The sequence below is a fragment of the Tursiops truncatus genome, chromosome 8 (assembly GCF_011762595.2).
Source record: "Tursiops truncatus isolate mTurTru1 chromosome 8, mTurTru1.mat.Y, whole genome shotgun sequence".
In the NCBI taxonomy this organism is placed as follows: domain Eukaryota; kingdom Metazoa; phylum Chordata; class Mammalia; order Artiodactyla; family Delphinidae; genus Tursiops; species Tursiops truncatus.
In genome coordinates, this window is record NC_047041.1 from 94560289 (window position 1) to 94801035 (window position 240747).

Below are 240747 nucleotides of genomic sequence, written 5' to 3' on the forward strand. Positions count from 1 at the left end.
GGTGGACCACCCCAGAAGCCATCTGGCCAAATGGGGCACCTATTTGATGTGGGTAACAGGTGCCCCTTGGGGCATTGGGATGGAGGAGACAGGCTGGGAATTCACCTCCAAAGGAGCCCGAGTCTCTCTGTCATCAGAGTGACAGTTAAGAGCATGGGTCTGACGTCCATTTTGTATGCGACCTTGGAAAATTACCGGACCTCTCGAAGCCTCAGCATCCTCAACTGAAGAATAGTACCCACCCTCCTAAAGCTGCTGTGAGGGGTAAATGAAAGCTTGTACATGAAGGCCTTAGCACAAGTTATGCAGTAAACACTCAAAAGGCATTAGCTATTGTTTTCTGAGCGCAGAGACGATGGCTGCAGTGGTTCCATGAAGAGAGTTGCAGCTGGGAGAGGCTGCAGAAGGTGGTCAAGCGGGTCGGGGTGGGAGCGAGGGGGGCTTTCATTTTTCCCTTGGATTCTTGGGAAGAGGGCAGAGCCACAGCTAAAAAATAATGCAGTCAGCAACTGGTCCTAAGTGGGGAAGGTGTGAGGACAGAGTGGAGAAGCTTCACTTTAAAAAGGACTGAGCGGGGAGAGCTTCGAAGGAAAGAGCTGAACAAGAAACCAACCGGCAACCCAGCAGCTAAGCAGCTGTGAGGGAATGTCAAATCCAGCTAGAACTACCATAATTCTTGTTATAGGAGGCCTGGGTGTTTGGAAAATTAGCAATCCTAAAGGCAATCTCAGGGGCGAAGATGTGGGGAAGGAGGAACTCCCAAGTGCCCCAGCCCACCCTCTTCAGCAACAGGGCTTCTTTAGAACTTGGCTTTAGGGAGGAAGCTCCCCTGTGGCCAAGCTGTTTAATGCAATTCCATTTATACCATTCATCCAAGATGGGATTGCTGGACCAGGAGAGAGGGGGGAGGCAGAGCTGGGGCATCTGCCTTTTGGGAGTTTACAGATGAGGGAAACGGGCAAATGTGAGGCTGCTACTGTGTGGCAGGCAGCACGAGGGAGTGGAAAAGGGCATGAGTTCTGGGGCCAAAAGACCTAGATTTAAATCCTGGCTCACCACTCACTCACCTCACCTGAGCTATCTTGAGCAAATAAAGCACTTGAATGACATCTCAGGGTCCTCATCTGTAACATGGAGGAAGTGATAATACCCACCACCCAGGCTTGTGGTAAGAATCAAATGAGATGTTAATTATTGTTAGAGGGTGAAGGGGAATGCCCAGAGAGGGGCCCAGGAAATAGTTATGGGGCTGAAGGAGGGAGACAGCATCTGTAGTGGAGTGCCAGGAAGGGTTCATGGGAGATGTGGCACCTGAGAATGGCCTTGATGGATAGACAGGATTTCAGAGAAGGGGACATATTCCAGGCAATGGGAACAACGTGAGCAAAAGCACAGAGCAGGACAGCCACTGTAGGGCTGGCGAGGGTTGGAGGAGCCTTGAGCAGTACAGCTCTCCCCGCTCTGTAATCCATTCTCTACCTCTGAGAATCTGGTCCTTCCCACCTTCCTGGGCTCACAGTCAGTGGGAAAAGATAAGACAGACTAGACTAGACACTGGGTGCAGAGGGCAATGGGATCTGGGAGGAAGAAGAGTGCCTTTCAGCTGGAGCCATCCAGGGAGACTTCCTGGAAGAGGAGGCATTTTAGTGGATCCTCAGAATTTGAAGTACAGCAACAGAAGGAGATTTCAGATGAACAGTGCTGTACAGCCCTGATGCCAATTCCCAGAATAAGGAACACAGATGAGTGGAAGGAAATGGGTGGAATTGGAGGCTAGGATGTGGGAAGGTCAAGGCAGGCCTCGAATGCCAGGCTGAAGTATAGGCAAGGGGGAACCACTAAATACTACAGAGGGAGAGTAAATGCTGCGGTCAAAGGTTGACTTCAGAAAGATGAGTCTGGGGTAGTAGATAGGAGGCATTAGACCTGAGAAGCTAACCAGGGTCCCACCATCATCCAGATGTAAGGCTCAGGTGAAGAACACCCCAATGACAAGAGGAGATGATGCAAGGAGGAACCATGGGATTTCCAGGGGGAAGAAGACCCCAAGGAGACCTCTAGTCTTTCCTTCCGGAGTTGGGTCCCCCCCTCTCCCGACCCAGGAGGCTGATTCAAACTTCTGGGAGACTCTGGCCCAGGAGCCTCAGGGGGGCAGGTCACAAGAGGCAGCTGGGCCTTGAGGAGGCTGCCAGGCTCCAGGGTCCGGAAGCTCTCCATCCCACACCCACCCCGAGCTGGGTCCCTTTCCCGGATGGGTTGAGAAGAGCTCTAGGCCTAGAGGCAGTGTTACCGGCAATCGGGTCCATCCCCACATTCCAGGCGTCCGAGAGTATGTTCTCCTTCCTGTGCCCCTTCCCCAAATCGAATTGGGTCTGTAAAGTCCCGTGGCGCCGACGGGGTTAAAGCCAGCTCGTGTCACCGCCCCCGCCACCCCACCTGCCCGCCGCAGCGGCGAATGCCGAAGCCGGAAAGCGCGGGACAAGGTGGGTATATCACAGCCGCTGAGTGACGGGCGGGGCGGTGATTGGCCGCTGCCAAGCTGCAGGGTACAGGGGAGGGGGCGCAGGGGTGGGCTTTGGCGGGCGCCCAGGGCTGGGTTCGTGCCCGCCGCCGGCTGGGCCGGGCTCGCTCCTCCAGTGCCCGAGCCGGGCTGGCTGGGCCGGGCGGCGCCCTCCGCACCGGACCCCGCGGGCTGGCGGGTGTCTCTAAGGTGACACTCCGGTGCGCGTCAGCGGCGGTGGCTGCAGGCGCGCGCTCATCGCCCGGGCTCTGGCTCCGCTCAGGCTCCGGCTCCAGCCGTCCGGGGGCCGCCCCAGCGCTCACCACGCAGCACCCCGACACCCACCAAGACCCCCTCCCGAGGGGCCCGGGAAGATCCCCGCCGGCCTTTCCGAGGCGCAGCGTCCAGCAGCTGCCGCTCCCGTCGTCTGAGCCCCGGCGTCGGGAGGGGCGTGCGGGACCCGGCGCTTCCCTCCCTCTCCGCCTCGCGTTCCCGGGCCCAGGAGGAAAGGAGACTGAACTTGAGCAGGGAACCCCGAAAGGCCGCAGGAGCCGCGGGAAGAGGGCGGCCTGAGGATGGCCGAGGGGCCGGGCGGCGGAGGGCCCCGCGGGGACGGGGCTGGCGGAGGCTGCCGCGCAGCCGAGGAGGAGGTGGTGCGGCGACGCTGCCGGCGGGGGGCGGAGGCCGAGGTCTCGCAGCAGCAGTGGCTCGAGGCGCCCCGGGGCATGGCCGCTGGACCCCCGGTGGAGGAGCGGTTCCGCCAGATGCACCTACGAAAGCAGGTGTCTTACAGGTAAGAATGCGGGCAGAGGGGAGCCCAGCGCTTGGGACCACTCCCCTTTTCAGTCAGCAGTCATTGAGCGCCTGCGGCTTGCCTGACACTGCTCTAGGCCCTGGGGATTCAGAAATGACTACCAAGGGGTCTCTGCCTTCTGTGTCCAAGGGGGAGCTTCTGGGACCCTTTCTCTAATGAACAGTGAAAGCCCTGTTCATTCAACGTGAAATTACTGATGCCCGCTGTGTGCCAGGTACGGTACTGGGCGCTGAGGGGAAAAATAACCAAGACATGATCCTACGAACCTCTATCTGCTGGGGAGAGCCAGGAGATGCTCCTGGCTCTTCTTCTAGGGGAAAGAGGGACCCCCTACTCATTCAATAGGCCTTACTTGAGCTTTCCTGTAGGCTGACCCTGTGCTAGGCACTGGCCTGTGGAAGTGACCGAAATGATGCTTGCTGCCACCATGGCTGAGACCCTGCTGCCTAGAGAAGGGGAAGGAATCCCCTCCTGGACCCCTCTGCCCAAGCAGACCTTCACCGGCATCCCAGTGGCAGACTGAAACTTGCACTCCCACCCGAATCTTCTTAAACGTCTTCTGCCTGTGAAAGATTCCCAGCCTCCCAGGTCCCACCACCTATGCCCAGAGGAATCAGCTGGAGCGGGCCCCAGAGACCACTTTTATGATTTGGGATGGGGTGGGGGAGGACTGCCCCTCAGTAAGGGTGCCTACATTACACAGAGGAGGGATCTGAGGAGGGCGGTGGAGGCAGGACAGGGGCGGCCCTCGCCATCCTCTTCCTCTCCCAGACCACAGCCTCAACCAGGACTTGCTGCCCCTCTAAAGCCCCTGGCCCAGAGGGACCTTTGAAGGGTCCAGCAGGGACAACGAGGTGTCTGCAGTCCTTGAAACCATCGGCCTGTTTAGAGAGGACAAATTTCCTGTTTACAACCCGAGGACTTGGGATGTGTCTGAGGCTGCCTTGCTACGTGGGGCTTCTGGGAGGGTGTTTCGTAAAACTGACCCAGTCCTGGGAGCTTGAAGGACCCCACTATTTTTAATGGCTATGAGACCATCGGGCCTCCATCACTTGGGGGAAGATGAGAGAGAACAGGAGGGGACTTTTCCACCATCATGAAGTGAGATGCTCAGAATAAACGGGCAGGAAGTTACGTCCCCATGGGCCCTACCTTCACTGTCTGGGGCCTATTAGGAATTGGGAGTACACTGAGCTATGTTACTGAGTTCTTCTAGAACACCGTGCTGAGAGAAGAGCATCGTCCGTCCCCTAGCTGCAGAGGGAAGGGCCCCTGAAAGTCCCCTGGGGGAGGAGAGAGTACAAAGAGACTGATGGGTGATGGGGCATAGAATAAAAGAAATATTAGTCTGGGAGTCGGGAGGCCTGGCTTGTATTCTCACTCTGCCAGTGACTTGTGTGTCCTTGAGCTAGACAATCTCTCTTTCTCTCTGGGCCTCAGGTCTTCACCTATGACATAAGAGTGGGACCCAAGGTCAGGAACAAAGAGCATCTGGAGCTGAAAAGGAAGCCAGAGTGCCAGAGTGGGGTAGAGGCTTAGAGGGATGGGGGCAGAGAATAATCAAAAGGCTGCGATAGAAGATGCTGTGTGCGCACACTCACACGCACGCACACTCAGAGATAGCCACAAGGGCTGGGGTTCCCCCAGGGTGGTTCCTGAATGGAGGCCCCTCCACAGCCCAGACTTGAGGCCTCTAGTCACTAAGGATGCAGGGTCACCAAGCTGTGGCTCCTCTCTGACTGTGAAAAGATCAGGAGGCCTCCGGGTCACCTGTGTGAGGGCTGCAGAAGAAGCACCAGGGCAGGTGCCAGCTGTCACCCCTGGACAGATCAAGTGAGGCACCTCCTCATACCTTGCGGTTAGGCCAGAAGCTCCATCTTAGGACCAGCGCAGGACAGAGCGTCAGGTCAAGAAGAGCACCCTGTGTAGAGGGGAGAGGAAGCCTGGGAAAGAGACAGAGCCCTGGGCTGCCCAGGGGACCCCAGTGGAATGACTCAGCCCTCCCCTGTGGCTGCCATCCTAAACAGCCTTGTGACCAATGCTGTTCTTCCTCATACAGGCCGCTGGGGGCTGGCAAGAGCCAGGCCCACCGTGGCCCTTCCCACATCCTCTGCCTGCCACAGTTCCACGCAGCTCTGGCTTGCAACTAGACCTCCCACCCCGCTGTGAGGAGTTGCTAAGAAAAGCAGTTGAAAGCCATTCACAGACAGAAAAGGCTTTTAGACAGAAATGCGGGGGCAAAAAAATCCGAGGGCGAGGGGTGGCAGCAGAAGCAGGATTGAGGCCTGGCTGCCTCTGACATAAGTGAGGATGGGGATTTTCAGCAGCACAGTAGGAGCTTTTAGGGACGTGGAGGTTTCTGGGAAATAGGTTCCCTTTACCCCACAGCTCTGGTGTGGGCTGGAAGCAGCCCTGGCAGCTGTTTTAGGGGGATGGAGAGATGGCAGTTCTCTGCCAGTGGAAACTCTCGGGGAGAGGGAAGTGGGAGGACATCTTGTGTCTGCATCTGGGCCTGAGGAAAACTCCCAGACACTCAAGGAAGTCCTAAATGCTCAGGGTTGGGCTCAAGGGACCATTGGAGGGTGGCCTCCAGCCTGGGAGAAGCCAGGGGTACAAGGGACACTGGATTTGGTCTGAAAGGAGCAGTCAGAAGATGCAGAACTTGAACCTCTGGAGATAAGCCCAGTGGTTCCCAAATCAGATCAGCTGAGCATCTCTTTTAAAATCATTTCTAAAGCCCTTCCTGGAGATCCTGTTACAGAGAGTCTGGGATTGGGCCTGGGCATGCCAACTTTTAAAAACCTCCCCAGGTAATTTTGACAGTCAAGTAGGTTCAGAAACCACTGACTTCACCTGCGGAGAAGCTGGAGGAGAGAGAGCAAGGGTAAAGTGTGAGCTGGATCACTGGGGTGTGGCTGGTAGGGGGCTTCCCAGTCCTGGGTGCTTTTGTGGCCCTAGAAAGACCTTGAAGGAGGGTCAGCACCTCTGTCTGCAGCTCTGACCCTGGGCCAGACACTGTATGAGATGGAAGCATGAGATAACATTCTTCTCTCAAAAAAAGTATGATTCCATCCAGGGCCAGACAGTAAATATTTCCAGCTTCGCAGGTCACATGGTCTCTGTCACTTTGCTCTGCCGTCACAGTGTGCAAAAGACTCCACAGACAATACGGAAACCAGTGAGCGTGACTGGACTCCAGTAAAACTTTATTTATAGACACTGAACTTTAAACTTCATATCATTTCTACTGTCACAAATATTCTTTTGCTCTTTTCCAACCATTTAAAATTGTAAAGACCATTCTTAGCTCACAGCCATACAAAATCAGGCAGCAGACCAGATGTAGCCCTTGGCCATAGTTTGCCAACCCCCGATCCAGCAGATGGGATGGGACAAACACATGGGAAAGACAGCTGATGGTGGGCATTAGGAATTAACACGGGCATTGGGCAAAGTGGCACATGCATTGCACTGAGAGAGGCAGTGCAATGCACATGCATGCAGTCTTCAGGGTCAGAGAAACCTGGGTTCGAATTCCAGCTCTGCCCCTTGCTAGCTGGGTAAATCACTTTCACCTCCGACCCCATTTCCTCTATGGAAAATGGGAACAATAATACCTGTACAAGAGGGTGGCTGGCAAGATGAAAGAAGATAAGAGATGTAAAGTTCCTGACTTGTAGCGTGGGTGAGACACAAGTTAGATCTTCTGCCCTCTATAGCTGGACCTTCTTGTGGGTTGGGGCCGGGGAGAGGTTCAGGAAGGCCCCTGAACGAGGTTCACCCTGAGTGATGGATGGCTGATGAGACCTGGGAGTGGCAGAGTTTAACAAAGGGTAAGAGCAAGGGCTGAGCCTCTGTGCACGTCCCAGGCTGCAATCCTCCCCCTGCCCCCTCCACCCCCACGGAGGGGCTGGGGGGAAGCGACTGGGGGTGCCAGCTGGCAGGGGAGGGTGCCCCCTGCTGTGGGCATGGGACTGTGGGTACCAAGCTCCTCGAGGGAGGGGCACCTGATCCAACTCTCCCTGCTGCTATTTACCAGAAGCTAAAAATAACCAAAGAGTGACAGGGAGATGGGGCCGATTTGTAATTTAAATAGCAACGGGATAAAGCAAAGAGCTGCAAGAGATCACATTCTGTCCTGAATTTAAAATGCAAAAACCGGGGGCAGAGAGAGGAGCTGGAGCTGGAGGAGGGGGCCCGCTGCCAGAGGAAGCAGGAAGCTGGGGGTCTATCGTTCTCCTTCCTTTGGGAAGGGCGCGGGCCCAGGCCCGGCCCGGAACTCCTTCCTCCCCTCAGGGACCCAAGATTCTTGCTGACTCGTGAGTCAAAGGCCAGGAAGGCTGTGCCTAGAGGTGGGGCCAGGCTTATGTGAAGGCGGGCGTTGTAGGGTTGGGATTCCAGAAGGAGGGTCTTATCTGAGCCTATTTTAGCCCAGGATGCTTGAGACAGGCCCCCTCAGCATCTCATGCCCCGCACCTCCCGCACCAGGGGACATAAGTCCCTTGGGCCTTTTGGAGGGGAGCTGGGAGGACCAGTTCCAGCAGAGGCACTTGAACAGGTTCTTCTCTGCTGTGCTGCTAAAAAGACATCAGGAAGCCTGGGTTAGAGTCTCATCTTTGCTTCAGTTGGTGCCATTTCAGAGCAGGGCATACCGAGAAGCCCCCAAGGATCCAGGTCCCAAGGACAAGGGTTAGCACAGGCTAAGGAAGACCTGTCTTTTTTTTTTTTTGCGGTACACGGGCCTCTCACTGTCGTGGCCTCTCCCATCGCGGAGCACAGGCTCCGGACGCGCAGGCTCAGCGGCCACGGCTCACGGGCCCAGCCGCTCCGCGGCACATGGGATCCTCCCGGACCAGGGCACGAACCCGCGCCCCCCGCACCGGCAGGCGGACTCTCAACCACTGCGCCACCAGGGAAGCCCAAGACCTGTCTTTAAGGATGCACAAAGTGGGTAGGGAAGGCACCGGGAACACATCTGGTTTCTGCTGGGCCCCACTGTGCTTAACCAGTGTTCTTGGCCTACAGGTGTTTGGGGAAGGAAGACTCATCTGGACTCACAGAATAGGGGGGGATTTGAGGATCACTCGGCAGCATCTTACAGTTGAGGAACTGAGCCTCAGAGAAGTTAAGCAATTTGCTAAGACCGCAGTCAGTAACTGGTAGAGCCAGGATCCAGACTCAGTTCAGCTTCACTCCAAACCCGTTGTCAGGCTTTCAAGGGCCTGGACGTTCATCCTTAAGGCTCTCTTCTTTTGGCTCTGTACTAAGTGCACATATCCCTGGGAGGGGTAATAGCAAAGGGGTGTGAGGGCTGGAAGGTGGTTCTGCAATCAGGGCTTGTGATCCAACAGATGGGGACGGGAGGCTTGAAGGACAGGAGACCTGCGGATCTTGCCCTGGGAGCTTGGTGCTGCAGTCCAGGCCCGAAGCAGCAGGAAGCTCCTCAGGGCAGATCTAGCTGACCCCGAGCAAGGGGACAGACACCCAAGCTCCTCTGCCCTCCAGCCTGGGGACCTGGAAGGTGCCAAAGGCAGTTTCCAAGAGCGATCATGGTTTGAGGGACCACACTTCACTGCAGAGCTGCCTGTGCTCTACCCACAGCTCTCTTGCCCCAGTGGGAAAGGGTCCCCAGCCCCTCCTCCAGATTTCATCCCACACGTGACTTTAATGAGGCTACCCAGAAGGAGCCTAATCAAATTTCCATCTGTCACTAGCCAGCAGCACCTGCAACCCAGCTCAGGTACATCTGTCTCCTCTGTGGGGGTAGAGGCCCAGAACCTGGGCAGGGGCCAAGGTCAGCAGGTGCTTTTCGGCTCTAGGTTGCTCCCAAGGGCCCCCAGCAGGTACCTGGATCACAGGCTTAGTTGCTGGGAAGGGACATGGGCTCCCAAAGTCCCTCATGTCTCACCACAGCCACTCATGCGAACGGGAAGCCAGCCCCCCTCCCTCTGCTCTGCTTGCTGGACAGCTATATTCAGCTCATTCCGACTTTCATACGAAGTTACTAAGCACGTACTGTGCACCCCGCACAGAGCTAGGAGCTACACTGGGTTCAAGACTCTTGTAAGGAGACAAGACTCATATGCACAAAAGGTCACATAATAGAGGAATATTTGGGGGGAACAAAGGGGAGTGTCAGAGACACATCAGTGGGATGGGAGTGCTGGCTCTGGAGCAGCATTCGACACTTAGTAGGTATTGATATTTATAAAATGTTTGTCATATGAATGAATGAGTGAGTGAAAACCTGGAGATCAGGGAAGGAGATTCAAATGAAACTGTCAGAGCTAGACAAGATCTTAGAAATCATCTGATCCAACCCAGAGATGTTAAGTGATTTGCCCAGCATCACACAGCAAGGGCTGGGGTTTGAACCAACTCTTTCCACCTTCTCACTTTTGCTCTTTGGGCTGGGGTTTTGAAAGATGGAGATTTTGATTGGCCAAGATTTATGGGCAGACAGGGCAAGGAGAGCAGCATAAGCAGAATGAAATGGCAGGGGTGAGGGCAGCATGTTAAAAGAAGTGTGAAGAAAGAGGGAAGAAATGTTTATTGAGTACTTACCGTGAGGCAGGCACCAGCATGGTGTGAGCTGAGAGAAAATCTCTGCAGGGAAAGCTTGGACGAAGAGGCAAAAAAGAAAGGAACCAGAACACGAGGAGTCTTGAAGGTCAGGCCAAGGAGGTTGGCTTGGCTGGCTGTGAGAGCAGTGGCTGTCCAGATCGTGGGTTAAGTGTTTGGTGCCCTGGTACATTTCTTTTCCCCAGCTCCCACTTGCTCATCCAGGCCACAGAAAGTAGAACACCTCACCCTCTGGGGCCTCAAAAAAGCCCAGAATAATTTTCTTACCCAGATTCCTCTTCCTGTGTGTATCTGGGTGGATTCTGAGGGGTCCCCAGCTCCCCAGTGCTGGCACACGTTGTCCTAGGAACTGCCAAGGGCATCCTCCCCAGCCCTGTGCACCTGTCCCTTCCAGCCTTGTCCTCCCCACCCCACCTGCAAAGTACTGACAGCTTCAGTGAGTACAAGCCCAGGGGGACTGTGGTCCCACAGCTAGGACTGCTCTGCCTCTCAGAGCCTCCAGCCTGCCCAGCTTCCCCTCCAGGCGTCACATTTCCTGCTCCCTGCTACTCCAGGGCTGCCAGAAGCCTCAGACTGAAAACAAGCCCAGCCCCATTTCCTCTGTTTAACTGTTCAAGCTACTTGCAAAATCCCTAGGAGAGGAGGACAGGGCCCTGCAACAGCCTCCTTCTAGAATAGACCTTGGCCTGGCTGGCAGAGTCTCTGCTGGGCCACAGCACACAGGACCTGCCTTGAGGCAGGGTGATGGGCTGGAGGGAGAGCCACTGGGAAAGGGGCTGCCAAGCTTCAGTGGCATCACCTGGCTATGTCCCCAATCCTAGAGGGGCAATAGGATATCTCGTTTTCGGGCACAGACTCTGGGGTGAAATTCTTATTTCTACCATTTACAGGCTGGGTAACCTTGGACAAATGAGCTTAGCCGCTCTGTGCCTCAGTTTCTCCATCTGTAAAAGGAGGAAAATAACAAGATCTATGTCATAGGATTGTCACAAGAATTCAAAGATTTCTGGCACAGAAATGTCCAAGAAATATTAGCTATTTTTTATTATTACCAAGTATTAATTAGTCATGACATAGCATGATTTATTAAGCAAATAGTTATTGAGAAATATTATGTTCCAGTCATGAGGGACACAAAGGTGATTACAGCACCAGATGGAGGTTTCTAAGGGCTGGGATGGCATCGTGTACATTCCTGTGTCTGCAGGTTCTGTAGCGTAAACGTTTATTGAACTGAACTGAATTGAACTGACACCCTTTCTGTCCTCGAGAAATTTACAATCTTTCTGGGGTAACAAACACATACAGAACTCAAGAACTAATTATAGAGCAGCATGACTAAAGAGTGCTTAAGGAAGGTATGATTTCCATCCCAGAACCAACCCTGATAATAAAGAGCGAGCGTACGCCTTACTATTTATTTACCAAATCCTCACGATGGCCTCAAAGTCCACCCAGTGTGGCCTTTTTGCTATTCTTTAGACACATCAAGTACATTCCTACTCAAAGGGCCTTTGCTCTTACTGTTTCTTCCACCTGGACTGCTGTTCTCCCAGACTGTCACATAATTTGCTCTCTCAATTCATTCGGGTCTGTTGTCACATGTCACCTCAGGAGGCCTTCCCCAGTCCCCCTAACCTAAGTAACATCGCCGTCATCATCCTCCTCCCCCTTCGCCTTGGCTTTATTTTTCTCTATAGCTCATCTCATCTCATTACCGGACATTATTTCATATATTATTTGTTTAGAATAGAATCTAAGCAACATAATGTTAGAGCGCTGGTTCCTTGCACACTGCTATCTAGTCTGATACAGTGCCTGATGCACAGATAGAAGGCACTCAATAAATATTTATTGAATGAATTCATTTGTAAACCCTTTCGCCTCTCATTTAATCCTCCTAAAACTCCACAAGCTCAGTTATTACTGTTGCCCCCTTCCATGTTACAGATGAGAAAACTGAGGCTCAGAAAGGCTCCCTGACACGCATATTCACCGGTTTATCTGTTTGTAGCCTACCTTACTCCAAAAAGGATTTCAGGTGACCTGGAGAGGTAAACCTCTCTGACCTGATCCAGGGTGCACAGCTGGTAAGTGGCAGAAACAGGACGTGCGCCCACATCTTCTAGCTCCATTCTGGTTACTCTCTCCACTCCGCCACTGTCCGTGTATTAGACGATGTGGTGCTCACAGAGCTGAGAGGAGAGAGAGCTGTGTGTGGGCTGGGCACGGTCCCAGTGCACCCAGAGGTTGTGAGGGAGCAGGAGACCTCAGCAGGACCAAGAGGTGAAGATCGGAGCAGTTAGGTGGAGAGGAAGGTCAGACTGGGGCCCAGGTTCAGATTCCAGCCTGGGCAGGCCTGCTGGCTGCCTGACAGCCTCTGACTTGGTGCTGTCTCCTGGCTGCTGGGCTGGGCTTGTCCTCACCTGCCTCTTGCCCTCCGGGGCAGCTCCTCTTCCCAGCCAGCCTCCTACCCTGGCCAGCGGAAGGCGCCTACGAGGCCTATGGTCCTCGACGGGGCAGCCGGCCGGCCTCTCGCAGGGCCCCCTGGTCAGGAAGTGCCGAAAGAGGAAGAGAGTCGCCGGGCAGGATGAGCACACTGGGGGCCGGCCACAGTACCGGGGGAGGCTGCGATGAGGCTGCGGCTCTGGGCCCCGCGGAGGCTCTGGAGACAGAAGGAGGAGAGCGGCCCGGCGCACTGAGGCAGATGTGGCGCTACCGCTCCTGGGACGTGCCACAGATCCCAGCTGAGGCCCCCCAGTCACAGTAGGTACTTGGGTGGCCGGAGAATGAGCACAGGGACCTCTGGCCCTCAGTCCCTCCATGAGTCTGGGGTTGGGGGAGTGACAGAAGTGGGGTTACGCCCCTCCCTGTGTCCAGTGGCTCTGCAGAGGCACAGAAAAGGGCAAAGGGGTTCTTGGCAGGGTGAGAAGGGCTCTGTTGTTTGAATTGCTGGGGTGGTGTGGTGGGGCCTGAGCTTGCAGAAGGCTAGGAGTCGAGGGAGCTAACCGCGGGGGGGTCTGGGCAGAGAAGTCCCCACAGGAGTGTGGCATTGGGTGCCTTGTGCAGACTCAGTGGGGTCTTCAGTAGCCTCTGGTCTCCTCCCTCAGAGCTTGGTGTCAGAAGCATTGGGAAACTTTCCCAAAGGGACCCACGCACCCCGGGAGGACCGTGTCCGGCCCACTTGCAGATTTCACTACCACCCTGGCACCTGCAGCTGCTGGGAGGGCTGGTGCCCCCTTCCCCTGGTCTCCAGGCCTAGAGGAAACTTGAAGGAAGCTGGGAGAAGGTTCTGAGCTTCTAGATGCTGGCTATTTTTTAAAACGGCAGGCTTGCCCACATGTCACAGCTCCCAGCACTGGCTATGTGTGGCAGGCTGAGGCTGGAAAAGGGGCTGCCAGAACCCCAGAGAGGGTGAAAGTGAAGTGACACAGGATGTGGCTTTGCAGAGAGGAGTGCTAACAGAAACAGCAGGCAGCCGATATGGGCATCAGGGTGGCAGGGTTTGGAGGGAGCAGACCCATACTCTCTAACTTCCTGGGCTCCTTTTGTCAGCCCTGCAGGGGCTATCAGAGGCTGCCCCCAAGCTGCTGATTCTCAAGCACGTGTACTGGCTGTGCCGCCACAGGCGACTGCTCTGGTTCCACTTGCCGTCCTCATCTCTTGAGGGGGACAACCTTTGCTGCCCATAGGGGTGTGTTTGTGTGTGGCTGCGAGGTATATTTCTGGGTGGGTGAGGTATATGTAAGAAGGATGTGGCAACATGTAACCGCTGTCCTGGGTTATATTTGGGTATAGGAGAAAGACGTATATGTTCACTGAGGGCATGGATGTTGGGGAATGAGAGTGTGGTCCTTGCTTTTGTGTATGTATTTATGAGTATGTAAGAGGTGTGCAGGTGATTCCTGTAGTGTAAGAGATTTACAGGTTCCGTTGGATATTGTGTTGGGAAAGTGCTACGTGTTAGGAGTGTGAAAGGATTAGAAACAGCTTTGGATTTAGAAAGATGAATTTGAATGAGAAACGTGTTGTTAGTGTGTGTGAGGGTCACTAAGTGACTTTGGTCCTGGTATACATTTCTGAGTGTGAGAGGCTGGTGTGGGAAGTGTTAGTTTGTGTAATGAGTGAGCATAATTGTGTGAGAAGCGTGTCTGTTCTGTGCGTATGGGGAGCACTGTGTGACTTTTGTTCCCGAGGGCGTGATTTGGGAGAGCAAAGAGGGTAGGAGTGGAGATTGTATGAGTGGCTGTGACGGGCACAGGGTGTGCGAGAGAGGTGTCTATTCCTTGTAGATGTGGGAGGGGAGGTGGTGATAGCCACCCTCGCGAGTGTTCACTTGTGAGTATGTAGGTTGTTTGGTGCGGGGAGACGGGGCTAAGAGGGAGAAAAAAAGGTTGCGTGTGCCTGGGTGCGCGCGGGGCGGCTGTGTCGGGCTGGAGATCCTATTCTGATCCCGGAGGCGGACCAGCTGGGGTTGTGGGCGGGGCTCGGTTGCCCCGCCCCCTCTCGACCCCCCGCCCCCTCTGGCGGCCCAGGCGGGTTGCAGCTCGGTCGGCGGCCGGCAGAGGGCGCGGCGGGCCGGTGCCACCGCGTAGCCGAGGGGGCGTGCTCGGCGGCGGGCAGGCAGCGGCCCGGCCAGCTATGCGGGGTCCTGCGGCCGCAGCTGGCGGCATTTCCTGGAGCGGCGACTGCGGCTGCTTCCCCAGCACCTGGGCGTGGAGCGCGGGGGCGCGCGGCGCGGGCCGGGCGGAGCGAGCGCGCGCCGTGGCCGCGGCGGGCGGCGAGGAGCCGGCTTGCTGAGCCCCGGCCGCCGGCCCGGCATGGGCGTCTTCCGCGGGCCCGCCGCCGGCCGGGGCTAGGGCCGGATGGAGCCGCGGGACGGCAGCCCCGAGGCCCGGAGCAGCGACTCCGAGTCGGCCTCCGCCTCGTCCAGCGGCTGCGAGCGCGACGCCGGTCCCGAACCGGACAAGGCGCCCCGGCGTCTCAGCAAGCGGCGTTTCCCAGGACTGCGTCTCTTCGGGCACAGGTGAGCGCGGCGGCGGCGGCGGGAGGCATCCCTCGGCCACCTGGTACTGACACCGAGCGGGGTGTTCCCGGGCACCGGCGATCCGGGTTGTCTTGGCGTTGGCTCTGCGTGGGGGTCATCCCCCAGCATCCGGGCACTGGCACCGAGTGGGGGTCATTCCCTGGCACCGGCAGCTTAGCGCGCCTTCTCTGTGGTACCGAGGCAGGGGCGGCTTCCAACTCTCCAGCAGGGAGACAGAATTACCTAAACCCCTGGCACCAGCAGGTAGGTCCCCCATGACTGGTCACGATCCCCTTCTTGGCACTGATGGAACAGGGCCCCCTCTGAGCCTCCTGGCCCCAGGGAGGTGGGCGGTCACGTCGCCACTCTGGTCTTCGGTGTGGCCGGGTTGCCTACCACCACTGCGTGACATCCGCAGAACATGGCCTCGTTGATACTACTGTTAACGACCCATGCCTGTCCCGGAGCACTGGTCACAGACCTAATCGCTCAGCATTTTCAGCTTCTCCTTGGAGTTGGGGGTTCCCGGCCACCTGTTTTACAATGCTCTTAATTAGCAGGGAGACCTCAACCTCTGCTCTGCTAGGCAGCAGGCATATCTCCCCCTACCCGCGTCTAGCCCTGCTGGGAAAGGGATCGGGTGCTGACTCTTCAAGCTCTATCTTGGCCTCTCCCCCAGCACGCCAAATGTCACCATATTGTGCCTCTGACGGGGCTTTGACCAGGACTCTGGTGAGGAACTGTGGGGAGGGTGTGGAAAGATTGAGTGCAGGCAACCCGTGGCATGTGTGCTGGTGTTGGCTGGGAGCCGCTTCCTGCCAGTGCAGCTCTGGTGGAAGGTGAGGGGAGATGGAGCCCCATGAGGACTCCACCTGGCTCCCTGGACTTCTCCCTGGCTTACCCTGTCCTTCTACAGTGGCCACGGAGCTTGCAGCCTGTCAGCTCAGGACCCCAGAGCCAACTCAGACTGGACTCTGACCGCTTGGAGTCTGCCCAGGGCCTCCCTCTCACTTTTCTTCAGTTGTTCAGGCTTCATGGCAATTGGCCCCCCGAGCTTTGCCCTGTCCCTTCCCAGGGTTGACCTCACCCACCAATAACAGGGGTCGTTTTTTTCTGTACAAGTTGGCATTCCTGTAATGCTGACCTGTGCCCCCTGCCTGCCCTACCCTAAGCAGGGCCCTGCTCTTTGTGCCTGCACTGTGTTGCCACGCACAAAGATCTGGATCCTCACACTGGCAGATGGAGCTCTGTAGGCCCTTGTGAAACCAGGCAGGCTTCAATGCCACATAAAACGGGGCAGGGAACAAAGCTTCTCGTACCTCTGTTTTGTCACCCACAGCCCTGCCTGCCGGAGCAGTTTACACCCAGCTCTGCAGGATGTAGCCTCCAGTGTTCACAGGCTTGTGAGGGGGAGGGAGGGGCTCCGCCAGAGGCTTCCTGTCCCTGCCCACAGGGTACCAAGTGTCGGGCTCTTCTGACCTCTGGCTGTTGCCCCTTGTGAAGGGCACAGGTTTGTGCGTGTAGCAGTGAACCTCAGACACATTCAGGAGGAAGGATAAGAAGTAAGAGAACAGCAAGTACCTTTACATAATTCTCTAAAATAATCAGGACAGATGTTATTTCTCCATTTTTATAGATGAGAAGAACACAGGCTCAAAGAGATGAGTAGTTTGCCCAGAGTCACGTAGCAGGTAAGAGGCAGAGATAGAGTTTGAACTCTAGTCTGATTCCAAAACCCACATCCTTTTCTCTATACCAGGTTCCCAAACAGAACATCACAGTGACCTCGGGTGCTTTAGGAACTACAGATTCCTAGATCTTACCCTTGGCATGTCTGACTCATCAGGTCTGGAGATGGGGCTGGGCTTTTTTTTTTTTTAATTTATTTTTGGCTGCGTTGGGTCTTCGTTGCTGCACACAGGCTTTCTCTAGTTGCAGCGAGCCAGAGCTGCTCTTCTTTGCAGTGCGCGGGCTTCTCATTGCGGTGGCTTCTCTTGTTGAGCACGGTCTCTAGGCACGCGGGCTTCAGTAGTTGTGGCTCGCGGGCTCTAGAGCTCAGGCTCAGTAGTTGTGGCGCACGGGCTTAGTTGCTCCACAGCATGTGGGATCTTCCCTGACCAGGGCTCCAACCCATGTCCCCTGCATTGGCAGGCAGATTCTTAACCGCTGCGCCACCTGGGAAGCCCCTTTTATTTTTTTAAATTATTTTGTTTATTTTATTTTTGGCTGCGTTGGGTCTTCGTTGCTGTGCATGGGCTTTCTCTAGTTACGCCGAGCGGGGGCTACTCTTCGTTGCAGTGCACAGGCTTCTCATTGCGGTGGCTTTTCTTGTGGCAGAGCATAGGCTCTAGGTGCGCAGGCCTCAGTAGCTTTGGCTCTCAGGCTCAGTAGTTGTGGCCCGCGGGCTCTAGAGCACAGGCTCAGTAGTTGTGGCTCACGGGCTTAGTTGCTCCGCGGCATGTGGGATCTTCCCGGACCAGGGCTCGAACCCATGTTCCCTGCACTGGCAGGCAGATTCTTAACCACTACGCCACCAGGGAAGTCCCGGGGCTGGGCATTTTATAAAGCTTCCCAAGTGTTTCTAAGGTGCTACCAAGTTTGAGAACCACAGTATTACATTCACTCTGGGGATGGTAAGTGATCTGACAGGATGCCTTAATGAGAATAAAATCAAACAGCATCTTCGGGAGTGTGTAAGGAGTCTCCCCTGCATAGTTGCATTGTGCTGGGGCATTGGGGCACACAGAAATGAATGTATTTGGAAAACCCAGTAGAGTCAGGGAGAGGGCAGCGGACTAAAGACTTCCCCCTGACAAGCCTGGGCGTTTGGAGAATCAGATGTCCACGGGGCTGATCTGCCTCCCCTTGCTTTGACTGGAGGCTGGGGGGACAGATATTTGGAATAGTGCACCGCCTTGGCACCGTCCCTTTAATGCTGTTTACTTGGTCCTGCCATCTTTGCGAGTTGCCAGTCTCAAAACTCCCCAGTGCCCCAGCTGAACCTAGCCCTCCGTCTTTCCCCAGGCTCCAAGCTCATTCTCAGTCCGGCTCTTGCTGCTCACTGGGCATCCACCCTCTGAATTTACCCCTTCCTGCTCCCCTCCCCCACCCAGCCATACACACTTCAGGCCTTGGGGCTGAGGGACCTGCAAGGCAAACAGACAGTGGCTGGAAGGGAGGATAACAAATAGATTGGTCATGGCTGCGGAAGCTGTATTGAGACTTCTGCATTCGGATCTTGGCTCAGTGGTAGAGTTCTAGAATCGTCTAGCACTCTCTGCTGTGGGCTTGGGAGGTGTAGTGATGGTACATGGGCCGCATGTTTGCCATTCCTGGTCTGGTCTGGTAGAACGGTCTGTGAATGGCAGCCTCTTTGGCATCTTCCTTAAAGAGGCTTTTTCTTAAAGCCCACTGCAGCCTCCCACATCTGGTTCACCCTCTGGACTCTGGGGAGCAGTTTGCCGTCTCCCCTTTTTTATTTAGCCCAGTAAGGCACATGGCTGAGCCATGCTCCTCCCCAGCTCCATTCCACCTCGCCTGTCCTTGCCGGGAAACGTCAGCCACTGCCACATGAGGAGGTGTAGTTTCTGCCCTCCCCAGGGCATCTGGGTTTCCTCTGTCCTTACCGTTCAGATTCTATTGGCCTTGAGGGGTGGTCAGTCAGAAGTGGGAGGGAAGTTGACTCTGCCTCCTCCTGCTCTTCCAGGGCCCACCTGGAGAGGACCCCCTCACCCTCTGGCCCTGTCCATCACGCAGCTTGTGGATTAACTGGTTTTGCACCTCAGCGGCATCAGAAATTACCAGCACTTCACACATCTAGACGGAAGGCACCTCAGCCTGCAGAGCCCCTGGGAGCCTAAGCGTTGGCTCTGCCACCCCTGCCCTTCATTAGTGCTTAAAGTCATTCATTCCTAGAGGGCAGAAAACGCACCTGTGGGACAAGTTTGAGGCAGTAGGTCCCATTTAGAGGTGATGCCACGCGGGGCCAGGTGTCCTGAAGTCCAGGGTGGCAGAGCGTCCCCGCCGGGCAGCCTGAGCAGAAGCAGTGCCGGTTTGGGTTGATTTTGCAATGATCCGGAAGGGACGTGTTGAGGGATGCCCCACGTTCGGAGGCAAGAATCTGGGCTGTGGTGCCGGGATGTCTGGGAGCAAAAGGTGCCTCTTTGAGTGGTTTGTCTTGCTCAGGCTAATTCTGGGAGCTGCCCAGGTGGCCAAGGGAGGCAGGTGTAAGCCAGAATCCCTGGGTTCCCGCAGGTTTGGGAAGAAAAGGGGGCCTCGGTGACTGAGCCGTGCATCGGCTCGCCTCGCTATGCCTGTTCCCCACGCGACATGACGTGCCAGCGTGGAGCCGGCCAGGCCGGGACCTGGGTTGGGAGCCCGCGGTCTTCCCTCTGCTGCCACACACCCGCCAGCGGCTCTGGCTTACAGGCCAGGGGAGGGGGCGGGCAGCTCGTCATTTTTTCTCCGTGCTGTCCTCCGAAAAGGTCAAGTCTCAGGATGTGGAGCCGCCTGGGACTCTCACTTGGCAAAAGAGAGCACGAGAGTGGGTGTCCTCCCAGGCAAGGACGGAGGAAGGACTGAGTGACCCTGGGAGAGGGAGAAACAGGCCTGCCTCTGCCGCTTCCTAGAGCCCTCTCCAGAATTCACCAGTCGCCCCCCGAGCAGAGGGGGAGCCGAGTGGGCATGCTGGCCCCGAGGCTTGGCCTGTGCTGGTCCCTAGGAGAAGCAGAGGTTGGATCCCTGTCCCCCGACAAAGGCGAGAGAGTTTCCAGGTCCAGGAGCTGACTGGAAACTTGACCTGCAGTGTCGCTAGAGCGACACAAGGGGGCGACAGCTGCCACGGTGGGGCCGTGAGAGGGGAGAGTCCCTTTGCTGCCGTCCGTCCACTTGTACCACAGGCCTGCTGTGAGTGGACCCACACAGACCCCCGCTGCTGAGCTACCTGATACTCTGGGTGCGGCAGAAGGCAGGCTGGGCGTGAGCTTCCACATCACCTGGCCCTCCCCCTCCCCCTCTCTGAAGATTGAGGTCCAGTGCATTGACCTGGACTGGGCTGAGGTCTCACAGCTAACTAGGGGTTATCTGGGACTTCAGTGCCAGTCCCCTAACTCCAGCAGCATGTCAGTTTGTACCACATCACAGGATCCCAAAGGCTTCCCTGCTTTTGGAGAAATCCTCATCCGGCACCTTCCGACCTGCCCTCCGCCTCCCCTCCCCGCTGCCGCCACCTGAGTAATTCTCTAGGTCGGCATGGGGGGCGGGACAGCGTGGGCGGGAGGGGGCAAGCCCTGCACCTGCATCCAGGCTCACCGTCTCCCCTCACTCCTGGGCGAGATTAGCAGGGTGCACCTCTGGGTGATGCTAGGCACTCATTTCTTGCCCCCCTGAACTGCTTCCCCTGTGCTTCATGTGTGGGAGCCCCTGATGCCCTTAGGATATCATCCTCACCTAGGGCTGCCGTGTGGCTTCTCAGCACGGGCCTGCCGGGCACTCCAGTCACAGGTGGGAATCTTGGAAGGCAGTTTCAGGTGGAAGAGGGCAGGCCAGAGCAGTGACCAGGTGCCCTTGAGGAGCTATCATTCTGCCGTCTCTCCTCGTCTGCCCCCTTCCTCAGCTGAGACGCCAGAGGCATGGTTAGGTGGTGCAGAGCAGGTTTGATGAGACCGAGGGCTCTGTGGCCCAGGTGGAGGAGGGAGAGGCCGAGGAGATGAGCACTCCCACCTGCCGCCCCTCTTACACTCACCTGGATGCAGGGGATGTGCCGGCTCATCTTTCTCTGGCCATTAACGGTGGCCAGAAGCTTGTAAATCCATCAATTTCATGTAATCCTCTGAACAATCTTGTAGTTGATTTTATTCCCATTTTACAGATGAGACACCAAGGCTCAGCGAGGTCAGGGGCCTGGCCCAGGATCATGCAGCTTACGCTGGAGCCCAAACCCAAGTATCTTTTCATAACATCAGGCTGCCCTACTTACTAGCACTCCTTTCTTCTATTCTTTTATTTTCCCATCACCAAACTGGTAGAGCCTAAGAAGGGGTTTAAGTGCTTGAACCCCTTGAAATTGAGAGATCTTTATCTTGTGTGGGAGTAGAGTGAGGCCCTTGAAATGATCTGTGCCCCAACCCCAAGGGAGAACTGCCACCAGGATCCTAGCCCCAGGGGGAGCAAGGCTGAGCGGGGTGGGGTGGGGAGACCCTTGGGTAGGGAGACTCGGGTTGTAAGGAGGATGTCATGTGGCTCCCTGGCTGGATCTGGAGTGGAGGAGCAAGTCTGGGACCTTTCATCTTGCTTGCAAAGTGCAGGGAGCAGACGACTCAAGGGACGTGTTCACAGGAGCTCCAGATATCACCCTGGAGTCAGTGGGGGGCCTGTGGCCTGGGAGGAGGTGTTAAGGAGGAGCACACAGCGCACGGGGCCTCACGGTGAGAGGTCTGAAGAGAGAGGGAGGGCCCCCGAGCTCTCTCCCTCCACTGTAGAGACCTCCCCGCTGCTTGCACCTGGCCTAGCGCCAGTTCAGAGCTCCCACATAGAGGCCTCTCCCCTGCCAGGGCTGAACCAAAATAGCTGTCTAGGAGCCTGGGCCGCGCCGCCCACGCCGCAGCATCTCGCGGGTTAACAGCTTGCCTGTCTCTCCGCCCCCCTTCCCCAGCTAGCTGACATTTTACTGGGGTGGGGGTGGTTGTGAAAGGGGGCCCCAGCCCACGCAGACACCCCACTGACGCAACCTGTCAGCCACTCGCCCTCCTCTGAAAGGCATCCTTTCGGGTGAGACCTTCCTTCCGGCTCCACAGATATGGGGTTCCTACCAGGAGACAGTGTAAGGAATACTTGGGGCTCCAAGGGGTAAGGGGGAGTGCTGCTCCTGGCAGATGCCACTGCTGAAATCCACCCATGGAAGACCCAGGGCCACCCCCCGGAAGCTGTTCTCCCTCTGGGGGCCTTTTTTTTTTTTAATACTTTAAAATCTTTTGAAAAGCATTAAGTATTTGCCCTGAGGAAAGTATACAGAATAACGTTAACACCTACCACTTAGCTTGGTCAAATCTTACCATTATGCCATATTTGCCTTAGACAGAGATGGAGGCCTCCTTGTCTCCCTCCCCAGGAGAAACGACAGTCCTGATTTGGGTGTTTACATTCTCGTGCCTGTTTTAAGATTTTTTTTTCCTGTGTATGTATGCATCCACAGTAACACATAGTACTGTTTTGTATGGCTTTGCCCTTGAGTTAAATGGTGTATTGTACGTATTCTAAATTTAGGTTTTTCCCTCCATGTTGTTTCAGAGATTTAACTGTCTTGAAACACGAGCAGTAGTGTGAAGCCATTTTAACTGCCATACACCATTCCTTTTTGTAACTGTTGACGGACATTTAGGTTGTTGGTAGTTTTCTTGCCATTGCAAGTAATCCTTCAGAGACTGTGCTGGGACACGGCTCCTCGTGTGTTCTGTCCACCAGTGCTTGGTTACAGAGCAGTGTATCTTCAGCTTAGACAGTTGTAGCCAAGTTGTGCACTAAAGTGGTTGTCCTAATTTTTAGGCCTCTGGAGTTATTTTTCTGTCTTTAAAGTTTTGGTAAACTGAGGAATGGGTTACCATGAACACTTTCTCTTTCAAGCCCGCAATATCCCATGAGGAAGACAAGGTGGTATTATCCCCATTAATCCGATGAGGAAATTGAGGCCCAGCCAGGGTAAGAGACTCAGCTTGAGGTTGCGTAGCCGGTCAGAGGCAGGACACCTCTGGACCTTTGAGTCCAAATCCTCGGAAAGCACCTTTGACCCCTGTGACCTCTCAGGAAGATTGGAGGCACATTTTCTGTCTTCGAGGCAGGAAAAAGAAAAACAAAAAAACCCTGTGTGGAGTGCATGAAGCCTGGGAGGCCGAGTGGGGCCCTGGGGGCTGACAGCTGATTCTAAGAAGATCTTCTAGTAGATGGAGGAGGGAGCAACTTGGTCAGAAGAGTCAGAGGGGGAGTTAAATTTTGAATGAGGGATAAGGGGGAATGCTGCTCCTGGCAGATGGGGAATGGGAGCCTGCTGCAGACACAGGAGAAGGCAGCAAGAGGGACCAGTCACAAGAGAAGAGGGACGTGGGGGCCAGCAGGGGCTTCGTAACGCTCCCAGCAAGGTGTTGCGAGACTCAGAGGGAGACATATCGGCATTCCCATCAGGGATCGATTTCACTATGTGCCTCTGAGACACAGGAGCTCAGCCCACACCAGCAACTTGTCCACCCAAGGCTGGCAGGAAGGCCTCCAGAACTGGCCAGCCACTGGGTCACTGCGCTGGCCCACAGCCCTTTGCTCTCAGCGTGATCCTCGAGGCTGAGCCTGGACCATTCACCTTTCCCTCCATTCACTCTTCAAACCACATCCAGCACTTCTAGACCCTGGGGATGCAATTATGAGTAACACATGGTCCCAGGGGCGCACGGTCTGGTGGGGGATACCAAGCTGCAAACCAGCGCTGATGGCCCAGAACAACCAAGAGAGGGCCTGAGCGTGGGAGCAGCTAGCGCCCGGGAGAGGAGGCTGGGGAGAACTTTCCGGCAGAGCCGATATCTGAGCCAGCTCCGAAAATATGAGAGGAAAAAGATGAAGGAGCAGAAGAAGAGAATGGTGTTCCAGGCAGAGAGACTGTCAGGTGCCACACACACAGGCAGGAAGAGACCCCTGTGCGTTGCTTGACAGACGCATCTAGAGGTAGAGTGAGGGATTGAGAGCACAGACCCGGAGCAGACTCCTAGGTTGGAATCCCAGCTCTGCCACTTACTAGCTGCGTGATCACAGGCAAGTTGTTTAATCTCTTTGTGCCTCGGTTTTCTGATGTATGAACTGGGGATAATACTACTATTACATTTTATGAATAAAAAAAGTTAGTATTTGTAAAACACTTAGGACGGTGTCTGGCACAGAGTGAGTTATGTATTTGTCAAGTAAAATGTAAAAAGTATGAAAGCGAGATGGGAGAGGAGGCCGAGAAGCCTGTTGACTGCCAGGCCCAGGCCTTTGCATTCTGTTCCCTGACAGTAGAGAGCCATTGAAGGATACGTGGACACTTTAGGATGAATTCTGGTGGCAGTAGGAGCATGGTTTAGAGGGGAGGCTCTAAAGGCATGAGCCGGTCATTAATTCCACAGACATTTCTCCAAGGCCTACCAGGAGCCAGACCCTGAGACAGGGACTCAGGATACAAGGAGAGAGAGACTGGGGATGTTTCAGCAAGGAGCTCAGAGCTGGGGTCCTGGCCTGCCCCCCACCCCACGGCATCTGAGGCAACCGCTCCTCTCCCCTCCTTGCCCACATCTTCACCTGTGACTTCATGTCACCAAACCCTGTTGCCGGGTTTCATAAGGAAAGCCTTGGAGAACGTGGAGTGGGCAGTGGCACCCAGCCCGGAAAGGAGCCTCAGCTGTCACTCTCTGGGTCCTCTGGAGAGGAGGCTGCTGCCATCCCCCTGTGCCCAGCAAAGAGAAGTAGCCTGGGCCTTGTGGTCAGCCCTTGGGTGGGGTACCCGAGGTGGAGGAAGCCCTTCTCCTCCCCTTACGGCTCTGGTCCCTCCCCGACGGAATTCCCTGTTCCTTCCTCCTCAGCCCATCAGCAGTAAACACTGGACTCACTGCCAGACAACGTGCTGAGCTGCCCAGATGCACTAGATCTGGCCCCTGGCCCCCCAGGAGCTTGTCTGGTGGGTGGGAGGAACGAGGCATATGGATTGGAGAGAATCAGGACTTCCAGGGGTCCCATGGCAGAGGAGCCAGATGGGTGGTGTGGAGTCATCAGTGGGAGTGAGGTACTCTTGGCTGGGGCAGCTGTGAGCAGGTGGGATTTTGATACGAGGTGGGGAAGGAGGCCGGTATTCCAGGCAGAAGGTATGCCATGTGCAAGGACACAGCAGTGAGCTTGGGCTCAGCCAGATTAGGGGGCAGAGAATAAGTTGCCTTGGTTAGCACCAAGGGTTGTATCAAGGCATAGGAAGTTGAGTTAGTGCCACATTGCAGAAGCCACGTTTGCTAGGCTAGAGGATTTAGAATTTATTCTGAATCAGTGGTTCCCAAAGTATGGTCCTGGGGTTGCCCTTGACCCTTTCAGGGGATGGTTGAGGTCAAAACTGTTTTCATAATAATACTTTCAGAGCTGCCCTAGTTTGTGTCCTTCTCACTGTGTCGATATTTGTACTCATTGTATAAAAGCAACTGTGGGTAAAACTACTGGAGCCTCGGCACCGACAAAGGCAGTGGCCCCAACATAGACTTGTAGCCATTGTATTCTTCACACTCACAACAAGAAAAATGCAGTAAATATATTAATCTTCTAAAGCCTAAATCCTTGAGTACACTTTTTTAAAAGTTCTGTGTGAAGAAATGTGAAACATACATACAGTACTTTTGCTGCAAACCGAACCATGACGGCTGTCTTGAAAAAGCACTTTTGTGACTGAGTTGCGAGCCCTACTCGTCACTTTTTTCTTTTTTTTAAGGAACACCATTTAAACTTGAAAGAACACCTGACGACAGACAGAACTCTTCAGATTTGGATATTTAGCAGACGTTTTCTCAAAAATGAATGAAGTGAGCTTGTCGCTTCAAAAACAGTATCAGTATTTGTTGCTATTGATAAAATGTGTTGCTATTGATAAAATTTGAGTGAAAATTACAATTTTGGAAACTTTGTTCCAGTGTGTGGAGATCTGCCTAACTCAGTAAACCAGTATTTTCCAATGACCTATGCTTGATGTTTCAAAATTCAGAATGCAAGACAGACCAGTGAAAAGTTCAGATTCCACGTGGCCACTAACCTTTAAGAAAATACCACTTGTCATATTTGGGTGTAGTAGCAGAGAAGAACATCCAGAATTGCGTGAAAAGGCTATTAAAATGCTCCTTCCTTCTCTAACTGCCAGTGGGACGCAGAATTTTCTTCATGTACTTCAACCGAAACAACATATCACAACAGATTGACTGCAGAGGCAGATGTTAAAATCTAGCTGTCTTCTATTAAGCGAGACATGAGAAATTTGCAAAAATTAAAACATGCCACCCTTCTCACTACTTTTCTGTTTTAGAAGATACAGTTTATTTTTCATAAAAGTATGTTATTTATATTAACAGTTACTGGGTTTATTGTTTTTCAACAAATGAATGAATAGTATTTTAAATATTTCTCAGCTTTAGTTTCTAATATGATCAGTGTTAATAGCTATAACCCCCATAAACAAAACCGTTTGGGGAGCTTCAATAATTTTTAAGAGTGTAAGGGGGTCCTGGGACCAGGATGTTTGAGAGCTGCCACTCTAGATCCTAGGGGCTAGGAGTGTTAACGGAGGGGTGGCGTTCTAGGCAGGATGGGTGTGACATGGGCTGGCTGGCTTCTGGATCTGACAGGCCCCCTTGGCAGGGCTGGGAAACCCAGGATCAGGAGGCTCCGCTCAGCCACTTGTGAGCTGTGGGCAGTCACGGGCCTCCGTGAGCCTCAGCTGCCCTGGGGGTTCAGCTGGGAGCAAAATGTCCCTTGCACAGGGGAGTTACAAGCCTCCTGTCCTGCAGTGCTTGTGGAAAAGTGCTCAGTAAGTCGTGAAACACGCCACAGATGCTTATTTTTGCGGTTATTTTGTCTGAAGCCGGTGCTTAGCTGTCTCAGCTGCTTTCCTCAGATCCTGGAATACCTGTCCAGTGGGTGCGAGAGGGTGTAGGGTGACCTGCCTCTTCTCCCCCCAACCCTCCCGGAGCTGAGGCAGGGGCTGAGCTGTACGGGGGGCCGCGTGGAGGGGAGGCTACTGAGCTGTTGCTCAGCCGGCCTCTGGGGACTTTGGGAAGAGAAGCCAGGAGGCGAGGCTCGTGCGAGAGTGTGTGCCCGCCCACTGCCTCCTGCTTGCACTGCTGGGAGAGGAAGTGCAGTCACTTACCGATCGGGTTATTTTCATAACGGCCGTCTCAGGCGTGGGGGAGGAGGGTGGCGAGGGGGAGGGGCAGGGGAGCAGCCACAGCAGCTCACTCCCCAAACTAGGACTTGCTCAGCCGGAGGCCGGCCTGGAGCTGGTGCGGAGCCGGGGCTCGCCTGCCCCCCCCCCCCCAGGACCCCAGCCCGCTGGCCCACCTCCTGCCTGCCGCCCTGCCTTCCAGATCAGGTCAAAGGGGCTTGCCTCAACCCTTCCTTGCCTTCTGCTTCCTCCCTCCTGGATCTGTCTGGGTGGGCCTGGGGAGGGGTGGATCAGGGCGGGCCCGGGCACCACCATCCCCAGTCGAGGCTCCTGAAGCTGATGGAAAGGGACCGGCAAAGCGTAGGCCAACCGAGCTCCTGTCTGAGCTCCTGTCCCCGAGCCAGGGCAGGACCTGTTGAGGTAAACATGACTGGCCTGGTCGCCTCCTTTGCCATGCAGCCCTGGCCCACCTCTCCCCGCCGTGCATTCTGGTTTGGTTTGGTTTGGTTTGGGCAGGATCCTTTTAGTGAACAGAGACCTAGGAACCCTGCCTCACCAGCCCCAGGCAGGCCCCCTTTCCAGCTGTCCCCGTCTCCTCCCCTCCGACCTCAGCCTCAGGGCCGTGGGAGCAAAGCAGCCAGAGGTGGCTTCTGAGCAGCAAGACCCTGGGGAAGCAGCTCCAGGCCCCGACGCTGGGGCTGCTGGAAATGGGGCCACACGGCACCCTTCCCAGCCTGCACCGGGAAGAGGGGCGTGAGGGGCCCGTCCGCAGCGTGGAACGGGCACTCTGACTGAATCCCACAGGGCGGCCTGTGTGAGCACCTCTGGAAGCAGAGGGGTCCCCGGGGGCCAGGCCTGGTGCCAGGGGCAGAGGGCGTTCATCACAGCAGGAGCAGACACCCAGGCGGCTCTGGCTGCCAGGCTTTGTTCCTCAGGGGGTGGGGGTGGCCATCCTGGGAGCTCCAGCTTCCCCTTCCGGGTTCCCACCCCCACCGTGGGCAGAGACAGACCCCAGGAGGTGACACTATCCACACGCCCTGGTGTCTGCTATAGGCGTAGGCCCTGCCCTGCCCCTCCTCTCTGCCAGCCGCAGTCAGGTACTTTCTACTGTTATCTCATCCGAACCTCCCTTATGTCAAACCTCCTAAACTAGGTCGTTTCATCCCCATTTTTCAGATAAGAAAATTGAGACTCAGAAAGGTTAGTTGGTCAGCCCAGGAAAGCAATGGCAGATATAGGATGCCAAGGCTCATGGGCTTTTCCACTTGAAGCTAACATAGAGTGTGGGACAGTCTGGCTGGGAGGCCAAGAGTCCTGTGCTTCCTAGCCAGTCGCCGATGAAGCTGAGGCACTCGTGTCCGCTCACCCCCGGCAGCTGCCTTAGCTTGGCCACCTGCAGCCCCACTCGGTGCTGTTCACCGGGGTGCATGGCCAGCCACCACTGTGCGTGTCTCCCTGTAGCATCCTTTGTCCTCCCCAGGCTCCCAGCAGCCAGTTGACGGGGCCCGTGAGTCCTTTCCCACTCTGTTCCCTTCGGGTGTGACAGGATTACCCCAGGTCCCCCACTGGGAGGCTGAGGGGCAGCCATTCGTGCTCTGCTGTTGGTGTTAGAGCCCTGTGGGGCGTCCTCCGGTGACCTTTACACGTACCATGTGGTATGTGGAAGGTGACAGAGCGTGAGGTGACAAGAAGCTGCCACTCGGAGCTGTGCTGTGGGGAGAAGCTCCACGCCCAAGCAGGGGAAAGGCTGGGACAGGCCTGAGACCAGGCTGGGCTTCTGAGCAGACCCAGGAAAAGCCTCAGCAGAGATAGGAAGTCAGGAGTCAGGCCACTGCTGACCAGAGGACAGAGGTTTCTATGGAGACGGGAGGAAGAGGAAGCATGGGGCCTGGGGGGAGCGTAGAGGAGTGGGTGCCTTAGAGGAGAGCTTGTCATAAGGCGTCAGGTCAGCCAGCTGACTGCCTCCTTGGACCAACAAGGAGACTGAGGCCCGTGAGGGAGGGGCTTTGCACGTGGCCACACAAGGCCAGGCTGGCCTAGCCTGCCCCGCCCCGCTCGCAGTGACTGCACCGTCAGGCCCCTGAGGAGACCCCGGGGCAGTGTGTGGGCTCGAACGCGGTAGGGGAGCACCTGTAAGTCGCCCCCGTGTCATGAGGTGGATGTGCGGGCAACCTCGTCCTGCCGGCGCCTCTTGTCGTGGGTCTGGGGCAGTAGGCAGGGTCCAGCCCTCACTGCCACCCAGAGAGCAGCTGCCGCACCCCACCCCACCCCCAGTGACTGTGGCCTTTTGTTTTCTGGGTGACACTCGCATCAGGCGGTGTGTTCGGCTGACTAATCTCCTCCGGGCTGGGCAGCTGTCACAGGGCGGCCTGACCAGGCGGGCAGGGAAAGCTGATACCCTGGGGCAGTGCTGGCAAGCCAGTGCCCTGGGGCAGTGGGCAGCTGGGCCTTTAGGCTCCTCTTCCTGGGTGCAGAGCAGACCCTGCGTCAGGCAGCCCTGGGTTCAGGTCCCAGTCCTGCCGCTGACCAGCCGAGGGATCTTGGAGCACGTTACTGCACCCCTTCAAGCCTGTTTCCTCATCTCTGTAATGGAGCCATCGATCCTGCCTCAGGAGGTGGTGGTAGTGAGGACCAAACGAGGTGATAAACGAACGCACTTCGCCCAGAGCCCGTCGCATAGTAGGTGATGGGTAAATGGGACCGCTACTGTCCTTGTTATGGCTCCCTTCCCTCCCCCGCATCCCACCTTAGTCCCAGCTCGTGGCCCAGCAGGGAAGTCCCTGCTCTCTGCCACGTCTCTGGGGCGCAGGCTTTGGGGTTCAGGTAGAGGCAGGTTCCAGCAGCGGCTCCACACAGACTAGTTGTGCACTTTGGGCAAGTTACCTCCGCAGTCTCCCATGAGGAACGGGGCATGATACAGTATCTATTCTTTAGGGTGATGTGTTTGTTTATTTAAATTTTATTTATTTATTTATTTTTGGCTGCGTCGGGTCTTCGTTGCCCGGCTTTCTCTAGTTGCAGCGAGCAGGGGCTGCTCTTCACTGCGGTGCGCGGGCTTCTCATTGCGGTGGCTTCTCTTGTTGCGGAGCACGGGCTCTAGGCGCGCAGGTTCCAGTAGTTGTGGCTTGCGGGCTACAGAGCTCAGGCTCAGTAGCTGTGGCGCATGGGCTTAGTTGCTCCGTGGCATGTGGGATCTTCCCGGACCAGGGCTCAAACCCGTGTCCCCTGCATAGGCAGGTGGATTCTTAACCACTACGCCACCAGGGAAGTCCCTAGGGTGCTGTGGTTTATAAAATGGTACACATGTTTGCAGAGGGCTTAGAACCGTGCCTGTTACAGGTGGGTGCTCAGTAAACGTAAGCCATGATGGCATTGACTTTAGGAGGAAGCCAAGAGCTCTCCTGCCTTTCTCCCTGTCACCTGCAGAGGCTGGCAGACTGTAAGAGGCAGAGACCCGGAGCTGGGCAGACCCGAGCACTGCTTCCCCAGGCATGGGTGCCTCCGTGTCAGTACCTCCACAGCCATCCAGGGCCCTGCCTGACACTGCCTGCCCGGGCCCACAGGGCAGTAGCAAATCAAGGGTGGGGGTGTTGGATGGGAGGAGTAGGCGCTGGACATGCAGCCCAGCCCCGATTCCTCAGACGCATCATCTTCCACCTTTTGTCCAGGGCTCCCACTCTCTCTCAGAGGCCCTCAGCTAGCAGAAGTATCTCTCCTGTCAGCCCCAGGCAGGTGTCCCATGGCCGTGACTCAGACCTCCCTGTGGCTGCCAGGGCCCAGGAGAGTACTTGATGGCAGGACACAGGTGTCCCTGGGAATTCTGGAGGCGTTGCCCCCCTGAAGCATACCAGGCTTCCTGTCCCTCCCGCACTGTTAGGGGGAGGTGAGGGCGCAGGTCCTCCCAGCCGCCTGTGAGGAAGGGGCGGCAGGGGGTAGGTGAGCTGGCAGAGGAAGCGGAGCCTGTGTTCAGACCAGGTCAAGGGAGGATGGGTGAGCAAGGGTGGTCGCCAAGGCTCCTGCAGGAGGAGCTCTGGGTAGCTTAGTGTCTGGAATTCTCAGCATTTGGGCTTCGAGCATTGGCCCCCAGGTCAAGGTGCAGTTCATGGGCTTCCTCAGCAGCAGAGCTGGAAGGGTTTTCTGACATCATCCAGCATTTTCACACATGGAATGTCCTTACTGTGCCTCTTCAGAAAGGTAAGACCAGAAAAGTTCTTACTGTCGGCCCCTCAGAGCAAGAGCACACACACACCCAGAGGCAGAGGCACTGTCTCGGCTCTCGTGGCTTCCCACACAAAGTCCCCCTGGTGGCTTCTCTCCCTGTGCAGCTGCCTCTCCAGTTTTCGGGGGGCCTTCAATCCCCAAGGCAGACGTCAGATCCTCTCCATTTCTAGTGCCACTGTCAGCCTGACTGCAAGTCAGGGGGTCGTATCAGGACTGAATTTCTCTTCAGGGAGCCTCGTTTTCTTACCATGGCTTGGTTGGTGCCATGTTCCAGGAGGGGACACCTAAGCCTAACGTGCCCTGTGTTGGTGGCAGAACAAAGGCCTAAGGAGAGGAAAAGCCTTGCCCTCAGCCCCTCAGCCTGTCTAGGTCAGCTCCAGGCTTCCACCTTCCTTTTTCTTTTCTTTTCCATCAGCTTCAGGCAAGGGACTTGAAGCCCTTTGGGCTAGAGCTTGGTGGATCATGGTGCCTGGACAGGGGATCCCAGATGGGGAGCTGGCAGCCCCTCCTACCCAGCACTCCTGGGGCCGCACAGGGAACAGTGATGAGTGCAGGCTCCCTGCTGGATCCTCTGGCACCCCCAGGCACCCCGTTTATGGAGCTCAGAGGCCACAGACGCCCCCCCAATGCCTCCCAAGTGTCCCTTCTCTGCTCAAAGGGCAGCGGCTGTGACGGGGCTCCCGGGCACAGGGTACGCCGTGGCCTGGCCCAGCTCCTCATGCCCCCGGTCTCCACCCGACAGCCACCCGCCTGCCCCTGCCATGGAGACCTTCTTTAGGAGACACTTCCAGCGGAAGGCGCCAGGCCCTGGAGAGGGGCAGAGGCGGCCCGGCGGCGTGGGGCTGCCCACAGGCAAGGCCCGGCGCCGCTCGCCTGCAGGGCAGGCCTCCTCCTCGCTGGTCCAGCGGCGCCGCTCCAGCGCACAGCTCCAGGGCTGCCTCCTGGGCTGTGGGGTGGGGGCCCCGCGCTCCAGCCGCCGGCGCTCCAGCACCGCGCCCCCCGCCTGCAACCCCCGCTTCACCGTGGATGAGGTGCCTGCCCTGCAGCCTGCCACTGTTGGGGCCCTGCGTCTGGGCGCACCCCTGCTCTTGGCCGGGCTCTTGGGCATGGATGAGGAGGAGGGGGTCCAGGAGGAGGATGTGACAGTTGCGTCGTTGGCGGCCACCCAGCCAGGCACCAAGAGACCGGGGCCATCCCCGCATCGGGGAGCCCTGCCCGTGCTGCCCATTCCCCGCTGGCGCCGGCGCCGGGCCTCCTCCCACCTGCTGCCCGCTGACGTGGTGAAAGACCGCGCCCTCTGGGGCCTGCACGGTTACTACCGGCCCCTCAGCCCGCAGCGGCCCTCAGGCCAGCACCTCAGCCTGGGGGGCCGAAGAGCCTCGGGCACTGCAGCTGGCCCCAGGATGCCTGCCTGCGTGCGCCCGCTGTCCCGCAGACGCCAGGTAGCCCTGCGGCGCAAGTCAGCCGGACCCCAGACCTGGAGTGCCCTGCTTGCGTAGGTATAGCTGCAGCCAGCAGGGCGAGTGGCCTCCGGGGGCTGGCTTGAGGGCCCCCGGCTCGGGAAGAGCTCTGAGCCATGCTCGGAAGCCAAGCAGGACTCTCAGGAGGGCCCAGTCTCCTCGGGGATCCTCTCAGAGTCTTGGGCTGCCTTAGGGCATCCTCTGCCCTCCCTACCGCCATCCCTGTCTTGACCCGGTGTTGAGGTCACGGTGAGGGCAGAGATCCTAGGTGAGGGGAAGGAAGCAGAGTCACCGAGTGCTCAGCTAGCCTCAGGTATCTCCTTTTCTGTAGGAAAGCCATCACCAAGTCAGGCCTCCAGCACCTGGCACCCCCTCCTCCAGCTCCCGGGGCCCCGCGCAGTGAGCCTGAGCGGCAGATCCGGAGCACTGTGGACTGGAGCGTGAGTGGCCGGGAGCTGCAAGGGGCAAATGAGGACCAGTCCCCGCCGGGCTCAGGGCCACGGAGCAGTCGGGTTGAGGGTACTGTGGGCAGCTGCGAGAAGAGCCCGTGGGCCTGTGGGGTCAGGGCAGACCTGGCATGGCCACGTTTGAGCCAAGCCTTAAAGCCAAGGGACAGTGGGGAAAACAGGATGGAGCAAAGTAGATTGTGGCAGCTGGAGCAGGTTTGTATTGGGAGAGGGAGGGTTGGTCGGGCAGGGCAGGGGTGCACTAAGCGTGCTCATCCTGTGATCTAGGAGTCAGCGACGTATGGGGAGCACATCTGGTTTGAGACCAACGTGTCCGGGGACTTCTGCTATGTTGGAGAGCAGTACTGTGTAGCCAAGATGCTGGTGAGTGAGCTCTGTGCAGCACACTGCCCCCTGGTGGTGGAGCCAGGTCTAGAAGCCTGTAGACCGATTCCTGTGGGCCTGACAGGCTGCTGCCCTTCCAGGGGAAGGCGGAAACAAGGCTCTCACCTAAGCACCCCTGCGGTGGGCTGCCCGAGGATGGTGAGAGGAATGGGGCTGTGTCCTGATGCCAGGGCTGGGGCTTCCCGGTGCACACAGTGGGCAGCTGTGCTGGGGCAGGTGCGAGGAGTTCTCTGCCTGCCCTGGGGCAGCATCCCGGGTGGAGTTACCTGGTGCCTCAGGGGCCCTCTCTTTCCTGCAGCAGAAATCAGTGTCCCGGAGGAAGTGTGCAGCGTGCAAGATTGTGGTGCACACCCCCTGCATTGAACAGCTAGAGAAGGTGAGTGTGGTTGCTCAGGCTCTCCGGCCCCTCCCCTTTGGGTGCTAAAGCCCTCCCAGTGCACACACGTGTGTATCTGTACACGCATTTTCATGTTACACAAACATCACCTGCCGGGGGTACCCCAGTGTGCGTAGTGGTGAAGAGCCAAGGACCCTGGAGCTGAGGTGCCTGCATTTGCATCCTGGCTCCTCCTCTATTTGTTACTGTGACTCCACTGCCCAGAACAAGCCTGGCACAGAGTGGGGCTTGTAGACTATTACTCAACCAGATGAAGTAATGAATGATGACCAAGACACCATTTTATCAGTTCCCAAACTAACACTTAGAAGGGGCCATGCCTTGCTGAAGCTGTGCAACTCAGCTGTGTCAGGGCCAGTCCTGTGCGGCCCTGAAGCCTGGCTCAGTCCCCTCCACGCTGCCACTGTAAAGACCTTTCCCCAAGGACCACTATCCACAGTGTGTCTGCAGCTGGGGGCACGTCTGGGCCATGTGCTTCCAGGGAGGGAGGTGGAAGGAATGCTGGGCGGGTGGGTCCAGGCAGAGGGTGGGAGGGCTGCCATGGCCCATCAGTGCTCCCCAGGCAGCAGAAACCCAGACCAGCATAAGAGAAATCCCGTAGGACTAGCAATGGCATGAACAAGGCTAACATGGACTGCTTCCCCGACCCCCCAACTCGTAGTGTGAGGTTTCCCTACAATTCTGCTAAGGCTGAAGCAGGGACAGTTAGGAGAAGAGAAACCAGTGTAGCCCCAGGCACTATAGACCCATCACACCACCCCCTAAGGTGAAAATCAAACCAGGATTTCACAAATGAGCTAACCATCTCCAGGGACCAGTCAGCAAGCGAGGACTGGGCTGCCGGCATGTGCCTGAGTCGGGAGTGCTGGAGGGTGAGGAAAGGTGGAGGAGGGGTAAGCCTTGGTGCTGTTCTAGTGGGGGAGACGGATACAGAGCTTGCTGTCTCCCGCATCCCAGAACACTGGGCAGAGGAAGGAAAGATTCCTTCTGGCTAGTGGAGAGGAACGGGGATGTAGGAGGGCTTCTGAGAAGAGGTGTCTCACGTTCTCAGGGCTCCCAGGATAATTGGGGGCTGTCCCTACCTTGCAAGGATGCCTCTGAGTGACGCCTTCCTGAAGGGGGTGGCCATATGCCTGACCCCACGAAGGGAGGTTCTGATGTTTTGGTGATCATTTCATGTTTCACAGATAAATTTCCGCTGCAAGCCATCCTTCCGTGAATCAGGCTCCAGGAACGTCCGTGAGGTAAGTGCCCAGGGTAGTTAGGGCCCCAGGTTTCCTGAGTGGACCTCTCTGCAGTGTCTTCAGAGTGTCACCAGGGGCTCAGCTCCTTCTAGGCGGCTCTGGGGCCCAGGGAGGTACAGGGCTGAGGCTCTGAGGGTCTCAAAGGGGAAGGCCCGGTTGGCCCTGCCTGCAGATGGGGTAGGGCACTGCCTACCTCTTGTGCCTCCCAGTTCTCTCTGTACTTCCTCTGAGCCCTGACCTCTGGGCCACGGGGAGAAGTCTTCAGCCCCTTCTCACACACAGGACTGCAGAGAGCGTCCTGCAGCCCCTGCCCCTCACTGTTGATATATTGAGGGGCACAGGCCACATTCAAAGCTTCCACCCCTCACTTACTCCGGTGACGCTTCTCTCCTCCGCCAGCCAACCTTTGTGCGGCACCACTGGGTACACAGGCGACGCCAGGATGGCAAGTGTCGGCACTGTGGGAAGGTGAGGCCCTGCCCAAGGAAGTTGGCCAGCCTGCTGCCCACTGGCCCCAGGCCCTACGGCCCCTGAGCCTCGTGTGGCCCGTCCATCACTGACCGTGGTCAGGGCTCACTCTCAGCCTGGCTGCAGTGCCCAGCCAGTTCCAGAGCAGCCAGGTCGCTGGGCAGAGCAGGAGGGCAGGGAGGAAAGCCTTCTAGAGCAGCATCTCTGGGCTGCTCTGAAGTCGCGAGTGAGCCCTTTGAGAAGCATATAGACTTTTTCCCTCATTAACTCAGCCGATGCATGTTTAGGGCCTGCTGGGTGGCAAGCACCGAGCTGGGTAGCGGGTCCCTGTCCTCCTAGAGGAGGATGTGGCTCCCAGACAGGCTGCAGGGGGCTTCCTGAGCACAGTCCACAGTGGTTGTGGTTTCGTTGACTTATTTATTGTCTGCTTCTTGTCTGCTCCCTCAGTAAGTTCAGGCTCTGAGAGGTCCCTCTTTCCTCCGTCCACTCAGTATCCAGCAGTGTGGGGCACACAGCAGGCCCGCGAGGAACGTGTGTGGAATGAGCAGGAATGAATGTGATCGGTACCATAAAGAACTTTCAGAGTGCACTGGCGGGCCTGGCGAGCCTGGGTCAGGAAGGAGGGATTGGAATCAGGCAGGAGTTAGCTGTGGACCCCTTTGCAGCAGATCACGCAATTAACTAAAGACAGTTGTGGGCACCTGGCTCAGCCTCCCTCCCTACCCTAGGGACTCATTTTACAGTTCTTTTATTTTTAAAAAACGTGCTCCATTGCCCTGGGTGGAGAAAGGGTGGCACCGGAAGGGGGCTGGGTCTGCTGCTCCAGGCCGGGTCCCGGCTGCCCTCATCACCCTGTGCGCCCTAGGGCTTCCAGCAGAAGTTCACCTTCCACAGCAAGGAGATCGTGGCCATCAGCTGCTCCTGGTGCAAGCAAGCCGTGAGTGCTGCTCGCCCTACCTGCGGGCTGGCCCCCGGGCTGCACTGGGTTGGGGGTCCCGGGTCTCAGCTGGGTCTGGCTCAGCCACGCCAACCAACCCCCTCTAGTACCACAGCAAGGTGTCCTGCTTCATGCTGCAGCAGATCGAGGAGCCGTGCTCCCTGGGGGTCCACGCCGCCGTGGTCATCCCACCCACCTGGATCCTCCGTGCCCGCAGGCCCCAGGTGAGTCCTGCCCGCACCCTTGACCCCCACAGACACCTAGGGTCTGCCAGCCACCTGGGCCCACCCACCTTGTCACCAACATCCTTGCTTCCCTTGCAGAATACCCTCAAGGCAAGCAAGAAGAAAAAGAGGGCATCCTTCAAGAGGAAATCTAGCAAGAAAGGGCCTGAGGTTAGACCTGGGACCAGGTGGGCAGCTGGAGGGGGGGAACAGGAGAGAGGGGCCTGTTTGGGGGGATGCTGAGCCCCCTGGGCTGATGCTGCCAGCTCGGCCACCAGTGGGTCAGTTTGGGCTCTGCGGCCCTGAGGAAGGTGAGAGGTCAGATCCGAGGTGCCTCTCTATGGCCAGGCCCACTGTGAGGTGTGACCCGGTGTGATCACAAGGGAACAGGGGCGGGGTCTGCCAAGACAGGAAAGAGCCTTATGGGCTCTCTGTGTCTCCAAGGAGGGCCGCTGGAGACCCTTCATCATCAGGCCCACCCCGTCCCCCCTCATGAAGCCCCTGCTGGTGTTCGTGAACCCCAAGAGTGGGGGCAACCAGGTACCCACAGTCTGCCCTCTCCACTGAGTGCCTTGGGGGAGGGATGGGGTCAAGCTCACGGCCCTCCCCGCAGCAGCTGTTCCCAGGTTCTGTTGCAGCTTCTGCCCCATTCCTCTTTCCCAGGGACGCTGAGAAAATCCAATTCTGTCTCCACCCTTCGCCCCTGCCTAGGCCTTGTTCCCACAGTTCCCACCCTTCTCCCCACGCATCTCCTCACCTCAGCCCGCCACCCCTGACTGCCTCCCCCCCGCCCCCCGCCGCCCCGTCCCTGTCGGCTCCTGGTCTCCCACAGGGCGCCAAGATCATCCAGTCCTTCCTCTGGTATCTCAATCCCCGGCAAGTCTTTGACCTGAGCCAGGGAGGGCCCAAGGAGGCGTAAGTACTTGCCAGGGCTCTCGTGGGGATGGTGGCAGGGGCTCGCCTGGCGCTCGGGGTACAGCACGCGGACCCTGACCCCATTCCTGTCTTCTGACCCCAGGCTGGAGATGTACCGCCGGGTGCACAACCTGCGGATCCTGGCCTGTGGGGGCGATGGCACGGTGAGCGCTCCTGCCCCTCCTGGCCCGGCCCGGCCCGGCCCTGGCCTCGCACTCTGACCTGGCCTCTCGTGCTCTGCCCGCTGCAGGTCGGCTGGATCCTCTCCACCCTGGACCAGCTGCGCTTAAAACCACCGCCACCCGTCGCCATCCTGCCCCTGGGCACCGGCAACGACTTGGCCCGCACCCTCAACTGGGGTGGGGTGAGTGCCCACAGGGCAGGGAGCTGGGGAGGGCGGGGCAGCAGGGAAGGCCCAGACCCCGGAGGGGCTCAGTTCCTGCCTCCCCCCAGGGCTACACCGATGAGCCCGTGTCCAAGATCCTCTCCCACGTAGAGGAGGGCAACGTGGTGCAGCTGGACCGCTGGGACCTCCGTGCTGAGCCCAACCCCGAGGCGGGGCCTGAGGAGCGAGATGAGGGGGCCACCGACCGGGTGGGTCGGCCGGGGCAGGGCCGGGGGTGTCTGGGATCCTGGGACCCAGGGTGACTCTTGGTGTCTCCAGACCTCGACCTCTTCACAGGAGGAGGGAGTAACGGTACTCGCCTCACGAGGTAGCTGTCACTCAGCCACTCAGCACATGTTTACTGAGAACCTGCTACTGCCGGGCACCGTCTGTTCTCAGCAGCGAGCAAAACCAAGTCCCGGCTCTCGTGGGGCTCCTGCAGAACACGGCCCGTCGGGGGGAGGGCTATGGGAAGAGAGGGCCAGCAGGGCACGGGGTGCCCTTGTGCGCGGGGCACTTAGCCCGGGAGCTCAGACGGCAGGGCCGAGGCCGGTGGGCTGGGGGCAGAGCTGTCTGGTGGACGTGACTGTGTGGGAAAGGGCTGAAAACGCGGGGGCTGAGCCGGCCAGCCCTCATGCCCGTCCCTGGCCTTTCTCCAGCTGCCGCTGGATGTCTTCAACAACTACTTCAGCCTGGGCTTTGATGCCCACGTCACCCTGGAGTTTCACGAGTCTCGAGGTTGGCAGACTTTTGCTGAGGAGGCCTGGGGAGGCTGGGGAGGGAGGGATACAGGAGGGGGTCCCCGAGAGGACCAGATCTTGCCCTTCCCAGTAAAAGGCATTCATTCTCAACCCTCCCTCTTGACCCCAGCCTGGGAAGCCCCAGCAGGCTCAGAACAACTGACTGTCCCCTATTTCTTGTCACCACCCAGAGGCCAACCCAGAGAAATTCAACAGCCGCTTTCGGAATAAGATGTTCTACGCCGGGGTGAGTCTGGGGTCTGCCAGCTATGCCCCACCATTCCCATGCCCACCTGTTCTACCGCCTGTGCCCCCTGCCCACCTGTGTCTCCCAGGCCGCAGGACCCCTGCGTGGCAGCGGTGAAGGCAATTACCTGTCACCAGATGGTGACACCCTCTGTCTCCCACAGACAGCCTTCTCCGACTTCCTGATGGGCAGCTCCAAGGACTTGGCCAAGCACATCCGCGTGGTGGTGAGTGGGCCATGCTGGCAGGCAGGGTGGGCGGGCCCAGTGGAAGGGAGACCACCTGGGTACATATACCCTCTACACCCTCCACCGTTCCCGCCTCCAGTGTGACGGGACTGACCTGACCCCCAAGATTCAGGACCTGAAACCCCAGTGCATTGTTTTCCTGAACATCCCCAGGTGAGGAGGGAAGGGCTCTGTGTGGGCCCTGCTGCCTCTGTCCTGCACGCCTGTCCTCTGAAGCCCATTGTGGTGCCCTCCCCTCCAGGTACTGTGCGGGCACCATGCCCTGGGGCCACCCTGGGGAGCACCATGACTTTGAGCCCCAGCGGCATGATGATGGCTACCTCGAGGTTATTGGCTTTACCATGACATCCCTGGTGAGTGAGCCAGCACGGAGACCATCTAGAGCCCCGGCCCTGCTTTGCCCCGGCCCTGTCCCCACAGTGCCCCGGAGCCTGGCCCCGAGATGGAAGGGGGGGGCAGTCACCAAACTTCCTTCATTGGCCAGGACAGGAGAGCTGACCCTCACCTCCTTCTCTGGCTGGGGTCTCACCCTCCGTCTGCTCTCCATGGGGCGGGGGGTCACTCTCACTTTGGCCAGAGCATCCCTGGGAAAAGCAGAGCTTGAGGTCCTGCCCCCCCCGGCCCCTGGCCTGAGCCTCTCGCGCCCACAGGCAGCACTGCAGGTGGGCGGGCACGGCGAGCGGCTGACACAGTGCCGAGAGGTGCTGCTCACCACGTCTAAGGCCATCCCAGTGCAGGTGGATGGTGAGCCCTGCAAGCTCGCAGCCTCATGCATCCGCATCTCCCTGCGCAACCAGGCCACCATGGTGCAGAAGGCCAAGCGGCGGAGCGCCGCCCCCCTGCACAGCGAGTATGCCCCTCCCCAGCCTCGGTTTTCCCATCTGGAAAGGAGGCTCACAGTCCCCCGAGGCAGCTGGGTGGGGCACGTGGCTCGGTGCCTGGCGGGGACGGGAAGCCCAGGAGAGCCCTGGCCGAGTGCTGTGTGGTCGCCCCGCCCGCAGCCAGCAGCCAGTGCCGGAGCAGCTGCGGATCCAGGTGAGCAGGGTCAGCATGCACGACTACGAGGCCTTGCACTATGACAAGGAGCAGCTCAAAGAGGCCTGTGAGTGGCGAACGGGGCTGGGGGCGCCGAGGAGCGCCGGGTCCCCTGAGGGCAGGGCGGTGGGGGGCAGCGCAGCCAGCTGCTGACAGCCGCTCTGTCCTCCAGCCGTGCCGTTGGGCACCGTGGTGGTCCCGGGAGACAGCGACCTGGAGCTGTGCCGCGCCCACATCGAGAGGCTCAGGCAGGTGAGGAGCAGGTCTGGGGCCTGCCTGGGCTGCCCCCTCCTGCCCCGGGTTCTGGTCACCCCCAGCCCCGGCCTCTGCTTCTCTCGACAGGAGCCCGAAGGTGCTGGAGCCAAGTCTCCGACGTGCCAGAAACTCTCCCCCAAGTGGTGCTTCCTGGATGGTGAGTGGCCCCGAAGGGCCAGCTCAGGGTGGTCCCGGGCCGTGTCCTGCCCCCTCCCTTGGGGGTCCTAGGTGGGGCGGCAGAAGACCTAGGCCTGGACAAGGGCCCCCTTCCTCAGCCACGTCTCTCCCCACAGCCACCACTGCTAGCCGCTTCTACAGAATCGACAGGGCGCAGGTGAGCACTCGCCGTCCTGCTCCGTCCGCCGCCGGCTCCGGGGCCCCAGTGTCCCCTGTCCTGCTAGGCCACCCTCCACAGCCGGGCACAGCCGTCCTTGCGTCCCATAGTGTCCGCGGTTGGGCCGTGCACAGGGATGGTGCTGACGGGAGAAGGGAGCCCGTGTGCCCGGACAGGGCTCGCTGGGTTGGGGTGGGGTGGGGGCGGCCCTCACGGCACAGCTGTCATCCATCCAGACACGGAAGGAAAGGCACTTCTGGCCAGAGGCCTGGTCACCTGGGTAAACGCTTAGCAGTAGAAAGGGGCTGGCCAGCTGGGGGGCCCGCTGTGTGGAGGTCAGGGTATGGGCTTGGGTGGCAGGAGAGGAGAGGAGAATGGGGGAGGGGACAGGGGACTGGCAGGGCCACTGGCCCGCCTGCCTCCTGTCAGCGTTCCTGCTCACAGCAGAGGCTTCTCCAGGTCTCCTGGCCTGGAAGCCCCTTCACCACCACCCTGGCCACCCTGCAGGGCCCTGACTCTCGGCCCTGACCTCCCCACCCGCAGGAACACCTCAACTACGTGACCGAGATCGCACAGGATGAGATTTATATCCTGGACCCTGAGCTGCTGGGGGCGTCTGCCCGACCCGACCTCCCAACCCCCTCTTCCCCTCTCCCCACCTCGCCCTGCTCACCCAGGCCCCGGTGAGTCCCAGGCCTCAGCCAGTGCCCTGGCTGTAAATCCCACCCGTAAGGCAGCGGCTCCTCAAGCCCTGTCTTCCGCCCCAGCCCTTCCCTGAGTGTCAGACGCACGTCCAGCTGCCTGCGGTCCCCACTGGCCCCTCCCCACTGACCCACAGGCAGCAAACTGAACCCAGCCTGCCAGCCCTCCACCCCACCATCCGCCCGCCGTGTCTGAGCACACCACAGAGCCCCTGGCCTCCTGCTCTCTCCCCCCAGCCTGGAACCTTCTTCCCCAGCACCCACCCTGCAGTCAATGTGCCCTCCCCCGTACCTGGTCACTTCATCCCACGCAGCCTGAGCCTGGTGGTCTCTGACCCCACCAGCGCCCTCCCTGCTCCATCACCACAGTCCAGCCGCACTCGCCTCTGGGTTCTTCAAGGCACAAGTTTGCCCACCTCTGGACTTCTCCTTGCCTCCCCGATCTTCACAGAGCTGCCCCTCCATTCATCTCTCAGCTTGGGTGTTTCCTCCTCAGGGTCTCCCAGGAGCCCCACCTGAAGTTGCTGTTCAATCACACTACCCTGTCTCCTATTCTTTGTAGCACTTCTTGCTGTTTCAAAATACCTTATTTATTTGTTTACTTGTCTCTCTGACTAGAATGTAAGCTCCCTGAGAGCAAGTTCTCCACCCGCCATGTTCACTGCTGTGTTGCCAGTGCCCAGAACATCGCTTGACACATAGGAGGCACTCAATAAACTGTTGAAAGGACAGAGGGCGCCCGGGTTGGGGCTGGGGAGGGCGACAAGCTGGGCCCGTGCTGTAGCCATGTCACCTGTAGCCCTGCCACATCTCATCCTGCTCTGTTTGCAGGTCACTGCCAGGGGATGCTGCACCCCCTACAGGTGAGGCCTCTCCCTGCAGGGCCCCTGTTTCCTCCCTGGTCCTAGGACCGAGGCTCGGTGGGGTGGTGGGGTCGGGTGGGCTGGAGCCCATACGCAGCCTCACAAGAACACAGCTACGTCACAGTCACCATGAGCCCACAGCCCTTGGCATACGTGCCCCAACAGGCCCCCTTCTCTGCACAATAGTACCTCAGACGTATGTTCACACACCGACACATGCCTAGGCGTCCAGCGCCAGAGAGTAACAGGCAGGTGTTCTGTGCAGGTGAAGAGCTGATCGAGGCTGCCAAGAGGAACGATTTCTGTAAGGTACTAGTGCCAGGCTCGGGCTTCTTCCCCTTGGCAGCCCCCTCAGGCCCTGGGGAGTGGGGCCTCTGGGCTGGGCCAAGAGCTGATCTGTTGAGGTGCGGTCATCTGTCGTCGCCTGGGCCTCTGTGGGGCCTCCGTGTGGTTGTTCCCGTCAGCCATGCCCCCCATCCCTGTCCAGCCCACAGTCGGTGTCCCTGCATAGGGGCTTCCTAGCGCATTCTGCCTGTCCCTGGTACTCAGACAGGATCGAGCCTTAGAGGAACCGCAGCCTCCAAGGCTCGGTCGTCAGTGCTCCCGGGGTGTCCAGGGGCGCCTGGGGTGAGAGAAGCCCATCGTGTCTCCCCTGCGCTCCAGAAAGACCCCCAGAGGCCCCTAGGGAGCCTGGGGCCTGTGTGAGTTGGGGGGTGTTTCTGTGGCTGGAAGCAGGGTGGCCCTGAGGAGCCCCAGCCCTGCTCTGCCTCCTGCCCCCAGCTCCAGGAGCTGCACCGAGCCGGGGGCGACCTCATGCACCGGGACGAGCGGGGCCGCACGCTCCTGCACCACGCCGTCAGCACCGGCAGCAAGGAGGTGGTCCGCTACCTGCTGGACCACGGTGAGCTGTGCCACTGGGGCCCCTGGGAGGAGGGAGAGGCTGCTAGGCCTCTCTGACTTCCCCCTCCCCCTTCTCCAGCCCCCACAGAGATCCTTGATGCTGTGGAGGAAAAGTGAGTATGCGGGCAGTGCAGGACCCCAGTTACCCTGGAAACTGTCCCGTCTTTATCGAGCCCCTCCCATTTGGTCCTGTCAGAGCCCATAAACCCTTCCTGGTCACATCTGTCATCCTCTGGGCCACCCCCCCCCCTTGCCCCAGGACCCTGAACTTCCTGCCCTTTCTAATGGCCTTTGGGAGACAGGAGGGCTCAGAGGACTGGATGGGGTCCACAGCTAGCCCCTGTTCCCCCAGCGGGGAGACCTGTCTGCACCAGGCCGCAGCCCTGGGCCAGCGTACCATCTGCCACTACATCGTGGAGGCCGGGGCCTCTCTCATGAAGACAGACCAGCAGGTGAGCAGACTAGCAGGGCAGGCAGGGGATCCACGCAAGCAAACCTCTCCCAAACTCCAGCCCGGGGAGAGGGGGGTCTGGGGGAGGGCCGCCTCCGGGGATCCAAAGCTGTCCTTCAGCCAGCACGGTCCAGACCCCGAGAACCTGAGACAGCAGGAGTTGGCTGCTCCCGAGGGAAGAGCCCCCGTCTTCTAAGCCTGCTGGGGCCGACAGGTCCCTGAGGTGATGGCAGCCCCCCCTCATCCAGGGCGACACTCCCCGGCAGCGGGCTGAGAGGGCTCAGGACACGGAACTGGCCGCGTACCTGGAGAACCGGCAGCACTACCAGATGATCCAGCGGGAGGACCAGGAGACGGCTGTGTGAGGCCGCTGCGCAGCAGGGCGACGGGCCACCAGAGGACCAGCCCCTCCTCGCCCACCTCACTGCCACATTCCAGGCGGAGGGCCACAGAGGGACCCGGGACCCAGGACCCAGGGAAGGAGCCCTGTGCTGCTCCCTGTGGAGCTGCCCAGACCTAGGGCTGGACTCTGAGGAGCTGGGGGCCAGGGGCTGGGGTGGGGTCTCACCCGGCCCCCTGAGGCCACAGCCTGACCCAGAGGCTCACAGGGGACCAGGAGACTGGACTGGGCTGGGCAGACCATTGGGGGGGCTGGGGGGGCCCTCACCTTCCCTGCAGTGGGTGCCGTGGAGTTGAGGGCCCACAGCCCGGAGGCCCTGTGAGGGAGCCCCCAGGAAGACGCTTCCTAAACCTCCGGGTCCTTGAGGACCCTCACTCTGAGGCTCCTGGGAGCTTGGGCCCCTCTCCCGCCCTGACACCCCCCCCCCACCCCCGCCCCCAGGGCTTCTTCCCGAATACACGGAGCCTGCTGCATCTGCCTGCCCGCTGCCCTGCTTAGCACCTACCCGGTGACCCTCCTCCCAAACCCAGTCATTTCACCTCCGACTGTGTGGCCTGGGGGGTGGGGGTGGGGGCTTTCACGGTGACATGTTTACAGCTGGGTGTGACTCAGTAAAGTGGATTTTTTTTCCTTTCCGCTTTTCTTTTTTTGTGGGGGAGGTCTTCCAGAAGCGGTGGAATCTGCTGGGTTATCCTCCGGGTGGGGGACTGGACGCCGTCGACCCAGAACCATACTCATTTCGAGGGATCCTGGCTCCCGTTTCGGGGTGGGGTCCGAGGGGCTGCCCAGGACCTGACCTCTGCCTGGCTGCCGCGCTGGTCGTGGCCGGGGGAGGAGCTGATTTCCTCCTGCTTCCCGCTTCCCGCGGGGAAGATAACAATGAAAGTGAAAGAGGTGGAGCGGGGGCGAGGCCTGGTTTCTTGGGCCGGGTCGCCCTGTGGCCTGGGGCAAACCCCCTCCTCCTGGCCTCAACTGCTTTCGCTGTTTAGGGTATCGGATGAGGTGATCCCCGAGCCTCCAGGCTCAGAAGGGGTGGGCGTTTGCAGCCGCTGCCGGGCCGCGTCTGGAACTTCTCAGACGGCTGCTGTCGGCTCTAAATCTTAACCAAATCCAGGCCTGCGGGCTCCTCCTTCCCCAGCTCCCCCGCCCCCCGCCAACCTGCGCGTGGAGAAAGGCGCAGTGGCCTCCGCGCCCTTCCGACCCGTGCGCTTTTCTGGGGTCCCCCGTCCGAGCCCCATCCCGACACTGAGCAGAGCATCTCACTGCAGACCTGGTGAAGCGACCCGAGGCGGGGGCTGGCGCTCCTTCCCCAGCATCTAAGGGGCGCTGAGAGTCGAGCGGGCCCTGGGAGGCGGAGCGGGGCCTCGACGGGGTTAATCACTGCACCCGGGGCTCGACGGACAGAGCCGCACACAGGCTCGAACGCGGGCCCCGCGCCGGGACCTGTGACACACCCGGGACTCCGCGCTCCCTCCTGGTCTCCACCTAAAGCTCCGTGGCCATGAAGGGAAGCTGGCGTCCAGAGGGGAAAGGGGACGGCCCCGAGGAGGGGGCAGAGGTCGGGGACGGCAAACAGGGGCCCGGGCCGAGGGAGCGCGAGACTGGGGACTGGGGACAGGGCGTGCCGGGACAGGACGGAGACCCGGGGCTGGGGCTGGGGACGCCAGGAGAGCCCGGCGTCTGAAAGCGGAGGGCACCGGCCGGGCGAGACGAGGCAAGGCGAGGGTGTGGGGCCGAGCGGCGGGAAGAGGGGGTAGAGGCGCGGGGGGCTCGGGGAGGGAGCGGAGGCGGGGACGCCGGGGTCGGGGGGCGGCGCGGGTTTGAGGGGAGGGGGCGGGGCAGGTCCTTCGTCGGTGGGGGGGAGGGGGCGGGGGCCCATGTGACCGGCTCAGACCGGTTCTGGAGACAAAAGGGGCCGCGGCGGCCGGAGCGGGACGGGCCCGGCGCGGGAGGGAGCGAAGCAGCGCGGGCAGCGAGCGAGTGAGCGTGCGGGGCCCCGGAGGGCGCGCGGCGGCTTCGGCCCCTCGGCCGCTGCCGATGTGGGGGCTGGAGGCGGGGTGGGGGTCTGAGCTGAGTCCCGGGCTCCAGGCGGCCCCTGGGGCGACTCCTCCCGCTGTGCGCCCCGGCTGGCGGGGAGGGGCCAGCCCCCCAAGTCCGCCGCCACCGCAGTAGCAGCCCGACCCTTTGGGCCTGGAAACTGGGGAAAGGGGGTGGGAGGTTCACGCCTGCGGCCCCCAGTGAGGACTCTGACCCGTGCTCTACCCCCAGGATGCAGCGCCGAGGCTTCCTCCTCCTCGCCCTCCTCGCCCTGCTGGCGCTCACCTCCGCGGTGGCCAAAAAGAAAGGTGATATGGAGGGTGGGGGGTTTAAGGAGGGCTGGAGCCGGGCAGGTGAGGCCGGCAGCCTCGGTTCCGAGGCCGGGACTCCAGGAAGGGGTCTCCGAGTGAGTCTCTCCTGGCCCGGGTCCTGAGCTCTGTTCCCCATGCGTTGTAGACAAAGTGAAGAAGGGAGGCCCGGGGAGCGAGTGCGCGGAGTGGATCTGGGGGCCCTGCACCCCCAGCAGCAAGGACTGCGGCGTGGGTTTCCGCGAGGGCACCTGCGGGGCCCAGACGCAACGCATCCGGTGCCGGGTCCCCTGTAACTGGAAGAAGGAGTTTGGAGGTGAGGTGGGGCGCAGGCGGAGGGTAGGCAGGGGGCCCAGCCTCACGGGGACCTGAGCAGACCCGTGGAGGGGGCCACAGGCCACCCAGCTCTGACCCGGGCACTCTCCCGCCAGCCGACTGCAAGTACAAGTTTGAGAGCTGGGAGGCATGTGATGGGGTCACAGGCACCAAAGCCCGCCAAGGCACCCTGAAGAAGGCGCGGTACAATGCCCAGTGCCAGGAGACCATCCGTGTGACCAAGCCCTGCACCCCCAAGACCAAAGCCAAGGCCAAAGGTTAGCAGAGGGGCCAGGGGTGGGGTCATCACAGGTGGCTGCCCCTACCTGTGAAGGGAGTGGGTAAAGCCTGAAGTTTTGGATCCCGGCCAGTGAATTTTTGACGTGTCTGTACCGGGTTTCCCTGTAGGTAGAGACACCTTAGGTGGGCGGTACTGAGGGCCCCCGCAGAGGGTGCTCGGGAGGTTGAAATCCTGGCTCAAGTAAGGACAAAGTCAGCTGTTCTGTTGGAGCCTTTGGCTTGGGATTCAGGGAAATCGTACAGGGACAGCTTGGCTTTGTCATCTCTCCAGCAGGTGGGGGCAGTTTCTATATGGGAAGGACTTCACAGTCCTTACTTCCTCTTTCCCTTAGCTTCATTCCTGACTCACAGCAGCCCTGGAGGCCAACAGGGCAGAGTGGAATCTGCCCACTTGTCAGGTGAGGGGACTGAGGCTGTTGTCCAGGGCTGCTGGGACCAGGACTGAGACCGGGAACTTGAAGGTTTTCTGATCCCCAAAGTCTAAGCTGGGGGGAGTGAGGAATGTCCAGCATCATAATGGCTGTCCTGTCCCACGGGCTTCCAGGCTAGCTGATAGAGAACCACCAGGGGGCAGAATTTTCTCTTCTCTAATGTCTGTGTTGGGGGGAAGGGGGTCTCCAGTGGGTCACCCAAACCCTGCTAATGCGGTCTTTCTTTCTTGTTTTACAGCCAAGAAAGGGAAGGGAAAGGACTAGCGGCCAGGCCTGGATGCCAAGGAGCCCCTGGCTTTACTCGGAGGCCTGGCCCACGCCCTCCCTCTCCTGGCCCAGGATATAACCCACCAGTGCCTTTTGCCTACTCATTAGCTTTATCAATCATGCCCTGCTTCTTCCCTTCCACTTGCCTACACCCACCCCAAGTGCCCAAAGTGGGGAGGGACAAGGGATTCTAGGCAGCTTGAGCCTTACCCAAAGGGATTTGATTCCCCTGTACCCACTTTTCTTCTTCCCCCAATGATGCCATTACTAAGAAAGAAATAAATGTCTTTTTTTTTTTTTCCCCAATAAAAGCTTTCTTTTAATATATAAAAGCCCCTTCCCAGGAAGTTTGCTGTGGTGATTTGTTGGAGGTGGGAGAATGGAGGAAAGAGAGGGCTGGAGGGAACGGTGGCTTTCAGGGGGTTGAAGACTTGGCGGTGAGTGCCCCCCAGAGCTCATGGAGAAAAAACGGTTATGAAAATTTCTTCCAGGGCCCCCTACTGACCCCTGGAAGGGTGCCCCCCATCAAGTCCCCTGAGCCTCTCAGTCCTGTTTCTCCAGGGGCCAGGGCTGGGGGAGGGAACCCAGGAGACTCACTAGAACGGATTCCCCCCATCTCAGTTTCCCCCAGGTAAAGGTCTTTTGGTCCAGCCCACTGCCAATCCAGAAGGTTCTATCAGTTGGGAGAGGAGAGATGGGGGTCGCTTGCCTGCCTCACCAGCCCTGCCCCAACTGTCACTGAAGCCTGTGTGTGGGTCAAGTCCACCCCCGTTTTCTCCCTGGTGACCCACCAGGGTGTCCCTCGTGCTGCAGAGGCCAGCCGTGAATACCACTCACCGCAGTCCCACCTTCACTGTGTGTGACCCGAGCCAAGCCCTCTCCTTGGGGAGGGAGGGCAACTCTTCAGAATGACAGGGGCCACTCAGCTCAGCCTGGGGAGGTAGGTGGCCAGGCCCCAGTTTCTGAGTGAACCCCTGATCTCCCTGCTAGCCCATCCTGAACGTGGCCAGGGTAGTGCCGTAGGGGGTGCTCCGAGCCCCCTCTGCCTGGCCTCCAGCCAGCTCACCCACTGACCCGCCCACCCAACCAGAGCCCTGCTGAGTAGCTGCAGCAAGGGGAGACTTCTGCCCCTGGACAGAGATATAGGAAGAGGAGGCTGAGCCTACATGCGGGGTACAGGGGGGCAGAAAGCACCGATTACAGCAGGATGGGGGACCCTTCCCTCCCTGAGCCTCCTTTCCCAAGCATTGGCCCCTTTGCTCCTCCCAGAGGGGTGCTGGGCTCTGCTCCCCTCCAGATGTCCGTTCTTTCAGCCACGCTGGCTGGTCACAGTGGGGCAGGTGCCCACATAGGCCAGTGCTCCCCAGCTCCCTGAGGCAGGACAAGAGCGATGGGTCAGACTGTCCAGTTTGGTCACTTCCTGGGGCTGGTCCTCTTCGGCCTGAGCAGAGACCTGGTCTCTGAATCCAGCCGGAGCCTCTTCCTGAGGCTCACGGGGTCTCGGGAACGTCAGTTCTCTTCGGCAAACGTGAACACTGAGAAGCGCCTCCGCATCTCTCCCTGGCAGCAGCTGACACGTGGTCCCCAGCGCACACCAGCACCTCCAGTGGCACCCCTACCTGCCTACCTGGCAGTGCCGATGTTCCGATACTGGCATAGCAGCAGGTGTCTGAAAGTCTTTTTAAAGGTGGCATTGCAGAGGGCATAGCAGGCCGGGTTGATGGTGCTGTTGACGTAGCAGAGCCAGTAGCCAATGGACCACACCGTGTCAGGGATGCAGCTCTGGCAGAAGGTGTTCACCAGGACCATGACATTGTAGGGCGTCCAGGTGAGGATGAAGGCTAGCAGAATGGCAAAGATGGTCCGAGTCACCTTGCGCTCCCGGGCTGCCATCTGCCGCTTCTTGCGCACCTGGTTGCGGGCGATGCTGGCAAACTTGCGGGCCACATTGGCCGCCGGACGCATGCCAGCCGGCGTGGCAGGCACAATCTCGATGGCTGTCACACACTCGTTGCCTGTCTGCTTCGTCACAATCTGGATCTTGGACCATTTGGAGGCCGGATTGAGGGTCCGTGGCTGCAGGGGATGTGCAGGTGTGGCGGGCGTGGTGGCCTCTGTGGTTGACAGCTCTGTGGGTGGTCGTTCCTTGGTGTTCTGGGTGGCGCTGCCCGAGCTGGACTCATTGGAGGTGTCCTTGTCAGCCACTGGGCGTGGCGGCGGGGGGAGGACCGGTGGAGGGGCCTCCTCTAGCTTCCCGTTGCGCAGCTCCCCCCGAGAAGCTTCTCCTGGGGGCGGTTTCTTGACACTCTGCTTCATCAGGGGGCTCTTGAGGAAGGCCAGGGTCTTGGCCTTCTTCTCCTTAGGGCCTTCGGGTCGGTGCTTGTGAACTCGGCTGCGACTGGCCAGGGAGATGTGGATGTAGAGCACCGTCATGATGACCACAGGCAGGTAGAAGGCAGCGATGGCCGTGCCGAAGGTCACCGCCGGGTTGGACAAAAACTGGATGAAGCACTGGTTGTCTGGCACCGTCCGCTTGCCCACCACAAACTGCCAGAACAAGATGGCAGGTGCCCAGAGCACGAAGGACAGGACCCAGGCAGCGGCGATCATGAGGCCTGCCATCTTGGTGGTTCGCCGCGCGGGGTAGGTGAGGGGCTTGGTGACGCAGAAGTACCGGTCAAAGCTGATGATGAGCAGGTTCATGACAGAGGCATTGCTCACCACATAGTCCAGGGCCAGCCACAGGTCACACACCACGGCACCCAGAGGCCAGTAGCCCTTGATGATGTACACGGTGTAGAGGTTCATGGAGAAAGCGCCTATGATGAGATCAGCACATGCCAGGCTGAAGAGGAAGTAGTTGTTGACCGTCTGCAGTTGCCTGTTGACCTTGATGGAGAGCATCACCAGGATGTTGCCCACGACAGTCACGAGGCTCAGTGAGCCTGTCACCGTGGCAATGAACACCATCTCCACTGTCTCATAGCGGTTATGGGTTGACGTGACCAGGCGCACAGACTGGTTGCCCAAGCTGCCATTGACCGGTGTGAAGTTCGCCATTTTGGTTAGCAGCAGTGGGCGGGCAGTGTCTGGAGGAGGAAGGAGAGAGGAGAGGGGTGAATGGTTGAAGTGGACTAGAGGGGTGAGGTGGGGTACACTGGAGTCAAGGCGACAGAGGAGCATCACCATCCTGCAGAACTCCATCCTTAGAGAACTCTGTCCCATCACTTCCTCCTGTATTCGGTCATTCGTCCTTTATTGAGTGCCTACTCTTGTACAAGCACTGTTGTACGCGCTGGGGTTATGCTGGGGTTACAGAGTGAAGGAGACACACGCAGGCCCCACTCTCACGGAGCTTACAACCCTAGCAGGGGAGACATACAAGCATGTGAGCCACAAAAAAGTGCTGGAAAGAAAACAAGGGCAGGTGATGGTGAGTGAGTCAGAGGGGTGACCAGCGAAGGCCTCTCCGAGGAGGTGAGCTGGATGAGGAGGAGGAGGCAGCCACAAGAAGAGCTGCAGAGAGTGGCCTAGTCAAGGGCGATGGCGAGAGCAAAGGCCCTGAGGCATGCGTGAGGCATGGACAGAAGGCCAGTGTGGGTGGAGGGGTGGGGCGAAGAGAGGTCCCAGATATCAGTATGTGGCTCTGGTCAGAGGTATTCATTCATTTACCCATTTGGTCATTTCTTAACCAAACATTCCCGGGGACCTGCCCTCCAATCCCTACAGAAGGCACTAGGGACAAAGGAAAGAATATATACTACCAGCTAACATTTATTGTCTACTCAGTGCCGGGCATTTTCTACACTTTTTATAAGTATTCATTCATTTCATCCTCATAACAAACCTATGAAGTAGATACCGTGTTTTTTTTTTTTTTTTTTTTTTGGTGGGGGGCGGGGGTGGCATGTGGCTCGGCACGCAGGATCTTACTTCCCCAACCAGGGAATGAACCCAAGCCCCCTGCAGTGGAAGCACAGAGTCTTAACCACTGGACCGCCAGGGAAGTCCCAGATACTGTTATTTTTTACTAACAGATGAGGAAAATAAGGCACGGAGATGTTAAATAAACTGCCCGAGGTTCCACAGCTCCTTGATCTCATGTTGCTGTCCCAGAGCTAAGGGTTCTGGTAGAGGGAGGCCCAAAGAGCCACAAGAGCCAGTGATCCCACCTTGGGGAAGTCTTCCCAGAGGACCAGAAGAGGTGACATGGAACTAGGAATCCAAAAAGGAGGAGGAGGAAGTGCCACTGTGGCATCCCCTCCCGGAGCCCTCCTCCGTCCCCAGGGCGTGGGGATGCAGTGCAAGGGTAGCTGGGGTCTGTCAGCAGCCAGGGGCTAAGACCTGTGAAGAATCAGAAGCCTAAAGGGCCCATCAGCTGAGGAAAGACACACACGGCTTCCCAGGGGCCAGTGCCCTCCCCAAGGCCTGACAGGGAACCCAAAGGGTGAGCGAGTGTACCAGAGGGAAGAGAGGGGCTGCAGCAGGGGAGCCTGTGGCCAGCCCCTGAGGGTACCCCTCGGCCCACCGGTACACACCACGGCGCCCCAGCTGGGGTCCTCCAAGCACGAGGCTCCTCCCCAGAGCCTCGTCACGTCTCCTCCCCCTCTTCCTCTCCCCTGCGTGTGAGGGAGGCCCACGCCCAGGGCACTGTGCCAGGGCAGCCGCTCAGCCCAGCCTCCTTCACACCCGCCAACACACGCACCATTACACACGCACACGGGCCCATCACAGCCATGCCAGCCCCACAGCTCCCTGTCGTATATGCAGTTCTGTGCGTCTGTGTGAGAGAAGCAGAGGAGAGACAGTGGGGTGTGGAGGAAGGAGCATGCGCCCCACAGCCCAGGCTCCACGGCCAGCGGGCTCTTAGCCATGTGGCCTTGCACAAGCCACCTCACCTTCCTGCTCCTCTCTTTCTCATCTGCAAAACAGAGAGGATGCCTGTCCCGGGGCGGCCTCCCTCCCCGGCAGCAGTGGGGGTCAGCAACTCAACTCCATCTCCAGCATTAACGTGCACTGGACGCTGGAGCCAGGTGCCAGGGTGACGCCCCCTCTCCAAGCCTGGCTTCAGTCCCCTTAAGTCACCATCACAGATGCAGATGCAGACCCAGCCTCCTGGCCTGGTAGTTTCAGTTCTCATGCCCAAATCCTTGGTTCACAGGAGAGGCTCACAGAGGGGTGGTACCACCCCCAAGGTCACAGAGGAATCAAGGGCAAAGACCAGATACTGCCCTCTCCTGGGGGGCGGGGGGGTCTCTGACAGCCCTTTTCAGTGCTGAGAGACTCCAGAATGGAACCTCAGGCACCACCCTCTGAGGAGGGGCGGGAGGGCAGAGGCACCCAGCGTGGAGAGGCTGTCCTTCCTAGGCACCTGCCCGTAGGCACAGGGTGGGCAGGAGTGACCTGTCAGCCAGCCCCAAGGAAACCCTCGTTCTAGCCTCCCAGGTTCAGGACACAGGCCAGTGAGATCAGAATGGGGCTCGAGGTACCAAATAGGAAAAACATAATCGCTCTTGTTTATTGAGTGTTAATTATGAGTCAGGAATCCCTCTGAGCTTTTTATACAGATTATCGGGTTTAATTCCTACAGCAGCCTGAAAAGGCAGGTGCTGTAAGTATGCTCATCTTACTGAAGTAAGTATCTTCTTACAGATGAGGATAATGTTAATTAACTTGCCTAAAGTCACCCAATGTGTAAGCAGGGGCGGGGGCAGGATTAGAACCCAGGAGCCACCTTCTTAACTGCAAGGTGCTACTGCCTCTAGAGTTGATTTCCCGCCTCTGCTCTCCCCTCCTCAAAACCACACCACTAGGGGTGGGTCAGGGGAGGCCTGGGTAGGGCCCCTTCTCATTCCCTGCCAGCTCCCACACTTAGCTTTCCCAGAAGAAAAGAGACCTCTTGTCTCCATCTGTACAGCTAGTCTCCAATCAGGTGGTCAAGGGTTTAGTCCCTCTCTGGGCCCTCTTGGGGAAGCTGCCAGCTGCAGACACGGCAAGGCACTCTCCCTGTTCCCCACCCAAACTATCTTTCTGGACCCCTGGGGGTCACCCGCAGACGTTCTGACTGCACCCTCCTCTGGAGCGTTTCTCTGGGACGCAGGCCCGCCCGAAACCTGGGGAGGCGAGCAACCGCCGCCCAGGCATGTGCGCACCGCTAGATGGCAATGTCGGTCCCTGGGTGCCAGCTCCGGACCTGGAGAGGATGGCCGCTATTCGCCACCGCCCCCAACTCCAAGGCGACTGGGAGAGCAGTGGAGGTCCCAGGCCGGGCCTCCCAGGGGAGGGACTTGGGGCCCCCTCTACAGGCCTCACCCCGTAGCTGCCTTTAGGCCTCACCCCGTAGCTGCCTTTGGCTCCGCACGGGGTTCAATGGTGGGAAAGTTAAGGGCGCCTGGTTCCACCCCTCACGCGGCGAGGAAAGTGTGGGCGGGAAGGCGACTGCGAGTTCTGTTTGTGTGTGATTACTGGGAAGCTCGAGTAGAAGCTAGTAGCTGTCTGCATGTGCTTGTGTGCGCGCGCTGGGCCACGCCTGGATACCAGTGCGCCCGTGTGCATGTGAGCATGCTCGCGCTGTGTGGACACGTGCATGTGCATGCGTGTGTGCGCCTGGAGTGCTGCGGCCTGGGGGATGCACACGGTTCGGGTGCCTGTACCTGTGAGCTTGTGTACACGAGCAAATGCAGGTCCCACAGTGGGTGACCCTCCACATTCTAAATGCCCCTGTAGGGAGGCTCAGCCCAGACTTCGGCTGTCTGAGTAGGAAGAAGGTCGGGCGAAGAACCGGTGTCTAGATGGCGCCCCGCCTGTGCATGGGGAAGAGTCGCCGGCAGGACAAGACCGGACTACAATCTGGGCTGCGACAGACCTCCTGACCTTGGGGGCGTCTTCTTAGCAGAGAGTCCTCTGGTGTCTGCGTCCCCAATGCTGCGGTGCAGAGTCCCAGGCTGGGACTGACTTCTGTCGAGGGGCTGCTGCTAGAGTCTCTCAACCGGGCTTGCGGGACGCTAGGTTCAGCTCAATGTGCCCACTGTGCAGTTATCGCCAAAGGGCGCCCAGTCTGCCTGGCAGGAGGGTGCTTGGTCGGGCCTCGTTGGGAATTATTACTGGGCCCATCTGGAGGCTCCTCCATGTCTCCGTGGTTGTCGAAGGGGACCCGGCTCTCCCGTGCCCCACCCTCCCCCAACTCCCTAGAGCGCAGTTCCTGCAGCCTCTGGGCGTGGGCACCGTGCTTTCCCGGGTCCTGGAGCCCCCCCTTCCCGGACGCGATGGGAGCGTGTTCCCTGGACGCCGGGGGTGGGGGTGGGTCCTCGATTCCTAGTCGTTCACTCTAGGGCTCCGGGAAGGCTGTGGTCTCTGGATCTGTCCCTGGGGCGGGAGAGGAGACTCAGGAGTTGCGGGGAGAGAGAAAGCGCGCAGGGGATTTGGTACCAGAGCCTGAAGCTTCCGCCCTGGGGCTCGGGCCTTGGCGCTGGACCTCCCAGTCTCTGAGCCTGGGCAAAAGAGGTGGGGAGTCTTGGAGGGGGGAGGGGCACCAGGAGAGGGCAGTGGTGTTTTCCGTCGGAGCTCAAGGTCGCTGATGGAGGACTCCACGGACTGGAGTGGGCTGGCAGCGCTGGGGGGTGGGGGCGGGGAGACGGGCGGGAAAAAGGCTCTTTGGGGCTCCAGCGCCCGGCGCCCTGCAGAGCTGCCAGAGGAGGGCAGAAGTGCGGGGTTCCGCCCCCGACGGCTGCCCCTGGCTCCTGGCGGGCTGTGGGCGGGCACACACACCACCACCACCACCCGACCCACTGAGAGTCCATTCCTTCCCAGAGGCGCACCCGGAGATGCCTCCGGGCGACTCCGGGCCTTGCTTCCAGCGGGCCCCTCGCCCCCGGGCCCTCTGGAGCTCCCAGCGCCGCGCTCGCCCCTGAAGGAGCCTGAGGCCCTGGCCCAGTCGGGCCCGCCTCGGGGCGCCTCAGAGGGTCCAGAAGCCACGCGTCCTTCTCTCCCAACCGAGTCCCCCGCCCCCGCGCTGCCGCGGAGTCACTTACCAGACACCTCCGCCCAGTTCCCCTCGCACCTGACAGACGGCTGGACGGGCAGGTGGCCCCGCGGGCCAGCGGGTGGGGCGGGCGGCCGGGCCGCGGGCCGGGGGCGGGGACGGGGTGCAGAGGGGCGGCCCCTGCTCCGCCCGCAGCTCCCAGCGCTGTGGCTCCGACTCGCGCTCACGCTCGCACTTTTCCCCGAGCCGCGTGATGTCACGGGGAAGCAGCCAATCCTGGTGGGCCCGCGCCGCCCGCCCCGGGCCGGCCACCCAACGGGGACGCGCGGGGGCCACCACCCCGGGCGTCGGGGACCCCAGCTACGCGCGCCCCTCCCTGGAGCCGGCCGGCAGCTCTCCACTCGGGCACTATGGGGGCACCGCCCACGGTCACCAGTGCTGTTTAGCGGGGGGCGCTGCCCTCCCGGGAGGCTGGGGGGTGGGGTGGGGTGTCCGCGTTGTCATGGGGACGCGGCGCCCCCTCGTGGGCTGGGAAGGGAGCTGGCAGCCCCGTCTGGCTGCGTTCCCATCTCCGCTCTGACCAAGCCCCCGGGACCGGTAGGTGGTCTCGCGCCCCGCCCGGACCTCACTCTTTATATTGCCCGGCTCGCAGCTGGACCACGGAGGCGCGAGTGTTTGACCCCAACAGGAGGTTATGGGTGGCTGGGGTAGGCTCTGCCGCCCCGGTTCCGTCGGGGCAGAGAGCCGAGGGCCGGCAGTTTCGAGCCTCGAGGCTGCGTACTAGCTACCGGGCAGCCACAGAAGAGGGGCGCCGTCGGGGCCTGGGAAGGAGCTGGAGAGAGAAGCCAGGCAACGGTCCCCAGGGAGAGAGGAGCCGGCTCATCGCACACAACCCCGCCCGCCCCCCATTCCTGCCGCCCTGTTCCCTGCTCCCGCGCTCCAACGGGGAGTGGGTGCGCACCCTTTCTCCAGCCCCGGGAAAGAACGCGCCGCTCATCCAGCCGCGGCCTGGAGGGCAGGTTCACCGATGCTTGTGCGGGAAAGCCGAGTGCCCAAGGTCACCTGGAGCGGAGCCCGGAACGAGACCCCAGAGGGCGAGCTGCTGGTCTCTTGAAGTGTCCGGGAACCACGCGGGCCGGAGCCTTGGGACTTGGGGCCTTGCCTGCACCGAGCAGGAGGGTCCGCTGGGGCGCTCGCCGGACTGAGAGCAGGGAGGCTTCAGCACCTCGGAGAGCTCCACCTCTGCCCTGACCTTGGGGGTTCTGCTCCGCCTGCCCAGGCTCCAGCGTTTCTGCCTCCCTCTGAGACGGCCCTTCCTCGGGCCGGTCAAGGTCCGACTCGCTCCCACAACGCCCGGGCCTGTCACCCCAAACTGTCTGAGTGCAAACACCCAATTAACCTTAAGACGGATGGGTTCTTCTCTTGGAAAATCAACTCAAGTCCCGCCCCTCCTCCACCCTCCCCCAAGGGTTGGGCGGGGGGCTGTGTGTGCGGGGGAGGTGGAGGCCGCACCAGTGCAGGAGGCAGCAGGAGCTGCCAGAGAAGGGGCGGGAACTCAGGCAAGAGGCAGCCCTTTGGGGCTCTTGGTGTGGAGCCTTCTGTGCTGAACAATGAGGCAGAGGTCGGGTCCTAACGCTCCCCAAGGCGACGGCTGGAGTTGGCAGTCGGCTGCAGTGAGAAGCCATGGTCCTTTACATGAACGATCTGGGCTCCCATGATTCTCATAACCAAAGGATGAAAAAGCCCTATTGTTTTTGCTCGCACTTCACAGATGAGGAAACAGGCTTGGTTGGTTCATATGACAATTAGATGACAGTCTGTACTCACTGGTTTCCCTTTTTCATATCCCTCCTAGGGTCCAGGAGAGGGGTGGTCCTCCTAGGAGGGTGAAAGTGTGTGTGCACACACGCACACAGGCTGGGAGAAGGCCAGACACTTATAACTGTAAGATGGGGAAACAAGCAAGGCCACTGGAGGCCACAGAAACTTATCACTAGAAATGTCTCCAACCACTGCCTTGAATTCTTCCAGAAGCTGTCAGGCAAACCTGCTCCAGTTTCTCCAAAATCCCTACTATGGTGTAGGGCATTTGGCCTCCCCCAATCCCAGAACGTGGAGAGCTGAGACAGGAACCAGGGGACCTGGTTTAGTCTGTACTCTCTTTGATCCAACTGGGTCCATAGACATCTTGGGTCCACAGAACTGCTCTGAACCTATTTCCTCATCTCCAAGGGGATTGCTGAGCTCTGCCCCGCTGGCCCCATAACCTCATCATGATATGCAAGGGGGCCCATGAAGGCCCTACTGGGGAGGCTCTACCCACACAGCAAGGGCTTTCTAAGGAAAGAGGTTGGTATGGGGACGGAATGTGTTGACAGGGGCCTCCAACAGGCAGGGGCTGGGTTCATCCTTGGCCAGTAAGGACAGAGGCGAGGCCAGGCAGGACTGAATTTGGGTCACTTCATCCACAAAGCCTCCTCATACCCCCTTTTTCAAAGTAACAGAATACGTCAGGGTCCCATCTGGGTTCAAACCCTGGCTCCACCATTTAGTTGTGTGATCTGGGTGTACCAGTACCCACCTCAGAGGCGTTTTGTGCTAAGGACTGAGAGATAATAAACACTGAATCCTTGGCACACGGTTTACATTCAACATAGTCCCCAATCATGGACCATGTAATTCTTCCTCCCACTGGCGGCAGTATGTGGGTGGAGGTCACGCATTGCAGTGGGCGCCCTTCTCTTTTCATCCTTTAATGCGTAGCTCAAACCTCACCTCTTCAAGGAGGCCTTGTCTTACAGAGCTGGAATTAACTTTAAGAGGTTGCAGAGTAAAAGCCCTGCCTCCTAGAGGGAGAAAATGAAGCAAGAGAAAAGGCAAGTGGCCTGCCCAAGGTCTCACAGCTGATGTGTCTTAGTCCAGAGTGTGCTGTAATATAATAGTTTTCCAAAAAATTCTAGTGTTCCTCACCATATAACTCTTAACAGTGTTTTGTATTATTTGCCTGCCCATTTATCTTTTGGTTTTGCCTCTGCTGGGGCAGAACCTATACTTCTGTATGCCCCATAGTGTCTGGGACAGAGTTGAGCACACAAAAGTTACTCAAGAAGTACTTGTTGCTGGCAAAAAGTCCTGCGGTGGCTCTGATTTCCCTGTATGCCTCTGTGAGAGCAGGGTCAAACATCCTTCTTCCGCTTTCTAACTGACTTAAAACTAAGTGTCCAAGGCCCATGACCACAGCACACCCCTCAGCGCTGTACTGACACAAAGTAAAGGGAAACCTGAGCAGCCAGCAAATGGCATCTTTGGGGGATGCCTGTAGATAAGGCCAAGCTCCCTGCTGGCTCACCCAGACACCCATTATGGGTGCTTTCCCAGGACTGCAGGGGAGCTAGCTTTCTGGCCAGTTACATCTTCACTCCAGGCCCATCATCCTGGGTAGGAAGCAATCACGACGAGCAACCTTAGATCATTCTTACCTACCCACCTGTCACTGTGAAGGTTGCTCCAGTCCTTAGCAGGCCCCTGGGAAGCAGGAGGTGAAGGCACACAGACGCAGCATGAAGCAGAGGTGGCAGCCCTTACCTGAGTGGCTTCTGCTGGGGCATCACGGGGCTCCCCACCTAGGAGGACAGCAGTACCAGAAACAGTGCCTGGGAGAACCAGGGCGGCTCAGTTCAATGTCCTCTCCCAGCCCCCCAACACTACCCCACCCCCGCAACCCCCATGGAAACAAACAGAGAGGAGACTGGTGAGGGGCATGTCATCATTTTAATGATGTAGATCTTTGGTGTTTCCCTCATTAGCAGTCAGACTATCCCCTCTCCTCCCACCACAATGTTTCTATGATGAGTTACGAACAGAAAAGAAATCACATTTTCATACTAAAAACAAAATAATCAGAGCCTCGATTTCTCCACTAGAAACTACATGTACAGTTCAAGATTCCACATGCAACACCTTAAATCACAGACCAAGACCTCACATTCTGACCTGGAGTCTCATCCCCTCCCCCAGCCTTGGGCTGGCTTTGGCCTAGGCTCAGCTAATACTGACACCCACAGGTGCTGCTCTGAGGGCCTTGGGGGGTGGTGGGGAAGGAGGAGCTTGGTGGACAAGCGCTGGGGGCTGGCCAGCCTACACCCCCCACTCCTGAGCGAGGACCTGCCCACCATCCCTTGACCCCATCCTGTCTCAGGCAAGCAGGCTGCCCCATTCACTCCATGGTTGTTCCCCAACAGTAAGTGCAGGAAGTCCCTGTCCTCAGGAATCTGGAGGCCTGGCCTGACCCCTGACTGTGGTCTCTGTGGGGTAAGATGATCAAGAGAAGCTTGAAGCTCTGGAAGGCTCAGAAATGGAGCTGATTTCTGGGAGCCAGGCCGCTCCTCCTGCACTAGGGCTCCTAGTGGCTCTGCCTGCACAACAGGTGAACAGGGAGAAGCTGGCCCACTGGCCACCGTCCAGGATGGTTTGGCCCAGATCTGGAAGACTATTCACCCTTCTGAGGGCTCTCTGCCCAGGGCTGAGTCCCTTGAGCCTTGTTTCCAGGAGAAAGGGGGGTTCATGGCAGGGATACCCATTTCCACCTCCATTCACACTGAGCGCAGCAGCCTGTGGCTCCCCTGGGCTCCAGATCCTAGAAGGTTCTAGTCCCCGGAGGCAAGCCTTGCCCCTTTGACTGCCTCACGCTGGCTGACTCGGACTCTCTCTCAACCCCCCACCCTCTTGCTCCTGTTTCCTGTTTCCGCAGCCCGCGGCTCTTCTGTGCATACAGTTCCCAGTCAGCTGTGAGGTCCGGTTTCTGCTCAGCGGTTCGAGGGGAGGCACCAGTGCACACACGTCTCTACCTGTTCCGTGGCTCCCCACTGGGGCCCGCAGCCTCCCCCAGGCTGCTGCCCCCACCATCGGGAAGGTGGTTGTTATTGGTGAGGTCGCAGTGCAGGGCTGGTCCCTCAGTGCTGGGAAGGGGGACGGGGGAGGAGGTGGGCAGGGCTGCCTGGGGTGGGTCCCGTGCAGGGGTACCAGGCCGGTCCCAGGAGGCTGTCCGGGGGCTCAGGCCTCGCTCTGCCAGCTGCCCAGCTTCTGGGAGCAGTCCCCGAGAGGTGGAGGGCTGGGGCGAGGGGGCGCGCGCGACCCCAGGCTCGGTGCCCGTCTGGGAGCTGCGGTGAATACGGTGGCTGACGATGATGTTGTTGCCAAAACCACCCATGGAGGCCATGGTGGTGCTCTGCTCCCGCTGCACCACGGCTGTCATGCCCCCTTCCGCCATCAGCCGCTGGATCCTGCTGAGAGCATCTTCCCCACTGGCACCGTACTCCGAGCCCTCACCTGCAAGGCACAAAGCAGAAGGGAGGGAATTAACTGCTGGCCTGGGCCTCTGAGTCAGGCAGGCCACCGCTAGTAGTAACTGGGGGATTCTAGCTAAAAGCAGAAACAAGAAGAGGGCCAATCCCTCACTTCAAGAATCAGTCAGGCGACAGACGAATGGATAAAGAACATGTGGCACATGTATACAATGGAATATTACTCAGCCATAAAAAGGAACGAAACTGAGTTCTTTGTAATGAGGTGGATGGACCTAGAGTATGTCATACAGAGTGAAGCCAGAAAGAGAAAAACAAATACTGTATGCTAAAGCACGTATATGGACTCTAAAAAAATGGTACTGATGAACCTAGTGGCAGGGCAGGAATAAAGATGCAGATGTAGAGACCAGACTTGAGGACATGGGCGGGGGAAGGGTAAGCTGGGACGAAGTGAGAGAGTGGCATGGACATATATACACTACCAAATGTAAAATAGCTAGTGGGAAGCTGCTACATAGCACAGGGAGATCAGCTCGATGCTTTGTGATGACCTAGAGGGGTGGGATAGGGAGGGTGGGAGGGAGGCTCAAGAGGGAGGGGATATGGGGATGTATGTATACATATAGCTGATTCACTTTGTTGAACAGCAGAAACTAACACAGCATTGTAAAGCAATTATACTGCAATAAAGATATTAAAAAAAAAAAAAAAAGAATAAGTCAGGGACTTGAAAACTAGATAAGACTCCCCAAACAATCGTAATTCGTACTTCTGTTTTACAGGTGGTGAAACTGAGGCCTAGGTGGCCGAGGCTGCTCAGCTGGTTAAGAGGCAGGGCTGGACCAGAAGCTGGGAGTCTGGTTTTAACCCTCTGGATACCACAGGCAGACCGGTCATGCAGCTAATGCAGGCAACCCAGACAGCTGGCTGTGTCTGCTCCTCCCTGTCTTGGGTAACCTGGCAGACCTGGCCCTGGAACAGGGGGCACTGCCTGGTCTTTGGAAAGCGAGGGCACTGTACGGGGTGTGGCTAGAAGGCAAATGGTCTGCTCTGCTCCGTTTCAAAGCTGTGCTCTCTCTTCATTGTTCTGTTTATGTCACTTCCTAAAAGCACACGAGGAAGACGATTTTTAACTGTTCTCTAGAAGGCATTCTGTCTTCTCCTCTTGTCCCACTTTACTCACCAACTTTCCCAAGTTATTTCCCACATACTGTTCTCCCGGGGCTGGATGCCTGATACCCTCATTTTTCGCTAGAGGCAGACAACTGGCCCAGCCTGAGGCTTCAGTCTGCACCTCTAGGGAGGAAGAGAGAAGGTTCTGCTCTTTCCCCCAAAGCCTGAGTATTCCCTTGTCTGTGAGCAGACAAGGCTTTGGCTCAGACCTTAGTTCTGCCACTCACTAGCTGTGTGACCTAGGATAAGTCCCTTGACACCCACATTCCTGTTTTCTTTTCTTTATCTTTTTTTTGGCTGCGTCAGGTCTTAGCTGAAGCACGCAGGATCTTCGTTGAGGCACGCGGGATCTTTCATTGCGGTGTGCAGGCTCCTCTAGCTGTGGTGCATGGGCTTCTCTGCAGTTGTGGCATGCGGGTTTTCTCTCTCTAGCTGTGGCGTGCAGGCTCCAGGTCATGTGGGCTCTGTAGTTGTGGCGCGCGGGCTTTCTTGTTGAGGCACGCGGGCTCTCTTGTTGAGGCACGCGAGCTCAGTAGTTGTGGCATCAGGGCTTAGTTGCCCCATGGCATGTGGGATCTCAGTTCTCCGACCAGGGATTGAACCCGTGTCTCCCTGCAATGGAAGGCGGATTCTTCACCACTGGACCACCAGGGAAGTACCCCTCAATTTTCTGACTTGCAAAAGAGGGATGAAACATCCAACCTGCAAGGTGCCGGGTAGAGGGAATGAGATAATGCCTGTTACACACCTGACACACAGCGGGTGCTCAGTCAATGGTGGCTGTTGTGAATAACCTGGACTCTGCAGGAAGAGCCCCACCCTGAGGGACCTTCCTCCAGCCTGTGTTCAGCCCCCACTGGGCAGACATGCAGTCCAAGCCTGTGGGCAACTATGATCAAGGCTCCCAGGCTGCCAGGGCTGCTCTACCAAACTATGTACGGATTTGTTTCCTTTGGCTACCTGTTGGCCACTTTGGGATTCTGCAGTCTGGGCAGCTTTGATGGTGACGTTTGAATTTTTGGGGGGGTACTTGTTGTCAACAGCTATCTTTGCAAGACTTTCTTTGCTCCCACACTGTCCAGTGCCTTCTCTCTACTCACCTTGTCAGAGCTGGATTTCCAGGCAGCCAGTTCTGCAGCTGCATCGAAGTCCCGTTAGATCTCTTCCCTCCTTGCAAGTGCTTGGCAGGTATGTGCTGGTAGTTCTTCCTCTGGGTCTCAGTGAGACAGTTCCCCCCCAGCACTGAGTAGGGACTCCGCCTGGGCTCTCACTTATGTCCAGCTTGCTTTTCTCCAGATTTTCTAGTAAATTCTACCCTCCCACCTCCAACCCCTCAAGGCAAGCTGCCCTTACGTGCTTCCCCCTCAGACAGCTCAGTGCCAACTCCCAGGGCAGAAGGAGAGAGAACCTGAAGGGCTCTCAGAGTACTTCTCTCAAGGGAAAAGCTGTTCAGCAGTGGGTAGGGGTAAGAGGAAAGGTCAATCTAGGGCTTTGGTGCCAGCACAGCTTCTACCCTGTGAGCCAAAAGGGCGACCTGGAGAGGGCCCATGGGGACCTCCCTGTGCTGCCACTGCCACAGTTCTCCAAGAACGCTATGCACTGAGGGCCTCCCCAGCCCGGCCTGGGGTATGCAGTAGGCTGGCCCACGGCCTGCTGGCATTGGAGCTCAGTGGGCTGGGCTCTGTGCCCGGTGAACTATCAGCTCTTTTCCTGTAGATCACTTTGAGGGGCGGGGCAGGTCTGCCTTGGGGCCCTAGGGGAGCTGTCACAGCTAGGCCCTGCCCTGCTGCTGGCACTCGGGTCTGGGACCTCCTGTCCTTTCTCACTGTGCCAGTGGCTCCAGGCCTGGCCACCTCTCACCGCAACTGTGGCTGTCTTTCCTAAATGGTCTTCTTGCTTCTCTCTCCCCTTTCCACCCAGCCTCCATGCTGCTGCTATTACCATTCTAATTCAGCTCTGATCCACTGAGTTCTGGTTAAGTCCATACTCGGTTCAAAACCCAGCAGCTCCAAGAGTCCTCAAGTAGTTAAGGTTCTCACCGTGACATTTAAAGGCCCTCTCTGGTCAGGTCCTAGCTGTTTCCCTGACCATCCCCCTTCCTGAACCCAGAGACTCAGCGCTGCTGTGTGCCCAGCGCCCCTGCCTGCACACACTGTGGGTGTTCTACCTGCCACGCACCTGCCCATTTCCCCACATCCGAAGTCCATTTGTTTACAAGGGCCAGCACAAGTACCACCTCCCTCACCCTGCCTTCCAAGGTCCCCACCTGGGAGTGGCTGCTCCTGCTCTGGGCCCCACAGTGACCCACACTTCTCTGCGTCAGAGTCCTCTCCCTCTGGGCTCTAAGTTCCTGATGGTCTTGGACTAAGTTTTATTCATCTTTGGGCTTGCACTTGGCATCTACCTGTCGAATGTGTGGGTGAATAAAGGGCTCCCAGGCTGCCTACAGGCGTTCCAGACTTAAGGTGGCTTCTGAAAACCGGTCACATGTTACCCTTTTGCTATGGGGACACAGTTATATGTCTGTTTCCTTTCTGGACTTATTTTTGAGGGTAGAGACATGGCTTCATCTCTGAATCAGATTCCCTTTGCAATACCTGTGGATTCATGGTGCCTAATACAATACAATACTAGACATAAAGTAAGTACTCACAAAAGATGGGATAGAAGAGTTTAAAATGTATACACAAACGATTTCCTCAGGGCTGGGTGTAGGTAGCTTCAGCCTAGAGAGCTGTGAGCTGTGCTTGTCTCTTGGGAGCTCTAAGTCAAGGCTGCGAGCCAAGGTAGGCAGCCAGCACATTCTTCAAGAGGAAAACACACTGGGGCCTGAGAGAAGTGGCAGCCATGGCTAGGGATCCAAGCTATTAGCTCCAGGAGCAGTGGCGGCCACAGGGGTTAATTCTGCTGTCTCCTTCCCTGTAGCAAAAGCATTTCTTTTTGTCTCTGAAAAATGGTAAACTGATTTAGTGTTGACATGAGATCATTTCCTTGGCAAGTTCTAAGGTACGTTCTGGATACAGAGGCCAGAATGGGATCAGTAACTTCCCATAATGCCCAGTTCTGGGGGTTTCACTGCCCAGAAGAGGGAAGCCAGATTGCATCAGAGGAGGAGCTGCCCTTCCTGACCTCAGGGGGCACCCTTTCCTTCCCTTTTCACATTTGCTCTTCCCTGGCCCAGCTGGTCTGTCATCTTCACCAGACAACAAAAAGGTCCAAGCAACCGTTCTCAGTGGTCAGAGGCAGAGCCATGGGCTCCCCAAATAGTGCAGCACAGCCAAGCTCGGAGGCAGGGCCTTGCCTCTGCTCAATTCATTCATTCCACACACTTCTTGAGCACCCACTGTGTGCCAGGCAGGCACTGTATCAGAGCTGGGAGCAAACAGTGAGCCCAGGGAATGCCTCCCCTCCCTTTCTGAGTGACAGGGTAGGGAAGCTTTAAAGCTGGACAAGTAAAAAAGCCAACACCTGCAAACTCCCCCTGTGGAGGGCTCTTCCGGGAAGTCCTAGACAGAACTGAATAGATTTTAATAAAATTCTCATAGAACATGAAAATGAGTAGCCTGGGACCCCTCAGTGCTAACCAGTGGGAAAGGGCCAGGGGAGGGGCAGGCCACAGAATGGTAAATACCACAAGTGGAGCTGGCTGGCCAGACTAATAGACTGGGCCCTGGTGTGTGGAGGGGTGCAGAGGGGGTACCCCCCAACCAGCCCCAGCCCCACCTTCTAGCTAAGCCCAGAAGAGTTAACCAACTTGATGAGCGGTTTCCTTTAGTAGTTTTGCCAACTGGGAGACAGAAGGCGGCGGGGGGGGGGGGGGGGGTGGGGGTGTGTGGGTGTGTGTGTGTGTGTGTGTGTGTGGGGGGTTGTGTGTGTGTGTGTGTGTGTGTGTGTGTGTTTTTGTGTGTGTGTGTGTGTCTGGGAGACAGAAGGCAGGGGTGTGTGTGTGTGTGTGTGTGTGTCTCTGGGAGACAGAAGGCAGGGGTGTGTGTGTGTGTGTGTGTGTGTGTGTGTGTGTGTCTCTGGGAGACAGAAGGCAGGGGTGTGTGTGTGTGTGTGTGTGTCTCTGGGAGACAGAAGGCAGGGGTGTGTGTGTGTGTGTGTGTGTCTCTGGGAGACAGAAGGCAGGGGTGTGTGTGTGTGTGTGTGTGTGTGTGTGTGTGTGTGTGTGTGTGTGTGTCTCTGGGAGACAGAAGGCAGGGGTGTGTGTGTGTGTGTGTGTGTGTGTGTGTGTGTGTGTCTCTGGGAGACAGAAGGCAGGGGTGTGTGTGTGTGTGTGTGTGTGTGTCTGTGTGTCTGTGTGTCTGTGTGTCTGTGTGCGTGTGTGTGTGTGTAGCTGCTGTGTCTGCCTGCTAGATGGGGAAAGCGGACCAGGAAGGAAGTCTGAGCCCAAGAAGACTCTTGATTCCTGGTCCCCCTACCAGAGCGGCAGTAGTGGACAGTGGTCAGTGGGGTAAGCACCTCAGAACAACGCTCCTGGCCCCAGGAGGGACAAGCCTGGCCAGTCACACCCACTGGTCAATGCCCCACACATCTTCTCCCCATACTTCTTTCTAGGTGTGGGGTTTTCTGAAAGGGACTATGATGCTGTCCCTTTCAGAGCTGGAGGTCCAGAGCTCCAGGCAAAGTTCACCAGGCCAGACAGATGCAGCGAGCCATCCTGAACCACCCTGCCCAGGCTCCCGTTCTAGAGAACAGCCTATTCAACTGCTGCCTCTGCTGAAGAGTGCCTCTGGCCTCTGAAGGGCTCACCCTCCACCACCTGTTCTACTTTGCAGGGAGAGACTGGGAGAGAATCAGGTTCTGGTCTCAAACTGGAAAACAGAACCTCCTTCCTCCTGCCAGCCCATCATCCGCATCCTGAAACAGGAAGAAAGGAACTTATAATTGACTGGAGGCCAGAAATAAGCTGATGCTAATCAAGAAATATCAGAGGCTTCTTTGGGAGGTGAAAACACCGGTGGATGCTCTTCTCCTCAAGTGGGGAGCCCCTCCTGCACTTCACTTTCAGGCTGAAGGCCTCACTTCTGACCCAGATCCCTGTAATCTGCCCTTCCTGCTCATCCAGCCTCAGTCTCAACATGCGATGACAGGCCAGGAACAAGAGCCCACTAGTGAGTGGTCCTCGGTGCAGATGGTAATGTTTTTGAACTTGGTGCCCTTGCAGCTGCTGTCCCCTCCGCCAGGAATGCCTGCCCCCTGCCCCCATCCCACTTGGCCTGACATTTTCCTACTTATCCTTGAAGACTCAGCTCAGGGTCGCCTCCTCCAGAAGCCTTCCCCGAGCCCCACAGTTGGGAGCTGGGCCCCCCTCCTCCGTGGCCCCGAGGTCCTTATCGTGTGAAGCAATTACCTGCTGGGTGCCTGCCTCCCTGTCTAGACGTCCAGTTCCTTGGGGAAGGACCAAGGCCTATCTGTCTTTGCAACCCCAGCGGCTGATGCACGGGAGACAGTCAGTAAACGGCCACGAGATCGCGGCAGGGGGGCCGCCTCAGACAAGGACTTCCGCCTGGGGTTGGCTGGAGGAGCTCCAGCTCTCTCCTCTTCAGTGAGGCTCGGAGCTGTGTTGGGCTGCTGCAGCCGCTACCTCTACACCAAGGGGTTTCCACCCAACAGATGTAGGAGGTGGCCTGGGCCACAGACCAAGAAGGGACTTAACTGTAAAAAGTGTCAGTTCATGGCAGCGACAGGGACAGTGCCCTGCTGGGGGGCTGCAGTTTGGAAAGCTGTTCCCTGGAGGTGACACAGGCAGATTAGTTACTCCTTGCCCGATGCACACCTGTCCTCTCTTCTCATGGTCTCTCTTGAGCAAATGGCTTAACACGGACCTAGGAAATGTGGGTCTGTTTGGAGGCTGCCTTGTCTGGAGCCTGGAGCAGCCAGGGGCTGGGGTAGGGGGTAAGGACAGTGACTGAGCGAGAACAGCCTATTTAACACAGCTGCCAACACACTCCAAAGGGGTTCGAGCGCTACCGCTGGGAAGTGCTAATTGGTTCTTAGCAGTGTGAGGCCAGCGCAGAGCCAGGGCGGAGCTGGCTGAGCCACACCTGCAATAGGTGAGAGGAAGGGGCTGACTGCGTGCCAGGCTGCAGTCAAAATGGCCATGAAGCACAGGTGTGTGAGGGCCTCACCTGTGGCAGTCCTGACTCCGCCAGGCTGGCAGCAGGGGGAGACAAGCTACCCTGTGGCGTGGTCCTGGAAGCCCGAGGCCTGGGGTGCATGTCTCTGGAACGAGAGCTCACAGCAGGGAGCCTTCTCTATCTAGATGACTCTCTGTGCTCTCTCTCTGGAAGAACACCCTGGGTCCTCCAAGTTTTAGAGGATAAGGAGATGAGGGTCCTTGGTGGGACTGAGCAAAGCTGTGAGAGCAGCTCGGCTTGCCGGAGCAGTGACCCAGATCAGGGGAATGACCTTCCTGCCCGAGGAGGCACCACCATGTGAGGGGCACTCACCCTGACAGCAGTGGTGCTCGCCCTGCACCAGCTGTCCGTGTGGAGGGGCCGGGAGCCTCAGGGAGGGGTGAGAATGGTCCCAGCCCCCACCCCACGCCACTCTCCCGGCCTCATTTCCCCTCTAGTGTTACATGGATCCTACCTTCACCAGGACCTGAAGCTGCTGTCCCCGGCTCCTGGATCTCCCTCTCTGTCTGTGTTTCGGCATTCTGCAGCTGAAGGGCCAGAGTCTGGGTGCCCTGAGACGTCACTGAGGTGGTGGGGTTCCGGGGCTGCAGCCCAATTGCATTCATCAGGCCCATGTCTCTGTCTGTCCTCCATGTGGCTCTGCTGGTGCTACGGAGAGAAAGGCAGAGCGGAGTCGGGCAGGGCTGGGGACAGCACACCACACACAGCTCCGCGTGCTCCATGCCAATCCCCAGGGCACAGCCTGGACCAGGGCCTGCAGGCTGAGAGGCCCGCTCCCGCGGCTGCCTCCCGATGGCGGTGAACTCGCCTGTGTCCTTTCTCCTCCAGATCAGTCCACACCCCGGGACAATGAAAGGAGGCGCAGAACCGTCCAGTTTTGCAAACCCAGCTGGTCCAGTCACTCAAACAACGAGGGCCTTTCTGGGGAGGTAGAGATGGCTGATCTTAAAAGACGCTTCCTTAGATTCGGGAAGCCACTAGCTGAGCTCCATGGGAAAAAGGGTGAGCAGCCCAAGAGGGCCCTTTCTCTCTTTAGCTTTTCCTTCCTTCTAACTATATGCTGACAAGATTCCAGTTTAAATTCTTGGAACTGCCACTGAATCTCCACTTTGGAGGAGAAGCACCAGGACTCCTGTGAGGCTGCTCTGGGATCCTCCTTCGGGGCCTTCTGAAAATAGACCCTTAAAAGCAGGGAGCGCCAGCTGCCAATGAGTAAGGCCCAGGCCCCAAGCTATACGCCCCCTTCCTTGGGCATTTCCTAGGCACTGACCCTCAGGACAGCTCAAGCCGGCAGCAGAGGGAGCCCAGGACTTTCAAGACAGTCACCAGCCACTCCTATTTGTAGCTGCTTCTGGGGATTACTCCTCCGGCTGTGCCCTGTACTCCCTCTAGGAAGCAGTGACTGCTTTGGCTTTATCATTGACCCAGGACTTTTTCTCAAAATGTTCCAGTCTTCGTTAATGAATTAAGTGATGAGAGGATCAGTACCAGGTTCCTACTCTCTCACTGGCTCCTGGGGAGGGTCTGTCCCAGGGCTGCAGCTCTGGGCAGCTTGGACCCTGAGGCCTGGGTCACGTGGGAGACTGCCCACAAGCAATTTCCTAGGGAGGGCATCCCTCTCCAGTGTCCACTCCTTTCTCCTCACCGCAGCTCGCCCAGATACCATGCCAGAATGAGAGGGCTAGACGGTGTCCTAGCCTGTCTTAAATCAAGGCTCTGAGGGCAGAGGTTCTGTTCTCTTTCTTAGCCATGAAACACTCTTCTCGAACAAAATCACATGCAAAAGCTCAACGCATGAAGCAGATCAAAGAGGAGCTGCTCTGGTTGAGGACGGGCAGCTACAGAGCCCTGGAGCACAGTCTGAGGGCACTGTTCCAGAGCCCACTGGTTGCAGAAGGGAGGGCGGGCCTCCTCTTTCACAAACTCACCCAGGCCTCTCACTGCTTCGGCTGCTGGAGTGAACAGTGAAGACAGTCTCATTCAGCTGGTCCCAGTAGTACTCAACACCAGAGTTTAAGGCCCTGAAAATCAGTTGGGAAGGAGAAAAGGTGGAAGGCATTAGATACGGAACGGTCAGAACTCCTTGCAATTCCCTCCTTCCTCTCCTGGGGCTGGGCTGAGGCCAGGACCAAAGATATTCCTGCATCAGGATGCTCAGTGTAGAGCAGACCAGACAAATCTCCAACAGCCCCAAAGCCTGGAGTGGTGGCTTTAGCCTCTTCCATCCCCCAGAGCCTAACTGGCTCCTCTTTGGGGCTAAGGAAGAGCTAAAAAATAGCCATGCCAGTCAGGCAGTGAGTTCTGCGTGTACTTCAGACATATGAGAAAGGAGCTAAGATGGCCCTGGAGATACCAGGTGCCACGGACAGCCCTGTCTAAAGGGAGTGCTTAGTGCTCAGAAACAGAGAGTGCAGGCTCTCACCATTGGGTCTTCCCTACAGCCACGGGGTCAGGAGAAAGGAAAATGAGGGCACCTTTACATTTTTACTTTGCCTGGAGCTCAGAAGTCTAAGCAGGAAAAAGCTCCTGCTGAGCCAGAGAGGCCCACATCTCTTTCTATTTTGGCCCTAGCGGCTCCTCTGCCACGTAGAGGCTGGACAAGCAACTGGGAGAGCTGAAGATGACCAGGGAGGGCTCACAAACTTCTCCTGGGGGAGGGAGGAGAAAAACTGCAGCAGCAATGGGCTGGACTGCTGACAGCAGAGAGAAGAGCTTCTAGCCATCAAGTTCTCTGGGCTGCCAACCTTCTCCTGGTTCCTTCTTTCCCTGCAATGGAGTATCAAGCAGTTTCTTCCAACCTCACGCAGGCAAAACTGCCAGAAGGGAAGCAGTGGCCTCTTATCTTTCTATACTGATGTGCCACCTCAGGCAGCAAGCCTGGCTGCCAGTGGTGGGTCCCAAAATGCAAGACAGCTACCTAGCACCAAGCACATGGTTGACGGTGGGGTGCTGCTGACGGTGGTGAAGGAAGAGGGATAAGAGTTGGGAAACAGCTGTCTTTGAGCCCTTTGATGAGAACTCCAGTGTCTATGTAGAGATTGTAGGAGATACTCAAAAAAGCTAGCTCTGCTCCTAAGAGGGACAGGGCATGCACATGTGCTTGAAGAGCTCTGCTATAGACTGAATCCCCCACAAATTCACATGTTGAAACCCTACCCCCAAAGTGACTGTATCTGGAGATAGGGTCTTTAGAAGGTAATTAAGGTTAAATGAAGTCATAAGACTGGGACCCTAACCCAAAAGGACTCTGGCCTTATAAGGAGAGAGAGAGATCTTATTCTCTTTCTCCATCATGTGAGGACACAGTGAGAAGGTGGCTGTCTGCAAGCCAGGAAAGGAGTCCTCACCAGAACTCAACCATGCCAGCACCTGATCTCAGACTTCTAGCTTCCAGATGGTAGAAAATAAATTTCTGGTGATTAAGCCACCCCGTCTTGAGCTGACTAAGAAAAGCTCCAACGGAAGCCAGCTTTTTAACCTAGAGGCTGAGGTCACCTTCCTTTAACGACAGAACTTCTTCAATAAAGAGCAAACAAATGAAAGTCAGTGGGTTGTGAGGATTAGCCAGGAAAAGATGAGTTGTGGGGGGGTGACGTAAGGTGATTCCTTCCTAAATGTGAGGATTGGATAGGGCAGGGGCCTGATGGGGCCTGCATGGTGAGCGACTGCATGTCAGGAGGCTGTGCTACCTCAGGTGAAAGGAAACGGGCCTAGGCACTGGGACCCCAAATCCATCACTAGAGGGGCACTAAGATTCTGGGGATTAGGCTTTACCTGTGGGAAAGAGCCACAGCCAAACAAAAGTACTCTTCCTCTCCCTGTTCTGGACTAAACCCCTCCCAACTCCTCTTAGAGGGCAGATTTGGTGTGATCTTCAGACGAGCCCTCTGAAAGAACATCAATAAAGAATTAAAGTTCAGGGTAACAACACCTGCGGTCAGCCCGGGGGCCAGGACTGAGGTCAGCACCCTGAGCCGGGACACCTCAACCCGAATCTCCGCCACCGCCACTCCCACAGCCACACAGGAGGTGGCGGGCCATGTTTCCTGGATCTCAGCGAGCTGCTGTTTCTCCTCGAGACCACAGGGAGCTGAGTCACCAGATACTCAGCTATTTTTGTGAGGGTTGTCTGAGAACAACAGGGCATTGGAGAGCAGAGGTGAGAGAAGACCTTACGTGAGGGAAGAGGCAAATGACCAGAAACAAAAGCAGAGGCCCCCAGAAAACAAAGCCACCACTGCAATTTTTGATGAGCAAATCTTGGCTGCATGAGGCACCACATGAAGCCAGCTGCCAGGGAGTCTCTGATTTACGAACTTGTCAAGATTTATTGACAGGTGGCAATACCACGTGGGTCCCCGCCAAATCCTTTGTCTGTAATTCCTGCTACCCAGGGCTGGTTAGTGACAACAAACTGCTCACACCAAACCTATACCAAACCATGTATTGCGTGACCAGGCACCTTCCTTCCCATCTCAGAGAAAAGGCCACCTGAAGGCACACTCTCTGAGCTGCGACTGCCAGCATGACGCTGATGGTCAAAGAGTCCCTCCAACACTTTCCATCTGGCAGCATGCGCCATCAGCTCCAGGCTATGAACTCTGGCCACTTACTGAGGATATCAACTGCCAAACAGAACAGGAGTGACGGAGGCTATCAACATCCTATTCCATTCTCCCCCCGCCCCCGACCCCAATCCTCTCTACTCCCCACCAAGAGGTCCAATTCCAGCCATGATTTGTTCTACCTTCTATGGTCAGACCAGCTTGAGTACAACAAGCTCATGGATTTGGTTGAAATTCCAGGCACTGTACCAAGGAACAGAGTTGAAGATACCCTCCTCTGGCTAATGAAACTCTAAGTGTTCAATATTCAGTGTTGCTTATTTCCATCTGTAAGCTAAAGAACAGTCCCAACCCTCTCCTTCCTCCTTGGACCTTAGGGAGGATGAATGAGTCACCACTGTTTGCTCTAGGTTCTTCCTGGAAGCTAGACAAACACACAGAGGGGTGAAGAAGAATGAGAAGGCCAGTCAGGGTCAGCCTTCCTGGCTTCCTTCAACAGCCTCTGTGAGCTGTGCTTCTGGGCTTGGTTCAGTGACTCCTCACAGCTGGGACCCTTGGGGCTCCCTGAACACAGCTAAGAGCCAGTCTGGCTTCCTCGGTGGTGAAAACGCTCTCACACAGAACTGCCCTCCTCGGCAGTGAAAGCACCGAGTCCTAACTTCTGGACCACCAGGGAATTCCCCCCAGCCTACTTTTCTTCTGACATGAGTCTCTGAATTCTGTCTTCTGAGCTGACTCTCAGAGGTCTTCCCAGCACCTCCCCACCCCGCCGTTTGTAGGGCTGATCTATGAGACGGAAGTGAGCAAGCAGCCCCTCATATCAATCTGGCACTTCATACCCACCCTGGTTACTGGTTGGGGGGCTGGCTGGGCTGGCGGACAGCCAGAGGCACAGGAGCAGCTTGGGAGGGGTGGCGGGTCAGAGAGCAGAGCAAAGGAGAAAGGAGCATCTCACTGCTGGGAGCGGGGGGGACACCAGGCTATCAGCCACTGAAATGGCTCTGTATATGGGTGGAAGGGCCAGTGGTCCATCTCCTCACCTGTCCTAAGAATTTCTGTGCCTGGAGAGATGGAGTGTTTCCTTAGGCTTTTTTCTACTGTCAAGTGGGGTTTTAATACCTTCAAGAGATGCCCAAGGAGCTTGTTACCTCTGTCTTTGTGCTTGGAGAGCGTGCCAAGGCTAAGACAATGGAGGAAAAATCAAGAACAGGATTGAAAGCACAAAATGTGGTAAAGCTGCCTGTGCCTGAGACAAAGGCAGACAACCACCTGTTTTGGAGGGAGGGCTGTAATCTTGGCCCAGCTGGCTGGCTGGCTGGCTCATGTGCCCTTGGGAATGGGTGTGCCAGGGAGCTGCATCACGCAGGGCCAGGCAGCAGGCAACAACCCTGAGCTTCTACTTCCCTATTTATTTGTTCTCCTCGTTCGAAGCCGGAGATCACTCAGAGACTGTTAAAAAAGATGTACATGTTCTCACTTATCCTCTCTCATTTCCCACTGCATCAATCACCTGACCCACTTAAATGCCTCAACATGATCTAGAGCTATATTCTTCACCTGAGGTCTTAAAAGAGTTACAAAATGGTGTGTTCTTGCGGTATATTCTTCTGTGGAAGAGAGTATGTTGCTTTCGTCGGAATTCTAAAGGGGTTTTTGATTGAAAAAACGTTAAGAATCAGCTACAGAAAAGAGCTCTGGATCGGAAAACTGGGAAGGCTCATTTTGTCACTGATCTGCTGGGAGACCTCGGGTGAGTCTAAACTTACTTACCTGAATATTTTTCATAGTATTTCCTGCCTAAAGTACAGAAATGAAGGTGACTGAGAACTGGAGAAGCTTTGGACAACTTGGGACAAAGTCATGTCCATCTTAATTTTATATGGTACCCTTAAACACTGGCCCTAAGGCATGGGGCATTTACCCACACGACCCAAGAAATCAGAAGAAACAGCAACACCAAAAAGGCAGGCTCAACTAGCTCTGAGTCCAACACAACTTGGTCTGTGATGCGGTGCTGTTCGCTGTGTCAAACATTAGTGTTATCTTTTTTCTTTTTTTTTTTGTGGTATGCGGGCCTCTCACTGTTGTGGCCTCTCTCATTGCAGAGCACAGGCTCCGGACGCGCAGGCTCAGTGGCCATGGCTCACGGGCCCAGCCGCTCCGCGGCATGTAGGATCTTCCCGGAGCGGGGCACGAACCCGTGTCCCCTGCATCGGCAGGCAGACTCTCAACCACTGCGCCACCAGGGAAGCCCATTAGTGCTATCTTGTCATGGAAGAGATTTGAGTTGCTGGTGGGTAAGAGAATTCCCCAGGCAGCTCAAGACGGCTCCAGCTTGCTGAGACGGTGGATGCTGAAGATGACATATGGGGAGAAAAGAGAGGCCAAAGCCAGCTTCATGTCTGGCTGAGATGTCTGTGACTCACACCAAGTATGTAGGCTGGGGTTGTAGACATAAAAGCCTTGTGGGGCCACGACAAATTGGGAGCAGAGACACTGCCTCTGTAAGAGCAGATCGCTTTTGCAAGAGAAGGGGCTGGGAGTCTGGTTGGGACAAAGGTTAGTAGCTGGAGCCAGGGACAAGACAACAATGCTAAGGAAGGCTGTCTTGGAGAAACAGGGGAAGAAAGGCCTGTAACTACAGTGTTGGTAAGAGTGAAATTATAATCCAGAATTCTTTTCCAGTTTTGGGAAAGATGCCTATTAGAGTCCTCTTATGAATTTCTAAGAAAAGAGGAAGAGGTAAGATAATGTGCTTTGGGGAAAAAGAAATCGTTCAGGGAAGACTGATCCTGAGACTACGGACAGGCTGCGGGGAGGGCAGAAATGGACAGATAAAGCACCTGGGTTAACAGTAGCACAGTCATGAAAGAGGCAGGCTGTGTTCTGGAGAGGCACCAGGAGCTAGTGAAAGGGGCTCTGTGGACACTGAGTCTGAAGAGAGTGTAGCTGGCAGAATCAAGCAGTCTCCCAGCTCTAAGAGCAGCTTGACTAGGTCAGGCTGAGACAGCAGCTTCTCTTTGGAAGGGGCTCCGAAAATTCTAGGTGGAATAAAAGAGCTGTCATCAGAACCAGGTTTTCTTTCTCCTGGGCCACCGACCTAGCTCAGCTGACAAGGGCTCAATCACCAGTCACCTACCAGGCCACAAGAACTGACCCAAATACACACTTTAGGAAAAATCACCAAGGGCCCTATCAAAAGGCAACATGGACACTCCCAGCAGCCAGAGACCCTACCAGACCAGCCACACTGTGCGTGTTCTGTGATCTGCAGGCTACCCTTGGAGAAGACTCTGCACCAAGTGAAGGACAACATTAGGATGGCCTGGAGGCAGAAGTGGCATTTAGTCGGCTGGAACCCCGCAGTAGCCCACGCAGCAATCAGCCTGATCTGCATTGAAGTACAGAGTTTCACTCTCCCCACCTGGCTGGGTCTGGAAATTGATGACAGACCTGGCTGATTCCCAGGGTCTTGAGTGAAAGGATGCCTGAACAGACCTCTCTCCTCCAAAAAGCCAGAGGAAGGGGAGAAGCGGGTGTCATCAGGACTTAAGACAGAGATGCTTTGGTTCCCTGTCGCCTCCTACCCCCTACTTCAATCAAGACCAGTTAATTATCATTTTTATTCTAAACTAAGCTTTTCAATCTGCCTTCACTATTATGAGCCAGAACCCCAAGCAGAAAGGAAAACAGGCAGGACACAGACAGAGCCAGGCTGTCAGAGATCCGTAGCTTGACAAATTAGGGCTTTAACAATATTCTATTTCCAATTTTGTTTCTTAAGTTAATGTCTATGGCATTTACACAAACCTGAGACCACCTGTTGAATTTTTCAAAAAGGGTTTAGAAAAGAATCTTTGATATCTATGCTTTTGCCTGCAGGGAAACTTTACTATCACTAGGAAACCAGAGAACGAGGGAAAACAAAGAAAAAAAAATACTGCCTTAGATTTAAAAACACCTAATAACTATACCAGTCTTTTGAAGATTTTTGGAATGGAGAGCTAACCTTACCATCCCCTAGGTGAAAAGGACACTTTGAGGAGTGACGCCGAGAACGAGTCAGGCTCTAGCAGAATTCGAATTTCCCATCTAGAAGACCCCACCTCAGCGGGGGTGGTGGTGGTGGTGGTGTGATGAATTGGGACATTGGGACTGACATATATACACTAATACATATAAAATGGATAACTAATAAGAACCTGCTGTATAAAAAAATAAATAAAATTCCAAAAAAAAAAAGACCCCACCTCACTGGCCAGATCCACAGGTGAATGCTGATGACTCCAGTCCTCAGCCTGGATGACCCCCTGAGTCCCCACCCCGCCAGCCCCTTGAGCCACTCACTCTGGTCGGCAGATCACCAGGTCTCCTTTGTTGGTACCATAGGCCAGGCCGAGCCCTGGCTCGGGCAGCCACCGGGCAGAATTGATGCTGACATGTCTCCGCTGGTCAGCAGGCATGGGATAAAGGACGTTGAAAACTCTCTGGGTGAGGAAAAAATAGGGAAGAAAAGAGAATGGGAGGAGAAACAGTCTGTTACCAAGAATAACAAAATCCAAGGGGAACAAAGTCCCTCCTATAGCCTAAAGCAAGTTAACCACAGGGAAGAAACGAGATGGTTGGACTGGGAATGGGATGACTCTTAACATATATCTGAGAACTTGGGGAAGCACAGGGGAGGGTGGGACCCTCTTACTTCAGGTGAGGGCTAAGGACTGTCAGGAAATACCAGGGGCATACTTGGACCCTTCTGCATGAAGCTTCACTATGCTCTCCTCACAGCCTTTAACATTTCTCACTTCATTACTTTTAAGGTAACCCCCTGGAAAGCCCCATGCAGAGCCTAGCACACCAGGAAGGACTGCCCCAAACTTTCCTCTGACCAGACCAACCAGTGAGAGCCAACCTCCACTGGTAGTCCTGTTACCATGGAAATCACAGCACTCTTCACTGCAATGGGGAACTGAAGGTGATAGGGGGGCGGGAGGGGGTGATAACATCAAAGAACATTCTTAATTCATCTAATTAAAAGCAATGTTAAAACTGCTATTGTTAAGGAAACCTAAAAGGTGCAATAAGATGTAGGAAGCAGGGCAGATGGGAATCTTGAACACACATGTATATGATTTCTTTCTAGCTTATATAAATCACCATTAAACAGATCAGTTCCATTTATCAAAGGGAGTCTCCTTTCATTAGTCTACATCTTTCCAAAGCTACTATTTTCTCAGGGGGCAGCTTAGCTTGTCTCAGGTTGGGCTGAAGGTGATATCTGGCTACTGAACTACACAATGTTCCAGAATCAACTTTAGTCAGAGACAGGGGCAGGGCAGTGGAAGAATGAAGGGCATAATTTAAGAGTTAGAAAGATCTGGGTTTGAGTCCTGGCGTCACTGCGTAACAACTTCTCTGGATCTCAGTTTAAAAAGAGACAGCACCGGGCTTCCCTGGTGGCGCAGTGGTTGGGAGTCCGCCGGCCGATGCAGGGGACATAGGTTCGTGCCCCGGTCCGGGAAGATCCCACATGCCACGGAGCAGCTGGGCCCGTGAGCCATGGCCGCTGAGCCTGCGTGTCCAGAGCCTGTGCTCCGCAGCGGGAGAGGCCACAACAGTGAGAGGCCCGCGTACCGCCAAGAAAAAAAAAAAAAAAAAAGAGACAGCACCAACACTCAAATAATAGGAGAGATTAAAAGAAATGATGTATATAAATGCCTGATGTGGTGCAAGCTCATAAATGGTAACTCTTGTTATTATTACCATGAACCTGCAAGAAAAACACGTCATCAGGCCCTATGAAAAGGACGTGAGGCTGAGAATCTATAAACTGGAGTTTTAGTCAATACAATGTTTTCTCTTTTAGCCTCTTCAGGTTTTTATAAAATAAGGATGAACTTCATCTGTCTTTACCTTTAACCCTTTACCTAAGGGTTGATGGAAGGGAAAAACATGAGAGAACAAATGAGAATGTGATTTAGAAAGTAATATTAAAAAATGAATTTAGGTCAGTATAATAATAATTATTTTTCTGATTATCCTGATGAGAGACCCTGCTCCCCCAAAAAGGTAAATACTGAGCTAAGAGTCCACGCCATCTACAGAAATCAAGTGATAAGAAGTCCTGCATTTGGGAACTTGTTCATGTGCCTTGGGTAGCTATCTGAAAGGCCTTTACCAGGACAGCCTCTGGACTAGAGAAGACAGCGGCACGTGTGCTCGATGTAATGACACACACACAGAGAATCCTGTTATAAAAATCCCCCAGCTTTGTGGTGCTGAGAAATGTGCCTGGGCAGCTTATAGCACACTGCTGGAACAGCCCTGTTATGGTCCTGAGGTCGAATGGGTCTGTTGCAAATATGGAACTGGCTCTGGTTTGAGGCATAAGACAGACTGCCCCATGGCTGCTGCTGCCTTAAGAACCTCCTACCTCCTATGTCCTCCCCATCTTACTCAACTCCAAATTTAAGAATTAACCAGGGCTCCTTAAATCTTTGGTCTGAGGAGACTACTGAAAAAGAGCCCAATGAAGTTTATGAATTTCTAAACTAGTCATCCAGAACATGCTTGCCTGACTTTTGGATAATCCCTTCCTTACACGTACATACCTGGCAGGAGCCTGGAATGAATTCATGGATACTCCTCTCCATCGGCCTCACTACTGGCTGACTGTCCACAGAGATGGCAATGCCAGTCTTTTCCCCTTTGTACCTAATCAACACTTTTCCTTCAGGTCAGGGGATGGGTGTGGGGCCTTCATCCTTTCTCACAGAGGTTTTCACTTTTCCAGAAGATAATCCATGGTTTCTGTCCAACCTATCGGCTATATGGTTAAATATGACTTGATATACAAATCAAAAGGACAAAGTGGCTGTGATCAGACAACTGTGGCTGGGATCACTTAATCTGTTAAATTTTTCTTCTCCCAAAGGTCAGATAATGTAAGTTGGGGATACACCCAGAGTTCAGAAGGGATGTGTGTTAATTTCAGTGGGTTGGATGAGGGGAGCCTGTGGCAGTTCTAATGGGATTCACAAGAGTCTCCCCTAAAATCATAATGATTCATTATTGCAGGCAATGGGCCAGGAGGGCCAGAGAAAGTGGTCTTGCAAGAAGGGAGACAATGCAGTTAGTAAATCAAATGCTTTGAGGTTGCGCTGAGTGTTTTGACCGTGGTCTCACAAGAATAAGGACTCTTTTCTAGAAATGTTCCAGACCAGGAAAGAAGCAAACAAAGCCTCTCACATGTCACAAATTTACCTTTTATAGTCTGTTGCTGCAGAGGGATTAACAAGCAAACACTATCAATTTGCTTCTAAGTACAGGAATTTGCTCTGGGGACAAAACCATCAAGAAGCCAGTATGATGGGTGACCCAGCTTAGGTGAGACAAGGTCAGAGCAACTGGAGAGAAGTAACTAAAGGCTGAGACCCCCTAGACCTTGCTGCACAGATATTCACAACCTCCATGGCTATAGGAGTCATGGGGTATCGATTTGTCCTCCGACTCTGGCAGCTCCCCACCCTGCCCAAGTCCTTAAACAGTGTTGAAAGGGCAGCTTCCAAGAGCCCATCTCCTCCAGTGTTTGGGTATTAGGCTAAATCCTGCTTTGTGGCAGGAAGCCAGAAAATGCCACGTGAAGATCAGTAGCCTCCAGAACTCCTGATAAGCACTTGCTTACTTATCACACTCTAATGTGGGGGTGAGAAGGAAGGAGATGACACAGAGGATGCAGGATGGGTAGGATCACTGATTTACAGGTTCTGAGAGGTCATCTGATCCAATGTTCCTATTTCACACATGCCTGGAATGAAAGGACCCTAGAGGAATGAGAATCTGGCCCATTTGGAAAACCACCCAGAGGTGTAGTTTCCATTCCTTTCTCTGGCCGCAGTTTAACAGCTCTGAAAGTACCTCACGGACAGGAACTACTCCTCACAATTAGCCCTAGAGACAAGACAATACTGGGCAACAAGTTCCCCAATGCTGACAGATGGCTATAGCTCTGGCTACTCCCAAACCATTTATGGTTTCAGCCATCAGTCTTTCCAACCCAGTGACTGGGTGATCTGTGAGCCTCCTCCCAGATTTCAATGGGGGCTGGCTCCATAAACCCAAAGTTCATCAGCACTGACAAGAACGAAGATCCGAGACGGTAAAGGAAGCTCTGGTCTTTATTTTAAGGCACTCCAAATATATCTCCAGTAAAACCTTCCTTAACGCTAGTCAGGTGCCCAGAAGCTCCCTGTCAGATGTTAAGGACAAAGCCGGGGACCTGCCAAAAATGCCTCCCCCTCTCTGACAAAAGTGACACCTTATGAAGCTACACCACCAAACTCCATTATACTGGAGGAGGATTATCAGGTTCTGGGGTCCCTTTGTGGGGTTGGATACAAAACCTGGCTGCTGATTCATGTTTGCAGAGGCCTGGTTTCAATCTGTCTCCAGGGCAGCTATTCCCTGGTAGATGACAAATGCTGACAGAAACCCCCCTCCCCAGGCAGGCTGCTCTCATTTCTGTCTAACATCTGTGAAGGGAATTGGGATCAATGAGCTAGAAGGAACGAATTTTTTAGAGTCAGTGCAGTCTCAGCATGTCAATAGGGAATGAGTCAGGTCACCAAGATCTTTACAGTTCTAAGGAGTGGGAGAAGGTAATTCCTCTACTTCAGGGGTCCAAGACAATCTCTTGTACCACTTGCCTCTATCCCTCAAAGTCTCTAATAGGAAGTAGGAACAAAAGAAAACAGTTCCCAGGTCAAAACTAAAAGCGTCTTGTTTCTTGTTCAAAGATAGACAGGAAAAGAACGAGAGGTAGCCAGGGGAACTCAGTGGGAAACCTTCCTCTCCATCCTTCTAAAATTTAGAGGAAAAATGTATTGCTGCCCTCAACAAGATGCTTTCTTTTCTACCACATGTTAATAAAGCTCACACCATTAGTCCAAGTAGCAAACTGCATTGCTCAGATCAGCCCAAATAAGAAGCTAAAAGAAAAAAAACTTTGCGGTTTTCTTGTTTACATTTGGGAATCTCATTATCCTTAAAAGCTGGAACCTTGCCACTGTGGCAAGAGGTCAAGTGTGGTCGGCAGATCTCCCTTGTTTTAACCAAGACAATGAAAGCTGGCTGAAGGAAGAGGACAACTGGAAACTGAGGCCAGCCAGAAGGACCATGAGAGAAGTCGCAAGCCAAACGGGCTTTGAGGAAGAAAGGACTTGTGAGGAGGAGAAATGCCTTCTGGGTCGTGATGAGAATCAAGGGAGGCTTTAAGCTTTTAGAGAGGGTTACTAGAGGAGAATTAACTCTCTGGAAAGAGGAAAAAAAATCAGTGGAAAGCAGATGCTGAGAGACAGCTGACCTTTTCATTGGAAATGGATGGCTACACTTCTTGTCACAGGCTGAGAAATGCACACATCCCAAAACAGGCAGGGGGAAGGATACTACGGTCATCCTTTTTTTCTTTTGGGTTGATTTGCTTAGATTCATCAATTACTGGAGTTTCTTCATCCCTAGGAAAATGTGATTGTTTCTCAGAACCTTTAATTTCTTTTACTGTCTCTAAGCCTTCTTTATATTCTACTTTGGAGTTTAGAACTCATAGAATGTTGATTTTAAAGTGGTTATTTAAAAACAAAAATCGGAATACCAAGTCACTTTACTTTCCAGACTCTTTGTTCAGTTGAAGCAGGAACAAATCTGCCTAGAACACTCTTGTTTAAACCAAAGCTCCCCCAGCAGAAAAGAAGCGCAAACAGCTCCTTTTCTTATCTCTTGGGAACTTGTTGCCCTCCTCTGTTCCTGATAACCTGATGCCTTGTAGTCATTTCCAGCCAATCTCCTGTGATTTGTTGAGACCTACAGACTGTGTCTTATTCACCTGTTCCCCTCAAAGAGATCCCAAGGACAGTCAGAGAACAAGAATTTTATTTTTCAATCGGCCTGATGCTTTCCAAAGTCCATCTCTGGCTATTAGGATTGAAGCACAGAGATTACTTCAGCTGAGGGATCTACTTCTGTGCTGAATCGAATACCAAGGCACTCAACGCTCCTGGAACTCCCAGAAGTTAAAATAATTGCTTCCTCCTGTGCCCACACCTCTGTGCACAGTACAAGTTCTTGAACTTCCTCAGTTTTCTAAATCTCAAAGGAAATGGCCAAATAAGTAGTTGTTCTAGATACTCAGCTCAGATAAGGGAGCCTTTCAATATATTCACACACTTTACTTGATCCATATTTTTTTGAAAGAAGAAAGCTCAGGACGGGGGTTACAATAAAATACCTTCAGCTTCTACAAATGCAGAATTTGGTTCTCCTACCAATTCTTTTTTTTTAAATAAATTTATGTATTTTATTTATTTATTTTTGGCTGTGTTGGGTCTTCGTTGCTGCGCGCGGGCTTTCTCTAGTTGCAGCGAGCGAGGGCTACTCTCCGTTGCAGTGCGCAGGCTTCTCATTGTGGAGCATGGGCTCTAGGTGCGCAGGCTTCAGTAGTTGTGGCACGTGGGCTCAGCAGTTGTGGCTCACGGGCTCTAGAGCACAGGCTCAGCAGTTGTGGCACAAGGGCTTAGTTGTTCTGCGGCATGTGGGATCTTCCCGGACCAGGGATGGAACCCGTGTCACCTGCATTGGCAGGCGGATTCTCAACCACTGCGCCACCAGGGAAGCCTCTCCCACCAATTCTTAAAAAACAAAATGTTTTGTCTTTCACTTCTGAAACAGCCACTGGGAATCTCTTCACCATTTCTCAGTGCTGTGACTGGAACCCTGAGAAACTCACTGATACTGGGCAGAACTGTGGTCATTAGCAAGACACTCTGTATTTTCATAAGAATTATATCTAATACTTATGTTTAATTACCATTTCCTGAGGCACATGCTAGGCACACTGATGGTGCTGGTGAGTAGGGGTGTGTGTTCATGTACGTGCAGGGAATACACAGCACACAAGATTTCAAAGCGACATATTCCCAGAATGAATGCTGAGCGCCTCCTGTGTGCCAAGCACAGTGAAGGCTGGGGATATAGCAGTGAAAAGACCCATTAAGAAGCCAGGTGTCCAGCACGTATGCATCAGGAGAGCAAGGTCCAGATCCATTCTGTTCATTGTATTCCCAGACCTAGCAAAGTACCTGGCCCAGGGTAGGGGTGCAATAAAATTTTGCTGAGTGAAAATAATAAAATGCAGCATAGATTGTGCTCTACTAAAAAGCCATGGAGGAAAGAAAGCATCAAAGTCAGATGAATCTGTCATGGAAAAATTCGCCTAAATTAATGGCTTTGATTGTAGCTCTAACGTTATTTTTAATTTTTTATTTTGCCCCCTCCCTTCTCTGACAAACTGCATCAGAGACACCCCTGACTTCTCTCATACCTCCTCCCCCTTTCCTACAACATGCTGAAGAAAGGAACTTTTTGAGGATAGATGCTTTGTACCACATCTCAGAACTCAACTTTAAGATAATTGCAGCGGGAGCAGCTTTTAATCAACTGACAAGCAGCTTTAAGAAAATTAATGAGGACAAAATCTTAGGAAGGAGTAAATCATTTCTGACAACAAAGCTGTCTCTCTTTTATCCCAATCTCCCCTTGAAGAAATAGTACCCTTCAAGGATACAAAAATAAAATATCTTTATTTTTGGTTTTTGCCACTCCCAAGCCCAGACAAGATTAAGAAGCAGCTCAGTTCCCTTAGATTGCTGGAGAATACTCTGGATTGAACTAGAGTTCTAGGTCACTTTTTTTTTTTTTGGGCTGCATTGGGTCTTTGTTGTTGTGCGCAGGCTTTTCTCTAGCTGCGGTGAGCAGGGGCTACTCCTCATTGCGGTGCATGGCCTTCTCATTGCGGTGGCTTTTCTTGCTGCGGAGCATGGGCTCTAGGCGCGCGGGCTTCAGTAGCTGTAGCACGCAGGCTCAGTAGTTGTGGCTCGCGGGCTCTAGAGTGCAGGCTCAGAAGTTGTAGCACGTGGGCTCAGTAGTTGTGGCTCACGGGCTCTAGAGCACAGCCTCAGTAGTTGTGGCACACGGGCTTAGCTGCTCTGCAGGATGTGGGATCTTCCCGCACCAGGGCTCGAACCCGTGTCCCCTGCATTGGCAGATGGATTCTTAACCACTGCGCCACCAGGGAAGCCCTCTAGGTCACTCTTGAAAACCAAACTTTTAGAATCTAGGAAGTACTGATGACTGGATTTGACCACAGGCTAAATTCAGGGCAAGGAGTAAGCCACAGTAAAGATTATATGTTGAAGAATGGAGATAGGACAAGCCAAAAGAGCCTATGCATGTTAGTTACATAATGCTGGTCAGTGCTGGCAGAGCTGGCTACCCATCCCGACCCAGGGTCTAAGCTACAATTTAGTTATGACTAATTTGAGTACTCTGGACACCAAGCCTTTTCTGTGGTTCATTTTAATGAACTTATAATAATAATAATCAGTCATCACTAGGCTGTTCTGTGAAGATGGCTATGAAATGGTATGAAATAAAGAAAGCCAACTAATGTTTCTTTATAACTAGGGTGACACTAAGATATCCATTAATGGGTACCACAGCGACATCTTCCATCCAAGGATAACAGTGAGTTGAATGTTGGAAAAAGGAACTCAAGAACTACACCTTCAGATGGGAAAGGTCCTGGAGAGAAAGATATTTCTTCTCACTTTTTAAGCCTAAGAATCTCTGTATTCTATAGCACGAAGGCAAACAGGAATGGGATCACGGTTAAGAGCCTCAACAAAGTCAACTGTGGGCAGGCAAGAATTTTAATTAGAATTGGGAAAAAGTCTCCACAGCATTAGTCTTTAAAGTACCATCACTAGGATGCTAGCATATCCAGAAATGCTAAGGGCAGGAGGTACTCATCAATTTCTCAACTTCCTGAAAGTATATGAAAGATCTGGTTAAAGGAGCCATAGAAATAAACCAGATGAGATTCCAGAGACAAGGTGAGAGCAAAAAAGAAAACGACAAAGCTATACTGACAGGTGAGGTCTAATTGGGATCCCCATGCAGTTGATGATTGGTTCTCAATCTTGACTCAGCATGCAGACTCAACTGGAGGGCTTGGTAAAACAAGGATGGCTGGGCCCTACCCTCAGAGCTTCTGATTCAGCAGCTCTGGGACAGGGCTGAGAAGCTGCATTTCTATTAAGTTCCCTGATGATGCTGACTTAGTCCCGGGGAATACACATTGAGAACTACTGGCCAGTTAGATATAAGTAGGTTGTAGGTCTAAAAAAAATCTGCTTCCTTTTCCAGCTGCCTAGGACCTACTGAGAATGAAGGGGATGCATATCTTTAGAGCTGGAGCTCTAGAGGGAGAAGGTATACAAGGGGACTATCCACTACTGAAGAGCAGAACTCTCAGGGTCAAGAAGGGGTTGGGGGAGGCGGGAGAGAAAAAAGGAAGAGGGGGGAGAAGAGGGGGGAGAGAGAGGGGTGGAGGGAGGGAGGGGCAGGCTTTCTTTCCAACACCCCCTCCAAACTAACAATCTGTCTGGGTAATAGTTGCTCAACCCTTGAATACAGTTTCACCGCATAGCCACAGAGAAAAAGCTTTCAATAAAATTGACCCTTAAGTATTGATGTTTGAGGCTTGGCCTTAAAGAGCACAATGCTGTCTCATGAAGAAAGGAGAGCTAAACTGCTTTCTGTCCTAGGGCTTCTTCTCCCACCCAAGTCCCTTGTCCATCACTTCTGCCCAAACTGCCCCAGCACTGCCTCCCCACCTACACCCACACCTCGACCGCTGACGTTTGCCCCCATTCCTAGGTAAAACAGCACTTATTACAAACTGGAGGCATAGTTTGCTATATGACTATTTCTGGTTTCATTAGTAATTTTATATTTATGTTATTATGCTTTCACTTGGTTACAACCAAAGTTATTACATTGTGTAAGTTACCATAATTTTAGAAAATTAATTGCAGTTTTCTGCTACAATATTGTGCCTTGTTCCAATTAGAAAATGAAAGCAGAGAGAAAACTCAGGCAGTTTAGTGTTTTGAGAATTCAGCAAAACTTCAGCTCAGCAATCTTTAAATGTCTAACTTAAAGACCAAACAGAAATTAACAAAAAGTCCTACTGGCTCAAGTGTGAGGGAGTCAGATGGCACATAAGACCCTGAGGCAGAGATAGTAGCATATTCAGCCTGGAAGAGCCTCGAATCGACAGACGGAAGGGGGAGATAAAATATGTGCCTAGTCTTATTTTTCCTGATTTGCCAATGATACTAAAATTGGGAAGACTAAGCCTAGCCTTAGTAAGCAGAGAAGGGAAATATCTGAGGACCCTAGATCCTAGAAACAAGGATAATAATTAAACTCAACGTGGGGAAGAAAATAATTCAGCACATTGAGATATTCAAGGGAGAACCCTGTAAAGCAACAACAGCTGAGAAAAATGGGAGGTGAAGCACGGACAGCCAAAAAGCTAAGAGTTTTATAGGAGATAGAACACAAACACCACTGTGCCTGCAACAAAATTAGCAAAGGATCAAAGCATCACACATAAAACCACGATAAGAAGTAAACCTGAGACTGTATCTCTGCCTCTGCTGAAGAGGCTGAGGGCAGAAACCTAAAATGAAGAAAGCAGTCATTAAGAACAGCAGTTCTCAAACTCAAGTGCGTATCAGAATCATCTGGAAAGCTTGTTGTTTTTTTTTTTTGTGGTACATGGGCCTCTCACTGTTGTGGCCTCTCCCGTTGTGGAGCACAGGCTCCGGACACGCAGGCTCACGGGCCCAGCCACTCCGCAGCATGTGGGATCTTCCCAGACTGGGGCACGAACCCGTGTCCCCTGCATCGGCAGGCAGACTCTCAACCACTGCGCCACCAGGGAAGCCCTGGAAAGCTTGTTTTACAAATACAAATACCCGGTCCCCTTCCTGCCCAATTCTTATTCTGATTTTGGTCTGAAGTGGAGTCTGTATTTTAACAAGGACCCCATGCATTCTAATGCAGGTTGTCCAAGGAGCACAGTTTGAGAAGCACTGATCCAAAGGTCTGAAGAACTGCTTAGAATAAGCATGCCAAGGCGAAGAGCAATTAGCAATTCATTTTTACAGGAGTTTTCACATGGGATTGTGTAAGAGATCATCTCTTGGGGAGAGATGGTCACTTAGTGGGAATTAAAATAAGTCGATGCTCTGGAGGATGCTCTCCTGGGAATGTCTGCTGGCCCAACAATTTCACCTCTCTGAACGTTACCACAGTGAATTCCAAGAGGTAACATCACAGAGAAGGGGGATTCTGGGTAGAAAAGCTCTAGGACAGGCCCAGTACCCACAAATTCCTTCAAGGACAGAGCTTGACATTACAGATGGAGACAGCCACCTATACTTACCTGTGCAAAGAGGGAGATGCTCTACTGTCCCATTAAACCCTCGCTCCCTGTTCTCAGACAAAAATGCACTTCTTGCCTTAAACGGTGGTACAGCACAGCTATCCAAAAAAGCTGGTGTCTTCCCTTCCACCAGTGACTGAATTCAGGGACATGTGCTGAGTGCTTTGGTGCCTTTGGACGTAAGGGGCAACCAAGACCTGGAAAACCAGAAACCTTTCTGTAGCATGGGGGTTTAAAGTCAGACTGGGTGGACACAGGGTGAGCAAAACCTTGTTGAGAAGCCCGGATCCTGCCTCTTGTGTGAGAAAAATGCTTCCCAAATGAGAGTTTTCTAGTTACTTCAGCTCCCTCTCCTAAGTGGCAGATGGGGTCTAATGAGAATCAAAAAAGCCCTGCTGGGAATGCTGAGAAGTAGCTCTTGTCCTGAGGCATGCAGCAGCTTGGCTAGGTGCCTTGAGCCCCTACACAGCAGACTTCTCCAACTGCATTCCCTGAGCTGCCGGCCCCATATGTGACAGCATCTTGGCTCCCGCCCTGGAGCTGTTTGCCTTTAGCCAGATGTTTCTGGCTACTTATAGAAAAGAGGAACCTTGCTAGGATGGAGGACTGGCAGGCTGTGCCCAAAAGTTGGGCAGGAGCCCTCGCTTCCAGAAGAGGCTGGAGATGTCCATTAGTGTTGCTGAAATCAGATCCTCTCTTAATGATTAGAAACAATTATTCCACAATTAGGTAGGAAGGGTTAGAAGAACAGCAAGGATCAAGACTCTAGGTGGTAAAAAGCAGACACCAGGTACTTTTACCATCCAAATCTGCTTAAGATAAGAATATTTAAACTAAAATTCACCTTCCATCCTCATTTATCTAGGTAAGAAAATAGGATTGATGAACTTCCCGCAAAGTCCTCTCCCAATCACTCAATGTCAAATATTTCTAGTCACATGGATTCAAGAATCAGAACTTTCCTGTCATTGTGATGTCAAGAGCAGAGAATGCCTTGTTTCTACCCTTTCAGAGGCATGGCAGGACACGATGTCACCCATCAATGGTTCTGCTAGTTACCACCTAGAAACAATAAGGATGCTTTTCTTGAGATTCTCTTTCATTTATTCAGCTTCTCCTAAATGAGAGGTTTCTTATTAGGTATTTGGAGTTCATAAAGATGAAACAGACACGATCCTACTCTCAAGGAGCTCATGGGCCAAGAGAGGAGAATGATGTGGAAATAAATAACTGCAGTTTGGTGTGATGAGTGTTAACACAGAGAGTGTGCTAGGTACAGGGGTGGCACAGGAGGGAGTGATCAATTCTGTTTAGGAAGGTTCCATAGAAGGGGAAGAGCTTGCAGGCAGTTGGGTTTCAGGGAGAAAAGGGCACTCCAGGTAAAGGTACCCTGGCAAGAGAGAGCCTTACTAATTCAGGGGGCTTGGAAAGTGGCTCAGTAGAGTTGGATAGAAGGTCCTTGTAGGAGACAGGAGGGACAAGAGGCTGGAGACACCACACCTGGCCACCCACTTTCTATTGCTTTGTATATAATGGGTCCTATCTTTAGGGTTTTTTCTTTAAAACAAATGCTTCATATTCCAGGCTGAATTCAACAAGCATCTACATGTGTGGCACTAAATGAGGGACCCCGGGGGATATGCCCGTAAGAAGCTTACACTGAACCTAATTGGGTGGATTAAACATACACACCACACTGCTAAAGAAAACACAAAACAACACATAAACAAGTACATAAAACTATAAATGGCACAGCATAAGTGCTAAGGGAATTCACAGGTTCTTAGATTGAGACCGAGCTTAAACACCATCTAATTAGACAAGTGTTCAAATGCTCAACTCCCCTTGACAAAACCCTGGCCAAATGAGCAACCATGGGATGTGGGAATAATCTCAGTCAGAAACTAGACAGGTTGAGTCCAGGAGGCCACTAACCCCAGGATGCTCAGAAGGCTTTTATGGCAATACAAGCAAGGACGGCTTCAGACAAGAAAGGGTCCTAAATAGAACATTTCTCTGCTACTGAAATGGATGGGACAGTTAAGAGCATAGCAGCTGCCCAAAGTCCTTATCCTCCATCGTGATTACAACCTCAGGAAAAGAACATTTCATAGTATACTATCTATCTCTTTTTATAGCTTGCGTCCTGAAAAATTTATTTTAAAAAGAAGCATAAATATTTCATTGGGTTCTCTGTGTATCTCCAGACTAAAGGTTTCATGTTGAGGTAAGGAAGTATTCAGTTTGGTCTTTATGCAAAGATCCTTTCAGGCCTCTGGGGACCCAGCTCATGATTTAGGGTATGAGAAAGCCCCTGCCTTTTAACAGTCCAGAGCTTCCAAAAGTGCGGCCTGCTGGTCATTACTAGGCTGGACTGGAGTCCTTCCTGCTCCTTATGGGCATGACATCTCTGGTCCTGGCTGGGAGACCACAACCTTGTCCTGCATTACCCTGCCAGCCAGGCCTAGGAGAGCCGCCATACAGTGAAGCCACGAGCAATGCACTCACCCTCATGGAGGTCTCGCCACCATGGGCCTGTTGCAGCCTGAAGACCTGGGCCACCATGTGCTCCGTGGAGGGGTGCAGCAGGATCCTTCGTGAGGCCAAGCCCACCATTACATATCGACCCATCGGGGACAGGCTCACTGAAATGGCATTGGGACCTGAGGGCCAGAAAAACAGAGAGACATCTCCCAGAGTTCTTGTTATTACAAGGGAATAATTTTCCCTCTTAGTCTTTTCTCTTTCTCTGTAATCTTCATCTTTGTTTGGTCATCCTGGGGTTAATCTCATAGGATTGTAGTGAAGAGTACAATGAGAAGGCATGTAAAGTATTGAGTACAGTGTTTGACACATAAAAAGTACTTAATAAATGCTAATCAGTATTATCATAGAATCACATTAAAAAAATTATTATACTGTAAATACTATTTTGAAATCTACTTTTTTCACTTCATCCATTGCGAACATTTTTCACCATTAAATAGTCTTCTGTAAGAGCATTTTAAAGGCCAAATGGTATTCTGCCTTATTAATGCACCATTATTTCTTTAAGCAACTCTTCACAATTTGACATTTTTCTCTATGATAAATAACACTGCTGTGAACATCCTTCTGAATAAATCTTGCATAGTTTTCTGATTATTTCCTTAGAAGTGAAATTACTGGATCAAAGAGAACATACATTTTGGGGGCTTTTAATACACAATGCCAAACGGCCTTGCAGTGTGTGTGTGCCCACTTCCCCAAGCCATGGCCAAGAACAAAGCTCTCCCTTATTCCTGCCCATAACAACAGGAGTATGCTGGTGATGCCACTGTGGTAGGGAGGACTCTTATTCTGAGATTCTTCTGCAATGCTACCAGCCAGCACAAAGCAATCTTCCTCTGACACGTGCCCCAGTGAAGCAGGGGCAGTATGTGACCATTACTCCCACCTAAGCTATACCTCACCTAGGAATGCCCAGGCCAAGGTACCAGCATCCCTTTGTCACTAGGTTGGGCTTCCTATCCCTTACCAAATCGCTTGGTGTAGAGCATTTCGCCCAGGTTATGGGGGGCCAGAGAGTACACTGCCAGGATGCCTTCATCAGGAAAGCCCCTTTGGCTGCTAGGGATGAAAGCCGCCAGAAGCTGGCCATCTGCAGAAATGTCACAGCTGGCATCATTGTAGATCTTGCAGTTCTGCACCAGCACATTCATGGAGGCTGCATCAGACAAAGAAAGAAAAGAGGGTAAGAAAGTTTGGAGTTGATGGTATAAAAAATTCTGGGTCAAGAAATCTGGGGGCCTCTCTAAGGGCCTGAACCTGAACCCTCTCTAGAAATACTAAAGGCTGCCTTATCAAACTAAAATGTCATGGAACAAGCAACACAAGACACACAAAAGATATGTCTCTTCTACCACTTTAATAGGAAACTACAGAGAGTCAACACAACCATAACCACATGCTGAGTCTTAGCTCACACTTAGGAAACATCATTTGAGAGTTGAGCTAGGGAAAAAGTTATTAAAAATTGTTCCTGGAGAGCCACTCAACAGCTGTTATTGTCCAAAACTGAGATGAATGAAAATGTAAACCCACTGATTCCAAGAAATAGGTGATCCAGGTAAAACTTCCTTGGGGGTGAGAATCCTACTCCCCAACTCTATGTGACCTTGGAGAAGGAAATCATTTCACCAGTTTTCGTCTTATTTTCTCATTTAAGAAAACTGGAGCATTTAGGGACTTCAGTCTTCTGGACGGCTCCTTGCTAATGCTAATCCCTAATTCCACAAGAGAGGATGAAGAGAAACAAAGCCTAGCCCTGGCTGGATGGCTGGAACTATTTTCATTTCTCACTACGCTCTATCCCTCACCCATACCATAAGCCAATGACCATGGGCAGCCCCAGTCTGCACATAGCAGTTACTGAGAATTAAGCACAGTCAGCCAGGCAGCAGGCACGCTCAGCACCAGCGACGGAACGGGTGGGGTTGGAGGTGGGGTGGAGGAATGCCTGTCGGTGGGGAGAATCGTGCCACATGACAGGACTAATGAGATGTTAGCTAGCTCTGGGGCTGCGCCCGCATGATTTGTTCCGGTTTTCATTTGAATCCCTCTCTGAGGCCCATTGTGCAAATCCCTGCCGGGAGGAAGTGGCCTACCCTTGATGTGAGCCTGGAATCAGATGGCCCACACCATGGGCATGAGCAGAACAGCACAACACATCCAAAGGGATCAAGCTCCTCTGGGCTCTGTCTCATTTAGATCTACTTACATGCAAAGAGACTAATTCACTTTCTCTTATTTGAAGGAGATCACTTCAGATGTCCACTGTCAGAGGCATTATGGTTAAAACAAACAAAAAGGCAAGCTCAACTGCCCTCACCAGATTCCAGGTGATCTACTCCAGGAAGTCAAATGGCCTGACCAGGAAGGTCAAGGGCAAGTTTCCCCAGGAAATTACCTTAAGGAAAACAAAACAAAGAGCTGCTTTCCAGGGGGAACTTGAGACTTATGGGATCAGGGATTCAGAGTGATTTCTAAAACTCTATATCCATCCCCCTTTCCCTGTGTGTGTTGTTAATGAAGCCATAGAGATGACAGAGGAGATCAAAAAAGACATCAGAACACATCGATTAGGCTATTGTGCCAACTCCTGGGGGCTGACACCTACAGCACCATTACACATAAAGCTGAGGAGGGACCACAAGGATGGTTCTGTTTGCTAACTAATAAGATAATGACATCCAAATACTCATTGCTATCACCATTAGGGCTCTGTACTGCTCAACTTCCAACCCACCATCTGCTCGAGCCTGTATGGCTAGATTTATCTAGTTAGCATTGAGACTGTCTGCTCCTTACTCAGGGTCCCAAGCCTGTTGCCAAAAAGATAATCTCCTCCCCCGTCCCAGGACTGACACATGATTACAGTTGGGGATACAGAACCAAAGCAACTGCGGGAGCTTCAAGAGTGAGTCCAGGGACTTCCCTAGTGGCGCAGTGGTTAAGAATCTGCCTGCCAATGCAGGGGACACGGGTTCGAGCCCTGGTCTAGGAAGATCCCACATGCCGCGGAGCAACTAAGCCCCTGCGCCACAACTACTGAGCCTGCACTCTAGAGCCCGCGAGCCATGACTACTGAGCCTGCGCGTGCCATAACTACTGAAGCCCGCGTGCCTAGAGCCCATGCTCTGCAACAAGAGAAGCTAATGCAATGAGAAGCCTGCCTACCGCAACGAAGAGTAGCCCCGGCTCGCTGCAACTAGAGAAAGCCCGCGTGCAGCAACAAAGACCCAACACAGCCAAAAATAAAATAAATTAAAAAAAAAAAAAAGTGAGTCCATCTTGGTTTTCTAACCTTTATGTTGGCACAATCCTCAGAAAGGTAAAAACAAACTGACAATTTAGACTGCAACCATCAAAGGCAGAAAGAGAAAGAAAGCAATGACAAGTATTAAGTAGGACATGAAAATAAACAGAAAAGGAAATGGGACTCTGTGGGCTTTAAGACAGCTTTGTATGGTTTCCATTTTATCTACATTTAATGTCCCAAAAATGCATGGTGAGTATTTTATGAAAGTCGGCTTTTCTATCTTGCTGTTACAGATATCTAGCTTGTATGTGTTAACCTGCAATTCAGTCAAACATATAGAAGCCTACAATGACCCTCAAAACTCACCACCAACATTAAAAAAGCACTGAACTAGATACTGCCAGATTAATTACTAAGAGGGGTCTGCGGGTGAGGGGGAAAGTACAAGTAAGGTTTTCCTTCTTTTGGGAGGCTCGGCTCTAAGCCCACGAAAAACTGGGCATATAGACAAAAAGCATTTTGTCAGCCTCAAATTCAAGCCATGGTGTTTGTGTTTGTACTGTAGTATGATGATTCCAAGTCAATGGCCATCTCCCAAATTTTGTCCCCTCCCCTCAACTCCACCCAATTTCACAACTGCTCCCAGTTCCTGCAGTGAGCTCAGAGAGAGATATGCAAATAACAAGTGAAAAGAGAATGCTAAAAATTAAAATGGAGCTTCTCCAGCAGCATGTTTCCCTTTCAGAACTTGTACAGCTAGGGATCTAGGGTTTTACTTCTACCATAATGAAGGGGATGTAGTAGGCACAGAGTGATCTGGTAGCTTCACTGAGTAGTGGGTGGTGTGTTTACAGTTTCATTAATATTTCAAAGCTCCAATTAGCAATTTACATTTATTGCTTGTTGTATATTAATTTCATGGAAATTAATATACAACAAGCAATGGAAATGGAAATGTTCAGATGGAACATGGAATGGAAATGGAAATGTTCAGTTACAGTGGTGAGTGGTCACTGCTTCAATTCGCTCATGCAGCTTCTTCTCGTAAGGCTGAAATTTTGATGAGTTAATTTACAAAGGGAGAGATTTCCTGGGTCTCTGTTACTTCTTTTCTCAGGCCATAGCAAAGTAATGCACTAATGACAAGGAGAGCTCATCCTTTTTGGACTCAATAATGATGTAAGCAAGTAGAGAAAAAGGTGAAGTTAAATACAGTTTAAGACAGTGGCAACCCACACACCACTAGAAATCTTTGTTCTGCTCCCTGCCTTGCCTTACCACAGTGGTTCTCAAGTTTCAGCATGCATCATAATCACCTGGAGGGCTTATTAAAACACAGAATGCTGGGGTGAGGCCTGAGAATTTGTATTTTTAGCAAGTTCCCAGGCGTCTGATGTTGCTGGTCTGGGACCACACTTGAAAACTGCTGTCTCACCAAACAGTCCTTGACCCCTGAGCTGGAGCTCCAGGAAACTGCCCTGCACTTAAAGGCAAAACAATTGTGGGGAATGATGATGGAGCAGTTAGCTGGGCAGCTGAGAATGGAAATAAAGTCTAGGAAAGAAAGGATTTTTCAAATCAAAACTGCTTAAGAGCTTCAGGGGGCAGCTCCAGGAGGAGCAAAAACGATGCAGAAGACAGCAGGAAGCCATGTTCCAGACTGTGCAATGTAATCTCCTCCTAATTATAAATGATTTCCAAGTTAAAATGCCCTAGCAGGGAATGGGAGGGGTAAGAAGTACTGATGCCTGGAGGAGCAGAGGGCTCTGCCTTTCTATCAGCTCCATAAATTATAAACAAACACCTTGTACAAAGATCGGTTTGTAGCCTGTTGCTGGCTGGCCAGATGAGGCCACGGGAGCGATGAGCAGTTGCAGTACTTTTGCAAATACATTAGATATGGATTTGGAAAACCCAAAGGGGTTTAAATCAGCAGGAAAATTTCCTTTTCACTATCTCTGAGCCCTCAGAGTTCAGAATAGGACCTCCTGCACAGAGCTCCAATGACACTATATAAGCATTCCCAACGGCACCAATCACTACATCCTCTCTGGATGTGTGTGTGCCCCACACACTGCTCAGCCCCTGGGTTTCTTAAGGTCCGTTCCGTCAGGGCACCCTGGTGACTAATGCTATTCTCCCATAAGAGTTCACTCTTAAAAACCACAGTGAATCTAATGAGCTGTTTTTTTTCCCATGAGAGTGGTTTCAAAATTATCTATGTTATATGAGGCCTTATTCACAAATTTCTAAACGCTTTACAGATAGTAATTCATTAATCCTGTATCTCAACTAAGAGAAACAGGTGGTAACACTCTTTAGCCTAATTCTAGAAAAGAGTTAAATTCAATTCAGATAAGTCAGATGACCTCTTAACAACACAGTGGCTGCTGAACACGTGAGTAAAACTGAGGGCCAGTGGCTCCCAGGCATGAGCTGTGCCAAAGCCAAACACTTCCCTCCTCTGGGAAGTATGCAAGGTTCAGAAACAAATCCTACAGATTCCCAACTGAACTCTGCTGACAGCTGAATCTACCAGATTCAGAACTGTAACTAGACTTTATTCAGACCAACCAGGAAAAGCAGTTAGAGTTAATTACAGGAGCCTCAGGTGAAAATGACTGTCATTCTAGAGGGTAATACCATGGCAAGGAACACTGGCCACCATCAGACATATACACCCTAAACTCCTAGAATGCCAAGTATTTCCCAAGGCCAAAACTCTGAGAAAAATAGGGCACTTTTAAAAAGCAGAATTCTAACACCGCACAGGACTTAAATGAGGAAGAAAGGTGAGCCAAACTAAATGAGTCAATCTGGTTGCACATGATGCTTTTTGATCAGCTCAGGTTTTACAACAGCCATGATCAAAGGAAGTAAGAAGGAACACAGAAGGTGAATGACAGGAAGTTGTAGTCAGAACAAGTGGAGGCTTGTACAAAGAATGTTAAGGACAACCAAAAAGACCGTCTCAGCTCTGCTAGCAGCATATCCAATGCCTGTATTCTTCTGAATATTTGGTTTTTCTATCAAAGAAAATTGTCTCCAACTGGGGAGAAACAACGTGCTTCAGAAGGATCAGAAGCCAATTACAGAAGAGGCAACAGGTTAAAAGAGAACTATCTTTTTTACATGAACATCACTTTACAGAGATGGAAAATACACCTCTCAGAGTACTGAAAACAGGGGCAGGGGTGACTTTAGAATTATAGCCATACTCTCAAAGAATCACGGTATAATTTCCAAGAAAAAGACATGATAAAAAGAGCTAACATTTACTGACCATTTACTACAGAAAGTGCCAGATGCCGTTCAGAGTGCCTGACATGTATCAATGTTAACTAATTTAATTCTCCTAACAATCCTATGAGGTTGGCACTATTATAACCCTCATTTTATAGACAAGGAAACTAAGGTGTAGAGAGATTAAGTAACCAAGGTCACACTGCTAGAAGGTGGCTGAGCAAAACTTGAACCTGGACATTGTAGCTGAAGAGTTCATTTGCTTAACCATCACAGGACAGTTCACAAAGAAAACGTTATCAAAGAACTACCTCTCCCTATGCTTGTGAAAAAAAGGGAAGAAAAAAGCATCAGGCTCAGACCTTTAAAGTATAAAAAGTACCAAGTAATTCCAATACTATTTAAGCTGTTCCAGACAAAAAGAAAAACTTTCAAATTATATTTGTAACACAAGCATAACACTGATACCAAAACTCATAGATTTTATGAAAAAGAACAGGATAGATCCATCTCACAAATTTCAAGGAAAAAACTCTTAAGTAAATTATTAGCAAGCTACATGGAAAGAATTTAATGTTAAAGCATATACCATGAACCAGGTGGGGTTTATTCAAGGGATGTAAGGTTGGGTTCAATATTACAGAATCTATCAACATAATGATTTCGGGGCTTCCCTGGTGGTGGTGGTGGTTAAGAACCCATCTGCCAAAAAAAAAAAAAAAAAAAAAAAAAGAACCCGCCTGCCAATGCAGGGGACACGGGTTTAAGCCCTGGTCTGGGAAGATCCCACAAGTCATGGAGCAACTAAGCCCATGCACTGCTACTACTGAGCCTGCGCTCTAGAGCCCGCGAGCCACAACTACTGGAGCCTGCATGCCTAGAGCCCGTGCTCCGCAACAAGAGAAGCCTCCACGATGAGAAGCCCGCGCACCACAACGAAGAGTAGACCCTGCTCATCACAACTAGAGAAAGCCCGCGCAGCAAGGAAGACCCAACGCAGCCAAAAATAGATAAATTAAAAACAATAATAATCAAGGGATGTTTATTGGTACTATTGGGATTTAAAAATTAATTTAAGGTCAATTAAGTCTCCAGATACTTGTTTAAAAAAAACCATAATGATCTCATTATTACGTCAAAGGAGAGAAAAAAACATGATCATCTTCAGAGATGCTGATAAGGTAGGACTAAATTTAACATCTATTCTTTTTTTTTGCGGGGGCGGTTGGGGGGGAGTCCTAACCACTGAACCGCCAGGGAATTCCGAGTATATTCTTGATTAAAAACTCACAATAAAATAAGAATAATGACTTCCTTAAAACAATAAACTAGTTCTGGTTCAACCCAAAAGTCAGCAATATGCTTACTGGGAAAAAGCTAGAAGTTTTTCTACTGAAATGATATGAGGATGCCTGCTATTATTTAACATTGTTCTGATGGTAGCAGCCAATGCACTTAGACAAGAGGAAGAAATCACAGGTGTACAACTTGGAACAGAGGAGGTAAAATTAATACTATTTACAGATAACATACTTAGAAAACCCATGAGATTTAACTGAATAACAACTATAATTAGTAAACAAATTCAGTAAAATAGAAATTTTTTTTAAAGCTTGTAACAATAAACTTTAAAAATGTATAAAATTACACGAAGAAAACTTTAAAACATTCCTAAGACCACAAGAGAGACCTGGAGAAACTGAAAAATCATACCATGTTCTTACATAAGAAGATACCATAACAATATTGAGTCTCCTTAAGTTACTTTATATGTTCAATACGATCGCATTAATTACACTAACAGAATTTTTTCAGGGGGGTGAAGGGAAGAAGCGAGGTAGTTTTAAAGTCCATACAGAAAACCAAAATGTTCAAGCAAGCAAGAAATTTTGGATTAAAAAAATAACAAGAGGAGACTAGTCCTACCAGATTCTAAAACAGAGCCTCAAACTTAAACCAATATGGTGCTGTTACATGAATAATCAAGACAGATCCCTGGGACAGAAGAGACAGAATAAATACATCCAAATACTCAACAGGAAATTAACAGGATGAAAGTGACATCCCAAATCAATGGGGACAAATAGATCATTTTATAAACTGGTTGCGACAAATGAGTAGCACGTGGGAGAAAAGTTGGATCATACTCTGCTTATTTAGCACTAGGTTAAACTTCTGATGAATCAAAGATTTAAAGGAAAAAACTAAAATATAAAAGTACTAACTGATCTTCTTGATGCTGCCACAAAATCTAGGAACCATAAAAGGAAAGTTGGATAATTCTGACTACTTAAAATAAGTTCTATGACAAAAATAACCTTCAGCAGAGTCAAAAGACAAATGACAACCAGGAAACTCCTATTATGAGTTAATTTTCTGATTTATAAAGAGCTCCTGTAGAACTGGTAAGGAAAAGATCAATAACACAATAAAAAAAAAATAGGTAAAGCACAGAGACAAGCCAAGAAAAGGCAACACATGTGGCTAAATGTATGCAGAGCCACACAACCTGGTTTATAATATGAGAAATACAAATTTAAAATACCTACATACTATTTTTTGGCTACACCACGCGGCTTGCAGGATCCTAGTTTCCTGACCAGGGACTGAACCCTCGCCCCCAACAGTGGAAGTGCAGAGCCCTAACCACTGGATCGCCAGGGAAGTCCCACCTACATAGTATTTTTTACCATCAGATTTATAAATACCCCAAAATATGATAGCACATTCTACAAGCAAGAGTTTAGGGACACATGCACCCTCATGAACCACAAGCGAGTGTATAAATTGGTATCATCTCTACAGAGGGTGATTTAGCAGTATCTACCGAAATCACGAATCTACATATTCTTCCTCCCTACAATTCCATTTCTAGGAATTTATCCTATGTTATACTTGCACATGTGCAAAATGACAAACTGTGGCATGGTTTGTATAGCAAAAGACTGGAAACAACTTAAAAGTTCCTCAGCAGAGGGGCTCCCCTGGTGTTCCAGGGGTCAAGACTCTACACTCCCAACGCAGGTGGCCTGGGTTCAATCCCTGGTTAGGGAACTAGATCCCGCATGCTGCAACTAAAGATTCTGCATGCCACAACTAAGACCCGGAGCAGACAAAAAAAAAAAAAAAAAAAAAATTCCTCAGCAGAACACTGGTTAAAAAATAACTGGTTAAAAAATAACTGGTTAAAAAATGGACAGTGGGGGGACTTTCTTGGTGGCAAAGTGGTTAAGAATCTGCCTGCCTGGTCCAGGAAGGTCTCACATGCCGCGGAGCAACTAAGCCCGTGTGCCACAACTACTGAGCCTCCGCTCTAGAGCCCGCGAGTTACAACTACTGAGCCTGTGTGCCACAACTACTGAAGCCCGCATGCCTAGAGCCTGTGCTCTGCAACAAGAGAAGCCACTGCAATGAGAAGCCCGCGCACCAAAACAAAGAGTAGTCCCCGCTTGCCACAACTAGAGAAAGCCCACGTGCAGCAACAAAGACCCAACACAGCCATAAATAAATAAATAAATATGTATGTGTGTGTGTGTGTGTGTGTATATATATATATATATAAAGGACAGTGGGATACTAGGCAGCCATTAAAAAAGAATTGAGTAAATGCTTTATGTACTGATACGGAAAGATCACCAAGACATAAAGTAAAGAAAGCAAGGTACAGAAAGAAAAGTATGTATAACATGCTACCATTTAGGTTAAGTAGAGGTGGAAAAACAAACATTTGCATGTACTTGTATATACATACGATATCGTTGAAGAGGTATGCAAGACACTGCTCATTGTGGTTGCCTATGGGGTGGAGTGGTGGGTAGCTGGGAGCAGGGTTGGGAAACTTTTCACTGTATATCCTTTTATATTTTAAAAATCTTTGGTAAATGTATTTCAGATTATAATAAAAGAAACGAAGCAAATAAAATAACGAAACAAAGTACCTAGGGAAAATTATGGCAAACACCTGGGCCAGAAATCTATAAACAAGCAAACAGTATTTAATAAGGGAAAAGGTAGATTGCATTTGATTTCTAGTAAACAATATATTATTGAACATGCGGCTTAAAAGCACTTAGAAAAAAATGATTGCTACTGAGGTTTCACTAAGATCAGGACATGAAAAAATTGACCTCATTTTTATGGTCTGATAAGGATACCAAGATTGGCATACTGGGAAATGCTATAGAAGGGGCTATCTTGATTACTTTAAGGTATCTGACCAACTCTTACAATACCCTATAGACAAGATAGAAAAATATGGGCTTCACATGCGAACAACCAAGCCTAGGTGCAAATTCGTGAACCAAAACTGACACAGAGCAAGCCCACAGGAACATACCACAATGCTTGGTGCAAAGTCCTGACTGATGCACTAGTTTTGCTAGCAATCCAAAGTTAAGACAGAGGGGGGACTTCCCTGGTGGCACAACTGGTTAAGAGTCTGCGCTCCCGGGACTCCCTGGTGGCGCAGTGGTTAAGAATCCACCTGCCAATGCAGGGGACATGGGTTCGAGCCCTGGTCCAGGAAGATCCCACATGCCACGGAGCAGCTAAGCCCGTGTGCCACAATTACTGAGCCTGTGCTCTAGAGCCTGCGAACCACAACTACTGAGCCTGCGCACCTAGAGCCCGTGCCTGGCAACAAGAGAAGCCACCACAATGAGAAGCCCACGCACCGCAACGAAGATTAACCCCTGTTCACCGCAACTCGAGAAAGCCCTCGCACAGCAACGAAGACCCAATGCAGCCAAAAATAAATAAATAAATGTATTTATTTTTAAAAAAAAAACAGTCTGCACTCCCAATGCAGGGGGCCTGGGTTCAATCCCTGGTCAGGGAACTAGATCCCATATGCGTGCCACAACTAAGAATTCTCATGCCTCAACTAAGGAGCCTGCCTGCCATAACTAAGACCTGGCACAACCAAGTAAGTAAATAAATAAATATTTTTTTAAAAACCAGAAAAACAAAGTAAGACAGAGGGACTTCCCTGGTGGTCCAGTGATTAAGAACCCACCTTCCAATGCAGGGGACTCAGGTTTGATCCCTGGTCGGGGAACTAAGATCTTACATGCCTCGGGGCAACTAAGCACTCCCGCCACAACAAAAGAGCCCTCATGCTGCAACTAAGACCCTATGCAGCCAAAAAAAAAAAAAAAAGAATTAAAGTACTTAGTGTTAAAAAAAAAAAAGAGAGAGAAAGTATGTTTATCAAATTAGAAGATGATGTAAGGTTGGGAAAAAAAGGGCTGAATCAAAGTTCAAAAAAATGTTGAGGCAGGAACTAAGAAGAGCAATTGACACTGTTAAGATAAAACTTAACAGAAACAAATACAAACCTTTGGTTTTTAAAACATTCGAACTGCACAAGTCGTACAGAACAGTAAAGTCTTGGTTTATTAATAGTTATCAAGTATTTTTTTAATAAATAAATACATTTATTTATTATTTATTTATGTTTGGCTTCATTGGGTCCTCTTTGCTGTGCACGGGCTTTCTCTAGTTGTGGTGAGCAGGAGCTACTTTTCATTCCGGTGAGCAGGCTTCTCATTGCGGTGGCTTCCCTTGTTGCAGCACACGGGCCCAGTAGTTGTGGCTCGCAGGCTCAAGAGTGCAGGCTCAGTAGCTGTAGCGCATGGGCTTAGTTGCTTCACGGCATGTGGGATCTTCCTGGACCAGAGATCGAACCCGTGTCTCCTGCATTGGCAGGCAGATTCTTAACCACTGTGCAACCAGGGAAGTCCCATCAAGGAATTTTAAGTAACTGCAAACTCAATAGTGGCTTCAGAAAAAGCTGTTGAAATCTTAAGCTGAACTAACACTGTCCAAACCATCATTGTACTCTGTTTTGGACAGCTCTCATCTGGAGTGTTCTACGTTGTTCTGCCACCTCAAAGCTTAAAGGGGAAATGAGCAGAACTGTCAAGGATTTGAAAAACAGATCCTAAAAGGAATCTCAGGAATTCTGGCCCAAAAAGAATGATTTAAAGGGAAATGGCAGTTTATCTTCAAATAGCTTGAGAACTGTCACTTAGAAGAGACGTCATTAAACTTACTCTATGGAGATTCAGAGGTAGAACTAGGACCAATGGGAGGAAGTGACAGCAAGGGAAATGGTGGCTGGGTATAAGAAAAAACATTTGAACAGGAATTTAGCAGTGATGGACTAGGGCCAACTCATCAGACAGTGTGACCTATCTGAAGTGTTCAAGCAGAGGCTGAATCACTACTTCCCAAGGATGTGTGAGAGTCCGTCATCAGATAGAAAGTGAAATGAGATGTCTAAAATGCTGTGATTGGGCTTCCCTGGTGGCGCAGTGGTTGAGAATCCGCCTGCTAATGCAGGGGACATGGGTTCAGGCCCTGGTCCGGGAAGATCCCACATGCCGTGGAGCAACCAAGCCCGTGCACCACAACTGCTGAGCCTGGGCTCTGGAGCACACGAGCCACAACTACTGAAGCCCGTGTGCCAAGACTGCTGAAGCCTGAGCGCCTGGAGCCTGTGCTCTGTGGCAGGGGAGGCCACCGCAGTGAGAAGCCCTCGCACTATGGCGAGGAGTGGCCCCCACTCGCTTCAACTGGAGAGGGCCCGCACACAGCAACGGAAGACCCAACACAGCCAATAAATAAATAAATTAATTAATTTTTTAAAAAATGATGTGGTTTCAATCGAACAACTGGGACATGGGATTGAGGACTCGTAGAAGCTGGGAAAATGGACTGACAGACAGACATGTTTGTAAATCACACATCAATCAGGCCACTCCCTTTGTTCTATTCAGATCTAGAGTAATAAATGAGTTTATCATCACTGTAGTCTTTCCTCAAGGGTCTGGCTCTCAGTTCCTACACTCCCTTCTCCTTCTCTTCCTCTCAGTTCCACCCAAACTTCTAGGCTTGCGACAATGAACTACTAGTCGGTAAACTCCTGGGGCAGATATCTTCATTTTGGTGTCCACCTTAGCATTGTTCTGATCACTGTACCAAAGCATTGTTCACTGCTCAGGGTGGGTGCTCAATACACGTTTGTTGAATTGCTTAACGAGAGTCAGAGAAGAACTGCAGAAATGGCACACGGCAGTCAGCTGCTCAAGGAGGCGATGAAAAATCCAGTGCTATGTGGGTTTCTGAGCTCTGGCTCACCAGTAAGAGTCAGACCTTCCACCAGTATCCCCAGTTCTACCTTGGCTTACCATTACTGATTTCTGGGAGGTCAAACTTAGTGAAGTCCCACCACTGGAGCCGGTAGGTAGTATTGGCAATGTTACTGGCCACGGCAGACTGTCCATCACCAATCACTGCCCCTGGTTGGGGAGAAGACAAAGAGAGCACATTATAGTGTTTATCTATATGTTTCCATTGCAAACATGAGACAAAACTAGGATTAGTAGAAAAGGGAGAAAAGAATCACAACTAAGGCTGAAGAAAGCTGACAAGCCCTATCTGTCAAGTCTCTATCTCAGAGAAACCAGACATGTTTCTCAAGAACAATTCTACATGTAAATATAGTATAATACAATATAGTATAGTATAGTATAGTATAGTATAGTATAGTATAGTATAGTACAGTATAATATAAATCAGCCCCCCTTCCCATTATTACATAACATTTACTGAGTGCCAACAATGTGGCACGTACTGTATATATCCTATCTGGTAGGCTCACAATCTAAAGAGACAAATGGGTGTTCATAAAAATTCTGGGAAAGACACATGAAAAATGGTAGGACACCATTAACACAGAAAAGCATTCAGTCCCTGGATGTCTTTGTGGTAAGCAGCACCCTTTGGGAGAAAGCATCTCCTTTGTATATGACCTTCCTCCTAATAAAACATCTCAAAAGGAGGCTTCCCCCAGGGAAGAGGCAGCCAGCATTCAGCTGATAGGATAGAGAGAGACAGGAAAGAACAAATGAGGTAATATTTGTTAATCTCTTCTGGACCTCTGGCATGTAACACAATAGAAATTTATGAGCCTAGCTTTTCCCCCTCAGAATATTTTTATTAAGGCAGTATTTTATAACTCCTGCCCTGCCCCACCCCAGGAGAACTTCCTTGAATCCAGATTCACTTGTAACATCTCACAGTTTAACTTTCCCTGAGACATACACTTCTGTATGACATTTTTTTCCTTGGTAACCAATTAAATAAAAAAGGGATTTTTTTAAAACAGGGTGACACTTTAATTTGCAGTTGTATTTCATTTTACTTGAACATGTCATCTCTTCCTCCTCCTCCTTCCGAGGTGCATTTCATACACACCCACCCTTCTGATCAGACAGAGCCAAACCCTCTTGGGAGAATAGAACATTCTTATGTGCTACACAACCTAAATGGTACTCTCTGCTGCAAGTCAACTCTGACTTTGAGAAACTGAACTTGTTAGAGCTGACTAACCTTGGAACAATGGACAGTTCTATACCCAGATTCTTCAGTATCACCATTTTCCTCCTCTGCATTTCACTGCAAGAGGGTCTTGTCTTTTTTTTTTTTCCCTCCTTTTAGAACGCTGCATTTATTGCTCTGCTACTCCTGGTGTTTCCCTGTTCTTTCCTCAGATGGTCAAGAGGTTGTTCAGAGAGAAAATGTCCTCCATATAAGCTATGAAATATGAGAAAAGTAGTCTTCTCACTCTTCCTCAGTTGCTTCAGGCCATTGCATGAGAAGACTCTTTTTTAACATTAGTTTACTGATAGAGTCTTTGTCCCTGTTTCAATTTGTTAAGAAAGGCACAAACAATTCATTCCCAAGATGATGATACTTCTAGATTAAAATATCGTCAACATGGGCAGGACTGCCCCCATGGGGGTGAAAACTATTCATGGTGGGGGAAAAATCTTAGAGAGTACAATCCCCAGTCCCTGCCAAAGTACTGCAGTATATGAACAGATACACAGCATTATCTGTGATATTAAAATTTCATGGGAGGGGGGTGATTAGGGAAAAAGATGTCTAAAAAGGCTCCTTAGGAAGGTAATGATAAAATAAAGGTTGAGAAATACTGTTTTAGATAAACCAATACCATCCAAACAATACATTCTTTATAATCTTGCAGGTTCAAAGACATTGTTCAAAATGGTCATGATCTCTCTGAAGGCCTAAGAAAGACAGCATTTGAGGGTTCTGTCAATGACCCACTGACCTCAAATCCCTATTGAGGGGGCTTCCCTGGTGGCGCACTCGTTAAGAATCCGCCTGCCATTGCAGGGAACACGGGTTCAAGCCCTGGCCTGGGAAGATCCCACATGTCGTGGAGCAACTAAGCCCGTGCACCACAACTGCTGAGCCTGTGCTCTAGAGCCCGTGAGCCACAACTACTGAGCCCACGTGCCACAACTACTGAAGCCCACGCACCTAGAGCCCGTGCTCCACAACAAGAGAAGCCACCACAATGACAAGCCCACACACCGCAACAAAGAGTAGCCGCCGCTTGCCGCGACTAGAGAAAACCTGTGCACAGCAACGAAGACCCAACGCAGAAAAAAAAAAAAAAAATCCCTATTGAGGGCCCTGTGGCATATCGCTTAAATGAGGTAAATATATGCCTTTGCTTAAACTTTACAGAAAATTCTGTAATAATGATATCTAACTTGGGAAATTTTGCTGAACCTCTGGGTCATGAGGAGGGTAAGCTACCTATAGGACTTTCTTTTTGTAAATAAATAAATAAATTTATTTATTTATCCATCTATCCATCTATCTATCTATTTATTGCTGTGTTGGGTCTTGGTTGCTGCGCGAGGGCTTTCTATAGTTGCAGCGAGCGGGGGCTACTCTTCGCTGCGGTGTGTGGGCTTCTCATTGTGGTGGCTTCTCTTGTTGCAGAGGATGGGCTCTAGGTGCATGGACTTCAGTAGTTGCAGCACGCGGGCTCAGCAGTTGTGGCTCGCGGGCTGAAGAGCACAGGCTCAAGCAGTTGTGGCACACAGGCTTAGTTGCTCCGCAGCATGTGGGATCTTCCTGGACCAGGGATCGAACCCATGTCCCCTGTATTGGCAAGTGGATTCTTTTTTTCTTTTCTTTTCTTTTTTTTTTTTTTTTTTTGCGGTACGCGGGCCTCTCACTGCTGTGGCCTCTCCCGTTGCGGAGCACAGGCTCCGGACACGCAGCCTCAGCGGCCATGGCTCACGGGCCCAGCCGCGGGGCATGTGGGATCTTCCCAGACCGGGGCACGAACCCATGTCTCCTGCATCGGCAGGCGGACTCTCAACCACTGCGCCACCAGGGAAGCCCGGCAAGTGGATTCTTAACCACTGCGCCACCAGGGAAGTTCCCCTATAGGGCTTCCTTAATAGGAACTTTCTTGAGTTTTCTAGGCCTCCTTGATAATGAAAATAACTTTTTAAATTCCAAGGTCCACTACTCAGGAAAGAATTATTCAGTTTTATTTGGACCCAGGCTCAATTCCATTGAGTTTATGAATTGTTCCTCTGGCTTGCTTATCTTTATCTAGATGGTTGGTATCAGCCTCTGACCACCAGTCTCTCTCAAATGATTTTAGTTCCTTATAATTTCCTCCAACTTTTAACAGAAAAGCATATAACCCAAAATGGAAGAAGGCAAGTTGATTTTCTTAGTATATGATGAAAGAAATGCTAGTTCCTAAGACAGGATACGAAAAAAATTGAAAAAACAAACCCCATATCGTAGGAGCTTAAAATCTGGGGGAGAGGACGAGAGCTACAAACAGGAAAACAGTTAAGGAAAATACCAGATGCTTTAAGAGCGCTGTGGATATATCTGCAACTGGAACAGAAATGACTGAGGCTCCAACTCACAGCTCCAGAAGCACCCTGTATATCCATGCCTCAGGAAACGTCTTCTGGAAAACAGCTGTGCAATAAAATAATCATGTATGGTTGAACTGTGTGGAAGAGACTAGGGAGGTATTCTCTGCCAGTGGTGCCAGAGTGTTAAGGAGGAATGGGGCCTGGCAGCAGGGAGAGTTGATTTTCAGCGCTGCGTAAACATAGATTAGGGAGCTAAAGATGCCAGCAACAGATTATTGTCACCAGGTTCTCTTCTGTAAGAGCTGCAGGCCAACTGAGCCTGTCTCTCAAGAAACATCAGGAAGAAAAAGTAGCTCCCTATTAAAAAAAAAGCCCAACCATTTAACAGGCCTCTGGCTACTAAGCTCAAGGTACAGGAAATGTGCCAGAATGAATTAATGGACTGACCCACAAAGTATTTACATAGGAGGCACTTAGCCTTGGAAACCAAATCCTGACAGAATGCTGAGGGATTTCTGAGGGATCAAGGTTTTCTCAGTAATAACAGAATGGAACAAGCTAGACTCAGGGTTTCTCAACCTCCACTATTGATATTTTGGGTCAGATAATTCTTTGTTTAGGGGGTAGGGTGGGTCTTGTGCACTGCAGGATGTTTAGCAGTACCCCTGGCCTCTTCCCACTAGATGCCAGTAGTCACCCAGTTGTGACCACCAAAAATGTATCCAGACATTGTCAAATGTTCCCTGGGGATCAAAATCATTCCTGGTTGGGAAACTCCAAGTTAGATAAATACAGCCTACATTTTACTCCAAGATAGGTGCTCTTAGGAAGCACTACTACTGGAATGCTTGCTGCTAAAGGCACCAAAACTGTTGGAGATACTGATTTTGGAGAGAAACCAATAAAAGGCACAGCATTATACAAATATTCCTTTAGCAAACTTCCAGTTTTCCATTTCTGCCATGGATTAGAGTTTGGCTTGAACTGGGATCTCATGTGTCTGTTTTTAACATTGTTTCTGAGAATACGGGCTTCAGAATCAGATGGACCCGATTTTGACTCTTCCTGCTAGTACCTATATTAGTATCACTTTGTGTAAATCAATCTCTCTGAACCTCAGTTTCCTTATCTGTAAAAAGATAATAAAAATCCTTTCAACTTATAGGGCTATTTGGAAAACTTACTGAAATAATAATTGTAAAGTGATGGCAAATAGTAAGTGTCTAATAAATGACCACCATTAAAATTATTTAATCATTTACTCCAATCTCTGTATGCTTCTCCTCTATAGGTATAGCTCTGGAGTCAACAGCTCATAGACAGAGGTTCTTTTGTAAGAGACTGGCCCAAATAATGTGCCAGGACCAAGGAAGAGAAGCACTTCATTTCAGAATTAAGAGCAAACGCATAGGACCCAGACTCCTTAGTAATGTTCTCCTTGAAAAAAAGCTTAGGCCAAGATAGACCACATTCTGGTCCACAAAACACACTGTAACAAATTTAAAAGAACTGAAATCATACAAAGTATGCTGTCAGAACACAAGGAAATTAAACTAGAAATCAGAAACAGAAAGATAACTTGAAAAATCTCTAAATACTTGGAGATTAAGCAACACACTTTAAGTAACACATGGCTCAAAGAAGACATTGCAAGAGAAATTTTAAAATATTTTTTTCTTTCTTTCTTTTATTTTTTTGCGGTACGCGGGCCCCTCACTGTTGTGGCCTCTCCCGTTGTGGAGCACAGGCTCCGGACGCGCAGGCTCAGCGGCCATGGCTCACGGGCCCAGCCGCTCCGCGGCATGTGGGATCCTCCCATACCAGGGCACGAACCCGTGTTCCCTGAATCAGCAGGCGGACTCCCAACAACTGCGCCACTAGGGAAGCCCTAAAATATTTTTAACTAAATGAAAATACAACTAATTAAAATTTGTGGGATGTAGTGAAAGCAGCGTTTAGAGGGAATGTTACTGCTTTGAATGCACATACTAGAAAAGAAGAAAGATCTAAAATCAATAATTTAAACTTCCACTTTAGGAAACAAAAAGAAGAGCAAATTAAATCCAAAGTAAGCAGAAGAAAAGAAATAATCAAAATTAGAGCAGAAATCAGTGAGACTGAAAACAGGAAATCAACAGAGGAAAAAAAATCAATGAAATCAAAAGCTGGTTCTTTGAAAGGACCAATAAAATCAATAAACCTTTAGCCAGGCTAACAAAGAAAAAAAGAGGGAAGATACAAATTATTAATACCAGAAATGAAAGACAAGCTATCACTACTGATCCCATGGACACTAAAAGGATAGTAAAGGACTATTATGAACAACTCAAGGCCCACAAGTTTGATAAGCTAGGTGAAATGGACCAATTCCTTGAAAGACACAGACTACCAAAATTGACACAAGAAGAAACAGATGATCTGAATAGGCCTATATCTATTACACTGAATCAATCATTAAAAACCTCTTAAGACAGAAAGTGCCAGGCCCAGGTGGGTTCATTGGTAAATTCTGCCAAACACCTAAGGAAGAAATTACACCAAATCTCCATAATCTCTTCAAGAAAACAGAAGTGGGACTGCTTCTGAGGCCAGCACTACCCTGATACCAAAACTGGACAAAAACATTGAAGAAAGGAGAACTACAGTCTAATATCTTTTATGAACACAGAAGTAAAAATGCTCAACAAAATGTTGGCAAATTGAATATAATAATGTATAAAAAAAAAAGTTACACACTATGACCAAATGGGGATTTATTCCAGTAGGCAAGGCTGGTTAAACATTTCAAAATCAGTTAATAATATGATACATCACATCAACAGGATAAAGAAGAAAACTCATATGATCATATCAACAGATACAGAAAAGGCACCTGACAAACTCTAAAACCTATTTTTGATAAAAACTATCATCAAACTGGGAAGAGTGGGGAACTTCTCAAGTTGATAAACAATGTCTACAAAAAACCCATAGCTACATTTAAAGGTGAGAAATGACAGTTGACCCTAGAAAAACATATGCGTTTGAACGATGTGGGTCCATTAACATGCAGATTTTTTCAATAAATACGTATACAGTACTACATGATCTGCAGTTGGCTGAATCCAGGGTGTGGAACAGTAGATATGGAGGGCTGACTGTAAAGTTATACATGGATTTTCAACTGTGCGGGGGTCAGAGTCCCTTTCTCCCCACATTGTTCAAGGGTTAACTGTATATGCTTTCCCCCTAAGACTGGGAACAAGCAAGGATGTCTCCTCTCACCACTCCTCTTCAACACTGTACTGGAAGCCTACTTAATGCAATAAGACAAGAAAAGTAAGAGGTATACAGATTGGAGAAGAAGAGATAAAACTTTCTTTGTTCACAGATAACATAATTGTTTATGTAGAAAATCCCAAAGAATAAAACAACAAACAAGCAAAAAACAAAACCTCCTGGAACTATTAAGTGATTATATTAAGTTGCAAGATAGAAGTCAACTGCTTTCCTATATGCCAGCAATGAATAAATGAATAAATGGAATTGGAATTTGAAGTTAAAAATACAATATCATTTATATTAGCACCCAAAAAAATGAAAACCTTAAGTATAAATCTAACAAAACATGTACAAGATCTATCTGATGAAACAAATCACACAAGATCTGAAAAAATATTGGAGAGATACTCCATGTTCATGGATAGGAATATTTAGCACTGTTAAGATGTCAATTCTTCCTAACTGGATCTATAGATTCAATGCAATCCCAGTCAAAATCCTAGAACATTACTTTGTGAATATCAAAAAAAAAAAGCTGATTCTAAAGTTTATCTGGAAAGGCAAAAGATCCAGAATAGCCAACGCAATATGCAAAGAAAGAACAAATTTGGAGGACACTATCTGACGTCAAGACTTACTATAAAGCTACAGTCATCAAGATAGTGTGGCATTGGTGAAAGAATATGTCTATTCTAGATCTATGTCTAGACCTATTCTTGATCTATGTCTAGACCAATGGAACAGAAAAAAGAGATCAGAAATAAACCCACACAAATATAGTAAACTGATCTTTGACAAAGGAGCAAAGGCAATTCAATAGAGAACTGAATCTCTTCAAAAACAGTACTGAAACAACTGGATATCCATATACAAAACTATAAAATAAACCTAGACACAAACCTTACACTTTTCAAAAAATTAACTCAAATTGGATAGACCTAGACGTAAAACACAAAACTCTAACTCCTAGGAGATAATATAAGAGATAATCTAGGTGACCTTGGGCTTGGCAAAGACTTTTAAGATACAACACCAGAAGTACAATCCATGAAAAGAAAAAATTGACAAATTTTACTTCATTAAAATTAAAAACTTTTGCTCTGTGAAAGACACTGTTAAAGAGAATGAAGAGACAACAGTCTGGCAGAAAATCTTTGCAAAACACTTAACTGATAAAGGACTGGTATCCAAAATATACAAAGAACTCTTAAAACTCAACAATAACAAAAAACCCAATTAAAAAATGGGCAAAGGATCTAAACAGACACCTCACCAAAGAAGATATACAGAAGGCACATAAGCATATGAAAAGATGCTCAACATCATTCCTCATCAGGGAACTGCAAATTAAAACAACAAAGAGAAACCACTACACGATTGTCAGAATCGCTGAAATCCAAAACACTGATAACACCAAATGCGGAACAGGATGTGAAACAACAGGAACTCCCATTCCTTGCTGGTGGGAATGCAAAATGGTACAGCCACTTTGGAAGACAGTTTGGCAGTTTCTTGCAAAACTAAACATACTCTTACCATATGATCCAGCAATCATGCTCCTTGGTATTTACACAAATGAGTTGAAAGCGTTATGTCCACACAAAACCTACACAGAGATGTTTATAGCAACTTTATTTGTAACTGCCAAACCTTAAAAGCAACCAAGATGTCCTTTAATAGGAGAATGGATAAATAAACTGTGGTACATCCATACAATGGAATATTATTCAGTTCTAAAAAGAAATGAGCTATCAAGCCATGAAAAAACATGGAAGAAATTTAAGTATATATTATTAAGTGAAAGAAGCAAAAAGCTATATATTGTATGATTCTAAACTATATGTCATTCTGGAAAAGCCAAAACTGTGGACACAGTAAAGATCAGTGGTTGCCAGGAGTTTGGGGGGGAGAGAGGAATGTACAGGTGGAGCACAAGGAGACTTTTTTTGTCACAGTGAAACTATTTTGTACGGTACTATAATGGTGGATCATGTCACCATATTTTTGGCAAAACCCACAGAATTTACAACACTAACAGTGAACCCTAATGTAAACTATGGACTTTGGGTGATAATGATGTTTCAAGGTTGGTTCATGGATTATAACAAATGTATCACTCTGGGGCAGGATGCTGATGGTGGGGGAGGAGGCTATGGGTGTGTGGGGAGGGAGGAAGGTATATGGGAGCTGTCTGTACTTTCAACTTAATTTTTCTGTAAACCTAAGACTGCTCTAAAAAAAAGTCTATTAATTTAAAAAGAGAGAGAGAGAGAGAGCCCAAGACTCTCATTCATGTTCTAGGAAACGGTGGAAAGAGCGGCTGTCCATAAGCATACTGTTAGTCATAGCAGTTCACTTTCTACCTCACAACCACAGAGCTCTTCTTCTGGAGCCTCAGAGCAAAAGAGTAAATGAAGATTATTCTGACAAAAGACAAAATGAAAGGGAAAAGAAACTTGAATCCAGTGATCCTGGCCAACCATCAGAAAACAACCATGGAGGGCTTCCCTGGTGGCACAGCAGTTAAGAATCTGCCTACCAATACAGGACACGGGTTCGAGCCCTGGGCCAGGAAGATCCCACATGCCGCAGAGCAACTAAACCCGTGCACAACTACTGAGCCTGTGTTCTAGAGCCCGCGAGCCACAACTACTGAGCGCGTGGGCCACAACTACTGAAGCCTGCGTGCCTAGAGCCCGTGCTCCGCAACAAAGAGAAGCCAGCGCGATGAGAAGCCCACGCACCACAACAAAGAGTAGCCTCCACTCATTGCAACTAGAGAAAGTCCGCGCATAGCAATGAAGACCCAATGCAGCCAAAAATAAATAAATAAATTTATATTAAAAACAAAAAACAAAAAACCTTCTCTTCTTTAAAAAAAAAAAAGAAAAGAAAACAACCATGGCAAAAACCAAACTGCTAAGTCTCATTCTCTGAGTCCTGTGTTCAACTTGCAGGCTGGAAGCGTTGGGAATATGTCTAGGGATAAAATTTTAATAGTCATGACAGTCACATGGTAGGTGAGCTCTACCAAGTCTGCATACATCTTTCTACCTCTGCTTCTCTCAGACTCTTCTCTCCTGTTCCTTGGAAAGGAGAATCAGGGACCCTTTTTTCCAGAACAGCTTTTTAGGCTCTCTCCAAGATCTGTTCTAGGAGCAGGGATATGAAGAGTATGATTCAACAGTACAGCGAAAATATGCAACAATAGGAATCATTAGCAAATCTATCAGAAAAGCTACTTCGGGAGGTTAAAGAAGGGCAAGTTACAAAGAAGGAAGCGATTAAATTATATCTCAGTCCTATAAAATTGCTGCATTTGAGGCGGCCTAATTCAGAACAGCCGTCTGACTGTGCTGCTGCTGGGAAGGCAGAATAAGAATGGGGCTGGGGGCGAAAACACGCATGAGCCGAGAAACACAGTTACTCTTCTGCTTGGTTGTGATATGAAGCCAAGAACCAGCTTGCTAATTGGTCAGCAGAACTGAAACTGGAAACCCCAGGGCAGATCCAACTGAAGAACTAAGCAACTTTTCAAAATTCTTCTTAGAGAGCCAGCCACAAAAGACCACATATTGTATGATTCCATTTACATGAAATGTCTAGAATAGGCAAAGCAACAGTCAAAAAGTAGATCAGAAATTGCCTAGGGCTGGAGTGGGCAGGGGAAGTGGAGGGGGGAGGGGGAAGTGACTGCTAATGGGCATGGGGTTTTTTACAAGGTGATAAAAATGTTCTGAAATACATAGATAGTGGCAATGATTGCACAACTCTGTGAATATACTAAACACCACTGAATTGTACACTTAAAATAGGTGAACTATACAGTATGTGAACTACATCTCAATAATGCTATTATTAAAAAACAGTATTCAATATAACTTTTGTTCAATTTATGAAGTAAAATATGGCAATTCCACTTTTGGTAGCCCTTCATACTTCTTTAATAATTTAAGAGTATTGGTGAGCATCTTTTTGTTCCATATTTGTTTACTGGCTCATTTTATTTCTTTTACTGTGCACTGCTTACCCGCACCTTTTGTGTATTTTTAAGTTTTTTTGTTTTTTTTATAGATTGTCTGAGTTCTTTGTAAATAATAAATTGGTTTCTGTCCATGAAAAATAATTCTTAGAGCAATACAACACAGGATTATTTGGACATAAAAAGCATTCTTCATAAGTATATATTGAATGGCATCCTAGGAAGAATACTTATTCCTCTTTCCAGAAAGCTTTATTTAAATGCAGTCTTTAGGAACTTCCCTGGTGGATCAGTGGTTAAGAATCTGCCTGCCAATGCAGGGGACACGGGTTTGAGCCCTGGTCCAGGAAGATCCCACATGCCGCGGAGCAACTAAGCCTGTGCACCACAACTATTGAGCCCACGCACCTAGAGCCTCTGCTCTGCAACAAGAGAAGCCACCACAATGAGAAGCCTGTGCACCGCAACGAAGAGTAGCCCCCGCTCGCCACAACCAGAGAAAGCCCACACAGCAATGAAGACCCAATGCAGCCAAAAATAAATAAATAAATATTTTTTTAAAAGAATGCAGTCTTTAAATCTGTTCCATGAAGGAGTATATAACTAAGCATGTTGTAACTCTCACTTTATCACCTTATCACCAATTTAAAAAGTCTCATCCAAGATCATAGTCAACTATTCTATAGCCTGGGGACCTGGAAAGAGTTCCTGGTGGCAAATAACAAGACTTCCTCCAAGGGTAGATGTTTCTCTTAGTTCTCATTTATGGTTTTGACATTGAGGAAAATGACCAAACTATATGTAGTTTGTTTAAAAATAACAGCTTTATTATGATATAATTCACATATCATATAATTTACCTAATTAAAGCATATAATTTAAGGGGTTTTAGTATATTTCACAATTGTGCAACCATTATCAAAATCAAATTTACAACAACCGTCACTACTACCTAATTTCAGGATATTTTCATCATTCCCTAGCTTCCAAAATACCTTACCCATTAGCAGCTACTCCCCTCCCCTCTGCCCCACTCCCTCCCTTGCCCTAAGCAAGGGAAGAGATTAGTGAATCTATTTTCTGTCTGTATAATTTTGCCTCTCTTGGACATTTCATGTGAATGGAATCATACAATAAGTGGCTGTTTGTGTCTGGCTTCTTTCATTTAGCATAATTTTTTCAAAGTTCATCCATGTTTTAGCATTTATCAGTACTTCATTCCTTTTTATGGTCGAATAATGTTCCACTGTATGTTTTTATAACTGAACCACAGGTTCACATGAGATTAAGATAATAGTTTTTATTTATAGAAAACACACTGCATGGAACCTAGCAATCATAAAAGTGTTGAGGGAAACAGATTTATGTCCTTCCAAAGGAAGGAAAAAGTAGGCTTTCAAAGATCAATTCTGGGGTCTTCCCTGGTGGCGCAGCGGTTAAGAATCCGCCAATGCAGGAGACACGGGTTTGAGCCCTGGTCCTGGAAGATTCCACATGCCGCGGAGCAACTAAGCCCGTGTGCCACAACTACTGAGCCTGTGCTCTAGAGCCCGTGAGCCACAACTACTGAGCCCACATGCCACAACTACTGAAGCCCACACGAAGCCACCGCAATGAGAAGCCTGCCCGCTGCAACAAAGAGCAGCCCCTGCTCACCGCAACTAGAAGAAAGCCCACGCGAAGCAATGAAAACTCAACGCAGCCAAAAATAAATTAAAACAAAACAAAACAAAACAATTCTGAATATATCACCTATAGCTGAAGCGAGTCTTTGCTTTTTTCTGAGGCTAAAATAAAAGATAAGAGGAGTATTAGGGGACATCATTTTCTGTAAAAACACCAAAATAAAACCCCACTACTCTGTTCTCTGTATCCACATGTTTGGTTTGGTTTGGTTTGGTTTGTTCACTTATTTTTGTTTTATTTTTTATATTCCACACATGAGACTTATATAATGTTATAAACCAATGTTACCTCAATAAAAAATAAATTAAAACAAAAAAAGACCCCCCAAAATATCATATGGGTGACTATAATTATGACATAGGAAATATTCTCAGTAAGGTATGTGGTCTATCAGACTTAGGCTGTTTAATAACTGCTCTAACTGGTCAATGAAACTGATGTTGAGATCAACCATTATATGGTAAAGATCCGAAATATATATACATATATATACACACACACACACACACATATAAAATTTTCCCCTCCCTCGGCTTCACTGTGCAGCTTGCAGGAACCTGCGCCCTCGGCAGTGAAAGTGTGGAGCCCTAACCATTGGACCACCAGAGAATTCCCAGGTCCGAAACATATTTAACATAAATTAAAGGGTAAGTATTTTGTAGATACAGATGTCATTGACTACATGTGTCCCTTTTTTGGGGGGGGGGCCGCACCCTGCAGCTTGTGGGGTTTTTAGCTCCCCAACCAGGGATCGAATCTGGGCCCTAGGCAGTGAGAGCACGGAGTCCTAACCACTGAACCGCCAGAGAATTCCCGACTATACGTGCTCTTAGCAGGAATTGGGTCCCTAAACCAACATAATTTTATTGTCCAGTAAACTCCTAAAGGCTCTAAAGCTCCTGCTCATAAAAACAAGGGTAGCATTAGTCCACATACAAATCATGAACTTTAGGAGCAGACCCAAGAAAGAATTGTTGAGGTCAAAGGCATTAGATGAGGCCAACAAAATAATAAATTATATAGCCTGTGAACTCAACAAGGATATTAGTAAGGCCTGGAATACAGATACTGTGCAAGGAAGGGGAAAGAAACAGCTATGAAAGATTTCTACGCATCACAGTGTCGTCGAAATTTTTCTCAAAACAACAATTCAAACCAGGATTATGTGGCCATAGCAGAGTAAGCTTTGTAACAGGCCAAGAGGAGGAAGAGAAATTAACCTGATGGTCATTAGGGCCAGAGCAGTGGATAGAGCCTTCCTATATGGAGTAAGTAGTACACAGAATCTGATATTAGCTTTTCTAAAAATTGTGGCAAAAAGCACATAACATAAAATTTACCATCTAAGCCATTTTTAAGTGTACAGTTAGTTACAGTTACAGTTCAGTAGTGTTAAGTATATTCACATTGTTGTGAAACAGAACTTTTTCATCTTACACTTACAAACCTGAAACTCTATACCCGTTAAACAACTTCCCTTTTCACTCTCCCCTCAGACCACAATTCTTTCTGTTTCTATCAATCTGACTACTTTAGATACCTCATGTAAGTGGAAACACGTATGTAGTATTGGCATTCGTTTTTAATGTGTCTTAAAAGAGAGAATGCACAGTGCTTCCCTGGTGGTGCAGTGGTTAAGAATCTGCCTGCCAATGCAGGGGAGATGGGTTCGAGCCCTGGTCCGGGAAGATCCCACATGCCGCAGAGCAACTAAGCTCATGTGCCACACTACTGAGCCTGAGCTCTAGAGCCTGCGTGCCACAATTACTGAAGCTCATATGCCACAACTACTGAAGCCCGTGCACCTAGAGCCCGTGCTCCGCAACGAGAAACCACCGCAATGAGAAGCCCGCGCACCGCAACGAAGAGTAGCCCCCACTCGCTGCAACTAGAGAAAGTCCGCACGCAGCAACGAAGACCCAACGCAGCCAGAAAAAAAAAAAAAAGTAAAATAAAATAAATAAATTTATATAAAAAAAAGAATGCACAACTAGATAGCGCACACATAAAGTCATTCACAGACATGGTGTGAAATCAGTCATATTCAAACCTACAGGTGGTCCTTAGGTCTGATGGGAGAATGTAACTTCTAGGCCTGGCATGGCCATTTCCCCTTAAAAAGCCATTCCAAAAAAAAAAAAAAAAAGTCATTCAAAGAGGTCAAACAGAGCACAGGGCTCATGCCAATAGTCCTAGAAAGCTCCAGAAAGTCCAAAGGTGGTGGGGCTGCCACAAGACTACTTTGCTTCCCAGTTCAGAGATCGTCAATGATTAAATCACGGTGCCTTGTTGGTACCAGTGTCAGCAGGAGTTCAGCAAAGCATCACCAGCCTAAAGCAAAGGAGTAAGCTGCTCTTCACTGGGTCCTCACTCCTTCCTCCTATCACATTAAAACCCAGGATTAATCTTGACTGTTGGCAGGGTGACTGGTACCTGCTAGCTCTCTGAAGTCAAGCTAAGATGCTCCTGCGTGGGTAGATGAAGACGTTGAGGCCTGTTTTCATCACCCATTCTGTAGACCTCCCCTTCTTCGATATGTATGTCCTAATGAAGCAATTATCTACACTTACACTAATGATGTAATTGGGAAAAGTAATTATGAAGGCAGAACATCCATTTTCAAAGAAATGAATATCATTACCTTTCTTCCACCCACAAACATTATTTAAGACAAACACAAATAAGCTCACAAGAACACATGCTACCGAAAGATATTTAGGAACAGCATTCCAAACCCCAATGTGTTCAGGAGAAACGGAGGAAAAAAAAGCCCAACAACCCCAAAACAAAAACAAAAAACCTTGCGTTGACTCCCACCAGGCAGGGATTTCCTCAAAGCCTCTACTTCTGACTGAAGACATGCAGGTGGATGAGAGTATTAAGAATTACTCTACCTCCACTTCCACATCCCCCACAACCTGGCATTTCCTATATTTAGGTCCTAGCAACCTCTGCTGCTGGAAGGACACTGGCTTAGGCAGGTCCCCGAGTGAAGCCAGGAAAGGAGTCCGGAAAGCTGTCATCATCTCACCGTTGCACAACGGGGCTGCTTACAGTGGGTGCCTGAGCAGCAGACGGATGGGCAGAGATGGGGTGGGGGGAGGCGGGGAAAAGTACTGAGGGAGATAAGAGGTGAGAGAGAAAGATAAAGAGAGCGACTGACCGACTCAAACACTGAACAGCTCTCACCAATCACCTGTCTTAGATTGCTGAGGCTCCTGCGGCTTTTATTGTTTGGTGGAAGCACAAGTGAGAAGAATTGGACCAGAGGGTCTTGGGCTTGTCAGCAGCAGGAGGGAAACGACCTTTACTGCTGCAAAGAGGATGCAAATTTCAAAAGCCTAAAATCTGCAATGAAGGGAAATGGAAATGTGCTGAACGTGGGTTTGACTGGCAGCTTTCCTCATCTGCCGATCACAGGGTAATAAACACTGGGAGATGGCAGAAATGAAGACAAATGCTTTCAGCAGCACCATTCCCCACCCGCCCCTCCTCTTACGCCCCCACTCAGCACATGACAAGAGAGTTAAAGCAAGAAAATAAATCAGCTTCTCAACCAACTCTTTTGTTAAAACTTTCCTTACAGGCCACCTACACGTGAATTATTGCTCTATGAGCCTACATTCTCATTAGGAGGCCCAGTTTGTAAAGGGTGAAAAGCTCCTGTCAAATCACACCTGTACATTTCGGGGTACGGCATTACTGGGCTGAGTCAGTTGGGGCCAGCATATAAGAAAGAGGCCACAGGCTGCTCCCAGAGGGGAAGGCACAGAGGCCCCAAGCCTCTGAGACTCTACCTCAAGCCTGGCTCACTCAGTTTAGAGGAGACTCGAGCTCCAAGGACAGCATGGTGTCACTTCACTGCAATCACTGCCACATTACTATTTACCCAGGGACAGAAAGGCTGAGTAAGCTCTGAGGGCCAACAAAGAAGCCCCTTGGGCTTGGAGGGCAAAGGTGAAGTTAGATCAAAAAGTGGATACAGAATACAATACTCAGTCTTGACTGCCAACTGCACATTCACTTTGGAGTGAAGGAAACATCTATAAGGTCGAGGATCATATGGGTTTCCTGCAAGTTAGTGCAAGGGAAATATTGCATATTTTAGGACTTGCGACACTGAGATAAAGCATCCAGCTGACTTAGTTTTTGTAAAGGGACTAGGGTTTTTTGAGTAAGGTCAAAAGGTTAGTAATTCCTAATCCATGTGGCGGCAGCTGCTTAAAGGAAGATGGTTGAGCATTTTGTAAAAACTACATCCTGATTATGCTAAAAGTGAGCCTGACAAAAATCTTAGTAACTAGATCCTTTAAGATACTCAAAAAGACATTCTGTCCTACTGGCCCAGCCTGGCTGTTTTTTTCCAGATCAGAGGTGGAAAAAAGATTCTAGACCTTTGTTCTAAAGTGCAGGCACCAACTGGTGGAAAGTCTGGAGCAAAAATAAGTGCGAGAGACCTTGGTAAATGGGCCTGTTTCAAACCACAAACTGCTCGGAAACGTGAGTAGTCCCCAGAGCCAGGCATGTGCTCTGGGATCCTGGGAGAACAACACTTGTCACATAAAGATAGCTAATTTGAAATAGTTTCTAATTAAAATCCACTGTTCAGACATTAATATCAGGCACAAAGTGGAAAAGCATTATTAACAAGCCCCATATTGAGATACTGCTTAGAAGGATGCACCTAGAAGCTAGACAACAATCTGGATAAAATCTAAATAAAATCTCACCTCCTTCTGGAAGCTTTTCAGAATTAGGGAGAAATCCCTCCCCACACAGCATTAGCCATTTTCATAACACAAAACATTTGTCATCTTGTAGGTTACCTGTATATAAAGTCTGCAATGAGTTCAAGTGTTTATATCTCTGTGTACACTTAGCCATCAATTTTCAGTTGATACTGCCTGGTCTCTTTCTTCTTTAAGATAGTGAACTCCTTGAGAGAAGGGGGTCAACTTTTCACTTAAATTTTAAATATTGTACAGTCGCAGAACTTAGAATTTTGCCATTCATACAGTTACAAAGCGTGAGGAGCACCAATGGGAGCTGCAAGGAAGGTCACTGCTAGCCTTATGAACTGTCCTTCCACAAGTGAGAAGACATGCCCTAGACAGTCCTTACTATCTATATCTATTATAGGGACAGGCTGAATTATAAAGAACCAAATCATATGTTAATTTTCAGTCCAGTATATACATCCAGGAATGGGACTAAGCAATTACAGTTTGCAAAAAGAGCATGTCTTTAATTATAAATAAACTGAAACATCCATCGAGAAAAAAACAGCTTAACAAACTATGGTCAATTATACTATGGAACACCATTCAGCCATCCAAGAGAATAAAGTAGATCTATATGTACCGACACAGAAAGATGTCCTTGATATATTGTTCTGTATGATCCCATCTCTATAAAAAAACAAAATGAAAAAAAAAATAGGTATATAAATATATATGTGTGTGATGAGGCATAGAGAAAAATTTGGAAAGATATACTCCAAAGATGGTGAACTCCTTGAGAGAAAGGGGTCAACTTTATACTTAAATTTTAAATACTGTACAGTCGCAGGACTTAGAATTCCCTTTGGGGAATGGGACTGAGGATAAGAGTGGTGAGGAGAGACTTAAGCATTTTACAGTACATATTTTGATATTAGCTGAATTACAATGGACCTGTTTGGTTTTGGGGTTTGTTTTTTTTTTGCGGTATGCGGGCCTCTCACTGTCGTGGCCTCTCCCGTCGCGGAGCACAGGCTCCGGACGCACAGGCTCAGCGGCCATGGCTCACGGGTCCAGCCGCTCCGCGGCATGTGGGATCCTCCAGGACCGGGGCATGAACCCGCGTCCCCTACATCAGCAGGCGGACTCCCAACCACTGCGCCACCAGGGAAGCCCAGTTTTGGGGTTTTTTTAAACAAGATTTAAAAGGGAAAACAGGAAGAGTGAGAAGTTACCTTTATAATGACCTATGGAAAACTTGTACGTTTTACCATTTAATATCCCCTATATTCAACATATACATTTATTTGTTCTATGAAGCTAATTGGTTGAAGGACTTGAGAAAAACTCCTTGATCCTGGGTTTGCAATAAAATTCAAAAACCTCAAGTTTTCCATTTTTACCAAGTGACAGTCAGAATGATACTCTGAGATGCCCTTCATACATCTAAGAAGAGGGTTATGTCTTTGGTAACCAATAAATCTGTGCTATTTGACTAAAAAGGAGTCAGAACAATTCCACCTCTGGGTGAATATCTTACAAAAAATGCTACAGATGTACACAAGGACATATGTCAAGGAAGTTCAAGGCATGTTGTTATAGTAAAAATCTAGAAAGTTTCATGTTCTTCAATAGGGAATAATGTATATAAATGAATACTGGGCAATAATTAAAAGGAACAAACCAAATCAATCAAACTGTGTCACTGTGGATTGATGAAAAACATAATATTGAATTATAAAAGTTGTAAAAATGATACATATGGTATGATACCATTTATAAAAATACAACTCTTAAAACACAAAGCAGGGCTTCCCTGGTGGCGCAGTAGTTAAGAATACACCTGCTAATGCAGGAGACACAGGTTCGAGCCCTGGTCCAGGAAGATCCCACATGCCGCGGAGCAACTAAGCCCGTGCGCCACAGCTACTGAGCCTGTGCTCTAGAGACCGCGAGCCACAAGTATTGCAGCCCGTGTGCCTAGAGCCCATGCTCCAAAACAAAGAGAAGTCTCCGCAATGAGAAGCCTGCACACTGCAACAAAGTGTAGCCCCTGCTCGCCGCAACTAGAGAAAGCCCGCGCCCAGCAATGAAGACCCAACGCAGCCAAAAATATAAATAAATTAAAAAAAACAAACACAAAGCAATGATATTTTACTAACATATTAAGTTATAAAAGAGGGACTGCAATTATATAAACCAAATTCATGATAGAGGCTGCCTCTAGGTAGAACGGGAAATATAATTATGGAAGTCAAAGGGAACTTCGACTTTATCTAAAAAGATTTTATTTTTAAGAATTGAGGGGGGTGCTCGCTTCGGCGGCACATATACTAAAATTGGAACAATGCAGAGAAGATTAGCATGGCCCCTGCGCAAGGATGACACGCAAATTCGTGAAGTGTTCCACATTAAAAAAAAAAAAAAAGAAGAAGAACTGAGGGGGGAAATTCCCTGGAGGCCCAGTGGTTAGGGCTCCCCGCTTGCACTGCAGGGGGCATGGGTTCGATCCCTGGTCGGGGGAACTAAGATCCTGCATGCTGCGTGGCAGCCAGAAAAAAAAAAAAAAGAATTGAGGCAAGCAGGGCAAACTGTTAACAACTATTAAATCTTGGTGTGGCGGCACAGATGCTTGTTATATATTTGTGTGCCTGTATGTATGTATTTATACTTCTTTATATTAAAAAAATTTCTCACTATTGAAGGGAGGGAGAAAGGGGATAGGAGGGAAGTAAACAAGCAAGAAGCTGGGGACACAAGGTAAAGACCTTTATTTTAAATGCTTCCCCACAATCTCAAGCCTTGTCCAACAAAGAACGGGTGAGGCAGCAATTGGCTAAAGTGAAATACTCTGGGATGTGGAGTCCCACTAAATTCCAAAGGTGGGCAGAGATGGCCATATTCCGTTTACTTGGAATTCTTGACATGAAAGATTTCTCCCACAGAAACATATCCTGTGTCTCACTGAATCAAGTTTATACCATGTAAAGCCTGAGCTACTGCACTGGTGAAACCATCCAGCAGGCAGCTATGAATGGCATATGGTCACACAAACTTTGTACCCAACAAAAGCGGAGGCTCTAAGGCCATAGGCTTCCTGGGTTCACACTAGGAACAGTCTGTCTGCACAGATGAAATGTACAAACAGATGCCCAGCCCTAAGCTTTTCTCTTAGATGCCACCTTAAAACATCTTACCAGGGCTTCCCTGGTGGCGCAGTGGTTGAGAGTCCGCCTGCCAATGCAGGGGACACGGGTTCATGCCCCGGTCCGGGAAGATCCCACATGCTGCGGAGTGGCTGGGCCCATGAGCCATGGCTGCTGAGCCTGCACGTCCAGAGCCTGTGCTCCGCAACGGGAGAGGCCACAGCAGTGAGAGGCCTGCGTACCACAAAAAAAAAAAAAAAAAATCTTACCTTGAAGAAACCTAAGATTTATTTTTAATGTCAGGTTAGATAAATTTCTGAGACAGGCCTGTGGCAAAATTCTAGTTTTTGAAAGGGATATTTCACAAGGGAAAGCAAAGGAGTTTAAGATATGTTTTAGTCTCTTCCTTTCTGCCAGAGCTGCTGAGATAAACTCCTAAGGAAACACTGGGCCTGCTATCACTCTTCAGGGATGCCTGAAAGCCAGTGAGCATGATGGTACCCTTACCTTTTAAAGACGAACTCTGTCCGTAGTCATCATAAAGAATGCATGACAACATGCAAACTTCTCTATAGGCCACTTAGGGTGTGAGTAAGTAACATCATGAAAGAATCTTGCAGTTACCACTAAGCTATGGGCCCTTGTCCTTTACAAAACCATCTATCTATCTTCCTCTCCACTCTCCTCACTCCAATCCATCTTTTTTTTTTTTTTTTTTTTTGCGGTACGCGGGACTCCACTGCTGCGGTCCCTCCCGCTGCGGAGCACAGGCTCCGGACGCGCAGGCTCAGCGGCCATGGCTCACAGGTCCAGCCGCTCCGCGGCATGTGGGATCTTCCCGGACCGGGGCACGAACCCGTGTCCCCTGCATCGGCAGGCGGACTCTCAACCACTGTGCCACCAGGGAAGCCCTAAAAGCAGAGTTTTAATTGTGTCACTCATCTGCTCAAAAATCTCTAATGGCTCCTCGTTGCCTAAACTGAGCTTGGTTCCTTGGTTTGTTATTCAAGGCCCTCAACAATCTGTCTGCCATCTACATTTCTGTGCTTATCTCTTACTGCTCATTAGTCATGTGTTTCTGGAAATATGTTTTAAATATATCTCCACTTTTATACTTTGCTTCATACTGTTCCTACTATCTAGACTCTTTCCTCTCTCTCCTAACAAATGTTTCCTAAAATTCCCCCAACCCCCGTCCCTGATCAAGGACTCTCCCAATCCCTTTTTCCAAGAAGTCTACTGATCTCATTAACCTGACATGATCCTCTCTTTGGAAGCCCCATAGCATTTTGATTCTCTCTCTTATTCTGTCATATTCCTTCTGCTCTATCTCCTACCCTCCTGTCCAGGCAGGACTCTGCCATTATTCAGTCCACTTAAGACAAGTACAAAATTCAGTCCACCAGAGGTCCAACTCAAAATCTGTAAGCCAAGTATACTTGCTCTGTTCCTGCTCAACACTTTCCCTGGACCTGAATCCCCACACTCCATTATAAATAGGTTCCCTGTTTGTTTTTTGGCCACATCATGCGGCTTGCAGGATCTTAGTTCCCTGACCAGGGGATTGAACCCGGGCCCCCAGCAGTGAAAGAGTCGAGACCTAACCACTGGACTACCAGGGAATTCCCATAAATAGGTTCTTTTGACAGGAAGACAACACATGATTTTCTCATCTTTGTATGAAATATCTTGATGCTCTGCCACAGAAGGTGTGCGATAACTCTGTATTAAGCACAGAAACAAAGGTTTCTTTGACTATGTGTAGACTCTTACTACTATATTGTTAGCGGAGTACGGACTATCTTAAATCCCTGTGAGAGACTTAAGTACCTCTCAGTCCTTGTGCCCTAAAAATAGCACTTTGCACAAACCACACAGTTGCAACTCAGTTTGTTGCCTTGGAGCCAGAGTACCTTTGGCTTTGAGAAATATCCATTCAACCAGCAGAAGGACACCTCCAGAATTCCTAAAACCACTTTTGTTTGATTTCTGAACTCTAGGAAAGTACCCAACCTCTGGAAATCTACAAAATACAGTACTCAGGGCACTAAGAAATTGATGGTTACATGCAGGAGAAACACTCTAGGAATTTACTTCCTTCTTAACTGCAGCCAAAACAAAGCAGGGGTGGCCAGGTTTTCCACTGCAAGCTGGTTTAAGGTTAAAAAGTTTCTGCCTTTGGCCTCTGGAGGATCTGAGCTGGGAGCACGGTGTCCCCTTTGTCTGCCTCTGCAAGGCTCTTGCCTTGAGGCCAACAGGATTACCACAGCCATTTCATGCTCTGAAAAGTCAGAAAAGGCGAGATGGGGAGCTTTTCACTCAAGGAAATGCCTAGTAGCCAGAGACAGTTCTGTTTCTGTTGAAAAGATAAGCGGGGATGCTGAGGTTAAAAAGCAAAATTTCCAACAATGCTTAATGAAAGGTTTGGAGACAATGTACAGAATTAGGCAATGGGATAAACTCCAAGTAGAGAGGAGCAGGTGCCAGAGCAGAAATGCAGCAAAGAATCAGCACCAGACAGTTCATGCATTCAAATTTCCATGTATTTAAAATGTCATCAGGAGGTCCTAGGAGTACAGACTTGATGTAGCAATTAGGGGATACAGGCTTATCCCTCTTGGCACAAAATACCCACAAATAAGCTCTTAGGGTAAAAGTCAAAAGAAAGTAGAAAGGAAAGCTTTACCATAAAAAATTGAGCAGCTGCTACACTCTGTTAACTACAGACCTTCTTATGAAGAGGTAGCCTAAACTCAACTACTGTATTCAAAGGCATAGAGCTCCCAGGGCCCAGACTGGGTTTTAAACACTGGGTCTACAGACAGTCTTCAGGAGCTCCAAGAAACCACTGAAATAGCAAATTAAATTTTGTGTGTGTGTGCGCGTCACTGTATTAAGTGGGTTTTGTTTTCTATATTTTATGGTGCTTTGATATCTTGGGGGCCACACAGACTGATAGACTGCCCCTCCCTGTATTAGTTAATTCCTAGAGATAGCAAACAATTGCCTACAAGCATGCAAACCAGCCAATCCAGATTCCACACCCTCAACCAATATATCCTCTGCCCTAAATCACCATCCATGTTGTTTTATAAAAACAGGCACACTGTGCCAACCAATGACAGTATCACCAGCAAAGAGATAAAACCTTGGCTTTCAACCTCACTAAGGCTGACAGAGATAGAGTTTTAGACCAAAGTACGGAGTCCTGAGACATGCCCACAATAGAGTAGTGATCTCAAACCAGAGGCTTTTTGATGGCTGAATGAGAACTGAATATTAAACATATATCTATCAAACATACATAGTGGAAGATGTACATAAAATGGTAATATGATGTCCTTCTTGCTTGGCTGAAGCCAATAATCCAGTTGGGGAGATAAGAGTTAAGTCAAAAACATTACAGGGGCTTCCCTGGTGGCGCTGTGGTTGAGAGTCTGCCTGCCGATGCAGGGGACACGGGTTCGAGCCCTGGTCTGGGAAGATCCCACACGCCGCAGAGCAACTAAGCCCGTGAGCCAAAACTACTGAGCCTGCGCGTCTGGAGCCTGTGCTCCTGCTCTGCAACAAGAGAGGCTGCAATAGTGAGAGGTCCGCGCACTGCGATGAAGAGTGGCCCCCGCTTGCCACAACTAGAGAAAGACCTCGCACAGAAACGAAGACCCAACACAGCCATAAATAAATAAATTAAAAAAAAAATAATCCATCTCAGAAATTATCTTAAAAAAAAAATTACAAACAAGAAAAGGCCACTTAAGTGTCTAATGAATGGTACAGATGACTAGAGCCACAGCTGTTTAGGAAAGGTCACTGGGCTTGGGGAGGGGAAACCAGGAAAGCTTAGGGAAGAAATAGGAGCTAGGGCTTAAAGGAAGGAGGAAAGGATTTGGAAAGGAGGAGAGGGGGAGAATGATTCAAGGAAGAAAGAGGCTACTGCTCAAGGTGAATCAGGGTTCAAGGGCTAATATCAGTTCAGTGGGAAGCAAAGGCTCATATAAAGCAGAATATAATATGAGGCTTAAAAAATGACAAGGAATTTACCATCTGTACAGCAGGAAATAGAAACTCTTTGAAATTTTTTGAGTAAGGGAATTACAAGGTGGATAGCTTTTAAATTTCAATTTTTATCAAAATACTACATACACATAATTTTAAAAGTTAAAGAGTATTACAAGGTTAATAAAGTTAAAGAGCAGCCTCCTGCTCCATCCTCTCCCTTGATTTCTGCTCTCCAGAAGCAATTACTTTCCAAATCTTTTAGCTGTTTTTCTTCTGATAATTAACTGTCATATTTCTGCTGTTACTAATTTTTCAATTTCAGCAATTATCTACTGGCTTCCTAAGATGGGAAATGATTTCTCCTGCTCTCTTTCCTCCCTCATCCTACCAAAATAGTTATACCCCATTTTTAGGTTAAATAATGTTAATTATTTACAGTATTATGACTATATAAATATTCATAGCATACAGGAATAGTATAATAAATTTATATTGCCTTTCACATACAATTTTGTTTCTTCTGGAGGAGAAATGTTGTCGTAAGTTGCTAGTCGTAACCCTTCTTTTCCCATTCTCTTTATACAATGAGCATATTTATTTATTTTTGGCTGCGTTGGGTCTTTGTTGCTGTGCGTGGGCTTTCTCTAGTTGTGGTGAGTGGAGGCAACTCTTTCGTTGCGGTGCGCAGGCTTCTCATTGCGGTGGCTTCTCTTGTTGCAGAGCACAGGCTCTGGGCGCACGGCTTTCAGTAATTGTGGCACGTGGGCTCAGTAGTTATGGTTTGCGGGCTCTAGAGTGCAGGCTCAGTAGTTGTGGCGCACGGGCTTAGTTGCTCCGTGGCATGTGGGTTCTTCCCGGACCAGGGCTCGAACCCGTGTCTCCTGCATTGACAGGTGGATTCTTAACCACTGTGCGACCAGGGAAGCCCCTGGCAAATATTTTAAAGGTGGGAAGACTAGAAACAGGGAGCCACCAGAAAGAAAACTGCAGTGGTATGACAATGGCCAGAATCAGGGTTAGAATAGTGAGAAGAGAAAGAAGAAACAATGAGACACTCCAGTAGGGATGAATCACCTATACATGGTAGGAAACGGAATATAGGTAGCTGGGGTGAAGTAATAACCCACAAAAATTTACAGGCCTAGCACCTGGGCATCAAGAAGAATGTTGGTAAAATTACTAAAAATAGGGAGTGGGAGAAAGTTTGGCTTTCAACGTATTAAACATAAGAAGGTTGTGGGCCATTCAAAGTGGAAAGAATTTAGAAAAATGTCTGAGGGGCTTCCCTGGTGGTGCAGTGGTTAAGAGTCCGCCTGCCAATGCAGGGGACATGGGTTCAAGCCCTGGTCCAGGAAGATCCCACATGCTGCGGAGCAACTAAGCCCGTGTACCACAACTACTGAGCCTGCACTCTAGAGCCCGCGAGCCACAACTACTGAGTCCACGTGCCACAACTACTGAAGCCCGTGTGCCTACAGCCCATGCTTCACAATAAGAGAAGCCACCACGATGAGAAGCCCGTACACAATGAAGAGTAGCCCCCCGCTCGCCGCAACTAGAGAAAGCCTGTGCGTGGCAATGAAGACCCAACGCAGCCAAAAATACATAAATTAATTAATTATGAAAAAAGAAAAATCTCTGAGTTATTTTCATAAAAGTGATAACTCAGAAAACTGAAGAAGACCAAAGTAAACAGGAGAGCTAGAGTAGACCTGGTACAGGAGAAAAGGGAAGCCAGGAAAGGAAAGCTTTCAAAAAGGAAAGTGATCAAAGGAAGTTATTGTTGAAGAGAGGTCAGTTTCTCAAAAAGTTAAACACAGAGTTATCATATGAAGCAGCAATTCCATTCCTAGGTATATACCAAAGATAACTGAAAACATATGTCCGCACAAAAACTTGTATATGAATGTTCATAGCAGCATTATTCAAAGAGTGGGAACGGTTCAAATGTCCATCAGCCGACAAATGGATAAATAAAATGTGGTATATCCATATACAATGGAATATTATTTGGCCACAAACAGAAGTAAAGTACTGACACATGCTATAACATGGAGTAACACTGAAAATATTACGCCAAGTGAAAGAAGCCACACACAAAAAGCCATGTATTGTATGATTCCATTTATATGAAATGTCCAGGGGAGGCAAATCCACAGAGACAGAAAGTAGTTGCCAGGGCCTGTGTGGGAAGAGAGGAATAGGAAGTGACTGCTAATGGGTATGGAGTCTCTTTTTTGGGTGATGAAAATGTTCTGGAATTACATAGTGGCAATTGTTGCACAATTCTGTGAATATGCTAAAAACCACTCAATTGTACACATTGAAAGGGTGAATTTTATATGTGAATTATATCTCAATTAATAAAGAGAGAAGTCCTGGAAAAAGTCATTAGTTTGGGGGACAAGTCACTGTGAAGGAATAAAAAAATATAAGAGATCATCCACTTTCTTATAAATGAAGTTGAGAGCAGGTCAATACAGCCAAAGAAAAGAGGATATCTAAAAAATTGCTTAAAACACTCAGCCTAAACTATATATTCTTCAACTGTCTGTCCCAAGGATTTGAATAAGCTCTAAAATCACATTAGTAAGGAATGGAGAAAAGATTTTGTCAGCTGTTAATTAATTCAATAAATATGCATTAAGTGGTAACAATGTATAAGCATAGGAACTTATCCAAAATGTAAATATTTATAATGTAAGGTGGATCAGGAAAAGAAATTTGATCCTAAACCTGGAACATTCAGTTTACTTAAAAAAACATGACTGCTGTATCCCCAGGGCATAGGATGCTGAAAGGTACACAGAAAGCCCTCAGACATTTGTTGAATGAAGCAACAATGTTGGTTGAACAATGTTGCCTTCTTAAAGTGGTTCTGTGCACTCTAAGAACAATGGGTGATAAAACTGATAGGAATGTGCAGAGACTTAAGAAAACAATAGAAAAGATAATGAAACTAAAAGCTGGTTCTTTGAAAAGATGAACGAAATTGATAAACCTTTAGCCAGACTCATCAAGAGAAAAAGGGAGAGGGTCCAAATCAATAAAATCAGAAATGAAAAAGGAGAAGTTACAACTGACACCACAGAAATATAAAGAATCATAAAAGACTACTATGAGCAACTATATGCCAATAAAATGGACAGCCTAGGAAAAAATGGACAAATTCCTAGAAAGGTAAAATCTCCCAAGACTGAAACAGGAAGAAACAGAAAATATGAACAGACCAATTACCAGTACTAAAATTGAATCAATAATTTTAAAATTCCTGACAAACAAAAGTCCAGGACCAGATGGCTTCACAGGTGAATTCTACCAAACATTTAGAGAAGAGTTAACACCTATCCTTCTGCAACTACTCCAAAAAAATGCAGAGGAAGGAACACTTCAGAACTCATTCTATGAGGCCAGTATTATTATCCTGATACCAAAACCAGACAAAGATATCACAAAAAAAGAAAATTACAGGCCAATACCACTGACCAACACAGAGGCAAAAATCCTCAACAAAATACTAGCGAACTGGCTCTCACAATATCTTAAAAGATCATACATCATGATCAAGTCAGATTTATTCCAGGGATGCAAGGATTTTTCAATATCTGCAAATTGATCAACTTGATGCACCACATTAACAAACTGAAGAATAAAAACCATATGGTCATCGCAATAGATGCAGAAAAAGCTTTTGATAAATTCAGTATCCATTTATGATAAAAACTCTTCAGAAACTGGGCATAGAGGGAACATAACTCAACATAATAAAGGTCATATATGACAAACCCACAGCTAACATCATACTCAATGGTGAAAAGCTGAAAGCATTTCCTCTAAGATCAGGAACAAGACAAGGATGTCCACTCTAGCCACTTTTATTCAACACAGTTTTAGAAGTCCTAGCCACAGCAATCAGAGAAGAAAAAGAAATACAAGGAATCCAAATTTGAAAAGAAATAAAACTGTCACTGTTTGCAGATGACATGATGCAATACATAGAAAATTCTAGAGATGCAACCAGAAAATTACTAGAGCTCATCAATGAATTCTGTAAAGTTGCTGGATACAAAATTAATAAATCTATTGCATTTCTATATACTAACAATGAAACATCAGAAAGAGAAATTAAGGAAATAATCCCATTTACCATCAAAAAGAATAGAATACCTAGGGATAAACCTACTGAAGGAGGTGACAGACCCCTGCACTCCGAAATCTGTAAGACGCTGATGAAAGAAATTGAAGATGACACAAACAGATGGAAGATGTACTGTCTTCTTGGATTGGAAGAATCAATATTGTTAAAATGACAATACTACTGAAGGCAATCTACAGATTCAATGCAACCCTATCAAATCACCAATGGCACTTTTCATAGAACTAGAACAATTTTTTTTTAATTTGTATGGAAAAAACAGAAGACCCCAAATAGCCAAAACAATCTTGAGAAAGAAGAACAGAGCTGGAGGAATCATGCTCCCTGACTTCAGACTATATTACAAAAGTACAGTAATCAAAACAGTATAGTACTGGCACAAAAACAGACATATAGATCAATGGAACAGGATAGAAAGCCCAGAAGTAAACCCACACACTTATGGTCAATTAATCTATGATAAAGGAGGCAATAATATACAATGGACAAAAGACAGTCTCTTCAATAAGTGGTATTAGGAACACTGGACAGTTACATGTAAAAGAATGAAATTAGAACACTTTCTACGCTATATACAAAAATAAACCCAAAATGGATTAAAGACCTAAATGTAAGACCAGATACTATAAAACTCCTAGAGGAAAAACATAGGAAGAACACTCTTTGACCTAAATCGCAGTAATATTTTTTTGGATCCGTCTCCTAAAGTAATGGAAATAAAAACAAAAATAAACAAATGGGACCTAATTAAACTTAAAAGCTTTTACACAGCAAAGGAAACCTTAAACAAAGTGAAAAGATAACCTATGAACTGGGAGAAAATATTTGCAAACCAGGCTACTTAGAAGGGATTAATTTCCAAAATATACAAACAGCTCATACAGCTTAATATTAAAAAAAAAAAAGTCAAAAAATGGGCAGAAGACCTAAACAGACATTTCTCTGAAGAAGACATATGGATGGCTAACAGGCACATGAGAAGATGTTCAATATCACTAATTATTAGAGAAATACAAATCATAGCTACAATGAGGTATCACCTCACACCAAGCAGAATGGCCATCATTAAAGAGTCTACAAATAATAAATGCTGGAGAGGGTGTGGAGAAAAAGGAAGCCTCTTACACTGTTGGTGGGAATGTAAATTGGTGCAGTCACTATGGAGAACAGTATGGAGGTTCCTTAAAAAACTAAAAATAGAATTACCATGTGGTCCTGCAATCACATGGGCATATATCTGGAGAAAACTCTAATCAAAAAGATACATGCACCCCAATGTTCATAGCAGCACTATTTACAACAGCCAAGACATGGAAGCAAGGTAAATGTCCATCGACAAATAAATAAAGAAGATGTGGTGTGTGTATATGTATGTATGTGTGTGTGTGTGTATACACACACACACACACACAATGGAATATTACTCAGCCATAGAAAGAATGAAATAATGCCATCTGCAGCAACATGGACTCAGAGATTGTCGTATTGAGTGAAGTAAGTCAGACAAAGACAAATATCATATATCACTTATATGTGGAATCTAAAAAAATGATAGAAATGAACTTATTTACAAAACAGAGATAGACTCACAGACACAGAGGGCAAACTTGTGGCTACCAAGGGGGACAGCGGAGGCAGGGAGGGGGAGATGGATAAATTGGGAGTTTGGGATTGGCATATGCACACTACTGTATATAAAGTGGATGGGTGGCGGGGATCTACTGTATGGCATAGGGAACTATATTCAATATCTTATAATAGTCCATAATAGAAAAGAATCTGAAGAAGAATCTATATATTTAAATTTATTTATAACTGAATCACTTTTCTGTGTAACTGAGGCTAACACAACATTGTGAATTAACTACACTTCAATGTTTTAAAATGGTAAAAAAAAAGAAAAAAAGAAAAAAAAAGTGATAAGAATGTAAGCTCTATGCGCTGATAGTTATTTAAAAAAAAAAAAAAAAAAAAAAAAGCCCAGCCATCACTCTTAAGGAAAAGGAAGATGTAATCAAATGTTAGGTTTGGTTGGTATAGGCTTTATGCTTATATATATATAGCTGTAATATATTTTAATTGAAATTGCCTCAGGTAAAATGTGTTATTGTATGTTGAACTCTCTAGCTCTTATAACCCTCCTGCCTCCAAATGAAAGTACTGTTTTGTTTTTTGTTTCTTTTGGCCGTGCTGCATGGCTTGTGGGATTTAGTTCCCTAATCTGGGATTGAACTCACGCCCTCAGCATTGAAAGCTCTGAGTCCTAACCACTGCACTGTAAGGGAATTCCCTGAAACTACTGTTTTTAAAACAGAATTTATTTTATTATACTGAATGTCTCAGGAATATAACTCTTGCATTACAGCAAAATAGGCTATAACAGAAGCACTGGGCACTAGAAATATGAAAAAAGACAAGGTTCTTGACTTGAGGGAACGAATAATTTAGTGAGAGACAGAAAATATGTATACAAATATGAGAATACAAGGATAAACACTGTAAAATTATAAATACATTAAACACCCTAGGCACAATTTGAATATGTTACCTTGAGAGTAAAATAAATCTAAGAATAAGACATAGCAGAAATATATATTTCACTTTTTTAAAGTTATAATCATCGAATATCCATATCTTGCATTCAGATGTAACTGAGCACTGTGGTTTATGTTCATTTTTCAAAAAAATGTAGAAAGATACTTCATGAACTATAATGGCTACCATTTTCTAAATATTTATCTTGTGCCAAGGGACACAATAAATTCTTGTTCAATAAATGTTCCCATTCAATCTTCACAAGTATCCTACAGGAAATCTGTTTATTCATTAGACAAATACTTAGTGAGTTCCTACTACATGCCAGACAGTGAACAAAACAGACAGAAATTCCTGCCTTCATGGGAATTACATTCTGTGGGGAGGAAGAGACATATAACAAAGACATGAGTCCACACAGCACGTTAAATTATGTTAACTGTCATGGAGAAATATAAAACAGAGAAGAGGAATGGAAAGTACAAAGGGTGAAGAGTTGGCAATTTTAAATAGCGTAGTCACTGAAAGGCTTTACAGAACCCCTCTTTACAGATGAAGAAATTGAGGCTCAGATAAGTTAAACAACTCTCCCATGGTCACCCAGTTAGTAAGAGGTGAGATGAAATTTGAATTCAGCTGTCCTTATGCGGCGGGCCGTTTCCGACCAGCAGAATAACGAGCCGCCACACGCAAGATTCTTCTCGTATCACACTTTATTGGAGCACAGCTTGGTTGAAGAAAGATGGAAGGAAGACCCCGCAATCCTATAGCAGTCTGCTTATATAGGGATTAAGAACATGTGTCGCTCTGTGATTGGCTTTCGCCGATGGTGCGATTTGTGAGCCAACATCGGATAGGTCGCTACTTTACGCAAGCGCAGTGGCCACAGGAAGGATGACTCAGCTTATTTCAGCTTCCTGCCGCGTAGCAGTTAGCTGACCGCGCCCTACATCTCCCCCTTTTTTATTTATTAGAACACCAAGCAGAACATAGCCCGTACGAGGGCAGTTTTCTGTTGGCATGTCTGAGGCACCCTCCTGCGTGCAATGCCAACAAGGGCCGCAGGGTGCAAGGGCTGCCTCAGAATAATGGCTGATTCCCTATAGAGGTGCGATGGCGACAAGGCCTCTCTGTGCAAGGGCAATCAGGACAATGGCTGACTCCCTATAGAGGTGCAATGGCAACAAGGCCTCTCTGTGCAAGGGCAATCAGGACAATGGATGACTCCCTATAGAGGTGCAATGGCGACAAGGCCTCTCTGTGCAAGGGCAATCATTTCGAATTATTCACGGCGGAGAGCCAGGCTGCGGGAGAATCTCCTTCATTAATAGCCAGAAGTGCCTGAGTGAGCAGGACCCTATCTCGATGTGCCCTGATGCGCACACGACAGACCAACCAGAGACACAGCATAATCCCAAATACACAGCAGACTCCAAAGATTCCTACCCCCACCCACTCCCCAAAGAAGGAAAAGGCAGAAGAGAGCCAAGAGGCAAAATCTCCAAAGGCAACGGGCTCCAGCCCGGCAGCACTCAGTTGCACAATCTGAATAATCCTTTGTGGAATTCCAACTAATACAAAGACTTCGATTAAGAATCATCAGGAACATCCAGCTCAGCATCTTCTCCGAAGTTTTCTTCAACAATTCTCGTCAGTCTTGATGGCACCCAGATCGGATCTTGATCCGACGGTTCACTCCGTGTGTCGAGTTCTGAATCGGTCCTCCATGCAGGGCGCGAAGTTCCCGGGTTTCGGCACCACTTGCGGCGAGCCGTTTCTGACCGGCAGAATAACGAGCCGCCACACGCAAGATTCTTCTCGTATCACACTTCATTGGAGCACAGCTTGGTTGAAGAAAGATGGAAGGAAGACCCCGCAATCCTGTAGCAGTCTGCTTATATAGGGATTAAGAACATGTGTCGCTCTGTGATTGGCTTTCGCCGATGGTGCGATTTGTGAGCCAACATCGGATAGGTCGCTACTTTACGCAAGCGCAGTGGCCACAGGAAGGATGACTCAGCTTATTTCAGCTTCCTGCCGCGTAGCAGTTAGCTGACCGCGCCCTACATCCTTAGTATTAAGCTATATGGCCTCTCCCCAAGGCAATAATAAATTCATTTACACAGGTTTGCTTTATCAGATTATTTCTTTAAGATTATGTTGGCATTTTTAACCGCCCAAAGTGGTTAAGAAATAACTTTCTACTTTCAGGATTTGATGTCTTATTTCATATCCACATAACTTTTACAAAGGAGTAGGGAATGGCCTAAGACCTTTGGTTGACATTATATTCTTGGAAAAGCTGAGAAGAGATCAAAATAATTAGTCAAGGAGAGTCAAAGGACACTTCACAAACTACATTCAGCCTATGAGAAGATTATGCACAAACCCTAGACAAGTCCTGCTTCCTGTTACTGCTGTTGTAACCACCTCTATTTAGTTCATCAAGAAGTATTTATTTTATGTCCCAAGGGTGCCTAGCACAACTCAGATGTGCTTCAGCAACTCATTTTATTAAGCTGAGGTGGATCCTTTTCAGTCTCCTAAGACTGTCTCTTAGCATCAAGGTGTTCCTGTCACCAGAACATCTAAAGTTGGCAGTCTTGGCTTGTCCCAAGTAGTTCATGTACTGCAAATAACCTGGGCGCTAAGGCAAACATCTACTTTTATTCCTTTTAACTTCAGATAATATATTTTTCAAAGAAGTTAGAGTGCTTTACCATTTTTTTCCACTTAATCTCTGGAAGGAACATGGAGGTAAGCACCACATCCTCACCTGTCAAGTGGACAAAGAGACAAAATGACTCACTCAAATTACACTGTGAATTATTGAAAGAGCCAGAATGACAAAAATCCGGCCGTCAATGTCTAGTTCAGCTTCTAACACACAAGATCAGTAGTTCTCAGTCCTTTTGTGTTCACAATGTACAATTTGGGTACTAGATTTTTTGGCAGTATTTTTGAAGGGATTAAAAGACTCAACGCAACAGTAAAGTCGACACTAATAAAAACGCCAGCACTATTTTAATAAGACAGTGTCTCACAGCCCACGTCTGATGGCCTTTGGTACTGCATCAATGAGCAGAACAGTACTCCCTGCCCTGACTGTTCGCACTCCAACCTAACTTCTCACATGCTCTAGGAAACACAAGCTCTGTCTTTGGCACCAGCATCTTACCTCTTACTCCTACCAACTTATATCCTACTCTAGAACACATGTGTGACATCCTCAGGCCCAAAGTCAACCTCACACTGAAATAATTTTATTTAGCAAAACTGCATTTCACACACCAGACAAAACTTGGTGGCATACCAGCATGCTAGGTTGTATAAGAAAAGCCAGCCTCCCTTCAGGAAAGCAAAGCTGCCTCCTTGACTAAGAGGTCAACTTGAATTTAGTGGTTAATTAATACTTTAATGAAACATCACCAGGAAATAAGCAATTGACAATCAGCGCCAAAGGCACTCATTAAAGACTATATCTTCCCGTATCACATCAGAATGACAGCGTCTCTGACAGCCAGAGAAACAATTGACCTCACCTAAGGAAGCTAAGCTGGAAAGACACTGTACCTCCCAAAAAAGCTTGTTGAAGAAAAGGCTGTTGAAGCCTGGTTTGAGTGGTAGGAACTTTAGGTGTGGTTAAGAGACACAAGGAAAACTAGAGAAGTGATAACTTGCATTTTTGTAACAATTCTCTGATAGGCTAAGTATTCTATTGATATCTTTGGGTAAAGCCTTGTTACAGATCAAAGTTAATTATTTTCCTGTTACCTGTGGGGGAAATTGTGACAGAGTGACGTAATGATCAAGAGTAAGGAAACAGATAAAACCTAGGACTTCTGGATACAGTAAGTCAAAGCACTTTTGAAAAGATATGAAAATAATAACTGAACCTGAAAGTTAACTTATTTTTTTCTGTTAAAAATTCCCAGCACTTAGTGTAGGGTCTAGCAAGTTGTAGCACTCAAGAAGTATATTCCACTCGGGACTTCCCTGGCGGTCCACTGGTTAAGTCTCCACGCTTCCACTGCAGGGCTCAAAGGTTCGATCCCTGGTGAGGGAACTAAGATCCCACATGCCATGTGGCACGGCCAAAAAAAAAAAAAAAAACCAAAAACAAGTATATTCCACTGAATTTATTACACACAAACTTAAAAACAAGACTATAAGACTATATTATCAGGACTTCTCTGGTGGCGCAGTGGTTAAGAATCCACCTGCCAATGTAGGGGACACGGGTTCGATCTGTGGTCTGGGAAGATCCCACATGCCATGGAGCAACTAAGCCCGTGTGCCACAACTACTGAGCCTGCGCTCTAGAGTCCGTGAGCTACAACTACTGAAGCCCATGCGCTCTAGGGCTTGCGTGCCGCAACTACTGAGCCCACATGCTGCAACTACTGAAGCCCGTGCGCCTAAAGCCTGAGCTCCGCAACAAGAGAAGCCACTGCAATGAGAAGCCCACGCACTGCAACGAAGAGTAGCCCCCACTCACCACAACTAGAGAAAGCCCACACGCAGCAACGAAGACCCAATGTGGCTACAAAAAAAAACCCCCAAACTATATTACCTGTCTGAAAAACAATGAGAGCAAGAGTAAAATCATTCAGTTTTGGTATTTTTCCTGGTTGATTATTTTCATAATGAAATTAATAAGTATTAGAACCACAAGGGGAAAATAGTTTCCAATGAATAAGGGAATAAATGAACAAATCATTGTTCTGAGGTATAAGATCGACATGAACAGAACAGATCCATTCACATACTTCTCAAATACAAAGAGAGACCCTAATTTCTACCCTAAATTCTACTCTTTCTAATGCAGCTATACTGTCTATTGGACAGAGGGGGGAAAAAACCTATTGGGTTGGCCAAAAGGTTCATTCGTTTTCTTCCGTAAGATGGCTCTAGTTGCACTTAGTTGCCTTTAACTTCATTCAAAACAATTTTGTTAGATTGCATGTGAGAGCTGCCATATCAGTGTGCGTTTAAAAAAAGACATCAAAATTGGTGAATTTTTGTGTAGCCATTTTAAAATCGAAGATGGAAGAAAAAAGCAACATTTTTAGCACATTATGCTTTATCATTTTAAGAAAGGTAAAAACACAACTGAAAGCAAAAAAAGATTTGTGCAGTGTATGGAGAAGGTGCTGTGACTGACTGAACGTGTCAAAAGTGATTTGCGAACTTTTGTGCTGGAGATTTCTTGTTGGACAATGCTCCACAGTCAGGTAACCAGTTGAAGTTGATAAGGATCAAATCGAGACATTAACTGAGAATAATCAATGTTATACCACGCGGGAGATAGCCGACATACTCAAAATATCCAAATCAAGTGTTGAAAATCATTTGCACCAGCTTGGTTATGTGAATCGCTTTGATGTTTGCGTTCCACATAAGTTAAGCGAAAAAACTTTCTTGACCGTATTTCCACGTGTGATCCTTTACTGAAACGTAACGAAAACGTTCCATTTTTAAAACAAATTGTGACAGGCGATGAAAAGTGGATACTGTACAATAATGTGGAACAAAGAGATCATGGGGCAAGTGAAATAAACCACCATCAACCACACCAAAGGCCAGTCAGTCTTCATCCAGAGAAGGTGATGTTGTGTATACGGCGGGATTGGAAGAGAGTCCTCTTTTATGAGCTACTTTAAACCAAATGATTAATTCCTATAAGTACTGCTCCCAAATAGACCAAGTGAAAGCAGCACTTGACAACTTGACAAAAAGGGTCCAGAATTAGTCGACAGAAAGTGCATAATCTTCCATCAGGATAACGCAAGATGGCATGTTTCTTTGATGACCAGGCACAAACTGTTACAGCTTGGCTGGGAGGTTCTGATTCATCCACCGTATTCACTAGACATTGCACCTTTGGATTTCCATTTATTTCGGTCTTTACAAAATTCTCTTAATGGAAAATGTTTCAATTCCCTGGAAGACTGGAAAAGGCACCTGGAACAGTTCTTTGCTCAAAAAGATAAAAAGTTTTGGGAAGATGGAATTATGAAGTTGCCTAAAAAAATGGCAGAAGGTAGTTGAAGAAAACAGTGAATACGTTGTTCAATGAAGTTCTTGGTGAAAATGAAAAATATATCTTTTGTTTTTTCTTAAAAACTGAAAGAACTTTTTGGCCAACCCAATACAAAGGGCTAGTACTCATTCTAGATTTTCCCCTATGCCTAGCAGATAAAAATTAGGCTCAAGGAGAGAAATACAGTACTGGTTCACCGAGGACATCTAATCCCTATCTATCTTCTTCTAAGGAGATGCTGGACTTGATCTTTAGAGCAAGAAAGGTGGGGAGAAAAAGCTGAAGTTGGACTTCCCTAGTGGTACAGTGGTTACGAATCTGCCTGCCAATGCAGGGGACACGGGTTTGAGCCCTGGTCCGGGAAGATCCCACATGCCACGGAGCAACTAAGCCCGTGTGCCACAACTATTGAAGTCCGCATGCCTAGAGCCCATGCTCCACAGTAAGAGAAGCCACCGCAGTGAGAAGCCCGGGTGCCACAACGAAGAGCAGCCCCCCGCTTGCCGCAACTAGAGAAAGCCCGTGCGCGGCAACGAAGACCCAACACAGCCAATAAATAAATTAATTAATTAATTTAAAAAAAAAGCTGAAGTCAAGAAAGTCATAAGAGAAGCAACACAGAGAAGAGCTGAGAAATGGAAATTTTAAGGCTCAGCTTAAGAAGGTCCACAGATATCTACAGAATGAAGATGACAACATTATGTTCCCACAGGATCAACCTAAGCACCTGGAGGGGAGCGGAGGAGAGGAGAAAATGAGTGAGATGGACTGAATAGATTTTTAAATGGAAAAGAAGTCTTATCAACAGCAAAAATTTAAAATAAATAAATAAATAATAAAGTATTTTAGGTCCTTCTGAAAGTGGAATAGCAAACCAACTAACTTAAAATCCTAGTCAAGTAACTGGCACGCAGCCTCCAAGGCCCAATGCTAGGTATAATCTGGAATACAAAGGATTTGTTATGATTAAAAGAAGAATTCAAACCTTTGGCTTCTCACAAGAAAGCAGTTATGGGTGTGACCCCTTGGTAGCTCCTAATGTTCAACATTTACGAACATCAAAGCCAAAGGAGAACATAAGTGAAATATTCAAGTTTAACGTCCAGGTCCTAGGTTGAAAAAGGAATGGGGAGGCATGTGTTTCTCTGGGAAGTAGACTGGGCCTTAATCTTGCCTGTATTAATCTGCAATATTGTTTGATTGAGTCTATTTATGCACACACACAAAAATCCCCTCCCATCACAGACTGCCCAATAAAGAAACAAAAAAGAAAGATATAAGAGGAGTTCTGAGGATAATTCAATTTGTCAAAATGAGGTCTAAGAACTCAAAATTCCAATATTTTCCTTTACAGACAGGGTCCTGAGGCCACTTCAAGTATGATAGTTTGTTTCAGTTATGCTCCCCACACAAAAGTTATGAGTCATGTAAAATTATAAAATGTGAAATAGTCAAATTGTAACCAACATTGCTTAGCTCTTGCTATAAGAATCCCATAATTTCTTGCCATATCCTTTTCACTCTCATTTTAAGGTCTCAGATCAGGAGAGACGTAGAAGGGGGAAGTCTAGCATACAAAATGAAGAGGGCAAAGGAAGCAGGCATCTTTATTTTTTATTGTATTGTATTGTATTGTATTGTTTGCTTGTTTATTTATTTGCCATGCCACAAGGCTTGTGGGATCCCAGTTCCCTGACCAGGGATTGAACCCGGGCCCTTGGCAGTTAAAGGGTGGAGTCCTAACCACTGAACCACCAGGGAATTCCCAGCAGGCATATTTATTTATTTATTTAAAGGGTATTTACCATGTTTTATCCAGAATTCCTTTTTTTTTTTTCAATTAATTTTTTGGGGGGGCTGCGTTGGGTCTTCATTGCTGCGCACGGGCTTTCTCTAATTGCAGCAAGCGGGGGCTACTCTTCATTGCAGTGCACGGGCTTCTCATTGCAGTGACCTCTCTTGCTGCAGAGCAAGGGCTATAGGTGAGCGGGCTTCAGTAGTTGTGGCTCTCAGGCTCAGCAGTTGTGGCTCGCGGGCTCTAGAGCGCAGGCTCAGTAGTTGTGACGCACGGGTTTAGTTGCTCTGTGGCATGTGGGATCTTCCCAGACCAGGGCTTGAACCCGTGTCCCCTGCATTGGCAGGCGGATTCTTAACGACTGTGCCACCAGGGAAGCCCCCCCCAGCAGGCATCTTTAAATAAAGGAGATCCCCAGATACCAAGACTATGATTATTTTTTTTCAAGATTTCTAAACTCTAACAATTTTTCTTCAGGTGCCAGAAAAGAACACTGTCTCTCTCTGTAGTGCATTAGCACATAGCACGTAGTGTCCCACATAGGAGAGACACTAATAACACAAAGGAAAAGGTAAGCAACTCCACTTCATGCCTGAGAACAAAGACTAACAATAAGTCCACACTAACCAAAACTAAAACACAGTGTACCTGGAAATAATGGTAGAATGGGACAAAAAGTAAACATGAAGCTGAAGGACATAAACCACCAGTCAGCCTTTCCTTCACCACTATAACCTCCAAATTCTATGTCCAATTCCTCTGGTACTTCCACCCAGTGGCAGCTCGAGAAATTCTATAAATGAGTCTTAGGGCTGGCAGTTCAATAGGTGGGGTGGGGACAGGTTAGGTCCTGAAGCTGCCAGCAGAGCAAGCTCACTGTTTTCACTTAGATGGTATTATCATTTTTTTCTTTTTTTTAATATCTTTATTGGAGTATAATTGCTTTACAATGGTGTGTTAGTTTGGTGTGTTAGTTTCTGCTGTATAACAAAAGTGAATCAGCTATACATATACATATATACCCATAACCCCTCCCTCTTACTTCTCCCTCCCACCCTCCCTATCCCACCCCTCTAGGTGGACACAAAGCACCGAGCTGATCTCCCTGTGCTATGAGGCTGCTTCCTACTAGCTATCTATTTTACATTTGGTAGTATATACATGTCCATGACACTCTCTCACTTTGTCCCAGCTTACCCTTCCCCCTCCCCGTGTCCCCATGTCCATTCTCTACATCTGCATCGTTATTCCTGTCCTGCCCCTAGTTTCTTCAGAACCTTTTTTTTTTTTAGATTCCATATATATGTGTTAGCATACGGTATTTGTTTTTCTCTTTCTGACTTACTTCACTCTGTATGACAGTCTCTAGGTCCAACCACCTCACTACAAATAACTCAATTTCGTTTCTTTTTATGGCTGAGTAATAATATTCCATTGTATATATGTGCCACATCACTTAGATGGTGTTATTTTTAAGGGTAGCTTGGGTTGCATCATGGTGCCAGAGAGGTATCTAAGAATTCCCAAGCTCACCCTTGGTGCTGGCTGCTTTTATCCCATAGGACCTTAAAATTCTTCCTTGGTAAGACAAAGATTAGAATAGCTGGAAACTTCTTTAGAGCAGGTGTTCTTAAGCTGTCCCTGTAGTCTCTCTACCTGGAACATGGCGGGTGGAGAAACTGGGCATTTGAAAAAACTTATCTCAAGCTTTGTATTGATATGTTTAGGTTTAATTAGTTTACCTAATAAGCAATATAACATTTTATCCCTTTCTCCCAGTCACCTCATTTCAGCAGAATCAATGAAAATATTCAGACCAAGAAACACTTTGTGACTTTTATAAGCTCTCAATTAGGTCTTATGTTAGCTGTATTCATTTTGCCTAAAAGAACATCGAGTTCAAATTCAATGACCCATGATAAATAAAGGTAAAGGTAGGAGGGGAAGGGGACCCAAAGAGCAAAGGCAGAGGAATGGAAGGATACCGGCTGAATCCCATCACTACACACTGTAACCTCTTATCAAGGGAATAAGAGACAATCTGTAGTTTTATTTGGGGAGAGTCTCTGCCTCTTTAAACAGTCTCTACACTTCCATTCTCAGCACTCTTCTTCCTTCCCAAGGCATACCACTGCTCCACCTCCTCTGGGGAGTGGAATCTACAGTTCCCCATGCCAGGTTAAGCTTCTCTTCACTTTCTAGTAGCAAATATGGCGACACACACACACACACACACACACACACACACACACCCACCACCACCACCACCACCACCACCACCACCACCACCACCACCACCACCACCACCACCACCACCACCACCACCACCACCAAGCTGTGGCAGCTCCCTTTATGTCTCACAGTCATTTCATGAATCTTGGCTAAGCTTTGAGACAGAGCAAAGAGATGTTCAGTAAACACACTAAACCACTGGGTGCCCTGCTGAGCTGGATGAAGTTCTTGTGAAAGCCAGCTTAAATCTCCTATAAGTATACATCTTTCTTGTACACAGGCCATCCTATTTTGAACCCAACTGCCCAGTGCAAAATTCAGAGCTCACCAACAGCAGAGCTTGCATCCCACCAATCATGGAGATGGCTCTGAACGTCAAGGATGTCCTAAAAGAATGACTAGTGGATATGAAATTTGTCTCTATATGCCCTGAGGCCCAATCCATGCATTCACATTTGGAGCCCATAAAGTTGCTCTTAACCAATCTCATCAATAAGGCCAAGCAAAAGCTAACTCCTATGCTTGAGGAGAACTGAATTCTAGCTTCTCCCAACTACTGCTATAAAAACGCATAATGTGCCACAGTGACTGGGCACACAAAGATCCCTTGCCTTAGGAACTTTTCTTCCAATTTGCTTCTGTTAAAGGAGCTGGGGATTATAAATAATGCCACGGGTACAGGTTCACTTACAGCCAATTTAGTAAGTGCTCGCACAGTTAATTCTGTCAGTCTTACTCCTACACAGAAATACATGTGGCCCCAAGGGGCCCAACCACCCACAGAGCTCTTTTGCACATCTTTTTACCCTCCAGCACACAGAAATAGAGGGCTACATCCCAGAAAACAGAGAAAGAGAAAAGGCAGTTTCTCTGAAATGCTATGTCTAGAAAACCAGGATCTAGCTTCCCATTTGGATGTAATTTCTAAATTCATGTCTCTCTGAATAAACCAAATAATGATTTAGACCAAGATGCTTCTCTGGAATTCAAAATCTGTACATCTGTATCCCTTGGTATGCTGAAACTTTCCTTTCATGTATATGTAAGGACACTTTAAAAAGCAGTTGGTTTAGAATGAGTTACCAGGTTACCTCATATCTCAAAAATCTACTTCGTTGTGGAGGAATGTTACAGTAATGGCCTTTAATGGTTTAAGCCCCCCTGTATCCACGCCCTTAAAGAGAGTACCCTCTCTGACTCTGGGCTTAACCATGTGGCTTACGTTAGCTGACAGGACAATAACAAAAGTGACAGCAGAGACTTGCAAAGTGCTTGTGTATTGGGGCCTGACAGCTCGTTTCTCTCTGTAAGCCTGAGACACTGTGTGAAGAAACTGGTGAAGAGAAAAGAGACAAGTCATCCAGCTGAGGCCAACCAGCCTGTCAACTGCCAGATATGTGTGAAGCCATCTTTATTAGTTTTCTGCGGCTATAATTATGAATTACCACAAACTTAGTGGCTTAACATAAATTTACTAGCTTTCATTCCTGCAGGTCAGAAAACCAACATGGCTCTCATGGGGCTAACATCAAGGTGGTGGCAGGACTATGTTATTTTCTGGAGGCTCGACTATGTTATTTTCTGGAGGCTCTAGGGAAGGATCCATTTCCTTGCTCATATGTTTTTGGCAGAATTCAGTTCCTTGCAGTTTCAGGACTGAGGTTCTTTTTCCCTTGCTGACTGTTAGCTGAGGGCCAAACAATTCCCATCTTCTATCACTGCATCTCTTGAACTGACCTGTCTGCCTTTCTCTTCTATTTTTAAGGGCTCATGTGATTAGACTGGGTCCACCCAGATAATTCAGTATCTTCTCCCCATCTCAAAATCTGTAACCTTAATCACATGTGCAAAGTTTCTTTTGCCAAATAAAGTAACATATTCACAGGTTCCAGCGATTAGTATGTGGAGATCTTCAGCAGTCCACTGTCCTGCTTATTACACCAACTAAGACCATCAATACCCAGCCAAGTCATCAACTGACACAGAGCAGCCAAGTTGGCTCAGACCAGATGAACTGTACACAGGAACCACGGAATTTTAAGGAACAGTAAACACTTTTTTAAAGCCAGTAAATTTAGGGGTGGTTTGTGAGGCAGCAAAAGCTAACTGATAAAACGGCCAAGGCTACACCACTTCCGAAGGGTCTGTGTAACCCTCAACCTGATAACATAGATATTTCCCCTTTCTCTTCTCCAGTTCAACAAGCATGCCTAAGAGGTCACTGGCAGTTTTCTGTCCTCTGAATCATAAAACAAAATAATTAATTAGCTTTATTTCTTCTTCCAGTCCAGATCTAGAGATTATTGCTGAAATTTAACAAAAGTTAGCCTTATAATCTCAACAGGACCAGAGAGGGGCTTTTTGATGGACAACTAGAAGCTATACACACAAAATACATATAAATATAAATACATATGTACACACACGCACACACACACACCAGAAGTTTTAGGGAAAGATTTTAAGGAAGGGCCAACTTTTGATAGAGCAAAAACTCCTGATGAGAGGGAAATTTCATTGCCACCTAACCATTTCCTCTTCATGTATAAACACCAATGAGGGCTTTGGGGCACAGCGTCTAAGCGGGGGTCTCTAACCCTTCATTAGCCAAATATATTTTCTCAAATGGTCTCTCCCTCAAATTTACCGATACTTAAAGGTCTGGAAAACTTCAGTGGAAGGAAAATGCCAACAGCAAGTTAATGTCTGTCATCTTGGCTCTTTTGGCTGACTTCCCTATGCCTAGGCCTTGCCTATTAATTGAATGCTATTTGGATTCCATCTCAAAAATAAATGTGGATAGAGACCAGAGGCCTGCCTTCCCCAGACTGATAAGAACAGCACAGTGCAATTATACCCAAACAGCTTTGTTTTGGAATGTAATCACCGACCCAGCCCTCTTCCCAATGGGATGGCAACAGTGTAATTACCTCTTCAGGAGTCATTTGTTTGGGAATGTAGTTCTTCTACAGGGCTCTTTCTAGTGGAAAGCAGCTGCAACAAGAGTATATGAGAATTTGTAGCACCCTCCCCAGTCGCAGTTTTGTAGCTGAACAAATTATTTTTGTTTTCTTAAAGTAAAGCCAGAGTTTACATTTCAGCCTCTTTTTCTACCAACATGGAATCACCCATACCCATGACGGTTCTATTTGAAAAGTCCCAATCTAAAGCTAGATTGCTTGAGTTCTGATTCCTACTCTGTCAAGCACTAGCTGTGGTCTTGGGCAAATTACTTCATCTGTTTATGCCTCAGCTTCCTCATTTATAAAAATGAGTAATAACAGGACATCACTGGAATATTATGAAGATTAAGTGAAGAAATATGTGAGAAGTGCTTAGAGCACCACTTGGCATATAGTAAGGGCTCCTGGGTCTTTGTTTTGTTTTTAGCACATTTGAAGCACTGTATTCCACCACAGTCTCCACGTTTTGCAAATGTGATCTAACATCAGCTCATGGTCAAATCTAAGCTTGAGTTACTGCATTCTTTCTGTCCACAACCCTTTTGCCAATTCAGCACAAGGGGCAGTGTTTTGGAAAATTTTAAACGCTGCTATAAAACTGTCACAGTCTCCGAGCTATTTGCCTAAGTAAACTCTCCGATAAGCAGGAGGGACTAGATATTTCCATGTCATTCTTTTCATTTGTGTTACTAGTCTAGGGATATTACAATAAAGAGCCTCTGTTGTGAAATCTTGCTGTTGGAAAAACGAGCAAATACCACCAAAAGCAGCCACTGGCAATATGGCAGATTCTGGAGAAAATTCACCTTTTTAGACAGATTTATTCATGAAAATGAATGATATATTTTCCTCACATGCCTACAGTATATCCAACCCCCCTGAAGACTCTTGTTCCCACTGGGAACTTCCACCTTTTACCTCCTGTCCAGTTTTCCCTCTGTTCCTTTGTAGCCTGGACGAAATTCTCTAAGAAGAATACTTTTTGGCTTGTGCTTCACCAGCCATGAGCCATAGAGTAAAAATCATGAGTTTGCTTGCCAAGCAGTCCCAAAGTATACAACTCCACAGCTCAAGGCAGTAGGAATGAAGCTGGGCCCCTTCTGCATGGCACACAGCTGCAGTGGGCTGGGCTTATGATAAACCCAGGGATTCATCATGGTACCCCTGTAATAGGAGAGAGTGTTTTTACAGGCTGACGTATGTAGTTACAGGATAACTTTCTGGCTCTGGGATGACACTAAACACCTGGCCAAAAGAAACACCACCACCCCCCCACAAAGAGTTTCAACACTTCAAAAGGTCCCTGGTCACCCACCTGCAGGTGCCTCTTTCCACCTCATGGCTTATATACCAAGATATCTGTGCTTACTCTTGGCTTCTAGCTGAGTGCCACAAGGACCCTGGGGAAGAGCTGGCCTTGTGGATCAGCAGGTGTTAAAGAAAAGAAATTAACACCCATGGGTTGGATCTACTTTGGCAGAGAGGGTGAGAGGTGCTGCCTGTCAGCTCCCATGGCATTTCCAGTCAGTTTGGAATAAATGAGACTGCCCAAGGACATGGTCTGAGAAAGAGGAAGAAAAGCTAATATGAGATCAGAGTTTTAAAAAAGAAGGAGGTGGGGGGCTTCCCTGGTGGCGCAGTGGTTGAGAGTCCGCCTGCCGATGCAGGGGACACGGGGTCGTGCCCTGGTCTGGAAAGATCCCACATGCCGCAGAGCGGCTAGGCCCGTGAGCCATGGATGCTGAGCCTGCGCATCCAGAGCTTGTGCTCCGCAACGGGAGAGGCCACAACAGTGAGAGGCCCGTGTACAGCAAAAAAAAAAAAAGAAAAAAAAAGAAGGAGGTGGAGGGTTAACATTCATATCAAGCACTTAGGTAAAAAATGATGGAGTAGATGGGACAGCAAAGAAGACTGTTTCAAGTCTTTCCAGAGTATGTATAAGACCTCTAATCTTCAGTAAAGTGGAGATTGGCTATTGCCTCCACTGGAAAAAATGGGCTTTGACCTATAATTTGCTCTTTCTTTCCTCACATCTCCTCTGTAGATTTCTATATTGTTGTTTTGAGGGGTTGCAAAACATGTCAAAGCACATACCAATCAGAACCTAAGAAAAGTAAAAGGGTCCTGGCATTACAGTGGGTACTTATAGCCCTAGAGGGCATCTTCAGCTGGCACCTTCAAAATGAGTAGTATTTCTAAGAAGTACACAACCCACAGGACTCAACAAACTTTGAGGTCACTCTAGGTCTAGGGAAGCCCCAGAGTACAGAGAACTTACAGTACAAGTAAACAGTGGGGTCTCAATACAGATATGTTGATGCTAACCTTTCTTTTTCAGGAGGAAGAAGGGGAAGAGATAGGAAATTGGTTAAGAAGTTACAAGAAAAGTTATAGGTCAATTTCTCCTAGGAATAAAACTCCTAGCAGAGCTGACAAGAACCTGTTGTCCCAGCATAAAAGCTTAACAGACTCATATTTTCTGCTGTAGAAATGCTGGCAGGTTCTGTGCTCTCATAGCCAGTTTTCTGTGTATACGTCTACCTTAGCATTTAGCACAATACACACTGTCCTATAGCTATTTCTGAGCACGATGGGCTTACGCAGTAGACGGTAGGCTTATGGAGAGCAGAGATCATGTCTTTTTCATCTGGGTACTATCATATACCTAACAGTGTACCATATAAACAACAAAAGCTCAATAAAAGCTTATCGACTAAAAATGGCTTATATACCAGCTGAGCACTCTGTAGGTAGTAACAAATTCATTCATTTTTTCCCCCATTACTCTTAGCTCCAGATCAAGAAGAGTTATACGCCAGGAGCTCACTAGGACCAACAAATCTTAGATTCCTGCAGGCACACTCCTTAATGTGTGGCAAGTCGTCTCTCCCCATTTCTTCCCTCTGCCTCTGTTCCTAGCTTTAATGAGTTAATCTAGAGCAGTGTTTCTCAATTTTTCAAGTGCACCAGGATCACCTAGAAGACTCTTTAAAAACAAATTCCTAGGCCCACAACCAGAATTTCTGCTTCAGTGGGTCTGAGGTAGGGATCAAGAATTTGCATTTGTAACAAGTTCCCAAATGATGCTGATGTTATTGGTCCACTCTGAGAGTCCCATGTTGCCAAGGTTACATAGGAGCAAGCACTTAGTCTGGAGAGTAGATGCTTATTTCATGAGCGCAGGTTCTGATGTGAGACAGAAAACGGTTTCTCAAATGCAAACTCTGACTCCTCTAATCTAACCCCCTTGGTTGACATGACTACAGGCAACAATGGACACATTAGCATGTCAAACTATCAACACAGGGACCTTCAGGTTACCATCTGTTGGTGCCTTAGAGCACAAGCTCCCAGTTTTTTCAACTCTCTGACCATAGCAAAGGGGAGAAAGCCCTGCTTGGTACCCAGGAAGTGCACCATTGTTGAGGAAAACAAAAGAAGAGTGAGAGATCAGCAAGGTTATAATCATTGAGGAGACTAGCACAGCTCTAACTCATGCTGGCCCCCAAGATTTACAATAAAAATCATAATGATAATAGCTAAAATCTATTGAACACTTACTTTGTGCAAAAAAAAAAATCCTATTCTAAGTGTTTCATATATATTAGCTCATTTAATCCTCAAAACAATTCTACGAGCTAAATACTATTCTTACGCCCATTTTACAGATGAAGAAACTGAGTCCCAAGAAAAGGTAAAATAAATTAACCAAGATTACACTGCTAGGAAGTAGCAGCATGAATATCTGAACTTAGATAGTCTAGCTCTGGAGCCCAAACTCTTGAACATTTTGTTCTACTGCCTCTCAAACCAACTCTACACTGCAAGTGGCAGCTGTCCTTCCCAAGCTCCACTCAGGCTCACAGACCCATGCAAAACACAAATGGGGGCACATTCAGAGTCACTTCAAACTGCACCAAAACCCATAAATTCTTGGTCCAAGCCCAGGTTTGAGTTACACACACACACACACACACACACACACACACACACACACACACATGCTAATCTATTAGGATTGGCAGTTAAAGTCTCAGGGTAATTATTAAATTTTTAGTGGCAGGGCCAAAACAAAAACAAAAAACACATAGAAACTCAGGCTACAACCTGGCTAGACAGTAAACTCCATTAAGGGCAGAACCATTAAATTCTTTTAACAGACCTAAAGAGGACTTCCCTGGTGGTGCAGCGGTTAACAATCCACCTGCCAATACAGGGGACACAGGTTTGAGCCCTGGCCTGGGAAGACCCCACATGCCACGGAGCAACTAAGCCCGTGTGCCACAACTACTGAGCCTGCTCTCTAGAGCCCGTGAGCCACAACTACTGAGCCCACGCACCACGACTACTGAAGCGCACACACCTAGAGCCCGTGCTCCGCAACAAGAGAAGCCACAGCACCACAACAAAGACCCAACACAGCCAAAAAAAATAATAAAAAAAAAGACCCAAAGAGCTCTGGAAAATGCTAAGCATTTAGAAAGTTCTATGTACATTTCAAAGTGACGGTCCAGAAAGAGCACAGGAGTTAAGCATCAGTGGGGAGAGATCAAGAGGAAATTTCCTAGGGTAGACAGAGATGGAGGCACAGAAAAACTTAGTCACACATTATAAAAGGAACAGAAAAGTTCGCTGACAAGGCCCAATATTCTCCTCTAGAAAAGCCTGAAGAAGCACAGATAATTCAGCTTAGAAACCAGGACCTAGGTTCTCGACAAGCATACTTCTCACTAGTGGAATAAGGAGATGCAGCAAAGGGCTGGGGTAGAGAGAGCATGGATGCTCCAGTGATTGGTGGAAACCAAATCAGTAAAAGGCCCTGGATGCTGTGTAAGGCATCTGTGAAAGCTGGGTTCTCTGGAAGGAGCTGCTTCCCAGGCAACCAAGCCAGCCCCTTATCGCCTTTACTTTCATCACTGGAGCAGAATGAAAGGTAATTGGGTTAATTATTAAAGAGGTCCTAGCTAGTACCACCACCACTAATTGTCCATTAATCTGGGGTTTATAAACAGCTATCTTAATTGATGTTGAGTTGGAATGTGCCACTTACTTTATTAGCCTGGCAACTGGGTACCGGAGAGGTAAAGAACATGGAGAAGGGTCCAGCCAAGGAGATAAAGGGTCCAACACCAGAATTATCATTCATTTCTGTTCATACTCATGTAAGTATACCATGATGGCCTTCAACTGTATTCACTACTTTTCATCTTTCCTAGATTTGCCAACTCAAATGAAGATCTGATATACAGTAATTAAACCATCTGTTGTATTAAACAACTATGATAGTAAATTGAGAAATTAGACTAATTCTTAAATGTCAGCAAGCCCGAGGACCCAGATGTCCACCTAGTTGGCCAAACTAGATTAGACAGGCCTCCTGAGAGTAATTCCCTAAAATACCAGAAAAGTGGGGAATATCTAAGAAAGAGGACCACTGTTTTTAAAAAAGAGGAGAGGAGCAAAAGACAACCAAAAATAAAGTTAACAAGAAAAAGAAAAGTAAATTCTTGCAAAAGGGGTAGCTCTATTTTACTCACAACAGGCAAACAGAAGGATGCCTGGGATATGAGATTACATAAAGCAATAAATTGTAACACTGTATCACTGGGTTTGTAATATATAGACATAATATACATAGCAATAATAACACAAAGAAGGGGTATGACTATGTAGCTATAATGGAACAAAGTTTCTGTATCTTACCAGAATCAAGTCTCTATAAGTCTGAAGTAGATCCTGATAAAGTACAGTTTAAAATCAAGAAAGGAATTAAAATAGCACATTAGAAGCTATCCACTTAATACAAAAGAAGTCAGTAGGGGCTTCCCTGGTGGCACAGTGGTTAAGAATCTGCCTGCCAATGCAAGGGACACAGGTTCAAGCCCTGGCCTGGGAAGATCCCACATGCCACACGAGCAACTAAGCCCGTGTGCCACAACTACTGAGCCTGTGCTCAAGAGCCCGCAAACCACAACTACTGAGCCCACGTCCCACAACTACTGAAGCCTGTGCGCCTAGAGCCCGTGCTCCTCAACAAGAGAAGCCACTGCAATGAAAAGCCCGTGCACCGCAACAAAGAGTAGCCCCCACTTGCCGCAACTAGAGAATGCTCACGCACAGCAACAAAGACCCAACACAGCCAAAAATAAAAACAAACAAATTAATTAACTTTAAAAAAAAGTTAGTAAAGGAGAAACAGTAATAAAAAAAGACATTAGAAATACAGAAAGCAAACAGCAAAATGGCAGGCAAAAATCTAACTATATTAATAACATTAAATGTGAATGGACTAAACAATCTAATCAAACAGCAGAGATTTTCAGACTAGATAAAAAACAACTATATGTTTTCTATAGGAGACACACTTTATATTCTGATATATAAAACAGGCTGAAAGTAAAAGGATGGGTAAAGATATATTACACAACCTACATCCATAAAAGAGCTGGAGTAGCTATACTGATGTAAGAAAAATTAGACTTAAAGACAATATTACTAGAGAATATAACCTTTAAAAATTGTGAATCACTATGTTGTACACCTGAAACTTATATAATATTGTACCATCATCTATACCTGAAAAAAAAAAAGACAATATTACACGAGATAGAGGAACATTTTATAACGAAAAAGTTGATTCATCAGGGAGGCAAAACAATTACAAATATATAGGTACCTAACAACAAAGTCCCAAAATATATGAGGCAAAAACTGACAAAACTGAAGGGAGAAATATACAGTTCAGGAATAATATTAGAAATTTCAATACTCCATTCTTAATAATGGGTAGAACAACCTGACAGAAAATCAGCAAGGGTATACAAAACTTGAATAACACTATCAACCAAGTAGATCTCCCTGGCATCTACAGAACCCTCCACATGGCGACAAAAGAATATACAACCTTGCCATGCACACAGGTAACATTCTCCAGAACAGACCATATGTTAAGCCATAAAGCAAGTTTCAATAAATTTACAGTAACTGAAATCATACAAAGTATGTTCTTAGACCACAGTAAAATTAAATAAGAAAGCAACAACAGAAGGAAATTTGTAAAAATTGAAAAACACACTCCTAAACTAATGGCTCAAAGAAGACATCCTAAGAGAAATTAGGATGACTGGGCACAAAGCCCATGACACTCAACCAGGCCCCAATGACCTGTAGCTAGAAGCAAAAAAATCCTGACACTTCCCATTGATTTTAATCAAAATACTAAATTAAATCCATCAGGACCACATCTGCTGGGAGCAGATGCTCATTAGGATGAAAGTCAAAAAGATTAGACAGAACAGATAACTAATACCCTACATTACCCAGGTCCCTATCCCTCAGCGTTTCTCTTCCAGTAATTACCAGGAAGACGTCAAATGCCAGGGCTTCTCATTTCACTTATATCAGGTCTCAAGCATGCAGAAAAATATTATAGGCTTAAGAACCTTTCGGCAGATACTCCCTACTTGAACTCAGGCAAAACATGGCACAGAAGGCAGAACAGAGTTATTATGAGTCAGGCAGACCTGGTTTAAAGTTCCAGGTCTGCCTCTCACTGCATTATATTGGACAAGTAATGTAACTTCTCTGAACGTCAGCTTTCTTCCCTACAGAATGGAAACACACTATCTACTTCATAGGGCGGTCATAATGTATGGGAAAGCACTTTGGACTGTACCTGGCCCATAGTAGGCAGTCATTAACTTCATTTCCTTCTCTGTTATAGACTGCTATTACTATACAGAGCTAGAGCTGTCTGCTAAAAAGTCAGCAGGGGGAGCGCCCCAGACTTTTGCGTGTTTCCCCAAAAATATACCGGTAAAGTTGCAGTAGCTTTAAATGTAGTTATACCTCTTTAAGTACAGGTTCAGAATTTGTGTTGCTGAAGAAGGGGCCTGGTGTGGGTTGATGGGTGACTGGAGGCCACCAGGAACCTACAGAATTGTGGAGAAGACAACAAGATAAGGCGGAAGAGATGAAGATTAACAGACTATCAAAACACTTCTCTGTAGCAGCTTCTGTTTTATATTACTGCTTTCAGGCTCTTGTGGGAGGAAGTGGGCAGAATGGATCTTAATTTTCTGCAAATCCATTTTTGTTGATGATTCTGAATGGCTTTGGCTAGGGTCCATTGAAAACTCATTTGCCACTGGTAATGCCTCCTAAAACTGCAGGTGTGTATATACTTTGTCCCTCCAGGTCTGCCAAATTTCCATGCTTCACCCCTACAAAAAGCCACTCACCATACAAAGGTTTCTGCCTTATATTTGGAGCTAAGAACCAAACAGCAAGACTGAGGTACAGCCAACCACCTAAACTCTGAGCTACAGAAGAGCAGGGATCTTGTCTGTCTTATTCACTCTGGTAGCCTACAACAGTGCCTGGCACACAGCTGCGGAACAAACGTCTACTGAATCTAATTGTTCTGAGACCATCACAACCTCATTCCAATCATATAAGAGAAAGTGCCTTTCCAGGAAAATTGGGAGTGCTTACTGCTAAAACACTAATTTGTCTTCACTTCAAAAGCCATTATTACAGCAGCTCTATCTATTACATGATCACAAAATAAGTTTAATAAAAAGCAAAACATCTGTGTCCAGGAGGGCATGAAGGCTCGGGGAAAGGCCTATTATATAATAAGATTTTCCTTAGCAAGCACTACTGGGTCACAAAAAGCTATGTCTAGAAACCACTTAAAATAGAGGAATTAGAACAAATAAGAAAACCCCTGAAGATCAGCCAAGTTCCCTGGGACCTCTTTCCCTTTTCTAGATTAAGGACCTAGAAGAAGAATGCTATTTTGATGCTCTGTCCTTAAAAATAGCTGTGGGGAGGCAGGCAGACTAGGAAACAGAAGTCCCACTGCCTGGTTCACTTCTGGCTCCTCTACTTCTAGCTGCATCACTCTGGGCAAGTTAGCCTTCTGGGCTTCAGTTCCCACCACTGTTAGATAATAGCACCCATCTCATAGGATTACTGTGAGAATGAAATGAAATATGACTAGGAAGAGCACTTAAAACACTCCCTAGCATACAGCCAATGCTCAATGAATGTTAAGCTTTTTTTTGTTGCTGTTATTATTATCATTGGTATTTTCTCAAGAGAAGAATAAAAGTAACACAAAACTGTCAACAGAATCTGGAGGGACATCCAAATGTCTACAAATGATGAGGGCATTTAAGGAAAGACCAGTGGGGTAGATGCAAACTATTACATACAGAATGGATAAACAACAAGGTCCTACTGTATAGCACGGGGAACTATATTCAACATCCTGGGATAAACCATAATGAAAAATAATATAAAAAAGAAAATATATATGTGTATAACTGAGTCACTTTGCTGTACAGCAGAAATTAACACAACATTGTAAAACAAGTATACTTCAATTAAAAAAAGAAGAAAAGACCAGTGGATACTCTGCAACATGCATCTTGAGAAAATGGGAGAAATGAGTTTAAATGTGAATGGAAACCATCCACTAATCTAATTCAAGAATGAGCTTCTTGAGAGCCTAGATTTCCTTCCTCTCAAGGCACTCTACATCTTTTGTTAGAGAACTTTTCTCAGTAGATTTCATGTTTGTAAACTGCCTGCTGGAACATAACCCCTATATTCAAAGGTATCCACAAGTGAAACTGGGCTATTTGGGGTCAGACCTCTGGGCATAAAGCAGGGAAGAAGAAATGGAGGTAAAGAGTTATTAGATCAAAGGAGAGAAAAACAACATACAGCTGTTCCAAAAAAACTAAATGCAAAGGAAAGAGAGACTTCCCAGCAGTAGAGGAGCAGGGAGCTGCTGTGTTGGGTGGTAGAGGCAGATGTCTGGAACAAAGAAGGGTGGAGAAGAACTCTGTAGTACTGTCTGGCAGCAAGTGATTATCTGCCAGTGAGGAGCTTCCACGTGCCATTAGCCAAGCCACACAGAAGCGCCAAGCAAGGAGAGCCATGGGGTCTGTTTACCGACTAGGGCCCTCCTCAGTCAAAGTTGTCAGGACACCATGGTGCAGTCTACTCCCCCACCAAGCCTGGGCCTATGAAGCCCTGGTGTCCAGTAGAGAGAAACCATTGAGGTTTCTGGGGTTTCTAGGCCTTGACACTGGGTCAAGGATACTGCTACTTAAAGGAAGCCAGATCCCATGGCTTACCAGCTGCCACAACAGCTTGGTCAGAAATCATATTCCCCCAGCCTGACAGTGCTACTGCCTCACACCGATCCCTCTCTACCTTTAACCATCACGTGGCCCAGATTTTCCAAAACGTAATGTCATTTGAATTTTTTAAATAAAGATGCTTATTAAAGATACACCAAGAGACTTCCCTGGTGGCACAGTGGTTAAGAATCTGCCTGCCAATGCAGGGGACACAGGATCAATCCCTGAAGATCCCACATGCTGTGGAGCAACTAAGCCCATGCGCCACAACTACTGAGCCTGCGCTCTAGAGCCCACAAGCCACAACTACTGAGCCCACGTGCCACAACTACTGAAGCCCGTGCACTGCAACGAAGAGTAACCCCTGCTCGCTGCAACTAGAGAAAGCCTGCGCACAGCAATGAAGACCCAGCGCAGCCAAAAATTTAATTTATTTTAAAAAAATACACCAAAATGTGGCTTGATTTTTACAGTTTTTAATGCCTTCACATACATAAATTTACAAGTTGGCAGTGGAGGTGGGGGGGAAGGGGGAAAAGAGAAAAACCTTTGTTAGAAAAAAAATAGATTCTGCTTTGTTTCCTTCTCTAGACTGCCCAGAAGCAGCAGCACACACTGGGTCTCAGCCCAGTCACATCACGCATATTAGCCCCAAAACGTTGGTCACTAAGTTATTCAGCCACCATAAAACTGCATCGGCTGGGTTTGTCCAGTCCATTTTCTATTCTGTGGAAATTTCTAAGCCAGCTCCATGGGTCCCTCTCCTCCTTCTTCCTCTGAAGATTATTCCACAGGGCCTGGAAACTCCATGTGCTGGCAGCAGCAATGGGTTGGAGAGGTGTGCTTTCAGTCCTAATTAAATCACAGGATCTGGCTCATGCGTACCTCAACAATAAAACATGAGCAAGGCATCTTTATCATTCAATTTAAAAAGTCTATTTGCTGGATTAAGAAACAAATGGTTTAAATAAATTTTAAAAAAGATGTCTGGGGACCTCTCTGGTGGTGAAGTAGATAAGAATCCGCCTGCCAATGCAGGGGACATGGGTTCGACCCCTGGCCCGGGAAGATCCCACATGCTGTGCAGCAACTAAGCCCGCACACCACAACTACTGAGCCCACATGCCACAACTACTGAAGCCCGCGTGCCCGGAGCCCGTGCTCCGCAACAAAAAGAAGCCACCGCAATGAGAAGCCCACACACTGCAACAAAGAGTAGCTCCCGCTCGCTGCAACGGGAGAAAAGCCCGTGTGCAGCAACGAAGACCCAACGCAGCCAAAAATAGATAAATAAATTAATTAAAAAAGAGATGTCTGAAGGAAGTGGGAATGGGCAAAAGAAGCAGCTTTCCTCAGTCTGTAGTTTCCTGCCCTGAAGTAAGGAACCAAGTACAAGACCTTAAAAAAGAGTTTTCAGCCAGATGCCAAGATGCCATCACATCAGCATAGGTAAAGGAGGGGAAAGCTTTACACGGCTCCCTCCCCCTTTAAATTTTCAAAATCCAAAGAAACAACTCCTTACCTGCCAGGACCCTGTTAACAGAAGAGTGAGTAGCCAAGCCAGGCTGTCCACGTTCATGAAAAATCCCAGCATAAGGCAAGTACTCAGGCAGCAAGAAACGCCTATAAGATGGGAAGGAAATCCAAAAAAGAGGGGATATATGTATATGCATAGCTGGTTCATTTTGCTGTACAGCAGAAACTAATACAACATTGTAAAGCAACTACACACCAATAAAAATTAATTTAAAAAAACGCCTATATGAAGGAATCACGCGTTAAAAGCCTACTACAGACTGCCTTAAAACAAAGGAGATATACTATCTACTAACCCTCAACAATCAAAGATAAGGGATCCACTAAGCCTAGGAATCCAAAGAAACCTAGAGCAGAGTACAATTCCTCTCACACGTTTGCATCTTCTTCCAATCTTTCTTCTAAAGTTTCCCGGGGCTTCTATTCTTGAACAGGATGCTCCCAATGCCATTTTTCTATGTCTTTTCATTGTGGTTAATCATTTCCTGTCAAGTCTTTAGGTGGCAGGGCTGGACTGTAGGCTCACTAGGAAATAATTCCAGATATGGACAATCCACCAGATTGTCCATATCTGGAATTATCTGTCCAGGACAAATAATTTTGTCCAAATAGGTCTGTCCAGGACAAACCTACCAGAAAGTAGGTTTAAAAATCCCAGCCTCTCATAAAGCCTCCCTCAGAAAATTCTCTCATAAAAGTTGACTATCCAGTTCTTACCTTGGGACAAAGCGTCCAAGTGAAGGTGCAGACATCCGGGCATTTCGTGGAGCTCGGTGCCTGGATCTGTCACCATTGTCCCTGGAGAAAACAAAAAGACTACACCTAAGAGAGTCACTAAAGCAGAAACAGACACCAGCCCAAAAGACAGACATCCCGCAAACTAAATTCCTACACTTAGGTGAAGGTCCCAGAGAAATTAGTCATCTGGTTGCTTACTAATTTGGGTGGCACATTAATATACTACGTTTCTGGAGTACCACAATTAAAATAATTATGAGCATATACTAACAGTTCAGTAAGAAGGAAGATTTTTCTTGAAATAATGTGGTCTCTGAACTCTGCAGCATCTGAAATTGAAGCCAAGTTTAGATCTTCTAAAGGGATTTAGAATGGATATGTATATAAACATATCTCTTTCTAGACTGAAAGACAGAAAAACTTTGGCTTCGGGGGATCTTGAAGGAAGAAGAATTCTCCCATCAAGTTCATTCAACAAATGGTTATCTTTAAATCTGTTTAGGTCCTTGGTGTGGAAAAATCATGGATATGTGAAAGAAAAACAACACAAGAAAAAGGCTAGGCAGTCCTTTCTTTTAGAGATTGAAAAATTAACAATGATGAAGATTATTAGACAATGCAATCCTAAGCTTGGTCATTTGATTAAAAAGAAAAGTCTAGTGTTTTCTTTATGGTCTGTTAAAGTAATGGTAATAAACACCATTTACGAAATATCTACTAAGTCCTAATACAAAGGTTATTAATATGTTACCCCATTTAATCTTTTGAGTTTCCCATTAAGTCTCATTAGATCTGTTTCACAGATAAGGAAACTAAGGACCAGAGAGGCAAATACCCAAGGTCACACAACTAGTAAGTGGTTGAGACAAGATTCAAGGAAGATCCATCTGACTCTGAAGCCCTTGCTCTTTCCACTACACTTCACTGCTTCCTACAAGAGAAGACAACAGAAACTTCACATGGCTTAGTTTCCAATGCATCAAAGGAACAATAAGCCAAAGGGCACTCTGGCTGGATAGAGCAGTTAATTAGCTGTTTAACCAACTCCACAAAATAAATGAACCTCTTGAGAGCTTGATTTGGGGTATGTTCTGAATTCTTCCTTTGGATTATCTTCAACTTAATGAGATAATCTTCAAACTGGCACTGTAACCAAAGTTAAGACAACACTTTGGCTTTCAAGTGTACTACTGGGACCCTTACAAACCAGAAATGAAAGCCTAGGAAGGTTTTTATATCTTGGTGGAACTGGATGCTGAGCATTTAGAGACAAATCAATATCAGGGATACTGGAAGCTGATCCATTAAAAGTCAGTACTTGGTTTTTATTTTTGCAGAAGAGAAAGCATATTACTGTTTTCTTTAACATATCATAGTCCTGTGACTTGAAACTCTACAGATGAAGGGAGAGGCAAGGAAAGAGAGATAAGACCATATGGAAAGTGAAAAGGGGATTATAAAGAACAACGAGATCAGAAGTTCCTGACCAGCAGACTGCAGCTCTGGGGAGCCCACAAATTATTATAAGGAGTAGCTGAATATCAAACAAATAAGACAGCTCCCAAATTAAGTATATTATTATTTTTCAAGTATATGTAGATTCAAGTTGTGATCAAAGTACCAACTCGGTTAAAAGTACAAGTGGGGGCTTCCCTGGTGGCGCAGTGGTTGAGAGTCCGCCCGCCAATGCAAGGGACACGGGTTCATGCCCCAGTCTGGGAAGATCCCACATGCCGCGCGGAGCGGCTGGGCCCGTGAGCCATGGCCGCTGAGCCTGCGCGTCCGGAGCCTGTGCTCCGCAACGGGAGAGGCCACAACAGTGAGAGGCCCACGTACCGCAAAAAAAAAAAAAAAAAAAAAGTACAAGTGAACTCATGACAGCTTTTCATAACAGTATATTTTACTTACAGATGGGCACTAAAAGTGCAACTAATTATCATGAGAGAAGTTAGAACACATATTAAAGTTAAGAAGGGTCCTAAGGGGGGGGGGGGAGGAAGGGTCCTAAGCCTCAAAAAGGTTGAAAATTAAGTTACAGAAAGAAGCATCATGGGACAAATCCAATTACTTTATTCTAGAGCTAAGAAAGAGCTGGCCTTCCCAGAACCATGCTGTGGAGCTGACAATTTACTTCTGAACAAGGACCAAAGAGCCCTCTCTCTCTGGACAATAAACAGTGCTCTATCTGGCATTAGCAGAGTTGAAGAGCAGGGAAGGAGAGGGATGTACAGGAGACAGTACTGATCAGCAGTTGCCAGAATCAAACATGACACAGAGCTGGGTGAAAGGACATATGAAGATAACTTAGAAAGATGGACAAATGCCAGGGCTGGGAGAAAATTTGGCTCCTATGACATATTTCACAAGCCTCTTTTAATTGTTATTAAAACCTAAAAACAATTAACTTCTTTCTGATTCAATTTCTCCTTCCGTCTTAAAAAAAAAAGGGAGGAGGAAGGGCAAAACATGGTCAGAGATAATGGCTTTATGTTATTTAGAGATTACCGGAAGAGATATATATATATGAAAATCAGCTGGCTCAGATACAAGCAGTCTCAGAATGATGGTTACATTAGGCACCGCAAAAGAGGCAATAATATTAAGTGAGTGGAGATGTATCTCTTGGTCCTCAGTTTAACGTCTTGACTAATGATGGGGAAGTAGGAGTTAAACAGCATCTCAATAAAATGTAGAGAAGACTTCAAATTGAAAGTGTTGAGCACACTAGCAAAGAAGGAGAAATGACAGAATTGTACACAGAACAATTAGTAAAATGTGAAATGTGGTGAACACGCAAATGAGATGCTATGGGAGAAAAAAACACAGGCATCTAGGAGAAAATAGCCTAGAACAGCTCAAACATTTCCTTACCAGGAAAAACTTAAAACATGAATGGGTAAGGTGGCAAAGGCCAGAATGTCCAACCACAGGACAAGTTAAGCAAGTAGAGGGCAAAAGCCCCACGTTTTAATGCTGGCACACAAAAATCCCTGACTAAAAGCATGGCCCTAAATAAATTAGAGGTGAAAAGAGCAACTAATGACTCTAGCTTCTATAGTCTAAAAAGAAGGGAAAATTCAAAATAAGGAGCTGAGATGGGGAAACAAACTTCAATGCAAAGGATATCTGCAAGGGCGGGGTCAGGGTAGAAGTGAGGGGAGAGGAAGAGTGGTTAAGAGTTTCAAAAAAACGAAAAAAAAAAAAGAGTTTCAAGAAAAGGGCAAAGAAATTAAAAGTACTTAAAATAATGTTCAATTTAGAAAACTACACAGACTCTGACACTCACTTCAGTGCTGATACAAGACCAACTTGGAGCAAGCCTCCACGAGATGAAGAAGGCAAATTTAGGCAGAGACTAAAGATTAGAAGATGTTTGCCAGATGAACAGTGGGAGAAAGGCAGACCCAGAAAGACAGTTTACCTTAGGAATAATGGAGGGTGATAAATACTGGGCCTAACATAACATAGCCCATGCCCTTTTCAAGGGTAGTACTTAAAAAAAAAAACAAAAACAAAAACAGTGAAGACCAGAGTATGCAAGCACGCTGGTACCACTCCTCTATCACTGGAGGACTCTTTCTCACCAGAATACTTTTCAGGGAAACACCAGAGAAATCCTCATCAATTTCATCAGCCAGAAGCTGCCTTTAAGCCAGCAGGATAGAAGCTGGCTGAGTTATTAATGGCCTTCCCAGTTGTTGAACTCTGTGCATCTCTGATTAACTCTCAGAAGGCTATTTGGGAAGGAAAGAGGGAAAAAAATAAGACTTTCTCATAAAAGATTTTGTAAGGAAAAATCACCCTTCAAACAAGCATCCAAGACAACTGACAAATACAAGAAAATGCATCTATGGAACAAGGGAGAAACACAGCAGCTACTCTTGCTAAATGCCTGGGATTAATTGCCTCAGAGAGAAGCTGTAACTTAAAGGAATGTAAAATACACCTACAGACTGCTGTCTGAGTCCTAACCAGAGAGTCGGGCTGCCATTACTACTCAGTGACAAATGGCTCTGACTTGGGCCTTTGTAAATAAAGCTCTGGCAGCACAAAGCTCAAAAGGCCATTATCTTCTTGACAATACACAGTTGACTGTGCTGAAAATTAGACCATTAAAAAAATACTTGTTTCCCTGTGCTCTTCAGTTTCTACTCAATCTCCAGACAGTAGAAGGCCTAGCTGGTGTTCCTGTCCTTGGATGGCACAGTGATCTTGGTCAAGTCCTTTCTTTACTCAGGTGCTATTAGTAAGGCTCTAGACTCTACTTCGAAGGACTGTGCACGCATGTCAGGGCTAGATTTCTGGGAGGAAGGCACAGGCCCAGCTGATATCATTCATAGGGGATACCTAATAGCATAGGTCTCTTGGAACTTCAGAGCCTTAATTTTTCTCCAAGGAATAGTAATATAACAGATAATTACCACTTACAAATTCCTCTCCTTTCTTTTTCTTTCCTTTTTTGTTTTTTAATTTGTTTGTTTGGCTGCATTGGGTCTTCGTTGCTGCGTACGGGCTTTCTCTAGCTGCGGCGAGCCGGGGCTACTCTTTGTTGCGGTGCGCGGGCTGCTCATTGCTGTGGCTTCTCTTGTTGTGGAGCACAGGCTCTAGGCACGCGGGTTTCCGTAGCTCTGGTACGCGGGCTCAGTAGTTGTGGCTCACAGGCTCTAGAGTGCAGGCTCAGTAGTTGTGGTGCACGGGCTTAGTTGCTCCGTGGCATGTGGGATCTTCCCGGACCAGGGCTTGAACCCATTTCCCCTGCACTGGCAGGCGGATTCTTAACCACTGCGCCACCAGGGAAGTCCTCTCCTTTCTTGTTCTACCTTTAATTTCATCTGCATGTATTATGCAAATCCATATTCCTATTGTGCATTTTATGTTAAAAAATAAATACATATCTCTAAGTGATAGCTATCCTCCTTTCCCCCTCTTCCTTCACAGCTGTTTAATTCTTTAAATCCAGATATATTCCATTTTCTTTCTCTTCTCCTAGCATTCCTCATAATAAATATTCATATGTATTTTAGTTGCCCAGAAAGAATACTAATTTTAAAGCTGCCAAGCAATATTATATATTTCTAAGCAATAGGCTCAAAACCCTCAGGAAAGAGCTGGAATTCAGGTAGGCATATATTTTATAAATCTATTGGGGCTCCACAGGTACCAGATATCCTATTCCTAATCCTCAGGAAGTCTCTCCACTTTTCTGAAACTTTTCATTATTCTACCTCTGCTGAGTACAAGGGAAATCCTTCTAAGATAGGTAGTTAGCTCCAACAAAGATCCAAGAGCTTTAGGGCTAAAATAAACTTCAGAGATTATCTAATCTAATTTTACAAGGTCAGACATTGAGGCCTAGGGTAGGAGAGGGACTTGCCAAAGATCAAATGGCATATCAGAGGCTCAGCCGAAACTGGAACGCAGGGCTATTCCCTAGACAATAGTTGTCAGGCTCTGGGGACCAGTGGGCACTAACAGGAGATCCCAGTTCCAATCACAGCTGTTCTGGGAGTCACTTGCTACTTTATAAACTTAGCTCAAAATCAGTTCCAGTAAGAGTAAAAAAGGACTCCGGCAACATTTTATTTGGAGAAGTAGGAAGTGAGGCAGCTGAGCTCTCACACAGCTCAACTCCCCAGGAACATTCACAAACAGGCCCCACTCTTATAAAACACCAAGGCCTCTTATGTCTAATACTTAACATTCAGTCCTCATATGTCCTCATATGTATTTTGCCCACTGTTTTCTAACTGGTTTTCCTGCATCCATATACTTGCCACCTGCCTAACAACCGCTGTCAGAATTCACTGCCTAAAACACATGTTGAATAATGGCTGTCCCTAGACAAAAACAAGGTCAAAATTTCTCAGCCAGGCACTCCAGGCCCTCCACAGTCCATGTCTTTCCGATCTTATCGCTCAAAGTACAAATACTCCGTTGCTCTAACCACAGATGTATGCAGGGTCTCTGAACAAACCCTGTAAATCTTCTGTGTCTGGGCTTTTGCTTAAGCTACTCCTTTGTCTAGAATCTCCTTCCCTACTTCCATCCTCCACGTCAATTCGTTGAAGTCCTATGGGGTCTTCACACCTAGCTGAACCCCATGAAGCCTTCTCACATCTCCCCAAGTACTCTCTCCCTTCATACAATGCTGTCCTGTACTTTAGGGGTACCTTATTACAGTCTATCTTATAAGATATTGTGTAAAAATCTGATGTTATTCCATAGCTTAAAACTCTTCAGTGACTCCCTCTCACCTGCAGGGTACAGTTCTCCTCCTTTGCAAGGCACACAAGACTCCCCAGGATCTGGTACCACTCTAACTCTCGGGGCTCATCTCCTGCTGTATCTTGGACTTTACAACCTGACCATACTTGTCAACAAGGGAATTCTTGACATGCTCCATGCTGTTTCATGTTTCTATGACTATGCATTTATTTGCCTTTCTTCTAAGTATATCTGGAGAAAAGTCCTATTTTAAGACTTTCTCTTTTATAAACCCACGCTGTAAAAAACAATCAACCACCACAAACATCAATTAAATGAAATTATTTAAAACTCTGGTAAAAAGGAAGTGAATGGTTTCTTATCTCATCTCACTTTAAGAACTACTTCTATACAATACCACCACTCAATAACTGTAGCTGGTTGCCTGATCCTTGACTGCTTTGGCAGGTTCCAGTCTGTAAAGAGAACAGTCACTTTACAGCGTGTTCCCTTATAGTTTCTCTTGCACTTCTAATATCAAAGAGATTATGGTCTGTAAGTCAAAGGAAGAAACAAAGGCAACCCCATTTCAGAATGAAGTACACGACTTCTTGCTCTGAAGATCTGCCCCTTCCCTTTCTCGGCTATAAGTAACATATCTGTTATTAGTAGTCACTGACTCCCATAGGAGTCCTGGAAATTTGGGGCATAGAAGAGAGAGCAGGGGCAAGCAAACACTACCAAGGACATGTGACTTCACTCTCCTGGAATTTCTAGCCATGAGAACTTGACACAAGTATATGAGTCTCACAAAGCTGTCAGGATTTCACCTATAGACAGATAAGAGTAACATCATCGGGTTTCTAACATATTTTCTTTGTGTGACTCAATTAAATTTCCGTAGTGGCAAAAGGGCAGATGAAGAATATTAAATTCTGAACTATAAAGGCGAGTAACTTCTATGCCACACCCAGTCAGATGGCAGAACGGAGTGACAGCCTTCAGAACTGTCCTCAGCTACATTATATACCAAGAAGACCTTTTAATGACTTCCTTGCTAGAAGGTGTCTAGCAAGGGGCCCATGAAAGCCTTCTGGTTGAGGCTCCTCCGCACATGTGTATGTGGTACTGCTAGAACATATCATGCCAAACTAAGGAACCAGAACCCATCTTGGGCAACCAGAAATGACTGTCATTCATTTCACAATGAAACGGTTTTGCATATTTGGTCACAATATGGATTTGTGGGTAAAAGGAACCCAAATACAACGAGATAAATTAGAAGAGTTAATAAAACAAATGTAACTGACTTCAAGACACTTCATCTGAAAGACCAGGCTGAAAGACTAGAATTCTCACTGAGACGTTTTCCCCAAGTACAGACCGGTGTCACAACTATGAATGAAGGACTTGTTCTCTCTGTGCTGGCAACAATTTTTAAGAAGTTGAGGGACTTCCTTGGTGGTCCAGTGGTTGAGAATCTGCTTTCCAATGCAGGGGACACGGGTTCGATCCCTGGTCGGGGAACTAAGATCTGCAACTAGGCCCGCACTCTCTGGAGCCCACACACCACGAGAGAGCCTGCACGCTGCAACTGCTAAGCCCACGCGCTCTAAGAGCCCACACACCACAACTAGAGAAAAGCCTGTGTGCTGCAACAAAGAGCCTGCGCACTGCAAAGAAAGATCCCGTGTGCCGCAACTAAGACCTGATGCAGCCAAATTAATAATTTAAAAAAAAAAAAAGAAGTTGAATATAATTACGCAGTGTTGGAGATATTTGTGACTGATCTAATCTGAAGCTTCTCCAGTTCTGTCATTAGCTCAGGGTATCCTTGCCTTGGAAGGCAAAGCAGGTAAAAAATGAGGCAAGAAGATGAACTGGAGATGATTCTAGGATTATAATTACATTTAGAATAACAGATAAAATGAGGAGGGGGGGTGAGGGTAGCTTGAACAACAGTCATAAAGTCACAGGTACCACCTCTTTTGCTGGCCTTAGAAACTACGGGAACACAGCACTCAACCTGGGCTTCATAAAAGCCTCCCTCCCTCTTTCCAAAGGGATGGTGAAAATAAAAATTTGAGTTTTCATTATGCTTATTTGCCGTCTACATTCTAGCAGGTGGTCTGAGCTCAGAAGGAGGCAGACAGCAGGGTCAGGGCAGCCACACCTTTACCCTGCTTGTGAACATCTTTATGCAAAGACAGATGCTGAGGGCTTCAGGACAGACCACCTGACAGCAGGTTTCTGGATGTCCTGTTTGTGCATTTTGATAAACACAGGGACCCTGAAGTCTCAATCCTTGCTGCAGACAGAGACAAATGACAGGAGAAGATGCCTGCCTGGGAAGATGGTCATTAATCCAGACCACAAAAGAATAGAAAGTTTAACCTGATGTTGACCAACCTTCAAACCTATCTTCCCTAGCGATAAATCTAGATAGTCTTGCTGCACAGCAAGCTCATGGAGCAAGGGCTCAAATATGGTTGTACATCATTTTTAAAGGTTTTTAAATCTGCAGGACACTAACGTCAGACACTAAACATGCTTGCTCCTGATCTCTAATCTTAGACATGTCTGACTTTGGTCAAGCTTCTGTATCCTTATTTTAAAAAACACAATGAAATGAACAACTATCTCACTGGGTTATTATAAGGAGTAAACAAGATTTTAAAAGACATATGTATATTAGTATATTTATATATACTACAAATGTTGTGTATGTTATAAATTAGTATACATGAAAAATGTGATAGCTGATACCTTTCATTCAATGGATGATGAAAGAGAACCAAAAAAGATGGGATCTGCGTAATGTCTCCCTTTTGTTTTCTGAGGCCACTATACACCTGGATGGGACAAGCTAGAGAATGACAAAATGATCTGTGACTTAGCAAATGGAAGGAGAGTGAAGAGGTTGGAGTGGGGTGGCAAAGGCAAGACCATGCTGTGCTGTGAAGGTGAGGAAACCCAGAAGAAGAACAGTCTCTCTTAATGGTACCCTAAGTGTTAGGATTCCAGGCCATATCTAACTTAATCTGCTTCTCTGTACTTGAAAGAACTATAAATTATGACTGTATAAGCCTGTAACTTTCTTTCTAGTTATCAAAGCTGAGGAAAAGGATTCGGGCAGAGAAATTAAAATGGGCTGGTACATTCCCTAATTTCTCACTTTCTCTCTCCTCAGAGTACCTAGAAATTAAGAGAAGAGGCACAACCACAAGCAGCCCTCGGTTTACAGTAGGGGGAGGAGGGCGGGGAAAGAGACAGAGAAAGAATGAACAGACGGTAACTCAGCATCAACCAGCCGGCAACATCCTTCACTAGAAGACCTGGACTGCTAATATTGAGGTGACTAATCCACAGTTGCTATTAAAAACAAGTTTATAGTCTGCTTCAGCCCCACAAGAAAGGCAAACACCAAGGGGAGGGACTTTCGGAGGGGCTTTAGAGAAACCAGCCCATTGTTACTAACCAGGGAGCAATACAATGGTAAGTCAGTGCATGAAAGGTGAAGAGGGTGATGTAAATTCAGGCTGCGCTGAAGCCAGGGGGAGGCAAGAGCACAGGTGGGCTGTGGGGAGCACAGGGAGGAGGCAGTCTGACACAGGAAAATCAAGGGGGAAGGAAGGGGAAAGGGAGGAGGTGGTAACAGAAGAAAGAGAAGGTAAGATGAGAACAGAACATTTTAAACTAACCCAGAACTCCACTGTGAAGGACAAGTCACGAGGCAAGATACAGCTCAAAGGCATGAGCCCCACGTTTCACCACTGCGAAGAGATAACAGCCTTCCAAACATGCGTGGAGAGAGGGCTATGCAATCTGCACTGACTCCCAGAGCTCCACGGGATTACCGAGGCTTTTCAGCAGCACTAAGTCCCAGCAGCCTTGGCACTGTGCGTTGAAACTGCTTCCCTGAATAGACCCCGGTGCTGGAAAAATAATCATTTCTACAGGGGAACATATTTCCCTACAGGTGTCTGCCTGGCTAAAGGAGTGGAGACTCTCCCTTCACTGCTGTGCCCACATCCATCTTCCCCCAGCGGGGACTTAAGGCAGAAGGACACATCTGAGAGTCACAGAGCAGCTGGGCCCTTCTCCCACCACCCCTGCTCCGTTTGCCACAGCACAGCTGTTTGAGGGCAACCTTGCATTTCTTTCACATTTACATCTTCCTCAGACGAATGAGCCTCCCACTGAGTGTTCCTTCTGCTTCCCAGTACACAACTGGCCAGTGTGTTTAAGGATTGTATCGGGAAGGTCAATTGGTACGAAGGGTATTCCCACCTTCTTGGTCCTCTCTGACAAAGATATTTCTCAAACACTTCATAAAGCTCCACTGCAAGATGGCTCCTGGGGAACTATTCATTCAGCTCACGAAAGAGGAAGGTGGAAGGGAGGCAGGAGCTCTTAAGATCCCAGACCTGACCAGGCTATGTCAAGATGAAGGGGGAAAAAAAAGGAAGATGACTGACAGGCTGTCCTATTCCAGTACTGCCAGCAAAAAAGATGGGGAAAGAAAAATGTTTAACCACCCTTCCCTCTTATTCTGCATGTTTTGAGAATATCGAAATATAGGAATCAAAGCAAGAGCCAAATGTCCAATTTGGTACAAGCCAGGAAAGCTCAGTTTCAAGATGGAAAGAAACACAATGCATGGCTAGAAAGGTCAGGAGCAGCAGGTCAGAGAATGTAAAACCCAGCAGGAAGATTGGGGAGCTTGACCTTGGAGCCTGGGGCTGACGCTGCTCCTTTAGCTCACCCCCGTACCCCAGCCGACCGCTCAAAGAGACTAGCAGAGCAAGGAATCACCTCTCAACCCCCACATTAATCTGACAGGCAACTTCCAAAGGATCCTTACTGGGGGTACAGGGAGACTGAGAACGTTTAGGGACAAGGGAGTAGGACCTCAGAGAAGCAGCGTGATTAAGGGTACTGAGAGAATCTGTCTCCTAGGGAAATCCGAGTATTGTCTTTGTTGTTAATCTCTGTATCTACTCTGCTTAAGAGAAAAAACACCAACCCTCCTGCCTCCCTGATGTTATGAAGACAGTCCACATGAAGCACTTCCACAGTCACTGTTTATGCAAATGGGAAATTAAAAAGTTGCCTAAAGAGCAGCGGCCATTTTCTCCCAGCCTGGCCTGGGGCCCAATGGGCTGTCTCTTCCCAGAGGCTTCAGGGAATCAGCAATGCAACTACCAGAGGTGGGAGCGCCCTGGGCATTTTAACCCTCTGTCCCTCACCCCATCCTATTTCTCATAAATAATAACTTAGGGGTTTGAAGCAAGAATGTCAAACCACTATTGCTCAGACAGTGGCCAACTTGGAAGCACTCACAGCTCGGGAGGAGGGGTAAGAAAGCAAGTTGAATATATACTTACTCAAAGTCCTCAAATTCCAAGTCGGTTCCCTCTACTGATGGACCCTGGTTGTCTGAGGAAGAGGAGGAGGTGGAAGAACGGAGGCGGTTCTGTTGGTAGCGCATAGAACGCTGGCGGATACTGTCTCTCCGTGAGAGATACTGGATCATCCTCTGGGCATAGTATGCAGCAGGAGATAATCTGAGAGAAACAGAGATGAACAAACACAAACTAGCACTAATGTGGGGAATACTGTGAAAGATAGTAAATCCAGCTCTCCCATCACATCTCCCTGCTGAGGCGAACTCTGGAGACATGAAAAATAAACGGCATTTAACTCACCAGGAGATTTGTACTGCACAATATGCTTATCAGACTACCACCAGTGTTTCTGTTCTGAGATAAGGCAAACAGCTGTTTAATCAGTCATCATCTGATCAACAGCTGCCCCTTCCAAGAGTTTAACACTGGACCTTTCTTTTAGTTTCTTAAGGGACCTCTTTTAACTTCTCAGGGTGTGCCCTTTATATAGATTCGCAGATTTTCCTTAATCATCCATATTCAAAATATAAGAAATGAAAGGGACCACAGCTTCTTTCATTTTATAGATGAGAAAACAGGCCAAGAGATGGTGAACCCGAGATGACTAAAGAAGGCATCTTCAGGCATCACCTTCACCAGGACTCCTTTCTTCTCCAACAAATACTTGTAGCTCCAGATTTGTCCTAGCTCCTTAAGAGTACTTCTTTGAACTTCTTATCTCTCCTTTACAGATTATCCAGATATTTTAACACAGAGAAAATATTCAGGATAGAGATTGAGAGTAAAATATACTCAAGAGAACAGAAAATCTAAAAGAAAACAACAGCTTTTTTCTATTTCTTATGACAGAGCATCATAGGCTACGTGGGCACTGAGCAACACAGAAGACAACAGTCACTCTTCTTCTCCCTTACAATGGCTGTTCTCAGTAATTAGTCTTAAAAGACTTAATTTACTTTAAATTAGTAAAAGGTCTATATTCTTCCAGCTATGGTTCACTGTCTTCATACTCCATGAAAATGTCTACTGTCCTATACAATTTGCACATTCCCTTCTTTCTCAAGTTTTTCCTCCATCTTTCACAACGCATATAATTTGAGGCTGTGAACTGAGAAAGTGAGAGAAGAACAGTAACAGAAAAATGTTTTATATATAATATTAAGTGGATTACTAAGAAATTCCAAGACTTAAAACCTGCCCAAGACCTAAAACCTGCCAACTTTGATTCAACAATTCCACTATTAATTTTATCCTACAGAAATACACCAGGATACGAAGAGATATATATATATGCTGGCACTAGTGAAAAACTGGGAAACACCCCAAATGTCCACCAACAGATTAAATAAATTACATCTATACAAAGAAACATTATATAACAATTGAAAAGAATATCCCTATATATGCACAATGAAAGCCCTCTAAAATAAAATTTTAAGTGGGGGAAAAATTAAAGAATGGTATGTATATACTAATATGTATATAAAAATATTTATTTCTGTAATTAGAACAAAAAAATGAAACATAACAATCCTGATAAGGATTCCTAGGGACCTTAACTTCTATAATGTTTGAATATAGAAGGAAAAAAAGCATGCAACTTTTTTTTTTTAATGGAAATCTGGAAAAACTGATTGAGAATGGAAATGGAAATACTTACATCCAAATGGTAGGAAAGTACAAACATCTTGCTGCCTGACCTTTCATTACCCCTGGACAAAGTAAGCCTCTAGGTAAATCCTCGGTAAATCTACTCACTCAGACCAAAGGAGATCCTGCAGTCAACTGCCTCACGAAACAGGGCTGCCTCTGAAATGCCTGTCATCAGAGGTGGTGTCCTTCTGGCCAACCATCAAGCAGAATTTCCAAGCAGGCCAGGTGACAATCTTTGGAACTCAAAAGTCTGTGTTATGGAACAATATGCTGCATTTGGCACCTCTGAATCCAAATTATCTTTAGACAGTAGGTGGGCATGGGACGTACAGAGGCCTTGGCCAAGATCATCAGAGAATAAGATTTGAAGTTTCAACTTGTGGAACTTTCACTGTCTCTTTGGGCACCTGTTCCCATGCATTTGGCAAGGATGAATCAAGAACCCTAAATTTTCAACAGACAGAAGCCAATACTCTTGAGTTGTTCCTATAGCTACCAAATATACAGAAATCTTCCAGTAGAAATCAATTGTTGTTGGTTAAATTCTCAAGTCAGTCAGAGTAGAAAAGAATGTTAAAAAAAAGTTTTAAGAGGAGAATGAAGATTCTTTTTTTAGAAAAGATTTTGAAAAGTGACCATAAATACACTCATTACTGTGTTGATAGCCTACCTTAACTAATGGAAAAATTATATTACGGTGATAGAGGTAGAAATAATGTTGATGCTGACAATAATAAATAAAGATTGTCCTTTTATGTAGGGGTAAAAATTCAGCACTAGGGGGCTTCCTTGGTGGCGCAGTGGTTGAGAGTCCGCCTGCCGAGGCAGGGGACGCGGGTTCGTGCCCCGGTCTGGGAAGATCCCACATGCCGCGGAGCGGCTGGGCCCGTGAGCCATGGCCGCTGAGCCTGCGCGTCCGGAGCCTGTGCTCCGCAATGGGAGAGGCCACAGCAGTGAGAGGCCCACATACCGCAAAAAAAAAAAAAAAATTCAGCACTAGGTAACCTCAATTGTTTAATTTCACCGTTGGACAGGAATTCCCTAAACTACATAACTGTGCATCAATGGTAAAGAAAAATGGATTCACAATTATTAAGTACAAGTACATCATAGCCTCATCTTTTTAGATATCCAGAGGGAAGCTAAGGATCTGAATGCTGACATGTCTCATAAAGGCTTTGACCTATACAGATTATGCAGGGTGAAATCTAAGAGGAAAAAGAAATTAAACAACCAGTAATGAGGTAACAATCATCCTCCTACTGAAGAGTGGATAATTATCAAACTCTAAAAGTGTTCCAAGTGAATATTTTAAATAACTCCTCAAGTTTTCTTCAAGGAAGAATACTTCCCCCTCCAAAAAACCCTTTTTTGTGTTTAAAGGGAAAATGTAAAAATAACACCACCACAAAGTTTGGCCTTTCTGTGATAAAGAGATCTGAGTAGGAATAAATAACAAATTTATTACATGAAAGGAGGACAAATAATGGTCTTTAAGAGTCACCGTTAAACTTTGTCAGGTTAAAAATTCTGGGGATGAGATTCCCATTACTGTCCTAAAAGAAACTGTTTCACAGCAAGAAGTTCTCTCAGGGTTTCAAAGAATTTGATTCATGCAAAATATTTCCTTCTCTTATTTAGGGCTTGCTACTTTCAAATATGACTAGAGACTAACATAAACTTCCTTGTTTCAGTCATCATCTAAGTTGCCTACCTGTTTTAAAGTCATCAATCCCCATGTTCTCTGATCTGCCATTTCTGGGGTACGGAAAAGGAAGTAAGAGGATAACAGGGAATCTTTTCACTAGTATCTCAGAAAGAATGCTCAGTATCATGACATAACTGTAGTAACAACAAAATCACTCAATAACCTTGGAAACAAAAACCTTGGACTTGAAATTCTTAATCTACAGCAAAGCTCATTTAGTCTTTTCTGACCTACAGTGTTAACTTCAACCCCACCGTTATAAATTACCCTCTTCTTTTGGCAAAGCCTCACAATGTGCGGTCTGCTGTTGCTACAGAATGTGCAGGTTATCCCCCTTTCGGATCATTAACAGAATTATTAAGTCCTGCTGTGACAACCCCAAAGGGCTGCTCACTATAAATAAATGTTATATATCAATTCAACACCCCATCCTCAGTCCTGAGTTACCAGTATAAGGTAAAGGTGGGCCTTAAACTCATCTGAATTCTTTTTTTCTTTTTATCTCTTCAAGAACTTTTCAAATGTCTTCTAATGGGGGTAAGGCAAGCACTTTAATAATATGTCAACTTGTTTTATTCAGTTACCCTTTTGTCAGTCATCTCTTCCGTCATATAGTCTCCAAAACTTCAACATCTGAATGAACTTGATTTCCGCCTTTTGATGTTCTAAATTTTCTCTCAAATGAGAGAGAATTGTTTGCTTTTAATTTGTAAGTGATTTCCCTATTAATAAAAAAACTTTTGTTTCCCTTTTGGCTGTCCATCTGAATGGCAACAGCCTCTCTGATGAGCAGAAAAGAAATATCCTGTGACTCTGCCAATGACCTCCTCAGGTCCCTCCTCTAGTGTCCCACTTACAAAAATGAGCCCCAAAGGACAAGGGCTCAGTCATAACCCTCTGTCACCAGAGGCTCTGTTCACTTACCTGTAATACTTCCCAATCACCTGAACCACCTGTCTCAAAACTGTAACTGAAGAGTAAAAGAGCACCAGGACCAGAGAGGCACAGAATGGGGCTTCCAACAGCTTGGCAACCCCAAGGGCAGTCCCTCCCCCCCACCTAGTGCCATTTCTCACTTCGGCCTTACCTCGCTGGGTCTGGGTAAATTGGGTGCTCTCTGGATCCTGCTCCATCATAACGGGATAATGAAATGAGGGAAGACTCCAGCAGCCTCCTAGCAGAGATTAAAAAAATGGCAATAATCCCTGTCAATTACCAACTCAGAGGTCATTCATAAGGAAAAATGGGGGGAGAGATAAATAACATCCCCCTTTGCAGCTAGCTAACACCTCTTATCTGGGATCACACCCTTCCTATAAGCACTTAGAGGTATAAGTAAATGAAGAGCTCCAGAGCTCCCACACTGGATATGGCCATTGTATCATGGTGAATACTGCTCTGCTGTCAGTGCAGTAGAGACATGATCTTATTTCTATTTCCAGTACCTCCGGTAGACAAACAGGAGGTTGGGATCAACATGGGAGAGGAAAATGAGGCATACCAAGAGACTATCACGTAGTGCCAACATTTACCTTGGTGTTCAGTTCCTGCATGTCATCCTAATCCACAGCCCCTTATCTTCTACACATTCTGCTCTGCCCACACCCTTTCTGTGAGTACTCCTACGGCTCTCTTAACAACTGATAAAAATCTCTAATTATATAATCTAGCCCAACTGTCAATTCAATGATCATATGTGTTACACACATATTTTATTGAGCACTTTTTTAGCGCCAGGCAAATACTAAGCACTTCACATGTAGTTCTTTATTTAAACCTCACCACAGCCTGGAAAGGTGAGCATTACTATACATACATGAGATCAATGGGCCTAGAAGTTAAGTGTTTTGCACTGCAGCACACAGCTACCAAGTGATAGCACCAGGACTCCAGTGAAGGCCTGTCAACTCCAAAATGCTTCAAACCACTATGTACATGTATCCAGTGTGAGTCCCAACTAGAATGCAGGTCCAGTAACACTGGATCTTCCCATTTATTTAAGGGAAGCCAAAAAGCTGAACTTTTGCATGAAATCTCCTGTTACATTTTAGCTAAAACATTTTTTTCCTTTTCGTACAGGAAGGGCCAGTTTGACAAACATCTGACAAACATGGCTCGGGGTCCCCCAGTTTGCCATGTCTGCCACACTGCTTCCCAACTCATCTGACAAACATGGCTCGGGGCCCCCCAGTTTGCGATGTCTGCCACACTGCTTCCCAACTCAAATGTGCCTTGGCAGCCAATCAAGCTCCTGCCATAGAAGACGTTTCAAAGGAAGTGGACTCAGAAAGAAATGCATGTTGTTCCTCTCCAGCAGCATTTTGCCTGGCTCTACCAGGAGCAGGTCTCCAGCTCCCTGCTGGACTCTTCTTTAAAGCAGATCTGCAGGATAAGGACAGCAGCTACCAATCTTTTCCAATTGAGTTAATTCAATTCACTCTTATTAAAACCAGCTGGCTTTAGGTATAGTCATGTGCAGTCACTTTATCCCAGCGACTGGCTCACCGAAGCATTTTCCCTAACAGCCTGGGAAAGAGATACAACAGAGGCCCTGTCAACCTGGCTTGCTACCTTTCCCACCCAGGAAAATAACTGTTACGTGATGTTTTGGATCTAGACAAGGCTTATAATCCCCACACTTAGGACAAGTTAAATAGTCCTACCACTGAAGGGAGTGAATACAATGAAACCAATGAGGAAGAGAAGAAAGCAATAAAACAACTTCTCTCTGGTTGAAAACCTGAATCTTCAATGATACCAGTTTACAGCAGCAGAAATGCTGTGTTTCATCAATTCTAAGACACGCTTTCCCCCCCAACGTTTTAATGTGTCTGAAATTAGGATACATTTTATAATTGTGTGACGCAGTTTAACTGGCAGGATTTTTTTCTTTCATAGGAGCACATAAAATAATGGCATGTCTTTGAATCTTGAAATACAGACTATTTGTGAGAGGAAGGGATAGTGAGAGGTACACAGACTGGAGAAAGAAGAGTAGCGAAATTTTGAGAAGAGTATCAATTTAGGCCATCATATATCCACTACTAATAAATTTGTCCTATAGGAATTAGGCGGGAACTGAAGAACAGAAGCAAGATCTGAGAGCAGCTGACTGCCCTGGAACACCCAGAAGCTTCTTCTACCCCAGCGGGTTCTGGAATGAGTCTTGAATTTCATTGAGCCCTGTCGTGTTACCCTCCAAATGTCTGCTTAATAAGCAGAGGCCCTTTGACAAGAGGCATCCTCCAGAGTGACCAACATATATCCTTCTTAAGTACTTCTGCCTGAAAAATGACCCTGCCAAATTAGGAGGCCAATATTACCCACTACTCTGCCAAGGCAGTGACAGTACTCAAAGAAATGAGATGACTTTTTAGAGATGCTGTGAAGGAGATTCTTGAACCAGAAGAGCTTGGTTTAGACAATTTCAATTTTAATGATTCCATTTTATAATCCCGCAAACTCTACTTCCCACCCTAAATTCTTACCTTAGGAAGGCGTCTTAAAACAGTTATACCAAAATGTTTAGTTTTGTCTCTGGGGAGTCCCTGATGAGGTTCTTTTGGAACATATATATATCCCCTGTGCCTACTTACTAGAATCTGTTGGCACCATTTGCTCCTCAGGCAATACAGTGGACTAGCAAGTCATACACATATGGCATGTTAACTGCTAATACACAAAATCAGGAGAGCCAATTACTGTGAATAGCACCCCCATACACGTATCACTGATGAAACATCAAGTTCTCTACAGTTACAACACAAACACTATCTGAGGGATTAAAAAACACTTCTCCAGGGGCTTCCCTGGTGGCGCAGTGGTTGAGAGTCCGCCTGCCGATGCAGGGGACACGGGTTCGTGCCCCGGTCCGGGAAGATCCCACATGCCGCGGAGCGGCTGGGCCCGTGAGCCATGGCCGCTGAGCCTGCGCGTCTGGAGCCTGTGCTCCGCAGCGGGAGAGGCCACAACAGTGCGAGGCCCGCGTACAGCAAAAAAAAACACTTCACCAATTGGTGTTGAATAAAGAAATAACGAGTAAATATCACCACCACTCCTAGGAAACTCAAAGAAAGATCTTTCTCTCTCACAGTTAGCCTCCTACAAAAAGCCATAGATGGGGAAATGACACAAGAAAAAGGAATGGAATGGCAGCTGAGCGCTTTCTGCTCTGGCCACCACAAATTTCACTTGACAATGATCAATCAACTGGTTGAGTAATATGAAGTCAGGTAGGACTTAGGATGGGCTCAGACAAGCTTGTTCAAGCTTGAAGCTACCATTTCATTCTGACCTGTTATTTAGAAATGTTTTAAAGAGTCATTGAAGCTCTGACAGAGAAAAAAAAACCTTTCTTTACAAGTTTGCCGGGTTTATTCTCTAAACTAGTGGTGTTCAAGTGAGGTACGTCAGGGGTTCTGCTCTTTTGATCCACTGGAGAACAGGAAGAAAATATTAGAACTTTTGATTTAAAATGTATAACCATAATGCCACACACACACACACGCACACACACACAGGTTGCTCAAAAGCCTTTTACTAACAGAGGTTGTTCTTTTTTAAGTCTAAAGGCCACTGTTCTATCAAACTATACACTACTTTAAGAAAATTCAATATTTAATAGAATATAATAATCACAAATATATAAAATACAAAAACTATAAATAAAGGCATAACTATATTCACATACAGGTAGAGCAAAAGAGAGAAAATGATACAGCAAATGTGGTAAAATGTTAATATTTACGGAATGTGGGTGAAGAGTATATGGGAATTCTTTGCACTATTTTTGCCACTTTTCTGCAAGTCTGAAATTATTTCAAAATTTAAAACATCCAATATACAAAATCTAAAAGTAAACCACTGAAAACTAAAGAGAAAACTACTCATTTTCAAAAGAATTACTCACTTCTTAAAAAGAGTTTCTTCAAATAGCAAGTTGCCTCTAAAAAGCAGGTTTGACAAACTACAGGCCCTGGGCCAGCTGCCTGTTTTTATAAATAAAGTTTTATCCAAACACAGCCACAACCACCCATTTAAATATTGTCTGTGAGGACTTCCCTGGTGGCGAAGTGGTTAAGAACCTGCCTGCCAAAGCAGGGGACACAGGTTCGATCCCTGGTCCGGGAAGATCCCACATGCCATGGAGCAACTAAGCCCGTACACCACAAGTACTGACCCCACGTGCCTTAGAGCCCGCGCACCGCAACTACTGAGCCCACGTGCTGCAACTACTAAAGTCGGCATGCTCTAGGGCTCACGTGCTGCAACTACTGAGCCTGCCTGCTCCAACTACTGAAGCCGCGTGCCTAGAGCCTGTGCTCTGCAACAGAGAAGCCACCGCAATGAGAAGTCCACGCACCGTAACGAAGAGTAGCCCCCCGCTCACCACAACTAGAGAAAGCCCGTGTGTGGCAACAAAGACCCAACGTGGCCAAAAATAAATTTTAAAAAAATTTTTTTAATTAAAAAGAATATCGTTTGTGGCTGCTTTGGAGCTAGGAAGGCAGAGTTGAGTAGACCTAATAGGGAAAGGACTGAAATATTTACTACCTGGCCCATTACAGAAAAAAATCTGCCCACCCGTGCTCTAAAACATTTGCTTACATAAAATCCCTTGAAAGATAAGGTGGAGTCACTAAGGAATGTAACAGAAAAGCTTGAAATCAAAGTATTACACACTAGAATAAGTTATCAAAAATTAATATTAAGCCCTACTAAAATATAAGTCAATATACAATCCAAGCTGTAAAATTCCTAATATTTTAAATGAATACAACTATTTCTTCCTTCCCTAATTAATACTCTGAATATGTACAACAGTTCCCTATATCAGCTGTACCCTTTGATGACTAGGAAAACAATAAAAAATAGTAGTAGAAGAAAGCTCTGGAAAAGAATAAAGTTGTCAGGGCAGATGAGATGGGTTACCCAAAAGAAAAGAACCTTTGGGGAATTCCCTGGTGGTCCGGTGGTTAGGACTCTGCGCTTCCACTGCAGGGGGCATGAGTTCCATCCCTGGCCGGGAACTAAGACCCCCACAAGCCGCACAGTGCGGCTGGAAAAAAAAAAAAGAAAAGAATCTTTGTTTCAAATTCAATGGGTATCGGGGTGGAGAAGGAGAAAGTTTGGGTACCAGTCTAGACAAATAAATAAGCCAGTGACAACTCTTCCTTAATAAACAACTATATCCTAAAGATATTCTTTTAACTAATTGTCAAATCACAGAGAAAATCAACAAACTAAAGCCAACAAACAAGTACAGACCTTCTCCAATCACTGGAAACAATCAATTGCTAAAACTGTGACCTATATATACTGATAAGGAAAGTTGCTCTTAGAAGCTAAGATGCTGGTGCCCCATGCCTGAAGAGTAATTTCCCAGTCTGGCTCTGATGTCTGGGTGACATCTGCTAGTTGAGTTCAGGGAAGCCAAACCCAAAGGAATAACTCCCTTCCACCTAGGAAATAATATCCAAATTCCTCACCTTGACACCCAAAGCCTTGCAGCCAAATTTCTCATTCCTTCTGTTTTGTTTTTGTTTTTTTGTTTTTTCAGTATGCAGGCCTCTCACTGTTGTGGCCTCTCCCGCTGCGGAGCACAGGCTCCGGACGCGCAGGCTCAGCGGCCATGGCTCATGGGCCCAGCCACTCCGCAGCATGTGGGATCTTCCCGGACTGGGGCACGAACCCGTGTCCCCTGCATCGCCAGGCGGACTCTCAACCACTGCACCACCAGGGAAGCCCTCTCATTCCTTCTGAACATACTATATGCTCTGGTGCAATCGTTTTCAAACTTTTTGGTCTCAGAGTTCCTTTAACAATCTTAAAAAGTATTGATGGTGGGCTTCCCTAGTGGTGCAGTGGTTGAGAGTCCGCCTGCCGATGCAGGGGACACGGGTTCGTGCCCCAGTCCGGGAAGATCCCACGTGCTGCGGAGCGGCTGGGCCCATGAGCCATGGCCGCTGGGCCTGCGCGTCCGGAGCCTGTGCTCTGCAACGGGAGAGGCCACAACAGTGAGAGGCCCGTGTACCACAAAAAAAAAAAAAAAAAGTATTGATGGGGCTTCCCTGGTGGCGCAGTGGTTAAGAATCCACCTGCCAATGCAGGGGACAGGGGTTCGAGCCCTGGCCCAGGAATACCCCACATGCTGCACAGCAACTAGGCCCGTGCGCCACAACTACTGAACCTGCGCTCTAGAGCCCAAGAGCCACAACTACTGAGCCCGCGCACCTAGCGCCTGTGCTACACAACCACAACAAGAGAAGCCACGACAATGAGAAGCCCACGCACCACAACGAAGAGTAGCCCCCGCTCGCTGCAACTACAGAAAGCCTGTGTGCAGCAATGAAGACCCAATGCAGCCAAAAATAAATAAATAAAATTTTTAAAAAAATTATTAATGACCCCAAAGAGTTTTGGTTTATATGAGTTTTATCTATTAATATGTACTATATTTGAAATTAAAACTGAGAAAAATTTAATACACAAGTACACATTCCATTGGCCATCAGAGTGATAACCTCATTACACATCATGTAGTGTCTAGAAAACTCCACTGAACCCTCATGCAAGAGAGTGAAAAAGACAAAGAACATCTCAGTATTATAAACATAGTTTTGACTTCAGGGATCCCAGGCCACACTTTGAGAACTATTGCTCTAGCTAAACTAAACACACCCTCACTGTTTCACCTCTGTCTTTAGCTTGGCCATTTCTTCTTTCTGGAAAGTTCTTCCCTATCTCTGTCTGTAAAAGTCCTTCAAAGCTCAAATACCTGATTCCTCTAGCCAGACGTTCACCCTTTCTTCCCCCACACCCCGTAGCATCTGAATCCTCTCTTAAAAGGCCTTCTCCCAAGTCACCTGTACTGCAGTTCCTTGTAAGTATGTCGTCTTCTCTCTGCTACTGGACTACAAGCTACATGAAAGCAAGTACTGGGTCCAAGTCATCTTTTTATCCCCATTAAAACTCACATCCTAATTAACACATAATAGGAGACCAATAAATATCTAAGTGAATAAATCAGCAGGCCTAAGTAGACTTGGAAAAATAAGCAAGAAGACATATCTGATTGCCCCTCACTGACCCTGTGACTTTCAGACAAGGTTTCTAGATGTCCAAAAACTCACACTGAAATTCCTGAAGGAACTAGTTTTTCAGAAACTGCTTACATCACTCTTCATCCCTTCAGTCACTTAAGCCCTTCAGGTTAAAGTGCTGACATAGTTGTCCTGATAAATGCAGTGCAGCCTGGTCCCTAGGAGGCTTGTTAAGTCATAAAGTCAGAGGCTGGCTACTTGCCTGGGAAACTACCACTGATGCTCCTGGACAGCTTATTGCCGAAAGAGACCTCACAGGGGAAAGAGGGCAATGTTTTCAGGGGAATGAAGAGGTGGGAGGCCAAAGAAACTTGGATACAATATTGCCTTCATTTCTGCATCTTGCTCGGCAAGCCCCAGATCTCTGCCTTGGCGCATGCCAGGGCTGGGAGATGACAAGCCCTTATTCTTTGTAAAAAATAATTGTGTGTTCTGAAACGACACTTCTATTATGATTCTCAAATTGACATCTCTGCTTTAAAGCAGAGGCATCCAAGCCTCCCCATTTCACACACTGGCAATTATCGCTTAAGTTATCCAACGATAGGCACTCATCTGATCCCTGCAGGGGCCCCTAGTTCTAGGGGTGCACTTACAGCACATGATGCAGTTGCCAGAAGAGACTGGCAGGCAATTCCTGCTCCTGCTGTGGGGCAGACCAAGGCAAGGTGGCACTGCTAAAAGGCTAACCTCAGGAAAAAAAACAGACATGCTACAGAAAGAGCTCACAGTGCCTGTTGTGTGGATCAGCCTTATTTTATCATCATCCAGCATAAACAATTCACAGGGCTCAAAGTAAAGCCTTTTACCAGACAAACATCTTACAAAACATTAACATATCCCTCAATGTCTCTGTGCAACGAGCAATTGATGGCAAAATATCAGAGCACAACATAATCAGAGACACCAAGAGGGAAGAAGGTGGAAACAATTCATACGGGGTGTGCAACTGTGTATCTGGCTATACGAAAGTCTTGCCTGAAAAGTCAGTCAGACTCCTCTTAGAACAGCGGACCCTCTGCTGACCGTTAGGTACTTGGTTATTTTTATTTATTTATTTTTTAATTTTTATTTTATATCGGAGCATAGTTGATAGGTTTTTTGTTTTTTTTTTTTAATGTGGTATGAGGGCCTCTCACAGTTGTGGCCTCTCCCGTTGCGGAGCACAGGCTCAGCGGCCATGGCTCATGGGCCCAGCAGCTCCGCGGCATGTGGGATCTTCCTGGACCGGGGCATGAACCCGTGTCCCGTGCATCAGCAGGCGGACTCTCAACCACTGCGCCACCAGGGAAGCCCGATAGGTTATTTTTAATACAATTGTAAAATGGTTGGCGCTATGCCTAGCTCCTGTATATCCTCAACATATCACATTATAGTTATGAAACGTCCATTTATAATAAACACTCACTTTTGTCAGCATCTGAACTCAAAGGTCCAAGGTGATCTACATGGACATGTTTACTCTGTCTCCAATTCTTTCTCTCTGGGAGACTTGGGAGGTCTGCCCACAGACCACAGACATTTTTAAACTAGGAATTTAGATCAGAAGCTTTTCACCAGAGGATGAGTAGGATCATACCAATAACAAGTTCCAGAGCTAGTTCTGATATTCACATGCACACATACCAACAAGCAGCAGCCATGACATGCAAGTTTGAACTTTAATCAAGAGGCAGTTACTAGAGTCTGTCATACAGGGTGAAGTAAGTCAGAAAGAGAGAAACAAATACTGTATGCTAACACATATATATGGAATCTAAAAAAAAAAATGGTTCTGAAGAACCTAGGGGCAGAACAAGAATAAAGACACAGATGTAGAGAATGGACTTGAGGACACGGGGAGGGGGAAGGGTAAACCAGGACAAAGTGAGAGAGTGACACTGACATATATACCCTACCAAATGTAAAATAGATAGCTAGTGGGAAGCAGCCACACAGCACAGGGAGATCAGCTCGGTGCTTTGTGACCACCTAGAGGGGTGGGATAGGGAGGGTGGGAGGGAGACGCACGAGGGAGGGGATATGGGGATATATGTATATGTACAGCTGATTCACTTTGTTATACAGCAGCAACTAACACAACAATGGAAAGCAATTATACTCCATTAAAGATGTTAAAAATAAAAAAAATTTTTTTTAAAGAGGCAGTGAATCCTAATTGACCGGTTTCCCCCCAAATCAAGAAGAGATTTACAGAATTCAATAATCTTGAATTCTCAGCTAATTTTTAAAAAATTTATCTTATTTATTTTTGGCTGCATTGGTTCTTAGCTGTGGCATGCAGGATCTTCATTGAGGCGTGCGGGATCTTTCGTTGCGACGCAAGGGCTCTACTTACGGCGCGTGGCTTCTCTCTAGTGCCATGTGGGTTCTCTCTTCTCTAGTTGTGGTGTGCAGGCTCCAGGGCTCATGGGCTCTGTAGTTGTGGTGCAGGGGTTCCAGAGCACGTGGGCTCTGTAGTTTGCCGCACGCAGGTTCTCTAGTTGAGGTGTGCGAGCCCAGTAGTTGCAGCACCCAGACTTATTTGCCCCAGACTTATCTTAGCTCCCTGACCAGGGATCAAACCCGCGTCCTCTGCATTGTAAGGCGGATTCTTTACCACTGGACCACCAGAGAAGTCCCCCTCAGCTAGTTTTATTCAGAATAATAGACAATTCCAAAAAAGTCTATCTCTAGACCTACTAATACTACAAAGGATATATGATATAATCATTTACTGTTTCAATAACAGCAAACCTTGCACATTTCTTCTCAGATGATTCTTCACATTCACATTCCTGACCTGAAATTTTAAAAACCCTCAACGAGGGCCATTCGTTCTACCGACCCTGGTATACTGCAAACAGCATACTCTATAATATGAAATAAAACCTTAGGGCCAACATCAGAAAAGCAAAGAGAAGTTAGTAAAATGAAGCCTAACAAGAGAATGAGGAAAAAGGAATGCACAGTGGGCTGGGGCATTTATTAACCAGAGGCAAAGAGGCAGCCTTCCTGGCTGTCTGTTCAAGCAATTAGGTTTCTGGAGTCTATAGAAATAGAAAGGAGGGCAGAGACTCCCAGCTGGGCCCCCAAACAATCCACTGTCAGCCCTTGCACTAACCCAAAGCTCAGAGTACAATCACTTTTCTTATATCCTGGGCTCACTCTGAACTGCTTCTCTTAGTGACATTTGATTTTCACTGATTCACCTCTGGGGGTATACTACTTGCCCTTCCACCCTGATCCCGACCTCAGGAACCTTCTTGATTCCCTTTGGACTCAGCATTTGACTTCACTGGAATAATTTCTCTACCATTTCCCTCTGTCTAGACAACACGAAATTGTCATAAATGACACCTAAAGTACAATTAGGAGAAAACCTGCAATTTCCACTCTCCTCCCCCGTTTCCCAAAAGAATTGCACATGCATGTCAATCAGTACTACCATGAAGATTAACTCTGTGAAGCCTGGAAGCCATTTAATTTCCAGCTTGCTAAACATTATGCATCCCCCCCCCCCACTCCACTATAATTAGAAGATCTAAATTGCTTTCTTTTCTCTAGCACTAATGGTTATAATCTCAGAGATCTGAATGCCTGCTGAATCGATACCTGGGTAGAAAGGCCTTACACTTTATCCAGCTGCATTTTATTTAGCAGAATCAGACAAAAGCAAAAAGACAAGGCAAAAGAGAAGAGAGGCAATGAGAGAAAGGCATGACTCAAGAGCATCAGAACCAGGCAGTACGATTATAACTATTATAAAAATAAGATAGTTTGAAGCCACTGCCAGTTCCTTGTGAAATGTAATATCAAAAAACAGCAAGGTCAGGGGACAGAAAATCATGAAATAACTTATCAATGGTTTTCAATGGGAGGGGGTTCCCCCCAGGAAACCTATGTCTGGATACATTTTGGTAGTTGCAACTGGGTGGGGGGAGTACACTGGCATCTAGTGGGTAAAGGCCAGGGATGCTGCTAAACATCCTATGATGCATAGGACAGCTCCCCCCTCCTCCACCTCAATAAAGAATTATCCAGCCTGAAACTTAATAGTGCTGCTTTTGAGAAATCCTCTGACACATCCTAACAGTCTGAGATTAACGAAGGGAAACTGAATAACTAATATATGAGGTAAGTCCGTGCTTTAGCTTCAGAAACAAATTGCAGTTTAACTCATCATCTTGTGTCACTTATTAGCTGTGTGACCTTGCGCAAGTTCATTAACCTCAGCGTCCAAATTTAACGGGAAATGCCTATTTCACAAGGTTGTTACGATTAACTAAGAACATAACTATAGTAGCCAGTACAGTCTAATAAAAAATGATTATTTTTTTCTTCCCTCGATTACAGTTCCCAAAGTATCTGCAGGGAACACCTAGCCACCCAAGTCACTATGCCTACAAAGGTGGTTTCCTAGAAAGACATGTGTTGAAGAAGGACTGGTACTATAAAGGCAGAGACATGGGTATCTCAGCCCTCAGAATCACATAAGCCTCACCCAAATAGACCAACAAGAGCAGTTAGTCAACCATCCACCAATCTGGCTATTGGCCCATCCAACCACTGATTCAAACCACATATAATTATTGAGTGCCTATTATTGGGTATATATTAGTACATAAAATAGATATGGTCCCCGCAGTAGCTAGTATCTGAAGATGGACTCCAAAGAATCATACTTCTTGGTATTCTTGCCCTTGTGTGGTCTCCTCCCACACTGAATCTAGACCAGCCTGTTAACTGCTTTAATCAAGAAAACATGGTGAAAATTAAAAAAAAAAAAACAAAAAAACTGGTAAGTTCTGGGATTAAGCCTTTTTGAGAACTGACAGCTTCCAGTTCCTCCGTCTTGGAACTGTCACTTTTGGAAGTGCTAAGCCACTACATAAAAAGTCTGGTTACTCTACTGGAGAGGCCACATGGAGAGAGGAGCCCTTAATAGGCCTAGATGCTCCAAATGAGCCTCCAGATGACTCCAGAGAGACCCCAAGCAAGACCGGCAGAATTCCTCAACTGAGCCCAGTCTACCCAAAGAACAATGAAAGATAATAAAATTGTTATTTTAAGTCACTAATTTTGTTTTTTGGTTGGTTATGCATCAGTAGATGAATGAATTAGTTCCTGATCTTCTAGAACTTTCAAGCTAGTTACAACAGCAGCATTAAAAGTTAGTTTACAAGGGAAACTCGGCTACCAAAACAAAACACCAAACAACACATTTGGAAAGGGACCTTAAACAATAAAACTCAGTGCAAACTTGCTCACTGTCCAAAGCATGAGGTCTTGGTACTGGTCAAAAGGGTGAATGTCAATTTAGAAAGACTTTCTACTCTTTTCTACTTGTCTCAATCAGGCTCTCCTTTTTGAAACACACTTCTGCCCTGGAGGGCTCCCTCTCAATATTGAAGGTGACCCTAGAATTGGGGAAACTAAGGCTATTTGTACTCCCTCTCTTATCAAGAGGCAAATAGTTTCTTTTGCACAGATCATTATAATAGAGTGCAGGAAAAATGAAGATAATATCCCATTCCCTTGCTATGGGCCAAACTACTTTCTGTATCACTACACTTTCTAAAATAGAATCTCATTGCGTCTGCTGCAAGTGACTAATGGGAGTAACTGGCACTAGCCCTATCACAATAGCTGTTCCTTACCCTTTCCTTTATACAGCACCTCACTTTTTTATGTACTTGGTTTACCCCAATTTTACATGGTGAGATTTCATAGATCATGAAGACTTAAGTCCAAAAAAAAAAAAAACATGGTACTAACAGATACAAAAGAAAACGACCTGTAGGGAATGTGTCATGGCAAAAGGAGTTTTTGTTTGCTTTTTGGGTTTTTTCTGTTTGTTTGATTTTTGAGCAGAGTAATAATGGAGAAAGAGAGAAAAGAGCTGGCATTTCTTGAGCATCTAAACATGTAAAAGCAACTGATGCTTAACTCATTTAACCTGCATAACAACGATTTTATAACCGAAGTTCAGAGAGGATATTTAATCTGCCCAGGGTCACACAATAGGGCCAGAATTTGAATCCGAAGTTGCTCAAATCCAAATCCTTCTACTAGAATACATTACAAGAAAAGAGGGGGAACCTAAGGAGACTATGAGAGTTAAAGTAACACTGCATCACACATGGGACAGGAGCAAAAGGAAAAATAAAGGTGATGGATGATGCAAAGGAATTTTAGTACACTTCAGAGATTTAGGGAGGAGGTGGTGGTTGCGATGTTAAGAGTTCCTGGGTGGTCTAAAACAGTATTCTCTAACTTAGTGCATATCAAAATCATCTGGAGAGCTTGTTAAAAACGCAGACTGCACACCTCCCACCCCAAGTTTCTGATTCAGTAGGTCTGGAATGAGCCCAGAAACTCGCCTTTCTCACATCAGCAGGAGATGCTGATGTTCCTGGTCTGAAGACCACACTTTGAGAACCACTGGCCAAAGATCGCATGACAAACACATTCTGATGTATCTACACCTCTCTCTCTCCTTCTGTCTCTCTCTCTCTCTCACATATAACTTACCCCGTCCAAAATAGTACCATCTAACACAGCTGCCAAATTTAGTTGCTCTAGGAGGGACTATAAATTCATCAACTCTTTGTAAATGAACTATACTTCAATTAAAAAAAAAATTGGGGGCTTCCCTGGTGGTGCAGTGGTTAAGAATCCACCTGCCAATGCAGGGGTCATGGGTTCAAGCCCTGGTCCGGGAAGATCCCCCATGCCGCAGAGCAACTAAGCCCGTGTGCCACAACTACTGAGCCTGAGCTCTAGAGCCTGTGAGCCACAACTACTGAGCCCACGTGCCACAACTACTGAAGCCCACGTGCCTAGAGCCCGTGCTCGGCAGCAAGAGAAGCCACTGCAATGAGAAGTCCACGCACCGCAACAAAGAGTAGCTCCCACTCGCCACAACTAGAGAAAGCCCGCGCGCAGCAACAAAGACCCAACACAGCCAAAAATAAATAAAATAAATAAATTTTTAAAATTAAATTAAATTTAAATTTTTTAAAAAAAATTCAGTAACTCTGTTAGGATGACCATTACAGCAATGGTCCTTTGCCTTCAAGGAGCTAACAGAAAATGACCAGCCCAGCTTCTGCCTCAATTTTGAGAACTCAAAAGAGACAAGCATAAAAAGGAATCAGAAAAGCATGCAGAAAAGAAAGAGTGCTAGACTTCTGGGAAAACACTAAAGTTTAAAAAAAAAAAAAAAAGAAGAGTTCTTTCTTGTCTTAGTTTTAAAAGGGTTACATCTGCTAAAAAGAAAATTAAGAAAACAATCCTACTTACAACAGTGTCAAAAAGAATAAAATACTTAGGAATAAATTTAACCAAAGAGGTGGAAGGTTTGTACACTGAAAACTATAAAACACTGCTGAAAAAAATTAACGACACAAATAAAAAGAAAGACATCCCATGTTCATGGACTGGAAGACTTAACATTGTTAAAATGTCCATAATACCCAAAGCAATCTACAGATTCAATGTAATCCCCATCAAAATCCCAATGGTATTTTTTTGCTTTATTTCCTTTTTTTTTTTTTTTTTTTTTGCAGAAAGAGGAAAAAAATATCCCAAAATTCATACAGAATCTCAAAAAGAGTTCTGGATAGCCAAACAATCTTGTGAAAGAGGAACCAAGCTGGAGGCCTAACCTGCCCTGGTTTCAAAACATATTACAAAGCTATAGCAATTAAAACAGTATGGTACTGGCATAAGGACAAACAATAGACCAATGGAACAGAATAGCGAGCCCAGATATAAACCCTTGTGTGTATGGGCAAATGATATTTGACAAGGGTGCCAAGACTACACAATGAGGGCAGGACAGTCTTCCCAACAAATAGTACTGGGAAAACTGGCTATTCACATGCAAAATAATGAAGATTGTCCATTATCTTATGCCACAGATAAAAATTAACTCAAAATGGATTAAAAATCTAAACATATGACCTGAAACTATAAAACTCACAGAAGAAAATATGGGGGAAAAGTTTTATAACATTGGAATAGGTAATGATTTCTTAGATACTACACACAAAAAAATCCCACGGGTAACAAAAGCAAAAATAGACAACTGGGACTGCATCAAACTTTTAAAACTTAAGCAAAGGAAACAACAGAATAAAAAGGCAATCTACAGAATAGGACAAAATGTTTGTAAGCTATTTATCAGATAAGGGGTTAATAGCCAGAATATATAAAGAACTCCTACAATTTAATAATAACAACAACCAAAAACCCAATTAAAACATGGGCAAAGGACTTGAATAGACAGTTATCCAAAGAATATATGCAAATGGCCAACAAACATATGAAAAGATGCTCAACATCACTTATCATCAGGGAAATGCAAATAAACCACAATGACATATTATCTCATGCATGCTAAGATGCCAATCTCCAAAAACAAAAAAAAACCCAAACAGAAAATAACAATGTTGGCAAGGATGTGGAGAAATTGGAACCCTTGTGCACTGTTGGTAGAACTGTAAAGTGGTGCAGCTGCTATGACAAGCAGCATAAAAGTTCCTCAAAAAATTAAAAATATAACTACTGTATGACCCAGCCATACTACTTCTTAGTATATATCCAAGGAAATTGAAAACAGAATCTTAAAGAGATATTTGAACACCCATGTTCATTACAGAATTATTCACGTAGCCAGGATGTGGAAGCAACTTAAAGGTCCATCCACAGATGAATGGATTAAAAAAATGTGGTACATACACACAACTGAATATTATTCAGCATTTAAAAAGGAGAAAATCCTGTCATATGCTACAACATGGATGAACCTTGAGGACATTACGCTAAGTGAAATAAGCCAATCACCAAAAGACAAATACTGCATGATTCCACTTATATGAGGATCTAAAGCAATCAAATTCACAGAAAAAGAAAACTGAATCATGGTTGCCAGGGGATGGCGGGACGGGGAAATGAGAATTGTTCAATGAGCATTTCACTCTTGCAGGGAGAAAAAGTTCTAGAGATCTGCTATACAACTATGTGCATAGACTTAACAACACTGTACATTTAAAATTTAAGAGGGTAAATTTATGTTTTTTTAATCACAGTAAGAAAAAAGACCCCCAAAATAGGTTACATTTGCCACCAGAACAAAGAAAGCAAAAGATAAAAGCCACCTCGCTGAGGTGAAGTGATCCAAGGAGACAGCAGGGAGATAGAGGAAAATTGAGAAACGTATATGAACATGTGTAGGGGAGGAAAAAGGAAAAGAGGCAAAAAGATTCAAACTCATACTCTCTGATGCAGCAAAGGAAAAGAGCACAATGTTAACAAGCTGCAATTCTCCTTCTATGACAAGGTCATACTTTCAGCCTTTGATTCCTTTATTATTACAAGTTTCTACTCTTGCTCTAACTTGATTTTAATTTTCTGGCAGGTGACATCCAAATCAATCGGCCTTCTCATGGAAACCCATCCCTCTGTCCAAGGCACTCTGCTCACAGGGAGAGGTGCAGACATTCTTGTCCAAGATTTCACATAGTTCATCATGAAAGGAAGGTTACTTTCATACTGCATAACCTGACATGACAGAGGTCTGCTCACTAAATGGTGCCCCAGCCAGCAAATAATCTTGGCACCCCCACCTTCCCTCTTTGGAAACAAAGGAGGAGTTTATTAAATGTTGCTATTAAAAAGTCAGGCAGCTTTTCAGGTGAGGGGGCTGTGAGCATGTCAGCCTACTGCCAGCAGGGGAGCCCTTTATGTGTGAATTAGGCAGGATGGGTGGGGTAGAGGAGAGAGTACTGCCATGTCCAGTGCCTCCCCCTGGTGGAGACAAGGGGTAGGGAACTTAAGAAGACCTTCTTGAGCTAATGAAAGCAGTGGTAACCAACACAAAATTGGAATTAAGCAGGAAACGTAAATGGATGAAGTCAGCCCAGTGCAGACTAAGGCACAAAGAAGGTCCACACCTTGACTAAAGGGGCAACAACTACTCAACTCCTGCTGATTGTTATTATGTGGGAATGTAAGCCAGATCTAATTTTTTTTTCAAGAGAATCCAGAAATCTGGATTTATGTAGAAAAAACTGAAATTTTTAGTGACATCGTGAGGGCCAAACAAATGCACCTGAAGGTTATTTTGCAATCTCTAGGCTAATATAACAGGCCCACCTGCTAAAGCCAAATTTGCTCATGTGAACACATTGTCAGGAGTGCTTCCAAGAAGGAGCAGATGATGTACTGGATTCTCCTCCTCCCCATAAATGTATAAGAAATCCTAGAGGAGGAGGAGAAGCTACCTGCACAGCTCTAATGGGCTGGGACCGATTACAAAAAGCAAAATATATTATGCAAACAGAACCCCGTACACCTGGTGTTAATGTCTTAGCAAAACCTCCAACACATCCTTTAGAGCACTACTCTGAACAGATTACAGTAGAGAAGGGGATCTGAAGGGGGGAAAATGAGTACATGGGAAATTGCTCCAAATATATTTGCAGTACACATAGATCCCACTGAAGTCCCTGTGGCACTCCAACACTCTGAGCTGACAGAAGCGATTACATATTTTCAAGTTCTCAGTGTGTATACAAAGCACACAGCCTGCTCTACACCATTCAGCCCCAGACAGAGGGATGATGGAGGATAATTTAGATCTGCCCAACAGGTGTTAATTTGACCTGCAGTGGGGGAAGGGCTGCCTATCAAGCATACAGCCTGGAGGACCTGGAGGCTCACACCCTCCCTAACACCAGGGCAAGCCTCCTCACTTGCAAACAATTCCCAAGACAGATATATAGCAAGGTTAGAAAACCTTGCTTCAGGGCAGAAAGCAGAGGAAACAAGAAACTCTTCATGCACTTAAGCCTGCTCTTAACCGTCAAAGAATCTTACAAGAGCCAATACTCAGGACATCTAGTCCAAAGTACAGAGAGAGACAAGTGCAGGGGTCCCCTCCCTACCTCTTCCAGGGCCCTCCTTATCATAATGCCTTTTATTACTATAGCACCCAACTCTCTTCCATTCCAAGTCATATTCACATAAAGCAGGGATTGGCAAACCATGGTCTGTAGGCCAAATCTGGCCTACTGCCTGTTTTTGTATAGCCCATGTGCTAAGAATGGTTTTTATATTTTTAAATAGCTGAAAAACATCAAAAGAAGAATATTTCACGACACGTGAAAATTATATAAAAATCACATTTGTGTCCGTAAGTAAAGTTTATTGGCACACAGCCATACTTATTCACTTACCTATTGTCTATGGCTACTTTCGTGCTACAATGGCAAAGTTCAGTATTTGCAACAGAGACCATATGGTCTACACAAAGCCTAAAATGTTTACAAACTTGCCCTTCACAGAAAAAGTCCTAGTCACTGAAACAGAGGATACAACCAGGGATCACACTCAGAATTCAGAGGCTCAAATACAGAGTGACTTAGCTGGGCAGATGAGCAGAGAAGGGGAAAAAGATTACCAGGTACCCTCTCTTCTACTCTACCCTCACCCTCATATTGCCAAAGAGAGAAGTGGGTTTTCTAACTATCCCCGAAAACAAATAACTTAAATATCTAAATGTTACTGCCTTATGATGGGGCAAGAAATATCTGGACTCTCTCAATCATTTAACAAGGCCAGGAAGACTAGGTGGCCCAAAGTCAGTAAGTGAGTGTCAAAGATGGAACCAAGTCTCCCTCATACAAGGCTACTGGAGAAGAAAAGTACATGAACACCTCCAGGTGGCATATGTTAGAAGTCCTTCTCAACCTTGAGGATCAGATTCCTGAAAAACCCGGTGGTAGGATTTACAACTAAGAAACATAAGACCTTATGGGAGGGGAAAAAACACAGGATTAGGAGTCCTAATCTATGAAATTATGAATATCTATAAAATTATGCTCACTAAAATAGAAAATATCATTTTATACGTTTTAAATTAGTAATAATGAATACAATTAATTTTTACCATTAACAATGTTCACACTCTTCAGCCCCAGCAATTGTAGTTCTGAAAATTCATCCTCCTCTAGAGACACCTGCACAAGTACACAAAGATGCTACAGCATTGTTTCTGCATGCAAAAACCAGAAACAATACAGATTCTGTCAACAGAGAACTTGTTTAATTATGGTGCATCCAACTGTGGAATACAATGCCATTGTTAAAAAGAATGTAGCAGATCTATACACATCAACATGGAAAAATGTCCATGACATATTAAGTGAAATATGTAAACGGTGGAAGAGTAGATTTAGTATGATCCCATTTTTATAAATAAAAAAAAGTGCTTTCATTTGCAGAGAAAAAATTCTTAAGTTAACACACAAATTGCTAAACAGTGGTTAGCACTGCAGAGGACATTCACTATAGATAGATAAATCACACATTTCTATGTTTGAATTTTTACAAATGACTTTGTATTTGTTTTGTAAGCAGACAAAACAGGCATCTCAAAATTCCATTTATGATACCTTGGTGACTACAAATTTTTCACGCTCTCCCTTCCTCACAGTTTCAATAACATGCTGTCATGCTTGGGGGATGGGGGTGGCTTTGTTGCAGATAATACGCCTGCCAAGAGGCTTTATTTCTTTATTTGGCAACTCTTCATCCAAACATTTAAGGCCCTTCTAATTCTGACACAATCATTGACTCCCGCCTTCTGGTTTTCACCACAGAATCAAGACACAAATTAATCTAAAAGTGTGTGATGCTGGCCTAACTTTAATTTACCCTATTTAGCAGAGCCTCTTCAGTCTATTGTCAATCAGCAGCCACATGATCCTTTTAAAATATAAGATCATGCTACTCCACTTCCCAAGGCTTCCCAAATCACTCAGAGTAAGATGTAAAATCCCTTAAATATCTTAGAAGGCCTGCATAATCTGGTCCCCATTACCTCTCTAACTTCATCTTCTATCACTCCATCCTTCACTGTGCTCCAGCCAAGCGTTTCAGGGATTTTGCATTTGCCCTTCTCTGCCTAGAATGCCCTTGCCCCCAATGTATACAGAGTTTACTCCCTTACTTGCTTGAAGGAAGGAAGAGGTGTCTGCTCCAATGTCACCTTACCAGACTTCCTCTGATGACCCTATTTAACACTACAAACTTCCACCCCAGAAACACCTACATTTTCAAATATTTTTCTTCATAGAATTTAACATCATCTGGCATACTAGATATTTTATTTATGTGTTTATTTTCTTTCTCTCATTAGAATAAGAGACTTCTTGCTGGTACTTAAATAGTATATGGTACACAGTAGGTACTTAGTAAATATTTGTCAACCTTATGAATGAATGAATCGATCAATCAGAGTAATTATTTCACCAGCCCAATTCCCAGGGTTATAACAAGAGCCACGCTCCTTTAAGGCCTGGGTTTATCTTCCCCCACGCTTCCCTTACTCTTTTTTTTTTTTTCTTTTTTTTTGTGGTATGCGGGCCTCTCACTGTTGTGGCCTCTCCCATTGCGGAGCACAGGCTCCGGACGCGCAGGCTCAGTGGCCATGGTTCACAGGCCCAGCTGCTCCGCGGCATGTCAGATCTTCCCGGACCTGAGCACGAACCCGTGTCCCCTGCATCAGCAGGCGGACTCTCAACCACGGCGCCACCAGGGAAGCCCCTAGAAGTTTTGACAGAGAAAACTGATGTGTGAAAGCACTAATTTCAAATGAAGAGGACGAAAGAGCACCCTCTTTAGGACCCAGAAGTTTGACTCCCATCTTTGCTACAAGCACCTCTTTAAAGTCACTTCCGGGCTTCCCTGGGGTCACTTCCCCTCTCTGCATCTAAGTTTTCTCATCAATTAGAAAGAGACAGAGACAGACAGACAGACAGACACTGGACTAAATAAACTCTAGGTTTTCTCCAGTTTCAAGACGACATTTAAATAATTTTCTTTTTTTCCCTAATACCAGCCTTTCAAGGCCACAGGGACCCTGTTGCAAGAAGCCCCAACACCCTCATCTTCTCCTGCTAAGTCCTGGGCTATCAGACCCCAAAAGAAGCTTCTCATGGTGAAGCAAAGGGTCTGCCATCCAAGTTATAAACTGTAACCTGGAGTCAGACTATATAGAGACAGTCACCTTCCACTGCCCAGAGGCAAAAGGAGATAAACCGTGCATCACTGTTCAGCAACATAGAGCTACACTGAAATACACACTTTTGCTTCATATTCTCACTATCTGAAAACACTATAGATTATATCAGCAACACCAAGGATCAAAACATGCCTCCTTAGTCCATCTCCTACTACATGAAGAATAAACGCCCTCCCTTCAAGTAGACGCGCACACACACAGTAAGGACACCTCTTCCCTGCCAGCCTAGCCCAACAGTGACATCTGCTGGGGAAATCCAAGCAAGGCCGCTCATCAGCCAGAGAACACTGGACCTTCAGAAGGTGGTAGAAGATGCCGATTAACACAAGTATATATTAGTGATTTATACCAGAATGCAGCCCCTCAGTTTATGAGGAAGTGGTGGCCCTTCTTTAATGGGTGTGCACTTAGAATGTTTTACAAGATACCTCATTTTTGATAGGCTGTAAACCCTCGTGGTACACCTCATTCAAGCTCATTTGAAAAGCAACTCCATAAATAATGTAACCACTGGATTAATATACTATTTTACAATGAGAACTGTGCATTTGTATATTTTAAAATTTAAAAAGCGTGTGTGTGTGTGTGTGTGTGTGTATATATATATAAAATTGTTTACAGCAAGATGACAAGGGACTTCATTTTCTACAACATAACATTTCTAAATGCTTGAACTTTTTTATTTAAACCACAAACACATACTACTTTTCGCCTAAAAAAAATTCTGATACATCCTTAACAGTTTCTGGGTTTTAAATGGCCCACTTTATTAAGAAGTGACTATTAATATATTAGTCACACGTGGCTATCTACATTTAAATTAGTTAAAATTTAAATGTAGTTTCTCAGATCATACTAGCCACATTTCAAATGCTCAATAGCCACATGCGGCTGGTAGCTACTATACCATATGGCACAGATACAGAACATTTTATTAGACAGAATTGCTCTAGAGAAACATACTGGAGTATTTTCAGACAAAATTATATGATGTCTGGGTGGCTGGGAGTGGGTAAGGGATACAGACGAGTGTTGAAAATTTCTGAAGCCAGGTGATAGGTATATGGGAGTTCATTTATACTACTTTTCTTTTCATTTTTATGTTTGAAGATTTCCATAACAAAAAGTTAAAAGAAAAGAAAAACATAAAAATGGTTCACCTAAAAATGAGATTATCACTTTAAGAAATACACCATGGGGACTTCCCTGGTGGCGCAGTGGTTAAGAATCCACCTGCCAGGGGCTTCCCTGGTGGCCCAGTGGTTGAGAGTCCGCCTGCCAATGCAGGGGACACGGGTTTGTGCCCTGGTCCGGGAAGATCCCACATGCCGCGGAGCAGCTGGGCCCATGAGCCATGGCCGCTGAGCCTGCGCGTCCGGTGCTCCGCAACGGGAGAGGCCACAACAGTGAGAGGCCCGTGTACTGCAAAAAAAAAAGAATCCACCTGCCAATGCAGGGGACACAGGTTCAAGCCCTGTCCAGGAAGATCCCACATGCCACAGAGCAACTAAGCCCGTGCACCACAACTATTGAGCCCGCATGCCACAATTACTGAAGCCCACGCACCTAGAGTCCGTGCTCTGCAACAAGAGAAGCCACCATAATGAGAAGCCCGCGCACCGCAACGAAGAGTAGCCCCTGCTTGCCTCAACTAGAGAAAGCCCACATGCAGCAACAAAGACCCAACGCAGCCATAAATTAATTAATTAATTAATTAATTTAAAAAAAACACACACACACCATGGAGGGCAGCCTAAAAAAATCTTTAGTCATGCACACTGGAGTTCAAATCCCCACTCAGCAACCTACTGTGTGACCTTTAACAAGAAACTTGACTTCTCTGAGCCACTCTTTCCTCAACTGGAAGATGGGAAATTTCATACCTGCCTTGCACAGAGTTACTGTGAAAATTAGAAATAATTACTGCAAAGCTAGAACAGAGTAGTAGGCTCTCAGTAATTGGTATCTCTAATTATTATCAAACAACAGAGTTTGTTTTAAACAACTCAGGTAGGGCTTCCCTGGTGGCGCAGTGGTTGAGAGTCCGCCTGCCGATGCAGGGGATACGGGTTCGTGCCCCGGTCCGGGAAGATCCCACATGCCGTGGAGCTGCTGGACCCGTGAGCCATGGCCGCTGAGCCTACGCGTCCGGAGCCTGTGCTCCGCAACAGGAGAGGCCACAACAGTGAGAGGCCCGCGTACCGCAAAAATAAAAAATAAAAAAAAATAAACAACTCAGGTATTTCTCAGAACAGCAACACATGAAGAGGTCCTGCTAGAACAGAACGGACAGAGGCTGACCACAAACCCACTGATGCTAGTGAAACAGGCACTGGTAGGCTTTTAGAGCAATAACTGTAGACAGTCCTTTATGGCTACCTTTAATAAACTTTTTGAATGCCTACTATATGTCAGGCACTATGCTTGCTACTGTCTCACCTCTCTTGACAAAAAGGAAGAACAGAGTCTCAGGCTCCTGATATGGGTCATTATGCAAGGCAAAGTATTCCAAAGCTGGCAATTTAGATGTTAATCCAGAACTGGCCTCAATCAAACGGGCAGAGTAACAATCTCAGCTACCTCATCTATCTTTCATATCTGACCAAGTCTCCCTGTGTTCACGTTACTAACTGCCCTTAAGTAACTTCTTCTTATCCTGAATTCATCATGCCCTTTCCTCCCTTAGCATGTGCTATATCCTCAAAATAAAAAGGTCTTTCCCTTTCCAAATCCTACCCATCTTTCAAGACTTATTCTTGTAAAGCCTTCTTTGATGATCCTTCCCTTTCTCTGAAATTAGACTACATTTAATCTCAGTACCATACAATGAAGCATTCGGCTCATTTACATTTTTTATGTAATTACATGTAAATAAGTCTTGCCTCTACAACAACACTGTATACTGCCAGTGGGCAAAGACCAGGTATTATACTGCTTTTGTACTCCTGACAGTGCCTAGCACAGTGCTAGAAAAAATATATAATTCAACAAATACTTATTAACTGGGTAACTCTCTAAAGCATTCTCCCAAAATAACAAGTACATTATGTGCACAATCCATATTCCCACCCTTGCTAGAAGCTTATGTCAGAGAAACTTCAGATGCTTCAACAGAGGATGTAATGCACAGCAATATGCTGTTTGGATCCAACAAGCATATTCTGGGAGTTGGTGATTATGCTAGATTTGACCTTTACAGAATTACAGAAAGAAGTCCCTAATAAATCAAGATAGATGCGCACACAGCCATACACGGAACATGTGGTGGGCGATCAACTACACCCACTCTGTTTCTTCCATGAAAGAGTTGCCTGGGATGCCAATCCAAGTATGGAGAGGCCTTCCTTCTATGAATTTCTTCTTCTCCACCTCGAGGTGAATGTCCATCTGGAAGATCTACTCAAAGAATCTTAACTAAGCAACTAACTTGCTGTCCAAAAAATATATATCGCTAAAAAACAAAAAAACTTTTTCTTGACATATATACGTACTATTTTCTTTTCCTTTTGTCAAGTTGCAGTGTTCCAAAAGATATGGTTTCAGAATTTGTCCAAAGCAACACAATCAAAGACCCAATACACTAATCTGTCCTAAGCAGGGTTCTCTTTTACTACTTTTTCCTAGTCTCTCTGGGACATTTTGTTGTTTCACAATAACCAGTCCTGCACATACAATCCTTGGAGAAGGCCAAAAAAGCAGAGCAGAGGAAGTCAACGGTTTTACCTCCTCATGCCTCTCTAACCTCATCTACAACTCTCCTCCAAGGCTAACGTCACATGAGCTTAGCCAGAAAAGGAGCAAGCCGAGTCACCTGACTCATACTGCCAGGCCTTATCCTCTTTCCGCCACCACAGCAAGATTTTCCAAGAAGATGCAATGGAAGCTAGGGAAATCAGAACCAGATGCATGATGCATGGATCCCAGACACTCCAGATCCAGCCACAACACCCACAGGACTGAAGGAAGAGATATCAGGAGGAAAGTAAGGGATACAGGAGAAGACAGGAAAGCATCTGCTCACCTCCTGAGTGAATCTTCCTCGGAGCTTTCCTCAGCCATATCCTGATGTAAGGCCTCCTGCGACACAGTTCCAGATCTGCTGGACTGGGTGTAAATTCGTTCCCAGTGGCCTGTCTCCTGGTTGAAGGCCACCCCCACAGTCCTCTCCTCCTGTGGGCTAGCAGAGCTGCTCAACTCCAGCCTGCTGGAGCTCGGCGTTTGGCCCTCAGTCCGCTCGAGAGGTGGCAACTGGCTGCCACTCGAGGGCATGCCCTCAAAGGTACTGGGGACCTGCCAGGAGGAGCTGGCTTCACCAGAGGAGTAGTTAGGTGCACTTCTTTCCCAGCGCAGGGTATCATTGTTGAAGGTCAGGAGATTGTGGCAAGCGCGGCAGCGATTCAGGTGGCCGCGGGACAGGTTGGAGTTGTTCTCGCTGCTGTGTGGGGTGGGCTGGTGGGAGGGGCCTGGCCTCTCAGATTCAATGTTATTGTTGAGCATTTCCTGGGCCTGTTGGGCCTGGGGCGCTTCCCCACTCAGGCTCTGGTCCAGCTCCTGAAGCCGGTCATACTCCAAAAAGAAGCGTCTCAGGTCACATTGAAGCTCATGGCGAATGCTGCCCGAGTTGTTTTGGCTGGAGCCATTCCCTCCATCTGACTCAGCTGCCAACCCTGAAGCTGGAAAACCCCTCCCTTCTGTGGCTGAAGTGTACACAGATGCTTGAGAGCCACCTTCCTGCTGTCTCAGCACAGACAGCAAACTCACCGAAGAGGCACTGGTCCTGGGCGGGGGCATGGATTCCGCCTCAGAGCGGGAGTTCAGACTGAGCACTGTCCGGGTCCACTCAGATCCTGTCAGCCCGGGAGCGATTTCTCGGTGATACCTAGAAGGGTGGCTAGACAGAGGGCCTCCCAAAGAGCGACGGGTGGGACCCAGACTGAGGTTGCGGAGCGTGTTGCCGGCAGTGCTGCTCTGGACTGTACTGAAGGCAGACGGCCGGTTCAGGAGGCCCTGGTCCTGCTGCGCTGATGAGGCCTGCTCCGGGGGATGGAAGGGCTCGGTCTGTACAAAAGAAAAGGAAGGGGTAGTAGCCCTGGCAGGAGCAGGGGGTACACTGTCCTGGTGTGGCAAGAGGGAAGGAACTCGAGTGCCAGAGCAGCGGCTGCAAAGGCACAGGATCCCAAGGTGCTGGCAGCACTCGGCTGTGGGGTAACTGACCCGCTGTCGGAGCCGGATGTAAGCGGAAGTCCTGGGACGCTCCGTGGAGGGCTGAGGGGGAGGCGGTGGGGGTGAGGGGGTGGCAGAATCTTGCACTGTGCTTTGCTCTCCCACCTGGATGCCAGAGGAGCGGGAGGACAGCATGTGCAGGAAATTGTGGAGGAGAGGCGTCCGGCGCACTGGCTGTGACTGCAGGAGGGCACGCTGACGGTAATGCGATAATTCTGTTCCGTCTATGGGGATCTCTGGTTCGTCATCACCCTGCAACGTGGACCAAGGTGGGGCGGGGGCAGAGCCAGGTAGTTAGGTAGAACTTGCCGGTAAATCAAGAAAAACTACTGATAATCATCCAAGGAAAACCTTTCTAGAGAGGCAACAACTCCATCCTTGAAGTACTGAGAACTAACTGGTTCCAGATTCAGAATCATCATATGGTATTAAATTATTCACTTCCAATTAGCAACACTTCTGAACGAGTACAGCTGGCAAACCAACTCTGTTACAAAAGGCATTTCCATGACATGGAGGCAGTAAGGGGAAGCAAAATGTCAACCAGCCAGAGGCACATGAATGACAAGTTATCCAACACGGCCTGGTTACTTCTACTGGGACGATCACTCAGGGGTTTCAGAATGGACTCCCCTGTCACGATATGGCTATAACTTTGAGTACAGTCTGAAGCTAGTTTTGAATCTTGACTGGAAAGCAACACCTGGACATTGAAAACTGAAGTCCAATATAATCAGAATTAGAGCACTAGTTGAGAAAATAACCCACAGTTTAGACAGAGTTGAAACTGCTGACTAACTTACCTGCTGATTAGAGGGGTTAACAATTGCTGTGAGTAAGTAGTGTCCAAGAGGATCAAATCTCACCAGACTGAAAGCACAGAAGAAAGGGACAGAGACACAGAGAGAGAAATTATGTTAACCAAGAAGAGGAAACCTGTGAGAAAACGTCTGGAAATCATTACTGACAATTGTGGGATCACCGAGGTATCCACTTAATGCTACAGATTTCCAAAACTTTCAAACAGATTAAAGTAATAAAGCTCAATACTTCTCCTTACGTCCTCACACTTGCCAGAATAAGGTAATACGTATCGCAAAAATAATTTCAAAAAACACCCGGGCTTCCATCCCAGGAAGCAGCTAGCTACGTTAAGCACACAGCTGCTCATGTCTAAGAGCCCATCATAATAGTAAAGCAGAGAATGCTCCCATACTCTGCCACAGGTTCAGATCTCCCCTCACACAGCAGCTACACTGGCAAGAAGCATGAGTGCTGGTGACAAGGAACAGTCTCAGCATCAAGTGACATAGCTGAGGCTAGAAAATTAGCTAATATCCAACTGCGATACCAAGAGGACCAAAGGAAAACAATGCATCAACTATAATTCAGGGACTATGTGCGCGCTGATTTTGAAAGCTAAATATGTAAATATCTACTAGCAGATTGGATACATATCTACACCTCCACTTTCCATTTCCAGAAAACCAGGGATGAGCAACTTAGCCACCAAGCTACCCACCACCTGAATACCTTTCAGGATTATTAAAAAAAAAAAAAAAAGCTTTATACCAAACCAGATAGCTTTGAACCTAAAAAAGATTCTAACAGCCATAGTCTACAGAGACCAGAAGATGAGGCCAATATGGAACAGCTGAAATGAACAATATGCACTGCTTCCTAGCTGATTAGCCAGATGCTTAAAAAGCAGGAAGAGCCATAGGGATAACACCCTGCCCTGAGCAGGGATAATACGGAGATAATAATCTGTCTCCTGAGGTGAAAGCACGGGTGAATGCTCTCTGCCATGTTAATCCTACGCCAGACATTGCTGGTGGGCAGAGCACTCACCGGACCCGTTCCATCTCACTAGCTGTCTTCACCACAGCAAAGGGCTCCCGTCGACTCCAATCCCAGAAGTGGATCTCATTGGCAGTAGCAATCAGCAGGAGCTGAGCCGTAGGGTGGAAAGCCAGGGAGGCAATGGCATTGTTGCTATCTGTGAACCAGCTTTCACTGCCACCCTATGAATGAACAAATCCCAGACATTCTTAGGTTACAAGCTGCCAGCAGACTGAGATGTCAAGTTCAAAAAAAAAAAAAAGGGTCCATTTAACATAAAACGACTACTTGTAGGGCCTACTTTAAGTATGTCCTCTGAAAACGACGTACAAAACCAGTGATCTGGCAGTGTCACAACTTTATCAGAAAAACATTACTGTCAGCTCAGTTTTGTCATTTACAATCCATAAGCAATGAGCACCCGCACAGCTCCTGTTTCTGTAGCCTGTGAAAACTCAAGCTTGGTGCATGACATGGTGCACAACAACCCATTAGCCAGTCACCAGGACAAGGAGCACGTTGCTTTGATGATCATCATCAGAATACAGTACAATCCTTGATCTAAAACAAGAGAAATCCATCCTGAAGACGTCTTAGAGTGTCCTGTACTATGTCACAATGGGCAGACAGTTAAATAGGGTGTCATCTTAGAACGGAGGGCTGTCGGCTAGACTCCCTATCAGTAAGTAGGCAATGATTACTGAGTAAGTACTCAGATATAGTCCTAAGAACCTGGCTAGTCTCTCCTCCAGAGTTAAGAACCCAAGGGTAAACAAGTCTCTGCATTTAGAATACCAAAGAAAAGGAAACACTTACGTGTAAATCCCAAATCCTAACCTCCCCATCTAGGCAGCCAGAAGCAATAAGGCCTGAGATGGTGGGATGAAAAGTGACACACCATGGAGTGCGGCGGTGTCCAATCAGAGAGTGAACACACTTGCCTGTCTTCACCTCCGTGATATAGATATTATGGTTTACATGGGTGGAGGCCAAGAGAGTCCTAGGGAATCAAAGAGGAGGAAGTAAATGTGAAGCATGTGGGAGGGTAACAAACTTATTCAGCTTTGGACAAAAATGAAAATTGATACTTATTCCCCATCCCAACATGATAAATACTACGACTTGGGCATTACAAACAACAGAAACATTCTCATCTTTAAAAGCTTTCGGCTTCTCCATTCTGTCCCCAGAAGACACATAACCCCTTCAGAGAATATTCTTTCCAGCAGGGAAAACTATCACACTATTGGTGGCCTATATCACACAGGCAAAGGATTCTTACTGAGAAACTTTCCAAGTTCTGATCCTCGACGTTCATAGATTCCTTTGCTTATTCCCATTATTTTTATGGTTAGCACTGCTCATCTACTTTCTTTCCCTTTCTGATAACACTGGCAAAGCTCTGTTCATTCAGTGCTTCAAAGAGCCTTTAGGGGGCTTCCCTGGTGGCGCAGTGGTTAAGAATTCGCCTGCCAATGCAGGGGACATGGGTTCAAGCCCTGGTCCAGGAAGATCCCACATGCCACGGAGCAACTAAGCCCATGTGCCACAACTACTGAGTCTGCGCTCTAGAGCCCACGAGCCGTAACTACTGAAGCCCGCGCGCCTAGAGCCCGTGTTCTGCAACGAGAGAAGCCACCTCAATGAGAAGCCTGCGCACCGTAACCAAGAGTAGCCCCCGCTCGCCACAACTAGAGAAAGTCCGCGCGCAGCAAAGAAGACCCAACACAGACAAAAATAAATAAATAAATTAAAAAAAAAAAAAAAGAGCCTTTAGGGATTTGTCTTGGAAGATCAAGCTAGGCCAAATACACAGAAAGCAATGCTGTCACAAGTCTCAGGTAAAGTTTAGGTAAGGACTTGGTGGTACCTGTCTGGGCTGAAGGCCAATAAAAAGGTAGAGCGTGGACTATCCGGCAGTTCTACTCTCTGAGAAATAAACAAACAAAAGTTAAAATACATTATTTATAAACTATGGCTCACTCTATCTCAAAAGCACCAAACCATTCTAGACTAGTATTTACAGTGTAAGCTTAAAAACTGGAGACAATGATCAAGCTACAAATTGAGAGAGATAAATCTAAATTACCTTCAGGAAAAATATCTAGCTCTAAAGAAAAATGATATTTCTAGCCCATTATGCTTCCAAATTTATTAAAACCTCCCCCCACAAAAAACCAAGTTAGATATATCAATTCTCCTACACAAAATAAATTATACCCCAACTCTGTCATTAACCCATTCTAAGGCCCCATTCTACTGTCACCCCTACAACTCCTATGTGAAAAACACCCATTTTTCTCACCTTGCCCTCCCATTTCATCCACCGGGTTTTATCTTCCACCAGCTCCTGCAGAAGTCGCTGAGCTCCAAAGGTCCGAGTGCCCCGTTCTCGCCCCCAGAGTATCCGGACAGCATTCTTCTCTGGAACAACCTTCATGGTCCTCAGTAGCCACTGTCACACCAGGCCCGGGAAGAGAAGGAGCGAGCAATAGCTCTACACGCTGAAGCAGCTAAAATGAGGCCATTCAGGTCCTTGTAAGTTGCCTTCATGGAAATCTAAGGTATAGACATTAATGTCAAAGAACATCTATTCTGCAGTCAGAGAAGGTTCCCACTGCAAATATGATTCTAGCTCAAAGAGGAAAGTACTGTTCTTTTCATATTTAACGACATCTTCTCAGAAAACACCCTTCTCCCAGAACTTTTCTTCCAAGAATATTTCATCCTTAAATTCCTCCCATATCCTCCATAGCTCAGCCTTATATCTAAAGAAGAGACCATTGTCTAAAGGAGTTATTCTTTTTATCAGGCAGTAAAAACTCTTTTACTAACCAAAAGGTCTAAAACCCTGTCAAAAAAAAAACAAATCACAACACAATATCTGCATTCTGGGGACTTCCCTGGCAGTCCAGTGGTTAGGACTCCGTGCTTCCAATGCAGGGGTCACAGGGTCAATCCCTGGTCCGGGAATTAAAATCCTGCATGGCACACAGCACAGCCTAAAAAAAAAAAAAATCTGCACTCCCCGCTCTGTGCCAAGCTGCTTCCCTAGTTGCTAGTAGTCCTCCTTATCACTTGGGCAGCCTCCAAACTAAAGGACACGTAACCGATTTTAAAAGGCTATTACTTAAGGTATGGTTCTTATGCAGCAGCTTCAATTCTATCTCCTACCTAAAAGCAAGTGCACAGAATCACTTAGAGGTACCTTTCTCATTCTCCTTTTCTCTTCCCCACTCAAGTTCCAGAATAGAGGACAGAGGAAAGAGAAGAAAAAATTTCAATTCCTTTTTCTCATCCACTGCAAGCCTTAACTGTATAAAACTGTCACAAAATAAACACAAATTCTACTAAAATGTCAAATAGCAGCAAAATATACACATGTGCAACAATTAAAGAATTGTGGTCCCTCCAAACAATGGAATATGCAGCCCAATGAAATGACATTTGAAAAGAATACGTATATAAACCTCATTCATTGCAACACTGTTTCTTCAACTATATTTTGAAAAAATTCAAATATACAGAAAAGTTGAAAACAGTAGAATAAATACCAACTACTCACCACTTAGACTCAAGAATTGCTAATATATTGTCAAATTTGCCTCATTTATCTCTATGGATAGAGATATATAAGGGTTGTTTTAATTTTCCTGCGAACCATTTCAGCAGGCATTGAGATACTCTAATCCTATATACCTCACTGTGCATCTAAGAATGAAGACATGTAACTTCATAACCACAATACCATTATCACACGCATTATCATTTGTGCCTTTAATACACCAAATACACCAAAAAGTGTCTTAAAAAAAAATCCAGGGCTTCCCTGGTGGCGCAGTGGTTGAGAGTCCGCCTGCCGATGCAGGGGACACGGGTTCGTGCCCCGGTCCGGGAAGATCCCACATGCCGTGGAGCGGCTGGGCCCGTGAGCCATGGCCGCCGAGCCTGCGCGTCCAGAGCCTGTGCTCCACAACGGGAGAGGCCACAACGGTGAGAGGCCCGTGTACCGCAAAAAAAAAAAAAAAAAAAAAATCCAGAACCCAATCAAGGTTCAAGCAACGAATTTGGATGTTATGTCTCTTTAGTCTCTTTTACTCTAGAATGGCCTCCAAGTTTTATTTTGGTTGGTTCTGTTTATGCTTGTTTGGTTGTTTACAACACAAGCTTTTTAAAAAGACCAGGAGAGTTGACTTGTTGACTTGCAGTTGACAGTTACATCCTAGTTTTGTCTGATTATTTCCTCACAGTGCCATTTAACTTGCATCTCTATCCCTAATACTTCCTGTAAACACTGACTAGATTTAGGTTAAGAGGCTTGGGCAAAAATGCTTCTCAGGTGATGCTGCCTATGTACCTCATCTCATAATGCAGCACATCATATTCTCAGACTGTTCCATTTAGTGAGACCTGGTAAATTACATGATCATCTGGCAAAACATGATCACTTGGTTGAGTCTGTAACAGCCAGAGCTCTCTTTATAAAGGTATATTTCCCCCTTTACAACTACTGATCTGTGGCTAACGTTCGGCACCATGTGAATATGCTGTTCCTCTTCAACCTTTTGCTTAATCATTTAGCAGTCACTGATGATTCCTTTTTAAATTATTTCATTTGGGGGCTGGAATACGTTGATTTTCCAATTCCATCATTATTTCTACATTTATTAGCTGGCATTCTTCTGGAAAGAACTTTCCCTTAATAACTGAAGCAGAGTAAATGCTTAATTTTTTTCCCTTTAATTACTACTTCTTATTGTTTGTAATAGCAAAAATTGGGCACAACCCAAGTCTCTAAAGGGGACTAAATGACTAATCTACCGTAAGGAAAATTCTATGGGTACTAACAGCAAGAGATCTCCAAGATACATTGTTCAGAGGAGGAAAAAGCAAGGAGCAAAACAACATATATAGTAAGGCTAACTTTTGAAAAAGAGGAGAAATTAATGGTCACTTATTAGGAACTGAAGGGACAAGGTAAATGGAGACAAAGACAGAAGCTAGACTTCTCAGTGTTTTTGTTTTATGTCATTTTTATTTTTGAAATTACCTATTCAAAATTTATTTTTAAAATATTTAATAATGTGAAAAAATACATGTTACGTGAAAAAAGCAGAATAGAAAATTATATATACAGTATGATCCAAATTTTATTTTTTTTTAATCTTTACGAATAATGATAGAGGCACTTCCCTGGTGGCACAGCGATTAATAATCCACCTGCCAATGCAAGGGACATGGGTTCAAGCCCTGGTTTGGGAAGATCCAACATGCTGCGGAGCAACCAAGCCCATGTGTCACAACTACTGAGTCTGCGCTCTAGAGCCCGTGAGCCACAACTACTGAGCCCACATGCCACAACTACTGGAAGCCCGTGCGCCTAGAGCCCATGCTCCACAACAAGAGAAGCCACCGCAATGAGAAGCCCGCACACCGCAACGAAGAGTAGCCCCCACTCACCGCAACTAGAGAAAGCCCACGCGCAGCAACGAAGACCCAATGCAGCCAAAAATAAATAAATAAAATTTTTAAAATCATAAAAAAAAACAATGACAGAAGAGAAATATAAAAAGTTTTAACCATGGTTCTCTTTGGGTGGCAGAATTATAGGTGACAATCAACAGAAAAGGCAGTGTTCTTTTCATTTTTTTAATTTAAGAAGTAATAAATGCTTATTGTAAAAAGTCAAACAATAATCAGCTCTTTACACTTCACGAAAGGCTGCAATCTAAAAAGTACACAACTAGATGCATCCAAATACAGAAGGAAAAATACTTATCGCCTATGCTGAAATGAGTTTTCTCCCTGAATGTTAAAATTTAAAAAGCGAGAAAGATTCTACAGAAAAACATAATTCCAAGTTCCTAGTCGCATACAGCACAAAGTTCCCTAAGGATTGATTGAGGAACACTCTAGCCTGTATCCTTGTAGTACAGCTCTCATCCCCCAGTAGCTACAATATAAATACTATGTACACAATGAATATGTCAACACAGTGCAGGCCAACCTCCTGCATAAACTAAGGATGAACTAACTGGAAAGAAATAATCTCCTTGGTGACCCTGATAACTCATGGTTTAAAGACCAAAAGTCTGGAAGTGAAACTGCCACAAATCTGAAATACAGTTCCCATCCATTCACCTTAAACCTTAACTGAGCTTATAATTTTTTTAGAGCCAATCATTCTTTTACCTAATATAGAGAATTTCAGCAGAAATGAGTTTTGAGGGTTCCTTGCCATATAGTGCAACATTAAAAGTACTTTTAAACCATTTATAATCTTGTAACATGTGGTGAACACAGCAGCAGTCCAATTCCTAAAAAAAAGTCTGACCTTCTGACATCGTGTAACTCAAGAGGAAGAAAATATAGGTCACAAACATTGGATGATTCAGAAAACTGTGATGCAGTCTGAAGTTCCTACAGGAATCAGAAAGACGAGGGAAGAGCTGCTACAAATACCAGTTATCAAGAAAATTCAAAAACTAAAGCTCAGGATTACTGAAGAGCTTGTCTACCAATTCCCAGAGACCTAAACACACCAACAGTTCAAACAAGAGAAAGTCTGACTGATGGCAAGAAGTCAAAGGAACTAAAACAACTGCACAGTCTCTCTTTTGTCTGAAGAAAAAATATTTGCTCTGTTTCTTTAAAAGGATAAGGGGCCTTCTCCTGATACACTCCTTACAGCCACCTGAGAAGAAATTTCACTTTGTTCTCCATAAAGAACAAAAGGAGCTAAATCAAACTGCAGTCAGGCAGGCCTGTTGCTGAGGAGGAAGTGCCAGTCAAGTGTGTTTTTCATTTCTCTTTTTAAAAAGGAGGAAGAAACAAGTTTCCCAATCTGTCCCTTAAACCAGGTCGGGACAAAGGGTGCCAAGAAGAGTCTTTGTGATACCATTTCACAGGCCCCCGGAATCAATCCTCAATCACCAAAAGCCTCGTGCACGTACAACCAAAAGGGCACGACTGGGATATGTATATAACACAAATATTATTTGTTATTCCACCCCATTTCTAACCACCACCCCCCATAATATGATGATCACTCTAAAAAGATGGGAAGATAACCACCTTGGAAGGTTTTCTCTGCTTAATTCTAGGACAAAATTATATTTAACGAGCACTAATAAAAGTCACCTAGAGATTATGCACAGCCCAGTGGAAACTAAAGTCAGACTTACAGGTTCCCCTTGCAATTTGATCACCTTATGCTAGCAATTTCACTCCAGCTTCAAGCAATATGACTTTGGACAAGTTATTTAACCTCTTTGAGACTTTTCTGCCCCCTTTGTAAATAGGAATTGCAATATCTGCCTCATCAAGTTGTTGTGAGGCTCCAATAAGAAAAGTGTGGTGGAGCATTAAGACCACTGCTGTTATTGTTGTCATTATTATTGAATCCTCTTTGGGGTTCACCACGGTTTCCCTCACCAAACAATATGGCCAATTAAAACCTCTGAGACCTGAGATGCCACGATTTCCAAGAGTAGCAGATTCCTAAGAAACATTTCAAAGGCTGTTACCAGACAACAAAATAAAAAGTACTCGGGGAAAGTACCGCACTCATTTGTGTAGCAAAAATAATTAAATGAGATTTGGGCTACCTCTACATAAAAAGTGAATTAAAAAACAGAACCAACAACTTAGAGCTATATCTGGAAAACCTGGCTAATAATTCACACCCCAAATCCTCCCTACCAATAGCATTCCAGGGGTATGAATCAGAAAGTTATTAGGCCTGGAAGCACTGTTAAAATGCAGTCCAATGATCTCATTTATTTGAGTAACTGCATCTCTCTTCACTTCACTATGCCCATGTAGGCAAAGTCTAAGAGTCGAATCAGCCATGTAATACCAACATATATCCCAAAATAACATACAGGATTCAACCCAAGGTTAACTCTTTTTTTGTTGTTTTTGCTTTTTCTTTGTTTGGCCGCACTACGTGGCATGCGGGATCTTAGTTCCCCAACCAGGGATCAAACCCGCTCCCCCTGTACTAGAAGCATGGAGTCTTAACTGATAGACCGCCAGGGAAGTCCTGAGGGTTAACTCTTTAAAAGAAAAAAAAAAAAAACCTTTAAATACTAAACCTAGGATCACCTGCATAAGTAGAGTTCTCCCAACAACTGGAAAATTAACTACAAAATGTCAGGCCTTTAATTAGAGGCCTAAAAGTGGCCCAGTACTCTTTAGAAACTCCATGTGGGTGGAAATACACAGGGTTTTCTACAACTGGCAGCTCGGTTTTCATTAATAGGACTTTCTACAGGGCATTTCAGGACACTTCAAATGACACCATATATGATCCAAGTCCAAAAATGTAAGCACCACAGCAGCAACCATCCCTGCCTCTATATAGCTCTTGCCTGACTCCTAGAGTAGACTGAACTTGGAGGGGAGCAGGGAATTTGGGGCAAAGCATCACAAATCTAGAACTGTTATCAGGTAACAAACTCTGAAAGCAAACACACCTGGAAGCATAAGAACTTCAACTATTACCTGAGTGGTGTATCTACTGTATGCAGAGTACTAAGGGATATCCTAGGATATACCAAACTGCTAATTGTGGTTTAAGTCCAGATAGAGAAACTTTAAGTAATGTTTGTTTAATTTTTTCATCCATAATTTCTAAATAAGAGATAGTATAGTATAGTGATATATGGGTCCTGAAATCAGACTGGCAATTGAATCCCAGCTCTGTCATTTTCTTGGTACATGAAGGTTTCTTGGTACATGAAGGTTTCTTGGAACAGTTACTTAACCTCCCTGTACTCCAGTTTCATCATTGTAAAAGACAGTATGTATATGATAGGATTACCACAGGGATTAAAAGACTTACCAAATGAAAAGTGCTTGCTACTATATAATTCCAGTGCTTGTACCAAAATAATACCTTCATTCTATAATGAAGAATTACAGAATCTAATGAGAAAAAAATATTTAAGGCCACAAAGTCCTATAAACAATCAGACTAATTAAAGACAAATTCTTCTAGGCAAAATGAGACTGTCCACTGCAAAGGTCTCCAAACCATTTCATATAAAAAAAAAAAAATCTTACCACTGTAACCTTTAAAAAAATAATAAAATCTCGAGATAATGGTTAAAATAATAATAACTAACACTTTCATAATCCTTTTCATTCCCATTGTTCTTAGCACTTTACATAAAGTAACTCATTTACAATCCTCAGGTACATAAGGCCCTAAGAGAACAAGTCACACTGTCGGTGCTGGATTCAGAATCCAAACCCAGGCAGTCTGGCTCCAGAGTCTACATACTTCATTACAACAGAAAACTCCCTAATGCCTGAGATAAATTCTCCTATGTGGTCTCTCCCCTATTTCATGTTCTAGTCTCACATGTATTAGGCCTCAATCAATGTTTCACTGTCTTACCATATCAACTGGATATCAGCTTGCTTTCTATTTTTAATGTTCATTTCCTCAAAGGTCAAGAAATTAAAGAATGATGCTGAGGGGAATTCCCTGGCAGTCCAGTGGTTAGGACCCTGCGCTTTCACTGCCAAGGGCATGGGTTCAATCCCTGGTGGGGGATCTAAGATCCCACAAGCCCCACGGTGCGGCCAGAAAAAAAAAATGCTGAGGAAAAATGAAAAAAATTCTCATTCCTTCCTTTACAGCAACTTATTTACATAGTTTTTGCGAGAAAAGGGGACTTCAAAACCTTTGACCATAAATACTCTGAATTTGATAAAGTGCCAAATAAGACTATATCATGAAATTCAGCTACTATGTGTTTACCCTACAAACCTACCAACTCCATCCAAATAAAAAAATTACCTATTAGGAAACAGAGATAGATGCCACAGGAATTTACTTTTGTATGGCAACCAGGAAAGAACATAAATCTCAAAAAACACGGTCAACAAAGAATGTAACTGAACATACTCTGTCATGTCTGTGCATACCCCTTTGTCAAACATGAAATATGACATCAACACACCTGAGGAAAGAAAAAGGGGAGTCTTCAATGTAGAGCCTCATACCAGCCCTTTCTCATCCACATGGCAGGCACATATGCTAGTGACCTCCGTGCATTACTAGAGTTAGGATTCTCCACAACTAACTTAGTCTACCTGTCTGTGATAGGTTCTCTCCAAGGACAGTCTCCATCAATTCCTTCTACCCTACTCCCATGCTGCTCTGCCCATCAAGAGATAAGAACATATTTTTCTCTCCCTGAATCTGGGCTGACCCTGTGACTTGCTCTGACCACAGAATATGGCAGAAGCGATAATGTGCCAGTTCCACGACTGACAGCATCCACTTTCACTCTTGGAAGCCAACCACCAGGCTGCAAGGAAATTCAGGATGTCCCACTGGAGACAGAGACCATATAGAGAGACCTGGATGATAAGACACTACTAGGAGAGGCCACATTGAAGGTGCCAGACCAATGAGTTGAAACCCTGATGCCCTGTCTAACCCAGCCCAGCCACCAGCTGAAAGCAGACAAATGAGTGACCCCAACTGATGCGACACAGGGCAGAAGAACGAACCAGACAAACCCTGCCCAAATTCCTAACCCACAGGATCGTGAGAAACACATCATTGTCTCAAGCCACAAATATGGAGGTGGTGTGATACTGTGATTTATAATAAGAAATACATATTTGGTCTTAGTCCCCATTTTTGGCACAGAGCTCCTAAAACCCTTGAAATTTCTTGAGTGATAGAAGTCTTTTGTCATTCATAAGGAGTCTCTTTTAAACTTATGCTAACAGGTGACTTAGGGAGGTACCCCTAGAAAGCCTCAGGATGGGGCTGGTCACCAGAAAGACCAAGTGATTAGAAGATTGGAACTTTCAGTCTCACCCACTGACCTCTGGGACAGGAAAGGGGATAGATGGGCCTGCAGATTAAGCGCTATAAAAACTATTGAAGGGACTTCCCTGGTAGCGCAGTGGTTGGGACTCCTCGCTCCCAGTGCAGGGGACCCGGGTTCAATCCCTGCTCGGGGAACTAGATACCACATGCATGCCACAACTAAGAGTTTGCATGCCACGACTAAGGAGCCCGCATGCCGCAACTAAGGAGCTGGCGAGCCACAACTAAGGAGCCCACCTCCCGCAACTGAGACCCAGTGCAACCAAATGAGTAAACAAATGGATATAAAAAATACATACACACACACATACATACATACATACATACTACTGTACAAGATCTGATGAGTTTCCAGGCTGGTGAACACATTCACAGCCCAGGAGGGTGATGCACCCCAGTTCCACAGGGACAGAGGCTCCTGTGCTTGGGACTCTTCCAGATCTTGCCCTATGTACTTCTTCATCTGGCTGTTCATCTGAATCCTTTATAATAAACTGGTAAATATAAGTAAATATTTGAGTTCTGTGAGCCACTCTATCAAATTAGTCCAACCCAAAAAGGGGGTTGTGGGAACCTACCACCTATAGCCCATCAATCAGAAGCACAGGTTACAACCTGGACTTGCAATCAGCGTCTAAAGTTGAGGGGGTGCAGTTTTTTGGGACTGAGCCCTTAAACCTGTGGGATCAGATGCTATATCCAGGTAGAGAGCGTCAGAACTGAGTTAAATTTGTCGGACACCTGGTCAGTGTCTGCTGAGAATTGGAGAAATGCTTGCCAGTTTTGGAAAAAAAAAACACACATCAGAGGTGGTTTCTGTACAGCAACAGATAACTAAAACACTACTACCTAATACCCAGTGTACGTAATGCCTTGTTAGGACTCTATCTTCCTCACTAGACTATAAGCTCTGTGAGGGCAAAAATCATGTCTGTCCTAGTCCAGTACCTACTTTAGTGCCTAACATAGAAGAGAATGAATATGTGTGTGTATTTATATCCAACTGTGAGGAAAGCCCAAAACAAACACCAAACTCTCATAAATAGCAACACCTAGGTGAAAAAAAAGTGGTTAGTTATAGGTAGTGCTGTTGGTTCGAGGTCATAAATTCAATTTCTACGAGTCAAATATCTCCAAAAAGAGAAAACTTTGTACCATTAACTAATCTCAACAAGTCATTTCATTATGTACATGTCATTAATCAAGACAAGGCCAGGCAACAGAATATGAACAGGGCAAATCCATCCCTACCACTACTAAGGGGGAGGGGGGGCTAAACCTAAAAAAATACATATACAGAGATGACAGGAGTCTTTTGTACTTTTTATACTCATATAACAATGCTTCTTTATACTCATATTTGAAACACAGCATATTTAGAACAAAATACAGAAGCAGTGGATTTTCTGAGAGCAAGGTTGGGAATATGGGATATTGTATCTTCTGAGCTTGAGAGTGCTGGATATAAAAGTGATGTGATTTAATGGGGAAAGATAAGACTAATAGGTAAGAAGCTTCAATGACTGATTCCTACCACTGAGGTGTTATATAATCTTGAACAAATCACACTCTACATATAAAAACTGAAAGTAATAACATCCTCTCTTTCTACCTTAAAGGAATAATATCCTTGGAGTATCTTACGAGTCGCAAAAAGTTCAAGGCAGGATTACAACTTTTCTAAGTAAAAGCCAAGTTAGGAACCAACAGTAATCAGAATAAACAATAAATGGGACTTCACACAAAGAAGTCCGGCACATGCAGCTCTAAGAGAAAGTGCAAAGGAAACTACAGTGGCTATGAAGCAGAATCAGAGAGTACCTCTAATTAATCACCCAACGAACTAAAAGCAAATAATTGGATGGAATCAAGACCTATACAATCAAAATTATACACAGCCCCTTTATAAGCAGCCAAAGACCAGAAATAAAATGTTAATAGAACCTGCACCTGTACTGTAGACATGCACAGCATTTATGTTCAGAATTATAAATACTCTAAAATACAACTGGTCTGCCTCTAGAAAGTTAGGCTAAGAGACAATAGTGAATCAAGTACCTGTAAAAGGTTGTCAGCCCAAATTTACCAAGAGATAAACAAGCAATGTAACCTCTTTTTCTCATATCTATCTTTTTCTCATACACTCCCCAGGGCGTTTTTTATATATAAACTCTGTGTAAGGAAGACCACTACAGGGTATATCACAAATAAGCTAACAATTTTCCAAAATGCTTTGAACATATAAAACTAAAAAATTCTAGTGACTGTTATTATAATGAAGGGGAGAAAAAAACACCAGCTTTTCTGCTATAGATTTTGCTGACTACGGCTTCCTAAAGTAACTCACAATGATATAACCTAATGTCTGCAACATAGTAAAGTTTACGCTCCTATGATCAAAGCTAGAAACAGAAAGCCGTAAGACCCAAATTTGAGACTGACAATCTTCCTTACTCTCACTTACCTCAGAAGAATGAAGAGAAAAGAAACGAAGCTTCACCTGCAAACTCTTCTGGGGAAAACAGTGAGCTGAGAACCCCTGAAAACTCAAGGAAGAACACAGAGGAAACCACTGAACCAAAAAGAAATTGAAGCTCAATTTTTGAGTCCCAAGCTGTCAACAGAATCAGGACCAGGAAGGCTACTGCTAAGTGCACAAAAATGGCAAGAGATTTCCTACTAGCAAGCAAAAAAGAAAGAAAGAAAGAAAAAAGAGTATCTTTTGATGGAAGAAATTTCACAGAAACAAAAACAGCTTAACCCCAGAAATGGGAACTGACCCCAGCTGCCTCAGGCAAACAGGCCTAATGGCTTTGGCAACAACATACCTTTCATCCACCAACAACATTAGGAGGCTGAAGTAGAGCCGATTTCAAATCACGAAGGATCACATCTTTCTGTTTTCTGCGTAGTCTTTGGGAAAAAGAGTCCAGCTCTCCTCCCTGGAGTACCACACTGCCCCCAGTAGTTCCTGGAAACTCCTGGAGCCACAGCAACAGTACTGTAAAAAGCTTTGAGAACATTAAGCCAGGTATCCTCACAAGCCCAGACAGGTAAGATTACTCACCAGACAAATAAGAACATTTAAACCTGGAAGTGGTTAAGAAATTCATCTAGGTTTGCAAGATGAGTCAGTAGGCAAAGCAGGATTTGAATTCAGGCTTTTCCTTCAGATAGTATCAGAGCTTGACTCTCAGTCCTTGGCTCAGCAGATACTGTGTTCAGTGCTCTCCAATGTTAGAGTCAGCCCAGGTCAGGTTCTTGGCTGACTAGAATTGGGAAAGGAAAAATTTCCCTCAAGGCTTCAGGAAAAGGAGAAGTCAAATTATTAAATGCAGAGCTCTTATGCTAAAAGGTCCAGATGCCCTTCTACCTTGCCAATCACATTTCTCAGCCAATCAAAATAAGGCACTGGATTTTAAGAACCTACTCATTTTAAGCTCTGACTAGAAGTTGGATGGTACTTTCCCTACTTCCCAAATAAAAAACACTTAAGGGGGACTGGAAAGATGCAAAAGCAATAACAGACAGCCAGCAAGTGTTTACTGAGTATCTATGTACTCAGCACTATTCTAGGCACTGAGGATACTACAGCAAATGAGAAATACCTGCCCTCAAGGAGCTTATGTGATTATTTATGTAATTTAAAAAATGATGACACTTTCAAGTACTGATAAATGTTAGGAAGAAAATATGAAAAGTAATGTTTTTGGGGGGGACAGATTAAAGGAAGGAAATCAACAGTTCAGAATCACTTTCTAGTTTTCTATTACTATGAGCCTGAGAAAATATGAATAACTCAGGAGAAACTTTAAAATATTTTCATACAAACTAATACTATAATAAATATAATCCAACATCACTTCCTATTTTTTTTTTTTTTTTGCGGTATGCGGGCCTCTCACTGCTGTCTCCCGCCGTGGAGCACAGGCTCCGGACGCGCAGGCCCAGCGGCCATGGCTCACGGGCCCAGCCGCTCTGCGGCACACGGGATCCTCCCAGACCGGGGCACAAACCCGCGTCCCCTGCATCGGCAGGCGGACCCCCAACCACTGCGCCACCAGGGAAGCCCTATCACTTCCTATTTTTAAATAAGTATATATAAAACTAAATTTGAAATAGCATTAAAAGAAAGTATTCTTATCTCAAAAGTTACAGCAATCTTAAAGCCTTACAAGTACATGGCAGTAAGATCCCAATATTTATCCAATCATCCACCAACTGATAAAGACAAGCCCAGTGGCAGAGTATAACACATATATTTAAAGCAATACTTTTATCGAACATTCACTGAATATGTGCTACACACCTGACAGTGCTAAGCACTTTTCCACACATCTTATTTACTTCTCACAGCAACACTATGAAGATAAGTACTATCATTATCCCCATTTACAAATCACAAAACTGAGGCTTAGAGAGGTTAAATGATTTGTCCATGTGGAGGAGAGATTCAAAATCAAATCAGATGGGACTTCCCTGGCAGTCTAGTGGTTAAGACTTGACCTCCAATGCAGGGGGAGTGGGTTCGATCCCTGGTCAGGGAGTTAAGATCCCACATGCCTCAGGGCCAAAAAACCAAAACATAAAACAGAAGCAATATTGTAACAAATTCAATAAAGACTTAAGAAAAAAGAAAAAATCAGATGCCAAAGTGCATACTCTAACCACTACTCTATATTGTTTCTACAGAACAAGCACTAAACCTCAGATACCGAAAAAAATCCTTTTCGTGTCCTCACACCTAGGTCAAAATTACAAAGAGTTAATTCAGGAGACAGAAAGAGAAGGAATAAATCTGAATGAATCTGAGTCAGAACACAGTGCTGTAACCTTAGGCAAATTCCACAATACCCATGCCTCAACCTCCCTATCTATAAAGGAGTTAACCACACCAGCACTAACCATTACTTGCCTCCAGGTAGGCTGTGAGTGTAATAAATACACAGATCATCAGTTGAAAGAAACAAGGAAAACTACAGCGTGATTATTATTGCCTTGTTGCTAGAGCAAAACACCAGAAATCAACATAAATAAGTTATGTACACCAAGAATGTAGGGTTTGAATATGTACTTTGAAAGGCAATCATATAAGTTGTTTTACCTCTAATTTTTTTCCTTTTTTTTTTTTTAATTTAAAAAAGCAATACAGGGACTTCCCTGGTGGTTCAGTGGTAAAGAATTCGTCCTGCAATGCAGGGGACGCGGGTTCGATCACCAGTCAGTTGGGGAACTAAGATCCCACAGGCCGCAGGGCAACTAAGCCCTCGCGCCAAACTACTGAGCTCGCACACCTCAACGAGATAGCCCACGTGCTGCAAACTACAGAGCCCACGCGCTCTGGTGCCTGCACGCCACAACTACAGAGCCCATGTGCTACAACTAGAGAGAGAAAACCCGCACTCCACAACTAGAGAGAAGCTCTCATGCTGCAACGAAGAGCCCATGCGCCACAATGACCAAAAAGATCCCACATGTCTTAACGAAGGTCCCGCGTGCCGCAACTAAGACCCAATACAGCCAATCAATCAATCAATCAATAAAGTGGGGTGGGGGGAGCAGTACAGGAATTTCCCTGGCGGTCCAGTGGTTAAGACTCCAAGCTCCGAATGCAGGGGGCACGGGCTCAATCCCTGATTGGGGAACCAAGATCCCACATGTGGCACAGCATAGCCAAAAGAAAAAAGCAACATATACCATACATCATTTATCCCAGAGAACGCAAGTTTGCACAAAAAAAGGTACACAAATGTCCACAGCATCTCTATCAGTAATAGTCAAGAACTGGGAAAAAACTCAGATGTTCTTCAATGGGCAAGTGATTAAACAAACTGAAGTATATCCAAACCATGGAATACTACTCAGCAATTAAAAAGAAAGGGGCACTGGGACCTCTCTGGTGTTCCAGCGGTTAAGACTCTGCACTCTCAATGCAGGGGGCCCAGGTTCCATCCCTGGTCAGGGAACTAGATCCTGCATGCTGCAACTAAAGACCGACACAGCCAAATAAATAAATAAGTACATAAATATTAAGAAAGAAAAGAAAGGAGCACTATTGATTCATGCAATTTAGATGACTCTACAGGGAATTACACTGATTGAAAAAGGCCAATCCAAAGGTTACATGCTGGGAATTCCCTGGCGGTCCAGTGTTTAGCACTCAGCACTTTCACTGCCTGGGCTGGGTTCAATCCTTGGTCGGGGAACTAAGATCGCATAACCAGCAGCGCAGGCAAAAAAAAATTTTCTCTAATTAAGAGAAAAAAAAAAAGTTACACACTATATGATTTTATTCACATAACATTCTTTTTTAAAAAAATTAATTTTATTTTTGGCTGCGTTGGGTCTTCGTTGCTGCATGTGGGCTTTCTCTTGTTGCAGCGAGCGGGGACTACTCTATTGCAGTGCGTGGGCTTCTCACTGTGGTGGCTTCTCTTGTTGCAGAGCACGGGCTCTAGGCACGTGGGCTTCAGTAGTTGTGGCACGTGGCTCAGTAGTTGTGGCTCCCGGGCTCTAGAGCGCAGGCTCAGTCATTGTGGCGCATGGGCTTAGCTGCTCCGCAGCATGTGGGATCTTCCCGGACAAGGGATCGAACCCATGTCCCCTGCAATGGCCGGCAGATTCTTAACTGCTGCACCACCAGGGAAGTCCCACATAACATTCTTGAAATAACAGGTTGCCAGGGACAGATAGGGCCGGGGGAGTGGGAGATGGGCCATCTTCCCCAGGGGGTATCTTCCCTTGATCATCTGCACAAAAACTTTATTGCAACTTTATCCACTGCACTATCAGATCATTATGATTTGGTGCGGGGGGGAGCAGCAGTGGCTATAAAATGGCATCAGGAGAGATCCTGTGGGATGGAAATGTTCTGTATCTTGACTGTGTCAATGGCAATACCCAGGTTGTGACAGTATTCTATGGTTCTGTAAGATGTTACCATTGGGGGAAACTGGGTAAAGGACACACAGGATCTATCTCACTATTATTTCTTACAACTGCACGTAAACCTACAATAACCTGTAAACAAAAAGTTTAATCAGAAATGAAGGCAACACATGCCTCTTGTAACAAGTAAAACAGTAGTCTGTGGTCAATCTCTTTCCCTACCCATTCCATTCCCTCCCTCTTGAGATAACCATGCAAACTCACTGCTCATACAAACAGGCATGCATTTAATACTTTTTGTCTATTGTATCAAAATGGGATCATACATACTACACATTACCCTGCAGCCTATCTTCTTCACCTATCATCACTATATCATAGAGAGCTAAAAAAAAAAAAAAAATTTAAGTGCCAAGTAGGATGGCAGGTATAGAAAATTTTCTGACTGGGGCAAATCTGACAAATGTTTACCGTGCTAATGTGCCACAGCTGAGCCAGGTGCATTCAGTGAGAGCACAATATACAAATAGCATTCTAAAGAGATCTGCAAAAATGCAAGTTCTTCAGCAGCTCTTCGAGGATCCCATCCCCCTCTCTGCCTCCTCCATGGAACCATCCCGGGGGCCCATGGAAGAAGAAATGCTAAATGATTTCTTTTCAGCAGAAAACTGCAAGGGGGGATAATTCTCCCACATACTGAAGCCATAGCAAACAAACTTCCCTGAAAATGTATTCCTCCTTCAAGCAGAAGTGCAAAATATATTGTTGATAACATTTAAGACATCCATTTGTAAAAAAGCAACTACCACAATTAAGCACTTAATGTTTTATGTACTGTATCTCTAGAGCGCCCTCCTACCCCACTACCATTTTACAGACCAAAACCTGGCATGATGTGAAATTACTTGCCCATGATCAAACAGCCAGCAAGTGGTAAAGCTGGCATTCAAAGGTACAAGTGCTTTTTCCACTTTATCAGGTTTTCCTATAATATCACATGTCAACAGAAGAGATTCAATAAGTGTAATAAGCGTATTTAGGCAGAATCCATTTTCTAAATGTCTGCTGACTTTGATTCAACCTTTTTTTCCATTTAGCATGTCTGGGGGGACTATATTATGTGCCAGGACCTATCATAGGTGACAGTGAAAGAGAGGTAAAAACAACCAAACACAACGCAGAAAAGGCCTCCAACCTCAAAGAGCTTTCAAACTGCAACTGCAATATACTGTAACTATAACTGCCATGTTGATATGTGGCGAGTGTTACCCTCAAGGAAGTACAAAGTGCTGTGGGTTTGAAGAATCCAGCTCTCCTCCCGAAATCAAGTGACATTAGCTTCTTTACAATTGTTCTTAGTTTCAATTCCACTCATATTCTACAAGTCACATATTTCTCTTCGTGATCTCTGGCAAAAGGTCTGCAATGTCCTTCTATACAAAACACTGCCCCAGACATGCTCAATTAGTATGAACAGAAGCTGCCAGCTCAAATCAGCAGAAAGCTCCTTAATGCTGTAATTTTTTGAAATTTTGGCAATGAAAAGAAATTAACCTTTTTGGTGAAATCATGGATGTGCAGAGTTAAAAGTGACTTAGACATCATTTTGAACATAGAGACTTAAAAAGGTAAAAATTCACTTGTCCATTGTTACAAGACTCACTAAGGGCAGCTCTCAGACAAAAGCCCAGGTCTCTCAACTCATTGTATGGAGTTCCTTTCCACTCCTGTTTCTTTCTTTTAAGTCCAGTGAAAAACTTAGTGATGTTCAAGTTTTCTCATTTCATAAATGATAGATGCATTCATGAATCATGTGTAGTTTAAAGATGAACTTTATCAAAAACAGACATGCTAAGCATGATGAGATACATATATACAGAGGTAAAGGACTGCCTATCCTTGATAAGGCAGCTTCAGGCATTTGGGAAGGCAATGTTAATACACTAAAAAATTGCCATCATCAACATCATCATCATCTTAGCAATAGCTAGCATTGGGGGGGATACGACTATGAGCCAGGCACTCACAGTATTTACATGATATTTCTTATCCTTACAACAACTCTTGAAAGATTGGTGTTGTATTGTACACTGGTGCACACCAGGTTTGAAGAAGAATCCCCAAATTCCACAGCTACCCAGGGGCTGGGCTAGAATTTAAACTCCAGAGTCCACACTCTTTTCCCACTATCCTATGCTCCCTAGGAACAGAATAACTGCACTGCACATGTGGCTGTGACATCAAGTCACTTCAAACTCTGACATGATTTCCTGATTGGTAGTTATGTAATTAGCCATCTTTTCAATCTTCAGGTTGTCTTAACTAATTTCTTTCATGATTCCACAGTGGTCTTCCATGTTTTCTTCCTTTCCTTTTTTTGTTTTTATAGAAGCAAAACCCTTTTTCCAAATGAAATCTTATGTGAAAACACTAAAATATAAAAGAGATCAAAGTTGAGCTGCTCTGTTTCCTTTTTTTGTTTTTATAGAAGCAAAACCCTTTTTCCAAATGAAATCTTATGTGAAAACACTAAAATATAAAAGAGATCAAAGATGAGCTGCTCTGGTTTAAGCAGAATGGGAGAACCAAAGCTCTTCCTTACTCTCATGGCCATCCCTTAGGCACCTCGAAAGAACACACTAGCTTAATACAGAAGGCTGCCTTTTCCATCTCAGCTTTGCCACTCACCATCTGTATGAGGACCAGTAGACCCTCAAAGCACAATTCTGGTAACAGACCTGAGACCCCTCATGCGGGAACACTTTTTCTTGTTCTTTACAACAGAGATACCACCATCCACTTCATAGGTTTTGTTATTAACATTACGTGGACGAACAAATATAAACTTCCCAGCAGATGGTTAAGTATTGGAAAGTTGGCTCCCCCCTCTTTTATCCTGCAGAGGTAGCAGTTGTTGCCAATTCAAGAAAGCTCAATAAAATATACTTGATGGTTATCTTCAGTAGCAAAGAAGTAAACAAGCAAATGCTCCCACAGCTCAACTAAAATAAACAAACCTAACAAACCCTTCATTAAAGGTACCAATGGTAATACCCTCTCCCAGCTTAGTTTCCCATAGTTTCCCCGTCAGTCAATGACCCATGGATCTCAAAGCACAATGTTTATAATGGACCTGAGATCCCTTATGAGTTACCATAATGCAGACCGCAAGTGTCAGATGAATGAGTTAATGTTGTTCTGAGCACCTTAAATTTGGCACTTCCTGAGCTGAGCATTTAAATTGGCTACTTAATATTGCATTTAATGAGTATTTTTATGTTCAAGTTCTACAACAGAATCTAATGTTCATTTGCCCATCTTCTGGCTTCTATTTCTCCAGGCATTACAAACCAAAAATATGCTGATGTCATGTGCACCTTCACCCAAGCAACTTTAACCTGGCCCTTCCTAAACTAGTCATTAAGAATCTATTAACCAAAAAAAAAAAAAAAAAATCTATTACCTTAGTCTGTTACTGATAATGTGTTCCCTTTTCTACATGTGTAACAGGAGACTAAATCCATTTTCATAGGAAAGAGGTTCTCAGTCCCAATCTAAGCCCAACCAACAACTATCAAATTATCAACTTTATGGAAACTGCAGGTATTGGCTTTGACCCCCTACAGTTTAGGAAGAATTATAACAATAATACATCATACAGCCATGAAAAGACTCATTTACAATAAAGAACACATCCCTAAGCATTCAACTTGGAGCCAAGAAGATTCAGAATGCTAATCTATTTTACCAGGAGACCTTGAGCAATTCACCTACTCTCTAATGATTATTTTTTCATAAGGAAAATGAAAATATACTCATTAAAATGCCAGAGATACTGTTTGATTAACCATCAAACAACTATTTCCTCCGGTTACCAGGGACCTCAGGAAGTCGTCTTTGTCATCTCCCTCATTTCTTAACAAGTGCACACCTAAATCATCCTAGAAAGACAGTTACAAAGTCTTTGGGAAAGATATTTCACAACCTTCCTTGGTAACATTCTAGTATCTTGTAGTCAGGAAGTTGTTTCTAATTTGTAATCTATATCTTTTCCGTTGCAAATAAAACACATTCCGGGCTTCCCTGGTGGTGCAGTGGTTGAGAGTCCGCCTGCCGATGCAGGAGACACAGGATCGTGCCCCAGTCCAGGAAGATCCCACATGCCGCGGAGCGGCTAGGCCCGTTAGCCATGGCCGCTGAGCCTGCGCGTCCCGAGCCTGTGCTCCGCAACGGGAGAGGCCACAACAGTGAGAGGCTCGCGTACCGCAAAAAAAAAAAAAAAAAAAAACCACATTCCCTCTTGTCTTCTCCACTATGGAAAGAAACCATCTGCTTAACACCACCTGAACAATATCCCTTCAAGAGACTATAAAATATAGGAAACCTATTTCAAACAGCTTCATGTAAATGCCACATGGCTTTCAGTGGGTCACCTAGACAAAGAACGTGATTAAGAGTCTTAAATTCCCAGTTCCATCACTGACTTGCTCTGAAGAAGATATGAAGTTAAAACCATGCAGATGCTGTACCTCAATTATCCCATCAGTAAAATGCAAATAACAAAATGAGTAAAGGAGAACTCAATTCCTCAAAAAATTAACCACACGAAAAGAGATTCTCAATCCCAATCTAAGCCAACAACTCTCACATCACACACTCTATAGAAACTGCAGATGTTGGCTTTGATGCCTATGGTTTAGGAAAAATCATAACAAATACATTACCATAGGGCTCTGTAATTCCACTCCTAGGTACGTACCCAAAACAACTGAAGCAAGTACATGCACGTGCATGTTTACAGTAGCACTATTCATAATATCCAAAAGGTGGAAACAGTCTAAACAGTTCATTAATGGATGAATGGATAAACAAATTATGGTCTATACATACACAAAAGGTTATATACTAGATGATTCCACTTATATGAAATAGCCAAAATATATCAATCCATAGAGACAGAATGCAGATTGCTCATTTCCAGAGGCTAGTGGAAGGGGGGAATGAAGAGAAACTGCTCAATTGGAAAGAGAATTTACTTTGGAATGATGGAAATGTTTTGGAACTAGAGAGAGGTAGTAGTTGCACAACACTGTGCAAATGCCACTGAACTGCTGTTCACTTTAAAATGGTTAATTTTGTGTTATGTGAATTTTACCTCAATAAATTATTTTAAAAGAAAAAAAAGAATGCTAGGAGAACTAATGGGCACAATAACCATAAAATGCTTACCCTTTCCAGTAAAGTCTAGGCAGAATGGTAGCCAAAATGTTTAATATTACTTCAACATAGTCAATTAGACTTTGAGCAAAGAATATGTAAATGGGAAACAAAATAGAAACCAAAATAAAGTCTAGAGTTATACAGTATCCCATATGGAAACAAGAGCCAATAAATAAGTGAATGAATAAAGGGAAATAAAGTAAATAACCAAGCGTATCAGCTAATTAGCTATAGCAATAATGACCATAGGAAAGCAGTAAGAAAAAGATAAAGGTAACGTATGAACTTTAAAAACCAAAACTGGCGCTTCCCTAGTGGCACAGTGGTTAAGAATCCGCCTGCTAATGCAGGGGACGTGGGTTCGAGCCCTGGTTCAGGAAGTTCCCACATGCCGCGGAGCAACTAAGCCCATGCGCCACAACTACTGAGCCCGTGCTCTAGAGCCCGCGAGCCACAACTACTGAAGCCCATGAGCCCAGAGCCTGTGCTCCACAACAAGAGAAGCCACCGCAATGAGAAGCCTGCGCACCGCAACAAAGAGTAGACCCCGCTCGCCGCAACGAGAAAGCCCGTGCAGCAACGAAGACCCAACGCAGCCAAAAGTAAATTAATTAATTAATTTAAAAGAAGAAAGTGCTTGCTCAAAGCAGGTGGTTAATAAATATAATAATAATTTAAAAAATCCAAAACCAGTAATACTAAAATACAAAAGATCCATTAGGTAGGGAGGTGAAAATAGAAAGGCTAATGATAGCAAAGCTAAAAAGCAAAGCTAAAAAGTATACATAAAGCCTTAAACTCCAAGGCCACATATAAAGACCATGAGAATCATTATCTCACCATCTTGAGAATATCCTCATTCCCTTGCCCCTTTCTGCTTTAATACAACTTTTTCGCAAGACACCAAGGCTAAGCAGGCAAGGACAACAAAATGAAAAGGTACTGTTCCTATGTTCATGGACCTTATGATATTACTTCTTTTTAAAGTCTTACTTCTTATGGGAAGACACACATGGTAATAATCTAAATATACAGACCATCTCCACTTCCTCCCTTTCCACTTCTTAAACGCACTTTAATCTGGCTCTGGCCCTACATTCCTCCAATGCTGTTCTTGCTATGATCATCAGTGATCTCTGTGTTGCTAAATCAAACAAAATACAGGTGATCACTTCCTCCCTGAAACACGCTCTTCTCTCAGTTTCTGAGATTTTCTCTTAAATTCCTTGCAGCTTGGTCCTAAGCGCTCTTCTAACTCCTCGTCTATACATGCCTTTCGTCTGGGTAAACTCATCCATTTTCCTTGACTGTTAACACCTATATACTGGGGCATCCAGATTTATTTCCAGCGCCATTTTTGAGCATTAGCTCAATGACTGCTTACTTGATGGATCCACGTGTATTATTTCACAGATATCTCACACTTAGCATGACTAAAATTGAGGCTTTCATTCCACTCCCCAACTCAAGTTAAAACCTACCCCTCCTCCAATGTTTCCACCTCAGAAATGGCAACTTCTGAGATGCTGATACTCATGCCAGAAATCTGGGAATCATACCTGATACCTCTCTCTTCCCACATATCCAATCCATCATTAAGTCGTTCTGTCCTAATTCTAAAATACCTACTGAATCTTTCTACTTTCCTCCATCTCCTCTGCCTACAGCCTAATCCAAACCATTGTCATCTTTTGCCTGGACCACTATAAGGCAGCCTAATTATTAGACTTTCCCCACTTCCTCTCTTTCCAAATTTTCCACAATTTCCAATTTTTTCCACCACAGATTTTCAAAAATTTTCACAACGTAGCCAGACTAATTTTTTAAAAATCATATATTAGGTTACAACACTCATTCTTAAAACCTTCAAAGGCTTCTGATTATACGTAGGAAAAAAATCCAAAATCCTTGACACAGTCCTGCCTAAATCTCTATCCTCATCCTATGCCCCCCATTCTTACCCACTGCTCATTGCATTCAAAGCACACCCGTCTTTTTTCAGCTTCTCAAATGTGCCAAGTTCTTTCCCACCCCAAGGCTTTCACACATGCTATTCCTTTTCCTTCCCCGTTCTTCCTTCTAGTCTCTGCTTAAATATCACTTCTTCAGAGAAACCTCCCCCAAAGCTCCAATATAATTCATGTCCCCCTGCTATAATCTTTTTTACTTTTCCATCATAAGACTTTACATACATCATAAGACTTTGTAATTATACATTTATCGGTGTATTTTTTTGTAAATATTTATTTATTTGACTGCATCGGGTCTTAGTTGCAGCACGGGCTCTTCGTTGCGTTGCAGCAGTGGGCTTCTCTCTAGTTGTGGCATGCGGGCTTAGCTGCCCCGTGGCATGTGGGATCTTAGTTCCCCCACCAGGGATGAACCAGCGTCCCCTGCACTGGAAGGCAGATTCTTAACCACTGGACCACCAGGGAAGTCCCTATTGGTGTATTTTTTGTTTCGTGCCTCTCTCTCCTCTGGATCATAATCTCCATAAGGGTATGGACGATGTCTATTTTTTTCACCGTACTCTTGGTATAATGGCAGTAGTTTAGAGAGTTTAGAATTGCTTAAAGTATTGATACTTTAGAATCAGTATAATTTAGGGATTAGGAGCAGGGGAGCCAGGCTGCTTGGATTCAAATCCTGGTTCTGCCACGTACGAGCTCTATGACCTTGGGCAAACTGCTTAACCTCTCTGTACCACCATTTCCACATCTAGAAAATGGGGAGAACAAAAGTACCTACACCATAAGGTTGTTATAAGAATGAAAAGAATCAACAACACAAAGCACTTAGTACAGTACCTGGTGCAAAGCACTTCAATAAGCACTGGCTCTGATCAGCTCTTATTAGGGTATCCTCACCATCTCCCACAGAGGTAAACATTCAATAGACATTTACTGGATGAATGACTGAAAAAACAGACTCTACTATAGTCATTAAATAGGCTTTTTTAAATGACAGGCAGGAGTATTATAGAGATTTGGAGATGAAAACATAAACAGTTAAGGCAAAGACTGAAGAAACCCACAATTTATAATGCATAAAGGGATAACAGTAATAAAAAACTAACTCTGGGACTTCCCTGGTGGCGCAGTGGTTAAGAATCCTCCTGCCAAGGCAGGGGACACGGGATTGAGCCCTGCTCAGGGAAGATCCCACATGCTGTGGAGCAACTAAGCCCATGCACCACAACTACTGACCCTGCGCTCTAGAGCCTGCGAGCCACAACTACTGAGCCCACGCACCTCGAGCCGGTGCTCCACAACAAGAGAAGCCACCGCAATGAGAAGCCCACGCACCACAACGAAGAGTAGCCCCCGCTCGCCGCAACTAGAGAAAGCCCGCACACAGCAACGAAGACCCAACGCAGCCAAAAATAAAATTAACTAAAAAACAAACAGAAAAACTAACTCTACTGGATGCTCAGTCTTTACCACTAAGCAAAAAATATGTTCACTCTTCCAGATGTTTACCCAAGGTGATTTGGTTGCTCTGACTTTTCCCTAAATATCACCCTTTTCCAAAACTTTAATCACTTTCTTCAAAATCCTTCCAGCACCAAGCACAGTTCAGATATATGGTAAAATTCAGATACTATCATTTTCTACCTGTTTTGCAAAGAAATGTTCTTCTGTTCCTAAAATAGCTCTAGACTGTTTTGCTACATATATTACAAAATCCTCAAAGTTTTGCCCTCAATCTAATATCTGGAACTCTTTCAGACACTGTTGCTTTGGAGGTTTTCTCTTTCCCAGTAAAGACTCATCCTCTCACTATAAGTTGAAGGACATTGAGGGGAAGGAGGGACAAATATGCTGCTTTAACTTCCTATTCCTTATTCAAGCTTTCTCAAAAGACCCTGAACTTCAATCTAAGCATCACTATTATCCGTTCTGCTTTTGAAGAACATATAATCTTTAGCTTATTATAACAATATTGAAAATGATAACAGCTGGCATATATAGTGCTATGTGCTATTCTAAAGACTTTACATATGTCAACTCATTTAATTCTCACAACAAACCATATGATATTCTACAGATGAGGAGAGGCACAGAGAGGTTAATTAACTTGCCCAAGTCACAGAGCTAGTTAAGTACTGGCACGGTGATTTGGACCCAGACTGCCTGGCTCCAGAGTCAGGACCACTATGCTATTATTTCAAGAGTTTGGCAGGACATATTTTTTTGCCTTGTTTTCACAGGTCAGCTAGACAGAAATACTCCAATTCTCGCCCCAAATCAAACATGCATATTAATCCTCTCCAATTCAGCAAAATTTCAGATGTTTCATTATATCATAGGCATATATACCTGAAACAAAGTAATTGTGGTTCATGGGAGATCTATGTTCTATCCTGGGAAGCAGAAATAAACAAATGATGAAATCATGAAATGTGAAATTTGCCTCAGTGAATCCTACAGATAGATATATAATTCCAGTAAGTAGTAGGAAAAAATGTTTGCAAAACACTTTTAATTTCTTGCAGGAAAAGTACCAAACAAGATTGTAGGTGTTATTATATACACACCCAACAGCAACCTACATTTTCCCTCTCTCAATTTCATGACAATTCTCCTAAGTCTCTCCTTTTATATGAAGCAAAATACCTCAGCTTATTCCCTGCTACAAACACCTGAAGGCATGTATCCAGTTTTCAAATTCATTCAACTCAACTTCCAAAGAACAGTGTTTTTTGGAAAAAATTAATAAATGAAAACTAACACATAAGAAGTAAAAAATTAAACTCATTAGTCAAGCATGCTGGATATTCATTAAGTCACAGTTATCCTTTACTATGCCAAATCCAGTGTCATCATACATTAAGTAACAGACAAATATTTTATGTAGCAATCTTAAATGAAGACTTCCATTGCAATGGCAACAGGGGAACATTAATTTACTGAACCATGGTATGTTTCCAACTTTTTAGGGGGCTTAAGGATGCCATGGCTGAAGACCCCAATCCCCGTGAACACCCAGTGCCTTCCTCACTCCTTCATCTCTCTCATCTCTCTCTGTGTCTGCCCTTGTTTGTTTCCTTAATAGCACAGCCTAAATTTCAATCTTTATCAGATACCTGGTCAACTCTGCTCCCCACTGGAATTATCTCCATAAGGGCAGGAACACTCATGTCTACTTTTGTATCCCAGCATCTAATGAGACTTCCATAAATATTTGGTAGATGAACAAAAGTCTGAAAAGGTAAGGGTTGAAACATGCAGTCACAATCAAGGAATAGATCCAAAAGGTCTGACTGGAATATTTTATACCTCAGGAAAAAACGCAGTGCAACAATACTCAATAAATAAAGGAAAAAATTTAGATGAAGTGAAGATTATCAACTCTAGGAGCGAAGGAAGAGACAGAGAACAAGTTAGAAAAGACTACACTAATCTATAAACAAGCCAGGACTAACTGGAATAGAGGGAGTAACATGCAGCACCTAAAACTTCTTTCACTAGCACTTCCAAGGACTTACTCCTTTCCACAAACAAGCTTCTCCAATGCATTTAATGTTTGTCACCTCTATCCTGCATGACTGTCAGGCATAATGCTGCCTTCAAAGAAGCAAGCTGTCCAAGAACCCAGATGACATCTGTTCATTGTTGCTGTAAGACAGCATATAAGTCAACATTTGAAGAGCACTTTATCTTTTCAAAGCAGCTTCATGTATTTTTTTTCTCAACAGAAGTATTACGATAGAAGTACTATCTTTCCCATTCTTTAAATACAGACACATAAAAGCACTCAAAGCCTTGAATTTGAATCCCAGCTCTGCTACATACTTGCTGTGTGATCTTGGACAAATTATTTACTTTCTGTGAGTTCAGTATCCATGGGAAAATTAATATCTACCTTAAGGGACTGTTATGAGCATTCAGTGAGATTAACACCTGCAAAGAACACCACACAGTAAATGCTCAATAAAGGACAGTAACCTTCCCTATGGCCTCCTTAAATAGTTTGTACAAGATTTCTCAGCTAGTAAGTTGGTAAACCTAGGACTTAAACCCAGGCCTGATTCCTTAATCTGTTTTCTTCTAGCCACATCACTTTGGCAGACTGCCACATATTATTACTGAGCTTATAAATATATTCTGACAATAAGCGATCACAACATTTTTATCTATCAGCAACTAATTTTAGCTTTGAGAAAAAGGGACCAAAAAAAACGATCTAATTAACTTGGGGGCAGAAGGGGTTCGAAAATATAAAATATAAATTACCCCCAAACCGTAGTACAGTTGTACCATAGCACTTCCGTACAAACAAAAATTATGACAAGAAACAGAAAGTTCTCTCTGGGTTTATGAGGAACAACTGGAGAAAGAAACGACCATGACTATGATTAAAGGAACTTAAGGGTATTTTTTTTTTGGTAAACCAAACCACTGGGCAAAAAGATTTGCATCCCATTCCAAAGTAACTCTATCAGGGATGAGAAGTATCTTTAAAAAAGAGACCTCAGTGTGCTAACAACAAACTTTTTCTCCAATTCCTTTAAGAGTGAGATAAATGGGAAGAGTGAGATAAATTGTCAACATAAACTGTCAACATAAACGTTCATGAAGATCCTTGAAGACCATAAATGTTTGTTCTGGATTCAGTGTTAATAAGCAGCATAAAGGAGCATGATCAAAAGAATAAAAGTTTCATAAGTATCCTAACACAAGCCGAAAATATTTTGAAAATTATACAGTATAAAAATAAGTTATTACTCTGTTAATAAAAATAACCGATTCTTTTCAAAGTGATATACATAACTAATCTTTTTCAAGTGCTATACATAACTCCTTCTAGGACAAGTTCTAGAAGACATTCGAAGAAGTTCACATCTTTAACAATCCCCAAGAGAAGAGAAGACAGAATAATTCAGTCACATCCTGAATTTGTAAATTCTGAAAAGAAATGCCAGGAGAGAGCTTGATTTGACTTTGAAAGAACACAAGATTTAACCAAGAAGGGTAAGAGTTGAGTGAATTTCTATCACAAAGCAGGGGAGAAGCTGATAAGAAGCTCTACCCCTCCCCACCAGCACAACCAGATTTCTTGTCCTCCTCAATTCAACTTAAACCTCTGCTAATTATTTTCTACGGAAGCATAACAAAATGTTCCTAACATTTCTTCCTGACACTCAAAGCAAATTCTATTTATTATTTAGCATTCATTAGTAGCCACTGAGATACTACACTAACTCTAAATTCTACGCAGAACCTATCAATCTCCAGAGGGTAATGTCCCTTCCTTCTCTAAATTTTTTCCTCTGATATAAATTCTCTTCTACCATAAAAACTTTTCCAGAGAACACACATTCTTAGCCTAACTTCCCGATCTAGATTCTCCGTAAAGATAATCTCAGGACTCTTCATGAATCCCTTTCTGGGGGCACTAAGGTCCTGGTAACTAGGAAATCACTCATGATCAAGGGCCCTTCATTTAAATCCTGCTGACCTCACCAAAATAATAATATAACAATAATAATAATAAGGAACAATAATCCTTCCAAAACTCATATGAGAAGTCTAAATCTGTTAAAGAACATACATAGACTTGTATAGTTTCCATCCAAGGACTACAAATTTAGTCTCTTCTCCCTTAAGAAAGCCTATCTCCTACTGATTCTACAGATGTATTGTGGAAATACTTATTCAACTTAGAATGACCTCTAGGTTATTTTCTTCAACAAAGATATTACACAAATTAGAATCATGACACTGAATCCAATGAAAATAAAACGAGTAAGAACATGTAGTCTCCAAAATTTCCAAGCTGGGAGAGAAAAGGAAAACATAATGGAGTACCCAGAATGCTAACTTTCCATTTAAATATCTCAATATTTGAATGATTCCTACACACAGGCTTTTTAACTCTAGTATATGCAGTAATTAAGCCACTAAGCAAATACAAAACTGGTCCGAACGAGACTCCTTGGGTTTTATTCGGATTCTTCCTAGAAAGCACTCTCTGAGGATAAATGTCTGACTTCAAAATCTTGACCATCCTCTGCAGGACGTTAACCACTTAACACCACAGTTGAAAGACTTCCAAAGAGAAGCAGGCTGAGGGAAAGAAGGAGAAATAAGTATCAACCAGAAAGCAAAACAGACAGCAAACAAAATTTTCTACCAAGAAACAAAGAAATTGTTTCTTTCTACTCTCGCTAAAATGATACAGACTTTCAAAAGCAAACCAGCCAAAGATCGCGTGGTGCCTTTACTTCTGCAATCCCCAGTGACGGACTCTATATTCCTAGGAAGGAGGGATCACAGACAATCAAACGGCAAATCACTATGTGGATAAAATGACTGGTAAAGTGGGGGGAGGGGGGGAATTGAACTGGTAAACAACAAAAAATGACTTACGGTGCATTTAAAGATCTGTCAGGGTTACGGGGAAAAGTCACGTACTAGATCAGCCTCAGTTTCCCTACCCAAAAAAGGCGAGAACATGACACTTCGCTCAGAGGAGCCAGAGGGCCCTGTTCCATAAGCCTCCACCTATTCAAAGGCCCCTTCAAAGGCCGAAGTCAGAAAGTGTCCCCAGTGCAACTGAGTCATGACACTCGGAGCCTTTGGGGGGTGGAGAGGGAGGAAGAGAGGAGAGCCAAAGCGCGCAAAGCTCTATCCGTTCCTGGAAAGCGACTTTCCCCACACACTGGGGGTACCGACACCCGCCCCAGAGCCAACATCCCCTCCCTACCGAACCGCACCGGGCAGCCCCACCATCTCTGCGTCCTTCCGGCTTCTCCCTCAGTTTCCCGCCGCCTCACCGACCGCGCCCCCGAATTCAGCCGGGTAGTTCCTCCTCTGGCCGTGTCTCCGCTGCCGACCCGCCGCCCACCCGCCGGCGCCAAGGTCTTCTCAACCCGGCGGCGGAAGGATGCCGGGCCGGGCCTCCCAGGCTCCTCCCGTGGCCTACCTGAAAGGCGGGAGGGGGCTCAGTTTGCAGCCCAGCGAGTGGACTGAGCCACAGACTAGAAGAAGAGGCAAGGAGGAAGCAAGGGGTCCGCTCTACCGACCAGCGGGAGAAAGCAGCCTGAGCGCGGGGCCTCACGGATAAGTCAGCCTTCCACCCGGCGCCGCCACCGCTCGGAAGACATCAAGCAAGAAGACGGCGCAAAAGATCACCGAATACACGAACGCCCAGACATCAAAGGAGGAGCGCCCAGGCAATCGTTCAAGGAACTAGAGTCGAGCGTCGAAAAACAGCTTCGCTCCAACTCAAGGTCCGGCTCCTGTCCAAGGCATAAATAAACAAACACAGATCATAAGCCCCGGAGTAAAGCAGACTGGGCTTCTGCCATTTTCTGTGTCAGCTGCCTGCTGTCTAAATTGTTTAGAGAACCGAATTTTTCTTGAGAGTGTTGAAGATCAAGTCATAGTATAATAACACGTTATCTAACTATAGTTCAGCGACTACCTTATGGACTCTCGACACTATCCCAACTGAGCAAATTTGACCTTAGTTTCCTCATGAAACAGGTGAATGAAAAAGATGATAGATTGATTGATTGATAGAGGTATGACAGAGAGAATGAGAGAATCCAGACTGAGGAACAGAGTGAATAATCTCTATTAAAGCTCCAATTTAGCTCCCATAAGCATAGCAGAGAGAAACTGGAAAATTCAGGGTTCTGTAGTCTGATCTTAAGACAGGAAAAAAATAATAATAATAATACACGTACTGCTTTTCTCTTTTATTTTATTCCAAAGACCTGGAACCACAGGTGTGCTTCTTACATAATAACAAAGTCTCTTTGGGTTCTGAACTTAACGAAGTGTGTTTACATTTTTATCATCACAATAGCCTTTTTCTGAAGTCTCTTAGTAGACAGACTAATATGGTCAGCACAAACATGGATTAATATGTTCATCCCAGGCACAATTTAGTAAATCATATAGATCACTACAATATGGGTTACCAACTGTGAGCAATAATAGTTTACCTTACCTCCTTCGAAGGAGGGAGGAGACTTGGAGAGTAAAGGTGTAAAAAGAAAAGATAGTCCCAGCCCTTAAAGAGCATATAATCTAATCAAAGTGAAAGCCCACATTCTTAAAACATTAGCTTTATTTACAATTTATTGTAATTTTTTTTTTTTTTTTTTTTTTTTCCAGTACGCCGGCCTCTCACTGTTGTGGCCTCTCCCGTTGCGGAGCACAGGCTCCGGACTCGCAGGCTCAGCGGCCATGGCTCACGGGCCCAGCTGCTCCGCGGCATGTGGCATCCTCCCGGACCGGGCACAAACCCGTGCCCCGTGCATCGGCAGGCGGACTCTCAACCACTGCGCCACCAGGGAAGCCCCTGTAATTTTTTTTTAATCCTTTAAATTCATGAAAATATTTAAGGAACAACTCATATGCATAAAATGCAGGATAAGACCAGCATCCATAATATGAGGACAAAACGCTTTATTATCGCTTTTTTAAAATAATTTATTTATTTATTTATTTTTGGCTGCTTTGGGTCTTCATTGCTGTGCACGGGCTTTCTCTAGCTGCAGAGAGTGGGCTACTCTTCGTCCTGGTGCACGGGCTTCTCATTGTGGTGGCTTCTCTTGTTGCGGAGCACAGGCTCTAGGTGTGCAGTCTTCCATAGTTGCAGCACATGGGCTCAGTAGTTGTGGCTCACAGGCTCTAGAGCACAGGCTCAGTAGTTGTGGCGCATGGGCTTAGTTACTCTGCGGTATGTGGCATCTTCCCGGACCAGGGCTTGAACCCATGTCCCCTGCATTGGCAGGTCCATTCTTAACCACTGCACCACCAGGGAAGTCCCTTGTCTATCACTGTTTTAGAGGACTTTTCAAATGAGTAAACATTATAGCAACATTTATAAAAGCTTAAAAAGAAAGAATTTAACAATCTGCATCCAAAACACAAACTTTTAATTTGTTCATGTTCTCATGAAGTCCTTGGAAATATTCTACATAATTTTTCATTTTATTTTATTTTTTTATTTAATTTTTTGGCCGTGCCATGTGGCTTGTGGGATCTTAGTTCCCCAACCAGGGATTGAACCAGGGTCACAGCAGTGAAAGCACCACGTCCTAACCACTGCACTGCCAGGGAATTCCTCTACATAATTTTTAAAGTTTAATTTAAGCAGAGATACAATAGTGTTATTTTTTTGCATTATATAATTTCCCTATTAAAGTCTTTAATAGTTGTTATTTTAAACAATTGCACAATATTCCATTGAGAGGATTTACTGAACATGCTTCCCATTTTGAATATGTATGTTGCTTCCAAACATTTTCTGTGTAACAGGTATTGTAGCTCCCGGAAAGAGGCAGTTATAACCTTATTATTAATGATTAGGATCTACTGCACAGGACTTCCCTGGTGGCACAGTGGTTAAGAATCCACCTGTCAACGCAAGGGACATGGGTTCAAGCCCTGGTCTGGGAAGATCCCACATGCCACAGAGCAACTAAGCCCGTGCACCACGACTACTGAGCCCACACTCTAGAGCCCGCGAGCCACAACTACTGAAGCCCACGTGCCTAGAGCCCATGCTCCGCAACAAGGGAAGCCACCGCAGTGAGAAGCCCACGCACCACAAAGAAGAGTCGGCCCCACTCGCCGCAACTAGAGACAACCCACAGGCAGCAACGAAGACCCAATGCAGCCAAAAATAAATGAAATTATTTATTTATTAAAAAAAAGAGAAGCTACTGCACATAAACAAAAAGAGTAAGGAAACAAGGGGCTTCCCTGGTGGCGCAATGGTTAAGAATCTGCCTGCCAATGCAGGGGACATGGGTTTGAGACCTGGTCCGGGATAGATCCCACATGTCGCGGAGCAACTAAGCCCGTGTGCCACAACTACTGAGCCTGCGCTCTAGAGCCTGTGAGCCACAACGATTGAGCCCACGTGCCACAACTACGGACGCCCCCGCGCACCTAGAGCCTGCGCTCTGCAACAAGAGAAGCCACCACAATGAGAAGCCCACACACCACAACAAAGAGTAGCCCCCACTCGCTGCAACTAGAGAAAGCCTGCATGCAGCAACAAAGACCCAACGCAGCCAAAAATTAAGTAATTAATTTTTTTAAAAAAGAGTAAGGAATCAAGGCAGAGGTTTATTTCTCTGTCATATAAAAGAAATCTAGGGTAAGGTGTGGCCATTCAGCATCAGGGACCAGGCTTCTATCTTGTTGCTGTGACATGTTCAATAAGTGTTTTTTTGTCTTAGATCCAAGACAGCTGCTCAAGCTCTAGCCATCATGTCTACATTCCAACCAGCAGGAAGCTGAAAGAGGAAAGGCATGTCTCCTAGCCATAAGGACACATCTTGAAAATAGCACAGGACATTTCCACTTACATTCCACTGGCCAGAATTTAGTCACATAGCCACACCTAACTAGGAATTTGTCTTTATCCTGGGAAGCCATGTACCCATGAAAAGTCAGGGGCAAGTGGATTCTAGGAGATGACTAAATAAGCAGTCTGCCAAATTCCTAGAGCCAGCTGAGTAGCAGGCAAATAGACTTTGCTTTACTGTTTCCCAGGGCTGAGTTTCTACTTCTAGAATACACGCTTTAGGGAAGCTTCCTTCTTGGG

At 46.9% G+C, this 240747-nt stretch overlaps 4 protein-coding genes and 1 non-coding gene across 42 annotated transcripts; 3 read left to right on the top strand and 2 right to left on the bottom strand.

The window, feature by feature from the left end:
- Nucleotides 1-12441: 12441 nt before the first annotated feature.
- Nucleotides 12442-44755, top strand: LOC101320656 (diacylglycerol kinase zeta). Of its 20 annotated transcripts, none has more exons than XM_073808844.1 (32): nt 12447-12662; nt 31809-32561; nt 32858-32966; nt 33261-33356; nt 33676-33753; nt 34962-35018; nt 35418-35486; nt 36352-36423; nt 36531-36647; nt 36747-36818; nt 37092-37187; nt 37480-37562; nt 37666-37726; nt 37813-37926; nt 38016-38156; nt 38607-38685; nt 38879-38934; nt 39098-39160; nt 39261-39334; nt 39423-39534; nt 39832-40031; nt 40183-40283; nt 40389-40468; nt 40559-40628; nt 40765-40805; nt 41349-41488; nt 42338-42369; nt 42635-42678; nt 43150-43270; nt 43349-43382; nt 43622-43721; nt 43935-44755. In XM_073808844.1, exons 1-32 carry the CDS (start codon nt 12487-12489, stop codon nt 43992-43994), a joined length of 3501 nt encoding a protein of 1166 aa, XP_073664945.1. In that variant the 5' UTR covers nt 12447-12486; the 3' UTR covers nt 43995-44755. The 20 variants fall into 20 exon arrangements, with proteins under 20 accessions (XP_073664950.1, XP_073664949.1, XP_073664945.1 ...); XM_073808842.1 differs by having other exon boundaries at nt 12456-12662; nt 43969-44755; XM_073808843.1 differs by having other exon boundaries at nt 12457-12662; nt 33679-33753; nt 43969-44755.
- A 306-nt stretch (nt 44756-45061) lies between these two features.
- On the top strand, nt 45062-48118 carry MDK (midkine). Of its 5 annotated transcripts, none has more exons than XM_033860576.2 (6): nt 45062-45393; nt 46389-46465; nt 46614-46781; nt 46897-47058; nt 47413-47478; nt 47750-48118. In XM_033860576.2, exons 2-6 carry the CDS (start codon nt 46390-46392, stop codon nt 47773-47775), a joined length of 498 nt encoding a protein of 165 aa, XP_033716467.1. In that variant the 5' UTR covers nt 45062-45393; nt 46389; the 3' UTR covers nt 47776-48118. The 5 variants fall into 5 exon arrangements, with proteins under 5 accessions (XP_033716467.1, XP_033716466.1, XP_073664958.1 ...); XM_033860575.2 differs by lacking the exon at nt 45062-45393 and adding an exon at nt 45400-45678; XM_073808857.1 differs by lacking the exon at nt 45062-45393 and adding an exon at nt 45685-45834.
- Nucleotides 48119-48268: 150 nt separating this feature from the next.
- On the bottom strand, nt 48269-55993 carry CHRM4 (cholinergic receptor muscarinic 4). Its single transcript, XM_033860573.2, has 2 exons — nt 55809-55993; nt 48269-50867 (listed from the first exon to the last, which is right to left on the bottom strand). Exon 2 carries the CDS (start codon nt 50836-50838, stop codon nt 49402-49404), a length of 1437 nt encoding a protein of 478 aa, XP_033716464.1. The 5' UTR covers nt 50839-50867; nt 55809-55993; the 3' UTR covers nt 48269-49401.
- Nucleotides 55994-59511: 3518 nt separating this feature from the next.
- Nucleotides 59512-237320, bottom strand: AMBRA1 (autophagy and beclin 1 regulator 1). 15 transcript variants are annotated; one of them, XM_073808861.1, is made up of 20 exons: nt 237103-237294; nt 219134-219335; nt 218895-219047; nt 207517-207770; nt 207082-207140; nt 206028-206211; nt 205221-205393; nt 204173-204239; nt 202168-203621; nt 177061-177147; nt 172592-172771; nt 160980-161078; nt 160249-160349; nt 104520-104630; nt 91804-91992; nt 90795-90949; nt 77291-77430; nt 70307-70399; nt 68833-69026; nt 59512-61087 (listed from the first exon to the last, which is right to left on the bottom strand). In XM_073808861.1, exons 4-20 carry the CDS (start codon nt 207649-207651, stop codon nt 60603-60605), a joined length of 3906 nt encoding a protein of 1301 aa, XP_073664962.1. In that variant the 5' UTR covers nt 207652-207770; nt 218895-219047; nt 219134-219335; nt 237103-237294; the 3' UTR covers nt 59512-60602. The 15 variants fall into 15 exon arrangements, with proteins under 15 accessions (XP_073664962.1, XP_073664968.1, XP_033716481.1 ...); XM_073808867.1 differs by having other exon boundaries at nt 202168-203204; nt 203475-203621; nt 218895-219335; nt 237103-237293; XM_033860590.2 differs by having other exon boundaries at nt 160980-161060; nt 202168-203204; nt 203475-203621; nt 218895-219335; nt 237103-237292.
- LOC117313476 (U6 spliceosomal RNA) lies at nt 124013-124119 on the top strand. The gene has a single exon (XR_004527982.1). It is a non-coding gene; the product is annotated as a U6 spliceosomal RNA (small nuclear RNA).
- Nucleotides 237321-240747: the final 3427 nt, after the last annotated feature.

What these genes read in the sequence shown, in the direction of transcription:
- AMBRA1 (XM_073808864.1), bottom strand. Translation starts at nt 207,651, where the DNA reads ATGAAGGTTGTTCCAGAGAAGAATGCTGTCCGGATACTCTGGGGGCGA. An exon ending in GGATGAAATGGGAGGGCAAG is followed by an intron (nt 207,141 to 207,516) that starts GTGAGAAAAATG and finishes TTTATTTCTCAG; the next exon opens with AGAGTAGAACTGCCGGATAG. An exon ending in TTAGGATTTGGGATTTACAC is followed by an intron (nt 205,394 to 206,027) that starts GTAAGTGTTTCC and finishes GTTCATTCATAG; the next exon opens with GGTGGCAGTGAAAGCTGGTT.
- LOC101320656 (XM_073808842.1), top strand. Translation starts at nt 12,487, where the DNA reads ATGAGCACACTGGGGGCCGGCCACAGTACCGGGGGAGGCTGCGATGAG. An exon ending in GGAGCACTGTGGACTGGAGC is followed by an intron (nt 32,967 to 33,260) that starts GTGAGTGGCCGG and finishes CCTGTGATCTAG; the next exon opens with GAGTCAGCGACGTATGGGGA. An exon ending in AGTGTCGGCACTGTGGGAAG is followed by an intron (nt 35,487 to 36,351) that starts GTGAGGCCCTGC and finishes TGTGCGCCCTAG; the next exon opens with GGCTTCCAGCAGAAGTTCAC.
- MDK (XM_033860576.2), top strand. Translation starts at nt 46,390, where the DNA reads ATGCAGCGCCGAGGCTTCCTCCTCCTCGCCCTCCTCGCCCTGCTGGCG. An exon ending in CTGGAAGAAGGAGTTTGGAG is followed by an intron (nt 46,782 to 46,896) that starts GTGAGGTGGGGC and finishes CTCTCCCGCCAG; the next exon opens with CCGACTGCAAGTACAAGTTT. An exon ending in GGAATCTGCCCACTTGTCAG is followed by an intron (nt 47,479 to 47,749) that starts GTGAGGGGACTG and finishes CTTGTTTTACAG; the next exon opens with CCAAGAAAGGGAAGGGAAAG.
- CHRM4 (XM_033860573.2), bottom strand. Translation starts at nt 50,838, where the DNA reads ATGGCGAACTTCACACCGGTCAATGGCAGCTTGGGCAACCAGTCTGTG.